Source organism: Falco peregrinus, chromosome 1, assembly GCF_023634155.1.
Source record: "Falco peregrinus isolate bFalPer1 chromosome 1, bFalPer1.pri, whole genome shotgun sequence".
NCBI lineage: Eukaryota > Metazoa > Chordata > Aves > Falconiformes > Falconidae > Falco > Falco peregrinus.
Window position 1 is genome coordinate 122685616 of NC_073721.1, and position 243793 is coordinate 122929408.

Sequence of the window (243793 nt, forward strand, 5' to 3'; positions counted from 1 at the left end):
ACACCGAGACCTGCAGACCTTGGGCTGTGGCTGCCTCTTCCTCTGGAAGCAGAAATCATCTGGAATTATTCCTGTTGGAGTAACCTGAGCTGACCAGAGGTGAGGCTTTCCTAAGCCCCAGAGTTTCTCCAGAGAGAAGATAAAAGACGTGCATTGCTTGAAAGTGGCTGTTGATTCTCAGAAGGCTTTGGCTGGACTTCACATCTGCCTGGTTGTGAACCTGCCTCACCCCACCTAGGCTGAATTTTTTTTATTAATGTTTTGGTTTTGTTTTTATCCTAAAGGCGAGGTAAATGTAAGACCTTCTCTTGTAGTGACCCTTTCAGTCTTGGCTGAAGGGCTAAATTTTGCCCACATCTTTGCACTTATTCAATCCTCAGGTGAGATGCACAGAGCCGTTCTGACTTGAGTTTGCAAGAGAAAGCAGAGAGCTGAGTGAGGACTGGAGTCCTTCCAGTTCCATCAGAGATTTGCGGGGCTAAGGACATAGGCATTTGGCTACAAATGAATTCAGTTTAGTATTCACCCTGAGAATGCTGCAAACTCCCCAGAAAGAGAGGATTTTTTTTCCCTCACTAACACAATCACAAAATAATACAAACTTCTCCCCACAAAGTGTTGATTGTTCTGTAATGAAATCGTAAGTAATTTTGTAGTCGCTTTGGGGAAAAAGCAAAAACTGTTCTTAGCACCTGCTGTATGATATCACAAAGCTACTGCTCATAATGATTCTAATATGTGAAGGCAGTTGCATAATATCATCATATTACAGTTTGTATAAGAAAAAAATCACGGACAAGAGATTGCCAGTAGAAACTCTTCATGAATGCTATTTTTTTCCTCATTGCTGTTCCTCTGTCTCAAAATATCTTTGCATTTTCCTTGTCAGAGTCTGTAGGTTTCATTGGTGGAAATAACAGCCAGCAAATAATGAAGAGGGAAGGAAAAAAAATCACCATGTTTAAAAAAAATGCATTTTTCTATAGAAGCTAATGTTCTATAAAGAGATGTAAAAGGAAGAGAAAAAAGATAGTAGATAGCACAGCTGCACTGAATTGCAAGACAGCTGGAATTTTTCAATGTAACCAGATTTTAGATGAGTTTTCTTTTCATTTCTCTATAATAAGATCTTTGTAAACCACAGTCCTAAACAAAATCTTCTTGGTGATGATGAAAATAGGGAAGAGCAGTGCTGCCTGTGCTGTGTGTGTAACAGTCAAAATATGAGGCCAGATCCGTAGCAGCTATAAACCTGTGTCAGCAGAGCTATGCAACTGGCAGTGGCTGCAAAGCTGCCTCCTTGTAGGCACTGAGATATAAGGATTGTGGTATATGAAGGGTAGTGGTCAGGATGCCCTGAGTGCCCTTAGCTGAAAGGATAAGAATGAAAGAAATTTCAGGCAGAGCCTCTAAAAAGAATTACAGCTGAACCAGAATTTGCTGTGGAAAATCCTGGGCAGCACATACCACAGCAGCTACTCCAGCCTTGGAAGAAATCCAAGATGCCTCTGCCTCACGTCCAGACTCTCAGTCTGACCTCTCAGAGTGATAAATAGTGAGTTCACATTTCACCCTGATCCTTCCTGAACCTGCCCCCTTGCAGAGGACTTGGTGTAGGAGGGGTCAGGGCCCTCGCGGGCATGCAAAGGTGTGATAAAAGGAGAGAAGTTCTTGTGCACTCTCTCCCTCGCTCCCTTCCTCATTACATTCACACGGGTCAGCGTAGTCTGACTCTTCAGCAGACAGAAGAGCAAGAGGCATTTCCAAGCCATAGTTCCTGTTCTGCCACCTGCCTGCCTCGTGGTCCTTAGCAAGGTACCGAATCTCTCTGTCAGTTTACTGATCTATAAAACGCAGTATAAATGCAACCTTACAGAAGAAGAGTACAAGTCCTCTTCCTGTTAGATATCTCATTGAGAAGCCAGTGTATTCAGATATTTTCAATACCTTAATACGCAGAACTTGGCAAAAATTAAACCCCATGAGTATCCATTTGAGGAGGCTTTTTAATGCACCTTAGCAGGATGGGAAGAACTGCTGGCTGTCTGCAGCTGGAAAAGTAGTCTCTTGACATTTTGTGCTATATCCTAACATCTTCCATTGAGCTGGAAATCAGTGCTGTATTCATTTTTCTGATACGGTTACTTTAACTTCTTAAACTCGATCAGAACCTATGCTTTCTCTTGTGGCAACGGGGGGATGAGTTAGTTAATGCTGGGATCGGGTGCCAAATCATGAGTTCCAACTTACTCCTATCAGTGGTCATCCATCACCAAACTTGGGGGAGTAAGGCAGAAATATAAGCACACTGACAATTTGCCAGAGTGATTTAAGACCTGGTAATTAAGGGTTCCTGTTGTAGTTCTTTTGACATGTCTTCTAATTTGCTCCCATCTTGAAGACACTCACTACTTTAAGACTTAAACAATCTTCATCTGGGAACGGAACTCAGCTGCAGGAAAGGGGGGCCTTGTCCAAGAGTAAGGTTGCACAGGGGCAGATGAGCCTACTTACTTTTGGGTCATCAGCAAACAAATGTGCTTGTAGTAATGCTACACGCACTGGGGAAGAGAAGCCAAAGAGCAATATGCATTATTGATCACAATGTGCAGGTGAATGAAGATGGACAAGGGTAGGTCAGAGCTTTAATAACTCCATGTAGCCAGCACTTGCACAGATCCAGGGCTGAATTATCCTGTCTGGATACCCTGGATCACAAAGAATAGTGATCCACAGATCCACCCACTTCTCCCAATCCTTCACCATGCTTTGTGGACGTGGCACCAGAAAGAGACTGTGCATACAAAGCTATCAAGACTTCCTTGCTGTCGTAGGCACTGATGCCAGCAGCAGTATCCAAGGCTGGCTGTGTTGTGGGAACTGGTCTCTCCTTCACCAGCCATAAAGCAAGAGCTGTGACTGAGCTGAAGTACTGGGACAAGAGACGTACAGTTGTCTCTCATGAACACAGCGATAGATCAGCTGCCAGCTCTCGCTTACCCTTCCCACACACACAGAAAAGCAGAACCTGCTGGTAACACACTGTCCCATTACCATTTCTGGCTGCTGTCTCTACTCATGTCCTAAACATCCTTTCTGTATGCTCCTGTGACAGTCATTCACCATAGCAGCAAGAAAGTCAAGAAAGAAAAAAGCTGCAGGAAGAGCTGAACACAACCAAGATGGAGCAAGTGCTATTTAAGCAGAGTGCACTGTACTACAGCAAAGTCACGTATCTTCTCTCAACATAGTGCTAGATTGGCTGAATAACTGAGCCTGTGAATCCTCTCGCTGTTATTTAATTGCCTCTGAATAGATTGCAGCTTTCTGAGATTCATTTGCTCTTCAAAATGAATCACTGAAATATTTTCATGGTCACAAATGTTCACAGCAAAACTGTTCAGAGAAGTATTTGATAGTCAGAAATCCATGCAGTATTTTTTTTTTTTCATTCTGACTAGATCCACTGATCATATTACAAAAGATTTTGTCTTCTGTTGCAAGGTATTTCCCTTTCTTACCACAGAAATTACATTAGTCTGTGCTGTTCTTAAGACTTTTATATTAAGACTGATATCATTAGCAACATCCTTGAAGGGCTTCAAAGAAAACCAAATGTGGATGCATGGTTAGAGTACAATAGTATTTTGAACAGGTACGTTTGCATCTTGAACTAAAATTTCAGCATACTTGCATGTAATGGATGTGTACACATCTGTCTGCATGACTGGCACCTTTTAGACATGAAGTACATGAAGAGTGGCTTTTCTGTTTTCCAGAGTTACTCACCTTTTCTCCCGCTGTATGTTTTTTCTTTCATGATTAGGTGAACAAGACAATGGGACTCAAGTTTGTGAGTGAGAATACATATGAGGTAGCAACTGCTTTACCATGAATACCCTCCTGCATTTGCTCAGAAATGTGGAGAGCTGTTTTTTCAAGTGTTCCCACTATTAGCTATGTTCAATACAGAAGATGCAGAAAGCAAATAAAAAAGGAATGGGAATGCTTTCATGGAAATTGTTATGCTATGCCTGCTCAGCTCTTATCAGCCCTCAGGGTTTGAAAATTGCTGCTAAATTTTGAGTAAGATTTGACACGGCATCATTGCTGCCAAATGAACTTGGAGCAGGGCATCCTACCATGCAACGGTATCAATCAAAGTACTAGATTCAGAGCCTGCATTTGCTCTTTCCAAATAACACGACATATGCAACTATGTAGAAAAAGAATGCACTATTTGCATGTAAGGTAAAGGGGAATATATAGAGAAAGACCACAGCACAGCCATGCCTAACGTGGCCCAGTACCCTGTCACTGAGTGTCGATGACTTATGAGTCATCTTATAAGACAAATAAGAGTGACCTGTGCGTTGGTGAAGGTTTTTCTTCCCGAGCCAGCCGGCACTAACCTAGAAAATGTGAGGACATGCATGCTACTGTTGGTAAGATCCAGTCTTTCTTTTTGATTCATTTTTAAGTGAGGGAAATGGGACTCAAATGCCCTTGAAAATCTTCAAGAATTGCTCTTAGAACATTGTCTTTCTTGGGTTTGATTTTTCTTTAGCTCATTCTTTCTTTCATTCTGAATCTATCCATATAATTCTGTCTGTTGGTCCAGAAGGCTCAATGTGACAGTAAAGACAGATGAAGTTTCTTTCAAAATTTCTGCTTTAATTTATGCCATTTTTTCCTAGGGAAGTATCACAAACAAGAAAGCTATATTCTGAGCTTATTTGAAAGGGTGATAAAACTAATAGGGAATTTGTGTTTATTTTTAAAGCAACCCCCTGAATATCACATTTTGTCAAATCTGAGTGAAGCATTGCAAGTGTCAAGTTTACGTCTGTACCCAGTCATGATGTCTGAGCAGGCTTCAAGGTCTCAGTCTGCCCAAGACTGACACATACACTTAACTTTATACACTCAAATCTTTCATTGACTTTAACGCAGGCTTCTTTGCAGGATCAAGGCCGGTATTTGTGCAGACACATTAGCTGTGTCTCATGCATCTCTGTTATGCACAGGCAATTCTGCTTCTGTTGTAGTATTTTTTTTTTTTAATTGGCTACTAGGGAAGCAAAGGAAGACTGTTCATAAAGATTATGGTGTATAATGGGAGAAGGAGGTGAGGGAACAGCAAAATAAGAGGAAGGATAGATACATTTCATGTTGAGGCAGAGACTGAATCCATTTGCCTTATAGTCAGTGACAGGACGATTCCACAGATGCTCTTTCCTCTGAACAAAGTTGACTTGCTTCTGACCATATGCTAACAAATTCCTTACAAATATCACTTCCCTTCCTTTACCTGTCTCCTGGCTTCTGATAGTCACATGTTCTGTCCCATAAAAATACAGAGAAACAAACAAATGAAAAACAAATCCCAGTGCTAAAGTTATTTCCGTACAATAGATTTTCCCAGGATCTACCAGTGACAGCTCCGGAGCAGAAGTTTACAGCCAGTTTGAGGGGCTATCAGCATGCCAGGCCTAAAGAGGGACCAAATGAGCCACGGTGTGAGGGAGAAGATGTCAGCCTAGACACAGCACACAATATGACTGGGATAAAGAAACAATGCAAAAACCAGCAGTGGCTAACAGATGAGGTATTAGGCCTAGCGGGGAGAAGACAAGGGCTTAAATCAAAAAGACATCCTGATGAGACTGGATGTAAGCTGAGCACACAAGCCTCCGACAAGGGATATGAGAGGTGGTTAGACGAAACACTGCAGGAATTCATCCATAGTGAGCAGCGCAGGAGTTGCAGCAACAGGACAGGAGAGGTGGATGCAAAGGGACATTTCAGCACTGTCAAGGAAATTGGCCAAACACTCCCTCCCGGAGACAGTGTCATCAGGGCAGCATATGGCAAAAGTGAAAAAAAGGAAGGAAACTATTGGAAAGAAGAGACAAGAATATTTTAAGAATTTAGAAGATAGTCCCAGAGCAAGGCAATCACAACACACACATACTCAAAAATCTAGGTATTAGAGGTGGGGGTATTTTGCTCCTTTTCTGCAAACTTTGTAACAAAGATATTCCTGTAGCAAAACAGAGATGAAGCAAGGAATAAGCTCAGTTGTTAATGTTTAATTCTGATTTGTGTAGAAGTACCCCTCTGAGCCCAGCGACATCCACAGCCCAGTGCACCACTTCATCCTTGGCCTGGGCTGCAGTTCGTCGGGTGGGTGCACAGAAGTCCTGCAGTCATGGGTCTGTGTGGGAGCTGAGCCCAGGGAAAAATCTGGCTTGTCTTTTGGCACATGGGGACAGCCTGCTCCTGCACCTTGAAGATTTCCTTCTTGAAGAACATCCAGTCTTTCAAGAGCAAGTAAATTGTTTATGAAATTACTTTCTAAATCCAAGGCTTAGGAACTATCCTCCTAACTCATTGGAAGCTTTTGCTAAGGTACAGAAGGTGCCTGTGGAAAATCTGGGATTTCAAGCCTAATCTTTAGAGCTGGTGTAGGCCATAAGCTCATCTCCCACATACATGTTTTTGTAATTTCTTCTGATGGGGTAATGTGAAAAGATTTTTATCTTTAAAATATTTAAAATGTTTAAAATATTTATCCTGTTAACATGATGCAAAATAGTCAATAATTTACATATATTTACATCTAATGTTCATTTGTAGGCAGACAAATATAAATTTATCAGTGTGTGTGCATATGGCTGTAACATATGATTAATACACTGTCAGCATAATCTAACGGCTCAGAACCATCCGTTGTGCAAATAGTCCTTTCTAGCCATGTTTCCTACTGCTATTTAACCTTTCTCCTTCCCTTCCTCCCTCTCTTTCACAGTCTGTCTAACCCACACTTCAGCACCATGCTTCAGTAGCCTGCCTTAAAATAGCGGGAAAGGTCTGTGCAGTGGCGACTCTTCTTATGCATATTTCACAATGCCTAAAAAATTAGGGGATGTGTTCTCTGAGGCTTTTGGATACGAGGGAATAGAAGTAACAAAAATGTTCCTTTCTCTGAGAAATCTTCATATGGAACTGATAAAAAGGAGTCCTCCAGAGGAACGCTCCTGATTCACTGTCCAGCTATTAAATATCTTAACATACCATTTCCTGGCGCATCAAGAGTCCTTTTTGGTCTAGGACTATGTCACATCTTCCTCATATCAACCAGCACGAGCACGGGCACTTGGCCTCCTCACACAGCACCTGCAATGGGCAAAGCATATCGCACCATCGGATGTCGATCAAGTGGTGAGACCACATGGGAGTTCCTCACAGAGGAGCAGCTGCTATCCCAAATAACTTTCCAGATCTCTCAGGTGGAAAGGAGCTGACCTGTCAAAGTCTAGCCCCAACTTTCAACCACAGGGGCTCTCTTTTCAATAATCTTTCCCAAGAACAGAAGATTAGGTTTGTTCATACAGCAGAGATGTCTAGCATATACATGAGTAATGTCTGTATCACTGCAATGCTGACTCACGTTTCATGATACATTTTGCATGCTTTATGGATGCATCCGAAAATTTTTATTTGATGCAAGTGATTCTTCGTCCTCAAAATAGTCCTGTTGACTTCATGGGACTCTCCAGACTTCCCATGAAAGTTAAGTTCATAGTCTCACTCATGTTTCTCCTTTATGGTCCAAAGCACCAAGCTGACCTTCAAGGAGGTTCTGTACTGTTTTGAGCAAAGCAGTTGCTTTTCTCTGGTTTTCTCTCATGATCCTTGCTTCTCTCCCAGCAGCTCTCTGAAGACGAGTCAACACTTACAGTATGCACTAAACCCTTCCAGGCTGCCTTGGTCAGGGACAGACACCTGTCTCATTTCACACATTCTGCTTCCTGAACCCCCTGCTTGGATTTACACCCTGGGAAATTGCTAAATTTATGGAGGCTCAATTTCCCTCCCTTTTTGGAGCCCTATTCCTGTGCATTGCCCAGGGCATGAGAACTGAAATACCACTGTGTTTCTGCCAGCCACTGTTTTGTTGACGACCTTGTAACAAACCCACACCACACGAATGCCCAGACCAGGCTTCACGCCATTCTTGTCAATAAGCTACTTGCATATCACCGTGCTGAAAGCCATGTACCTATATGGATTTGACCACTTTGTCTAAAGAATTAAAATATTAAACTGAGAATTTGTAATAAGCTTTCTGAGGGATGCGAGCTTTCCATCTTCTCATTTAACTTCCTATCTCCATTTCTTGTCACTCTAATTGTGGCTTTCTCTTTTCAGTCTGTAGGTAACTTTGTTCCAGTGACATGTCAAATGATTGGACTTCTCTGAAAAAATTCTGACCTGTCATTACAAAAAAAAAGAAAACTAATTGTTTCAAGTTTTCCAAAGAAAAGTATTTGATGAAATTATTTTTGTTTTCTGTGAAACACACTGTTCACAAAACTTTCCTTTATTTGAAAAATCAGGTTTTCCTTCAAAAAATTTTTCATCAGAGTTTTTCTCCCAGCCTTTTATTCAGGATGCCGTCCTGCTAGCAGTTACTGAGGTGCAACATCTGTTGACTTCAGTCAGAGCTGCACCCCAGTAATTGAAAGCAGAATTTGGTCTGTTCTTTGTAAGGTGTGTTGAATGGACAAAATCTTGCAGTGACTGAAGTGTTAGCCTTAGCAGTGAAGTGATCCTCTAATTTAATTCTTCACTCTATTCACTTCTCAGATACAAAATGTTTAATAAACTACAGCTTAATGGTAAGGGTGGGTTATCCATCAGCGTATTTCTCAGCCAAAATTGTTAAGTAAACTACTCTGAATAGTACGTTTACGTTACCATTTACATTACTGGGTAAAAACTAAATTGGAATTTTTATGTATTATGTTACTTACATAATAGACTATATAAGTAGGTTTATTTTCTTGGCTTCCTTAATTTTCATGTTGAGTATTTCTTGATTTTACATATTAGTGGTAAATTATGAATGCTGTTTTTTTCTTCTATATACTTCATGAATCCATGCAAATGGATTTTGCATCTGCTGTGTAGTCTCCTGTGTTACGAAATAGAATTTCCCCAAACCTATAATTCGGGGGGGGCTCTAGTATAGCTTCATCTCAGTCCCAGACATACTTGACATTTTATCATTCCTGGACCCAAACCTGCCTTTCATATGTCGGTACCGCACATAACAAACTACACTTTTACATTGCAGCATTGTTTCTTCCCCACCAGAGTGGGTTAAGTGTATAGATTTAACATATGATGCATTTTTAAAACATGATTATATGCATATACTGTTTAATTGTACGTTTAAATTTAAATTACCCTTTTATTTGTGTGCTAATGACTTTATCCTTTCTTGTGGCTCTTTCAGTCCTAAACACTTCGGTGCTTGTTTCAGTAATTTCTGATGAAAAGGGTTTCAACTCCTCCTCTGACTCTTGCTGATACGAAACTTCATGTGTAAAATGTTCATCTATACTTAAAAGGTAAGCTTTATGAAATGTATTTCCTCTAAGAAAAGTGTAACTCAGAAACAGAACTGAGAAGTTGCGTGCACTGTATTTGCAGCCAGCACCTGATACACCAAATGTCTGCCTGCAAGTGAAAACAAAGCCACTGAAATACTTTTTGCAGAATAATTCATTGAAGTTTGGATAGTGTGGAAGAATACATTTCTATACCCATTTTTGTGAAATTAAATACTTTTGGTTCCTGTTTTTGAAAATTTTGGCATGAATAGAGAAGTTCTTAAAGAATTGCAAAGCTACGGGATGTTTAAATAACTTCTGTTTAAGTGAAACTATTTTATTTTGAAGTGACAAGGATCTTATGCCTGTTAGAGACATTAAAATAAAAGCAAAGTTGTGGTCTCACTACGTGCCAAAAATATTTATGTACAATCTTTAAGCGCACAAGTAGACCCAAATTAGTAGTGTTATTCAGGGGAATTAAGTTTTATAGGCATCTGAAACATGAAGCCTTTGTGTTTTGTACTTAGATTTTTGCCAACAGCAGTTTTGTGCCAGTCCAATGAGAGACCTTACTATTAATGACATTTTAAAAGAAGCAAACAAAATATCTATTATCTAATTCATTACAGATTTTAATCACCAGCTGTAATAGCATGGATTTTCACAGGTGTTTTTAAGTCTTGAACTGTTTTAAATCAGTTTTAATGATTTAAAAATTGAATTTCATTCTCATGATCTTTGTTTAAAATTCTTCCTTCTAGACGGCAAGTTATTTCTATAAGCAGTTGATTTCCCAGATCTCTGTAATACAATTCCACTGGATGCCAATGTGTTACCCCAGCTATTATTTGGTCTTTTAAAATTTTGCATTCATAGGCAAATACACAAGTTTAATATGCAGAATTCATGTTGTGGTGTTAAATACTGGTAGAAAAAAATGTAGGTGGTACAATAGTGTGGAACAATTCACTGAACCGTTTCAAGTTGATTAAATTGTGTTGATCAATCATTCTAAATAACAGAGGAGGAACAAAACTGAATATTGCAAGGAATGAGGATGGGGCATGATTTTTCAACAAGAAAAGCCTTTCTGGCTTAACATGAAAATATAATGTGTTAACAGAGTCTTAAAATCAATATACCATGAATTAGCAGTCAGCAGAGAACCGCCAGATGACAAGGGGAATATGACTCATTTCTTAGAATGACTAAGATCTCAGGCACCTTGGTGAGCAGAATATTTGGAGACTGTGAACAGAGTTAAAAGAAATTCCTTTAATTTGATCTGGAAGTGTGTTTATGACAGACGTAAAGCACTTGAATTCTACTGAGGATTTCCTCTTGTGCTCTAGTCTTCCTGACTCTGCTCTTTACAGCTGTTCTTTAAGTACTAACTACTGAGCCAGACAAGCTAGTCCTCTTACACCTTAATGCATGAAAATGAAGTTTCCAGCTCCAGTCGAGTAATTAGATAACCAGCACTGACGACATAATGGTAATGAAGTGAAGAGGAAAGGATCCCTAAATAATCAGATCCTTTTTCAGGCATTTAAAAGAAAATGCATTTTGATGTTTTTCAAAAGACACTCAGCTGCCTTATTCTACCTCTTTCCTTCCTTTCATTTCAGCTTAAAAATTACAGTTTGTTCATCAGAAGAACAACATCCATAGGTGTTCTCTATGCAAACGAATATGGATTGCCTTAATATAGGAAGTGACAGCCCCTGGCATTTGTCTGAATATTAATGCTGAATTGCATGGAGAAATCATTATGGCTGATGTTTTTGGTTATTAAGTTTAAAATGTCAGAAGCCTGAGTTTAAGTTTTCATGACAGCAACAAATGTTTTTGTAATTTTTTTAATGCTTAAGTTTCAATTTAAATTCAAATTTCCGCTTTTTTTTTTTTTCTTTCTTTCTTATTTTTGGGGCTTTCATTCTGTCCAGGAACTTTTATTTTGGTGGGTTGGGAAAAATCTGAAACCCACTTTGAACTGGGTGCCTCTCTTGCTCACATGATCATATAGGACACCCTTTTCAGAGGAGCTCATGGCCTGGTTTTTGAGTCCTCCCAGCCTGGGACAGATTTTCAGAGCTGCATCCTGCAGTTCCCACTGTTGTGTTTACAGGCAGACGTTCAACAAAGCCCACAAGCTGTTGAGTTCTTTCGAAAACCTGGCCGCATATTTCTGTGTCAGCTTGAAAGATAAAAACTGGGCTCCAGTGCTGTGTGGTTCAGCTCTTCTGCTGTTTCTGACCTTAGAGGAGATGCCTGCAAATTCTGGCAGTGCATCCATCCGGGCTACAAGCTGCCAGAGGGGTCTGGAAGTCTGGACAGTCTCGTCTGGCGTGGAAGTGGGTCTTGGAGAGCACTAAAAGACTTTGGCATGTGACTGGCCCCCATCAATGAAAGGTGTGCTCTTGTGTCCCATGAAGTTATGGCCACACAGCCAGGCCAAATGTGGGCTCAAACACACTCTGTTAAACTCTAGATTTTAAGTGCCTCACTCTTAATTTTCTAAGGCTTGTGTTATTTCCCTTCTTTAGCGAAGTGCCACCTGTTAGTGACCTCCTGGTTCTGCAGGTGCAGAGGTGGCCCTTGCTGTAGTATACCTCACTGACACTGCAATGAAAAAGCAGGTCTGAAGGTCACGTTTGAAGAGAGGGAGGAACTTGAGTTCAGAAGGAAAAACTCCTGATGGAGCAGAGGAGAATGAATGGCTCCTTGTGCAAAGTCTGGAGAGATGCCCACGCTTGGTGGAAGAAGGCAGTACAAGGTGAAGCAGTGTGCTGGGAATGAGGAGGGAAATTCTGTGTGTCCATCAGAGATTAATAACTCAGTAGCTTCGGTAAGAAGCCTGATGGGTACAACCACAATGGCAGAAACCTCTCCAGCACACGCACTGTGCTCTTCAGCATATTAGTCTCATTCCTCAGCCTTCCCACGCAGAGCCTCCTGCCTTGTGAACTGGACCTGAGCTGCTGTGCTTTTGGTGGGAGGTCCAGCACTACTGCTGAGGAGCCGCAGACCCTCCCACATCAACACTTCTTTAACCCCATTGCTTTTGCTGCGAGTGGTAGCAGGTCTCCAAACCATAAATCCTCAAAGGCAGGGCCTATGGGTGGCTGCACACATGCAAAATGTCAGCCATGCTTTCAGGATAACATATTCAGAAGCACCTAAGTGACTTAGAAGCTTAAGTCCCCGGCAATTTCGACTTCTGTGCAGTCTCTTAATTGCTTTGACTTTCAGAAAGACTAGGGCTATTCAGATGTTTATTCACTTCTAAAAACATTCCCGGTGGTGTTTGAGAAGTAACAGTATATTCCCTCTTCAGGGGACTCCAGTGAGTTAACAGCCCAGTTGTCTTGAGTAATGGGGAGGAGAGCTGAAGGGCTGTCCCCTGCTCACAGCACTTATTTTGGTAGAAAATGTGCAGGGTTTTTTCAGGACTTCTGAAGTTCCTTGTTAGGTGCCTGTTGCCCATTTTAATTCTGTTTCTCTCCTCCCCTTTCTAACACTTCAGATTTCTAATTTGGTTGCAGGGGCGGGCAGGGGCAGGGGAATGGCTGTTTCTTTCCCGCTTATTGTGGCAGAGAATGGGGGATGGAGGACGGCTTTCTTGGACTCTTATATTCAAAATACCTATAAATAATTAGTTACAGGGGTCTAGCTTCCCTCTCCTTTTAAGGCCTAATTTAAGTTCTTTATCAAAATGATTTAAAATGCCTTTCTCAGTAGGAAACTATATTTCAGAGCTTTATTTATTAGACTTCTCAAAAAGTGTGTTTTTAATGCACATCCTGACTTTCTGCCAAAACTGTCCACTGTAACATTTGGATTGGCGCAACCCTTTGTATAGGGAGTTATATTTATTAGATTTTTACAGATTGATACAGAGCAATTAATCTAAATAAATCATACACAGAATTGGCACATAAATCTCCCAGTCTTCACTACTCACCATACTATATTACTATCCTGACAACCTTCCCTCAAATACAGAACTTTCCTCTTGGTGTACTTTTTTCCTCTTAAAGTGTCAATAATTTTCCTGGGCTGCGTAGCTTGGTTTTTGTTGTGAGCTGTAGGAGTTTGGGCTGTGGATTTTGTTTTATTATGTAGGGTAGGAAAACCTTATTGCATTTTGAAGTAAACAGCCTCGAACTCTGCAAAGTGTGCAAGGGTCATAAAGTAGTAAAGCAAAGGCAGATTTCATGGTAGATGGTTGAATACCTGGATATTTTAGCATTATGAGCCCATTACGGCACTGAGAGGAGATTACTTCCTTCTGGTTTAAAAAGTACAACATTTCTTGTGCTGGATGGCTAGTTTGAGGAGTACAGTTTGCTTCGGCAGTTTCAGGACTCCCAGCCTAGTGGAGGGGGGGGATGTGGGTGTGTGTAGACCAGACCCATCCATTCCGGGACACCCTCTATCCTCCTCTCAAAGAGTTTCCTGCTTTCTGAGCAGAAGTTGCATACGAGACAGTCTGGGCCCAATTACTTTAAGCAAATGCAAAACGATGAGCCAGGTCGCGCACAGGTATGATTCAGTGTAACCCTCCGGCAATTTACACCAGCGAGAGCTCTGCCTGGCTGTATTTTGAATACCTCTCATTACAAATCCCAGGGATGTGACAGCCTTCTCTAAAGTTCAGACTTTCCCAGTGACGGTTTAAGAGCTGTGGCTCTCCAAAGGGATTTTGTAGTAGTGGGGACCATCACTCCAGAAGGCTCTGGTGTTTCTGACGAGAGGGCTCTGACATCCAGGCAGTACTCTCGAAAGTTCAGAGTTTGGAAAGTGAGAGCTCTGTAAGAAATCATTACAATAAAAGGTAGAACAGATTCTAGCGAGTGTTCAATCACTCAGCATGGTGCCACTTAGAGGCAGAAGACCTTAAAACAACCAGCAAGATGTCTGCAGAAGAAACCTCTGCCGCCAGCTCCCAGCACTCTGTATGCTGTCATTTGACGCCTTTCATCTTGGGTAAGTTGGTGGATGGGTTGCAGTACAGGCTGGGTCAGCGAGCGGAGCCCGGGCACTGCCGCCGGGGCTCAGTGCAGGTGTCGCGTGGGGAAGGGCTTGCTTGTGCGCTGCGCCGAATGCGGGCAGGCCTCGGGGACGCTGCAGTAACGGCTGGCGTTGAGCTGTTCCGGTGGGTTTGGCTGTGAGGTGGGTGCGGGTGGCCGGGGCAGGCAGGCCTGTCCACCTCTTCCAGTCCCCTTTGGGGGATCAGGTGCTAGAAGCCAGGATCTGCGGGCATGGCTTCCACCTGTGTCGCTCGGGGAGGCACCGGTCGCAGCCATGGGGGTACCAGGGTCCCACCTCCTGCAGGACATCAGGGGAGGTGAGTGGGCAGGGAGGGAATGGCCAGCAGGACATCTCTTTGTATGTCCCCTGCTGTCTGGTGAAGCTCGGAACGCCTCCGAGGTAAACATGTTCTGCCGGTAGTTGAACGATTTGAATTAGCAATGCCTGCAGCCCTGTGTTTAGAGGATGGGTTCAGAGGTCTTACAGGGCGACATCTCCCACCCAAACACTTTCTCTGATATGTGAAATGGGGTTGACCCTTTCTTTTAACTATGGGAGGATCCTTTTATTCAGTAGAAGAAAATTAAAGATATCCAATTAAATGCCAAGATAATTTTCCTGATTGAAAAAACAATCTCTTATATTAGGATGCTTAATTTAGATTAGGGAAACTGAGGCACAAAGGCACAGTGACCTGCAGGAGGCCATCAGTGACACTGCTGTCAGTATTCACCTCTGGTGTCCAGCTGTCGCCATCTCTCAGATCTGTCACGGGGAGCACGTTTGGGGAAGAAAACAAACAAGGAAACCCTCCTCTTGCAAAGAACCCTTCTTAGAATGCTCTCCTAGCACAAACACTCCTATGGGACAAGGGGATACTCCAGCCCTGCTCACTGTCAGGGTGACTGATGTCGTATCGGCAGTTCGTGGTTTTATAGGGAACTGTCAGGCCTTCCTCTGGGCAGCTCTGTTTGTAAAAGGGTGATGGGATTAATTTGAAAGTTCAGCTCTAAGTGCACTTGAACAAGGAGAATTTAACTCTATTTATTGCTCTTTGTGTTAAGTAGTTTTATTCATAAAGGGAATAAATACATGCGGCTAAAGAGCAGTATGTACCACTGGTAATTTTAATGAATGATGACTCTGACATTTTTCCTATTAAACATTCAAATATATATATAAACATTCAAGTATATATTCTACCTTAAAAAATATTTCATAAAATGGCAGAGTTCTTTTACAATACATGTAAACTTGCCTCAGGAGCAAAAAATTGTTTGGATGGTAAACAAAAATTCTGGATTTGTTTTGATTTTTTTTTTTTTTTTACTTCAAATATATGTGAATGTCATAAAATATTTCCCTGTACTTTCAAGAATAATTGAAGCATATGTACCCAAAGTGTTATACTTTTCATAATGGTTTCAGACTAAATTATCCATTATATGGGACTAACACATAAAAGCCTTCTTCTACATCAAGTGATAGATCAAAGGGAGGAACGATGGCTTGTCCACATGCATAAACCACACCTCTCAAATTCTGAGAACAAGGATATGCAGTCTGCATTTTAACTACATCTCCATGACATGAAACGGTATTCCTGTGTCTCCTACTGTGGGAGAGTCAGGTCGTCCTGGCTACAAAGATTTCCTTTTACATTTCTCCCCTCTTTTTTTTTGTTCCATCATACAGATGACATTTCAGTGACTAGTCCCGGGTGAGTCTAATTTGAAAACTAAACTTCACTCAGTTCCTCCCAGAGCAGTGGGGGAATCTGTTGGGGGGAAGCAAGATCCTCAGTCATTCCATGGTAAATCCATGAACCCAAACCCTCGTCCTGCAGCCTGGGGGATGGATGCTGGTGTAAACATGTTCCTGCACAAAGCCCGAGCAGCTTCAGCGGGCGTACCACGAGGACTGCCATCTGCTGTCCCAGGGGTGCCCGTCTCTCTGTTAGTGACTGAAGCACAGGGCTGCGCATCAGACCATCTCTCTACTGGCCAGTTTGTTGAACTCAGATGAATTGAAAACTTTCTGTGTTTCATTTTTCTATCTGGAAAATTAATCTTGGTAATATTTGCACCCTTGTAGGGATTCTTTAAATTGCTTTGTCTACCTAAACCCCATTCCTTCGGGTGGATGCTGTGAGGAAGACGTGCTGAGCATTATTGCTGGTAAACACTAATGGATCCCTCTAAGATAGGGATCTAACAGGCTCAGGTTTCGGAGTGTTTTGTTGTGAGTTTTTCTGCTTCTTTATTAGTAATAAGAAATGCAAACTTACTGGTTTAGTGGTGTAATTAAAGATGTTTGTGTTTGAAATGTGACTGCAGTAGATTGAAGATGTGTAGTTTCCTTAAAGTGCATGCCTAGATCTAGTCTCCCAGCCAGTAGATTGGATGTTCGCCCAATTATTCCCATTAGCATCTGGTTTCTGAGCATAGATGTACTACCATGATCAGAGAATAAAGTTTCTTAAAATAACCTAGCCTCACTGAAATGTAAACATACCTTTTATTATTTTCATGGCTGCTAAAAATGTGAGGTGCGCTGGGGAAGTGCTGAGTTGAGGCACCAGAAGAGGAGGCTGTGATCATGGAAAGGCTGAAACTTCTCCTCTGATCATTTCTGACAGCTCAGAGTGGTTCTTCCACAATTGGAACCACTTGTGCTGCTTATTAATATAATGAAACTTATCCTCCAGCAAAAACAGAACCAAAGGTTGACACAAGAGTGGAGGGAGAGGCTGAAACCTGATCTGGTTAGGGATCTCTTAAAGATGATGGAAGACTAATAAAATCCAGTCTGCTTCCTACCTCCATTACAACTCCCACTCCCAGTCTGTCTTCATGAGCTAAAGTGAAATAATGGCTCTTTCCCGAGCCAAGCCAAACCCCGGTTCTGCCTGAGTACTAATGTAGCTGAGCAGCATCTAACGGTCTTTGGCACCAGAGTCTGTCTTGGTACCTTCTTTAATCTGTGAAATTCTTTATTTTGATTCCAGTGGGTGCTGGATGAGGCCTTTAAAATGGCTCTTATTTCTTCAGGAGTATGGGGGGTTTTGGTGTGGGTTTTTTTTTTTAACATTATGTTTGGGTGTTAAGAAATGTTTCCACGGTGCTTCAGAAAAGCTCAGTGTTTGGTACATCTTCAGCATGGAGACAGACATAAGTTAAGAACAGAAAAACATTCATTTTCCATTGGCAATGGAATAAATAGTCAAAACTCTGCATTTAATGGGATTGCTCAACACCAGGAGGGCGATCATGAGATGTGGAGTAGAAAAAAATACCCTAATGATTGAATAAAAAAGCAAAACACTAAGGTCTTCAGACTTTTCAAGAAGTAGGTAGGAAAACAGCTAAACAGAACTGTAAGGGTAAGCAGGGCAAAATGTCAGATTTGATTTAACTCATTATATTTAAGTGAAAAATAAGGGATGAAAGTTTAGTTTAAGAAAAATTAAGGAAATACCCAAGAATGAGTTTACAAAGTGCAATATTTTCTCTCAAAGCCATAGGGTTAGCAGGTTGGTATCCAGCATCTGTGACTGATTAGGGACATTCGAGATGGCAGGTGGCTTTAGGAAATGGAAACCTTACAGGGCTTTACAAATACTTTCTGTAGTTAGGCAAAGTTACTTGATTTATTCTCACTGGTTCTCATGCTATAGCCTGGTTTAAAATCTATTAACTTGTCTTAATCCATGTTAATATTTTCATATAGACACAGTGTTGTGAAAATTTTCCAATCGGATACTTTAGAGTTGCCCCGGAGAATAATGGAGTTACTGGGTTTACACTACCAAGGGCTGTGTTAAGGTGAAGAACATAAATCATGGCATTTAAAAATGCCAGACAAATCTTTTAGACAGTAATGAGATCAAGAACCAGATCTGATCATATTTGCTTCTGACAATTTGAGAGACCTGTAATTCTGCGTACTTCCACTATGTGTGGTCATGTAGAAATCGCATGTCTGTATTAAGAAGCCAAACCCCAAAAACCTACACGGCAGGCTTAAAGGTGGAGCTGGGCTGGTACTGCACCTTGCAGTGTCACACAGTGGGAGAGCGAGCCGGGAAAGGCAAACTGGCATCTGTCCTTTGCTCTAGTCAGCAGGCCACGAGCTGCTCTGAGGCTGTGCAAGATGCAGGACCACAGAAGAGCTTGGGTACTCCTCTTCTGGTTTGGATGGGACCCAGAGCTTACCCCTGGGAAGAAATATTTTGAAGGGAGACACAAGACAGGAAGGTAAACCCCATGGGAAATGGCTGGAGCTGCTCTGCAAATCAAGCCAATATACGACCGGCTCCTTAAAAAATGGTAACGATAAGTAAAATAGAACTTGCAGCTATAAGCAGTGATATTATAAGGAGATTCAGGGCAGGTGGAGTTAAAAATCTCAATTAGCCCTCCCAAATAGCATTCCTGGGGAATAGCTCAAGGAGCAAATACTGCAGAAGCCCCCAGCACAGATTTGTTATTACTAGAGAAGAAAAATCAGCATTTGGCCAAACCTTTCCATTATCTGGTATTGTAAAACCAGTCCTGCAGTGCTGTCTGAGATGTTCTAACCTCGGCACTTGTCCAGCTCCGTTTCCAGCTATGGATTGTGTGTGTGTTCTTCTGCAGATTTATTTTAAATCACCCTTCCTGAAGCTGTTCGGCATTCTGATTTATAGGATTTTACTAAGCTTCACATAGCCTTTTCTTTTCTTTACTAAGTATATTTTACTACTTTGTATTTTTTTCCCAAAGAAATAGATTTTATTGGACAGGGGTTCACACATAGCTGCGTAATGTTTGTCTTATGGATTTTGTATTAAACCACTTTAACACTTTTGTAGACCTGAGGAACTTGGCAAATACTGTGAGTAAAATGCCCTGAGCTTCATCTTGCATGCTTTGAACTGAGCACGGTGAACTTTGCCTAGTTACCCAGCTGACACGTGAACAATCCATTTGCAATTCAGAGAGACAGAGAGGGAGAGAGAGGGCCTGATCCTGCTCTTACCAAAGCCAAAGGAAATCCTGCTGCTGCTGACTGCAGCAAGACCAGCAGCAAAATTGTAATGACTATTTAAGATGATATTTCACAAGTACAGTAATGTGACAATCATGATGAAGTAGTGTTTTTTCCAGAGGCAGTGTCAAATTAATAGGGTCTTTCCAACTAGCTCTCCTTGAAATGGGTTGCAAGAGGTAAAATAAATAAATAAAAAGTCTCTAGGATACCTTCCCAATGTCAGAAATTTTATTCATTTAATAAATAGCTGTTATATTTTGAAGTCCTTTTTTTTTTTCATCATTGTCATCTTCTCCTTCTTTATTGTAGCATGAGTAATCTAATTTTTCTGCAAAGCATGTTGCAGTTTGATAGACAGGTCTCTGAGGGATGCCCTATGTGTCAGCATCAGTGAAAATGACTTCTGAGGTTGGCTCACACCCCCGCGCGAGCGTGGAATCCAAATCACCCCAGAGTTACGCATCCGCTTGCCCCACGCCTCACTGCTGGATAATGTATTCATTCGCCTCTGGCAAAAAAAAAAGTGAGATCCTCCATCGCATACTGATGTCATGTGGAAGAAGCCATAATTGGGACTGGTCACATGTTAAAGGAATTGTGAGCTGCTTTTTTCCATCTGTGTAGATAAAGTTCATATCTCTTGATCTGTACCTGTAGACATCAGGTACCCTGAGTACACGCAGGGTTTGGAGACCTAGCAATTCAGACACATCTTGCACAAAAAAGGGAAAAGCAAATAGGCTGGAGGCTCTCGGGTCTGTCTCTTTTCCAGAATCTGATCATAGTGGCAGGAGACTTTTATTTGGCTCCATCACTACTTTGGATTATCAGTAATAATTAATGACTTGTGCAGTTGCATTCCCCACTTTAATCAAGGACAGAGATTTCAAATCCACAGTGCTAGCAAGAAAGCATTCACAAATCAGCTGCACTTTCTTTTTCCTTTTCACAGGCAGATGCAGGCAGGGAAGGAAGGGGTTTTTTGCTTCAAGTGCATCTAAAGCTTTACAGCTTGGCTTCCAAGAGGAATCTCAGGAACTAAGCTCTCCAAGTTTCATGCCTCATTCCTTCCTCCCAGCAATACACCTTAAATAATTTGGGTCACAATATCTCAAATCCTCAGCTGAAGCCCACTGAATGGACAAGAAGATTTCCAGTGATTCATCTGTTTCCAATTATGCCCTATGAGCACTCCTGCCCTTTCTTCCTGCTTGTAATAGCTGGAGAAGTTATTAGGTCTGCTGGGTCTAGCTGGGGGCTCTGGATGGTCTGCCACTGATTTCTGAGGTCTTGGATCATTGCTCTTTGACTCAGTTTCCCTGTCTGTAAACAAGACCTTTAATAAGGGGATGGCATGGTCTCTCCTGGGTATGGAAGAGATGCTGAGCACCTGAGATACATACTGCTACCTGTTAATAATGTAATTGCCGGCTGTAACACTAGAGGTGAATTTGCAAATTTGAAATAAGGTTGTTGTCCCACTTCTAGGTAGGCAAATGGAGCTGGTTTTGGAACAAACCCACCACATTCAGTCTTCTTAACCTTCAGTCAGGATAGCTGCAAAGATGAACAGAAGAATTTTATGCCTAACATTTTAATTTGGCTTGATATGCTTCACAGTAGCATTTAAATAAAATACCTTACTTGGAGCACTCTGTTCCTGACATATAACCTATTTCTCATTTAGCAGATTTAATTTTGAAGGCTATGTGCAGTTTTTACATAATGAATATGCAAGGAGACATGTCTTTATCATACAAAGCCACCAAAAGCAGAGGCTGTTTTTTAAGTCCATCATTGTTGCTCTTTTAGGGTAGGAGCCCGAGACAATTCCAGTATGGGGTCAGCCATATATGACATTAGGCATAGTTTTACTAACAAGCTTTATAACTATTAATCACCACTGTATTATTTCCTGACAACTCTCAAGTAATAATGTTGGTGGATATCAAGTACATAAGACTCAATTATGATCTTGCAGAACAGAGAGGCTGCTCAAATCCAGTCCAGACAGTGAACTCACAATCTGCTGTTTACTTAAAGTATATAGAAAGCACTTGACCTCTTCTCAGTGGCATCCATGTGGAAACACTCGACAATAGAGGCCTTCCTTGGTTTTCTTAGGAATCATGTTTCGACATTTTTATCTCCTCTAATTAAGGTCAACGGTCATACACTCCCACTTCTCTCCTCACCCACTCTTCCAAAATTGCAGGCACTTATCCAGCTCCAGTTACCCTGTATGAAACATACTGGGCCCTCTTCGTGCATGTGCAGTTCCGGGGGGGGGAGGGGGGGGGGGATGAACAGAATCACGGAGATTTGGGTCTTTGCTGAACCAAATGCTGTGCCTGAGCTTTTGTGTTCACGTGCTCCTGTACCACGATGAGCAGTGGAGTCTAATAGCCAGAAGAAAACAGGAGGCGGGGGTAGGATTGCTGCAAATGTAATTCCACTATGAGAATATTTCCTAACCCACAGTGCATGTTCCCACCCAGTGGGGAAGGTGTGAGTGATTTCTGGAGGAGGATGGTGGAGAGCGAATCTCATCTCCCTTTGCAACACTGTAAGTGCTAATTGCAGGCGGGAAGGAAGGGTGTAACTGGTAGACGTCTAGAAGAAAGCCTGGGGAATACAGCACAAGGACTCATTTTGCCGTTGTCAAAGAAACCCACGAGCACTTCACATCCCAGCATCCCTGGAAAGATCCACTTCGACACTGCTGTGCTTTGACTCAAGCCCTGGCTGCATCTTCATGAAAACCCTCATCACACACAGTGGGGCACTTCCAAGGAATACTAAAGCCCCAGCCAAGGCCATTGTGCCGGGATGGCAGAGGACACCTCCCAGCCCACCGTCAAGGCTGAAAGAACACATCCCACTGAATAAGGGGCATGTGGGGACTAGATTTATCATTAGAAAGTCCCAGTAGCTTTTCAGAGCAGTATATAATCTTGCTTAGGAATTATCTCTTTTCTAATAAAGAGGTGACTTCCTTTTATTATTATTTTGTTATTGTTCAGTAGGTAGCAGCTATAAATGGTTAACAACAAAAGAGAGAGGTTTGTGAAATACAACTGCGTTGATAGAAGTTGTCTTACGTATGTAAAAACAAAATTCAGCCAGGCAGCTGCAGACCTTAGTATTTATTTAGGCTTGCAGCCGATGTGTTGCACTCTTTCCCTTTAGACTGATTTGTTCTCATTTCTCACACATTGCAGAATGTCATTCCCAGAAAAAAGCCAAGGCTGTCCTAAAAAAAGAGAACAAAACTAACAGAGTTGTGCCTTACGTGAGATTGTCTTGACCCTTCGCAAAGGCAGGTCTGCAAGCCAGATCCTCAGCACCTCCATCAGCGCACACCTCCCTCCTTTACTCATGCCGAGCTCAGCCATGCATCCAAGATCAGGGGACCTGTTTTCTGTAGAGAGTAACAGCCCCAACACATTATTTCCCAACCCCAGCCCCCCACCCACCCCCCTGCAGTTTTTTTAAGTAGCTGGAAATGTCTGTTTGTTTCTACGGGCGGTGCAGGGCAGTCGGTGCTGTTGTGCAGCCGGTGCGGCTCCGTGTGTTCCTCACCCCAGCAGCATGGGGACAGCATTGGTAGTTTCCTGATGCGGGAGAGCCGTGTCGGAGTGATCTGACAACCCAGAGAGATGGATTTGCCATGTAAAAGTAGAAAGTTATTAGCTCCCAGAATGTTCCTTGTCGGTGGCAGGGCAACTTGTGCCACCACGGTGAAGGCAGGTGATGGGCTAGCATGGCCCTGCAAAAGGGTTTGTGTTATTGGAGGACAGCACAATAAAAATCAAGGATGTTTAGCCTGAAAGAGCTCAGTAACTCATTCCACAAGGAAGATTATGTTTAATTAAATTTGTACCAGGCTCTGAATTGCACTCCCTTTTCTTACAACCAGAGGACATTCCCACTTCTTAAAGGATTTTACAAATAAAGCTAGTTTAGAGTTTTGTTTCCCCTGGAACTGAAATTAGCTACTTTGGAGCTGGAAACCAGCAACTCTTCAAAATCACTCTGCCAGTAGAGCAGGCCGAGAAGAGAAAAAACATACAGTATCCCAGAAGTGAACTACAGGGTGACTTTTTAGTAGCAGACAAACTATCATTACTTAGTACCTACTCTGTTGTTATGTAGGAGGGCTGGGTTACATGTCTTCCATTTAGTTCTGTAACTGACCCTTGCACTTCTGTTACTCCTTGTTTCACTTCTGCAGCACTTTCCTGACTCATTTTTGGAGAAACCTTCATATTCCTGCCAAAATGTAGTCACTGGGGATGGCTTAAACTTCCTCAGACCCCCACTGGATTTAAACTCCATCTTTTTTTCCGAGTATGCTGTAAATTTTCTTCATTGCTGGGATATATGTTATCTTGTTCAATTGCATTCAATTTTGCATAAATTTGCATATTCTCATCCTGGGCTGAATCCATCAAGATTTTCCCACAACACATTTTGCCTCTGCTGTTCCCATGACACATGTTCTTTCTGCTGTGGCAACATCTACTTTGTGGGTCCATCTTTTTTTTGAGAAAAGTGAGGCTGTTTTTCAGCAGTTCACGTCCTTGCCATTAGGATTTTCTGTGCCTTCTCAGGTTTGTGCTGATGTCAGTTTAGACACGGTCTTTTTCAGTTCAGAAGGGCTGAAACCTGAAATCCTTTCTCACTTGAGTCCCTTCATTGGCTTGAGTGAAAGGCTGCAGTTTGTGCCGTGTCATCTGGTTTGCTGTTGGGTGTTTTGTGCTTTCTTTAAGCTTATTTCTACATTCACAAGGCTGAATTTTAAATACCATCCAAAGACTGGTCATGTTCCTACAGCACTGGAACCCCTTTTTGAAGAACACCTTTGGCCTAGTCGTGTGACTTCTCTGTGCCTCAGTTCCCCACATGTAACAGAAGAAAATACCATTAATACCAACCTAACTTCCTTCAGATACTGTATCCGTGCACGAACAAAGGTGACGTTCTCGGGTATTACAGTAATAGAGGTCACAGGAGCTAGATAGAAAAAACAAAGCAGAAGCTAGTTAAGACTTTCTCAGCTGCTAAGGATTAGCGTTCATTTTTAAATCTCTGGTTCTTGACAAGTTGGGAGAGTTACTAACATGTAGTTTAAAAAAAAATCCAAAAACCAGTCTCCCAGGTGTAACGAGGGTATTAACAAGTCTAACAGCACAGCATAGCATACCTTATCTCTATCTTGGTGAAAAATCAAAGGCATATTTCCAGCTGTGCCTGTGAGCACTATTTGGTCATTGAACAAAGCAACTGGCACCTCGTATCCAACCTACTGAATGATCACAGCCTGATTCAGGTGCACAAACAAGTGCAGAAATGAGCTCCATGCACAGAACTCATTGTTATTCAATCAAGCTTTTAATTGTAAATGTTTTAAGCAAGGAATTGCCCTGTTTTATGAAAGTGTGCTCAGCATTACTCCACCACAGACATCTGTCATTCAGCAGGCGCCACCCAATAAAAGTGCTTAAAATGTTCTGTTCCTCAATTAAAATATAAACCAGAGCTGTTTAAGGGCTTTTACGAGGTGATTTCTATTTACCTGACAGATTTCTACATTGGAGGAGCATGAAGCAGGATTTCAGTTTCTGATCAGAAGCGACAGCTCCACAAAATAATAAAGCTTCAATTGTATTTTTTTTTTTTTTTTTGGGGGGGGGGGGAGGTTGTAAGTTCAGGAATAATAAAAGTCCATGAAGAAGAAAGAAATTCATATGCCAGAGAAAAGCTCAGAACCAGGAAGGGTTGTTGCTGATCGTGCACGCTGTACTCCCCAAAAGGAGCCAGATTGCTTCAGCCCTGGGCTTGTATGCTGAAGGAACGTGGGAACCAGCAAGAACCTCTGAAGCCTGCATCAGCACCTGCTAACCTCTTCTACCAAATCTCAGCTGGCAAAAGCCAGGGAAAAGGGTGCTCTGCTCTGGTCTGAAACAGCCTTTTATGAAGAGGAACGAGACTGTGGCTAGACAAAAATATCCCGTTTTCCCTTGATGAAACACTGCATGAATGTTCTCATGGTTATTCCATTGCACATGGATATCTCATCTCCTGTACTGCCTTAGTATGGCTATGAACAAAGACCTTCTTTTTTTCTCCTGCTGCTCAAGCAGGAGTGGACCTCACACTGAAAACAAGCATTTTCACAGAAAAAAAAAAAACCCAAACAAACCAAACCAAAACACAAACTAAACCAACAAACCCTCTACTTCTCCTTGTTCCTGAGCCTCAAAATCTCGCCTTCACTGGCATGAGAGATGCCACTTGTCAGTGGCAGTGTGGCTGCTCCAAGCACATCTACTCAGGGTCGTAGAAACAAAAGTGCCTGCAGCAGCGGTGCCACCTTTTGCAGCACCACTGCTGTGCAGTACCGGTAAAGGGCTCCCTGTGCTGTCAGGTCGGGTAGAGGCACCCGTGTGTAGCATCACCAGGATTTCCCTGTTACTCACCTGCAGCTTAACTGTATCCCATCTGTCTCTGGTACATCTCCTTGCTGAAATACATTTGGGAAGGTGCTGCCAGCTCACGTGGAAGACTAGCAAGAAGGGAAACACTGGTCTGATCCATCTGCAGCCTGAAAGCTGCAGAAAAGCTTTGTACGATGCTTTGCACAGTGGGCTGATCTCTGTCTGTAGATCTGCGCCATGGTCTGTGCTCCATCCTCTGGCAGGCCATCACCTCACCGTACCCAGTCAGCCTCAGGACAGAGGAGGATGGCAGTGTCAGGATGAGAGGGCTGTACCCTTGCAAGACAAAGCCTTCAACACTGAACCTTAAACCCAAGCCTTCTGCATTTACCAGGTAACGATAATTTTTGGACTGATTTCCCCCCATCTTTCATTACCATTAAAGCATTGTGACACTTTTTGTCACACCAGGGTCCCAGCTGGTCTCCAGCAGTGCAGGCGAGCAAAGAACGGAGCCCGTGGGGCTGCACTGGAGGCATCGAAGGTGGGTGGGTTTGCCTCACTCTTCTCCATAGCTGGGTGCCACCCTGCTCCTCCCTGCAGCTGCTTCCAGGTGCCTGCAGCTCCATCGCGTAACAACTCACAGCAAGCTGAACTCAGACCCCACATCACACCAACCTACCCAGGAAATGCAGCCTTCTCCCAGGAGCTCCAGGTATCCTGTGCTCAGCCTGTCGCGCCTCACTGAAGAAACAAAACTGACTGTGCCGGAGGTAAAAATTGCGGATACAAAGCCTCGAGCTGGTGAGTCTCTGCTGAGCTGCATCGTTATAATCTTCCAGGAGAAATGTTAAGTTCCTTTTAAAATTAAGAGGAGGAAAAGCAAACAGCAACTAAACCCAAGAACAGGTAAAAAACTAGCTTCTGTATTTTGCACTGCAGGTACTTGGAGGAAGCTTTCTCCCTTGAGCCACACTGCTCAGAAAATGCTAGGAAATCTTACGTTAGTCCTTAACTCAGTCTGTTGCAGGTTTGTTGGGTTTTTTTTCCCCTCTCCAGCAGCAGCATGAGTTAAGGATGAGGCATTAGCCCTAGCTGCGATAGCCCCACTGTCAGTTCAAGTCAGATTCTTCATGTTATTTATATGTACCCTTTTGTAAGCGTATCGATTACACAAGTGAGTTCTCAAGTGCTCGGGCACTCAACACAGCCACACAATGGAGGAGAGCGTCCAGGTTAACACAGAATTACACGTGTGCCAAACATACCAGGGGACAAGAATAAATAGTGACATGGACAATTCAAAGCCACATCTTAAGAGCTTTCTGTGTTGTTGCAAGGCAGCGCTTCACACTAGTAAAAATAAAACCTGCATTTCAATTTCCAAGGTGTAGCAACCAAAGTTTGTCAAAGTTATTCTTAGCCATGGCAGAATTGCCATCTTCAGGCCACTTTTGAACACACCAGATTATTCCACAATAATCCAAAATCCAGCGCAAGCTCCTCCCTCCCCTCTGTTCATTTTACCCTTTGCATTATGAATGCTGTGGGTAAGGACTGCCTGTTTCACAAGGGGCTTGGTATCACAGAAAGCTGGTTGTTGATCTCTGGATGCCTGCAGGCCAGCAATCTGTGCTACAAGTTACCCCTCTTAAAAAAAAATTTTAAAAAGACAAGTGGATAAAACTGATACAAGCATCTGTAACAAGCTAATTGGACCCTTGTGGGCAACATAGCAGATACAAAATTAAAACAAACAAAACATCTCGTTGTACAACTGTAATTTCAGGACTGTTATCACAAAGGGATCTGTCTGGATTTTTATTTTAGTTTTGTTTTGTTTAAAAGGACCTAATTATGGCCAGAGCTGGAGTATCACAAGTCTGTTTTCATCTATAAAGAAAGGATATTTTGCCTCTGAACCTGAGAAATTGTTAGAAGTTGGTAATTAGTATGACTTGTTAATAGAGTTTGGCTGTGATTAAGCTGTGATTGAGTGTGAGTTTGGTTCTTGTCAATGCGAATGCCTGTAAGGTTGAGAGATGTTTAATGAGACACCTGTTGTCAGCAGCACCCGGTGGGCTTTGTTGCACCTGATTGGAATTTGTACCGCAGAGCCGGAGCAGCAGCACACCGAAACAGGGCAGCAGGCGGGCACCCAGCACCCCGGCTGGCAGCTCAGCAGCAGCGTGAAAGGGCCCAGGTGTAAAGCAGGATTGGACCCACTGGGTACACGCACCCCCTTCAGCGCGGCCAGAGCCTGTGCTGGAATGTACCGGGGATGGGCCAAAGGGTCGTGGTTTTGGTGTGATACATCATCCACGTCTGCGGCCATGCAATTACATCTGACCTGGGGAGTGCAACAGGCAAGTAGATGTTGCCAGCTTAATTTAGTCACTACAGGGTGTTGGCCTGTGCCACCGTGTGATGGTGCGTCTTTGGGAGAAGGCGAGAGAGGGGATGCGGCTAGGCAGGTTTAAGGTCCCTCCCAAAATGTCCAGCCCTTGTGTAACCAGCAGCGCTGGGGGTCTTAAAACGAGACATTGATGGAGAAATGTTCTGCACAGCACAGCCCTTGCTTGTCCTTTCCTTTGGGCATAGTCCTCAAGGAAGAATGTCCCACCGAGTGACATCAATTATCTCCCAGCCTTTGGACAGGGAAAGTTTCATTCACAGACTGCATTTTTGTCTCAAAAGTCAGCGTAATTTTCCACGTGACTCCATTTAACCACTCCCCACACCAAAATCCAGGCCTGACGATGTGTATTTTGACTGCATACATAAAATATTATTTCCCCCCAAATGTCTATTAACCATTTTCAAGTGGCTGCTACTTAAAACATACCTGGGTTTTACTGGCAAAAAGCCAAACAAGCTGGAAGCAATCAAGCTGGCCATTGTCACAGTCTTTTAATAACTGAGAAATGCCTTATCTGGGAACCAGAGCAGAAACATTTCGGCTGGCTCGTGTAATGTCCCTCAGGAAGGAGCCATTGGCTTTGTGATGAATCTGAGCAACCACTGGATGGCATTGCTCTACACGAATGTACCTGCAAGCACAAGCTGCTGAGCAAGAGCAGGCTGCTGTGCCAAGGAGATTAGCTCAGACCCGAGAGGTTCAGGCCACCGTGACCTTCTCAATCCTTTAAATAATATTCAGACTTCTCTTAGCTGTCTGGCTGTGAGCTCTGAGCACAGAGTTTGGTCAGAGTGAACAAAGCCGACATCCTGAAGCAAACTTATAACTACACTGAGTGCATTATTCTTTCATTTTACGTCAGATCAAATATTCAGCCAGTTTTTGATGGTTTTCCTTCTCCTGAGATGGGAAAAAGAGTCGTTTGTAATATATGACTGTATCAAACTACGGCAGGGCAAGCACACCCAGGCAGCAAGCGGTGACTTAACTGAAGCCCTGAAGCCAGCCAGCTCAGCTCCCCAGGGCCCAGGGCACACGCGGTGGGAGGCAGCTAAGGCTGTTTAGCTGAGCAGGTTATTCATGTGTAGTGTGAAAATCAAAACTAAAGAAAAAAAAAAAGGAAAAAAAAATGGGTGTCTGGCATGTTATGCTTTGATGTGGGCTCCAGAATACTGAGACCAGGTTATTATCCCGAGTGCGGTGCCTCTCCATGTGACAGCCGCCTCTCAGCATGTGTTAATACAACTTCGCCTTCTGCTGCATCACTTATTGATAAGGAATCAGCTGGTGGCCAAATAACCTGATGTTCATATTTTCCGGGGGGGGGTCTGTGTTTCTTTCATTAACGATGCTCTGCGTTGGCCTAGTTCTTTTAACGACTACGTCTGGCCAAGCCTATCTGAAAATGTCGTTGTCCCAGCTCATGCCCAAAAGAAATCTGCTGATGGCTTTGGAGATGCAGCAGAATATTTGGAATTGCAGCCCCACAGAAAGTGTATCTGAAGGGGAATACAGTATTTGTGAGGGTCAAGCCTGAAGTCAATTGACAGTCATAGCCAGCACATGTACCTTCAAATTAGGATATAGCATATCATCTAGTGAGTACTTGTACATTGGCTGTTAGGTAAAGTCGTTCTGGGCACAGATTGCCTATTAGTATTGCCCCAGTTTTGACCGGTCTAATAAATTTAATAATCATAGTCAATTAGATAACTCCAATTACACTGGGAGTAAAATTAGATTGTCAGTTCAAGTCCTGCAAAAGCCGCTACACTCCCCGTTCTCAGCTCTGTACTCAAATTCCTGTGCCGCACTCAGCTGCCTTTTTAAGTACTGGAGAGGCTGGATGAGTAAATATATAAATAGCTTTATATATATAGCTTTTTAAATCTATATAAATAGCTTTATAAAATAAATGCTACATGTCTTTTATGACCCCATTTGTCTCCTTTTTCTGGACCTACCTCCTAATACAAACAACAAGAGAACTGTATCCATCTTGATCTGCTCAGCAGTCCACTGGTAAATGTTTTCTACTGTCAGAAATGTTCAGGCTCAGTGGGAAATTAAGGTTATATCAGCTGTGGGCTGTGTCAGGTCCCACTTCTGGTGGCCACCACTCTGCTACAGTGACTCCAGGAGGAGGCAGGAGGAGGCCAGGACAACTGGTGTTGATTAACTGCTTAATGTCTCCAGTTAGGAACTGCTGCTCAGGGTTTCTTGTACCACCCACGGGGGAGACCTCTACGAAGCAACACCAGCCATAAGTGGGCTCGGTGGTTTCAGTCTCTTTCTATTGACTTGGGAGGAAAAAGGCAAGTTGTTGCCAACTTCAGCACCTCAGGGCTGTGTTTGAACACAGGCAGGATAAATCGGAATATCTGCATTTATTTAACAGTCAAGGAGCATAAAGACTGGGAAAAAAAGGTGCTTCCTATTGCTCCTCCATTGCATAACTGGCTGTCTCTGGAAGATATCCCCTTGGACCCAGCATTCACGAGGAACAGCAGAAATCCCGACCAGAGTGCCCACTGCTGCACTGGCTGTTCTAAGGCAGAGCTGTACAGGCCATCGGCTCAGCACACAAATTTGCCCTGGAGCTTTCCAGAGTCACGGCAACTCTCCAGATCTGCCGAAAGTCAAGGTGACCTTGGAAACTGCAGGGCAATCCAGAACGCTGGCAGGCAAAGGGAATTCAGAAAAATGAAATTCTAGACTAATTCCAACCCATTACAAAACTCTCAGGAAAAATGAACTATATATCTGCTGAAGTGGCTCATTCTGTTCAGTGGCACAATGTAACGGGGGATCTGTCACTGTCAGCGCGGCTCTTGTCTCTCTGAAAGCCACAGTGCCTTTCACAACCGCTACATAAAAATTCAAGCCAGCTGTCCCACCTGCCGGAGCAGTTTCTATTCTGGGCTCTGGTGTGCCGTAGGTATTGTGCTTATTGATTAGCTGTGGCTTATTGTCCCTTGACATTGTTGGGGAATATTCTCCTGGTTATAATCACTACAACTGATCTAGGCAGAACATTTCGAACCTGGCTTCAGCAGCCCAGGAGGGGCTGTGCTAGGCCGTGGCTACCTCTCCAGGTCAGACTATGGCGGAATTGCTACAAAATGAAAAGGAAGCTAAAAAAGGAATGTTTTGAGAAGTCACCCAAGTCAGAAAAGACTGGGGGCCTTCCTGACTCTAGCTGTCAATAAGGTGCCAGATAGGGGAAGATTAACACCCTTTAGCAATGACACAGCTGTTCCATTGAAGGTGATAACATGCAATCAGGGGAGGGAAGAGTCTAGCACAGAATAATGAACAGAGCAAGTGAAAATTAGCAAAAGGGAAGTTTTTAGCCCAAGAAGCTGAAAAAACCTGTTTGAGCTGATTATTTTAGTGGATATAAATAAGTATAAAAAAAAAAAACCCGGAGCCTCACATTAAGTGTGCAAAATAAGCTCAAATATTTACCCCTCTCTTTAAAGTCAAACTGGCTCCTAAGAAGTAGAAAAATAGTGATAACGTAGAGAATAAAGTCTCCTATCTGCCTTGGCAGTGAGTGCGCAGATAAACATAAAAATCCTTACCCTCAAGACAACAGCATGTAGCACTGAGTCTCCTCTGAAAGCACAGTAAATTGTGATGAGTAGGTTTGGGAAGACAGATTTAATGGTGGAAAAACCTAGTATCTTGTCCATTCTTGTCTTTCATGGAAAGGAATCAGAACAATGAATTTTTCCCTCTGCTGCTAATGGCTAAAGGAAGAAATTAGTGTTTCGATATACCTTCAGCTCTTCTGCTGACCTGACTAAGCTTGTCTGCTGCATCAGGAACCCCCAGGTCAGTCAAACAAGAAGGATTTCTGCCGGGGGCTGTAAGATACCAGGATGCTTAACAGAGAATTAAACATGGGAATTAGATGACCCCAGCCAAGGGTGCAGTTTCACAGTCAGCTTAAGCAGATGTGAGGCCAGGTTGCCACCATTACCTGCCTGCTCACTCTTGCACAAAGTATGTGGCCCATTCCATGATAAGATAGATTTTGGCTGGACTTGAACAAGACGGGGGTGGGGGGGAAGTGTCTAGCTGAGAGATGGAAGAGAAAATGGGATCAGCCCCTTCAAAATGCAGCATGGGCTTAAGCTGATCATGAGCTGTACTGTGAAGAAAACACAGGCTTCATAGGCAATGCTTGGGGGTCTCTTCTAACACCCATGCTCTGCCTTTGTGCAGAGAGAATCCAAATCCCATGGCGCTCACTGAGAGAGGGAACACTGCAGTCGATCTCTACCAAACCCTTCAGAGCCCTGAATTCCTGCTGGGTAGAACTGAGCACTGCCTATCTATCCCCTGCTAGTGGACCCGCTAGTCCTTTGCCACCTCACTCCCTGCTCCCCACCTCCCTGATCACACACAACACCTTAGAAAAAGAGATTACTGTTAGACCCCACAGCCCCGAAGGCAACAGGTCCTGTTCCTCCCTGCCAGACACAGGCCAGTGACACCTCCACCTGGGCCTGCCCTGTGAGAGTATCCCTGGGCCCTCCATGTCCTTTTGTCACTCTGAACCATTCCATGGCCATCCCGCATGAGCCATTTCTAGAAATAAAGTGAGACGGGCCGTGCCACTGGCTCGCAGGGAAGCAACAATAGCTACATCTGTTCGCTCTCCTCAGCACTCAGGAGCTGTGACATTGCTGTCGGTACAGCCTGAAACAGAACAGGCAGGAGCTCCAGGGAAGAGGAGAGGGTCTGGATGGAAACAATAACAACCAGAGGGACACCACCGGCACCAGCGGGAGGAAAAATGTTGCTTTACCACTTTTGAGTGCAGCAGAGCATATGGACAGTCTGGGACTGTTGTCAGCAGCCCAGAATGGGGTAGCTCTGTTCTGGCAAACTCCATTTTTTGTCTTTATGACCAAAGAATAGTTGCATGTTGGAAGCTCTGTAGTTGCTAGGGGAAGAGCCATTAGCATGTTGGCGACTAAGAAGTCAGCCAAAGCAAGTGCTGAGATAAAATTACTTTTTCCCACTTCTGTTCCACCCCAAGTGTGTCATCCAGTGTGTTTTCTCTGCTCAGGGTACCTCATGCACACTGTGCTGTGCTAACTTCTTTGTCCTTTTTGATTTTATTTTTCACCTTTCCCAACCACGACTCCAAAGAATAATATTAATCTGTCAGTCTAGAAAAATGTCTTACATGATAAATCCCTGCTTACTGGCAGAGTAAGATGGTAGACTATTTTTCTCTTGTAAAAAACTTTTCTTTTAATAGCCTGAAAACTAAGAATAGCAAATAAAGCAATAGTGATGGTAATGGTGAGATTGTGCTGCTAAATCAAAGCATGAGAATGTGAATACACCCTCAGGAGGGAGATCCTACAGAATATAATAATTTGGTGATACACTTCTCCCTGCCCAGCTCTTTGGGGTAACTCTCTGCATAATCTCATTCTGGAATAGCAATTCCCCCCCCCCCTCCCCCCCCCCCCCCCCATTGTGGTCCTACTCTGCTGGGACAAGCAGTGGCTTCCCAGGTAAGGCTCTCCCCTTCTGTGCTTGCAGCCTGTTTCTCCATAGCAATCAGTGCAGCCCTCAAATCTTGCCCCCACAGGTGACAAGTCCAATTCTGGAGAGGTTTATTCCAAACCAGAACAAAATATTCTTATTTCAAAATAAATACATCTGTAAATCTCCTGATTTTAGAACAGAGTTTACAAAGCAATACAGAGAATACAAGGTCAGCACCTTCTAAGCACCCCTCCCTCCCTCCCCCTCAGTCCTATCCATAAATAACAGTGCAGCTATAGGAAGAAGATGAGAATATTATGGGGTTTTTTTTCCCAAAAAAAGCCATCAGTTTTACCAAATTCCCTCCAGTAATTCCCTGGACACATCCCTTTTACCCTGCTACCCAGGCGTATGACTCCAAACCATTCTCCAATTAAGTCAGTTCTGCTTTGCCTGGTTGTTTGCTCTAACCCACACCACTTAGCTATTTTCAAAACTGGGAAGCAATACAAAGGCGCATTTTGTATGATCATGCCATATCCTGCAAACACAAGTAATCATTAAAACAATAGTCTAGGCGCTACAACTGCCAGCTTCTGACTCCACTGTGACACAGGCAGATTTTTTTTCCACCAGAGGATATTTTTTTTTCATTATGCGACACTGAACAAAAGTCATGAGCAGTTCCTCTGATCAAAAGAAATCTCTGCTAGAGTCTGCGGCTTGTTCACCCTGTCCCTTCATGCTAGCCACTGTTCATTTCACTGATTGTTCGCTCTGCTCTAAAATTGGCTCTTGAGAAAGTCAGAGAAAATTCTGCACTGCAAAGTAATACATTGAGAACAAATGTGTTGTTTCTATCAGTGGAAAAGGAATTGAACTGTCCCTGGGACACAGAAACCTCATACACAGCAGTTAGCAATGCCAGGATCTGTTAATATTTTGCCTATACAATCAATATGGGTATACCTGGCCTTGTTCTGGTGCTAATCAGTGTTGTAAATAGAAACAGTACTAATTTAAAAAATGCTTTGCTTTTATTTAATAGATCAATTACAGTCGGGGGGCGCGGGAATAACCAATATGTCATAACCTGTTTGAAAGCCTTCTAAATCTTAAGCTAATTTTCTCTAAAGATCTTGTGACAATTCATTTAAACACAGGGTCAGGGTAGGATTTCAGTTTCAGCGCTGCATCACCTCTATCTGCTCCCCTCACTCTTAGCATCTCTGCACTCTTCTAGTGATTTCAGTCTGCTTCGTATGCAGCTGCTGTGCCATAAATAACTAGCCACTTAACACTTTATAGTTAAATTACTCAATCAGCCTAGTCTAAAAGGTAGAAGTGTAGGAGGTGAGTTTTGTGAGGACAGGAACAGTATTTGCTGAATGTACTTTAGATAACTTCATAGCCATGAATGAGAGTGCTTTGGTTTGAGAGAGCTACAGAAAAATGTATCTGTTTCGCATGAGACTTGGCTATTTTTTCCATGGCTTCCAATGCTAATTTGGAGCAAAATCACAAACATTTTGACTTTTTCTATTAAAGAAAACAAGAGTGTGTCTCTGAGGCAGTGGGAACCATGAAATGGGGAGCTAGAATCTAAAGTTGTGGCTTCTTTTTAGAAAACTGAAGAGCAGCTGGGAACCTCAAACCCCCAGCAAAGCCAGGAAACCTGAACCACTGTCCTTACAGCTTGCTGACTTCCAACATATGGATGTGTGAAGGAGAAAGCCCTGCTGTAGCAGCCCATGAGAACCCTGAAAGTCTTGTGTTATAAGCTCCCAGCTGACCATCTACAGCTCCTGAACAGAAGCCATGTCTTGTAAAACCAAATGTCCATTCAAGTCTTTCCACTACAGGGAAGAAAAAGAAAAAAAAAAAATAGGCACCTTGGGATCTGATGCTACCAAAGCTTCCCAGCTCCTCATTTCTCCCTGGCTTGCCAGATGCATTGCAATGGAAACAGAAGCCAACAAGGCTGGTGCCTCCCAGCACCTCCCCAAGCAGCTGTGACAAAGTTGGCTAATCGGAAGGGAAAAGCAGGCTTTCTTGTAACTTGGACAGCATCTGACCCATCAGTTTTCTTTAATGGAAAACTGTTCCTTGAGGGGGTTGCACAGGCTCCAGTCACTAGTGTCATGATAAACACAAGGGTAACCATAAGCTCTATATCATGTTTGGGCATAAAAGTCCATGTCCTTTACTAGAGAAAAATAAATCATTATCCAAATTTCACATGTGGTGAGACTGAGGCACCAAGAGGTGAAGTTTCCTAGCCAGCGTTGTTCACAAATTCATGGTCCAGCTGGGTCTGATTGTCAGCTCTCCTGACTTCTGCTCTTTTAGCAGAGGCTGTGTTTCCATGTCATCACTGCACACAGGTAGCCACAGTGGCAAAAGACCATGGACTCTACTTTCTCACCTCTTGAATATTCAGTATCAATGCTCAAATATGGCTTCAAATGCTCTAAATGCTCTGAACTTCTTATTTAAATGAAAGAGTGCTCTTCAAGGTGATGGAAGAATGAGACCCTTACACTTTCTTTGTCTGGAAAAAAAATTGTAATAATTTGAAGAAAATAGCCCTCCTCATTGATTAAAATGGAATAATTCAAACGCCGTTAATAGCTATCAGTTTGGTGATTGGAAGGCCCTATTTAGTGAGGCTGAAGGATTAAAGAGGAAACAATCTGAATGCCTTGAGACGAGCTCCCTCTCTCACAGCACACCCCCTCCAAAACCTCCTCCTCAACTCCATGGCTGCCTGGCTGACTTTAAACTGCCAACACCGACAAAAAGGGGATGTTGCATCTTTTATAAACAGCCTTTTGTTTGCCGCTCTGACACCTGCGAAAAGCAAAATTGTTATTTTCTTGCTGCTTGTTGCTAGTTTGATGCCCGCTCTGGGGCCCTACATCAGAGACACTGTTCAAAACAGGTTGCAGGGGTCCGTTTCCATGCTGTCTGCCGATGGTGCTGCCTGAAGGAAAACCATGGAAACGGAGTTTGACAGGCTCGTGGGGACCCACGGCTGCCAGAGCCGCTGCCTTTGAGTGCCTGATGAAGACATCACAGAGCAAACACAACATTAAAACACTGCCGGCTGCTTTGCATCACTTAGAATGCAAATCTCTTTGTTCTGCTCGGCCCTGGTGTTTGGTAGCCAAGGAATCTGTACCGTCATCTAACACGGATTTGATGACCTTTTTTTCCCTCTCTGTGCATCCCACCAAAAAAATAATAATCATTTGTTGCGGGAGGGAGGCTTGCGTGGGGATGTACATGTGAAATGCCCCTGGTTTTTTCAGTTCCTGGGATTTGTATGCACAAATTAAATGCCCATATTGCACAGCAGAGCAGGCTGGGTTGCTTTGTTGCTCCTTGTGCATTATTTGACTTGGATTCATTTACATGGCAACTCGCAGGGGTAAATTTTATATCATCTTTTTGTCACAGATTAAAAGGCAAAAGTAATCCCTTATTTGAGCAGCACATCCTTTCCAACCCTTCAAGCCGTACAGATGAAAACAGAGGGAAGAAAGCCCAGACCCTCCCACCCCCATAATTCCAGTTTTATAACTTTTTATGCTAAATTTGAGCTGTGTGGTTATTAATTACCCCCTCTTTTTGTAAGCAGCCTGTATTTTAGTTGCAGTTGCTGATGGCCTTGGTCAAGGTCAAAACTGAAACGACCCATGCCTTGGTGCTCAGATGCACCATTTTGGTAGCTCCTGACAAGCTGTGCTAAACGTGGGACAGCCAGGAAGGCTTTTGTGCTGATTGGGAAAACCCTGATGAATGTCTGCAGAAGGAAAGAGCTGATGGGGGACAGCAGACAAACTGACTATCCTCCCAGAAGTGGTAATTTATCATTTCGTTCTTCCTACGCAGCCTAACTCGTGCATTACTCACACTGGGAGAGGGCTATCGTCGCTAAACTGGCAGCGACGCCCAACCGAGGGCTACAGCTTGCAATCAGGAAACGATTTAAGCACATGTTTAAAACAGCCTCTACCAAGATTCAGTAAACCTAAATCTCCATGTAAGTCTAAGACCATTCTCAAAGGCTTTCCTAAAAATATAGCTAGAGGCCTGATATAAGCAGCTTCTCAGGAAGCTGTGGGACGCTTGTGTGCAAGGGCCCCAGAAAGCAGCCTGTCACTGGTCCCTGGCTGGACTGGAGGACTTGGCAGTGGATAAGCCATCTTCATGGACATACCTCGGGGTTACACCAAAAGGAAGCTACTGCCTCCTGCCCAGATCTTTTCCTAATAAAGCCAGTGGATGTTGGGAATAATCCACAGAACGGCCACAGTTTTGCCACCCTCATTTTTTAGTGGGATGAGCTCTAAAACTGGGAACATAGGATAGACCTGAGACTAAAGACATTTTCAAGTCGTGGCCAAGTCCTTTCCCTTTCCTTACCACTGCCACAGTGGGTGTTGGTCTGTCATCTGCAGGTCCATCAAAATTAGGCATCTTCATACAAACATGGAGAACACCGGTCTGCTTAGACAAGGTTTTCTAGCGAGCAGCTCTTTTCTGCTTCCAGTATGGGTCCCAAGCTGCTTTGAGTCTCTTTTCCAGCTACAGCCTGGGAAAAGAGGTGCTTTGCAGCGTGAGTTACCTGTGCCTGCAGAAACTATTATTTGTGGGTGAAATCAGTGTGCACTTACTGGAAAATACAGCTACAAATATCCATGCAAGTGTTGAGGCGATGTCAGACAGTATTTTGGCAGTTGCCAAGGAGATCCAGGTGCTCTTGTTTCTCTCTGCTTCCTAAGCCCCTTTGGATTATGCAAGTCTTTCCCCTTTCACACCTTTCCACCCTTTCTCTTTTCAGGCTGACTCCTGGAAAGACCTTTCATTTTATTACGGACTCACTGATTTGGCTTTCCTGGCTCAAATCCCCCTGCAAGACTTTGCAGAAATGACATTAAAAAAAATCACCATTATGAGGCCAAATTTTTTTTTCCTGCCCATTGATGTCCTCTGAGTTTGAATCGCAGTGTTTAGTTTTGACTGTTAGGCAAAGTTGGCAGTTTCCCGACTAGCATAAAGTCAGGTCAGAAAAGAAGAATGAAAACCAGAAAGGTGCCCCAGAATGTCTAAGCAGAAGACAATCAAATTTCTGTGTCAAAAAAGGGCAAAACTGAGGATGTGGGACTTGCATGAAAAATCTTGTAGACAGTTATTCTTTTCCTCTTCTCTCACAGTGGGACAAATTCCACTTTTATTTCAGTTCATCTGTAAAACATGAGGAGCCAGCTGAGTGTAGCGTTGGTTCGGAATGAGGGCAGCTGACAAGGGAAAGGTAAAAGGAACTTGTAACTGCTGCAGTTCTCTCCAAGAAATTATTTCAACTTGAAAAAAACCCTATGACTTCCAAAGGATAGAGGAAGGCACTAGGACATCACCTAACATTCCCTGACGTAGGAGACTCCAAGGTATAATTAATGCATTAGTCATCTAAATATAGGCCATCCCTTTCTGTTGTCTCAGGTTTTATAGAGGTACACGATCACATTGTCCTCTGGTGCTGGCTTATGAAGGACTGCAAACGAGGAGGCAGTTCTATGGTTAATGGTCAGAACTTGGGTGCAGGTGGAAAGGCAGCACATGAAAGAACAGCTTGGATAGAAGAAGAGTGGGACCTGCTTTAGCTCATACATAAGATATCTGGGGCATTTTGGGGGTGAATTCTAGCTGCCACTGTGTGTTACTTTGATCCAGGGATCATGATACTCAAAGAGTAAAGCTTGCATTTCATATACAAGGTACTTTCCAATTGTTCCTTACTTGTCAAAGACTTTGGAAATGAATCTTAAAGGCAAGCTGTAAAAGACTAGTTCATCAACAGTGTGTGACACTTCCCATGGAGTGCCCTGCTCCTCTCCAGCTGCACCTCCTTACACCTGGAACCCTAGCTCTGTTTCTCCATCTCCTTAACATGGAGAGGTATCATGGCACAAGGCATTTCCCAGGGAACTGTCCCCACTAATAGTGACACTGCATAAGTGGAGCCTGAGTCCCGTCAGTGGGGAAGACCCCTCCCATCCAGACAGCAGCACTGACCAGAGTTTGGGACTCCCAGTATGTTACAATTTGCAAGTGCACAGCTATTAGACAGAGAGGGATATTCAGAGACAAGCCTAATTAGTTGCATTTTCTTTTCTAACCTCAGTCAAAAACCAGTCAGACTATGCTTTAGATTTTGACATCCTATTAAATGCAGAACACAGGCCAATAGCTTTCATTTTCCCTTGTGATGCTACAGACTCTTGTTTTTATAGTTTGACAGAGAGACATAATTAGGCCTCAAAAAGGACAAGTCTAGACTATTAGTTCTCCACAGAGGCTCCCTGGAAAATCAGAACCCACAATTATCCCCCACTTTCCCACTGCGGCAAATTTGCGGGTATCTGTTCTCCTGCCTCAGATATCCTGTGCACAACCTTTAAGCCTGTGACTTTACAGTTTTTTCACTTGAAGGGCACAAGGGAACAGACAGGGAAGGACGATGCCAGTGTTGGACTTTCCAAAAGGACAAGAGCAAGTTAAGGACAATATATGGCAACACTAATAACGCTATAGGTGTGAGTACTTTTAGCAAAGAAACTTACTGCCATATTTCTGCCCCGTTCATTGCCACCCAACAGAATGGGGCTATGAAAAAAAAGAGTTAAAACTTTTTGTCTCCATCACATGTAAAATGAACCAGACAAATCAGCAGACTGAGCATGATTCCTTTCCTGGTAGCACAGCAGCCGTCAAGGCATTTAAGTGACACTTGTTCACTGGAGTCCCTGTCCATTCACCTCTGCTTCTGAGTTACCTGGAGCTTTGGGTTTTGTTTCTCAACAATCAGGAAGCAGATTCGGTCTCTGGCTACTACAGTCTCTCCCTCACATGCAATTCCTTAGTCTTTCTTTGCCAAGTAGTACATACCAGCTCCCTCTCGCTCTTAGTTTCCAAGTGCTTGGATGGTTTCTGTACCTCTCCTGTTGAGCTGCAACCTTGGGCGCACCCGATTCAAATGAGCTCTAAGACTCCATACGAGCATGGAGCACTGGTCCTTTGTTTGGTTTTGAAATAGCATCATATTTAAGATGCATCTTCAGTTTATAACCCCCAGTAATCCTCATATCCTGGTGTGCCTAGCCAGCAGTCCCTAATTCTGTGTAAACTTTCCACGGTTATCTTTATTATATCACACGTTACTGTTTTCAAGCCATCTCCGTAATCTATCGGCACTGTATTGAATTTTAATCCTATCTTCCGAAGTGTTACTCAGCACATTGGCCAGGAATTTAACTCACAAGTAGCATCAGCTTCTGTTCCCCTCTTGCCACCTGCTTCCCATCACTAACCTTGGTGCACAGCCTGTTCCCGTGCCAGGGACATGCAGTGCAGAATACGCTGATGGTGCCTGTGGTTTTGTTGCAGCATTGTGAGATGTCAAACCTACTCAAGACTATTTTGCCCCATGGAAAACCCCGGACACTTGGTACTACAGAAATGAGCAGAAATTCTGGGCAGAGCTTATTTGCCTCTCAAAAAGTGCAAGAAAATGTTTTCCATTTCTAATAAGCAAGGTTTATTCCTCACTTTGGTCATGGGTTATCACATCCCTACTAGGATACAACAGAAACCAAAGCACTCCATCACCCAGGGGTCTGCAGTTGCTAGACATCTCTGTCGCTGACACTGGCACCTTTTCTGGGCCGAAAGAGCATCAGTTCTGGAGAGCTGTGCAGACACCAACTACAGCACGGTGCCCTGAAAGGAGTCAATTAGCCCAGCTGGTTGTGCTCAGCCTCCCAGTGCTTGGTGGAAGTAAAATGCTTACACGATCCCTCTGCCTACAAGGCCTTGAAATCTTTAGGGGGCTCGGCTTTGCTGCCTGGTTTTCCATTGACAGGCTGATAGAGACATCGCAAATCTCTCCAAAGGCCAGTCACTAGGCTTCTTTCAACATCAAAGGGTGTCAATGTTCACTCTGCCTTGGAGCCTGGGGCAATATAAATCACACATGGATATGTGAACTGAGTGTTTGAGGTTAAATTCTCTCTGTATATACATACATTTCTCCTTGGGTAACTGATATTATTGTATTGTTTCCCCATCCACATTAAATATTTTCTATAAATCTTAATATTCAAATGGAAAACAAAGCTTTATAGGTAAACTTAAAAAAAACCAAAAAAAACTATGAACTTGGGTGTTGTGAGTTAAATACATTGTCATTTTCTTGGAAGAAAAATTAGTAAACTGATGGGGTTTTTGTTGGGCTCCTTCAATGTCCATAGTTACATTCATGTTCTCTTGGACTGAACTGAGCTTCTGGTCACAGGGATGTGGACCACCTTCCCTGGACCATCTCTGGCGTGTTTCTTCCCAAAAGCTTATGACCCCCAGCCGGGCTCATGACTGCCCATGGAGCACCTGCTCCCCGCACTGCTCCTACCTCTGCACAGCACACAGTGTGAGCCAGGCTGCACAGATGCCATCTCCTGGCTCAGGTCATCAGCTGGAGAAGGCAAAATGCCTGGGTGGTGGCTGTTTGGAGAGTCTGATTCACCCTGACTGGCACAGTTGTGGCACCTCTGCAGGGGGTCTGTACCACCTCCAAACAGGAGACAGGACAGCTGGGGCTGTCAGTAAATTACATTGCACAAAGATAGCTCTCATGCCTGCCTAGCCTTCTGCAGACAGGGCCCTGGCAGGAGCTCCTATGTCAGTGCTACATCAGCACATTTGCATGACACCTGCACCACTGCCAACTGGCCCTGCCTGCTCCGAGCAGCAGTTGCAAGCACCTGATGCTGCTGCGGAGAGAATTTGGTCCAGCATCTTGCAGAGTATTCAACAGATCATCCTGTGGGAGACAGTGCCAAGTCCCCAGGGGTTTTGCTGTTCCCGGGAAAGAAATGGCTATTAAATTCAGGCCATTGGCTACTCAACAGATTTGCTCAGCTCCAATCCTCCCTGCATCTCATCTGCACTCTCAGCAGCCGGTTACATCCCCATGGTTCAGCAGAGCAGGGAGCAAAGCAGACGGCAGCTCGGCAGCCTCTGCATCCTCCTGCAGAGCACACAGCTTGCTCTCCCCACCGCGACTGCTGTTCCACAAACCAGAGAGGGACTTTTCCCTTGGGCAGCCACCCAGCCAGCCTCCTCCAAGGCTTTGCACCAAGGAGAAGCGGGAACTGGGAAACTACCTGGTCTTAAACAGTGTGGGTTTAATGAGATTTTTTTTTTATGACCTCTGCAGTAAATTGCCTGTGCTCAGTATTGTGTTGGAATAAGTAACACCTAGCAGAAATTGTAGTGAGGCAGTAATTGCAGAGCAGCTAAGATCCCTGTGCTATCAGGCAGGAATTTTCATTTCATACATTAGTCACAATTTGCTGTCATAGTTGCATATAATCAGTACATCCCTTTGAATGCGAAGAAGGAAAAAGCACAGAAAGCTGCCAAGCACTGGGGAAATGCGTGGAGTTGCTGTGGGTTGTGTGGACCTGCCCATCACTCCTCCAGCCAGCCAGAGGCTGCATTGCTGCTTGAGTCACATACTCTTTAACACAATCTCACGCATTAAGACAGGAAAAATGTGTTTGCCTGACCATTTCTGGCAGGTTTTAGTGAGCATCAGTTGGATTATACACCAGATTTTCCATTACTGCCATTGCCCAAGCTGCAATGACAGCAGATTTCCAACTATGCTAACACAAGTATTTTCTTCTGGAAAGCTGATCCTTGGAAATATGGTCTCCTCAAAGGGATGGATGGGAGCATCTCTCTGCTTTGCTCAGTGATGGCTAAGCACAGGCACTTACAGCATTACAGGTACCTCAGTAACAGTCATTTTTGTTTCATGCTACACTGGATCCCTTCCTTCTCACACCAAAATCCTCCTGGCCCTCAGGACCATGTTTGTATTCTGATTGCTGTCAAATGCACCCAGCAGTTTTCCTACCTTCAGAGCTCTGAGATTTTGGATGCCATTTCCTGAGTTGGTTCTGAGTTTTCCTCCTGCTGCTTCTCATCATTGCAGCCGTCACAGCATGAGTGAGGATGTCACTGTGTGATCTTGGGAAGTCATCAGAGCACCCTGGCAGGAGAGACAGCCACGTCAGGGACAGACATGCAACCTGAAAAGGCCATCACTTCTGTTGTGTGTTGGTGAAACAGCCTGTGCTTTGGCAAGCAGGGGCAGGCTGGTGTCGTTAGACAGAACGCAAGCTAAAAAGTCAGAGCTGATGGTCAGAAAAAATCCTGCATCACCTTATTTAGTGCAGGAGATATTCATCACCTCAATCCTTTAAAGCCAGCAACTACAGCTAGAGAAGAACTATGCTCTGGCACACATGATCTTAATCCTTTTTTGGCACAATAGTGTTAAGAGTCAACGTTTCAGGCTGTAACTACTGGGGGAATTGTGCTTCACCAACAGCCAAAGTATTTACACCATTCTGGTCTGTACTCTTAGATGTTAGATGAGCCCATCACTCTGGTACCTCCACACCTCAGTCCTGTCTCTAGCTTTTCACACAGCAAAAGAGAATGGCTTTCCCTGAGATTTCAAATGTTCTTAAAATGACCATCATGGGATTTTTCATTCATTTGCATCCACTACTGTGAAATCATGAAGGGAAAATCTGTTTCAAATAGCGTTTGACTCTTTCTGGATATTTTTTACAGCACGCAGCCTGCTCGGCTGCGGTCAGGGAATGATTACCTCACAGAAGTTGTACCTTGTCCATTGACTCGCTGGGCCTATCTCACGTCTAGCTTAAAATCTGCATAATGAGAAGAAAGCCATTTTCCTTGCAATCCATTCTCCTGTTCAAAGCTTCTCATGTGCCAGGTTGTTGTTTTTTAATCACACAAAATGGTATATATTAATGAGCTCTGAAGTTACATAAAGATAGATCTAAAGCATAAAACCACTAATATGCCCTGTAGCATTCGGTGCTTTGAACACGGAATGGCATCTGTGTGAGAGTGTGATTGCACACAGCTATGGAAAGCAGTGCCAAAAAATGAGGAAATGCTGAACAAGTGGTGCGAGATTGGAAAAAAACTGGGAACAAAGATATTCAATTTGCATAAAAAGGCCTAGTTCGCTAGCAGCCCAAATTGTGCAACTTTATGTTTTTAAATATTATTTTCCGGTTCTGCTGGCAACATGTAGATTGTCTTTTTTCTGAGAGAAAATTTCCCTCTCCCTCTAGCCCCCTAACAGAAATAAAGGGCAAGCCAGTTCCCAGGTCAGATGTGGCTATTCCAAACAGGACAAGTTTCACAACCGTGGAAAAGTGCAAGGCCTTTTCTTGTCTTTGCGTTCATCCTGAGCAATTTCCTTCTCACTTCCAGATGGTGCCAATTAAGAGTAAGAACCCCTGCCCTAACAGTTGTTAACAAAACAAGCACAATCTGAGACTTCAATGAGTAAAACTAGAGTCACATAATATGCCCAAGAGAAGACAAAATTAAAAGAACGATTGCAGTTGGCAACACTTAGGTTACTGTGCCTTGAAATGGTAAAATGCTAGAGCTTTTTTAACAATTTTAAAAAATTGTAAAATGCTAGATTTTATTTTTAATACTAAGGGCTGCCTTCTACTGCTGAGCTCAGTGGGATTATTTTGAGGCTTAAAGATAAGCGCTTGGATAAAACATTCCAATCAGTGACTGAGGCAGTAAAGCTGAGGCATATGCAATTCATATTAGAAAGTATTTTTCTAATATATCATTGAGTTCATTTTATTAATCGGTAGTTGGTAATTAGTATAGCATCCATGCTTTCAAAAAAAAAAAAAAAAACCAAAAACTATCAGTCCTGGTTAGAAGAGCTCACCATCAAGATGTAACTAAAACCACCAGCTAGAAATAGAAGCTACGTGAACTCAGGCTATAAACCAGATTCACAGGGTTTATGTCATGGGTAGGCAATTAACTATTTTCACAGACTACTTGAGGATGTAATGGATGATCTGCCAGTTGAAAACCTCACATCGAGGATGAGCACCCAGCTAAAGAGCATCCTCTACCACAGCTGTGTGCAACTTTTCTCAATTCACCGATTTCTGAAAATATTCCTATGGATGTTTCTGCTCTTGGGTAGCAAACTTTAAGCTTGCCCTGTTCGTATTAGTTACCTTTTCCTGACTCTGCACAAATAAGTTGGGAACTCTGGGATTTGTGAACCACAGCCTGAAAAAGTGTCATTTTTCTCAACAAAGTTCTGAAGTTGATGGAAGACTTCCTGAAAAAATCCCTGTATCACAAAGGGAGTCCTTCTGACCATACAGTCTATAAATCCAAAGAGACTTGTTGGAAGTGCAGCTGAGAGGAGTTAAACCAAGCAAATGTTGGATAAACTTTTCCTTTAATAATTTATTTTTGTGTTGGGAAAAATACTGCAGTATTTTTATATTTGAAAATGCTTGATTTTTTTGGTACGACTGTATTCAAAGCCTGAACACACACCAGCTGGTAGGATTCTACATCAAAATCCATACCATGCCCATCATAGTATAAGCCTGTTAAAAATGAAGAAGAAATACAAATATTTCAGGCTATTTTTCCATGCTAGTTTACGATATTTGCTTCCTTTCTTCCATGAAACAGCAGTATGGAGCAAGCAGGTTTACCTTGTTTACATCACACAAGATGCATCCAGTCCAAGGATGAAACCTGCTGACCGAGAGGTGGCACTAACGAAACACACTGTACTGTAATAATTAAGCAAGGGGTGGGCATTTTCCTCCCCTGTCTTCAGATCTGATCTGCACAAATGTTGCTGCTCCGAGTACACAACAATAAACAAAACCCAGCTCAAGTTTCTCAGCACACTCTGTACTGTTTGGGCATATGCTGTATCGCACTTGCTCTTTATTAAAGAACCGGCAGTTCCGCTTGCAAAAGGAGCTGTAACCCTGGTGGGCAAACCTCTGAGGTTGCCTCTCCATAACCCAGGAGCACTGTCTTTCTCTTGAGACACCTGTATTCTTCTGTAATTGAGAAGCCTGTGAACGTCTAGGTTCAGACGTTCACTTGGGAATGGGACCACCAGGCACAAATGAGAAACAGTAGCAAGAATCACTTACAGCATGAGCTGATAAAATCCTTCATTTTAATTTTGCATCCAAATGTAAGATGACGCCAGCAGTTTGTAACTCAGCATACACTATAACAGTATCGCCTCCCCTCTGTTGAAGAGATGGACGCGCATGGTGAGGGGCGCAAAGGCTCTGTGGGCAGCCACCTCGTCTGCCAGCTTCATGCAGTACATGCATAGATCATGTACATCTACAGGTACAACTTCACCTCAGGGCAGGGAGAGAGCCATAAGTGGGGTTGCCCTCCATGGTACCATGCCCTGTCACAGCAGTAGAAACATTGCAGTGGATCAGAAGAGGTGAAAACTAGCGAATGACATGAGAGACTACAGAAGTGATGTGGGGCAGACCAAAGGTCCAGCTAGCTCAGTGATTTCAGAGGTCCAACAGCAAGTAGGGGAAAAGAGCAGGTATCATAGGTGAGTATTTTGTGGCACACTCTCACAGAGGCTTCCTGAACAGGGATGCAAGCAGATCATCAAGTGTAACACCCACCGATTTCCAGCTGGAGTCTCCTCCTTAAACCTCCTGTTCTCCCCACCCTGAAACCACCAAGCTTATCATGTGGCTTGGGCAGCAAAGCAGACGTGCTCCCAGACTGTCCTTCAGAGAACAAGCCTCTGCCATGGCATTAGAAGATCCAGGGTAAAACCTTAAAACGCAAAACTCCCTTTGAGGGACATGTAGCTCCTCATAAGTCCTCATTGCCAAGGAGTTTTCTGAGAAATTCATAAAGGCCATGCCAGTTCTGACAGTCAACTTCTGCTTCCCAAACTGAAAGAAGATAAAACCGGGTATTTCTCAGTATCCCTTACAGTTTGTGCAGCCTTCCAGGTCCTTCATTGCTAGTGTATTTGCTTTGTCATTTATCACCAAGGTGAGACAAGACACACGAGAGATTCAGCAGGTCACAAAGGAGCAAACAGAAAGGAGAAGCTGTTGCCATTCATGCTGAGAGCCTTAAGATGGGGGGGGTGGGTGCGGGGGGTGGGTGCTGTGGGAGTTTGTGTGCATCTGGACAGAGGGACCGAGAGACCCTTTGGTGATCTGTTGTCACAAAGGTCCGCATTACTGCTGAGATGTCAGGCGAGTGGTCATGCCACAGATGTGCTAAAGCCACTGTAAGTTTCTCCACAGTTGCTGCTAACCAGCACCAGTGCAGAGCCAGCTGCTGTGGATGGCTGAACACAGGGATGGGTTTCCTACAGAAAGTCCAGGAAGGCAGGTAGGAAAGATCCTTTGGTTTAGGAGGAAACCCTGGTGTTTTGTCCAGATGCAAGGAGTCAATTTAGAAAGCAGATTAATACTGTGCACAGGGGTTCTGAGCCAGCAAGCTGAGCTGTGCTTCGTACTGCAATCAAAAAAATTAGTAGCAGCAAAAGGTTACATCATCGAAGTCTTAATCCAGAGATACACATAGTAAAAAATGTGGCACATGGTTAAATGCTTTGCTAGGTCAGAGACCTAATTTGCTCCCTGTCAGTAGGGCTGCTCTCTATCATGGATGTTGTTGGGGCTAATTAGACTCTGCTCCTGGCCACTGCAAGAGCAAAACGCAAGGCATGAATCCTCTGGCACTTCTAAGTGCTGTCAGTGCTTTGCAGATAACAATAAATAATAACAACCTTTGTGTTTGAGGTCTGTGCTCGGGGTGGTTTCAGGGGTGATCAGATGTGGCAGGGAGCTTTCCAAGCCAACCAGGACAGCCCTAGCCCAGTGCAAAAGATGCCCCAGATACAAATATGGATGTAGAGTTATTTTGGGACACTTTTTTACCTCCCCTCCACCTCCGTTTTCTAAGTATTCGTGTGGATCGTGTCTCCCCAGTTTTGCACTTTAGATGCTAAACTGTCTCTTTGTTGGGTCTGATTTTAGGCTTGCAAAGTACGTTTGCTATTGCATCACTAATTTGCATGCACAATTAACTTGCACGCACCTGTATCATGGGTGATGGTCATTAAGGTGCTCTCCTGTTCCTGGATACACCTACTCATTGCAGCTGGCTTGCCAACTTGCAAAGAAGAGACCACCTTGCACCAGTCCACATGTGCAGTGCCTGTTTCCGCTTCCCTCGTGAGCATGCAGAAGCACCACTGCCACACAGACAACATTAATAACGTCAAAATGTTCGCTGCACACGCAAATTTGACACATCATTAAGCATATATTTCGTGCATGAAATTCTACAATTGCTTTCCCAACAACAAGCTCCTTCAGCACGGCGACCACTTTATTCTCAGAGATCCAGGTTAATTTCTGAACCCAGCTGAAACATCTTCTATTCGATCACATAATAAGGAAGCTTCATTTGCCTAAGTTACTACAATCACGTACTAAACACCAACAACATCTGGTTATTAACAAGTGAAGTTTGTTTGCTTGTCTGCCTTCCCTCCAGCCTTCTGAAGCTGTTTGCAGCCCGGCAGTGCTACGTCCCCCGGCCGAGGGGCCGGCAGGCATGGTGAGAACACTAGATGGCACTTTGCGGCAAGGAAGGTTAAGAGCTTATGCAACTAAACGAAGACCTCATTTATTGCCCTCATTTACAGGGCGAGACTTTTTGCTCACCGTGTCTTTGCTACCTCGTTGGTCCTAATTCAGTGTTTCGTCCACGGAGAAAAATCTGATCGGTTCCCAGACAAATTCTCGCCTTTACTAAAGGATAAATCTTTGGTGACGTGATTATTTCATGATGAGCTCTAGCCTATATTAATATATCAAACTACTTTGTGTTTTGCTTCAAGTTGGAGCATATGCAAGGAGCATCTGTATGATAATGGCTAGGCCAGATACTCCAAAAGCTGTAAATCTTCCAATTAAAAGATAAAAACGGACCCAGAAATGACCTTGTTGCCATTTACCAAACTGCAGCATCAGATAATGAGGGTGCTGCTTCAGGTTTATAGATTCCCCCTGCCTCTTATACCAGGCTGTGTCTGTTACTTCTCAGATTATTTCAAAGGGCCAGATGTTGTCCTCAGTTTGTGCCTGAAACTTGCTGGCCCAAGGGGAGCTGAGCAATGCCGCGTTACTCACAGCCACACAGCGACAGAGCAGAGAGAAAATGGTCCAGCCTGGCGCAACGGACTCCTTGAAACAGTGACAGGGAGACATGCAGGTGCTTCAGACTCTCCTCTGGGTTGACTGAGGACAAGGAGCTGCCTTTTTCCCTGCTGACACCTGGAGCTGGTACGAGGGCCAGCATTCATGTGAATGTGGCTCCTATTATTTATCCCTGAGGCTACACTGGAATAGTAACCCACAGCCAGCCTCAGCCTGCCTTGCAGAGCAGGTATGTGAACATGGGTCTGGAGCATCCTTCTCCTCTCCTGGAAGCTGAGGTTTCACCCCACCCCCTCCCCAGTCTGGCCTCCAGGCAGCACCCAGCCCAGCCAGTGCCCTGCACGCAGGGCAGGAAAGCAGGCTGAGGCCATGGTAAACAACTTGCTGCTTATCTATGTCGGTGCAAGGGTAAATGGCCACCGATTACATGGTAAACATGATGTGTAGAAGGCTTAAGGCTGCCCTCAAGACACATTGAGAAGCTGCTGGTGCCCACCCTCCCTGCATGCGGGCCCCTCTGCAGAGAGCTCAGGCCCCACAGCATCTGCCTGGGGATGCCTGTGTGGGCTGTGGTGCCACACCAACGGCAGGGCATTGCTTCCAGGGCAGTCAAGGCAGAGCTGGAGAGCACCAGCCCTGCGCCCAGAGGAGCAGAAAGGCTGTGTCCCACTGGGCTGCGTACAAACAGCCACGCTGCCAGCCTTCTTGAGCTGATGCCCTTCCTCACCTTTTCCTCCAGACATCTCCCAGTTAACATCCAGGGTAAATCTCCCACTAGTGCTACTTAACCTGTTCCAGAAACCTTTTTCATTCCTTTTATAGCCATTATTCCTTCATTCTTTTGATAAGGCATCCAACCTGGCTGGCTGTCAACTATTGCTACTGTCTTAGAGGAGCAGCGCTCCTGCCCAGCCTGATCTTTTCCAAGGTCTTTCTTAGCTACTTTCAAAACAGACAACACCCTTCCCACCTTTTGTAGTTTTATCTCTCTCTTTCAAATAAAAGATTTTGACATTTTTGAAGTAATCACCTGGCTTGTTTTTTTGCCCTCTCATCCTTTCCTAGCTCCTCACCAAGGGCAGAGTTTCATTGCTTGCAAGTTTTTCTTCTCCCTTTCTCCATCAGATCACTCTACCAGGTCCTCTTTTTTCCCCTAGACATCAGTCAAGAAAGCAACTTGCTTTCTCCCAGAATTTCAGCTGTGAAGTTTCTGAATTAGCCAAGCTGTTAGAAGAGCTGGTCACACATCTGCACACGCTCCCCTTATTCTAGAAAGAGCTGGACAATTCTCAAAAACAATTCCAGTTTCTGGTGCTACCACAAATATTGTCCTCCCCTAATTTAGTAGTTTGAATTCACATTATTCTCTCTGCTTTAATATAATTTCCCAGTTCCTCAGACAAATTCCAGGCAAATTCAAGAAGACTTGTGTCTAAGGACTGAATAGTCATCTTGAAATTGTACCCCAGCCCTACAGCTGTGGCTAAACAGCACCAGTAACTACCAGCATGCCGCTGCTGGCCTCCAGTGTTGGCACTGGCTTCATCAGCAGTGGCAGAGACAACGAAACAGAGACAGACGATAACAGAAAGGTGCTGGACTGGAGCCTGGATGGGGTCACACATCAGCGGCACCAGTCCAGCATGAGACCAGCCTGGCTAACCGGCTGGGGAGGATGAAGGAAACCTCCCGCTCTCAGCCCTCCCCGGGAAGCCAGACGCAGGGGCTGGAGGATGGCTGCTCCAGGGGCTCCTTGCTGCTGTTGCTGACGCCTAACGCTCACCACCCCCCACACAACACCCATGCAGGGCCTCATCCAGTACAGTCTCTGCTTAAAAAAACCCTCCAAACCAACCAACCAACCAACAGATCATAGCATATTCTTCCATTCTTTCTCATCACAGACTGTAGCCCTATTAACCTAATAAAGACACTTCAATCTCTTTTCAGTTCAGGAGAATTCTCCCCATTGTTTCCAAAGAAATCTCTCTGGATGTACTGCCAAGAGTGTGCGCTTGCTGTCGCGTTCCAAGTTGCTTTGAAATAACAAAGAATTATCCTTACAATTAAGATCAGGCTGTACAATTTAGATACGTGCCTTAAAAGAGTTATTATTCTCTGCCAGAGATGTATTGTTCTTCCCCATTTAATTTTATTTACTTTTTTAGTGGATGCAACAGTTACGCTGTCATTTATCAGAGAAGAAGGAAGCAGCAGCTGCAGAGCTGTGTATATAAAATAAACACAATGTGGATGAAGCTATCAGAAGCTCAGATTTCAAGGAGGAGAGGGGGAGGATTGCTTTTAATAAGATCTCATGTCAGTAAAGTGAGATGGAATGGCAGGGTCTTACCCTATTAAAAATAAGAGTGGGAACAACTTCTTTTATTTAATGGAACAGCAGTGTTAGCTGTGTGCGTACAGACAGAGGGCTTAATTTAAAAAGTAAAAGGCAATTTGGTCATTCATGTTCAGACTTTGGGCACTCTGCAAAGCATGCCAAACGGACTCATTTCTTTTTAACCCTTTGGCTGCAAGACCTGTACAGCATGGAAAAGGCAAAGCCAGGGTGTATTTATCCTGTTGAACAGGACTTTTCTTCTCCCTCAAGGTGCTGTGCAGGCAGCTGGCCGATCCCGGGAAAGGCAGGTGGGAGGCAGGCGTCGTGCTCCCAGCTCTGATGCTGCTTTGTTCTGTTAGCTTGGGTGAATCGTTTCGCTTGCCATCAGTACAAACACAGATGCTGATGCTATCAATGGCTGCGACTTGTTTGTTTATTCCTCTGTATTAAGACAGTGACTAGGAACCCCCCCAAGCATGAGAGCACCCGGACCAGAGGGCTGTAGGAGAGCCAGCTGCAGTTGTATTCTCCAACGCAACATCACATGCCGGGACATGACTCTGCCCCACCCCTCGCACACGCACACAGTGCTGGGGAGCAGGAGCTTGCCAGGATGCCTGAAGTGCTCTGAGGATGTACAGGCACAGTGACAGGTCTGTCCTAAGCCCAGCAGGGGCAAATGCAGACTGGGGCTTGGTGGCCCGGCCCCCCCAGCCCCGTGTTAAGGGGAACAGTGGCTCTGGGGCGTCTGCCTGGGCAGTTGCACCTCCTGCCTGAGTGCACCTCAGGCTGTGCATCAGAACCAAGGGGCACAGGGAGCCGGGCCAGCCAAGCACGAAATCAGGTTGGATGAAAATCCTTATCACAGGTGTTTTATAATAAAGCCGAAACCATTTTGTAATAGAGCTAGATTCACCCACAGGTGAGAACAGTAATAACACACATGCTTCTGCGGTATATCACTGTCTGCTCAAGCAGCACACCTCACTCAAGATGGACCTGTACAAGCCCCTGGATGACTCTGAAACAAGCAACCACAGCTATATTTTCTCAAACATGTGCATACACACACGCACAGTTCTATTGCAGGCATTATTTCAGTAATAGCATAATTGTGCAAAATATGTAAGTATTTTCTGTAATTGTATAATCAACATGTAATTATATAGAGTAGAAAATATAAACATATATTAAACAGGTGAATGCATTTATTATCCCAATACAAATTTCAGTGGTAGCTGAAATCGCACCAGTCTGTACATGCGTGTGTAATAGAGGATTGGAATTAAATATGTTGCATCGTATAAATACCTGGTACAGCTAAGGCCACCTTTGGACTAAAACTAAGAGATCACAGTGACAACACGTATAAAGGCACCAGGAGACCGCAGAAGCGCATCAGCATTAGAGGCTTGCTGCTGGTTTGAGGGATCTCTCTCTCGCTCACTCCACTCTGCTGAAACATGAATAGCCGTAACAAAAGGAAATATTTAGAGCTGCTGTTGTGCAGCTACACCTGCACGGTGAGCCCTCCTCGTGCACTGAGTTTGGTGACCACAAAATCTGACACTAGAGATTATGAAATCATGGTCTAGACCTCTTTGGCCCAACAAACTGACCTGATAAAAAGTATAGAAATTTTGAAGGAAAACATGCTTAGATCTTTGACCTCCTTTTACTCCTGCTTCTCCTGACATCAGCTGTAGTCGGCCCCTGGAGGCAAAATTAGGCCTCTAGGGTTTTATGTCTCATCTAGAAGAGCCATATTCCAGAAAAACAAACCCATTAGCCCAGGCATCTTCCAAAAGAAATATTTTATCATATGGAATGGCTCAGGGATTGAGCCTTCAACGAGGGCTGTGCTTCGATCACAGATGGGATCTTGGGAACTGCACTAAATCACAGATGGTATATTTCTTCCTATAATTCACAAAATGGGCTATTTCCACTGCTTGCTGGGTGTTTTTTTTTCCCTTCTCTGATTTTTATATTTCGCACATGGCAATTGTAAACATGGATACAATTTTTTAAAAGGGCCCTTGAAAACATTTTCTTTTAATGGTGCATGTAATCTTTTCCTGTTCAGTAAATCTAACACCAAAACGTCACTTCTTTTCAGAAATTAAAACATACTTAATTTTAATAGGATTGCATTTATGTTTTATATGCTTTGCTTATTTATCTTCTGTGTCATTTCTGTTTTCTTGGATAAGCTTGACATTCCCTTGTTATCTCTTGAAATAGTGCATCAGCCATGAGCTACTGCCTAGACTGAGACATGGCAGCTTCTGCTGCTGCCCACTCATGGGCACGGGCAACCGGTGGGATCATGCACTTGTACTCCTTACAGTTTGTGTTACCTCAATTCTAAACCATGGCCAGCTGAAGACAGCAGTGTAGCCCAAATTAACCCCATCTGACTGGCCCTTGAATGGGGCAATGTATTTAGGCACCCTGTAAAATCCCTATGCAGTCAGGGGAAGAGGATGGAAGGAGGGAAGGGGGAGAAGGAGAGAAAGGAGCACCCCCTGGCACATCACATTCTTTGGAGAAGCCTCTCTCTCTGTTGTCTATGTAAGGAGCCTAAGGCAGGCAGGTACTTCACTAAAGTTGGGGAAAGGAAAGGAATTTGGATGTCCTCCAAACAACTTAAGTCTTAAAACAACAGATGGAAACAGAGAGATACGAGGGTCCACGAACAGACAATGAGATTGTGGTATGAGTTTGCATAATACACGCCTGGCTCTGCACATCAGTGCATCTCCTCTTTCTAGCTGCTAAGTGACAGCAAAAAAAAGCCAAAATTACATCTAATACTTTCCTGAAATTGCTTCATTGCTTTTCCATGTAAAGTGCCGCTATAGCTGGCACAGAGTTTTTATTTGTTTGCTGGTAGGAGAGGAAGGACAGCCTATACAATATGAATAATAGAAAAGGCAGCTATGAGCAAATCTCTCCATTCAGCCACAATCCAAAAAGATTTAGAGCTCCACATGTTGATATCAGTATGGTAACAACTGGGCTCCTACCATCATCATGCTGCGATCCAACCTCTGGGGATCCTCTTCTATATCCATTTAACTTTTCCACCTCATTTGCTATCACAAGATGCTCAAACGCTGTTGTCATTTTGTTTCTGTTTTGTATTTACTGATGTTATCAAATATTACACTTAACTGGAGGGTAATCTAGACAGCATTCCATGCCCTCTTCAATACAGAGATGCTCAAAACACTTGTGTGTCAGCCCCAGAGCCAAACAGCAAATCAAACGAAGACTCCATGCAAAGCAACGGTAATCTTTCCACTGGGCTTTGCATGAGCCTTTTGACGGCTACTCCTAATTCACATGAAATCAGGATTTAATAATCCTTTGGCACTGATTAAGAGGTCGGTATTGTGATGACACTGAATCACACTCAGACTGAGTAGGTGTTTCCCATCTAGAAAGTTAGGCTTTCAGTGTCTTGTGCCAATCTTCTTGAGCCTCAGGAAATGCCCACGGTGATTCCCCCGGGGTCACAGACCATGATTTTGACCCACCTAAGAGCAGCTCCAAATCCCACCACCAATGCTTGCACCTCAGACGTGATCACACCTATTAGTGCATTCTAATTATACAAAATGCACAACCTCACTTCAAATCCTTGACAACATATGTCTCTCACATGTCCACCACTTTTTTGATGTGCATCTAACACAAGGTCGCAGAGGGAGAGCAAGCCACGTTTGCTACCCCAGATCACGCAGCACTCGCCCATACAAACTCACAGCATGACAAAAAGCCTGATAACATGGTCCCCCCATACTAGATCAGAGCAAAGGCCCAGTGTCCCATCTTTGATCAGGCCAGTGCTGCTGGTCAGGTAAGTCAACAGCCTGCTCATTAGATGGTCTACTTTCTGTCAATCAGAAGTTAGAGACTTCTTGGCTTAGTGGCAGCTTCTGGACCACTATGTTTCAGAGCCAGTAAAGTACCTTCCCTCCACTCATTCTGCTCCTCATTTAACATATTTCTGTGGCCTCTACATTTTTCCAAAGCCTCCCATGGCTTGCTCCCCTAGGTAAATATGCACAGTATTAAATAATATTTATTTGTGAGAGGGGTTTTTCTGGACTTTTGTTGTATCCTGCCAATGTGTCCTCTTCCAAGTCTCCCTCATGTAGAAGTGGTGACATAGGCAACTGGTTTGGAACTTTCTGGCTAGCAGTGTGAGAAAAGCCAGGGAAGTGGCCTGGCATCTATATTTTTCACACATCTAGGACACTAAGTAGCCAGTGAAAAGGGTAGTCTTCTGACTGCATCTCTACAATCTTCCCCCGAGGGAGCTCCGCAACTGGAATGGCTACTCCTCTCAGACTTTAACGCTTATACACTCTCTCCCATACTGCCCAACTATTCAGCCTTTACGAGGGTGAAGCGGATATGAGCCTAAATATTTAGATGCAGTGAGTTTGTAGTCATGCCACACACAATTTAGTGAGTAACTGATGCAAGGCAAAAAGATGGCAGAGCTCTGTGATCTAACAGCTGTGCAAACAGGCTAGAGAATTTAAAATTCAGGAAGCTGTATCTCCAGGAAAGCATTTAAGAAAAAAAAAATTCCCTAGTGCCACATCTGGTGGCATCAAATTGTCATTATGACATGGTATTTAAGATGATTTAATGGGTTTATTGCCGAGTAAGAACCTTGGAGTTTGCTTAAACTGCTGTGCATTAAAAGGATGTAACTCTTTAAATGATATTCTGACAAAGTACTGCCTAAACAGTTCATTATCTTTAAGGAACACACACATATGTACATCAGCATGTGTGTATATGGAAATAAATAGATCAATAGACAGAAAGATGAATAGAACTGCACATCTACATGCACATGTATTTAACAATACACTACAGCAGACTCACATGTATTGTGAGAGCTATCTTTTGGAAAAATTCATTCACTCCCCTTTCTGCCTCTCTCTTCTACACCTCACACGTCCATACAGCAGGCAAGATTTCTGTCCACCTTAATTACTTCTCACTCAGGGCACTGAATCAATGGGTGGTTTTGAAACAAAGGATTCAGCTACTAAAAACAGCCTGGGAAAGTGCCTGGGAAAGGTCACTGATTATAGATGACTTCTAAGAAAAGTGTCCAGCAAAAGAAAAGGTGTCTCTTTTCTTGCTGAATATTTTTAATGTGACTTAGTGTTTCTCTCACCTTTAGTTCCCAGAACAGTTCTCATTTCCTCTGAATGTTCTGACTTCTTATCTCAGGTCTTTTCAGCTTGTTGATTTTAAATTCAATCTGGTTAATTCAAATTCAAGGCACGCTGCTCCTGAAGTCTTTCACCGTCTTCTGATTCCACAGAATGGGACTGTTAATGGTATGGGGTTTTGTCAGTAAGGAACGGTGCAAACTTCCTTTTACACTTATGCCTTTCATACTAGATTGACAGGACACATGGCAAGCCAGTCAGACCATCTTGCTTTGGGTGTCTTAACTCAGGTGCTTCTCTCTCCCCTGACTGCATACAGAAGGGAGGTTTCCAACCGAAGGTGCTCTGATGTGCACCTTGGATAGATGCCTTAAGTGAACAATAAGGGCTGCCACCTGCAAAACCGTGTATCGTGTGACGGAGCAGATTTTATCCAATCAGACAAATTCCCGAACAATTCCATCAAGTCACCATGAGCCTTTCTATCATCTACAGCAATTTTCCACCATCAGTGCATTTGCCTTTTACCATGCAAATAAACTGTCAAAGCATAGTCTGCCTCTGCTAGTCAGCGCTGTGTGCATGTAACACAAAAGTAAAAAAGGCAGTTTTTTTCTGTTCCAGACTGAATTGGCTGTTCTGATACCAGAAGTGACCTAGACAGAGTAGCATGGAGCTTCACGCATCCCAAGTGAGCCATCAGACCTCTGCAGTGACGTGCCTACACTGGCTAGCTCTTACTGATAGTCTGCCCTGCAACACTTTGCTCCCTGTTTACATCCCTGACTTTAATTTCTATGTATCTACAACAAATTACATTTATTTTTCATTTATTTTTTCCCTAGGAAAATCCAGCTTTTACAAAGCAGGAAGGAAGATGGAGTTTGTTTCTTCTGAAAGCAGCTCAGCTTCATTTTAGAATTGGAAGGGGTCTTCAACAGCCAAAGGGTCAGTTTTTCTCTCTCTCTCTTTTTTTTTTTCCCTCCAGTAAGGGCTTGATAGTGAATAATTGGAAGAGGGGGGGAAAAATCACCCTAGGTTGTATATTGCCACTTCCTCTTGCATTGCAGTTAATGCAAACCTTTGATTAGCCTGCTGAAGAGACCACACATTCAATAATTTGAAGCAAAAGGTTAATGGTGTTATTACAACTATTATCCCTTTTAAAATCATTATCCTCTTGTTTTTTATGTCTATATTACCTTCACCTTTCCATGAACCCACTTTACCAGCTGTTTCCCTCTGTCATAAAGTTTGCTGAACATCATCCTAGGAATAGGATAAATGCCATGTTTTATCAATCAAGCCTAAGGGAATTCTCAGCTTCTCATAACCCAAACTGTAAAGGGAGATTATTACAAAGTTTCTATTTTGATTTTTAAATTGGCCATGAGTGAAATATACACTTAATGTCAAGGTGCAAAATGTTGCAATTATGACACCATTTTTCTTGGGAAGTTTTACAGACTAGCAAAGTATGAAAACTGAAGACTTACAAGAGACTGACCAATTATAATTAATTTAAAATTGGTTATTTATTAAAAGGACAAACAGTCCAAAGCAAAAATGCACAGAATGACCAAAACAAAGATTAAGAAAATGTGCTACATTGAGGTGATAACCAGCCCCATTTCTAAAGCATCTTCCCAACTTAGGAACCTAAATCCTACTGACTTTCAGGAAGCCTTATGCTCCTATCCTTCATGCTGGAGAATGCGAATGATCTTCCTAAAATTTCAGAATAATATTGACCTCAAAATCCATGGCAGTGCCTGAGACATATCTGAAAATGCTCCTTTCTTTCCAGAGACACTAAGAGGACTCAGACTGCCTAATTTCAGACACCTCAGGTAAGTTGCTCCATCAACATTTGAGCTAAATCTTTATTCTTTCTAAGTTAACTTTCCGGTGCAGTTGTTTTACAGTTGGCATCTTCTACAATCCATTTCTGTGTTTCTCAGCTCCTGCAGATGCCAATAGCCAGTGTCTTCATCAGTTAAACACCAAGACCAAGATCTAGCACTGGGCCCAGAAGACCTTGTCTACACGGAAGAAATTTCCAGTGAACTTGGTGAAGTAAAAAAAAATCAGGTGTGGAGGAAATTAAAGGCCTTAAAACAACCAAATTTATTAAGTGTTCAGATTTCATTATGCCAAATAAAAATACCATATTCTTCCCGGAATTTGAAAAGAATCTGTTAATGATAATGCCTTTACATGAAAATACATTATTTCCAGAACGGCAACAGTGCAGCACTTAGTGAGCTTTTAGTAAAATAAACGAAGTGCTCTGTGATTGCTTCCTTTGAACATGGAAAAATACAGGTAGTGCATACTAATGTTTTCCAACAATAGTGTCTATCAGGGAAAAGCTGTGATCTGTACAGATATTTAAGCAGAACAAAATGCAGGCGCTGCCTATACTGTTTTTATAATCATGGATGCACAGGAGAAGTCAGTGCCTGTATAACTTAGAGCATTGGTGGCAGCAGAAGCGAGATGCTTTCTTTTTCTCTATTTTAAATTCTGAACATTTTGCTACCAACTTCTGAGTGGTAATTCAAGAAGAAAAAAGGGGGAAATCTGCCACATGAAAGATGTAATAAGAAGCACATTCCCACCACAAAAGTCCTATGATTGACATGGTCTTGTCATTATCATTGAAAATAATCTTCTGGTGTGTTATAATGACAAGAGGATGTGTAATGTTATTCTGATACAAGGAAGGACTGTGTACATTCATTGATCCAAAGAATTCTAATTCACCCCATACAGGAAGATAAGAATCACAACAGCAGGCAGTTAAAAAGTCCATCTAGCCCTGTATCCTGGCTCTGACAATGCCTAATACTTCATATTTCAGAAGAAAGTGGCAAAATTGCTGCTTCATTGTGCACACTTCTAAAAATGAACAGTATGAATACTAAGTGTGTTCTTATCGCCCATGCTTTTCACAGCTAGATGACCGTTATTGGCTTTCACAACAACAGTTACGGGGGCAAGTGAGTTTTATGTGTGTTCTCTTTTTCTTTTATGCATATATATTTATGCATATACATATACATGCATGTCTGTAACACACAGATAATACACAGGCATGCAATAACTGAAACGACAGAAAGTCCTAACATTTTCTTACATTTAAGAATAATTTCTCTACTTTATTTTAAAAGGAAATACAGGCTTAACCAGCTATTACCAGCCCAGCTTTTTCATTTTTGGTTTAATCACAACTTGAACTGGTTACCAACAAATTTCTCCAATAAATGTCTAAATATCTTTAAATGTGGTTCATCCAGCAATGGTTTTAAAAAGCCGCCAGTTTAAACAGAGATTCCCAGTTTTGGAAAAATTGGTCTCATGATATAAGGCATAAAAGATTCAACATCTTCAGCTTCACAGCAAAGGAAAGGTTTGGGAGGGTGATGACTCTTGATAGATAACTAGAAAAAGTCAGTAATGGGAATGATTCAACCTCACGCAAAGCAGAAAAACCTACTGTTCAGAAACTTAACAATTTCTACCCTGAATTAAGACACAATTCCCTTGAAACAAGATGAATAAAAAACCAGAGGTGACCGGAAAGAATATCAGGGTTGCCATGTCCTTTATGACAAGATTCAGTACCTTTCTAGGACGCATGCTCTGATCCAGCATTTGTGAGAATCTTTGCTTGTACACACACGAAGAGCGAGGAGGATATGACTCAATATGTCCTGGTCTCCCCAGGGCCTATGAAATTATTCGAGAGAGACTCAGATTCACTTCCCATAATGGGACACACTCATAAAAGGTGCAGCTCTACCCTAAAACAGTAATTATAATCATATTTCATGCCTTGCAGCATCAGCTGGTTACCCATAAATGTAAGAGGACTTTTTCCCCCCTAGATATTTCAGTCAGCTTCCATCGCCAGCGGTGCTCTACCTCCCTCCAAAGCACTGGAGGCACGAGCTCTATGTCCTCTCTGGGACACCAAGAATATCTTTATTGACCTGATGACATGCCTTGCTTACAGGTCCGAGGTTATTCTGGTCACCAGAATTTATTTAAAGGTTGTTAAGGAGCTGAGTTGTTTTGAGGTATGCATGATTTTCTGCCACCTTCTGCCATCCAGGGCTGATTTCTTGATGGGAACATGTGGGGAGACCCTGCCTCCACACACCTTACCAGTGACAGTGCCCTGCTTTCACTTGTTCCCTTCCTGTGCCAGGCACCGCAATTGTACGATGACTGAAATACTGGCTTGGACTTTAAGTCTGAGTAAAGGCACGCAAGGAAAACCTAGTAGCTTGTGATATGGGGTTAGCTTGGCTAGATGGACTTAACTTTTGGCAGTCACTATGGAACTCCAGACCTCAGTGTTATGAAGAAAGAGGTTCCATGTCATGGAACAATTTTGGCTGCTCCAGGCATAGCAGGTGAATTCTGAATGCATTTGTACAACTTCCCTAAAGTCATCCTTTCTCTTGTAACATCCAACAACCTGACATAGAGCATAAGCACCTCATGCCACATATCTTTTTAAGGACAGAATCATACTGCGTCTATATTGCAAATCACGCTAAAAGAGCAGTAAAAGCCAAACACCACTGGTTTAAGGTAAAGCGCGCATTCCCATCAGCAGAGCTCGACTGCAATCCCAGGCTGCTTCCTGTCCTGATGATCACGCGTGCTGTCTCAGGCTGCTGACTCCACTTTACGTCCATTGTAGCTCTTACTCTACATTCCCTTTTGGCATAAAGCATTCCATTATCTCCATTTTCTGCTGAAGTAATATCTTTCCTAAGCCTGGGCAACAACAGCAGCCATCAGAAATGGTGTTGTGAAAATAAATGCTTCACATGGAACACCACTACATCTGCTAATTGCTGTGTTGCTGGACCATGCTGAGAGCTGTACACAGTCACCAAGGTGGCTGCTTCAACCAGATGCTGTCCAGCAAACAGCCCGCTTGGAACTATCTTTACAAAGATATCGGAGATGCCATCTGTGTTTTCTCAGAGATATGATCCCACGTCATTGCTTGGTGTGAACTGGTAAGGCTGCAGTCACCACAAGGCACACATTCCTGTTTACAGGAATGCTCTACCAAACGATGAGTTCAGATCCAGGCATGCACTTCCCTCCAGTGTGAGGTTTTCTGGTATGAGATTCGAGTTCATCTCAAGTTCAAACTTTTTCAGATTAAATTTTTTAAAAGGCACTTTATAAAACCCTCAAAACCCGCAAATTACAGCCCCTAGTAGCAACCAGCTAAAGCAGGACATAACTAAGAAGGCAAATGACTGTCAATTCCTCTTTGCCTTTCTGGCTATTCCTTCCCTTGAGCTGGAACACCAAACCACGACCCACACATGAATAATGCAGCTGCTGTTTCAGAGCTGATTCAACAAGAAAAAAATCTGTATTCTCCCTGTGTCAGGTATTTATAGGAATAATTCTGACCACCCTGCTTTGAAGTCAGAGTCACTGAAATGCAGACAGGTACCCGTTACAATTGAGGAAGCTCTTCCTCCAGAGGAGCACCTCCAGAAGGCCACTCTAATTGTGCAGGTGCCACTAACCCTGATAAATCTTTCTGTCCTCAGGGGACAACAGGATGAAGGGATGTTCTAACCACATCCATCCTCCTCTACTCATGCTTCTCGCAAAGCCTGTAGTAGTTGTAAACATCCAAAGCTACCCTGGAGCAGTCCTCTGCTGCCCAAGTGAGTGCTGGATTTAGGTCACTGTTAGGTAAGGGAACTAGCTGCAACAGATCCTGCGATCTGATTCACTATATTAATATTAAGCAAACAACAGATCACTCAAGTGTTTTCTTTACCAGTGCACGAAACAACATGATGTCCCATCCTGCATTGGGATACAATCCCAGTGCGTTGGGCTAGAAACTGGTATGGGGACCCTTGCCCTGTGGGCAGGCTTGCTGCTGCCACCTCATGAGACTGTTCATCTGGAGGCGAGGGGGAAGGTCCTGGCACTGTGCTGCCATGGAAAGTGGAAAGGATCCCTTGCAGTTTGCACCACGATCTTTGCTTCTACCCTAACCTCTTGACCCAGGGATGAGACACACCCTTCCCACACCTTGGAAGGTAAGGATAGAGTAGGAGGCAGCTGTATACATGAAGCACTCAGTGCTTGAGCCTTGAACAGCTCGGTTCTCAGCCATCAACCTAATGCAACCTAGTCTGCCCCTCCTCTGCCTCAGATTTCCTACGGTGGCTGTCCTACTGCCATTTGTGATTTTCCATTTCCAGACATAACCTTGTATTAGGATTGGTCTTTGACCTTCTAGACAATTGCGCTTTGTCTGACAGGCTGTGTGAACAAACACCTGCCGAGATAAAGCGTGCACCCTTAGATTCCTGGGCCAATATCTCAGTATTTGCTTTTTTCAACATACCACATACAACATGATTCTTAAAAATATGCTTACTGGTGCTTTACACATTGGCAGTAATGACATATCAGGCTAGCTGGGCACTGTGTTTGCAGCAGCACTTGGAAAAGCGTCTCTGGCTCCTTGCAATGTCCTATCTGTAAAGGTCATTTAATTGTCTAAGAAAAATTTGGCTGGCCTTTCAATTACTGGTAATAGAATAAAAGCAATAAAAGACTGTACGTGACAGCAAGCACCACCAATACCAATTCTTCGCCTCCTTATGCTGACTGGGAGCGCCAGGGAGAATTCACACGCTGCTCCAGGGCTGCATTTTTGGTGCTGATAAAGGAGCTCACTAGTAAAAGGCCAAGAACCAGGGAAAGAAAGGAATCGTCTCCCATCTCTCCCTGTCCTGACTCCATAAACAAACCCAGAAAGAAGAGTTCTGAGTATCTTGAAAAAAGGCCCTATATTCTGAGGGCTTTTGTGGAACTTAAAGAGCCCATAATACCTGCTTTCAGGGGTAAATATTGCTCTCAACCAACTGCATTCTAACATCTGTCAGGCTCGCTGAGACAGTTGAAACTATGTACAGATAAAGGACGAGGCATATGGGCAAATCCTCCCTACCGTGCAGAGAGAAGATCAGCATGGAGTTTACACACTGTCCAGTGCCTCTGTGAGGCCTTCATTCAAGCAGAGCCTACCTCATGGCTCTTCCACTGAGCTCAGCTGCAGCTCAGTCACTGTTGTTTTGCCCGTCGTGTTTGGTACTGGATAAGAGAGACACTTTGAACGGATGTTACAGTACAGCAATCTCAAATCCGCAGTTTGTAAATCAGCTGTTAGCAGCTCTCATAAACACTTCTCAAAGTCCTCCTCCAACAGGAGAAATAGCTGTTCATTCTCTAAACTGTCAGGGTATTGATTAAGATCAGAAAGGCTCAGTTGGCAAACTCCTGGTGTTGGTGCCTGGCTCATGATTAAGAGCTCTGTCTCAGTTCCCTTCAAGCAGGAAGAGGACAGCAAATACTGATCAAGTTTTTCACTTCCTCCCCAGTCACAGCTCAGATCCCTGAAAAATAAGAGATCTTCTTGGCAGAGGTCGCTGTTGCTAACACCACTTCCTATCTTGTATCTTTCATGAAAATGGTTATTTACGTATCAGGTGTCCTTCCTGTTGTGGAAACTTGGAATGTACACAATACTTTCAAAAACTCTTCTGGCAGGTTGAAGCCCTGATAGCCTATTTTCAATATGTGCACTGAAACGAGCAGCTCCATCTGAATTCAGTGATCTGACCACAGCAGTCATTTCCAAATTAACCAGCAAAGCTCGGATATTAGCAGCTGCTGTAGGAAAATGTTCACCAAGTTCTTTCATTTCAAGGTAAGTCTGTGATTACTGCTAGAGCTGTTCGCAGCTATTGTGGATACTCTCAAGTGAAACCCTTCTTTGTGTAGTCTTAACTCTTACAGGCTAACTTGTGCATTAACTAACTGTTCAGGCAGCTCTTTCTCTACGTAGTCCTGAATAAAGTGGCAAAATAAGTGAAATGAAAATATAATCAAACATGTTCATGTATCTCTTGCTCTTTCACACATACACCCCCACACAAACATCCAGTCACACACATAACACCCACAATGTCTGAGTGTTCAACTTCTGTTCCTTCCTTCCGGCTTATCTGAGACTAAAATAGTGCTGTGGTGATTTCCACACTACAACTTCACCATGTTGGTCAGTCAAAATGACTCATACACGAGGAAATATTCTCAAGCTGAGTGGATAAGAAACCTATCGCTCCATGATGATTTCAACAAATTCTGGCCTTTGAATCCTGCTGGGAAAAAAGTATATTAAAGGGTAAACAAACACCTGGAACAAGTATCATCTGACTGCAACAGAATGTTCCTATTAACTGTGTCCTCTATGGGCTAATTGTTTGAGTTATTCAAGCCTCCTAACTCTCACTAATTCTGTATAATGTTTTGTTTCATGAGAAATTGCTCATGTTTATTCATTTCCCTATCTAGCTCGCTTGCACTTGCAAAGAATAAACAGGAGGCAACGTTTGAACAGTCACATGATACCCGTAAGAGAATTAGTTACTTTTATATAGGATCTAATTCATGCAGGAAAAAAGGGAAGGTGTGGGATTTTGGTTTGTGGGGTTTTTTTATGCTTCCAAAATCAGTGGCAAGAAATTGCATACACACATTGTACCTAAGCAAATTTAGCAAATAAGTAAATATTCAGTACACACATCCAAGCACCTTCAGCTGACTACAAAACTAACCTGATGCTTGCTAATGTAAAAAACTGGATATAAGGGAAAGATTTGTGCAAAACTAGACATTCAAGCTGTATTAGTGTAGTTCAACTAAAAAATAAAAAAGGTAGCGTAATTTTATATACCACAATCCCCACTTATAATGCAACGCTTCCAGTTTCTATAAAAACTGTTTCAAAAAGCACAAAGGGATATGATTATCCAAAAATTCTTTAAATATTCAAAACAACCATCATAGGATTATTTTCTCGAGTTACATAATTCTCCATCACGAGCTGGTGAACCATGGGCAAGGGTACGAATAAAGCCTATGAATTCACCCCATCTGTTACCACATTACTCTTCCCTCATGTTATTATTAACACAAAGGTGTACATTAGTCAAGAAAAGGTATTTAAAAGGCCTACCTCATTCTCAGCAAGGACAAGCTCTTCATCACAGAAGTAACTCTAAATACAAGCCTCCGTTTCGTGGGACAAGCATATCACAAATGTATGCCAGGGATTCTGAGAAAGCTTGCGTTACCTTGTCAGTTATTTAAAAGCCAAGGCTCTGAGTCGGGAAGACATCTTTTGCTAATTTCAGTAATTAGCTGAGTCAGCTGGGAAACACCAGGCTGGTGTTTTTCAGTGCTCCAGAGGGATGGAGGAATGCAGGAAGATGCAGCTGTCAGAAGCTTCAAGCAGGCAGGTGACTTGGACCGGGAAATGACTCCTTCATTACCAATGGAAATGCTGGCAGATCATTCACCATATGCACCTTCAGGAAGATGCACTACTACCAACTCAGGCAATCATAAAGTATGAGACTTCATAGGACAAAATTAATTTTAGTATCTGTCCAGCATATGCAAAGCATTTTGTTTTGTAACATGTATTGTGTTGGCTGGGACTGGGGCACGTGCTGTAGCAGCCTCACCTCTGTTGGGCAGATGGACCTGGCTGTACTCCTCTACCAACACAGACATATTTGCCACTTGCTATAGATGCTGGGGGGTTTTCCCAAATTTGTACTTCTAAAATACTGAAAATAATAGCAAACTTTACATTTATTCTAGTGGATAAATCTTTCAAGCATTACCTATAGATCATTTATATGGAAAGGTTTATGCCATGCCGCTCGGGCATTAACAGCGCGCAGCTGTGTATCCATCCAGCTATCCAGTAACAAAACAGGGGTTTGCAGAAACAAGCTCTTGAACCAGGGCACTTCTACATTTACAAAGTGCAGAAGCAGCCAGTATCTGTGCGGAGAGGGAGGTGTCCAGGTGATCCAGGATGGCTCATTCACAGACCGAACCCTTCACCGCCTGCTTGCCAGTGGGGCGGGCAAGGGGCTCCCGCCGGTAGTACAGCGCTCCTGAGGTAACCCTGGGCAAAGCTGGGAGAAACAGCAGCACCGCAATGTTTCACATCCCCAGCCAGCCCGGCTGTCTGCAAGGAGCATCTGGGACTGAATGCAACGCGGCGACCAGGCCGGCGCTTGCTCCCTCGGCGCCATGATGGGAGACGATGCTCACCGAGGCGCCAAGGCCTTCCCACAGCGTAGGGCCCACCGCCCTGCAGAGACTGCAGCCTGGCGGTAGGGCTGAGCAGGCAAGACCCCCGGAGGGCCCCGCTGCCCAGGCTCGCCCCTGAGGGACCCCGCTGCCCGGGTTCTCAGCGGGAGGACAAGGAGCGACCCCGGCCTGGCTTCGCCTCACCACCCCTCGCCGCCCCGCCCCGCGCCGCCCCGCCCCGCGCGGCTCCCTGGCCCCGCCCCTCCGTCCTGCCCCGCCCCTTCGCTGCCTGTTTACCCACAGGCTGTGCACGTGGTAGCTGTGCCGTGCCATTGGCCCTCTCGTCAGGTACCTGCGGCCACTCTGCCAATCAGAGCGCTGTCCACGCGCGGCCACCCGTACCCGATTGGCTCCGCCGCGGTGATCACGCAGCGTGACGCGCTCAGAGCGTGCACACGCCGAGGAACCAATGAGGAGGGGGCCCCGGGGCAGCCCGCGGCGAATGGCTGGGTGAGGAGCTGAGGAGCGGCCAATGAGAAGCGGGCCGGGGCGGGACTATCCGCTGCGGGCGCTGGCGCAGACGGGCAGGTTTTAAAGCAACCGTGGACGGCGGCCGCAGGCTTCCCCCGCAGCCGGGGAGCGATGGCGGCGGCCGGGCCGGGCCTGGGCCCCGGGGCCGGCGGGACGGTGAAGACGCTGGCCCTGGTGCTGGAGGACGAGGCCCGGCGCGGCGGCGGCGGCGGCTACTGCAGCGGGGACACGGTGTCGGGCCAGGTGCTGCTGGAGCTGGCGGGCCCGCTGCCGCTTCGCGGGCTGCGCCTGGAGGCCGCCGGCCGGGCCCGCGTCGCTTGGAGCGAGAGCTCGGGCGCCGTCCCCGGGGCGGGAACCTGGGGGGCGGCGGTGCGGGCGCCGGGGCCGGGGCCGCGGCGGGAGGCGGAGGTGCGGTACCTGGACATCCGGCAGAGCCTGCTGCGGGACCCGCCCGAAGGTGAGGGGCGGCCGCGACGGGGGGAGCGGGGACCGCGGCGGGGGGGTGCCTGGCGGCCGCCCTGTGAGAGCCGGCGGGACCGCCTGCCGCCGCCGCGGGGTGAGACCGGGGGGGCGCGGGCGCCTCCTGCGCGGGGGAGGGCTCCGGGGCCGAGTGCCCCTGCTCCCCGGGGCGGCGGAGGGGCCGGGGGCACCCGCCGCGGGAAGGCGGCCGCCTCCTACTCCCGGGGGCGGGGGAGGGGGGGCGAGGGTTGAAGCGCCCTCCCGGGGGGGAGCCGGCACCGCAGCGTGAGGCCTGGGTAGGCGCCCTGTCGGCGGGGACGGGCACACCTCCGGCTGCTGCGGCTGCAGCCTCCACCGGTGCGCCCGGAGGGGCTTGCTGCAACTTCGCCGAGTCACTGGGTTCTTCCCATAAACGGCTGGAAAATGCGGAACAAGGCTGGCAGCAAGCGGGTGGCGCTCTGCCTGTCCGACGCTCCGTGTCGGCTGCCGGCGGGGGTTTGGCTGCCCTGGGAGCCACGGGCAGGGGTTTGGCTGCCCTGGGAGCCACGGGCGGGGGTTTGGCTGCCCTGGGAGCCACGGGCGGGGGTTACACCCCCGGCGCCTTCGTGGTCGCGGGGCTCTGTCCCCAGCGTCTGTGGAGCTGCCCGTGGAAGGCACGAGAAGCGGCGGCTCCTCCTGCAGCGGGTTCGGAAAGCGGGGGCAGCCCTTCGTTGCCTGGGTCTCTAGCTGGCGGTTTAGTCACTCGGACGCTGCAGCACTGTGGCTGCATTGGAAAATAAAAAGGAAATGGTGTTTTGTTCTGGAAGGGTGAAACGCATCTCAGGTTTATCTGCAGGAAAAGTAAATGTAGGCCTTTTTAAAATTGTGTAACAGGAGGCCCTCTATGAATATGTCGAGTACGTATATTAATAGCAATTAATAATGCTGACCTTTTTAGCACAAAAATTGGTTAAATTGCTAATTGAAAAAGTAGATTAATGGCTGCCCTGGGAAAAGGAAAAGAAACTTAGTTTATGCTTTCCAGAAGCCATTTTGGATTAGAAATTGGCCAGAGTCCTGAACTGAAACTCAAGGTCTCCGTGTTTCCTTGATTTTTTCATTGAAATTGCATCCCAGCATAAATAAAGCATGGGCTCCAATCCAGAACCCACTGGGATCAATAAAAACTTCTCCTAGTCCCCTGCATCTGGGTGTTTTTATACATAAATAATTTATAAAAGCATCTGCTTTGTTCTTCTATTTATGGAATAACTAAAACATACTACTCATTTTTATCCTACAGGTGAGGAAAGCTTAATTCTTCTAGATGGAAGACATGAATTTCCGTTCAGCTTTCAACTCCCTCAAGAGTAAGTTAAATAATCCAGTCTGAATGGATTGTGCTGGACACTGCTCTTTGTGGAACATTAACGTAATGTAACTGGACTTGTGGGTGTTGGTTTTTTTAATATCAAACAGATAGGTCAGCATTATATGTTTGTCTTAATCAGCCAGCACATAGACATGCCTTGTTCGCTCTGGTTTCCCTAAGGCCCTAAAAGTACCAGCTGTAAATTGGTAAACATTTATGTACACAGGAAGCATTGATGTTTGGAACTGAATTATAAACTTACGGTAATGCTTTCATGACGGCTTGTTTCAGACCTCTGGTGACCTCTTTTACTGGGAAGTACGGCAGTATCCAATACTACGTGAAAGCAGTTCTGGAGAGGCCTGCAGCACCTGATCAAAGTGTACAGACAGAGCTTCAGGTCATTAGCCATATCGACGTCAGCTCACCAGCTTTATTGGTAAGAGGGTCCTCCACTACTCCCCCCTTTAAAGCCAGCTGCAAAAAAATCATTTCCAAGAAGCATTCACATCCAGCCATAACCATTTCCATGTTATTCTGGAGTGTCATTTTCTGACTTCTGAAAGCATATAAGCTCCCTAAGCTTTTCTCTATAAATAGATGATCTTAGGTTGTGTGAATAGCAAACAGAGTGGCTTTTTTTAATACCATTGATTACATTCCTGCTGGCAGAGATGCTCTTGCCAAAAAGTTGTGCAGGCTTCAGATGCATAAATAAGGCTTAATAATAATAATGCACAAGCCTAAAGTAGTTACTCTTACCAGAGCAACTACATTCACAGGGCTGCAGTGTCCTAAACTCTACAATAATAGTAGGTTGAGGAACAGTAATTATAGAAGAGTATTAATCATGCCCAGCTTGTCATTTATGCTCTGGCCATTATGTTACGTATCCTTCCATTTTGCATGTCGTTTTCTAACATTTAAGTGTGTGCATGCAGCTGCTTCAGAGATCTTTTCAGTTATTTCCTTATGACAGATTTGGCCACATTAAAGCATTGAGTTTCTAATAATCACTAGAAATACTGTAGAGTAGTAAGAAAGATCAGGCATTAAGTAATGAGAAAATAGGCAAGATGGAAGCTAATGAGCTGGATTCTTTTATCTCAACCCATATTATGAAAATAATATAAAATTATACCTTGCACTTTCATGATAGCAACTGGATCTAAATGGTTATCATTTAAATATGAATGAGTAATTTCTATTTTATTTAAAATCCTAGGATAATTTTAACATTTCATCATGATGTGAACATAGCTAAGAGATGTTTTGAACAGGGCTTTTTTCCTCTTTATATGCTTACATTTTAATCTTTCTCTCTAGAAAGAACTTAGAGAAGTATTTTGGCAGTGGCATCTGTAAGCAGAATAGTCTTTAATATTCAGCAGCGTGTGTTAAAAGAGTATGGAGACAGCACATCCAGATACTGCAAGGATGAAGTAGACCATAGATAATTGCATGGGAGAGGGCTGTGGGGCACATACTGTAGGCAGCATCTATCTTAATTCATTCCAAGGCTAGCACCAAAAAAGTGCAAACCACAAATCTTAGACTTTATAATGGTACTGACTGGGCCTAGTAAATTGTTTTAAGTAGCTTGAATCCTGGCTTGGACCTTTGATGCGTACTTGTGTATGTTGTAAGTTTATTCTAATGAAAACTTAACAGTAGACAGTGTAAATGTCATCTAATGTGACAGCCTTCTGCGAATAATTAAGACAGTTTTTGTCATGAGCCTAAATTTTTTGGGGGTTGTGTGGCTTGCAAGTTATGAAGATGCATCACTTTAACGCAGCGTGTGTACATTTATCCTTTCTTATGAAGGATACAAAGGTAAAAACAGTTTACCTGCTTAACTATTAGTTGGTTGCAGATGAAACAAATTCTGCATTCTTCCGCACTGAGGGGTGTGGGCATAAATACTGCAGTACTCCGTCAGACCTTTAAAAAAATCACACGTATAAAATTTGCTATTCAGTCTTTTTGAAGACAGATTACATTCAAACGCAGATTGGTCTCTGTGTTACCTAGTTCATAGGTATGATGCAGACTGGGATTTTAAAACAGCTGTATGATCAGCTAGCCAAACCTTGGTTCCATTTTACGTCATGGCAAAACTCCAGTTGCATGGAGTAATACAGTGATTCAAATGAAGTGGATTTTAGAGCTAGATTGCAATGACTGATACGCATAACATTAAACTGCAACTGATTGATAGCTTTATGACATAAAATGAAAAATACTCTATATTTTATAGACACCTGTTCTAAGAAGTCAGGAGAAGATGGTTGGCTGTTGGTTTTTCACCTCTGGGCCAGTGTCTCTCAGTGCCAAAATTGAGAGGAAGGGATACTGTAATGGTAAGAGTAGTTACCTTGAAAATGTGACTGTTAAGCATCTAATAGGTTTTTTTTTTAATCTCTCTGAAGCCAACACTTTATAGTTGAAAGAATAGTTCCATTTAGTAGGTAGTAAATTGAGATCTATATGAACTTGCTTTAACAAAAATAATCTTGCCTTTCCCCTCACTCCCCCCTTGGGAATATAAATTGAAAGGAAGTCCTGTTAGTCAGTAATCTTAATGAAAAGCCATGTACATTTGAGTATAAAGAACAACAAAATGTTTTTATTTGGGATAAAATACTTAATTGGGGATGTAATCAGGTTTTTATGTCCTGTTTGTGTAGGCTTACACTTCTGTAAGAATGAGCTTTAGCAGCTTCTTTGTCATCTTGGTAACATTAGATACATTGAGGAAATAAAACATTCTGAAATTCAGTTAGTACTATATAAAAGGAAGATTGGCATGTAATTTGCAAATAAAGCTTTTATAGCTTGTTCATATTATGCTTAATGTTTCAAAATGAATCATTATTTATACGTAAAATATAGTAGGTGGCTATAATTCTGTCTGGATACCACTCTGGGGAAAAAACCCAACTACCTAGCTTGAGGAAACTAACAAGCACTGTTCTCATAACATTGCAGATGATGTACATGCTGCGTAACATGCTTTGATACTCCCAGAGGAAAGTTGGTAAATACAAATTATTCATTGAACTTTTTCTGTCTTTAAGGGGAAGCCATACCAATCTATGCAGAAATTGAGAACTGCTCTTCTCGTTTGATTGTTCCAAAAGCTGCCATTTTCCAAACACAAACTTACCTGGCCAGTGGGAAGACAAAAACTTTCCGACAGATGGTTGCCAATGTCCGAGGAAACCATATTGCCTCTGGGAGTACAGATACCTGGAATGGGAAAACTCTGAAAATCCCACCTGTATCCCCCTCTATACTTGACTGCTGTATTATTAGAGTAGAATATTCATTAGCTGTAAGTATGGATTTTTATTACAAATGTACATATTCTAGACTACTACGTTGAGTTGGGAACAGAAGAATTTTCTCTACTGAGCAGCTATTAGATTTTAAATTTGAGAACAAGAAATATAAATAAATGCCACATATCGTATGAGAGGCTGTAGATCATTAGGCGATTCTGAAATAGAGACATAGGAATAATGGAGACAATGGAAAAACGTTTCTGAGGAGGAAGCAGCTTAATTTTAGACCTGCAGAGGTTATTAGGGGAAAGTAGTTCAAGCTGAATGGGTTCCTTTAGTGACTCTTGTCAGAAATGGAAAGATGGGACTGAAAATCAAGTGCATAATTATTTTTGTCAAACTGTTTTGTATTTTTTCAATCTTATCTAGAGACAAGGTATGGAAAGGGGGAGGTTGCTGGAAAATACGGAAAGGTGCCAGGAGTATTAGCTAAACATACCTGGGATGAGAAACCTCCTAACTTTTAGACAAGCTGCAGTATAGGGAGTAGGGTGGCGTCTAGGAGCAGCAATTCAAATGGAGTCTTATGATGTTTTTTTTTCTTTCATTTGTGGGTTGTCACATAGGTGTATATCCATATTCCTGGTGCTAAGAAATTGATGATTGAAATGCCTCTGGTGATTGGCACTATTCCATGTATTGGATTTTCAAGCAGAAACTCCAGCATTACCAGCCAGTTTAGTATGGATATGAGTTGGCTGGCATTGACCATGCCAGAACACCCTGAAGGTAATACTTATTGAACTCGTCGTAATACATCATAGTACTGTCTACAACAGGAGGATAGCAGTGCCCAGTTTAAGGGCGCTTCTAGGGATATAGGCTCATGACTCATGAGAAGTGAGGCATATGAATCTAAGTCAAGAACCAAAAAAAGATTGGTGAGGATACCCCAGCTCCAGCCTTTAAGTCTTTCTTTATCCCTGTCTAATTTCAGCTGAATTTAAAGTAACTAACTTCTGATAGTGGGAATTCTACTTTGGAGGTAGGCACTTTAATCATTACTGAATATACCTTGATACAGCACAGGTTTGTTGCTGGAGTAGCCCTAAAAGCATCTGTAGTGTTCCTGCTGAATCACCCACCTAAGCTTACTAAAAACATAACTCTAGTTACAGTATTTGAGTACAGTGCACTTGATACAATTTGACAATCATACAATATTTAATTAATACAGTCTTCCTGGTCTTGGATACTGTAATACATACTTGTCTTGCTGTGAGTGAATAGTTTGAAATTTGACAGGAGCATCTCTTGTGTTTCAGCACCACCAAATTATGCTGATGTAGTGTCTGAGGAAGAGTTCTCCAGACATGTTCCTGCTTATCCACCACCAATTGACTGTGAGGAACAATTGTGTTGTCCTGTCTTTGCTTACATACAAGAGTTCCGGTTTCAGCCTCCACCTCTTTATTCAGAGGTAAAAAAATAAACAGCAGGTGGTGGTTTTATTGTCGGATGGAAAAAAAAATATCAAAACCCGCATACAGAAATGTAAGCATTATAGGCAGTAATTGTTGCTATTATTCTCTCTGTAGATTGATCCACATCCAACTGATGTAGAAGAAATTCAGCCTGTTTCATTCATGCTCTGAAGAGGATTTGTAAAGAGCATCATTGTGATGAATGTCTTAATCTTTCTGCTGCTTAAGCTGATAGTGCAGCTAAAAAGGAAATGGTTTTCTTTTTCAAAACTTATGTCTGTGTACAAGAAAGGCAAAGGAAAATGGAGAGGGAGGTATGAGCATGTTTGGTGATGGAAAAGAATCTGCTGGATTAGTCTGCACAGAGGATATTGTCGGAGCAGCTGTGCTCAGGATACTTGAGAAGTACCTGAAAACACTGAATGCTTTCTAAAAAGTGGATATACTACATAAAGTACGAGGAGGAGCTGTAAGGATCTTCTGAAGAGAAGAATTTATATTTTGTTCGGAACACTCTGGAAGAATTTACATCGTGATGTTGAGAACTTCTGTAGTAGAACTTGCATAGTAGAGCAGAACGTGGGGTAAGAAAACATTTCCAAAAGATTCCAGTGTTCAAGGGGCTTCAGTTTTGCACTGTCTGCATCCAAAAAAGGAACACTACTAAATGTGAAGTCTTCGCTCTAGGTTAACTTTGTATTTCATGAGAACCTGCTCTTCTAACAACTGCCAAGCGGTACTATTTCATCATTCATAATGATTCTAAAGACATCATGGCTGACAGAATAGCTATTACGCAATATTATGAAGGCAACCATTTACTGAATGAAAGATGCAAGTATGTAAAAGAGAATTGAACTTTAATAAGAGCTTATGCACTGTGCTTTCTTTCAAGGGATTTCTTAAGGGAATTGTTCTAGCCTCTTCTACTGTGAGTTCTTTTTCTGCATCTTAAGCCTATGGATAGCATGGTAAGGGGAAGCATGGCAAGGGAGAATCCTTTTGCCAGCAGCAGGTATACTCGGCAAAATGGACAATACTTATTTATTCAGAAGCCTTTATAAGCCTACCTCTGTTTTGGATATTTACTTCTGGTCAGATTTTAGGCCAAAATAAAGTCTCGTTAAAGCTCCCGTATACTTCAAGGTTCTAAAAAGGACCCTAAATGGTTTCTGTGGTTAGTGAATGCGATAGGAGTCATAGGGAGAGGTGTAAATATACCCAGAATAGACATAGCTTATAACCGAAGTGAAAGCAGACATCAGGGGAACAAAATCCTCTGGTAATGGCACAAAGCTTTTCATTACTCCTGCATTTTTGTGTAGAGATCTATTGTCAGGGGCTGCACTAGTCATTTGCTATCCATACTGTTTTTTGTTAGTGTGTTTCCTTGTTTGTTTTTGCTGTTTAATTTTGTTTTGGTGCAATATTTTAATGTTTTCTTCCTCAGGTCATTTAGAATAGTGAGAGTTTGTTGCTGCTAAGAGTGAAGGCACAGCATTTTACTTGGCCCTTCTGCTGCCTTCCTTTAAAGTAGAACGTTTGCTTCCTGCCAAGCATTAACTGGAATAAGTAAGCCACCATCAAGAGATCACTTAAAGAAGCAGAAACACAGCATTCTCAGTACACACGTTTACAGTCAAGTCTTTAAACTACAGGGGATTTCAAACTACTAGAACTACTCCATACGTCTTACAGAAGGGTTTGGGGCTAAAATCTGGTGCTTCATGCGGTAAAAACATTGTACTTTCTGATCACTACAAAAATAGTAATTGAGTTTCCTTCATTTCATCAATAACTGCAGTTAAAAAAAGTTTAAATGTTTTTTTACGAAATCTGTCTTCATTTAAGAAGCAGGGATTTTTCTAGAGGCATACTCAGATACATATTTTTAGTCTTTTAGTATGACTTCCTTACATTGTCTTAATTTGTAGCACATAAAGTCACTTTTCCATCAGTGTAAAAGACTTGCTGATTGAGATTCATGTTTCCAAACTGCAGTTATTTTTTTCATTTGCAAGTTTTAAGTATTGTCTTCTATAGCAAAAGCAGCTTTAACCAAAACTTGAGTGCATGTTTTAGAAAGGATATCCTAAAAAATTAGTATTTAACTTCAGTCTGGAGATGTAGCTCTCATGCCTTTCTATTTAAGTGGTGGCATGCCCATACAATCAGTGCAGGATTTTCATTCACATCACCTGGAAAGGGAACAAGCATATTTTCCTTAAACAGATACCATTATAGTTACTTGAAAAGTAATGTGGCTGTGTATTAACTTGCATGTTAAGAATTCAGAATACTAGCTTGAAGAACATTAGGTGCTTTTTTGGACTGTAATACCCAATAGGTGATGTGTGCTACCTGGTATAATAAGGGTCAAGCAAACGAGCATGAAGGGTAAAGATGTGCTTTCCCCACCCCCCCAAAAAAAAAAAATATCTTTGAGTTGTTTGTTATTGTTTGCAGATAAACTGTGGCCTTAGATTTTTTGCTGCAAAAAAGACAAATAGAATGTGTTTCTTAGGAAGCACACGTGGCCCTTCAAAGGAGGGGTGAAAACAAGATTAAATTCTGCTCTCTGACACTTGGCTTAGTGCAGAAATTGATCCTTAAAATAATTACTGTTTGCACAATAATAAGTTCAATATGCAGGGGCTTTGTTTTTTTAACTGTGAAACAGTTTAAAAAAGACAAAATTAAAAAAAAAAAACTTGCTGTTTAACATACAGGAACATGATTGTATTTTGTACTAATGAATGAGCCCCATGGGTTCTTTGTTAATAAAAGTGTCAAACCTACATAGTACCGGTTCATCTCTGTTTTGGTCTCTCTAAGACAAATAGCTGCGATGTCAAGAAATACCTGCATTCTACCAGCTCGGAACACATAGGTTGCTTAATTCTTATCTGGGAGCTTTGCCTTCATCTGTCACTGCTTTAGTTCCCTGAACTATACATAACCAAGAACTGGGAAAATTCATCAAACCTGGCCTGTTCCCACCTATAGTTAATATATAATATTCGGGACTTAATTGTGGATATCATTACCTATAATGATTGAAGTGGCAGGATGTGTGCTCCAACTGCATTTCTCATCTCGTGTATTAATCTTACAGTGTATTTTATTGTGTTTCCTTTAGACATTATGATCTTTACTACGTAGTTCATTGGTCTAAATATATCAGACATAGTACAGAATGACTGTAAAGCAGAGTATCTCGTACCATGGGAAAGCAAATGACAAAATGATGTCTACCACATAGCTTACCTGAGTCACAAATGAGATGATGAAATCTCTGTCAGGGTCCTGCTCCTTAAAGATCTGAGGAACAACAAATGGAACAGTTGATTTCTTGTTTCCACTTTTGAGGGAAGACTGCAAACCTCTCCTTGGAAAATACAGGTGGAGATGCTGTTCAGGATCACATGCTCAAGCACCGGAGCTTGCAGAAAGGGTCATGACTAGAAAGGAAAACGCAAAACCTCAAATTCTGGTCTTAATTTCTAAAATGCCTTCTACTACATAATCCTAAAATATCCTAAGTTCACAGCAGCAATTCCACTTCATCCACTGTTAAGTTTTATAGGGGACTATTTCTGTTGACGCACTTGTCTATTAACATATGTTCAGTGTTTAAACAGGGAGTAAATTATGTGCTCTGCCATACAGGGATAGAGCAGATACTGCAGGCTTGTGTTTGCAGCTCTGATACTTCTGATGTTCGCATGGGAACACACAATTCACATACAGAGTAAGAGAGATCATTTAACAACTCCTGGGACGTGTTCCAAACTATCAAAATAACATGTTCCATTACTCCACCACCCAATTTTAACGGTAACTCATTTTGTAAAATCTCTACTATATTTGTATACGTATCAATAAAGAAGTGTTTGGAGAGCACAGTTTGCAGACAAAGTTGATTTAAAGATAACCAATTGCTTTACTACCCCAAAACCACCAAAAAGCAGAAATGCCTGCTTTCTAGTAAAATTCTGATTTTCAGTACTCTCCTTAGGGTAGTAAATGAGCACAGGGACATAGAAACCAGGTACCGAACTGCTGTGTTGTCTAAAGCTGAGTTTATAGTATGTTAGTATCAATATGGATAGTACAGGTTACTGCACAAAGTAGATTAAAGAACTATGATGAACCCAGTCATTCAATTTTAATACTAAAATTTTATATGTGGCATAGACAGGATGACAGTCTCATTCCAAATTATGTAGTGGCCGTAATTTCTAAACAATTAATATGAAATGATAATACACCAAAGCTGTACTAGACCATCACGTTACTGGCATTTCTGGACAGCTGACTAATAATGATAAGTCAAAATCCCGCAAAGCACAGTTTTACATGGAATACAAAAAGGCAACTCGAGCAGGACTTTCCTAGGGTAGCTGCTCATGCCAGCAACATGCCGTGGGCTGCCTTAGTTACACAGGGCATACTCCATCTGATTAAGTACGACTGTATTGCTGATAAATCTCTGAGCACCCATCCCTTCAAAAGAAAAGAGAAAATCCTTCTTAGTTTGGGCTTACATTCAACCATCTGGCTGCCTGTAGGGTGAGGAGAACATGAAACGTAAGGTGAAAGTGGGAGCAAGTGCTGGTGCTTGACAGACACCTACAAATTGATTGCCTCAATCTGAAGAATGCAGAGCAGCCCAAAATACTTCTATACAAATGCACAAGATAGTTGCTGTGTCAATTGGTGGCCGAGTTTCTTCTTATTTGTGATCTCAAATAACAAGCAGCCTTGGTCAGATTTGGATACCCAGTTAGGTCAGTTATATTTTCACTTGGCGCTCAGCAGCTGTGGCAACCGAACATCAAGCATCACCCAAACATCAGACCAGCCGTTCCGCTTTGCCTCTCGCTTTACTCAGCGTCCCAGACCTTTGCGGGCAGCCTTGCCCTGCTCTCCACTCTCCAGCAAAACTGCTCATTGATGCTCTGCTTACAGCCTCAGACTGGGGCGGCAGTCTCTGCGGGTTCACGCAGATGGGGAGAGCAGCGTGGAGACGTTTCTAGTCTTACTAAATAGAATGAGAACAGAGGTAAAAACAATAGGCAGTCGTCAGTGTGGGGGCTGTGGGATGGAAGGTGGACGAGTGGGGAAATGGGGTAGGTATGGAAAGGAGAAGTGGTTGGTGTCAGGCAGAGGACACTGACCCAGCAGCGAGCACTCCTCTGGGAGGGTATTTAACCTGAACATCAAAAACAACCACTCACCCCCGGCTCCTTTCTTTTACTGGCAGGACTTGGTACCAGACGCGGTGACACACAATGTGCGCAGACAGGATGCAGATATTTCAGCTAAACCCAGCCAAACATTTGTGGCTATGAAAACCTCATTGTTTTACAGTGCCTTGGAAGAGCATCAGCCTCCCCATAAATAAGGCGCTGGGCACAGAGGGAGGTGGCTTGCCACCGACGGTTACAGACAACAACAGGAGGTGATTGTACCTGTATTTCAGTGCCCAGTTGTGTGGTATTTATATACACGCACAAAGACTTTTCCAAAAATGAGGAGCATATCTTGCATACATATAATAGCAACTTCTTACAAATTAACTTCAGCAGCTGAGACTGTAATTGTGACCCGACCTTCTGTCGTACACGTCTTCAGGTCAGACCTTGCAGCACCGTGTGCTGTGCACAGCGGTACCGCAGTTTTGGGGAACACGAACGCACACTTCCCTCAGCTCTGCTTCAGGGAGAATGGAAGAGCAGGTGTAAGAGCTGATGGTGGGAAATGAAGCACGGGCAACAGGGGAGTATTTTGACTGCAGTCTTAAACAGGATCGTTCACAGCCAGAAAGATCCCAGGTTTCCTAGGCCAGTCCTATCTGATGTCACATCTAGAACCAGGTTATGTCAGTCACAACATATCAGACCGCAGCACGAGGAGAAAGTGCCTATTATTGCTAAACTAATTAGATTAATCAATGCAAGAAAGAGAGGACAAGTGACAAAAAGTTACATTTTCATTTAAATAATTTAAGCCCTGAAGTGCTTTTCTCCTGTCTTAATGTGATGTGACCAATGCACTAGCCCTTAACAGATTATAAAGATCCTAAAATGGAAAATACTCTGCTATCCTGAGTGTGAAAGGGGAACAGAAATGGAAAAGCATTAACTGATCTGACAGATTCTCATACACAGTGTCTTGGAGGCAGAGAGAAACATCTGAGAGGGTTTAGTGTCCATACAGACCTACCAAGTTTAGCATGCTGTGTGCAAGGCTGGTACCACTTGCCCCAACAGCGGCATTTCGGTGTCAGCACATCTCTCCCTCACCCTGAGATCCTCGAGCAGGTTGGCCTGATCCACTACCTATCTGCAATGCAGCAATCAGATCTGCTTAGCACAAGGAAGCAAGATCCGAAAGAAAAGCCGTAACACGAAGGGGCCCTCCCAAGCTGCAGCCAGTCTCTCTCCCATCTCACGGCCCAGAGCAGCTGTGCTGTCATCTGCATGGACGTGAGCTTACACGTGAGGGGCACAACCTGCTCCTCCGACCCCACACAGGAGTCTCGCACATCAGGGGCAAAGAATCTGAGAGGTCTGTTTGCAGGAGGCGTTAAATAGGAAGGTCCCCAGGAAGGGCAGCTTCGCAGGCTTTTCTCATGTGATCCCACCTGCCATCGCTGGGAGAGGACTTTGCACTCATCCAAACAAATTAACAATTCATTTCCAACCCTGACATGAAGATTAACCCTGCCAATTAATTCCTTAATCTCTTGCTGCCGACAAGGCTCACAGTTGCCATGTGGATGCTAGTCCATTGGGGCCTGAAGCAGGGCCATTCTGTTTAATTAACGCTGCGTTCAGGATATGGTGTAGCTGATATTCAAACATATTCTAACTATACAAACCGGAGCTGTATCTTACACTTCACTGATGCGCCAGACAGCGTTTGATGGATAACTCAAAGAGGGCAGAGATTATCTCAACGCTTATGGCAGCTTTTGCTGCACAAAGGAGATACATTAACCCATACAGAGTCATTTAGCCATTGTAAAGTTGCAGGAAATTCTTCTTGGTCCTTTCCACGATAGATGTGATAGCATTACAAGTTCAACAGGATTTAAAGTGGTTTTTAAGATATTTTAGGAAATAGTCAAACTTGATCAGCTGGTGCTGTGACAACAGCAGCCTCCAGCTGAAACACAGGCACACGCTGCATCGAGAAAGGTGTCCACCCAGGTTTCTGGCAGAGAAGTTTCTCTCTTATTTTGCAGGTTTGCGTGCCTGTGACAGACAAAGAAAAGCAGAGAAGCTGGCAGTGAGAGCAAGCAGCGAGCCTGGAGACTTGAGAAGAGCACAGGGAAATCGTTTTCGGGCAAGGCACTGTGTGTATAAAGTGTTTGGATCCACGAGCACAGGCAAAGTCTCACAGTATGCAGCAGCATTCAGAAAAACAGTGTTTTGCACCTTTCCAGGAAGCAGCGAGAAAACAAAACTCCACGAGACTATGTCAGTCGTCTTCCTCCTGCCTAAAATAACTGCCAAGCTGTTGGGTTTTGGCTCGGTGCTGGAGGGAGAAGGAGCAGCCGCACTGCATGGGGAGGCTGCTTCAGGGAAGAGGTTAGACTCCTATCCTGAATTGCCAGGAGCTGGGAAACGTGTGAAATACAATAAAGAGAGAAAGTGATGCTCAGTCACCTCAAGGGCTCTTTGTAAACCAGCTATAACAAATTGGGTCAATTCTCCTTTGTTTCTATAGGTTTTGCCATATATAATTAAAAAGAGACTGCCCATTAAGGTGCTTTACGAAGTTAACTAATACTCAATCAAATCTATGAATAGTATTAAATTAAAGACTACAAAACCTCTCTGGACATATAAACCAGGAAATTGCAGGTACATAAAGTAAGCAAGCAACAAATTTAGTGACTGTTACAATTAGTCTGGCGGGTGGAACAAGTGGAGGTATCGCAGAACTGTAAGGAGCCTATGGATTGTATAAACACCCAACGTAAATGGTGTTTACAGGGAAGCACCAGGAAGGAGGCGGTATGATATACTGGACAGGACGCTCTGCTCCACGTAGAAGCTAGGCAATGTCTGGTTTGGGCGTTTGGTCGGGGTTTTGTTGTTGTTTTTACGTATTGGGGTTCAGTGCTCATTTATACACTGAACTGCTTTAGCCCAGGAAGGGTCAAGGTCACCCTGTTGCAACAGCCAGCCAGGCAGAGTGAAAAATAAAGCCTGGGTTTCCCTGCAGACCTCTGCCCACCAGCTCCTGACAAGGCGAGAGAGACACCTGCCGTCTGTGAGTTATGAAAGGGGAAACAGCATCTGATGCAAAAATTGCATCGACCTGATTGGAACAACCAGTCCACCAGCTGGTACAGGTACAGGTACCCATTTCCAAGGTCACACTAGAGAGTTTTTGTCTTCTTTAGTAGATCCTTTTTTTAAGATGTGCAGTAAAACCAAGAAAGGGTTGAGGACTGGAAGAGTCTGAAGAACAGATCACTATTTACAGAGTGGAGGCATCTTCCAAGACACTCTGCCGTGTTGCTGGAGAATCAAGTCTTCATGTCCCCAGGGTTTGTTTCCGCAGGACTTATCAGAAGGACAAAAAGCTCGCATGATCTGTCGCATGGGCTGTTGCTCATGACGTGGTATTTTGTGCAGGACTCAAGCTGTCCTTGTTGATTCTTGGCAGTGTTTCCATCATTAAGCCGCTTGGTACCGACTCTCACTAGGATTTGGGGCTAGTGGTGTGTATGGCAGAGGGGTAATTTGCTGCGCTCTACAGGATTATTTGGCAATTCCTTGTTTTCTAAAGTTGTCACACTCTTCTAGGCACTTCTACTATAAATAGCTCTTGGGTGGGTGCCAGGTATGTGGTTTCTTCCAGGCAGAAGCCCAAACCAAGCAGTGAAACACTGTACTATCAAACATGGCACACAGCGGTGTGCACTGGTGTGTGGACACAGGGAGAGGGAGGTAAGCTGTTGGTTGTGCACTGCGGGAGTCGGTAGGAAAGCCCAGGCAGTGCTAACAGCACCATCCTGCTCTCTGGTACTCAATTTATGCTTAAAATTATTTAGCAAATGCAACTTTTTCAAAGCCACACCGAACACTGGCGGAGCTCGGAGTCCTGCTCGAACCGCATACGCACAGTCTGCCCCTGCGCTCAGCTGAGCCGCTGTGTCACCTGCAGACACATCAGGACACATCGCAGGCTGAATCCCCCCAGCCCCTCTGCACCCCCCACCTTGCACCAACCTAACACAGAGCAGCTCCATGAGAACTCAGCCTCCCACTTATGCTCAGATCATCTTTAACCAGCAACCGAAGCAATCATTTGCATCTCCTGTCATTAAGCCTTCTGTTTGATCACAGCCAAGCAGCCCTTATGGGGATCTGGCACAGACTCACAATCCAAGCGTGTTGGGAAAATGACTTCAAGGCTATTTAGAGAGGATTCCCATGCCTACAACAGTTCACAGTTCAAGGGGATCCCCATCTCTGCCTGCAACACACACTGTTAAACACATGCTGCCAGAAAATTTTGCTTTGGGAGGGAGGAAGCAGAAGAGAATGGCCTGACAAGAAGTTCAACAACATCAGCCTTGGCCTGGGATGTTTTAATTTAATGAAGGATGGTAACGCAGGATGGAGCAGGCTCAGTTCTTCACTGTCCCCTCCTTCTCTCCCCCATGCACTCTCCATCCATCTCCAGCAGTGCCACTTTTCCCAAGCGTAAGCGTTACCCCCAGGCCTGAGCCGGCAGCGACCCCTGCCACCAAACTGCACCTCCACTGCTCCCTCCCTTACAGAGGGCTGCGCGCCAGCTGCTGTTATCTTGGCTACCTCGCAGCTCCGGTCCCCGAGCAAAGACTGGCTATTCTATTGCCAGCCCTCAATCGCTCACTCCTTCCCTTCCCCCTCACACCTGAACTGCATTGATCTTAAAATCCCTGCACAGAGCAGGGGGTGGCAAAGGAGCCGGAGGAAGGTCGGGAACAAGGCTCCCTGTCCTCGCAACACAGCTCTCCTCGCCAGCTCAACTCACTTGAGCCAACGGTTGAACAAAACCAACAAGGCTGTGTCCCAGTCTCTGCTACGCTAAGTGAGAAGCAATCTTGCCATCGCTGGCACGCGTTCCTGGCTCTCTAGCAGACAGAGCTGGCGGGAAGCGTTGCGGGATGCCAGGAGATGCCCCTTCTTGCTTTGCCCACCCCTGCACCAGCAGCAGGACAACCCTTCTGCCTGGGGTCTGGCACCAGGACGCACAGCTTGCACACTGCGGCGACTGCTCCTGTGCCAACACGTGTTTGAATAATGGTATTGCCAAGCTGAAGCCTGCAGAGACGTTTGCTTTTTGCTCCCATGCACCTCTGGAATGTCTTCTTTTAATTGATCTCACATTTGGGGATTTTCCTAAAATACTTAATGGTTTCATGGCCTTGCTTCCAAGGAGGACTTTTGTTCTCTTTTAAACAGACTTCAGTGCACAGTAATGTCACTTGCTTTCTTGAAGATCTTGGGCTTTCTGGGCTCTAGAAATCCAGATGCTGGCTTTCCTGCTGTCATCCCTTGGCATCCTTTCCTTACTTTCATCTCTTGGCAATGAAATGAAACCAATTTGCGAGAAAATCTACTGCAGACGTTGTCTTCAGCTGAGTGGAAACTCCCAGTTCCTTTTGCTGTCGCTGGCTCAGGAACATTTGTGGTTTCTGGCACATCCCTAACAGGTATGAAACTTGTACAACTGCTGAATCATGGGCTGTGCAGGGACTGACGCAACACACCACGCAGGCAACTTTCAGAGGTGGCCTTTGGCTGAGAATTCACTGGGAGGAGGGAGAGGTGAACACTGAACACCTCCATGGGTATGCAGGCGTGGAGGTACGGGCCACTGGCCAGCAGCAGCCGGGAAGAGGTGGCCCTAACCAGAAAGGGGTGTGTGGCTCATGCGGCTCAGCCCACGGAGGATCGGGCAGAGCTCCTGGGGAGGACGGCTCGTTTGTAATGCTGCTCTTTCCCCGTGTGATGGCTGCAAAGGGGGTAAATGGCATCACACCTGTCTGACAGCCAACAGCAAAGGCAACGCCACTCCTACATACCCAAATACAGACGTGTAACGTCCCATTCTGTCACCCTACGCATCCCCGGTCTCACTTCTAGCAAACTATTAAGGAATATAATTAGAAACGCTCTCTACGATTCTCTAATAGCTGAAAGGACCCACTCCGTGGAAAGCATCTGAAATCAACAGCTGGAAATCCAAGCTGCTTCTCTCTGTGTGTCTTTTAAAGCAGAAGGGAAAAAATTGCTCCAGACAGACCCTGCCATCGCTAGGCAGTGAGAGAACACACTGGGCAGCTCCTCTTCGGAGGCACATGCAAAGATACTTCTACTGAATGAGCAAGGCTGCTGTCTTTTGAAAGGATGGAGGTGTAACACAAAACGATCAGCACCATAACTTCCTGGCCACGGTGATCTGTTGGTAATGGACCGCAAGTATGTGGTGGAGTTTGCATTAGTATAAACAAGCAGCCTAGTAAATTTATGCTGCATTAGTCATGATAATAGCAGTCACGGCCTATTGTAACATAACCAGAATTCATTAGGTGCTTCCCTGTCATCCATATGAGTAATAGTAATAATAACAACAATTAATACTTCAAACACGAACAAGTTCGTCCTGCTCTTTTAAAAGCAAAAATATTGCTGCCCTTATTTTAAGGATGGGAACCTGAGATAAGCTAGGAGGGTGACCTAATCATTGTTATTCTTTGGAGTACAGGATCACTTACAGTGTTTTGGCGCCTGATTCATTTAGGTAATTATTTTTGCGATCCACCCATAAGCAGAACAACAGAGACAAAGATTTGGAAATGGAGAACAGACATAAGACCATGTTGCTTTGTAGGATATTGGATACTCTTCTCATTACCTCTGACTGGTGGCAACAAATGCAGGAGTTTTGGGAAAGAAAGGCAGAATATGATGAGTGACTGCATCCTGCTTAGGTCTTGGCTCCAGACCTAGGGAGCGCCACAAGATTCATGCACATTTTCACTCTACCCTAGAGCTCTTGGTGTCAGGGACAGACACAAAACAGGAGCAAAGATTTTAACACATCTCTGGAATCCAGTCTCTTGGGTCCAGAACCAGCCCTGGTGTCACTGGCTGGATACAATGTGATCTGGAAAGGCGAGAGGGTCACACACCTCGGTTCCCACAACCAGCATGAGGAAACATGTCCCACCAGGCAGAGTCAAGGCAGTCGTTACCAATCACTCCGTACTTCTAGTAAGCCTGTCCTGGAAAACTCTCCAGAAAACTGCTTACCGATCAGTCTTTACTACATCCTGCTTTTTGTGCTGAATCCACCTAATCCACAAGTCTCCTACCACTTTTACTTATGTCACAGTTATTTCAGATAGTAGAAACTTCCGCTTTTAGCTTCAGACACCCAAGCTCAACTTTCTAAGAATAAAGCCTTTATACCAAATACTCCAGACACTCCATAAGCACTACAGTAATCATCATAATACATATCCATCAGTCCTAGAGTCAGTCTACAATCTGTATATATAAGCGTGATTTTCCTGGGGGGTGCAGATGTCAGCGGACTCCTAAATCCCTCTCCTGCTCTGCAGCACCAGAGTGGGACAGGGGACAGGTCAGGAGCTGCACTAGTTCCTGGGTAGTGAAGGAACCATTTCACCCTGTGCCTACGTCAGTCACATTTCAGTAACGCTGGAGGCTGCCAAGCTTGAGAAAACCACAGTGAAGGAGGTACTCGGAAAGCTCTTGACTCAAACCAACTTATCCCTGACTCTGCTGGAAAGGCAATTGCCTCTCACCGCGCCCAGACCTAAGTCAAGATCCCGCCAGGGCGACAGAACGCCGTTCATAGGGATATTCCTCACATGGGCAGTTTCCTCCTCGTGCTAAGCTCAATCATCCTCAAAGGTCACAGCAGAGACCTTTGATGCTGGTGTGTGACAGTAGGAGACAGGCAACAGTTCATGGGAAGATCCACCCTCTCCCAGTCCGCAAATTTTCCCATTCATGCCTATGCCCTTACTTCAGCCTCAGGCTTGGCAGCAGGCAGAGCTGCTTGGCTATCTAAACAGGTGCCACAGGCAGCAGAATGACTGACTTTGGCACATGCTGCTCCAAGATTTGTGCAATCATATCCAGGAGTTTTCAAAGCTTTTGGATTTTGCAAAAGAGTTTGCAAAGCCGCAAAAGGTCTTTGAGACCACAGCCCCTGAAAAGTCAGCTCAGCCGTGTCTCTGTTTCTTGCTTGCGGACAAAAATCTAAAACATCACCACTGCCAGCCACATACGTGCTGAACTGTGGAAGAAGCGGGCTGTTTTCCTCACCTTCCTGCCCTGTTAACTGAACTGGCTGATGTTGAGGGGGATCATGTACTTCCTTTGCAGGTTGGGGCCGGTGGACAGAGTGAGGGAGGACGGTGGATTTGCAGATTTGGTTTGGACATGCAGTCCAGCAATGCCAAGTAAAGAAATCTCGTTGGGTCTGAGCAATGAACATGCCTGACAGAGAGCCATGAGAGGGGAAACCCCAAAGGGAATTAGAAGCACATCCAAACTCCACCAGACTCAAGTAGCTCTTTTCCAGAATCCAACAAGTCCAATCGCTGGTCCCAGAGGTATTCCTGCCCTGACCCTCACTCCATTACATTGTCAGTGTGGCGATTTGCCCCACCGTGCTTTACCTGAGCCAGCTGCTCTGGAGCAAAGGCAGGTGGTACAGACTACGTCTGACTGCAGCACCCTTCCAAGCTTGGGAGCCCACAAGTCTGGCATATCCCCAGTGCTCTACCCACCTCACCTAATTCCCAGGAAGAATCTTCTGATGAAATGGTGGATGCAGCTTCTTGCCACCACATTCAGGTCCCTTAATTCAGGAAAAGACCACTGTATCTCCCTTGTTTCTGTTTTCTCTCTTTCCAGACTACAATCCATCAGTAAGGGTTCGGACAGCAGGGAGAAGTCTGGCATTTCATACAAGAGAGTGTAAAAGAGAGTGTAACGATCTTCCATCCCCAAACCCAGGCCAATCCCCACCTTGACACCCTGTTCACCTTGTTCAGCTATGTCTGGTGACTGACTTGGCTGTAACTTCCATCAGCCATGTTAAAACCAATGCTTCTGGAGGGATTTCTATTTCAAGTTGCACTCAGAAACAGTCCATTATTTGCAGAACTGGTGATAAAGGGGTCGAGTGAACCCTGCCAGCATCCAGATGACAAAGTATTAATATAATACATAAACAGTTATCGTTGCATGGCACCACACACCCTGTCACAGCCTGCAGAGGCCCCTTTTCTCCTCAGCAGCTCTTGCCAACAGCAGACGGCTTTGCTTAGCTCCTGCACTGGGTCTGCCCCAGCGGGAGGCAGTTAATTGTCTCTGCTCCACACACCCATGGCCTGGGTGGCCTTGCTTTGGAGACCAGCTGAATCGAGCTGTGGTTTTGCCACGTAAGGAATATAAAAGAGCAGCCCTGTGCAGCAGGGGACTCTGATGGATCAGATTGAAATAGCAAACTAATGCTGGTCTATCCAGGCCACTAAGAATCAGAAATCAGATTAGGGAGAAGTCACTTACTGCACTGTCCTCCAAGCCAGCATTACTCAGGGGATATAATGGAAGTGGAAGGACTATTAGAAGTGAAATGACCAAACGATGCTAAAACACAGGGTGAAGTCTCCACAAAGGTATACTGTGCAAAGGGTACATGGTTGGGTAAGGACTGAGAGCAGCAACCTTTAATTACCTACAAACATGACACCTCCGTTGCTCACTTCAACTCCAGGAACAGGTAAGGGTGCGATACTGTGCTACATAAAGCTTCAGATATCTATTTTAAATAGTCCAGAACCCAAATCCGCAATCCTTGCAATTCTGCATGTCAAGATCACTCTCCTGCAGGTTCAGCTCACAGCTGATGTGACCCTGCTCCCAACCCTGCCAGCCAGGAGACTCCTCATGAGGGCCACCCATGGCTCCCCATTCAAAACAGAAATCAGCTCCCTGCAGAAGGGCTTTTGCTGTGCCCTTTTATCAAACAATAAGAAAATTCACATGTTCACTTTTTGTGTGTTGGTCTGCCCCAGGTGACAGCACTGGGGCACACAGGGAGCCGGGATATTAGAGGGTCTGGCTCAGCAGCCCACCGGCCTGGTGGGCACCAGTCTCAGATTGGAAAGCATCAGGATAAACAGACTGAGTCCCAGTCAAAGACAACAGGTGCTCACTGTATATAGATAGCTGAACTCCAGAAAAATCCAAAAAACAAGTGAACCGCCAAAGCTCTCCCCACTTTACTATCAGCTCTATTTTGTCTTAGAGTACAGGAGACCGCAAAGCTAATGACCGGAGGGAATAAAACAGAGTTCTTGATCAAAATCCAATCCTATTATTTCCCAGCTTGTAGAACAGAGACAAAACAACATTTAAGTGTCTGTCATTTACTACTGACCTTTGAACAGAAATTTTCTGACAGCCCTTGTTTGTGTTTCCGTTGGCAATGGGCTGTTTCACAGATTGCCGGCTGTGTGCTGCAAACGTGGTGAAGCATATGTGAGCCCACAGAGGTTTCAGTTTTTGCAGTCATCTGAATCCTAAATTTAAATATCATTTAACTCGCTGCCGTGTTAATGCTTTGAGAGTCACACAGGCCAACTGAGAAGACATAAATACTTCACAGGCTGAAGTGGTCATTGCTTTGTGCAAAGCAAAGCAGTCCAGTCCTTTTTGGTCCCGTGGAACTTCAGAGTATGAAACCAGCAAGATTAATCCCTCCAGTGAAAGATTAGAGAGTCAGTGATGCTTTCTACAAGTGCCAAACACACCTCTGAAAAACAAGAAAAGTGCCCCAAGTAATTAAAACTGACTATTATCATTATTAATTGCAGTCAGCTGAAATCACGAGGACCTGAGAGAGTGTAACGACCAGCAAGTCTTCCGGATTTGACAGGGTTCAACACTAAGCATTTTCTAACTGGTTGAAAATACTGAGATGAAATTTTCGAAAAGATTTGAAGCTTAGAAATAATACTGCTTGGTGAAAAAGTTGTTTGGAATTTAGATACAATTTTACAGAACAATCTTTTGTAGAACATTTTTTAACATAGTCTGTGATTTATCAAATATAATCCTAGAGAAGTCCTTAATTGTGTCTTAAACTCTACTTAGCAGTTTTAATTATTCTATTAAAAATAATAATTAAAAAAACCCACAGCACTTTCTAGGTTAAATAAGGTGTTAAAATAAAAATGAGGCCCTGATTTTGAGAAATTTTACAAAATTCTCCTGGAAGAAGAATTTCAACCGCTGGTCCTATGCCACTTCGTACCGGGCTCACGCTGCTTTTTTTAACGATCTCATTTGTGAGGCTGCAGTAACCTGAAACTGTGAAAACAGGGCTCCTATAAAAAGGAAGAAGAACCCCACCGAAAACCACAATAGGACTCAGAGAGGACGGAACCAACAAGTGCTTGCATCAGCCTCACGTGTCCAGGATGCCATGTTCATACTGCCGGGGTGCGTGGCTGCACCCAGCCGTGCTCTCAGCCACGTGGCCGGTGCTCACTGGTGGGTCGGCTCGGACACACCGGCTGACGGCCCCACGGTCACACAGCTCCCAAGAGCCCGGGAACTTCCCGAATTTCACACAAGCTCGTACAGCACCAACAGCAGTGGTGGGTGCTCAAAGTGAAAGGGGAAGCAGAGATGGGTTTTGGAGAAAAGTTATTTCCTTCTTGCAAAGCACATCTGTGAGGGTTAGGTTACTTCACAGAAAAAATTCTTGTGGGAAACAACTCAGCAGCCCCAGCAAGACAACTATCTCAGTGCACTGTAAATAAAAGCCTGACTTTTGGGAAGTACAGTTTTCACTCCTGGAAAGCGTTAGGACATGTAAGATGCATCTACAGCAGCATGGTGTGAATCCTCTCCTTTCCAAACCTGCTGGCCACTTTGAGATAGAGCCACGTGAGCTCCAACGGCATCCCAGAAACAACACCATGAGTAAGCACTGGCTTTTTCTTTCCTCAGATAAACCAGATGAAAAGACACGGAAGGGACCCTCCCTGGGAAACCCACGGGTCTAACCCCACCAACTGCCCCAGCCATGCTCAGCTCTGGCTGGGGCTCCTGCTCCCAACAGGAGTGGAACTGCAGAGCTCCTTCACTGACTGCACACCTCATCCTTCTGATACAGCTTTGAAACCACATCCCTCGTCCATTCTTTTCACCCCGTCTGTGCAAGAAACTCACAGAGACTTCAGGCTTCCCTTGGAAGCACAGTGGAAATGAGGTGCCTGCTTCAAATGCAGGGTTTTCTACTATGCTAAGATGCACGCCACAAAAGCGCAGCTGTGGAAAAACTGTCCCTGGACTACGTTTTTCAAGCTGGAAGCCTGTCAACAGTCCTGCAACTCTTACACAGGGTATTTTCTAGGTTTATTTATCTTCATTCCTTCTCCCCCCATCTCTGAAGTATTTTCTTCAAAATCCCAAGACACTTGCCGGTCAAAGAATGAGTCATGTTTCTGGCGGACTATGGGTCATTTTTCATCATATCCAGTGTGGCAACACGGGGCAGATGCTCACTGATTTGAGTTATGGTCCAGACACACTAATCAGTCTGATCTGTGAAGAAACTCTCGGTCTTTCAAAACATTCACATGGTTTCCTACCAGCAGATCATATTGCAACAGGAGTATGTGTTTTTGTATTTCTTCATACTGTGACACTGCTGGAAAAACACATTTCATGACCTCAGGATAAAGGGGGGAGGGAACTAAAAAAAATACAATAAACAGATGATGCCCCTCCCCCACCCTGTATACTTTAGGAATCTCCTTCCCCTGCTCCCTTTTTCACCTTCAGCTTGTGCGCTTGGATGTGTTTATGTCTCTGGTGAGCTCAGAAGTTGCAGCACCAGGCAAGCAGCTTGGTAAAGCCTGATTTGCAGCCTGAATACCCACCCAGCTCTCAGAGGACATGAGGACCACTTCCCAGGCTGACCACTGACCCTGGTAACAGGCTGCTTTACATATGCTGAAGAAAAAAAAAAAAAAAAGAGAGACCAGCTCTACTACTGCAAGGCATCTACAAAGCCAGAAGCAATCTTCATCTTCCTGCTTACTGGCACCAAACAAGACAGAGCTATTAAATGGGGCTTTTTTTCGGAAAGGAAATGCTGCCTAGTGGAAGTAGAAGCTTCTCAGCAAAGCAGCTCACAAGGGCTCTCATCCAGGCTGTGTTGCTTTGACCACATTTTGCCAACACCACTGAGAAGCCCTGAGCCAGTGGTGAAAGGTTACAGCACATTTTATGCCTTGCATGAATTTTGAACAGCAGTGCACAAGTCCAGATAGCTCCAGCTTTCATTCAAGAGAGCTGGCTCGCCAGCCACAGCCCCAGAAAGCCTGCAAAGTTATAAACCTCCGTACCTGTTCTTGGGAGTCTCACAGCTATGGGTCTATCACACGGAAGCAGAGGAGTGTTCTGGTTTGTTTATGGTTTCATAGTCAAAGACCAGAGCCAGAGACAGGACAGGAGGAGTGAAAAGGGATGGCAGGTTCTGAGAGAAGGACATGTCCTGACCTGGAGCAATCGACTCTCACTCATCCTTTAGCACAGCACGGTAGCAAGGCAGTTGTCACTTAGCAAATTCTAGGTGACAATTAAGACAATCTTTCCCTACAGGATTTTTCTCTTCCAAAAATATGTTAGTGAAACATTCCTGACAGTTCATCTCCTGTTGTTGGTGTAAGAAGATGTTGTAGGCTAATTACCTGACAACACAGGCTTAAACAGACCAGGAAACCAGCAGATTTCTCCTTTTGGTTATATCTGTAGGAAAGGGGTTTCTTTGTTGCTCTCACTGTGTTTTCCAGTGCCACTGTTTTAGAAACCTGGGCACCTAGCTCCTGTAGACACTGCCAGCAGGTGGGGACCAGAAGAGGACTTAAATGCTTCAGAACTCTTGTGCATTTGAACCCAGAGGGAGGTAAATTCATGAGTCACCTTTGGGGAGTCTACGCCCGATTAGTGAGCCCTTGATGGAATACTGGAAGCACATCTCAACCTGGACACTGGCACTAAATCAAACGGGAAGGAAGAGAAGGAAAGGGAACCAGTGCACAGAGCACACAGACTATCGGAGACAGGAATGCAACCCAGCAGGCAGATGTGATGGATGCAGGAAAAAGTAAAGAGATCAGGACAGAAAACATGGCCCTGCACACTCATACTCACAAACATAACCCTTACTTGCCTGGGAACAAAGGAATCAATCTTGCAAACTGTATAAGGATTAGAAATAGGCATCTGAGCTTTCCTTTACATAGAGTTATTAACCTGTAGCATTATTTTCCACATCGTACTGGGACCATTATGCGTTTTCCCAAAGTATCCAGGACTATCAGTAAAACTTTGGATTCAAAAGTATGGAAACAATCCACTTCGGTTTTCCTTTCCATAGACGTCCAGTGCTCTGGTCCTAGCAAATGACCTAGATTCCTTGGAGAAGAAATTTAATCACTTGCAGGGAGCCCATGCAGAACAGATCACAATATTTGTTCTCTGATCCAGTCACAAAGACGTCATCAAGCTTACTGCATTTTGACTTCTCATGACTAATCTGCACAGAAATATCATCCAAGAAGCTCTTTACAGAGAACAGGAAAGCACAGATACTATGCTCAGGTTTTCAGCTAAATGGGCATGTGACGCTGTGCTTTAATTTTATGTTAAATGTCCTAGCCAGAAATCTCACGTGACAGCTGGTCCTGAGAATTCTGTAATATGATAATGAAATGTCTGCCTATAAACAAAAGTGTTTGTATTACAAGTGCTTTCCCATGGCATTTAACTATGCAGCATGAATCAGAGGCAGGCACAGCAGCAGGTTTTCTTAGGTCTAAGCAAGTATCTTATTGTATCCCAAGAGAAATAGAACAGCAATATGTGATCTTTCCCCAGCAGTGTCGCACAGCACAGTCCTAGCAATAAAAATAATAAGATCTCTTACATTTATACAGTATATGTATCTATTATTTCAAAGAATTCTCAAAGCTATTTACTAACTACGTATCTATCTCAGCATTTGAGATTGCTGCTATATCATGGGTTGGCTGCAAACAGCAAGGTCTCATGTGGACTTTGCAGAGCGTCTGGCGCTTCTTTTGGAAAGGAATGTGAAGACTGGTACCAAAACCTCTGGCAGGAGAAGAAAATTCCCATGCCATTAAATCCAGCCACTTCTGAAAGACAGCTGTGTACAGAACAGAAACACAGGAGTCCAGGACAGCTCATGAGAAAAAGTGCCACAGCCAGCTGGAAGCACGTGTTGAATTCAGTTGGCTGGGGTATGACCTCCAAGGAGATGTCCACACTACAGACTTGATCCAACCAGTGCTCCCCACTCTCCTAATACTCACCGGCCAAAGGCTTGCTCAGGAATCTACCAGCAATTTGTCATTATCTAAGTTTCGAAAGGTTGGGATAAACCTGACAGCAAAAGGCAATAAGGCAGGGACCCCGGCCGCCAGCTCTGACAGCGTCTGTCCTCAGACCTTCTCGTGTGGGTGCAGCACACAGGCATGGGGGGGTGGACACTACCCCCAGGCTAACAAACCCTCTCCAAACAGCAAAGCAGGGCAGATGATCTGACCGGTTCCTTGCAATTCCCCCTCCTAGCTGGCTGATCGGGTGTAGAGCCTGAGTTGACCCAGACGAGCAATGTACTTGTGCTCACATAACCTCGCATGTGAGCTAACAAACTCTGACAGATAGTAGCGTACTGGCTGCGTATAACTCAGATAACCAGAGGCCTGACTCTGATCTATCGACACCGATCTTACCCCAGTGTAGTGCCACTGGTTTCTGTTGAAATACAGCCAAGGTTGGACCGATTCAGGAAAAGTCCAGATGTAATTTTGCCTACTGAAGGCAGGACTGCATTTTAAGTGAGAACAGATTTAATTAGTGCTGTTTTAACATGATGAGTCGAAGAATTAGGAAAGGGGGGAAATAAAGACAGACAGAGCTCCAACAACTATAAATTTTAATCTCCCCACTGTGAGTTTAAAAAATGCGGGAGAGTTGAGGAAGGGAAGAGGAATTACCAGAGGGAAATAATGTCTCTCCTAACAAGATAATGCGGGGTTTGGGAAATAAAACCAGATAGAAAAAGCCTGGAGTTAAGAACCCTGCTGCTTAAAAGCAGCACTGAATTCCCATCACTGCAGGTTATAATGGAATGGTTCTGCTTTGCTTTGTATTTAACATTCTACATTTCACTCCTGTTCACAGACCTCTGTGGAAAGCCAAGTTTTGATGTGGGATTACGGTGCAATGCCTGATGACCACATTAGCCATCTGCTCTCTTGCAGGTCCGAGCACAAGTCCAGGTCTTTCTCAGCCAAGAGTCGTTGGCTAAATGAAGTGACATTTCTGATTTGCGTGTCAAACTGTTTCCACTACTGCATGCACGTGAGCGTAGCTGTGGTTTGCTGTTCAGCACGGTTGAATCGCGTTCAAGACCTGCAGGAAGAAGACTTCCAGCCGAGACCAGCCGCTAACGGCTCACCTGGCAGAGCCACTGCCCATGGCCTAGGCAGCACTTGCCAAGTTCAGACATGGCTTGTGATGAATGAAGAACACACGCAACAAGTCTAGCCACAGCTAAACAGACTCAAACACCTGGCCGGGAGCCAGCAGATGCAACACCACGCGTTTTACAGCATGCTGGGAGAGGGAGCATGATCGTCTATCTCCAGCAACAGACTAGGCTCAGCATCTTTGCTCTCTTATTTATGAGAAACGTGGTCTGCTCAAGGTTCACGCTCCAAAGAACTAAAGATCCACTGACATAAACTCCAAATGATACCCAAAATTAGACTGAAACACGTTCTAATAATTGGCAGCAGGCAAGAACTTTTATCTGCTTTAAATCAGAGCAGAAAGGAATGAAACAGTTCCAGGTGGATCTGCTGTGTAGCGGAAATGCCTTAAATGCCCAGAGGAGCACAATATAAAAATCGAAACACTCCGATATAAAGCCTCTGACGTCAGAGGAGCTGTTTCCTCCAGCCTCAGCCAGCTTTAATAAAAATCCACTGAGAAGTTCCAGAAGCAGCATTTACTTTGGAGTCTAAAAGACTTATTCAGTGTCTGCTATAAAAACAATTTTGAGAACTTATTTATTGGAGCTGGTGGGTAGCCCTGGTGTGCTTCCTAGTGCCTCCTGTCACTGCGGACAGACCCACACCCGACAGATGCCCACCCAGCCAGTAACCAGCCATCAGCTGCATGCTTGCCCTTAGTACCCTGCTTGTGGGTAAAAAGCAGTAAAATAAACTAATAACATTTAGTAATAATAAAAAATAAAAATAAATTAATAAGGTGCATTTCCTGGAGGCTGAAGTAATCACTTCTGTCTCTCACAAGTGCAGTAGGTGCATCCCACCTTACAAGGACCACTTCTGTCATATCACATCGCTCTGCAGAGCTTCACAGTCCCCCGTGTTTCTCGGTGCGCTCCCAGGCAGGTTCGGTGGCACACGGCCTGTTATGTCTCACAGCTCTCCCTGCTAGTCACAATCCTGGACATTTTCCTCATCTTCACGTCTCCAGTCCTTCTCCAAAAGACTCAGCTTGCTTACATCTGACCCAGGTCTGGACATTGTCCTCCCCACCTGAGGGAAGGACACCCACGGGGGGTCAGATGAGCTATTTAATGGCCTCCTGACATTTTTGTAAGGTATTTGAAATGTGGAAAAGTACATAAAACCATCCCGCATGGGGGAACTGCCTGTATCGCTTTGCGGTGTCTCCCACCATCTCCACAGAACAGGAGCGTGGCTGCCTGCGTGCCCTGTACCAGACACGGAGCTCCCTGCAGAGCACACCAGTACACACACCCAGCCTGCACCGTGCCCACAGCCCGCAACGAGAAGTCGGGCCAACTTCCCGAGTATTTATAGATCTTGAAAAAGAGCCAGAACCCTCTCTCCAAGAGGATGCGCAATTTAACATTGTGCAAAGTCATTAAACCTCCCAACAGCAACTGTACAGCCCTGATCTGGCAACAGGGCGTGTGAGCAGCCCACCAGGCTGCGTGAGATTAGTTCACACATACCTGCAGGCACACCTACCCCCGCAGCCCTGCTGGGATCAGAAATACAAAGCAAAACAATTGCTAAAAACAGTGCAGACATAAATGTACTCTTAAAGTTTAGCATAGGTCTTTGCTGACGGCAAAGAAATCCGATGGTAGAGACATGAATTTGCATTTTGCATTGCACAACAGTTCTCTGCTCCTCCCTTTATTTATCAGAAGGGAATATTTTACAGTTTCTCATTTTTATTTTCTGTTTTTACTCTGTTCTGAAGGAACCCTAGGCTTCAGCCCTCGGACACATGCTATCCCACATGCAAAAGGCCTTTGCAAACAGCCCCGGCTGTTAACATGGGTGAGGTTGGGGGTCTAAATTAAAATAGTTCTCTTGTACCCTTGGATTTTCTTTAGCCTATCTGATGGAGGAGATTAAGGCAATCTAAGAGGAAGTAAAAGTTCACAAACGGATGATTTGTCAAGGGATTTCCACAGGTTAGCTTTTATTTAAAGCTTTCTCAATCATCTTATCTTACTGGGCTTTAAAACTGGAACAGTCACCTTGGCACCTACATCTAGTCCCTGAAGTGTAGTTATAAACATGGCTGGGGAGGCCACTTCAGTTACCAGGGCACTTGACAGCCATCTGCTGTGCTAACGAAGGCAGATAATCAGCAGGCAGGTGAGGCAGCCATCACAACCAGGCTGAAATAAGGTCTATGCACTACAGCCCTTCTTCCAAGAGTCACGGGCACTGGAATCCAGCAGATGCCCGATTTTCAGCTTCTCAAAAGCGGTTTTATCAATCTCTGGATTGTAAAATAACTTTGAAACATGGATTAAGCATAACAGGCAGTATCTACTTGGCTCTGCCAAGAGTCTGTTACAAGATCCCAACCCTGAATTCCCTTAAGCCCCTTCTCAGCAGAGCTGGCTCCTGTCACGTGGCACCGCGTGTGCAGCAAGACGGGTGATTTTTAAAATTTGACCAAGGATGTCAGTGCCCAGAGTTATTTGCACTGTTTCCCCGCTCCGTTCCCACACACATGCTTCTACAGGGTCTGAAATTTCTGGATTGAGAGTATTATTTCTGTTCCAAGGAATGTTACTGCTGGTTAGGTTAGTTAGGTCAATGCTCTCGGAGAGTTTCACTGAACTCACTGGATCTCTACCAGAGACGAACCTGACCTGAAACGTCCCATCTGGGCTTGTGAGTGAAGCCATTGACATGGCTTCATTCAGCTAGACCGTGGGCACCTGACTTCAGGCCCTCATTTGCACCCTAAAACCTTAGAGGACCTTTGTGAACAACTGACAAAAAGCAATGCCTAAACCTGCCAGCACAAGGTGCCTCACTGGGAGCAACTTCGATGCAGACCATGTTAGCACTATAAGAAATGCTATTTGTTCTTTTCCCTTAACATCTTTACTGCAGTCTTAGCAAACTGCATTTCATCACTGCCCGCTACTGCTTTAACAAAAACAAGTTCTTTTAATTAAAAAGTGGATACAAAGCCTGAAACCCCAAGTGATGGATAGACAGATAGACATCTTGACTGAAGGCTCCTCGGCTGTTTCGCTGCTATGCCATTTTCTGACTCTGTAGCAAAGATCTGTCTCCTGAGTGGCAAGTAGTGAAATGTATTTGATGTCTGTAGTTATCTGCTGCTCAGATTCAAGTAATTCCAAATCATTCCTGGTACCACGCTATGGAGATCTTTCTCTGCCACGAGGGGCTATATGCATCCAATCTCCATGCATTTACAGTTTGTAACTGTAGCTGTCTAGTAATGCTCTACATATGGGCTTGAAAGAACATTATTGACAGCATATTGCTTAAACTGGGTGAGAAACTACTTCTCAACCTGTTTTCAACCTCATAATTCAGCAGTGTCCAAATTAATTTTATGATAATCTCATGCATCAATAAATTCAACTCACAGGTGGCTGACAGAACCCAAGATTTTGAAAATTATGTGCATTCCCCTTCAGGGAACAGACACGGGCAGAAGCAAAGGCTTGATTGCAGCCTGTGTATTTTTAGACACGTTAATTAAATCTGCCACATCATTTTAGATAGATGGCTCTGCAACTTTAATCCCAAGGTGCTGCCTTTCAGAGGGATTCCTGCGGGAGTCAATTATATTTTGTTTGCATAGTGTTAACAGGTGGTACCTGCAACTCTAAACTCTGGGCATGGAAATGAAAATCTGAAGAGCAAATTCTGTTCACTTCGCTAAAACAAATGTAATTGCAAGCAAATATCCAAAAAGCCCCGCTGGGATAAATTACCTTTCTGGGACTCCTCAGACGTATAGTTTGCCAATCTATCCAAGGCCAACTGGTGGTCAAGCCTCGCTCCTTGCTCAAAGAGAACTAGAACTGGTTCCTTTTTTGTCCCCAGACCTCACTGCTTCCGGTTTCTTCGCCTGTATTGGTCTGCCAACACCCAAGTCTTCCCTCACAGGTATGGGAAACTGATGACTTATCTCTTTCAGCAACACCTCGGTGGGGCTGAGGGAAAATTAAAATAGAGGGGGACATCTCAGGCATGACATTGTACACACAGTTGAAGCTCTGAACTCACTGAGGCAGAACATAGGCATGACAACCAAGACAGCAATTGAAAGAAGTATTTGTGCATCAGTTGAGATTTTTGGAGCACCCAGTGGAGTTAGATGATACTCACTAATCACTCAGTTAAAAATCCCTTAATTTTGAAGGCCCTGTAACAGTGATGAAGTTACATTGCTACCCAGTACAACAGACAACTATTAGAAGGCAGGTACCCAATAGCCACAGGAGTCAGTATGATTTATCAGTATTGTCAGGATAATGGCACGCTGGGATCAAGTCCCTTCAAAATAACTTGACATGATTTCTTTGCTGGTCGGGCAGATTTTAGGCTGACTTGATCTGACAATGAACATCCCAAGTCCTCTCCTCTCATTTTGAGGGCATTTCCTTTCTTGTCTAATTTTTCCTCGGATTCCCTACGTTAAAGCTGGTCAAGCCCACAGCCCATTTAGCTGAAGGTCCTCTTTACTCTGTGGACACAAAGCAGCAGTTATCTAGCATAAGGATGAGCCTATATTTTGGCTGTTCCTAAACTGTGATGGGGGAAGATTCCTCCCTTGTTTTCCCGTAGTTTGCAGTTTCCATACTGTATGAACACATTGCTTACTTCTGACGCTCGGCTTTTTTTGGTTACTGGATACTGCACTTGCAGTTTCATCTCTGATCAGCCAGTGAGTGCTCTGTCCAAGCTTTTAAACACTACTGTTAGCCTTGATTTATGAGGTGTGCATCTTCCAAGGCCACAGGTCGTCTTCAGTACGCTAATCTCTGTTAAAAGCAATGAGTTTTCATCCTAAATTCACTGCCAAAGAAGTTTGCTTGGCTTTAGAAGTCTGACTTTAGCCAGAGAATTTTTTCCATATAAATGGTAGAAAGGTTTGATATAAAACGGGGCATGAATTAATAATATAGTCATATCTCTCCAAGTCTTGCTGATTTGGAAGACCTGACAGGCAGGACAGGGCTGTTCTCTGATAAGGGAATTGTCAAAACAGGCCAGACACTATCACAGAAACGAGCAGGAAAAAGACCAGTGAGGCTACCGAGTCCATTCCTTGGAGAAAGGGCAAAATTCCTGTTTGCTGCTGTACAGTTTCTAGTGAACAGAAGTTCAGTCTAGCATTATAAGTGACTCAGACGTGAGACATCCACCACATCCTTTGGGACAATATTCCAGTATCCAGTGAAAAGTTCAGCCTAAGTTCACCTTTCTCCTGATTACATCCTTTGGTCTTTGTTACATGCTCTTTAGGTCACCATAAGAAAAGTTGCTGTCCTCTTTTCCATTTTCTTCTCAATCCTAAAATAAATCTCCTCAAAATATTATTTTATGTTTATCTCTGCTAATTACATGTAAAAATTCATTTTTGCTCACATGACCAAGGTCAAGGAACACAGTGTAACATATTCCATAAAAGAATGTCCTTGTGGTATTTTCAACATAACTAAATATTGGAAGGACCTTTATAAAGCCCCAACTTTCAATCAACAAATCAAAGAGACTCACCCACATTGTCTGGTGGCTTTGGGAAAAAACCTCAGCCTGCATGAAATCAGTGGGAGTTTTATCACTGATTCCAGTGGAAGCAAGATTTTTCAAATGGGAACTTGATTAAATAGACTTCCTGTGATTCTCCAACTTCCAGAGGTGAGCTGGATTTGAAGCACAAGGACAGAGCCAAGTTGATCTCCATGAAAAACAAAAGCATGAATGCAATCTGCAATTTAAAGAGGAAAAAAAAAAAAACAAAACAAACCCAGATCCCTGAAAACTGTGGTAAGATAGATGTTGGTGCATGATTGCAGGGAATGCCCTGTCCTTACGGCAGGTAAGATGCACTTCCCTCTCACGTAGTACCTAAGCACATGGCATCTGCTCACGGTTTCTCATGTGGGAGTCAGATGCCTTCTGGTTCCTCAGACTAGTTCCTCCACACAGGTCCACCAAAGGCCACAGCATCCCTCATGACCATGGACCGCCTCAGGTACCATACAGTGCTTTGATGGATGTTGCATTGCCTTCCTTATCCAGGCATTACGGTTTCCACATTGCTTGCCCACTGCCACAAAAAGCAAGGTGACAGAATATATGCGACAGCATCACTGACCTGGAGATACCTCTTCCTCTCCAGAGCTCTCTTTTATCCATTCAAAGGTGTTTTAGCATATCAAGTCTATGGAAAGCTGCCCAGCAGCCCTGCAGCCAGATCAGCAAGTCATCTGGGCCCATTTGTAAATGGTGACAAGCAACAACTTTCAGACCCAGCACCCAAATACCCCAAGAGGCCGTTTCAGGAAGGGAAGGGGATTTGGCACAGGCACCATAATCTTATCAGCTCTATTGTAATTCTGCCAAATTCCCCTCCTTAGGGTTTCTTTTACTAGAAGTTCCTCCATACTCAGCCCTCAGTTCTGTGTCATTTTGCTTGCATATCAAAGGGTGAGTTGAAAGCTCCAAGCGGGAAGGCAGATGCGTATATGCAAACACAAATGGCAGGTCCCTGTACTTCATTGACTTTGGGATCTGAGGGACATGAAAAAGCAGAGCAAAACCAAGAGAGTAAAGTGTCCAGCCAAATTACATCTGTCTTCCCACTATGATTCCCAACCAAAGTACTTGGAAACCCCAGGAGAAATGTCATCCAACACATTAAATTCTTTAAAAGAAGAATGAGAATGGAACTGTAAGTCTATTTCACCCCATATAGTATGATTTCAGGCCAGTTCCTGGCTCAAATTTATCATCAACACTGAAGTGCAGGGCCCAAACCATTGAGATTCATTCCATTGAATCTGGATTTTTATTCCCATTCACACTGCCGCTGGAGCTTGGGTTTGGGTTTGATTCATTAGAGACCAGAGACTCGGGGTGATCTGGCTTGGACTTCAAGGACTGAGCCACTTCTCTATTCTGTACCTTAACTGAAACAAGAATATAATCTGAAAGATACTTCCTTTGACTTGCTTTATCTCCAGTGGAAGGGCACACACTATTAACAGATGGAGCTTATTTAATTTAATAAAGGCTGATTTTAATCAGACTTAGAGTCCATAGCAATTAACAATGAAGTCCTCAGTTTCTGCAGAGGTCATCAGTCATTTCCCTCCCAGAGACATGGTGGGGTGCAGGGAGATGACAGCCAGCCCACACTGGCCTGTGTGCCTGGATCAGGGAACAGCAACACGGTCCCTGCATGCTGTTCAAGGAGGGCAAGCCTCAGGAATAGTCAATCCAGCGATAAGGACTGCCCAAAACCACTCTGCATCGGGATCAGGCTTTTTTCTGAGCATGTCAAAAAGCTGCACGTGCCCCTGACAGCCCACACAGGGAACTAATGCAGAGAGGCTCTGCTGTGAAAATGCAACTTTCCAAGTATTTATGAGCTTTAGCTATTTTTATGTTTATACACAGCATCCTGCATGAAGGCTTATGCCTGAGGGTCAGCGGACGCCTGGGGCCACGCTTGCAAACCTGCTAGATGTGCCCGCTTCACTGATGTGCCCGCTTCACCGATGTGCCACCGACAGACAGCCCAGCTAGAAACAGAATCAAATATGGTCACCAAGCAAAGGAGGCATGACAGCCAGGGTTCAACACCCTCTTTGTGGAACTGCTGGGGAAAAAAAACCCAAAAAACCTCAACAGAAAACCAACCCAAGCTACAGCAGTTTTCAGAAGCTGAGCAACTCAAACCCTCAGGTCGTTTCTGAGATGACTTAGCAGGAGTACCTAAGCTTGCAAAGTGACCTGGTGCCTAAATCAGACCCGCAGTTATCCTGCCTGGTCCCCTGGCACTCACTCTTCTCTGCTTTGAATAACTTTCCTTCCCAATAATTTCACTGTTACAGTCAATGAAAATACCCACCAATATTCAAGACCAAGAAGGCGGCTTTTGAAATAATAAATGGGAGAAATTACTGTCCCAAAGAGAATATGAAAAAACCAACAGTGAGAACTGTAAATACTATAAATTTGCTCCCTGTTTTCCCACTACATTAATAATGTTAGGATTAATGTCCACAAATCTGTATATTTCAAATGCCTGAGAAGAAGAGGGATTGTAAAGCTGACCTGTTCCTTTGCCAAGTCTTTGATTTCTGCATTATGCTTCCAACAGCTTATGAAAAATGTAATATAAAGCTCTAGACGGTAAACTGAATTCTATTTTTTCCAGCATTCAACACAATTCAAAGCATAAAAACAAAGCACAAGGTGGCATGTCCCCCTTTTCTAAAGGTACACATCTTTTCCTCTAAAACAACAGCAAAAGAAAACCTTTTATTTCTGCTGCCTTGCTCCCCTTCTGGGAAGAAAAGGAGAGGTGCTGTTGTCCCGTTAAATAGCAAGTCCACCCGCTCAGATAAGGCAGGCTCGCCTCTTGAATTTGCATGTGAAAATTACCCTGCTTCAGCTCTGGAAATTATGCTTGTAGGTGTAAAGAGAGTAGCTTTTCTGCTTTGAAGTTTGCAAGGCAGCAACGATGAAGGCAGGAATTAACTCAATACCGATTACCAGCTCTTGGTCTCCTCCACATCAGACTTTTGAACACAGAACAGAAACACACTGAACAGCCAGGTTGCGCTTCTTTTTGCGATCCAAAGCCCTCAAAGAGAGAAGACGAAAGCTGTGTTTGTTCCTGGAGCCCAGCCTTTCCTCTGAGCTGTCTGTTACTGACTCAGGCTTGTGTTGGAAAAATACATCTTCAGAGAAGTGCCAACATCAAACACACAAGAGATTTTACAGGTACACGTATTGAGGCCTCTCTGTGAAGTGCTATTTCCCAATGAAAGCATGACCACGGGAATGCACTGGAATATATTAATAGTAAGAGGGGCACTCACATTTTTCTTTGGGCTGCTAGGCTGCTATTGAATATGGGCTCAACTTCCTCCCCCCCCTCCTTAATGGCCCCTTAATTATCATCACAAAGTTCTAATTTGGATCCTCCACCAGGAAATCACTTAAGCATGCACTTAACTCCATCTTCTTTAAACAAGCAAACAAACAAAAAAGCTCGTGCTTCACATACTGCAAGCATGACCCATACTGAAATAGCTGGTTATGCACTTCCCCAAAAAGGAGATGCAGTGCCAAAACCAATCCTGAAATCCACCATCCCTGGAGCAAAAGGCATCAGTTAACAAATGCACAACAGCAGTGCGGAGAGGGAGGCACATCCCAAGGCTGCTGATTAGATAAAGTCTCACAGTGGACAGCTGTAAGGTGGAGGGAGCTTCAAAGGTTTATGCAGACCTTCTTGGTCCCCTAGCCTAACCCACACTCTTCTGCAGGGGTAACACACAGCCCTGGCCAGGACGAGCCTTGCTCTTTGCAGTTGTTGTCGTAATTTCTTGAGGACTTCTGCATTGCTCTGTAATGGATATCAGCCTTCCTGGTGCTCTCTGTGCTTGATAATTGCCACTCAAACAAAGACCACCCAGAAAACAGCTGGGAAAGGTTCAGGTCCACTTTGACATTTTTCTCCCCCACTCCAGCTATGACTTGCATACACATGAAAGATTATGTCTCAAATGGTCACAAGAAAAAATAAAACTGTGTGGAGGGAAAATTAAATTATTCCTTGATATTTAATAATGATCCCTGAAAGACAAGTTGTTGGATCAGCACCTCAGTTTACGAAATTAAAACCTTTGGAAGATTGAACAGCTAGAGAAAGAAGAGTTCTGGGGGAAAATGAATGCCTTCAGCTTATAATTTTGCTCTTTTCCTTTTTATAATTTCCTCAAGCTGAAGAGGAAGAATACAATAAAGTAGATAATTCTGCAGCTTGAAGAGTATGCTTGGGAGTTCAGTCCCATCAATGAGTAGTGTATTTCCTGGCAGTATATATCACAATTTTTGAAAATGTAATAGAGTCGGATAAGCCAATCAAATGAGAAATGTGCTGAAACACTGCCCCAAATCTGGAATAAACTGCCATAAACTGACTGCTTGCTGCCTTCTACCTTGTTCAGTGTTTGTTCTCACTCATCACAATGTTGTCTCTGAAGGCCAGTACTAAATATCATTCCCTGAAGATCAGACAGCCTCTTAGCAGCAGCCCACCTTTCTTCTTGGCCATTATTTGCCTGTCTGTTCTGGTGTTTACCTTTGATGTACTCTTGACAGCAATCAGGGTTAGGCCCAAATGTTGATGGGCTCTTTTGATCTTCCCATGCAGGCTTAGCAATTCCTGCCAGATAAGGACGTTGGTGGCTGCACCAGGATGGATGTGAAGCATCTCACCCTGTGCCTCAGCCAGATGTTACAGTCTCTGTTACAGTCACCAGCTACACAGGCAGGATGTTCAGGTCATGGTTTTGGGGAGACTTACGACCACTCTAAGGAGCAAAAGACCCCTCTTAGTCCTGGCTCTGTTATCTAAGTTAGCAAGCATCTACCACCAGCAATCTTTGATCAGCCTGTGTAAAGAAGAGGTTAAATTGAACCAAGGGCTGATAACCGAGAACAGGACTGTGGTAAGTTCCCAGAGAAAACAACCTAAATACTCAGGCTGAGCATCCAGCTTAAAATCCACACTGACATCTACTGAAATTCTGACAGCAGACAGCCTTTTCCCTTTGCTTGCAGTATGGCATGTGTTCAGAGTGCTCTCAAGGCCAAAATTCACTTCCTCAGATTGGTTAATTTGAGTTGGCCCATTAAGTATTCCTGAAACAGTCTTAGATAGTCAATTGTCATCTAGAAATGTTCTGTAGATAGGGCTCCAGCAGGAATCCTTGAAATAAACTGCAGTAAAAAGAGAAAATGATAGTCTATAATAGAATCACACCATTCAACATAATAGAAAATAAAGCATAATCAGTGATTTGAAGAGCGACACACTGTACTAAGCACTACACATTACTCTTTCTCTTCAAATGATCAAAATTGCCAGGATTTTCTCATATCTAGAGACCAAACAACCCCATAAAGAAACTGCTGAATATCAAGAGGAAGATTTTTCTCTACCAAGAAAAACCCTTTGGCAGCATTAAAGTCTTGCAGTCTGCATCTGAAAGGCTGCTGACAATATTCAAAGGAACAATTGTAGATTTGACGATAGCCATGAGTAAGTCCCATTACACCTCTAAGCCAGCTTCTCAGCCTCCGGACCTCACCAAAGGATCATTTCTAGAACATAAGAGAATGAGTAACATTAAGCTCAAAGTGAGAGTAAATCTACCTGATGTATTGTTGAACTTGTCAAGCCTTTGTGATAAATTACCTAGAGCACGAGTCACCATTGTCAGGGAACAGCATTTGTTGCACAGTATGGTCTCGCTGCCTCTAGCACAGCGCACACATAAATCTTGTTAGTGAACTAAGCATAACTAATGCTGCTTTGTGTAAGCAGTTGTGTGTATGATTTGAGTATTTAGGAATTCAACCTTCCGAAACAAACTAGCTTTCACACGTACCGATGGTAGCTACTTAGTCAAGCCAGTAGCTGCTAAGCAGTCTTGTGATGTCAGTTTTTAAGCAGAATTCCCCTGATGTCATGACATGACCTCATGTAAAGAAATACAAAAAGAGGTCTCATTATTCCTAAATGCTTCATGCTCCAAGCTCTAGAGGTTTATTATTATTGTGCAGAACAGTCAGCCCCTAATGTGTTCACCCAGGAGAAAGCGTACAGAGATCTGGTGTTCCCAAGAAGCTATTTAAAGCTGAGTGTGAAAGAAGCAGCAATGCCATCTTCCCTCCGGACAAATCCCCCCTACCTTCTGAGAGCAAATCAAACATCTAATTGAGAGCATCCCAGGGCAACTGGCTCCCTTCAGTGCTGGGCAAGAGCCTGTTCTGGCATCAAAGTCACTGTGTATAAGCCAGCCATTGGCGCTCCTGTACCATAAGGAACAGTAAACAGTAAGCAACAGGGGATATAAGGAGGTCTGCAGGACCTCTGACACTAGCCGCGAGAATCTGCAAGACTTAACGTGAGAGCTAACGTAGTGCCTGATTTTTCCACTGCATGGATGCCTCCAGGAGCTTACGCCATCAACACAGCTCCACAGTTTCTTCCTAGTACAATAAATATTTCTGCAGCACATGTGAAAACTTGTACTGGAGACACTTTACTGTGTTATTAGAGAAAAGCTTGAAGGGTTTAAAGGTCCTGCCAAAACTGAGGAGAACAGACAGATTCGCAAGCCAAATACATATTTCTCTACCAGAGCTTTGATGTTTATGTTACCAACCACTGAACATCCATGTAACTGTCTTTTGATCAAAAATGCCTGGCTCATCTTGTCTAATGCACTGCAAAGCAGTCTGTCTAAGTCACCTGTATGAATTACCCCCAGATCTGAGCATCTCACGATCTCTTACTTATGAATTGTCACAACACTCCTGTAAGGTAGGGAAATTAAGGTTTGCAAACAAGAAGAGGAGGCTCAGAGATGATCTGTGCCAAACTTCCATCAAAATCAAAGTTTACCTATGCAGATCTGCCAAAGGGCAGGGAGAAGATATAGAGAACAAAATACTGTTAATTCCCTCAGCTAGTCCCCAAACAAGAGACTGTTCTTGCTCCCATCTGGAAAATAAGATGTATTATTTTGTTCTGTCTATGCAAAGCTGCATTTATTTGTTGCAAGGTCAGGAGCTGTCAACAAAACAAAGATGAAAAAACCTAAAGCTGTTCCTCTGCTGGTCTACCATCCACCTCGGCACTGCGGGGTCCCCCGCCCTGCCTGCGCTGTGACACCTGACAGACGCAGAACCCCCCCTTTGTGATTCAGCTCAAGAAGGGGATGTTCATGTTTTACATCAGATTGTTGAAATTAATCCACGCTTTCTCATCCTTCTAACGCGCTACACAGCTCTTCAATCGATATGCTCCTCCCTGGGAGGGAGCAGGTACATGTTCCAAGTTCCGCTTCGCTGTGTACCATTGTGTGGTGAAACCGGAGTCTGTCACCCTCTTGTCATGTTAACAGAATAATATAATTTAATCTTTCCAGGCAGTTTAAATGAAGCTGCTCTACCCTGAAATAGATACACGGGTGTACAACATGCAAAAGACAGATCCTTCGATAAACATTTTACCCGTGCGTGGATCACACCTGGGGATGTTAAAGATGGCCAGGGTCGTGTCCCCCCCAGCGCAGGAAGCTGTCACCGCATATGAACGGAACCAAACTACTATTTCTTTGTGCCACTTCTGGAGGCCAAACAGACTGACCTGCAGGTTTCCCTTTGAAATGCTTTTAGTTTAGCAGAGGGCTAGCTTCACTGCATGAGACCTCCCTCACATACAGGGGTGCCCGTGCCACCAAACGCTGCTCTTCTCTCACTTCATCACACAGGAGAGATTATTTACCTTCCCTCCATGCTCTCACACAAAACATATTCCACCCTCATGCTTCGTCCTGCACATGACACCAGGCATCCCAAACTTTTCCCATTAGAGTACTTCTACTCATTTAAACACAGGGTAACTTTTCTGATCTGCTCTCACCACACAGCAGCTCCTCATCCTAGTCATGTATGATCATATATTTATGTACGATCATACATTTATGTACGATCATACATTTCCCACTCCCCCCTCACTGCTTTGCTGGGAGCGCAGCTTCATCACAAGGGAAAAAATACCCACAGTGAGCAGCCATTTGTACTAGAGAAATAAAAGGCATAAAATATTAGTTAACAGGAATTTGGAGCACAACAGTAGATTCATACTCAGTATATGGCCCTTCACATACGTAAAACGAGCTGAGCAATCTGCCTTTTGCAACCCTGCACCGGTTATAAAAAATGAATTTCTGTTGTTATAAGCACCTACACCTATCACAGAAAAATGGTGTGTGGAGCCCCTGGCATGGCACGTCCCCCACACCGGACAGCAGGTCGGGGTTCCCAGTGGGGAAGCGGGATTTTGCAGAGCCAGTGAGCCCTGACCATCCCTTGCAGTGACATAATTGCTGCCTGCCTGAGGGCTTTCTAAAGATGTTTTTCAAATATGATCAAAAAAAACTTACTCCAATTTCCTTTCACTTCAGTTTACAGCCAGACAACACACTTGTCCTCTCCAGAGAAAGTTGCAATCAGTTTGAAAAACCTTACACATTTCTGAGTTGGAAAGTGCAATCCCTCTTTAAACAAATACTTATTTTCTACTGCTCTAACATACTCTTGGCAACACCACTTAGATTTGGAAAGAAACTGCCCCTGCCACCTGAGAGGCATAGTTTGTGTATTTGGTTACAAAAGGCCAACAAATGGTGGGTTTTCAATGCCAGGGAGACCCTTGGAGCAATCAGTGGCTTGTAAAAGAGTGTTTCTGCCTGGTGCTCAGTGGTTTGGGGGCTTTTATACATTTGTAAGTAGTTTTTTGCATTTGTGGTCTTGTGTGACAAATAACGTTGCTGGAACCAAGCAGCATGACTAAGTACAACACAAACTTCCTTGCAAGCCTCTTCTGGCACAGCTGAAAATTCACCTCCAACAAGGCAGCTGTTACAGCGAGCACTTGGGCAGCTCTGAAATGAAGGCCAGGCACAGGCTCAGCTGTAAGAGCTGAAGTATGAGACTAAATAATCTCTCCAGGGATTAAAACAGATTGCTAACTGCAGAAAGCCTCCCCAGGCAGTTTTAGGGACAAGCGACCAGGGCAATTGCCCAGAGCCGTGGTCTATGAGACGGCGCAGCTAAGCCACATTGAGTGCTAGTCACTCAGGAGTGGTACCTGCCTTTAACCGCTCAGCATCGTTTCAAGCCTACAGGCAGCTCCACCTAATCAAGACCCATTCCTTTTTTGTATTTTTTTTCTTTCTGTTGGAGGTTTCCTGATCACGAGCAGGACAAATCCCCCACCCGCGGTAAGCTGTGGTCCCTGCTAGAGGAATGACACTTGTACTACTTCTCTCCTTTCTGGAATTTCTGCAGTTCAACCCCACAGCAGACCATTACAGCATTTACTCTGACATCCTGTATATCACCACCTCCTAAAAACCACCCATAATCTTGTACAGAGGCCAAAACTTGTGTGTGGAAAAGCCCCCGTGCAAGAGCAGCCCCAAGTGTTATAACTCCTGTTCACATTGCTGACATTCGGCAAGCTTGGAAGCGATTCATGAAGTTGGTTGTTGAGAGAGAAGGGTCTGCTGAAGTGGTTTCTGATCTCACTTTGAAGAATGAAAAGTGACAGTAATGCTGAATAAACAGCTTAACAAGTGTCTTGGGTTCTGCTCTGCAAAATCTGAGACCTGCAGGTGTGGAGTACGTTGAGCCCTGGGACCCACATTTCCAAACGGATGGCTGCTGTTGGAGGGGTGCAGAAATCTGTACACATGCCTCCACCCCATGCAGCGAGTGACAGTCAAGGGAGGAAAGAAAAGCAAAGAACGAAAGAATAAGTGCTGCTCTGGAGCTGCCAGTCCTTTGGGGGTTGCAAGAGACTGGAGCAAATGTTTCAGGTGCAAACAGTGCATGGAGATACACAACCTTAACAGCTGGAGCATGGCCCTGTGGGGTAGTATTACATGATCTGTATAATACTCATGGCCATGTTCAAAAATGCTTTCTCTGCTCAACCATCAGAGTCTTTACAAGCAATAGAGCGGGTACATTGCAACAATACAGCTTACTGCACAGTGCAAGGGGGCTGTAACCCAGCCTAGCACTCAAGAGATGGTCAGGCAGTCAAGGGCAAATGAATTGCAGCAGCTCTGTGCTTCAGCATCCATCAGCAGAGCTGCCACAACTACTCAGCTGCAGACTCCTAGCCTGCCCTGGTCACACAGCAAACTCTGTTAGCTAAACCTCAATAAAAGAGATTGTCAGAAAATACAGCAAAGGCTGTTCCAGTTCCCGAGCACTACAAGGACAGTCAGCTCCCAACACAGAAGATGCTCCCTGACTTTCCGGTATTCATTGAATTGTTCCCCACATCCCAAAGCAATCAGTGGAGAACCGGTCAGAAATTTTCAGGCAACACACCATTTCAGTGGAAGATGCTCTTTTGCTGAATCCAAAACATTTTGTCAGAAATGCCCTGTAAACTTCCAACACATCACAGCGGGTCCGTGAGCATGGATTTCAAGAGGGCTACTGGGTGCTGGATGGGAATCCTGTCTTCTTCAGGCTTTGCTAGCAAAGCTGGGCTTTCATGCTCTATGTCAGGAAGCTAAGCGTCTGGAAAAGCCGGCAGCAGTGGTGCCGCAGTGGCACACAGGAGCTCACGGGAGCTGAGTGCTCCAGATGTGGCTGTAGGGAGGGAGCACAGCTGTGCAGCCACGCAGCACGCAGGCTGCTGCAGCAGGGGCATCCCCACTACCTTTTCCTTTAGAAACATCATGTGCCAGGAGTTCTGGAGATTTTTCCCTCAATCCCAAAACTTCTGGATTTGAGGCATTTGTAAACTTTTGGCTACATTTTGTGATAAAATCAACTTTCAGAAAAAGGGAGTGAATGCTTCATCACCAAAAACATTTCAGAGAATTTGACATTTTTAATGACAGGATATTTGCAAGATTTGCCTTGGACTTTGGAGTGAGTGCTGACGCTGGACTTCTCGAAAAAGTGGGAACTCTGTATTTCGCTCAGTCCTAGCCAGAGGACTTGACCCCAAAAAACTTTGTAGGTACTAAAGAAGTGAGAAAAGTTAATGATAGATAGCACTGAGATATTGATTTTCAGAAGGAAAAATACTTCCAATTCTCTAGCCTCATCCTGCTGACATACAAGAAGCTGTACTAATTCTCGATAAAATTAAGAAAAGAATGAGGTGCCTTTCATATGAAAAAGACTGTAACTACAATAGATACTGACCATGAATATAAATGGGAACATATACAAAATTAGGCCAGGCAAATTAGCCAGTGCTAAAAGCCTAGATATAGCCCGCACATGCCAAATGTTCCACTGGAGAAATCTTGTAATTGCTTTAAGGATAGGCTTAAGATACTGTAAGTAAAAGCCATTCAATAGGCAAGCAGAGTGCATAGCAGGCAGCTACCAGGAATATCATCACCCAGAAAATGCTTCTTTCCATCTCCATCTAGTGGGTCAAACGAGCTATTGCTTTATCCCGCGATGTTTTTACGGCGTTGCGTGCGGAGATTTACCCTCATTACATAACAAGCCTTTCAGTCCCCTAATTCTTTCCCCATGGCTTTCTGCTATTTCCCTAGCTGCATCTCTCTCCCTGTCTCTCTCTTCATAACAAAAGAGTGATTCTCTAAGCGTCTCCATTTTGCTTAATGGTATTCATTGCACATTAGGGCCATTTTACAATGAGATTTACAGCAATGTCACGAACAGAGAAAATCATTGTAAAATAACCACGGACAACATTATAAAATAGCAATAAAATCAGCAATAACGCACAGCTGCGTATTTATGTCTGCCACCTGTTCACTTCACTTAGTTGGTTTTTTTGTTTCTTTTTTTTTTTTAAGCCACCTCTAATCAGATCAACCAGTTCAGCAAAGGAATGGTCTGATAAAGTTTCACATGAAATGTCCAAATTTCACACAGCCCTCCCAGCCTTTATATACAGACAAAGGGAGAGCATTCACTGTACACACACATACATGTACGTCAGGCACAGAAACAGAGAAGATACATCACCCGTATTGCTCACGTGTGACAGTTATCAAATAAGCACCTCTACATGCAACACGCACAAAAACATACATCCACACAGAGAACACACTATAAATACACATCAGATTACATGCTGTAGGCACACCTATCCATCTGCTTTGGCATTCAGAGTCCTGATTCTGTTTCCAGACTACAATCTATAGGTCCCGTGTGGTACAAGTACTTCTGGGCTGCGGCCAGCAGAGAGCTGGCTGGTCACTGGGATAATTCCTCTATGTAAGAAGAAAAAAAGATGTCAGCTTGATATCCAAGCCATGAATCATCAGTCAGTGACAGTGGGTTCAGCGTATCCCCACCACTGGATGATAAGCAGAGGCCAAAGGGGGTTCAGACCAGCACCCCTCAGGTTGGGTGACAAGGGCTGAAGAATGTCTAAACAGTGAGGCTGAAGGGTATTAGTTTTGTCCTTTAGTCCAGCTTCCAAACTGGACCGGCCATGAAGGGCTGCACTTAATATTTCAGCTACAAATATATCTTCTACTTAGTGCTGGGATGGTCTGCCAAGACCATCCTCCTCCTTGAACAAGTGACGGTGGACTGAGACCAGCCACTCCTTGCAGAGAGAGGATTTCATACAATTTGCAACTTGCTTTCCACCTCTGGCAAACATCTCTACATCCAACACTCTGAAATAATTGCTGTGGGATCCGTGAACAACCTGGTGCATTTAGATATCCCAATTTGCTTTATGGATCATTTTGTGATGAACAAGGGCAGAACAGCCGCCTTGGGTAACATCCAACCAACAGTGATAAAAAGCAGCCCTGTGTGCTGCACCACCTAGGAGGAACGTGTGAAAGGGTCTGTCAAAAAACATTTGGATAAACTATCAATAACCCTTCTTGTGCAAACCACAAAACTCTCTGGAATGGAAAGCACACATGGGCTGAATTTTAAATGTCCTATCCTGACACAGTCAGTGCTGTGGCAAAACCGTTAATGGTTACACCTCAGGCAGTTTTGTTTGGATGCTGCGGCTCTGCCTGTAAACACTGCTGTCTGGTTAACACACAATTTTAATGGTCACCCCTGAATTAGGAGGCATTTTTTATTGCACTGACACAATGGGCAAAACATCAGAGGAAACTGCAAATGAAAGTAAGGGCAGAGCTGATGACAATTTTCAACTGAAACACAGTTTTAAGTGAACAACACTTCTCACAGGGGCCTGCTGTCTGTGAAAGAAGATGCCTCAGCGGGGGGCAGTGTCTGTGTGCGTGTGTGTGCGCCGTGAACAAGGCTCGTGCTCTCTCCCTTTTCCACCTGCCAGGTTTCCTGATCCCAGTTCCATCTTCCATGATCTATCAAAACCAGGTACCCACAGAGTCACTGCAGTGTGTCATGAGAAAGCAGGTCCCTGCAGGTAAGGCAGTGGGAGAATACAGCGCCTGAATTACAGCTCTTCTGAATTTCAGTCTTACTCATTTAAGCGCTCCAACATTTTGGTCTTCCTCCTAAATATTTGGTATATTTTCATTTTTACCAGAAAACTCCAAATTGTCCGAGTTTAGTAAAACTCAGCCTCTTCCAGCCAAGAGGCACAGAACAAGTCTGTCCTAGTTAAACAATAATGATATTATCACACAGCAAAACACCATACGGAAGAGCTGCTTAAAGCCATATTAGCCCTGATTTCATTCATCACTGAGTCACACAGAGCGAATGAGGCTCCAGGACCATTAGCAAATGCTTTCTTTCTCTGCTCCTCAATTCACCCACCCCTGCCCTGAGCATAATGAAGTTTTCTCTAACTCACAAGCTTCGAGGCTAAATACATTAATAATTGTAAAACACTTTTCTTTCAGTAGCTAGATGAAAAGGATATAGAAATTAAAACAATGTATACGAGATTATTATAATAGGGATGATATGAAAGCCCTTGTGGAAGTGCTTGAAGGCCATTGGATAAAATCGTTCAGTGATGACCCCAAAGCTATAATGAGCTTCTCATCTTGTACAGTTCTCCAACGAATATAATGTGATCGTGAAAAAAAGGAATATCAGCCTTTTGTGGACTGAAGCCTGACGGCAAATCTTTCCTTATCAGAAGTTCTGCAGGTCAAAACGGGATCAAGAATCTTCGTCACTCGCAAGCAAATAATTACCCCAAAGGTGAAAGACAAGTAACTGAGGACCCGTCCAAATTACACAGAGCTAGCACGGCACAAAGCGTAAGATTTCTAATGTGGTGATCTTTCTCATGGTTATTTGTCACAAGTATTCCTTTATCTGATGGTTTCTGAGGAAAAGAGAAGGATCAATTCTGGCAAAGAAATCTCTACCCTGCAGTTGAATTTTCAAAGCTATGATGGATCATATGGACATTGTATAGAAATGAAAGAAGGTCAGGAAACACATGCAGCCTAGCAGTTAGTGTTGCATTTGAGATGCATGAAGGATCAAGCAATGATAAGCTGGATACTGTCTTGAAGTTAATAGGAAAGTACAGAAAGCAATAATGAAGCATTACTTCAAAAGCATGACCCCACTCCTGTCCACAAAGCCACACAAATTAAAACTGAAGTTTCAAGTAAAGCTTGTGAGGAGTGCATGTGTGCAAGAAGGGTGGATGTAGAAATTAAAACCCACCATTCTCTACTATTTAAATGTCACCATTCAAAAAACTGTGGGAGAAAAGAATCAATCCACCTCACTGCTTCTAACAAGAACTTTTTTAATGCAGAAACCTTTGATTTCCTATTCTATCTTCAAATTTAAAATGCTCATGGCATCTTCGGTTTCAGACATCTTTTTTCTGCACCAAATTAGCTCACCAACACTGGGGGTGGTTCAAGGTACGTTAAAAAAAACAAAACCAAAAATCAACGGAATTCATTTTGCCATCAACCCTAGTCTTTAAATATCATTCCTTAGGCAGACAGCAAGCGACCTGATCACTTTCAGCCACCTAATGTACATGACTCCTGCTCTTTGATGCTACCTCTTGTGCACACTAGATCACAGATACGTAGCACTGGGATGGTATGGGAAGGGTGCTGGAAAATGGCTTAACTGTCCACAAAGCATATGATAATCAGGAAACTTAATGCTGAGTTACGTAGCCTGCTAGCACCAGTGATAAAGTACAGCTTGTGACAACATGCTGCTCTGAGTTAGCAAATCACAGTTTTATTGCTATTTTATTTGGCTGCTGCAGAGGGAGGCATTTAAAAGCTTAGGTCAATATCAGCCATTTTTAGAAGCGACAGACATCCGCAGTTAAGAGGAGCTTCAGCTGCCAAGTCAGCTCTTCAGAGTCAGGCCATAAATGCGCTTCTCCGGACAGACACCCAAAAGCGGAGGCACTCAAACCCAAGAGCTACAGCTGGAATAGTTGGCCCAGGTGTTTATTTCTCCCCGAGTCTCTCAATTTATTTACTGAGACTAGAAGATGGACTGGCCGAGCACAGATGAGTGAATATAGCAGATGAGTGAATATAGCACTCCAGGCGTTTTGTCATTCCAATCACGTTCTCAATGAGCATGACATCATTCCTTATCGTGGCAGGCGAGACCCTGAGGGAAGGAAAGAACTAACAACTTTGACATGCCAAGGACCTGATTCACCCTTGCTTTACACCAGCTTTCACTGTCCCTGCAATCCAGTCAAAAACTGTGTGAATCAGAGCTGTGATTTTTATCAGGGATCTAGCTGGCTGGTTATTTTAAAAACAAAATAAAAGATGTAGTTTATAGTTCTGCTTCTGCCACTAAGGAGGAAAACTCAGAGTTGTCTTCAGACCAGGTCTGAAAGGGACTGGCTTCTCCCTGGTACAAAGGCATCATGCTGCTGAAGGCAATGGAGTCTGGATCTACCTTAAGGACTGCAGAGATGGCTTAACTCAGTCCACCTTCGTCCCACTGCTTACTTCCTTCTCCACTACATTTTTTCCCACCTAATCAAAAGCTCCAGATTTTGTCTAGCAAGCACAAACCAAGGGTCACAGCTCCCCTTAGAGGTTCAGCTACTGCAAAAAAAGTGGCTTTTCTTCCACTTTTTCCCTCTGGTAACTTCTCATCACATATTGGGCTGTCTCCAAGGTCCTCCCCTGTCCTGCAGGGCTAACTACCATTTGCATCCATGTCAGAAACACAAGAAATACCTGCAACCATCCTGAGGCAACAAGGGGTGAGTGAACCTGACAGATTTTAACGAACCTGATGTGTTCTTATCACCAGGCTTGCAATAGGGACACAGAATCTCAAAGCTAGTAAAACTCAAGGAAAAAAAAATAAAATAAAGCAAGCAAAAACCAGAAGACAAAGGGAGAGGACCACCCAGCGCAGAGGGGGAAACATACTTCTCTGAGAACTGCTGTCAAAAGCCACCACACACCCTGCCGTCTACCACATGCACCAAGATGTCACTAGTAGCACGGGCTTGCGGTTATTTTCCTCCTAGATGTAACAGCAGCTCTGACTCTCCTCCTTTCCCCCTTAATCAGGAACCTTAAGCACATGGCGTAAACAATGATCTTGGCCTAATTTGCAATGCTTAGCTAAGATTTGTCTGTATGTAAGTGCTATGTCAGTGTATTTGCTGTAGGTATTAAGACAGTTAGTCATCTTTGCTGCTGAGCCTACAGCAATATTTCTACAACTTCAAAGGCCCTTACAGAGAATAATATCTTTTGGCTAATTAAATCAGGATATAATGTAACAAAGGGGTTTTTTTTCTTCTCTTCCTTGAGTTTCTGCTTTCATAACCTAATCAGGCATTTTACTGGGTGAAACATCTCTATTAAGTCTCTCATTTCTCAGCCACACGATACAAAAACAGGATGATAATTGAGGCTGCATAATTGATGTGCGCAATGACAGAATATAGAAAAGGGCTCCATTAGCCAGGTCACATCATTAGCATACATTACGTTCAACAAGATTGCTCTCTTCACCTCCTATTTATTAATGGGTTAATCCAGTCCCATCAGCCTGAATACATCATTGTTTAGGTCCTTTCCTGTAAGATACAGTAGTTCAGTTTTACATTAGGAAAGAATTGCTGCCAAGGGCAATAAAATCCCATAAGTGTCAGAATTGCAGTGGTGCTGTTTGCAGAAGCTCTCGGTTCCCCCAAAAGCCAAGGCTGCAATAAAGTCTGCAGCACCAGCACATCCCTGGCAGCACAGGCCTAAGCAGAGAGTGAACTCCTGCAAGGACACATGTGAGCTGTTGCCAGATCAGACCACACATGGACTCCTTGAATGATCATCTAGTCTGGCTTCCATTTCCTGTCTTGGCTACCACATTTCTCAGCAAGAGGGAGTTTATTTCCTTTCCCACTGTCACTGACAGAGAGATTAGCTTCTGTACAAAAAGAAATTCAAAGCTAAAATGATATTTCACTCTTATACATGCTCTGCCCCCCTACACTGGTGAGGATACCTGGTTACTGCATTAACTACCTCTTTGGGTGAACCTGCCCAGAGAGTTTGCTGTGGGGTCGCATGCAGCTGCCCATCACCCGAAAGCTCTGGACGAGTTCACACCTGCTGGCAGTGATGCAAAGGTAAGAGCCTGATCTCCCACAGTGTGCTGGTAGCTGCTGGAGGGAAAAGCTGTTCCTAGACACAAACCAGAAAAACCTTTAGGTGCTGTGAGGGTGCTTTCTACTTTGGTTCCATCATGAGAAACTGGTTTACATCTACAGTGCAACTTGGTTACTTCTAGAGAAACTGGCCTTATATATTTGGTATTTATTTAGGTGCCTTAAGCTAACCTGTATCAATACCCCTAATTAACTCACTGAGCATTGGTGTCCAAAGAATAAGACGGCATTAGTGGAATAATTCAGTCGTCGCAAGCGAAAAATGAAATGGGACCGACCCCTAATCCCGGACTGCCTGCCACTTTCCTCTTTGTCTGAAGCCCAGTGCTTGGTTAGAAAGTCCCTCAGGCTTCACACCTGACAATTCAGAGTCAAATCTTGGCTGAAATGTTCATTCCTGAGTTTACTTTTTGCAATAACTCGTCCATGATGTTCCAAACTGCTATAGTGACTGTACCTTTTCAGTTGATTGTTTAGCACATGGAGAAACCAACTGAGCTCAGAGCTCCCTTGTGCTAGAGACGGTACGGGTAGCCAGATAAAGGACAGAAGAAAGCAACCGCTATTATTGCCATTTTACATCTAGGTTCAAAAAAAGCTTACGTGACTTGTCTAGGCACATAGAAAATCTATAAAAGAAAGGAAGTAAAGACGGATATTTTTGATTGTAACCATGCTCCTTACCTGTGCTAATTAACCTGCCTCAAGGCAATAATTATCCACTTCCTTTCCTGGCCTATCATGCTCCCCTCCACCAGAAACAGAACAGAAACAGTGAGGCCAATCTCTTGGTTTAGGCATGATTCACCTATTGTTCCTTCAGAAAGAAAACAGTCCTTGTAAATTGACTTTTTCTTATTCTGGGAATCTGCAAATGAAGCTATTGCATTGCTTGTCTGAGTGACACCTCTACAATAGACACTCCCAAGACCACACAGTTAACCATTGCTGCTAGGTGCGCTTCTGCCTAACAGTGCAGCCTCCTCGACTTAGCTACTTGAGTAGAGTAGATGCACAAACCATTCTCATTTTCATATCTCATTCAGAAAATGTCACAGAAAGGCTCCTGCACTCGAAGCTGGTGATGCATTGATATATTTACTAGCATATCATCATCAGTACTGTGGCTGAGACATGAACATAATCAATCTGCTGTGTTGGATCTCTCAGACATGTTAGAGTTATGTTAATAAGACAGCAGGTTGTCAGCTTTTCTAGTGAAGTACCAGAGCATTTTTTTCAACACCTAATAGTAGCAACTCAGAGTTCAGAAGGCCTGGAATAAAATAAATGCTTGTATCTCTTAACTAGCCTTTGGCTCATACTCCTTTTCTCAGAGTTGGTATGGGACACAGCACAAAATAATTACTCCGAAGACCTCCACCAGAGCAAAGCTCTCATAACAACAAGCCAGTGAAGCTTTCCACCTATCCAAGATGCTGCATTAAATCATATACAGTCCTCAAAAGTCTTCAAGTGCCATCGTAAAGTAAAAAGAAATGTATATAGTCTTGTTTTAAATGAAGTGGGCATTGTCATTTTGGCTGGTATAAATAGGGATTTTGTTGCTGGACCCTCTCCCCTAGTCCTCTATCACAAAATTGCTGTAGCTGTTTTGCTACAAAAATATTCTCCTACATTCAGCTAAATTATTTGTCTATTTTATATTTATTTTTAATGTGTATCATTTAAATAATTTTCATTCTGGTTTTGATCAAAAATAGTTTGTTTCCAAAGCAAACAAATCCTCACTGAAAGTATTTTCCCTGTGAAAACCCATGGGTTATGAGACCTGAAATCACAATCAGCATGACACAGCACTGCCTGATTTCACTCTTCAGCCTTCCTGCCTTGATTCAGGTCTCTGCCTAGGCCAGCTGATGGCAAGGGAATTGCCCCAGGGCTGCTCAGCACCATCCAGGTCTGAATCTCTCAGCACTGCATTAACTGAGCACTCCATTGACACTCAAATTACGGACCCTGCTCTGCTTTAAGACAGGATTTACTCAGCAAATTCTGGCTGATTCGCATGGCAGGTGGCCGAGGGACTGACTGTGAAAAAATCCAGAATCTGGAGATTTGTCTTGTCCTAGAAAGAGTAGATTGGGATGCTAACTGCCAGTCCTGACTCAATAACCATATCACCAACAGAGCTGTATGCAGCAGAAAATACGGGAGGCTGGATGCACAGCTCCATCTGCCTTCTCCCTGCTTCTGAAAGGAGTAAGCAACCAAGCCTCTTCATTTTCCCATGTGCCCAGGATCCTGTGTACTCACACACTGGAGATGGCTATGTAGAGCTGGTATTTCTTACTCCCACACCGAGTCAGATTTTAGTCCTGAGGAGAGTGGTTTTAATCTCTGGTAAGGTCAGCATAGCTTACCCAGAAAGGAAAAAAAAAAAAAAGAGAGCGAGAGAAAAGAAAGGGAAAGGGCTCTTTTAATTGCATTAATTATGATACATTCTCTTTTGTTTCTGATCACTGTTGCATTTTAGGATCCAGGAATGGTATCACTGAATTTTAATCAGAGATCTGAACAAGCTACTGAAATATGATTAGTTTTCCTATCTGACACTGTGATTAGTGCTTAGGAGACATCTGCTGTTGCATAAAATCAAATCTTCCCTTTCTGTCTTCCATTGTGACAACGGCAGAGCTTTTCTCTCTCTTTTTTTTTTTTTTTTAAAGTAGGTGGAGACAATCCCAAAAAACACCCCAGCAAGGAAGCACAGCTCATCCCTCAGCCCTGCGTGCCCTCCAAGAACACCGACGCACCCCTCCGCCGGTTTTTGCCCTTTGCGAGACCTCTAGGCTGACAGATTGCCCGCTTTTACGGGGGGCGGCATTTGCATGCGCAGGATGTGGCCCTTCTCTGTACTGCACTGGGGCTGCCAACTCTTCCCATTCTCATGGCTCGACTCTTCTCATTGTCCTTGTGACACCTGGTCACAGGAATCGCTTGAACAGCCTACAGCTGGGTCTCTGCTCCTGCTAGCATGTGCTGCTGAAATGCTCCTTCAAAACAAAATGTGTCGCTCTCATCTAGGCAGGTGAAAAGGCCTTTTTCAAGATGACTTCATCAGAGGGCAGACAGTGGCTTTAGGCTACGCATTAAAAGACTGATCTTGTGAGGTGCTGATCTCAACCAGGATTGAGGGCAGCACTCAGCACCTTGCAAAGACAGGATCCAGAAACTAAGGGTAGCAGCAGAGAGGGAGGAGAGGGAGAGAAGAAGAAAAGAAAGACGAAAAAAAAAAAGCAAGCGAGAAAGAAAAAAAGGAAAAAAGGTAATATTTTTCACATCTGACCTCAAAGCTGCTGGGACTGCTGTGAGGTATTTTTCCCACTCAGGTTAGTCTGTTCTAAAAGGCTGTGGGCATCAAAGAGAAAACATTATAAAATATCTGTCTTCCACTCGCCTGCGTTTTGCCTGTAATAGGTCTCCCACTTACACTGTTATTTTTTCCCCCCTCATCTCACCATAGAACAGAGGACGGCTGCTCACAAGGCTCATTAATATGCATAAAGTGCAGTATAATTAGTTGCCACAGGTAACCCTTCTATAACTGTGTGAATTGAGCTAATGTGCAAATATATGAAGCACTGCAAGTAGGACGGTGTAAGTAAAAGTCCCCCATTTCATAAAAGGAAATATTTGAATAATATGCAAATGCACTGGATGTTATTAACAGGATGTCAAGGTTTGACAGTCCATGTTATTGTGGAAATAAATGAGTTTTGACACAAATAACTTAGATATGCATTGATTTTTTGAGCAAACGTTGTAATGAGATGTTATGTATTGTAGTGCAGGTTTATACAGATTTTGATGACTATTAGGGGAAAACATAACAGTGGATCAATTATTAATGTATTCATTAATATGCTGCAATGTGTAACAATAATTATTTTCTTTCTTTTCTCCCACCCCCCCCTTCAAAATGCAGTTCCTCTTGCATTTTTAATATACCTGCTTGAAAGTATACAGAGCAGAGTCAATATAGCATTCAAATAACAGACATTGGAAAAGATGAAATTGTTCCAAAAATAAGAGAGACTGTACCCAAGAACCACTGACAAACACTACATGAATGCTCCTTATACTCTGAATTTCTTCATTATAACTCCCTGGAGGAGGCATTAGCTTCTGTTCTTTCAAGGAAACCAGTTTACATTCTGAAGCCCATCATCAGGTCAATACTTCCTAATGTTGGTCAGTGAGCTTATGTGAATTTCCATTGTGCTGGCATTTGCTCCTGAGAGGCAGAGGAAAGACGCTTCCAGAAAGCATTCAATGCCTAAGGACAAACATCTGCTGAAATAGCTTGCTGGCCAAGTTCACCAACAGGGGAATCTGCAGTTGATCCATTCTGTTGAACCTGCCAGATGTCCCTGTTTTGTGCCATCCCGTCCTGATTTCTAAAAGGATTGTCATAGAGTCCCAATAGGTGTTTTGGAGTCCTGCACGGCAGGACTGTCAGAGCCCTGCTCGCTGTACCGGCTGCCACATTTCAAAGAGTGCTCCAAAGGGCGTTAGTGTGTGGAAGGGGACAGGCACGTCAGCATGGGCAAGCCCATCAGCAAGAAATCCTGAGCTGATGGGAAGTGGTACAGATTTAGCTTGACTTGTTTTGGCTTTCCTGCAACGCTATTTCCATAATGCTGGACTTGCGCAGTCATTTCCACTGCTGCAAAGATGATGCAGGAGCTGTGAAATACTCCTTCACTACAATGATCACAGACAGGTGTCCCAAAAGGCCAATTCATTTTTAAGGATGAAGATAAATGATTGAGCCTTCATTTCATTAAGATATTAATTCCTCTGTCACTTGAAAAAACTTACCTGTGCCGTAAATCCTCCTAATATGTAGGATGTCTTCTAATTATTCTCAGGTTAAGATGTTCTGGCCTTAAAAGGTTACACCATAACAGGATCGGACAGAGAAGTGAAACTATATTTCTGGACAAACTTTTTCCCAGTCATTTCATAAAAAGTAACAAAATAGCAGTTGTTCTGCAAGGTGGCCATCTGGAGAGAAGTAGTCAAGTTTGTGAGTCTTGTTTTTGGCAATTGTGTCTAAAAAAACTGGATTATTTGGGGGCTGGTCAAGAGAGGTCCTTCTCTCAGGTTAAGCTGGCAAGTACTATTGAGGATTTTGGGACTTCTTGTGAAAAATGGGCACAATCGACTTCTTTAGTCACCTGAAAATGTAGTTCGCAAAATTCCCCAACCTTGCCAGAATACAGGACACCCAAAGCTCAGTCCCTCCAGCAATCTTCCTGCCACATAGGAGAGAAGCTCCTCGCTTCTCAGTATTAAGTTTGTTAGAAGGTACTGGGAAATATATTCTGGCCTGTAGAGTGTGGAGGCAAGTGAAGATGTTCTCTTGACCTTTCTCCATAATGGATGGGATTCATCTCACTTAACTTTAGCTCAGTTTAATGGCCTCTTGTCTATGGTGATTCACCCTAAGTGACTAAACATGCCTCCAGATAGCCCTTTCCCTCTCTCAAAATTAGCAAGAGGTGAAGCCTGGATGAATAGCTCAAACTTGATACCAGCTTTCAGACAAGTTTCTCGTACAGCTGCTAAACTCAATGACCGAGCAGTTTCCAAGACTTGGGAAACTGTGGCAAGTAAACCTCTTCAAGCTGATCTACTATGATTAAAAAATACTGCACTAGGAAACAGTTACATAAACCGACTCGTTCATCAGGAGCTTTAAATTTATTACGCTTTCTCAGACTCTGATCTGAGACACAAGATACCCTTGGAATACCAAAAGTTTTGCTATGATGCTACAAAAGCAGTCATACTGTCTATTTAGTCCTGCAATATGGACCACCATGAGTAGGTTTAATTGCTTTTAAACTGTGACATGAACATATAAATGCTGGAGACAAGGAGGGAAAACAGCCACAGAGAACTAACCTACGCCCGGATAACCCAAATCCTGAAAGTGAAAAGGGAAGTCCAACACCAGACTTAAAATCGTGGCCAGAATCAGGGGTCTAGAAGAACTAAAAAGCACATCTGCTAATCGTGTGCGTGTCATAAACACTGGGATAGGTAGAGATTTACTGCTTAAAACACTCATTTTATACAGCCAATTAGCATGCTACCTAAACCATTATCTAGCATTACTGTGGGTATCGCAGTGCACAATGAAGAGGTTCATGTAATTATAACATGATCTAGATGACCTCTTGTACCTGCAATACCTGCACCTCTTACACTGACTAATACTGGCCAATGGACCTGAGACAACCCCGAACTGTTAAGCTACAGACAATATTTCAAAAGTGTTTCCAGCCTTCAAGCATCCAAAATAATAAGTCGTTTGAGGTCTCGTGTTTTTGAGAACAGGTACTGATTTTCAGGGGCAGATTAGATGCCTGAACATTTGAGGCTTTTGCTTTGGAGATAATAACTCTCTGATGGATTCTGCTCACAGACAATCATCATCGCTGGGTAAGTGAATCTGAAAGCAGCATGAGTGTATAATTGACTGCACACTAGGGTCCGTAGCTCAGCACGGCAACGTAACCAAAGAACAGTGAAAAACTTCAACTGCCAAAAAAATTGAAATACTTTCCTTAGCCCATAAAAAACAGTCCCCCAAAACTGAAGATTTTAAAACTCAAAGCCAAGTTTTCACACGACTTCCAAAGCTAACAAACTCCCTCCGAATCATTCCCCTTTTCTCTCAGATATTTTTAAAATTCTAATATCACTGTCATACACAGGTGAAAATAAAGCTGTCCGTTCCTACTAATGCCAATACTTTTATAGGCATAGCTTTCAGTGCTACAGAACCCATTCTGTTAATCATTTGCATTTATTTATAAAGCTGTTGTCTCCCATCACCAGGTAGCATCACATGTTGCATATTTGTGTAATGCAGCAGAAGAGAATAACTGGGATTCCTGCTAGAAAACCTAAAGAAATCATTTCATGTTGGTTATTTCCAAGCCAATAATAATACTGTACAAAAATGCAGCACTTTTCCCACAGCAATATTATGAAGTCTGCGAAAGATCATCTCCCAGGGAATGGACTGACAGCTCAAAATTAACCCAGGCAATGCCAATCAGAAAACACTTTTGAGTAGTAACTCCTACTTATTACTTTGCACTTTTTTGGAGAGAGATTTTTGAGTATTTTTTAAAAGAAGGAAGAAACCTTCCCTGCTCTTTACAGGTGTGGAAATCAAAGCAAGGAGATACGAAGTGAACTGCCAGTGATCATCTACGTGCAAAACAGGGACAGATAAAAGTCTTCTGGTCATCAACAAGCAAGCAGTGAGCAACACTGCAGCATGCTGCAGGGCTCTGGTCCCCACTCATCCAGTCAGGGCACCTGACCAGGATATATTACAGCTTTTAATATTCATGCACCCACATTTATTTTGTTCAGTAGAAGGCAAAGTGCAGGTAGAAACAGAAGACCTGGGGATGATGCACAGATCATTTTTGCTCCCATACGCAGCCTGGAAGCACACCTAAGTCTGGACAGCTCAGAGGCGCTCGCAGGTCTCCGCAGCCTGGGTGATGCCTCTCAGCTGCTCCTCCACGCAGCTCACCAGCCAACAATATATCCCTTAAGCTGCCTTGTCTGATTTGAAGAGACATCTGACTCACTGTTTGCTTTACCTGAGGCATCTCTCTTCCTACTTGTCATAGTGATACAAACATTTAGGCCGTTTCCAGTCAATGATATCATTATCATCATTACAGCTCCATCATGTAAAGAAATAATGTTCCTCTGTCCTAGGAAGGACTGGTCCATAAAGAGCTATATATTTTTTTTCCCCTGCTGAATCACTCTGGCTTGCTGTCTGAGGGTGAGTGAAGAGGAATAGGATCACTGTATTTTCAACATCCCAGTCCATCCAGTGGCTCCTAGACTGTTTCAGATCTCAGATTAAATAACTTGATTTCCACAAGCTGACCCTCAGTTATCTCTGTGGCTTGTGTCAAGGTACACCAAGGCAATTGCATGCACTCCATGAAGGGCGAAAAAGCTGGCAACACAATTCCTCTGAGGAGGAGTTTCCAGCAGGGAACAAATTAATTCAGAGCATCAAGAAACACTACAAGACTCTCCACTCTATCCTCCTTTCCCCTTGTAGCTGCAATACATAGCTACAATAGACAGAGCCTTGTTCTACAGAAATCAGCACAAGACTAAGAACCTCACCAGAGTCATTCTTCTGCCTGGGTAGTTTCCTACAGAAGGGTCATGGATAGGTAGTCAGACAGCTAAGGGCAAAACTTTGATCTATAAAGAAACTTTTTTGATAATTTCTAATTATTCAGTAGAATAAAACACAAAAAAAGAGATATATTTTAATCCAGATATGAAGTCTGTGAGACACTCTGGTTTTATTCTATTTGAGCTTTAATTTTTTTTCCTCCTTTTACTCTCTCCATCCTTAGTTCAGAATGAAAAACAAAACAAACGAACAAAAATAGGGCCACTGTACAGGGAAAAAAAAGCAGGAACTGAAAACCAGGCCAGAAAGATACATCATTTATATTCAAAATTTCTGGGTTTTAAAGTAAGCCATCAGTATGTTTTGAACAACTTTTTTCATAAAACAGATTTACCTTTTATACCAGGTACAACAGACAAGCAGGCAAGCAGACAGATAGCTGCAGTCCTCGATTTGAAAAGCTTTGCTCAGGTTCTTGCGCTCTCTAATGTGATTGTCAACAAGGAGTGACAGTTGGTACCATCTGCAGTGCTGTTTTTCTGATTTGAATAACTTCTGAGACTTCCAATGAGACAAACAGGTCATTTCAGATTAGACATCAAACTTCACTGGCTTTTGGTCACTTCTGCCCTGGTTCACGTTTGACTACAACCTGTCACTTGCAAGTCGTCTATCAACTGGTTGTTCCTACCTCCAAAACCACCAAGTTCAAAAATGCATATAAGTAAAGCACAGTCTGAACCTCTGTATATTTTAGAATACTTATTTAGATGAAGGAGGATATTTAAGGAAACATTTTAGAGCCCTTTTTATTAGTCTACTACTTCACAAGAAACCTGTTTGACTTATTTGTGTGGGGGTAGAATTAAAAAAAACCCACAAACTAATATAACCAAAACAAAACTATATTAAAAATGATACTAAAAGTTCGGTGTCAGGTATAACAACGCGTGGTAATGTAATGCTGGTGTGCAGTTCAGACAACCTTTTTCCCCTTGCTTCTCAGACGGATGATAGATGGCCCTCCATTAAAACTGCTTGCACACAGACAGGCCTCCAAGGTCTTGCCTTCAGCTCATTCAGTAAGTGCAAAATAAGGGAATCAAGAACACCAGAGCACCAAAGGTGAATATTTGCAAAGATGTAACGACTGCCCATGTAATGAAAAGCCTGCACTGGACACAACAAATGGTCACAAATCTGAGAACACAAAAGTAGCTTTATATAGTTAAATAATTTAAGAGTTATTCCTGTTTAGAAGCTGATAACCTCAGAAAACATTGACAATACAGAAGAAGTAGGATGCCTGCAATGTCCTGTATCCTGTACGTGCAACATTCACGCACGCATAACCCCAAAACATTAGCGTGATGCTGCTGGAACAGACCTGCCTTGCTTTGATGACTGGCTGGTCCAGGGCTCATTTCTAGGACTGGCTACAACCATCAGCTCTCTCTGCTTCTGCATCTTTAATATCACACATCACCTTTAACATCACACTTGGTCTTCGCTTAGTGTCTCACCTTGCTATTCTACCTAATTTCAGACCATTTTCTTTTTATTTCTAAAATAAAAAATAATTCAGTCATCTGAAGACATTTCATATGACACTATTTGCTTAATGATATTTAAAAAGAGAGTTTAATTGCTTAGGCCAAAGTCTTCAATTGTGTTTCAATACCTTCAACATCAAATTCCACATTCTTTTGTGGACTCAGGTCTAACTCGTTTGAAAGCCTGGACTATGAAAGAAGAGAAAGGAGAATGACTGCTTAGGCCTTTATAATGCACAGGGCCCCTCTCTTCTATACCCAACAAGAAAACACTAAGGAATAAGTACGTTTTTCAGAAAAGCTTCTTGTCTTGATATAGAAACACACACACACACACACAAATAATCATCATCACCCTTAACTTGCCACTGCTTATTTACCCGAGTTGAGATAAACATATGTCTAAGTCATTTCAGTTCAGCATCGAAACACTGGTTCTTGATAGAACTTCACCGACAGATTAAAGAACCTCTTACAAACTAGCATTTTCCTGCTGTGGAGGCACTTAACACTGAAGACAACTCATCTCTCAATCTTCTTTTTGATAAGCTAAAAAGATTGAGAGTATCACATAGCAAAGCATTTTCCCCAGCCCTTGTATTACTCCAGGCATCTCTTTTCTGTCTCCTCTGCATCTTCTCCAATTTACCAGTATAGTTTTCAGAATGTGAGCATTAGAAGAATCAGATTGAGCGCAGTACTTCTAAAGTACTTCCTAAAGACTTCCTAAAGGCTTCCTAAAGACATGGGTGAAGTTGCCTTCCCACTGCACTGTCACCCTGATTAAATATCCATGAATCATGTAGCCCGTGCAGAATTAGCACAGAAACCGGGGGACTCTGCAGACACATCCATAGAGGAGCACAAGTACATGAAAGCCAGATGGTGCCACGTATTCTCATGGATTCACTGAAGGTTATTAAAATCTGTACATTATTGTGGGTGGGATCTACTTTGCTCTGATAACCAAACTGCAGCTCCTAGAAGGAATTTGCGTCACGATCCCCTGTATTGTTCTGACCAGCCTTGCTGGAACTGCATGCCGACTTTTTGTACCGACATTGTTACATTCCCTTCTTTAGCAAAGGACTGACAAACATGTATCTTAATCATGTTTTCATGGCTGCTTTTACGGTTTAATGGCGTGTTATAGTTTAAATGGTCACCAATTGAATGGGCCTTGTTGGTTTATGAAATAGCTGTTAATATTAGATTGCACAGTTGGGAATATTACAGCGTGCACTTGTGCATTAAATATTAATTTGTCTGGTGAGAGCTGAGACTATTTGAAGTGTAAGAATTGAAATTTGGGCAGGGCTTCAGCATGTTGTTGCCAGTGGCTTAATGATGTATGCAGTGTGCGCTAGCCTGAGTCTTTGGGGTACCACAGCCCTCAGTTAAGGCCCTTGGCCTGTGTTTTCCATTCTGTCCTTGATCATGATGAATACTGAAATAAAGACGTACAGATTTCTATTGCCCAATCTTTCTTTTAGCCAGTCCAGGGCTTTTTCCAGATGATCAATCTATCCCTGCTCAAAGTGGGTCATGCAACACAGTGGCAAACATAATTTTTGCTGCCAGAAGACTCTTCATAGTAAACTATGGGTCCCTGAGGATAGTCTATTGCCAGTGTATGCTCTCCTTTTGTGTAATTCTTATTAGAACAGTGAGTGTAAGGTTGTACTGATCTCTCAAGTATCATCAAACGAAATACAGAAAAAAAACTCAAGCACAGGAAGTACTCACGTTGAAAGGGTCTGTTGTATATGCCAATGTTACGCAGAAATGGGATGGATGCACATGAATAACTCATGAACTAGCAGTTTTTAACTTTGGTGACTGCAGGTATTGCATATTAGCATGCAAATTGCTAATATGTAAACCTTGTGCAGCAGCATTAATACTGAAAGCCCTTCCACTGCCCAGATACCTTCAGATGGGCACACTGTAAACTGAATACAGGAGATTAACTCATGACACAGCTAAAAATTAACATATTCCATTCCACAAATCCAGAGTCTTATTTTTAATGAAACAAATACAAAATCAAGGGCTGAGTGAAGTTGTTCAGAGTTCACTCAACTTAGCTAACATGACTTAAAACTGAACTTGATGCCTTGGCTAATTCATGAGTTATTTTTTCAGCTGTATTCCTCCTCCTGGTGTTTACCCACTCATACATTCATAAATGATCTGAATTCTGTTCACATAAAAGCCATAACCTAAGTGTCTGTTAGACTGTGGAACACCTGAGACACTCCCCTTAACCACATCAAAGTTCTGTCTGACAGCCAAAGTTATTTCAGGGCAAGTTTTTTAATATTATTTCCTATTTACTTGCCTTGGTAGGGAGCTGGGACAACATAATCAATGTTTGGGACAGAAAAAGTTAGACAACGCCTCAAGTAGCAAATAGGTACCTTAGTAACTTTACATACAGTCCTACTGACTTCCTACGGACTATCTAAATGGTTTAGCTTACACACAAATACACGTCGGGAGAGTAAGACCATACTATCCTGGAGATTGCAGAGGACTGGGGTATTTCTCTGACTCAAACTACTATACATTTAAAAGCTTCATAGTATTTTACTCTGAAGAACATTCAATGCATCAGCATCTCTAGGTGTGGCTAGTAAACTTTTCAATGCACGTTAAGCTGCTGTGCTGAAAAGCAGTTTGTAAAACTGCGTGAAGCAACACTGCTAGCGAACTTCTGGAACCTGCTGCCACAGGAGGCTGTGGAGGCAGCCAGTATCTGCAGAGTTTAAAGGGATTAGAGAAATTCATGGACAACAGGTCCATCAAAGGGATAGGCAGCAATGTACCCTCTCACATCTTTAATCCAATGATTACAGATGCTGGAGACGTATGAAGGGAAAGGGCAGCAGAAGGTGGCTAGTCACATACTGCTCCTGGACAACAAATTCTGGGGCAGTCTAAGACATCCAGGCTAGACGAATGACTGGTCTGATCCAAACTGTATTTCCTAAAGTCAGTTATTTATCGCATAGCTTTTTTCTAAGTTTTTTTTTTTTCTTTTCTTTTTTTTTACCTTGCAGTTGAAGCCATTTTCAAGGTGCTCAGACTGTACTTAATAGGAATACTGTGCTCCTGCCAGTATTAGAGGGAGGCTTATGGTGAATGATCCCAGCATGGCTGCAGGTGGCTTTAATATCAAAAATGCAATAGCATTAGCAAGAGCAGCACTGCCCACTTCATCCAGTTTCATGTCACTTCTGGGGTTTCTGATAGAGTTCAGGACATGCACAGAATATGCAGAGACCTCATACAGCTGCTCTGATTTCTCTCTCCGTCTGGTGAGTCAAAGTCCCTCTCAGAGGAGATCTCTCAAGGACTATTTCTCTGATATTTCCTGATTAGCATTTCCAGGAGCAATTTTGCTTTATCAGGAAATTCAATGAATAGAGTTACTGATAAGCCCGAAAGAAACTTGTTTCCCATGTTTTCAAAAGTGACTGATGAATTTGAGTACCTCTGCAGCTGGACACTTTAGGATGCTTTAAAGGGCCCCGAGTTTTAGAGTTCAGAAGTACTACAGAGGGGGAAATTTTTGCCCTCTTTCTGGCACTGCAAATTGTGTACTCCTTTCTGCAAAGAAAGGAAACCAAAACCAACAGCCTTTGGAAAAATCTAAAACTCAGATTTTGAGATGAAGCACAAGAAGAATTAAAGGGGTAATTATAGCTGCCAAGAGAGGAAAGACTTCAATACATGCCTTCAGGTGAGCAGATACTTCAGTCCTGATGAAACACATGGCTTTATCTCAAACACACCTTTGACATTTCTAGTGTATGTGTTTGGGTGGGGATGGGTGTAAAACAGAGCACAGTTCCTGTAAAAAATAGAAGCAGACTTCAGAGCTCTATGGGAAACACATGGTGACACCAGATAAAAGAGACAGACAGAAAATAAAAAGAGCAAAAATTCTGCCGAAGGGGAAAATCACAACTCACATCCTCTCCTTTGGAGATGGCTCTGTATGATTATAAGTGCACTGTGAATATGGCTGTTCTGATAAAAAAGCCTGCACCATTCACACAGGAAAGTTCTTTGTTGGGGGGTGGGGAATGTTCTTAGCTGTTTGGGGTTTTTTTTTTCCCCCCAGCTAAGCAGCTTTTGGGTACAACCAGCCATGCAACATGCAAAGCCCTGCCTACAAGCTAATACCCAAATGCACACCCTGATTCCTAAGCGCATATTCATTTGAACCACAGTGACAGCCTCATTTAGAAACAAATTAGGGGTTAACTAAGAAGTCCATGACGGAGGCAGAATCGAGTTTCCCTTTTCCCCTACTGTCTGTTAGAATTAGAAAGTGTCTATGAGCAGTGTGTGTCAAGAATATGAACATGAGATGTCATTTCTCCTGCCTCTAATTGAAGCCAAGATAAATGAAGTGGAAAGGCGGCGTCCAATCCAATCAAAACATGAAAAAGGTATTTTGACATGTAAATTACAAACTTCCTGTGTATTTTGTCTCCCCAATTACACCCTCCCCTGTCATGTTTTTTTAAATTATATCTTAATCTCCCAGTCTCCTAATAATTATGTCATCATTCTTGGGCCTTGAACACTGTGTAATGGTATTTTATAGGATGTGCCATTCATTATTAACTAAACTTACTCTCTGTCCCCAGTGATGCTATTTCTCATGGTGTTCAAATATGCATTGTGTCAGTTCTCTCTTTGTAAATGTTAGGCCAGTTCCACTCACTGCTTCTTGATTAAATGGTATGGAGTAGGCAAGATACTTTCAGACAGTTGATTCTGCCCATCATTATTTTATAGGGATGCACGCTCCCTAGTATTTTTTTAATGGAATGGGTGAATGGTTCCAAATGTAACTTCCCAGTCAGTTTGGATCACTGAAAGAGCTTCATGGCTTTCATGGTGTAATTGACTGTGTTTTCTTTCCACCTCTTGAAAGAAGAGACAGTATTGGCTCAAATTAAAATGCACAGTAAGGGATCAGGAATAAGATCAATGCAGTATATAACTACACCTACATGAGAGTATTTCCATCGACTGTAACAGTCTTTACATCAGATCTAACAGAATGACACCACGGATCAAATTCATTACATCTATATTTAGACATTGTGAATGCCACATCTAAGGTAGTTGGCAAGACCAAAATAATCACTCCTAGAATGCCATTCATCTCAGTCCTTTAAATGTCTATTTTCAGATTAGATTAATCACACCTTAGAAGTGCCTTTTTCTCTCAGAAGACTAGAACAGGAGTCTTCAAGACTTGACTTGTTCAAGCTGCAGAAGTTCGTTAGAAGAGAAATCCCACCCCAAACAGAAAAGTTTGGAGTCCCTGAAGTTAAGGACTGCCACAGTAAAGGGGGACAGATGACCGCAGGGAGAAGGAGAATTAAGGTAAGTCTTGTTATACTTGATCTTGTTATTAATGCAATTGGTAACAGGTTATGGATGAACAGCACTCAAATAATAGTTGCTTAGGCTTCTGAGCAAAGTCTATCTAGAACACCACTCAAACCATCAAAGATCCAAGAATGGTAGCTAATTAGACCCAATATTAGACGTTGCATAAGCATGCCACATTTCTCTGTTCTAGTGATTATCAGATGAAAAATGTGTAGCTTTTATGATACAAAAACTAATATTTAGTTAAATATAGCTAGTTCAGCAATATAACAACTTCCGATTTTGAGAGCACAGAAAGTGCTCTCCAGAGGTGACTTGCACATAAGCAGCTGGAAAAATTACAAAGAAAATTACTAACTTCACTGTATTTAAAAGTGATATTAAACAACTGTCTACACATAGTTTTATGTTCTCAATCAAGCTTTCAGCAAGGCAGAGAAGCCTGTGAAACGCTTTCATCCCAGACTTTCTGTTATTGAACACAGCATACACCACACAAGTCAGTCCTGTTTTTCAGCATCCACCTGCATGACAGGAATTTTGCCCAGGATTTGAACTGCTCCTCAGTTTTGCCTAAGCTCTTTATAAGTGAGTAATGATCCCAGTATCAAAGATGCAGTTTGCAGGTGGGAGTTTGGCTTTGGATACACCTGGGCAATCTCTGTTTATTTATTACTGCAGCCTGTGAGTGCATCAGAGGAGCTGCACAAACTCCTTAGTGGCATGAGCTCAGAAGTGAAGGGAATGGAAACTTCTATTGAGTTTTCAGCATCCTTTCTCTTTGCAAGAAGAGCCGTATCGCTGGAAGAGCTCTGGTCTACAGCTGCACAATAAAAACCAGGAGCCCGCTCTCCCGCCCTTGGCAAACGTGCTGCTAGAGCTGGGTCCCACCTCATCAGGCCTGGGAACTGCCTCTTCCCGGGGCCTCCCAACACGGACATCTCCTCTTTACTTTAGCAAGGTCAAAAAGTATGCAGCTCAACAAAAACAGTCAGTCACCCCGGGCTTACTTCTTCCTGGTGTGTTTTCTTCTGTCGTTTTCCCCAGGCCTGTTGAGTAATATTTGACCTGAGGTGAGACTGCTGTGAACAGGGCAATCTCCTCTTCCTTCACACAGCCTACAGAGGGTCTGTACGTCTCTCCTCTACTCTCCCTCTTCTACAGTGCCATTTTTATTGTTTTTATTGTTCCTGACCTCTCTGCCTGCACTTCTGCTCACTTGTCTCCAAAGCACTCCAACAGTAACTTCTGTTAAATTAACCAGCAAGCTGGCTTTAAGACTTAAATACCTAAGCAGAGACTCCACCTGCTGAGGAGATGCCACTGTTCTCAACCTGCTCTACGCAGACAAGCCTACAGGCACTAAGCCTCAGAAGACTCTTTGCAACCATCCATGCCCTGCTGGGAACTGGCTTTTTATATATTCACAGGACAGCATTGCTGGCCTGTTCATGCTCTGGCACCTTGTGCAACAAAGCCTGGCTTCCCTGGGGACGAGCAAGCCCTCAGATGCCACTGTAAAACACATCCTCCAGCCTCAGCCACAAAGCCTGGGCCCTCTCCTGTCAGGCATATCCATCGGCACACACACAGCTTTCATCCAGTTCCTCAGGGAAGGGCTCACTTTTCACCAGACTGGACAGTTGGTTTTACTGAAATAGGATTGAGACAACAGAATTGCATTATTTTAGCCATCCTGTCATCTGAAGGTTCCCCTACCTGAATGGAAAGCAAGATTTATTGCCTTTCCTTCATCTGAGCTGCAAGTAGCCATCATGCTTTCTACCACGCTGCCGTTTCATAGCATAGGTTCACCAGGCTGTGTGAGTGTCAGTCCCAGATGTGCAAACACACACGCATGTTTGCTCTTTGGAAAGGAAAGGTGAGGTTCCTGCCAAGCTGGATTTAATCCATTAGCACAAGATGCTCCATGCTCATGTAGCTGGCCTTCTAGCACTAGATATAAACAACGGGCACTCGGGCATGGTAGCACCAGTCTCACCTTAATTAAAGGCACCTAAAGTTACTGAGAGTCCTTTTCTTCAGTTGCACCATTCTTTCTGCACAGGGTTCATCTCTCCATCTAGGAAGGTTCCCACACTGACATAAACCTCACCCATCTCTTGGGGTTCTCCTTTAAGTACAACACATGTTTCTGCCCAGATGAGGCTGTGGATAGGGTATCATCTCTCCTCTTGGTACACACAATAACACAAATTAAACTGGGTCAGTTTGTCTATGGCCAGCCAGTTTGTTATGATTTTAGTTTATCAGGATGATTTTAAACCGATTTTCTAATTATTTTTTTTTTAATTTAGGATGTAAAGGCAAGTCAATCAGGAAAATATTAACCTCATAGATGCCAGAGCACTCGTTCAGGTATGGCAGCAAAACCCTTGACCTGTGTGTTGTGGCTTTAGATGGAAATGCATAAAAAGAAAGTTTCCTGTAACAGCTTTTCTCCTGGCACAGCCTGAATGCATTTGCAGTGTGAGTTGTGTTGTTACTATATTACTGACACAGTCTGACCGTCCCCATAAAAGTACTGCATGTACCAGGCAAAGACTGTTTTTTATGCACCCTGGTATCCTGAAAAGCCTTCGTGTGTCCTTCTCCCTTTCCACAGGCTCTGAATATACCTGCACTTTAATAGTTTTGTCATGTACAGCCTAAAGTGCTAAGCTCCCTCAGCCACAGTTACCAGACCCCTTCCAGAGCAATACTTCTGTGTCGACGACAGGAGAGCAGGCAGGCCCACCGGCACCGAGCCAGTGCACTGCCAAACAGGATTTGTACCCAGTCACGCTATGTGAAACACAAAATAGGTCCTCTTGGGCATGGAGAAAGATGCTGCTGGTGAAAGACCTCCCCTGCCTCCCCCCCTGGCTCTCCATAGCTCCTACAATCACATCACGTGTCTGGCAGCAAACCCTAGGCACAGCCCCCAGGAAGGCAGAGTGAGCAAGAGCAGAGTACAACGGAGGATTTAGCAAAATAAATGCAGTAAGAGCTTGTACAGAGCTTTCCTCACAGGGTTTCTTTCACAGACACTAAACATGTAAATAGGGGATAGACACACACACATATATACACACTCGCTGACCTCAGCCCCTGAAGTAACAGGATGAAGAACCATTTCTCGCTGCATCCTTACCTATCACAGCCTCCAACAGCAGAATTAGGCACGTTGCCGATATGTTCACCACTATAAGAAAAAGCAAAATCCCACCATATACCGGCCTGTGACAGCACCCCCGGCTCTGCAGGGACACCCCTGCAGCTGGACAGCCAGGTTCACCGCAAAGAGCCCCACCCCCACCCCCGTCACTTGGAGAGCCACCGAGACTCCCCTGGTCTCCTTTTGGCCACAGCATCCTCGACCACAGGCAGTACGGAAAGGGGCTCCACCTGCTCTGAAATTGCAGCCCTTACTGCATAAACTTTAAAAACTGTGGATCTCATTAAACTGCAAAAGCACATAAGCATGCAATAAAACAATACGGGAACTCACACCTCAGGCTTCTGATGACGAACCATTCCTTCTTGTGGATATGCTATTTTAGTGCATTTTTTCTCTTATTCATTCATACATTTGCATTGTAGCATTGATTTTAATTCATGTGTATATTTGTTAGAGTGGACTTAAAAATAGATATAATTTCAAATATATTTTTACCAGTAAAGAATGTAAGAGAGGGGGAAGAAAAAAGAGAGAGGCAAAGAAAAATAGCATCATTCTTCAGTGAGCTACAGACCTGGTCAGAATGTGCTTGAAATCTGAAATTTTCATAGATTCTTTTCATCCTCAGAATTTCATAAGGAAAAGCTGTCATTTTTACAAAACACAAAGAGTAGGGTTTGGATTAAAATCCAGTTGTAAATAAAAAGCCTTTTATCTCCATCAACATCACCCATAAAATGGTGGTTTTGCCAATAAGAAGACATGGAGAGTGAAAACAGTGGATGCCAGTATCTCTGCAAATCCCTCCTTTTCTCTTTTTTTTTTTTTTTCCCTATCGAATCCTGGATTTTAATTCCAAAGCACAGAATTCAACACATACAAATTCAATACTACATCAAAAAGCAGAGTTTGTTCCTACTGGGCCAGATCCTCTATTGATATTAATCAATACAGATCTCTTTAGCCTAAGTGCATTTACATTGTGAATTCAGCCCCTGGGATCCTTAAGCTCACATACAGGAAAGGTCTGCTTTTAATTAAAAAAAAAAAATAAAAAGCTTTGCAAATGTGGGCTTACAGAGGGATGAGGCCCCTCTGTAGGTTTATTCCAATATATTTGTATTTTCATAGCTGGAAATTCACAGCCAAACCAAAAGCCTGGAAGGCCGTTCTTTGGTTGAAACATTCTTGTGATAATTTTGGTTTTGGCAGCACCCATCTTCTAGGAAGCTTGTCCCAGTTTCACCAAACTCTTCGCCTTTGAGACAGGAAAGGAATCAATGTTTAAAACCCATTATTTTGATATGTACAAGCCAGAACTGAACTACAACTGTTTTGTTTGGCAATTTCCTTTAATTTTATGTTAAATGATTCAAACCATCCTTAAAAGCAAAGCATTTATGGAACAAAACAGTTGTTTTGGAGAGAAATAAAAATTTATTTTGACACAAAAGAGTCTGCTCCTTCCTTTCCACTGTTTGATTTCCTAACTTTTTTTTATTTTGCTTCAAAAAAACATATTTATTTTAATTTTGTTGCACTGCCAGAGAACAAAAATAATCAATTATTCACACTGCTCTAGATAAACCATGCATAAATCATGAATAAAACCATACATTAATTCCTTCCGCTGTAAACTACTATTTGATGAAAAGTAAAACATAAACAGGAGTCTCAACTTATTCTCTGCCTCTCTTTGTCTTGTTTTTCACTTAAGATTCAAGTGTAACAGCTTGGATCTTGGGACAACCTTAGAGCAGCTATGCTCCTTCCACGTTGTTATACTACCATCTACTGATAAAAGGATGCTACTTCTCTGGGATCTTATCTCCTGCCTTAGTCACCTTGGTGCAACAAGCAGTATTTCAATTCAATCAGACTTTGAAAATGAGCATTAACTGCTACTTCAAGCGTTATCACCTGAACACTCTTTTCTGCAATACGAACATATTCAGAGTAATCAGCTGCACTCCAGACCCCTTGTAGAAAATAAGATATTGGGGGGATTTATATTTGCTACTCCCGTTGTTTCTTTCAAGGGAAAGAAGCTAAGGGATGGAAAATGATCATCAAAAGCCTTTAGCCAGCTTGAAGGAAGAAGGCTGGGTCAGTCTTTTATTAAAGTGGATCAACATTAAATTGCTAGTTTAAAGAAGCTTAAAAATACACTACATTTAAAAACAAAACAATGGCAAGTTTAGTCTTATCAAATATTAGTTGTTTCCCACTATTAACATCAGGAAAGGCAATAGCTTGGCTTTTTGCAGTGTTCCTGCACCCCTCTAGGGTGTTCTCAGTGCTTCCAGCGAGCTGTCCCCAGTCAACATCCAGGAAAAAAACCCTCATATGGGATTACCATTCTGTTTGACTAAGGAATGGAAAACAGAGACAAGAGCTGAGGACTCTTTGCGAGGTCTCTGGATGAAACAATTGGACGCGCCACTTAATTTCATATCACTTGCCCTTCTTGGCTATACCCAAAATAGAAAGAGTGGCAGGCACCTTTTATTTTAATCAGTGCGCTACACTGATTTGGGGGTAATTAGATGTTAGTAATTAAGAAAAGACTGCTGTGACGGATGTTTTTACAGGTTGCATTGTTGATTCAAGAAATAAGACTGTTCACCTTTAAGTATTGTCAGTCACATTACTTTAGCTGGGTAGAATTAAATGTCAATTTTATCTGGCTTCATCACTGCTCTTTAATCAATGTCGATGCATCACTTCCCCCTATCATTCCTCCATCAAACACTGACCTGGAAATCTGACACTGAGCTTTCCAACACCAGCTCAGCTAATTAAGAACTTTGTTATTCCACCTTCCATCTTTTAGAGAAAAGTAAGAAAAGTGCCAAAGAGCCTCTTGCTTTCATGTGGAAACGCATCAGCAGGGGGTTAATAATAATTATTAAAATGACTGACAGCTCAGGCTATGCTGTGATTTGGCCCAGCCCTGTAGTCATGGAAAGGTAAAAAGCTAAGAGAAACCAGGCCCTGAATTACTACAGTGAATAAATGGGATTTTAAGGGAAAAAAAAAAACAAAACCCAGAACGGCTTCTTACCCTCAGACTACAGGAGCAAACCAAGATTGTCTTGTAACCTAGAAAGGTGCTGATATTTATCTTTGCATCTAACCCTTTCAGCATGGTAGCCATATCCTCATTAAATCACTGGGTGTGCTAAAGATCAGTAGCAGGAGCACTCGGAGACTTTCCAAAGCAGTCAACCACGGACAGTGTGGGCCACCGGCAGGGAATTAAAAGCAGGGCTGAGCTATATCCAGATGAGTTTACTGGATTTTCCTGCTACACAAGCAGAGGAGACGGCTTAATGCTTGTACCCGCCACAGATTCCGGGAGTCCTAAGTACAGATTAAGATCCCAGTATTCTAGGGACTGCACAAAACCACAGCCCCAGTTCCACAGATCTCACAGCCTGACTGTGACAAAGAGCAACACCATGTCAAGGCAACCTGCATGTGGTGGTGCATGAAAAACAATGGGGGGGGGGGGGGGAGGTAAAAGCAGTGAAGAATTGTGGATTAGTCCCATGTCACTGCTCCTCTGTCTTCGACAGGCTTGTAGTGGGAAGCAAGAGAGGATGCATAGTTTAAATATTACAAAAACACATACTTTTGAAGATCTTCACTACCTTTCCCTGAGTCTGTGGGGAACTCATAAGGCCAAATACTGCAAAAGTGTTTGCTGGAAAACTTTGCTGGTAGAGAATCAATTAGTTGTGGCCTGTCAGAAGCGGACATAGATTTGTCAATACTGAGTAAGAGTGATAAGCAGGATGGATATGGGCTGTGAAGGCTCTTCAATAAAATAACGCTCAGAACTAGCAATGAGGACTCAAGAGGCAGAGCCAGGTCAAAGCTTCTTGAACATGGAATCCAGCAGCATGGCAAATCCGAGCAAGAAATCTGCTTGTTCCTGCCATGCTTCTGGAAGAGAGATGCTAGGTGCATTTACTGAACAAGAAGAACAAGCAAGGCATATATTTGGCTGATATAATTTGGCTTATTCAACTGCAAACAATATCAGGAGGTTCAAATTTGGTTGGTTGAACTCCTCAGAGGTGGAGGAACAAAAGCACAAGCACTTGGCACAAACCATTGCTTATATTATCTCACCCAAAAGACCTGTAGACCTACCAGTTCAAGCAGACTCTGAAGGCTTTCACAGGATTAGTCGTGTGAGAAAGAACATATTTTTTTGCATAAGAAATAAGAATCAAAACTCCAAATACATTTTAAGGGCCAGATTTCCAGTGAAAGATTGAAAAAAGATGCAAGTGGCACTCTATCTCCTTTTTCAAGGCCAGCATTTTCTTTCAGAACATTGCTTAGGGAAAAAAAAAATGCTGAGTAAACCATGCTGCTTAGAATGCTCATCATCCATCTCAAAGTCCTCTCCTAGCTCCAAAGCAGCTATGTGCAGCAGCTCCATCCTGACCCAATCCTCATCCTAAGCCTCTGATTTTAGCAGGACTCTGGGCAATTCTAGCTTTGGTGGCACTCAGTTCCCAGAACTAAATCCTAACCCACAGCAGGGCATGGTTAGCCTCCTCTCAGCTCTATTTAAAATCCACCGAATCACAATACACCTGCAGGGCAGTTTTAATTCCCCAAGTTTTGAACCTTTTAATTTTTTTCAGTCCATGAGTGGGACATCTCAGGGATAAAATGCTGAATGGAGGCACTGAGAGTGTACATTCTAGTCTGGGCACTCCCACGCACACCTTTTGAGACTGCTGGTTAATCGCTTAATCTCTCAGGACCTTAGCCACTCATCTGGCAAATGAAGGTTCCTCAACATATAGATTTTGTGAAGATCAATTCTTTAGTACCTGTGAAAAACAGAATTAGAGTATCTACAAAGGGACCTTGGTAATACTGCTGTGTCTTAAGTACCACCTTACAGATTGCACTTTTCCTGGAGGGCAGGGATGTTGATTCTGCAAACTGTAAGCGTATACTTAAAGTTTAGCTGATTTTTCAATGGCTTGTAGAATCAGTGCTGATACATCCATCACAGCTATATCCAAACATACACCTGATGAAATAAATATCTTCTCAGTGTTCATATTATCATCCGGTGTTTTGGGGCCATCTCATAAAGGCGCTTATGTGCAACAATGCCTAAGCAAAATGGGTTGATTTAAGAGGGCTGAGGGAACACTTAGCTGAGAATTTCCTGGCTTCAGTTAGTTCCAGTCAGAACATTAAGATTATATTTCAGTGTCAGTATATTGTTTTTATTTGCTTTATTAAATTTTCTTTAACATGCATTGACATTTTCTTTCCCTTGTTACTCAATCTCTCAGCTGTAAAGGTTCCATTTGCTGAATTGTTTTGCCATTTGTATCCAAAGAAAATGTAAATGTAATAGGAATTCTTAAGGATTTTTTTCACCAAGAAGTGAAATCAAGCCCCAGGTGCTGCTGCTTGAACTCCAGTCCCAGCCTGGGCAGACTAATCAGGAGCTTTTAATTCAAAGGCAGCTGTACCCACCAAGACACAGCATTTGCTCTTTCAGGCCATGCAGTTACTCCAGTTGGGCACCACCGGCTGCCACTGAAGTCCTGTTTAAATTTACCACCCCCTCTCTTCTAGCTGGAGCAATAGTAGGGTTAGCAACAGCACTGCTGTTACTGATAGCAGCTATGTACAAGATCACATAGTGCCAAGTATCCTAAAGGCAACTTGGATTTCAGCACATGCAGTATTGCACCTGTAAATGTGTGCGTGTGGGGGGGGGGGGGCTATGTGGCAGTGTGATGGGTACATCTCTGCTTTATGCATGAGACATAATTTGGTCCTGCACAAAACATTATTTTCAACTTTTCAAAGACAAAGGCAGTTAAGGTTTCAGGTTTGATTGCAAACAAGTGTCCAAAGAAGAGATTGTAAACAAATGTCCAGATCAAACAGAGCTTTTTACCAAGTATATAATTGTCCTAAAGTATCTACACTTTCTGTAAGTTAGACCAGCGCACTGACCTCTAACATACTTCTGAGATACTGCATGAGGCTTTGCAGAGTCCCAGGAACTGATGCTGTAACGAGGAGGGGGTGTAACACAGGGCTACAGCAAGGGTTATAGAAAGACCACTTTATCAGGGCTCTCTTGCACGCAGGATTCCTCTGGGGTCCAGCCCCCAGCTCCAGGGCTGCACACAGGTGGGACATGGCACGGAGCAGAGAAGTCACAGTACAAGGCCTGAAATGTTGTGCTGTCACTGGGAGCAAATAAAAGTAAGCCTTAGCATAACCTGTAAAATAGAGCACAGCGGGGCAAAGCCAGTCTCTGGGTGGAAATCAGACCCTCGCCCTTCCAAGTGATAGGGGACAAGGTTTAGGTTTTGGCCTCTCCAATAGTCAGGGAAGGGCATGACTCCCTGGCAAAATTCCCTGGCATGGGAGGTGAGCGTAGTAGCTTACACTGGCTAGCTGGAATCATCTTGTCTGTGCAAGAGCAGTGAAGAAATCTGTCTCATGCCCCCAGGTTTACTCAGGTCATCTGCTGGTCTCACCAGGATATTCCCACCTCACATAAATCCTCCTCAGTGACAAAGGAGTCCAACCACCTGGCAATACCACTGTTCACTCAGTGACCTTATTTTGAAACACCAGGCTCCAGAGACCTGTGGAGATATAACTTCTCTCCAAAGAGAGGATCCCAAATGATCTTTTACTTTATATCAGAGCCATGCTGAACATGTGAATAACAAACCACCAATGCAAGGAAAAATATTCAGAGCAAAACCATCAATATTTCTCTCCTTTCTTTGCGTGCAGGGGCTGCTGAACTCCAGGAGAGCTGGTGATCTCCTGCACTATCGATGCCAAAGTGTAACCCAGAGACAGAGGGGATGAGCAAGGAACAAGCCACAGCTTTCAGGTCTTTGCAGATAGTGAGTAAATTAGACCTGCAGGTTTGTTCCTAATGGGCAGAGATTACACGATTTACTTGGCCAGCTGTACAGTTCAGGTGTTCTTCTGTTCAACCCAATTCCCAAACCACTAGCAATAAATCCCATGGTAATCAGTATTCAAGACACTACAGTGGGAGAGGCCCAAGCTTTTGAAGACAGAAAGACTGATGGAGAAGTTAGCTTTTTCTTTCCTATGGATATTTTCTGTTTTGCAGGGTCGAGAGAGTGAAGGGGATATAGCTAAAGCATGGCCAGGATTTCTAACGGCTACTACAGAATCAGCCCTATGAATGGGCACCAGTGCTATCTGGTGCATCAAACTCCATGAGCATTGTGTTTCATCCATGCTGTGTCTTTAAACCATAGCGCAAACATTTGATGTGCTTCAGGCATAGCATTTCGCTGTCACATTTGCCTGGGATCATGGCCAGATGAGCAAACCACAGCGCCAGCCTCTGCTTTTTGCTCTGTGAGTTCTGGCACCAGTCCCAAGGATGCAAAAGTCCTGACACCAGTGTCAGGAAGCCACAGGAATAGGTCAAACATCAAGTGATCCTTCTAAAAGAAATCACTGCAGGTGCCTTTCATTCACCTTCTGCTTCCTGAACCTTGAGGGCACACTTGCTTTATGTTGCTCAGCTTTCTTTCTCAGCTCTAGAAACCTGTGCTTTTTAAAATGCAAACTGCAACTCTACTTCCTTCACTTCCTTCCAGCAGCTACAGCTTTAAAAGAAAGAACAAATATTGCAGGGAATTTTCCAGGGTTGGTAGTGGTTTGTCTCTGGCCCGAGGCTGTCCTGGCAAGTCCTGACCTGCAGGCCATGTCCTCAGGTTGGCTGTGAACTGCCTGCACAGGAGCTACATGTGTAAATACAGCAGTTCCTTTTGGCCTACAGCTGAAGGTGCTTGGGTCCACACCATCTAAAGGACAGAGTTTTCTTTTGCAACTCCTGTAGGAGGGGTTTTTTTATAAAATAAATATTTCTGCTAGTAAGGCCTGCCAGGAGGAACTGCTGGTCTTTTTATGTCATGGTCTAAAACACTGATCAGATTGTCACAGACCCAGGGCACCAGCCCCTTTGGAAAAGGACTCATGCCATGATGTATGGCAATAAATACCCACAAATGCTGCAGGAGAGCAGTGTCAAATTTATTAGGAGGGCAAAACTGTCAACATGCCTGCTAGGCTAGTCCTGCACGTCCCCTGCACTGAAGATCATTTCCAACCCATTAAAGGCTTTTTAAGACCCTGATTCAGACCCTGCATAACCCTGCACAGCACTAGGCCATTCCCAACCACCATTGCCCTGGCGCTCCCTCGGGCAGCGCTGGGAGGATGGCAGTCAAAGAGCAGGATTGATTTTACTGCTTGAAGTGAGTGTTGGTACCCCTACTCAGAGCCATCTCTTTATAAAAGCCAGAAAATCCCTCCTGGTCACTGCCAGACTAAGCCCAGTAACTTCTGCATGGGCTCTCCAGAGCCACACAGCCAGGTGTAGCCCAGCCCATGGCAGAGTTCAGCTTTGATTTCCCATTTAAACCATACCAATAGAGAGGGAAAAAAAATATTATAAATCAGTTCTCAAGCAGCCTGAGCAAAGAGGTCCATTTTCTCTCCCCACACTTTGCAGAGCACCCCAAAAGGTGACAACCTGGCTCAGGTTTGCAGCATGTCCTGCAGGGCTGTTGGTGAATTTGAGCATGGGGATAACCTCTAGCTACAAAATTAGATGCAACATACACCTACCCAGAGCACCCCAGACCTGTATTATGGACATTTGGTTCAGACCAAGCGTACAACCTCCTGCTTGGTCTACCACAGCAGTCTAGACATTGCAAGTACCACATGCCACTTTTTCTACACTAATAAACCCATAAGGGCAGGGAAGGCTGCAGGAAAAATGAGAACTACCAGAGCAGAACAGCCCCTGAGTTTTTGTTTATCACAGACTAATTAAAACAAAAAGTATACCATAACTCAACCCTTAATAATAGGTAACCAGATGTGTCATTACTTGACCATGCTGTATTGCAGCAGATATATATAAAGGTTATAAGACTATTTTTCAAAGCAGTGTGCCATAGCTAAGGGCTTCCTAGCACTTTTATAACAAACTTAGCACCTGAAGGAATTCTGCCTACCACGGCTAATGCAAGAGATTACCAAATCTAATGCACACAGTCCCTCAACCCAGGAATGCAAATGCTGGCATATGACATCATTGCCTGGTGCACTATAAGACACCATCACTATTAATAGGAGATACTTCCTGAAAAGACCATTTTCCTGTTGAATTATATAAAGTGTCCTGAATAAGGAAAACAGTGCCAAAACACCAGTAGTGGGCAGTTTTTTGGTTTGTTTGGGGGTTTTTTGGTGCAGTTTCCTAGCCCCACCCAAAGCACAAACAAAAAAAAATGTTTACAGAGGTAATAAAATATTACGGTGTGAACAATTTGCGTAATTGCCAAAAGGACCAGGAACAAAAGTAAAAGGACAACACTGATAAAAGCCCTAGGCTTAAATCCAATAAAGCCTGTAGGCTTCAACACCCCATGGAAATCACTGTTCATTATATACCTCTAGATGACGGTACGTTGCTTTTGTCTGAAACCACGCAGCCGAACAACCCAAGATCCACATGTTATTAATTTCATCCCCCTGTCAATCACTTTCCAATCCACCCGACTGATGTTTTCCACCCTGATCTTCAATATCTCTTCTGTGGATTGAATTTTCAAGTGTCCAGCATTGATTGAACTCTCCCCTTTAAAGCCATCATCGGTACCAAGAGAAGCCACAGCAAATGCTCTCACAACTGATGGGCAAGAATCACCAAAGGCCACAGCTGGGCAATGTGCCTTCTAGCACAACACAGCTGGGGACAAGGCGCGCTCTGCACTGGCCCCGTCTCTGCTCCACGGTGCCATTTCTGACTCAGACAGCAGCGCTGCCAGCCAGGCAGATACAAGCACAAGGCTGTGGGCAATTGAATGACTCCAGTACTCAAAATGTGAGGTTTTGCGGGTCTGTCCTGTGCAGCATGGATGCATGCAAATAAATCCCTGTGGATAACCTTGGTTTTGGCTTGGTGGTTTATTTTAATGAAGTAAATAAACCAAACATATACATAGGCTTGGCTTAGAAACAAATTAAAAGCCCACAATGGTGCACACAAAAACTGTTTGGACTGCTGTGCCCTGCCCAGAATCTCCTGTAGACTGAAATACAGGCTTTTCTTTCTGAACCATAATTAACGTTTTTGCAATATTGCCTCAGAGTTCACCCAGGCCATCTGATGAATCTGACTAATAGGAGAAGATGCTTTTAACCTGTGGGCTGCCAGACGGCTGGGTACCTCCTTAGCCACATATATTTGGCTGTCAGGTTGAAAGAAAGGCAGCAGATTCAGGGTTAAGCACTATTCCTGTCATGATTGCCCTGAACTTGCCCAGTTAAATTGCAACAGCATGGGTCTCCATAATTATCTAATTGTTAGTGTTGTGCCTTTACGTAATTTATGATGTAGCATTAAAGCCTGACCTCTGGTTTGAGATGAAGTGTAGTACTGCTGACATCCAAGCTCAAATTAGTAGGTAAGTAAGCACCCAATTAACGATTATGCCACTGAGCTTTCATTTCAATCTGACCACACTGCTACACTAATCAGTTTTCTAAGCCTTTCACCTTCCCCATAACTAATAAGCATTTCTCCTGCTTTTTATGTCTGCAAAAGCCTTGTTATCCTCATAAAAAGCACTCCAAGACTGCTGCTTCCAGTAATTCCTGCATTAAGCCACTGGCCCAGTGGCATATTACCAGCTCTCTAGCCACCTGATCAGTAAAACCCAAGGCATAAAACATAGGCAAGTTGGCACTTTACAGCAGGGACAAAATCCTCGCAATGCAGAGGACTTGCCTTAGACTCGAAGCAGTGCAATTTAGATGAGAATTTGGTCCTGCCCAGAATCACATAGTTTCACAGGAGTTTGAGGATGCAGGACAGAGGGATTGAACATCAAACCATATCTTGCAGATAACTAAATTCTGTCATATTAACAAAACAGTGACAAGACCTGGACCATCAAGGCTCTGCAGTTTTAATCTTGATCCATGAATTACTTTTCAGTTGCCATGAGCCAGGAGCTTGCAGGGAGGGGCTTTGCCTACACAGACAACTCAAGTCACATATTAGACACTGTATCACAGCTTGCATCACTGATAACAATGTATCGCTTTTTGAAAATCTGAGTTGCAGAGCTGAAGAAGGTGTGTTCGCCTTGGAATGAGATTTCTGATATTATACAGATATAACAAGGAGCCAAGACTTGAGGCCTCGGCGACATCATCTGCAGCTCTGCATGATGACTAGTTGGTGCTGGAACACAAGCCTGCAGTGGGGAAATAAATCCCCAATTCACTGCAATCCCATCCTCTTCATCACCGCTTAACCTGCAGTTTTCCAGAGTTCCTCTAATCTCTAAAACTTCAGTCTTCAAGGCACTTGCAATTTTTTCTTAGTAAGCAGCTATTTAAATGTGATCTCAACAATACAAGAGACAGCTTTGAAAAATCCAGCTTTTTTCAAAGGAGGAAAGCTTCATAGTCAAGCACTACCACTGGGCCAGACGAACACTGCAGAGCTGCAATTAAAATGTGCAGAAAAGCACGATTCCAAACCAAGTGCAAGGAGCCAGCATGTTTTGGGTGGAATCAATGCAGCTAAAAGCTCTAAGGCGTAAACAGGTGCAGTAAGCGGTGTCAGGAGAGAGTAAAAATAGTAATAATGATACATAATTAGTGTCATGCTTAAGGTTTGAACATCACATCAGGGAACACAATAAAAAAATAATCTCAGCCACACACACAAAAAAACCCCAAACAAACCAACCAACCAAAAAAACCCAAACCCACAAAAAAAAAAAAAAAAGAATGGTAGGAAAAGCTACACATATAGGAAACCAGTTGTGTGAAATTTGTAGAAAAGCTGACAGAGTCATATAGCTATAGACACTAATTTCCTGTTCCACTGTGGAGACAGCCCTGATCAGCTGGACTTAATATAGCCTCCTCCATGGCAGCTGGGTCAAATAGTGGCCTAAGCACTAGAAAATTGCCTGCCATGTGGATGAGTTTAGTGCACAATAAGCTGTGTGGTAAATAAACACGTTTAGCATGCTCAAAAATAGATAGCACGCTCAAGAGTTTTATGACACATCCAGATAGATGCAGCCAGAGAGTTGCTGCAAATTGGCTGATTCAGGATAACTCATTCATATGACCCAGTTTTAGGGGCCCACAAGTAATTTTCTGCATGACACCAGAATGTTCCAATAAGAGCCACACGTGTGAGGAACAAAATACCATCAGTTCCTCAAAACTCTACGCATATACAGCAATCCTAATGGCAATGCTTTCAAAAAAGCACCACCAATTCAGAAGGCACAACTGCAAACTCTGCGTGGCTGATCATGCCCCCAAGTCATGCCATAGCTTCCAGCAGCTTTTAAAAGCTGCCTCCTCTTTCTGGGTCTCGCTCACATACAATATGGTGCTGATTCTCCAACCCACTTTCTGTTAGCAACTGGATCTGCCAACTTTCACAACTGCCCATGTGTTTTTTTCAGTGGCACTAATGAGCACCCCAGTGGATTAGGGACTGGACTGCTCACTCCTCTCTTACAAGTTACCACAGATTTAAAGAAGAAAAACTATTAAGGAATCTATAAGGACTTAAGCCTGGGTTTTATAGCTACCCTTGCCCTGGCTGAGTCAACAAGAAAGCACTCTACCTGACTAATTGGGAGTCACTCTGCCTTCTGACATCCGTGCCTTCAGCTCTTATTCTGAGCTACTCAGAGGAGACTTGGGAATGTTTTAAATTATTGATGAAGATAGGAAACCTATCTCTGAAACGCCTTTGGCAAACTCTTAATATTCTGGGATTTGGCATCACAAAAGACAATTGCCTCTGTCTCACTCATGCTGTTGATGCCTCTCACCCATTTACTCGCACTATAAAATTACAGTTTCTGATTAAGTCCGTACCGTATGGAGAGGCAAATGGAAAGTGCATTGTTTATAGCTCTGAAAGCTTCTAGGTAATCTATCTCTGGCGCCGGAGCCTGCAAACCCCTCCATTTGCAGAATTTTCACTGATGACAGGAGTCCTCAGAGAAGCCGACCCAAAGCAGTCAGTTGTCATAAACATATTGGATAATTATCTTAATTATTTATAATAGCACCAGTAAGCAAGCCAGCACTGAACGCACAGGTCCTGCCCTGGACAGCTCACATTTTAATCAGACGTGAACGCAGTGTGCAAGACGCAAAGCAGCAGTGACATACAGGCTACCAGGTGAGTTTATTAATATTTTAGAAAAGGGTTCATCAGTAAAGGAGTATTAATATTTTCAGACCCTTTGACATGAGAATGTTAAACCTGACCAAGCATCACATGGCACAGAGATTTCCCACACACACACACATATTTAAAGGCAATATATTCCAACATGACAAAGCCCTACAGAAATCTTCCAATTATTTTCTTTCAACTCACATGGTTTCAGATTAACTGATTTGGCTCAGGCTGTGCTAACTGTGTCTTCAAAGTCAGCAAAGCTGAGCAAAATCTCCTTCAGCGTCTTGAGAGAGTTTGGGACCAAGTTACCAAATCTAGAAGGGTTAAGAGGCGGCTCACTTTCAGCTTTGGTGGCTCAAGACAGCATTCCTCACAAATGACACTAAGGTTGATACACAGGTATCAATTACACCATCCTCTCAGAAAAAAAACACCAGGTACCCTTGTTATTATCAAAAAAGTAGGAAAGCAGCTTATAACTACTAATGGATGATGTTTCACCATCACCTTCCAGGAAGGGAAGAACAAAACCCCAAGGGGAGAGCAAGAACCTGTCTGAAGTTGGATGGCAGCTTGGGGGTACGCCAGGAATGGGACCGACCTCTCTCGAGTCCCAGTCCTGCTCCCCTGTCGCCAGACACTGGTTTGCCATTCAATCAAGTTTCTTCAGGTATTACATGTAAACATAGTCTCTCAAAATCTGCCTAAAGATGTAGTCAGCAATGTGTACACATGAAAACACATACAGGTGTATATATACTACACATACACACATGCAGAGCCTAGTGTTTCTTCATAAAAACACTTCTACCTGGATAAGGACACCTGACCATATAGAAAGCAGTGACAGAGGTTGATTTTGCCTTTAACCTGTGGATTGTGCAAGGGCTGACTGCCAAAATGTGTTTTTTCAGCTGGTTGGTGTGCTGGTCATTCCTTAATCAACCATCTTTTATTATCCATTAGCGTACATTAAGCTAAAAAAAACGGATTTGGAGCAGGGATCCCATTCTTCTTGTCTTAGCTAATTTTCTGTTCTCAGAGAAAGTTTATATTTTTCTGTTTGAAAGGGATAGAATTACTGCAAAGGGATCTGTCTGCACTGACAGAACTAGCTTTCTTTTCCTCCTCAACAGCTGGGTTATTATTAGAACTGGCAGAATAATTCATAATGAATAATTTGACACCTCTTTTTCCATACATATATCACAAGTTGCCCACATTTATTTGTTACTCCAAATTATTAACCGCAGACTTTCTGCCAATAACTCCCAAAGGGGTATTACTGATACAATATATTCCTTGTCCCCCCCAATCAGGAAGTCCTTTCATTAAAGTCAGAGTGGGAAGCATTAATTACCTCTTATTTAAAGGTAATAACTCATCATCTGTAATCATTCCTCAGAGATAGATGCTAGTGTGATGACCCAAACTACTGCAGTTTGAATTTAGCGCTGGATGCAGATGAAAATTCACTGAGAACACAAGAACGAACAGCTCTATCCTTGCAGAAAAAAATTTCTGTTGGATTATGGTCTTTTCAGGACTGTTTGTGCCCATAAGAGATCACTTCTGCCTTCTCTAAAAGACTCAGGAGTCATCGGAGACTTTAAGCCACTGACTGTGACCATTGCACTGTGTAGGTTATATTTTGAAAGGTTAAGTGGGACTTAAGCAGGGAATAAACTTTGGTTTGGTGCCCAGAGAAAGGGTGAATATGATTCTTTGGTAGTATTTTATGCACATTCTCTTTCTGTGGCCAGTTTGTTTTCATTTATAACAGTACGAGTCCAATATAGCTCCAGGGACATATTTCTGCTAAGCCCCTAGCACACAATTAGAGAAAAAGAAAGCCCATGGACACATCCATTGAGCCCCCAACCTTGCACCTCCTCAGCAGAAGGACAAACAAACATTTCTGATTTCTCTAAAGGATAAAGCTTGCTCCAACACCATGTTGGTGGTGCATATGAAGAAGACCCAGCCAAGACAATCTCTATGGATATATTGCCCTTGACAGCTTAGGACAACCTCAGGTACCTACTGGCATTAATATACATCGAAACACTTGCAAAATTTCCAAGCAGGCTTGTAAACCAAAGACGAATACCAGCAAACATAAAGGAACTGCTAAGTGCAAACCCAAGTCACCCTGTAGCATATGGGTACAAATACAACAACCAAAGGCCCAGTCTAGAGACTTGGAGACTACAAGAGCTCACATAACCTACTAACTGTTACCTAGCCCCAACTATATGAAGGCTTTTAGTTATTTCAGGTTCAACAGGTGAGTTTAAACAACCTGTTTAACACAAAACATAAGGCTAAAAACCAGAAGCAAGCTAAACATATTGGCATTCTGGCACCTTATGCTGAATAATTCATACATAAGGTACTGCAGAAAAGAAACATATGGTTTTGGTCCACAGTGACTTTTTAAGCAGCAAATTTAAGAACTAACCTCAAATGTATATATTCACCAAAAACCTTCTTGTGCAGAGTGAAAAGAGATCATTACAACTACAGACTATCTCTGCCTTCACCATTTCCCACAGTGATTTAGATTTCCTTATTTGATTTTGCCCTGAAACAAAACAGCAACGCTTACAAAATCTCATCTAAAAGATTTAGGGTGCTATCCATGTTCCAGCACAGCTGGACTTAACTCATTTTGACAGACTAACAGTACATGCAAATTTGATGTATTAACAGATAAAAAAATCTCGGGACAAAGGCCTCCCTTCCAAAAGCGAGCACCAGTTGAGGTCCAAACTGTCTACAGAGGAGTTGTCGTACTACAGTCACCAGCGCATCAATTCTCTCCTTGGTTGTTCTGAATACGGTCTCCTGCTGAGCACCATATGCATGTCTGATAGCTGCCATTAAAAATCATCATCGCACACACCAGTCCCTCAAATACAGTCAGTGGAAAATAAACTCAGAATCCCAGCGTGGTAACTGCTGGCAAATAAAGACTTTTAGTGCTATACTCAGCCAAAGTACACAGCTACTTTACTCTTGGCTAATGCTGCATCCTTTCTGAAACACCTAAACCTATGTGCAAAGTGACAGCATTGCTGCAGTTACATCTTTAATCACAGCAGTGGTTAAAAGCCAAAAGTAAGCTAAACATATTGGCATTCTGTCACCTTATGCTGAATAATTCGTATGTAAAGCGTTGCAGAAAAGAAACATATGTTCTTGGTCCATAGTGTCTTTACTATAAAATATTTAAGAATTAGGCTTGGATGTGTGCAGTCAATAGTAGCCCACCGGTGTGGTGTCAGAAAGTCTATCTGTACCTGTATATACTGTATTGATACCGCACGTATGTATTTATAGCAAAGATTTAAATCCAAATCACAAACAAATTGTTCAGGTTATTCAAGCATTTTGAACACTTCTTTACAGTGGATGTGGGTAGTAACCCACACTTTCTTATGAGCACTACATGAACCAACATGCAACGCTGCTCTTCCTCTGCAAACACCGTAACGGGGATATCAAAACATGCAGCCCCTTTATAGCATCCAATCTAACTTATATCGCTTTACATTTACACATAAGGCCTTTAATCCCATCTCACTGCATCACTGAAATCAGAGTCAGGTCCAGCATATCTGGAAACACACCCAGACACATGCACACACAGAAGAAACCTTTTGGCATATCTATGAAGAATAGGCCTTCCAAAAAAACATCCAGTATACAGATGAGCCCTCAAATTAGTAGAGAAAGCATGACGACTTCAGCAGTGGTAGCTGATGAAGAGACACACACATATACACCTCTGCCACCAATCGTGCTGCTAGGGCATTCATCAAATTAAGTACCAAGAGGCACAACACCTCTGATATCTCTTCATTTGGGGCTCCAGTAAATGAAGCACTAGATTAGGCCTGACAGAGGCCTAATGCAGCTTGAGCTTTTCCTGGTGTAATTAATTGGAACTTCGCCAGCTTGACAAATTGGAATGATGAATCTATCTTGTATGAATAGAAAAAAAAATGCATAATCAGTCAAAGATTTAGTTAAGACAGCTTCTCTCTGACTCCCTGCCATAGCTAAATCCATTAAGGCGAGGAAACATCACTTTAAGAAAAGGCACTGCTCTCCGTATGTTCAATTTATAACTTTTTGTTCTTGAATTTAATGGAGCAGTCAACCTGGACAGATTTGACTTTGGAGGGGCGAGAAAGGAGGAGGTGGGAAAGGTTGTTTTATTTTTAGCATTCTAATCTTCCCTGCACCTGGGTATTCTGGGAAAGAAAATAGTCACTTTGGTTTGAATGTGCATTCCTGGGGCTGGATTTTAAACCATCGGGGTTGCACGAGGAAATCTAATAGATGCACCACAATTTTGCCACCGAGATGACTGATAAAACTTGCTTGTCAAGTTTTTCCCCCTACTAACTTGTTTAATTGCTGGTAACATTTAGGCTTTAGAGGATGTGATAGATTGACTGCTCTGCCAGCACTGCTTTTTCCTCTCTAATTACCACCTAGTTGTAAAGGCCCTTTCCTGACACATTTAATGGAAAGGCAGAGGGAAAACAGGTTTGCTTACTTTTGAAATATATTTTTATCATTCAGCAGTTATTTTCCATATATTTAATTTAAACCGTGTGCTTCCCTCCCCTCCCTCCATCTTGCTTGTTGAGCCATAAGACCTGAATTTCACAGAATCAATTAAGCAGCTAATATCCCCATTTGTACTGAATGTTTAAAGAAATTTTAGATTTCCTCTTCAAGGCTGCGGGTTGCAAAATAAGTTACACGTTAGGGAAGAAAAGCTTATTGGTTAAGTGAGAGTTGACACTGATGGTTTTTATTTCAAACAATCTAGAATTCCTCCTAGGCTCACACATGCGAAAGCACCAGCAAATGTTTAGCTGACATAATGCAAATGACTGGCCATAGATTTATTTGACAAACAGTTGAGCAGACAGCCCTATATTGCACTCAGTTGTACCCCACACAACCCCACCGGAGCCAGGAGAATTTTGCTGGCAGAAATGAGAGCAGAATTAAACCCAAACACTGCGGTTCCCGCATTGAGCCATTCACTTTTGGCCACTGGCCAACCTGACAGCCACATTTAAATAAGCCACCTGCTGAGTAGGGAGTTTAAAGAGCTAAGTGCTCACGAGAGCTTTAGCCGTAAAGTATATTGAACTTATGCAATAAGGCGTGAAGTGAAAGGATTTCAGTGACAAGGAGTACTAGAGGCCATACTATGGTTCTGACCTCTTGTTCTAGGTCAGATGCAGAACAGTTTTGGCGATACTCCCCTTCCTTGCCCATGCTACCTAAAATATATCAGACAGAAACTCTGTTCAGAGAACCCCATTAGATACGTGTCCCAAGAAGTGAACTATACACAGCAAACGCTCAAATTTATTTTTGTTACCTCTAGTAATGCTATAAAGCAGGAATCCTTCTGCAGAACACAGTATTTCCCTCTGTTTAAATGTTGTTGTGATTTCATTTTTCAGAAGAACTGGATTAGCTGTGTCAGGGGCAGAAGTCCTTTCCCAGGAAAGCCGTGAGATCCCTCTCTTCCCATGCACTACCTTACCACTAGGGCCTTGTCTCATCATCTCACAACCTCTTTTGATTTGGCTCTCACCCTCCTTGTCAATTTTAACAAAGATGTCTTTAAGCACCTAGATGTTGGAACGGGACCGCGCTCTTTCTGCTGCTGATTATGTGTGATAAAAGTAACAACTTTCTGCTATCACCAACCCAGCGACAAAACTCTCCCCAAAGAGGGAGGCTGAGCAAAGTGACAGGAAGGCAAGCAACTCTCATCTTCCAGCCTGTAACAACAGCAGATTGCAAAAGTGTTATTTGGCTCTTTCTTAGCCCCAATTTGCTCAAACCAAATCTCACTAAGTTCTAGCTGCAAACACTTCTGGGAGAGAGTCTTACTCTGCATCAGCCAGGACAGTCCCTCCAGCAGTCAGACTCTTAAACTTGTCTGCTTTTCCTTTGAAATTCAGAGGGGTACACCTGATGCATTTACATCCCCATAAGTAATTCAAATACATATCCACACCCTTTCTTCATTTGCGCTATTACTGCTTAACTTTTCCCCTTCTCAGCCTTTGTTCAGAAAGCCCTGATACGGCCTTCTACCAGTGGAAACTACCAGCTTATTTTTTATGTCTTTACCATCAAACTGTCACACAAATGCCTTCTGACTTGGTGGCGACATGGAGGTTGTCAAGTCAAGTTCAGCAGCTGACTCACAGGCCATTACCCACACAACTGCCATTTCACTTTTAACGTCCCCAGTCTGTGTTTAAGACTGAGTATCCCCTTAGCCACGCTGCTAGGAAACACTTCCAAGAACTTAATTCAAAGAAAAAGATGTTATTTTCAGTGTGGAAAAGCTTCTATTTAGATATAGTACATGACAAGCAAATAATTTTAATGTCAAAGGACTTGAACCTTAACATATTACAGTGTAATATGTCATGGCATTGCTTCTACACAACGGGAATTTAAGGGTTAATGGCTTGCCAATTAAAATATGGAGCCAAAAGATCTAAGAAATATTATAGAAACATGCTCGTCACAGAAGGTCCCGCCCTCCAAAGTGGTTCTGCAAGCACCGTCCAGGCGCGACCTGAACAACAGATCACTGTTTCTAATCGCCCCTCAGATCTTGCCCTGACGGTGGGAATGATGTGCCCCACGTTCACCATATCATGCTGTTTGCCCTTTGCTTAACAGGCAGAACAACTGAGACCAGCAGCCGGCTGCTTTACCCTAACACAGCCGTGGTTATGTTACCTCGCACAGGACCACAGGAGGCTCCGGAGACTATAGCAGTAACCTGTGAGCTAGTTGTGCGTACGCGCACGTGCCCTGCACAGCACCTCCCTGCCAATCTGCGCGCACACCCAGCACCTGCCTTTGCCCTTAGGTGCTTCTTGTCGCCATCAGAGAAATACACTAAAACATACAACCTGCAAAACAGAGGTCTGAGCCTAAAATGTCTCTGTGTTTGGGTGTTTGGCTCCAGAGAGTATTTCAGCCTGATAGAACCGTAAAAATTCCAACTCAAGTTTTGAGTTCAGTTCTTCCCTATCTCAACACTGAATACCCAATCCTTCGTGCACATGCACATACTTGGCCCCTGTACAGAAGGTTTCTGTTTTACTGTAGAGATTCCAATTCAAGCTTTGAGTTCAATTCTTCTCTACCTCCACATTGAACACCCGATCCCTTGTGCACATGTGCACACCTGCCCCTCGTACAGAAGGTTTCCTTTTTGTTTATTTTTTTAACTATCCTTTCTACGCAAGGATGATCAATCGCCTGTCTCTTCCAAGTCATGTCCCTATTACAGAAGATCCTGTTCCAATAAATGATTAGTACGTGCAGAATGCATTAAAATGAATTATAATAGCAATCTGATCCCCAGTGCCTCAGTAGAACCTTTCCATCACAGGTGACAGCTGGTTCCCTTGGGCTTAGCTCTGGAGAAGGAGCATCAGACCTCAAAACTCAATCCAATAACTTTGTATGAACCTAACCAAGTTCACAGAGTGTGCAGTTCTTCCTTTGTCCCTGAACTAGGAAAGATATACCTCAAAGGGTATTCAACAAGCTGGTATACACCCCATCATCTCAAATAAATGTAAATGCATTTTTCCATATATTATGTGATTACAGCCTCTATCTGCCTATGGTGCTATGTTTTATTACAGGCCACCAAAAATAATTAGTTGGTGACCCAGAAAACTGATATATAAAATCCTTTTAATCACCAATACGGCTTTCAATTATATAGTGTAAACTTATTAACCTTTTTACTGCTGAGATTTGATTTATGGAATTCCAGCTGCATTAACATTACAGGAGGAGATAGAAAGTGTCTTGTATGACACATTGGGATTAACAACTGATCACTGGCTCTGCCATCGCAGAGTCTCACAGAGCAAAGGCAGCATCCTGCTAGTCCCCAGGGGCTCATTTCAATCAGAGCTGCGTGGAAAGTTTGGTCTGTGGAGTAGGACTGCGTAATTCCTGTCACTTTATATACAAACCACAACACACAGGCCAGCTATGGCTTTCAGAAGGAGCAGAGGTTGTGTGGGCACTTGCTGCAGTAATAAACAACAAGGGCAAAGAGGGCTGCGTTTGTACCTCTCCTTACTTGCACGGTCAGAAATACTTATATATTGAATGGAGACACTTTGGGGAATTCTGCTGCATGGGAACCCTTAACAGCAGCTTTATTCAAACAAAAGTTTGAAACATGAAGAGAAGGGCTATTTGTGAGGGTGCATTTATAGAAAACAATTTTCAAGTATGTTCTTCTTTCATTTCAAAATTCATTCAAAACATTTTAACTGGACAAGTATTTCCCCTTTTTTGTTATAGTGGATTTCGCTCCTCCCCACCTGGAAATCAGAAAGTTCCCAGAAACTTATAGATTGGCGTAAGAGGCTTTGTTCACTTTTTCCTGATACAGAAACAACACTTACTGCTTTGTACAAGGTCTTAGGGCTTCCTGGTCATCTTCCCATGGGGCTGCGTTTCTATAGATAATGCAGAGATCAGCAGGAAAGACAAACAGGCCACAGTGAAGCCCTGCTAATTAAAAAGCCAAATTACTAACCTGAACTAGATGATACATCAAGTTCCAATAATAGATACAGGCATCTGAAAGGTAAATATTACCATAACAGGCTTGAATGAATCAGCCCAAGGATGGGAAGACCGGTATTTCTAGTGCACATACATCATTTTATTCAAACCTCAAGAATATACACAGAAATTATGAATCTTGCCATAACTTCAATTTTCAGTTCCCCTCCTGTTTCTTGGTGGCTCATTATTTGTTGTTTAATGACAATAAAATAGAATAGTAATGTTCCATAAGATAATTTCTGCTGCAAACACCTAATTACCTCTTTTACAGTCTCAGGAGGAATAAAATAATTAATAGATCTTGGTCAAATTTTGCAAGTAAATATCAGGTTTCAAATTTCAAATCTTAGCCTTTTCCAATCTTAAAAACCTATTTTTCAGTATTTTTTAATATGTAAGCATCCCCAAATGACATAAAATAGCAAGGCGAAATAACTAACGCTCCCCACAAACTGAACCAAACCCTCATCATTCACTTAGGTTTTTGTTCTTCAAACTTGAAAAGCTTTGAAAGTCGCCCTGAAGAGAGGCTGTGCGGGTAGATGCTTTGATAACCTGTGCAAAAGCCATAATCTTTATAGAAGGGAAATGCCAATATTTGCCATCATCTTTCTCAGGATTAACTGTTATTGAATGAGACCGAGTTTCCCACAGAAGCACTGCCTTGCCTGCAAAACGGGCAGCCCAGCTCCCTTTGGGCAGTCCTCAGGTCACTGGTTCTTTGCAGATATAGATTTGCAACGGTTCACTGCAACCCATACACTGGGCAAAGACCCCCAAATCCTGACTGCCTGGGTCATACCTGGCCATCCAGCAGATTTATCCCAAGGCCAGCTTTGATATCTCCTTCACAAGCTGAGATTTCTAGTGCAGCACAAAGCGTGCATTACCGCCGTCCTGATTCATGCCAGCTCCTCCCAGTGCTAAGGCCCATCACACAGACAGCAAGATTTTAAAATGTATTCTGTGAAACAAGGAGAATAAAAATCAATGGCACTACATAATCCAGTCAGTGCCTTTCTTTGCTCACAAATCTTCATTTGTTCAGCTGGGAAAATTATGGACCGTCCAGAAATAATACAGTAAAGGCGCTCAATGACAATTATAATGTAAAGACTAATAGAGATGGTGGTATCAATCTGGTATATTCTGTTCTGTGAAGCCCATTTATAATTTTTAATAAAAATAGTAACACTTTACGATAAGTGGACATCATTTAATGCTCAATTACTATGAAACCTTTAGAAATATATATTAAACGCAGAAGTTCTGTATTTATACCAGGAGGGTTCCTTGAGATTGATGTTATCGTGGTGAATACTAGGCGAATGTCAAGTCCAACACCAGTGCATTCAATATTCTTGCCCTCTGGGTCAGGTATCCTGTCCTCCCCCACCCTGACATTTGAGACGAGTCCTTATCTATGCGGAGAAGAACCACATGAATTATATACGTGCTGCATTTTTTAAAAAAGGAATTTGCAACACAGGCTGGCAAGGCCTTTAGCAATGACTGAGACACTTCTGAATAACAATTCAAAAAGGTATGGCTTCTAAACAGGCAGTTTTCTCTTGAAGGCCAAGAGGTTTCTAAATCCCTACATTTATAAAACAAGCATTATGTCAGATAAAGCACAAAACCATTACAGCAGAACTAACTTCAACTTACTGAAGACTTCTCTTAGCAAGAAAAATACCATAATCCTTTGTCCTCTATCTTCAGAAGCTCTTACACTGTAACATTCTTAGCCCTAACTTACCATCACCACGTAGATCCAAGCCCTCAAACTTACTCAGCACAGGTGGGATTAGTTACCCTGGAAAGCAAAGTAGAATCTCCCTGATGACCTACAGCTGCCTGCATCTATGCTCTCAGCCACAGATGTTAGTGCTGTGACTCACCACCACTCTTTCCTGGCAGGTTACAGAAGAACTTGTTTGTCTGAGAGGTATTTGTGAGAAAAAAGAAGGGGATGTGATCAGTGAAGCAGCAAATTGAACCCTAGCAGGGTACGGCTGAACCTTGCTGAAGAAGCCTTAAACCAGAGGTTTCCACATTTTGTTTAGCTACAACCTCTATTAGCCACTGTTAGCAGTAGAGGTAAAAAAAATGGCTGGACTTGGTTTGGGAAATGCAGTTTGGGAAGCTGAATTCAAGGCTATCCTTTTTCCCCGGATGTATCTGCAGCCAGCACCCTTATCTGAATGCAATAATCCCTAACATGACTTTGTACACAAAATCTGTTGCCTGAGGGTGGTAGTTAACTGGCTTCTGTGGGGTGAGGGTGCTGCCATTTGGGGTGCTGCCCTGCTCGCTTTGCAGCGAACACTAACAAGATTAGACAAGGTTTGAAAGATGGCAGGTACCAGACACAGGTCACCCAGGTCCTCAGTTTGCAACACCGCTAGGATCCAAAGACAAATTTACACGACTACATCTTTTCCCAGGCAATAAATACTATCGATAGCTACTTAGCAGCTTAGGAAAAGAAACACCAGCTGGAGGAAGGGGGACATCCTAAGTGCTCTGCTAGAACTAACATCGTTCCATTTAATCTTAAATCATATTTTGCATCCTCTGCTGGAACGCTATTTATCCCAGACCTCTGGGCAGCTTAGGCACCTGGCATAATAGCCCATTAATTACTTCAGCATGGGAAATAAATTTTAATATCTTCCTCTTTAATGCTCACTACTAAACACTTCACGCATTCCCAAACAGACATCAATGGTTCATTCTTCCTCCTTTTAGATATAATAGGCTTTATTTTACAGTTTGACTTTAATCAACACCCACAAGCCTGGGTGGCATGTGATAATGTTATACCGTCACCCAGGGTCACATGTTCATTTAGGGGCTCAGGACAAGGTACTTGTATTTTGCTGCACTCGTGTCCTTATCCTGCTAAAGGTGATTACAACATCAAGTTTTGTCCAGTGTTTCAGTATCTAAAGATGAAAGGTGGTATGAGGTATAATGGTAGCAGGTCAGCACTTTCAATAAGCATCCATCTGTAAACAAGTTCCTTAAAATATTGCAGCAGTGTGAAAGGAAGCTGCATCCTAATTGGGCAGAGTGAAAAGCCATAGGGCTTATAAATATAATGTATAGGTGATCCGTCTTGCCAAAAAAGAGGAGGTTCGTTATATGAAGGACACATTATCCTTTCCTCTTCCTATGATTCAGCATGGTAAGTAGTCATTCCTAATTGGCTTACAGCTTAGTATGAAATATTAGAATGCCACACAATGTGATGACACAGCTGGATTCCTAAGGGAAGCCAAAGAGTGATCTGAGAACAGAAGAGGGACAAGAGCAGATGCGGGTCTGAAAAAAAAAATAGTTGTAGCTTACAGAGTAGCATGTCATTCTTTATCCTCCTCCTCCTGTGTACAGCATGCTGTGTACAGCACACCACTCCCCTGGTAGAAAGGCAAGAGACCTGTCATTTCAGAGTTCCTAAATAAAATGTGGGGGGAAAATGTGATTGCTGGGAGTATTAAAACAGGAAGAGGCAAGCAAGCTGAATAAATCTGGGCAATAGCTGCCTTGTCATGAAAAATACACTGCGCAAATTTCACCTCTCTTTGTGTGTCAAATGATGATTTCCCCAAATTTGTCCTCGACTGGATAGTATTTGCCAAATTATCTAGTCAAACAATCTGTGGGTCACTCACAAAAGCTCAGCATTCAGGAGACAAGCCATTTGAGTGGGCACCCAGGTCGTATGCTGGGAGCTTGTTTCCTGGTCCTGGCCTTGATTCAGGAAGGTAATTAAACAGCTGCCCACCTGAAGTCAATAGGGCTATTCACACACACTTAAGTGCTGCTGACGCCAGGCTGAGGGGAATAGACTTCTCAGGGGGAGATTTTCACTGCAAATACTAGCGCTAATTCAAAATTCACTTTCTACAAAGTCCTTCTCCTGCAGTCAGCTGAAATTAGCTATATCCACTGTTGTGCTTGCCAGGAAACTTGATAGAATATTGCCCAAAGTGAACATAAAGGAGAGATAAACACAGCAGAAATTAATAACAGGAGTTCAGACCAGTAGGTTGCAGAAGATGTGTTATAAATTTCATCCAGCTGTAATGCAAATTCTGCCAAATGATTGGGAACATCTCCCTTTTTATATCACTGTTTTGCTACATATTAATAGCAACCAGTTACTGATGCGGTATTAAAATATTAATGATATGGTCATAAACCTGAATCAGTGCCTAACTTGGCAGAACAACATAGGGCAACTTTTCAATCATGTGTGAACAAAACCAGTTTTCACAAACCATTTTGTTACTGCGAGACCATGTGAGCAGAAGTAATTGCATGGCTATTTTAGGCACCAAAATTGTTAGTCTTCCTTGGAAAATCAACAGCCCTGTCAAGGTGTACGGTATGGGCACCCAGATATTTATGCAAGGCTGAGAGAATCTCAAACCAGGCAGAAACAAAGTTCATGCAATTAATTAGTAAGATTTCATCTGCAACTGGTATGACTGACTTTTATATGTACATTAGAGACGATAGCCTTAAACCCCTGGGGATGGATTGTTTCAGCAGGATTTAGCTCTTTGTTCTGGACTGAGCTGGAAGATGCTCTCCAAGTAAGGCAAGAAATCCAAAGCAAAACCCAGAGCTTTTGCACTGCCTGATGTAAGAGCAAGTGAATTTATCAACTCTGCACTGTAGCATCTGTGACCACAAGAAAAATTTGGGAATGTTTAAAGGATTTAAGAGTCAGAGACTTCTCTTGCATGTTTTATATTTTCCAGTCTGCTACCCAAGCCACCCTACCCAGGACAACCAGGGGCAGGTGCCAGCTAAATGAGGCAGCCTTTGGGATGCTTGACTGGATCTGTAAAAGAGAAGCAGGTCTCGAAGTCTCCTTGCTTCTCACTTCAGCTCCCCTCCAATAGAACTGGGCTGGTCCATTTGTCCATTTCATTATTCACATTTGTCCCCTTCTATAAGGGGGCATAGATCTGAGCTCCTTTCAAACAGCTTTAATTGAAGCTACAAATTAAGGTGAGAAAGGACAGACACGGAAGGATTCTGTGTACCCTGCACAATTCCCAACAGCAGCTAGCACCCCAGGAAGAGCTGGAATACTAAAAGAATATTTTATTTCTACATTTCCACAGGACATAACTAATGCCCTACACTCATGGCTAGCATCACTCTCCCCCTGCTTCTCATCAGGATCCAAAAGAGGCACTGGAGGAAACGTACATATAGCTGACATTTTATGTAGGTGTATCAATACCAGACCAAGTTCCTTGCTTTAAAGATCTTTCACTGCTTCTTCTCTGAGACATCGGTGCACAAATAAGGTGACTTTGGTCATAACTAACTGAGTTTTCAGTTTAGAAGTTCAGCAACTGGCATGAAATTAATTATGTCTGTCGTGGTTTAACCCTGGCTGGCAACCAAGTACCAAGCAGCCGCTTGCTCACTCCCCCTCACCCAGAGGGATGGGGAGGAGAATCGGAAAGGAATGCAAAACTCAAGGGTTGAGATAAGAACAATTTAATAGGTAAAGCAAAAGCCGCGCAAGCAAGCAAAGCAAAGCAAGGAATTCATTCACCACTTCCCATGGGCAGGCAGGTGTTCGGCCATCCCCAGGAAAGCCGGCTCCATCACGTGTAACGGGTACTCGGGAAGACAAATGCCATAATGCTGGGTGTCTCCCCCTTCCTTCTTATTCCCCCAGTTTATATACTCAGCATGACATCATATAGTATGGAATACCTCTTCGGCTAGTTTGGATCACCTGTCCTGGCTGTGTCCTCGCCCAATTTCCCGTGCCCCTCCAGCTCAAGAAACCAAAAAGTCCTTGATTTAGTATAAACATCACCCAGCAACAACTAAAATCATCAGTGTCCTATCAACACTGTTCTCACATCAGAGCCAAAACACAGCACTGCACCAGCTACTAAGAAGAAAACTAACTCTATCCCAGCTGAAACCAGGACAATGTCACAAAAGAGAAGGGTGCTTTTCTTCTGGTTTTCTATTGCAGTCGCATAAATGAGGACCCAAAATACCACTGAGATATTACTTAACACTGTTAGCACCTGGGAGGCAGGTCTGATCTCTGCAACAATATCTTTATTATTTGCTGACCAGAGTCACTGCAGTCACTTACAGCAATGATAATCTTTCTTCATTATATCTGCAAGCAGATGCCATCGAGGTGTGACTGACAATCATCCCTTTCAGAGTAAGTGATCACAGAGTTTTCCATTGCTTTCACATCCATTGGCTCCTTGTTTATTAATGACACAGTTGAAATTTTAGTGTTGCCTCTGCTCAGGCGGAAGATAACAAAGATTTACTTGATTGACACCTGTCATTAGGAAAGTTTCTCTTACAACTCAAGTGGCAAAATGATGCAGTCTTACTGCAAATCAAGTTGCCAAAATTAAAAAAAAAATAAAAATTAGTTTACAAGTTAGCCAAGCAGAAGAAAACTTGCCTGTGTTTTGAAAGTTCTTCTGGCAAGACACTGGAAATGCATCGAGCAGCATAAGAACCCCTGGCAGTCATTCATTTCTGGTCTCAGACAACCAGCTTTTCAGTTCCTAAAAGAATTAATGCAAAAATAGTGTTTCAGGGCTCCTTGACATACCAGAGCAATCAGCATTAGTGGAAACACCAGGAAGGCAGTTATACCTCCAAATATACCTAGTCTTCGGACAAAGTCTATGGTCAGCTCAGCTCCAGTTCATCTCTTAGATCTTTCTCTCTCTTTTTTCTCTGATGAAAACCAATGGAGGACAGTAAGGAGGAAGACAAGATCCTCTCAGACTCTCCTATATGTGGCACAAGGTGCACGTGACTACAGATGGGTCTGCAGAGGCTACGGAGCCTGCAGAGCTGCCACCACAAATCTGCATCTTAAAATTGTACAGAGCAGCTCCCACATCATCTCCCATATCTAAAATCTACTCTATATAAAAAAACAAAACAAAGCAAAACAAAAAAAATTGTCTCTTGGAAGAAGACAAGTCAAACATAACTCATTCCTTTATTCTTTTTCTCTCTTACCATGCTTTACAGATGATTGTTTCATCTTGTTCTTCTGTTTCCAAGAAAGACCCTTCTAGATCCTCAGGCAATATTCAGAGCAGGCAGATTTTCCTTTGAGTGTTCAAGGCTGATCTGATCAATTAAAAAAAAAAAAAAGGTTACAGTATATTTTAAACCAAATACCCCATAGTATAAAATCTCAGAGGTCATTCTATAAGAAAAATATTTTTTGTTACCAAATAAATGCAAAGAAATGATAACAAGGATTCAGCACAACCCCCTTTCTCATGTGTCCTGTGGGATTTTCTGCATTGTTCTCTCTGTCCAAAGGGTTTAAAATGCAAAAGTAAGGTTGCTGAAGTCCTGGGCATGTGAGTTCTGCTCTATGGCTGAAAACAAAGTGCCGCAGATCACACAAAATTCTTTCCAGCTGTTCGGCCTCCCCACATTTTTGTCCTTTTTCACTCATGAAAGCTACGAATTCTCTCCAGCCACAGAATTTCTCCCAGCATGTGATGCACCACAGGGCCCCACAATCTTATCTGAGGCTGTTTGGGACCAGCTGCAATGTAAACAGTCTTCACCACCAGGACTCCCCTACAGCGTTTAGAGTCTCTCTTGGAACAGCAAGTTTCCAGTGAAGTACAACCGCTTCCTCAAGATGAGTGTTCCCTAAGGCTTCAGGAATCAGAGCTGACATAACGTGAAATTTGCTTCCCCCTTTACCAACCCTAGCTAAATAAACTCATCGTCTGTATAGTAGGACACACTTCATTTTCCTGTCCTTCATTTACTTCTCCCTCTTGTTGATTCCAAAAGGAGACCACATAGACCAACCATCACAGCCAATTTGATTTCCAATTTTCTGGGTAGCTTTGCAATCACAGTCCATTTGTCACCTGAATGCAGTATCAAATTTGCAGCCTGGGTGTGAATGACTTCTGGAATTATCTCCCTTGGACAAGACACCAAAGCAATTCAAAAGCAAGTAAACAGAATGCAGAAATACCCCTGAACAGGATTATGTCAGGTTTCTAAATCCTAATCCTGTTACTTCAGCAGCTATCCATTTCTCTCTTCCTTCTTCCCTTCTGGCTAACATTTTCCTACCCAGAACTCAGTTCAGCATCACCACAACAATTAAATATACTCTGTAAACTTACTAGGACTGCACGAACATTTAGAGCCCGGCAAGCTGTATTGTAACACCAAAATATGTTTTTGACAGCCACTGACCCCAAAAGCTGATGTGATCAAATACATCTCCCCATGAAAGAAAGAATAAGACTGTAATCAGGTTTACCATTTTAAGGAAAATAAATCCTAATCCTTTGCCATTCCATAGTATTCCTCTAATTGCTGTTTCCTTACACATTCAAACATCTACAGTTTGGTTCCATTGTTTGAACGTCACTTGGAATCAAATCAGTGTTGCAGATACAACGTCTTTGAACCTTTTAGTCCAGCTGTGAACTTTGAGCTTAATCCTTTAGGGCGCCCTTGTCTAGCAAGCTTTAATGTATATTAAATTTTCTAAAAGGAGAGCTAAGTGGTCAAAGCAAGATAGTGCAAGAGTCTGTGTTTCATAAATTAATAAGCATCACCAACTGCATTGCTTGACCCTTTAAACTCTGTGAAATTAATATAAGTAGACAACCAAAGTGCACTTGGCCCCTGAAGAGCCTTGGAAGTTCACTTAAGCAATCCAAGTTTCCTTAAAGTTTTATAAGCCAGCTTTTAAAGCGAGTCCTTTGTACTTATTACTGGTGACAGTGAGCATTACAACAGCCAATGAACCTTTGCTGACTTCCGACCCCAATATGGTAGAGCACAGTTATCAAGGGAAATATCAGAATCAAAGCTTGTATATTACATTGAGGTCCTGACTCTTGAAAGAGCCCCCCATAGACTCTTCAGAGTACGTCAGTGAAATAAACAGCTAATATTCTCAGACATCTACTTATGATGTACAGATATTATTGTTTATTTAAGCACTTTTGGCATAGTACCCCACCCATAAAAACTGAAGCCTCTTACAAAGAAAGCTGTGGTACTCATAGTTCCCTTGCAAGAAGACAAAATTTTAAGATCTTTTATTTAGCCTGGGAAAACCCTCTGTTTGGCGGTGGTGAGTCAAGCAACACTAAGTCTTCATCTTAACCGATTAATGGATTTAAATTATTAAATGGCATTAGGTAGGCATGGCGAGGAATACACTGCCTTCTCAGCTCTCCGTGCAGGGTGAGACTGCCTTGAACAATGAAGAAAATGTGTATCCACACCTACTGTGTTTTGGCATTAATCTTGCAGTGACTTGTAATACTTGAGTTAGCATCCTGTAGAAATAAGATATCTCACCATTGCCAGCTGATTATATTTTTCATAATGTAAAAGGTTCTTGCTGAATTATTCAGGTGTTTTTCCCACTGCTTAAAGAAAAAAAAAAAAAGAAAAAAAAAGAAAAAGACAGACACAGAAAAGCTAGCTAAGGCAGCCAGGTATCTAGGAATAAACAAGCTGACAGGCAGTGTGTCCAGTATTAGTAATTATTATTGGATTGTAAAGCCCAGTTAATGATGACGTTTAGGCTAAACTTTTCAAAATGGCAAGCAGAATTTCAAAAAACATCAAGGTGATGAGAAAACACAAGATTATCTGCTGAAGGGCAGCAAACTCCTATTGCATGTATCCCCCTCCAGCAGTGAAGTCAGGGAGGGCATGTGTTATCTGTTCTCCCCACCTGTTTAGAACATTTGGGTGAAGCTTTTGGGGATATTCAATGGCACTGCTTTCCATTTGTCTGCCTAGACCTGGATGCTGACAGAGACAATAATATCACAGCACGGAGAAAATAAATACATAAACATACATACTCATTTTATACATATTCCATACACATTTGTACACAAGAAATAAAACCCAAATAGACAGCAGAACTCAACTATTGGGAAATAATTTATGAAATTTCTTGCCAGAAAGATAACAAGAAGCAGCTGGAAAAACAAGGTACTTTTGAGGAATGTGGCTTACAGCTTCCACCCAAAGTGAATGTTAGCAGGGACAGTGTGGTGACAGGGTTGCAATCCCTGCCAGGCAGACATCTAGTCTAAGAACAGATAAGTTTGTTTAGCAATTCCCCGATTATTAAATATAAATTGGACCACAAGTGAATCTTGAAATACTTTGGATCTATTCTGTCACATGTTGCTCCACTTCAGTTTTTTTGTGAGTGTAACCAAGCAATGATTATTGAAGATGGAATCACATGAATTGATCATCATCGATAACACAGCTAATTTAATATATCTGTATATAACTATGGCCACCTACAGTGGAAGTAGAGGTTTAATTGCATGGACTGATACTGAAAGAAATGAAAGTGTATTCAAATGAATCCCATGCATGGACTGGCCGTATAATCCAAGGGACCACCCTAGAGCATAAGCAAGTAAATAACAAAACTGATGACATAAGAGAAAACTATTCCTACATTCAGGACTCCTTCATTTGAAAACCAGTTACTTATGGGCCTGCTGGTTGCTGCCTTTCCTCAGAGCTATTAGTCTTCCGGCTTGCAAGCAGATCACCAGCTGGTGTTAGGAGGAAATGTCCACAAGGAATAGAACAGGGCATTTCTTAAGGGACGTGACAAAAAAGGTCTGCATATCCTTCCAAGGAAGGAAGGTCAACTTTGTAAATCCCAAATTTTCAACAGCAGCTTCAGAAGGCTCTGGTAAATGCTCATTTAGCTCTGGTAAAATAGGATCTGCTTAAGACAGACAGACTGTAACTGCTCACTAGTTCTCTTTTTGAGAAAACTATCTGTGTTACTCTGTCTGGGGTGGAAGCGAGACAAATGTCTCCCAAATACGAAAGGTGCTTTCTGTATTTGGAACAGCTCAGTACTAGAGAACCTACAGGAGCCTGGAGATGAGATATTAATTTGTTTTCCACCTTTCCCTAGGAGCTTTCCAGGCTTACAGAGCTGATGAATGAGCTCTGTCTACCCAGTTCCCATATTCAGTCAGCCCTGTGACACATCTTTGTTGTTTGGTTCCTTGGACCAGAAAAGTCTGGGGAAGTCTCAGAATGGCCATCCAAGTCACTAAGGTCTTCTGCAGACCACATTTCATTAGCCAGCTGGAAAATAAAAGCCTCTTTTATCAAATCCCCTGGGGCTAATTCATATTGAAAATAATTTGTTCTTAACACTTTTAGAGGCAGGGTTTAAAATGATGAATGAAGAAGAATATTCTCTGTCATAGGGTTTTGTTTGTTTTTCAAGTCCTTAGAGTGAGTTTGTGATCTTTGCAAGTCTAGTACTAAGAGCACCGTCATTTTCCACTGAACTTGCCACGGTTGCCTTATGCAGAAGGCTGACTACGTCTTGCAAGAGAAAAGTACACATTCATTTGTTATCCTGAGAGTATATGGTCAGAAAATTTCCATAACTAAGGTAATTAATTTGGGGTGAAGATCTAAATTTTCTTTTTCTTTCTTTGGACAGCATCCAGTACCAAATACTGCAAACCTGTTTATGCACACTCCTGCCATACAAAAGGCTTTTATAATAACAGGAAATAGCCAAGGTATGTCTACCTTCATGGACTGGTTTTCTGTTTTGTTTTAAACTGCTGATCAATTTTCTCTTTGCAATGTCTGTGAGGGGTTTACTTTCTAAAGTTTTGGGATGTTTTATCTTCCCTTTCAATTTTGCAAATTTTCAAGTGCTTTTAGTTATTTCTCAGGAAGAACAGAATCAGGCTCTGAAATGTAATTAAAGCTTGTATAGTTTCCACTTTCTAGGCAAATTTTCTTAAATACCAAAAAACTAAAACATGAAAATTGGTTTTGATCAAGTGCTTTTCAGTGGCTAAAAAATGCCAGTGTGTTATCAACAGCTTCAAAGTTCTCAGCAGAAGCGAGTACAACTTCTATGAATCAACAAATCCTTTTCTGACAATTTTATCTGTGAAGCTGAAAAATCTAACAGAAAATGCATAGAAAGAATGCTGTAGCAAGACTAACAATTAAAACCACAAATACTGTACCTGGATCAGAAATTCCATTTCCACAGTAAGTGAACATTATTTTAAAGGATACAACTTAGTAACTACGAAGAGCATTAAATGTATTGGCTGTTGTACATTACATTGTACAAACAAGTTTTAATGAGAACAAATACTGCCGGTCCAGCCCCACAAAGACAGCCAGACACATAACTCCTATCAATTTCCCTTGAATGATCTACTTGAGGGTGCAACCACCACTTTCTTGTTTAGACTTAGCTCAGATACCTCTGTGCAGCACTACCTTGCAATCCACAGATATGCTTTGGTCCTTCCAGCCCACCGGCTCTTGAGACCACAGGTGTTTTAGGGTGGATAATTCACTTGCGATGGCTCTGGCTCTGGGGTCCCACCTTTCTGCCTTGCAGCCAGAGGAAGCCATGCTCCGTTTCCCCTACCTACCCATGAAGATGACCTTCACTTCCAGCCTCCTGCCTCCAGAAGGGCCAAAAGGGGAAATCCTGCCTTATCAGCTGTGACCACAATGGAAAGCCATGGCCATCTTCCACTCTTAACCAGGAAAGTGTTTCATTTCATGTGACTGCTTTGGATTGGGTGTGCATCTGCCTGAGGGAATGCAGTGCAACTTCAGCCTCCCTGTGTATGCGGTGGAAATGACCTGGGGGTAACCCAGGTGATTCTTTTCCAGCAGGTAAAGGAGGGCTTGAAAGGGGAAAAATTGGGATTGGACCTTAACATGTCCCTTATTATTGATATTAAAGCAAAAAGAGACACACAGGCAACATTGAGGGGCTAAAACTCCAACCAGTAGAAAAAGGTCCGGTATCAGCTGTAAGCTCTGCCAAATAATAAAGCCTAATTAATACAATTCTGCCCAGGCAGGCATTCACACCAACACTCCATTTGGGCTACTGACACTGCAGCAAATTCAAATATTGAGGTAGCCCCCAAAAGAAACCCCTCCTACACAGACCAAACACACCCTACAGCCCCTACAAAGGAATAAGACTTTTCCACAGCTCCAGAAATATTCATTTGACAGTTTCTCCTTCCTTGGCTACAGCTCTAGTAATTGATCTTCTCTATTATTTTTCCTCATTCTTTCTCTCTTACATTTAAATATGTCCTTCATATTTCTGGAGCACTTTTTTTTCCCCCAGCCTGTATCTCCACTGTTACATTATTTTTTATCTCTCTCCTCTATTCTTCAAGTGTGAAAAGGGTTCTCTGTTCTCTAATATTCATTTTTCTTTTTTTATTCTCCAAGTACTTTCTTTCCCATCTGTAACAGCCCCTAATATGCACCTCCATTCGATTTTACTTACCCAGCTTGAAACCCTCTCATTCTAATTACCTTTTCAGTTTTCTTCTATTTCTCCCTTGAGATGTCTCAATTAGTGTACTTTTTCTTACTGGCTGTCACCTCTGAGCTACAAGGTGGGTCTAACTCCAACTTAAACCATGCAGAAAATAAATGAGGAGCCGTTCTTGGCAGCCCTGCTGAAGGTGGTGTTACTTTACAAACTAGTGCACCTTTAATAGATGATAAATGGGCAGAAAAGTGGCCTTGTTAATGCAGCAGCCCTTGATTTGGTTGCCATGCCGTGTCCTTTCATTACTCAAAGATACAGGAAAGGCAACCTATGCTAAGTCCTGGGTGATGTAATTCCATACAAAGAGAGTGAGTAGAGGCTAATTAACATAGTTCTGGTCAAAGCCTGAAATTAACTCTTGTCTTTAAAGACCAGAGCTAAAAATGTCATTTGTCTTGTCCATAATTATGTTTAGAGGTAATTATGGTAGCAGAATAACAGCAAGGAGTCTAGGAGTGGTTTTTTCTCCCCTTTCTATCTCTAGCAGAACTCTAAATTCTATTTCTGTCAAAGAGAACTGGATAAAAATGCAGGTGACATCCACAGTACATTTCTTTGATTAAAATTGGCACTGTCATATTGAAGTTCACACAGAGCTTTCAGAACCGGAGGAGTAAATTCTCTCCCTACATGCTCCCATATAATGGGAAAAAGAGCACCCTCCCCACTGCAGCCTGTACTGTGCGGCAAAGGGGAGATGTGTGCCCAGCTGATTAAAGTGCCAGGCTTGGGCCCAAGAACGATATCCACAGGAACGTGTCCAGGCCCATACACATGTCCCAGGTCACTTTAAATGACCCAAGATATCTACACAGCACTGACAGCAGCCCTTGTCCTGTATTAGCACAGCATTACCTCCAAATTAAAGCATTTGCTTCCTGGTCAGGTCTGACCATACTGCATCCAGCTTTCAACCCCATTTGTTCAGAGCCAGGATAGCTATCTCTGTATTCTGCAAAACAGACATACCCCAGATGTTTGAACCCACTTATTTAAATTAAAAGAAAAAAAAAAAAAAAGGTATTATTGTTGTTATTATTGCTGCTATTATTAAAATCCCAGCGGCATATGCTGCTGTCATCGTTCAGTTGTCCTGAGATCCATCTACCTACAGTGCCTGTTTCACCACCATCACTGAAATTTATGAGTACATCAACCATTAGTGGGTTGGAGGATTTATCTGTTCGGTATGGTAGCACTAATTTAAAGATTTCAAACTAAACTTTTCTAAACTTTGTATATTCTTGGATCAAAGCTTGACACTGAAGCTAAACTTCTCCCAAGGGTTTATTACTGAAAGAAACTTAAAATACCTGATATACCTAGACCTATTTATGTATACACTCATTTTTCCAGTTACTGCATTTATCTAAGGTGGCAAAAACATTTAGATTTCTACTGCACTGGGCCTGAAAGGTCTCCATGTGATACAAAATGCATATATACTGGGCACGCATTATTGGATTGGCTGCTGGCAAACACCAAGGTCTGTAACACAAATGTATGCAGAGCAGATTCATTTGGTCCAGATTTCTCTGAAATTACTACATTTTACAGTGTAAATTCAGTGAATTCACCCAAGGACCCATAATATCATTTTTGGCACAAGTACAAACTAAGGTATAGCTGTGATTTCACTGAGATGATGATACTGCATATAACATGTTATAGAAACTTTTTGGAAGTAATGGACGAGGAAAGATCACCTGCGCAGACTTTTCTAATGCTTCTAATGGAACCACGTCTGCCATTTTTACTAGTATCCTTTGTGGCAAGCAGGGAATCAGGGCAAAACTTCCTCTGAAGGGAACAGACCTAAGGGTCCCGAAGGCATTCTCCCACTGTGCCCCAGGCAGATCTTAGTCAGTCTTCAGAGATCAGCTCCACTGGAGTACCAATTTAAGCACCAATTTAAGCAAAGGGTATAGGAGTTCTGCCTCAAAAAAATGCCCAGAACTATGGCACCCTTTTGAAAGCCTCATTGTAAAGTCAAAGGTGAATTCCAAAAGACCTGTATAGCCCTTGAGCTGTAACTTTCCAGAACTCCAGAAAACTTCCAGAAAGTAGGGCTCCTGTCCTCAAAAGTATATCTGTTTTTTCCCAACTATATCAGTTATCTAATAAAATTTATCCCTTCTCCCTGTAGATATCACCTCACATACCTCTTTAGACCTTCACAGCTATTGCATTACTACTACGGCCTTTACAAGTGACAAAAATATCTTTACGATGACATCTGCCAGTATCACCTGTCAGACACAAGCACCAAAGCCCTCAAAGCCCATCTGGAAAAGCTGCCTCTTCCCGTGATATTTTTGCACCCTTCATGAGATTTTCTTGCAAAATTTGGTAATGATTTGTTTAAACACAAAAAAGCTTAGGAATTACACGTTACTCTGACATCTGTTACATTCAGGCTCTCTTCGGGGTCCTGTTAATCAAGTTTCATCCATAACTAGGTGGAACTCCAGAGCTTCAAACCTTGCAATGTTACCATTTACGGGACCTTCACCGATGTTACAAGGTACGTCTCTCAATTCATAAGAGCAAAGACGCTTTTCTGCAGCACAAGCAGCCTAGCTCATACTCCTGGGAGAAGTGCAAAGCACACCAAGTATGAAACAGAAAACCATATTGTGACTGAAGTGATCTACAGACAGCAAAAAACAACCCTGAAACAAAACCATATTCTGCCTCTCCCTGGCACAGCACAGAACTGGCAGAACCAAAGATGTGATCTGAAAATAAAAATCTTTTGGGTTCATAGCTAGCTGCCAGTCACCAGGGGCACATGTGACACTCTTCTGACCTGCAACCATTTCACACTGCACCAGGAGCTGAATACTGCAGGGCCACTGCTAGGAGATGGCTATATCTCAGTAAGCACACATGGCCCCAACCATGAGGTTTATCAGTGTTTAGCCATGTTAGCCCAGGACTGGCAAGCCGAATTGCTCTACATGGTGAACACTGCATCAGGCTCTGAGGTTGCTTGCATCCAGTTACTGAAGTATTTTTTCCCCATCTGCACCGCCCTGAGGTTCGGTGTGGCTGGACCAGTGTAGTGTCATAGGGAAACTTCTACAGCCTCACCATACTGGAGAGATCAAACTGGAAGAGATCTTAAAGGCCCCCATGTCTTTAGCCATGGAACAAATCTGTTTCACTTCAAATTGTTAGCTTGCACAGAAATTATTTATCCTTTCCTTTTGATACAGGAAGATCATAAGATGCTATGGCCTTTGAACAGGGCCCAGCTGAGCAGTCACTGGCAGAGCACTTTCTCCTTGGAGATCAATAGGTCTGTGTCAGTAAGGTCATTCCACCAGTAGCAGCATCTAGATCCACAGTTCCCAAACTGTACTACACATACCACTGCATAAAGCCATTCCAAGGTGACTTGCTACCACAAAGGGGCTCACTGTCTTTCCATTCGTATTGTTTGGGCATGACTGATACCAACTCTTGACTCTGAGCTTACAGGATCATGATATTCTTCTCCTTATCATCAATGAGACATCTAAAATAGTAAAATACTTTTACTGAAGCCCTGAATTCCTACTGAAAACAAAGATGCGTATTTGGAGGGTAAAAGAGAGGGTAGAAACAGAGGTCCTGGTTTCTGCTCAGCATCTAGCAGGCTGAAACCCATCAATGCCGCTTCACTTCCAGTTGTTAAGTGAAGGAACTCCTTTCCTCTATGGAAACCTTAAATCAGCAGGAACTCATTTGTTACAGCTGCTTCCCTGTTTCTACTGCTGTTAGAGAGCACCTCAGTCTTTCCAGTGCAGCACAAACCGACACAGACAACTCTAAAACGTCTTACATGGCAGCTCCAAATGCTTAGAGTTTATGTAAAGCCATGGAGCCAGCATGATAAGATCTAATTACCAAGCAAATTAGTAAAAAAACAGCTGCAAGGTTTGCAGAAATGTCTGGAAGTGCAGAGTAAATGGCCACAATTGATAGAGTTATTGCACAGGCATCCTGAGGGCACAGTCTGCAGCGCCTGAGTTTAACCAAAATCACTGTCAACAGTTGTTGTTTTCTCCATTCTGTTAAATGAAAAGAGCATGAAAATGATCCTGCAAACAGCCATTTAATATTCTCATGCACATGAACTGCAATTATCAGCAGCAGCAACAACAAACTGCTGTAATGTGTTCATGGTTAATCAATTCAATTGATCACTGTTTATTAAATAAAAACCTGCTCTCTAAACAGTTCTTCTCTAAGCATGTTCTGGGGATTGGGGCAGGGAGGCTAACTTTCCTTTTTTTTTTTTCTTTTTTTTTTTCTTTTTTAAGTATGCTGCTAGGAAAATCAGGAGACCAACTGATGTTTTTAATTTAAATCCAACCTAAGAGAAATGCTAGCAACATACAGTGCCTTTACACAAGCATTAGCTTAAAAGAGGTTTGAATCAGCCTAGCCACTCCCTGGAAAAGCTACACTGAACCTGATTCGTTCCTATTTTAAAGGCTTTCAAGACATGTTGGCAACAGTCAGTGTATTTATCCAAGAGACAGTCATGACCAGGTCAGCTCAAGATATCAGGAAGCGGGCCATTGATAATGCAGATTAGGGGGCACGCTTTATTCACATCAGCACTGTAGCATTGATCACCCCTATTCTGCACCTTTAGAACATAGATCGGAAATCAATGAATTCCAGGCTGGAGAGATGCTGTAGATAACAGAAATCCTCTATAGCCAGTTATCTCCCTACAAGGAATAACGATCTTGCACAGAATTGAATGCTTTAAATGTACGAAGAATATACACTACATTACAAGTTCAATGGAAGACTGATACCCAGATAAAAGTCTGGGCATATCCGCAGCCCTGAGCTACTTCCAGCACTTAAATGCTGCACTGAGAACTTCCACCTATGGTGCTGGAGTCCTCCTTGCCCTTCCATCCCTCCAAACAGTGCAGAAGGGAGGAGAAGGGGAGTGTTGACACACAAAAATAACCTCGTGGGATTTAATTAAGACTACTGAACCCGTGTCACTTGTAATTTATGGCAGATTTGAACCCATGCCTCCAGAGGGAGAAAATGAAGGCATTTCCAGTACATTAGCCGACTTCAATAGCAAAGCCAAATCTGACGTCCTGTGACCCCCGAGTGAACAAAGACTAAGGAGTCCCTGTTATCCCAATTATTTCTGGCTAGATTTGTGAGATGTTTGCACTACCCTAGAATCCAGCCACAACCAGGTACCCGCCCTAATGGGGGAAGTGCAAAGCCTCCTCATGCCACGAAACTCTTGTGAGAGCATTAGAAACCTCCAGCAAAATTGGGTCATTAATGGTATGTTCCATGGAGAAAAAAGGATGTGGGGCATATTCCCTCCCCTGCCAGCAGACACCTGGCCTCCACAGGAGCTAAGAGGAGGCTTACGAATAAAGCTGTGCAAATATCTGGCTTTGCCTTTTATGGCTGAAGGGGAGGGGGAACCCAAAAACTTAGGAAAAATGCTTTAGGTCAACTAAAATGTTTTGTTCAGTCTTATATCAGGTGTTTCACCTTTGATCCTTTGGGAGGCTGGGGGAAGGGTGAGAACATGCTTTCTTTATTGGTCAAAATGAGGTATATTTTGCAACGGAAAAGGTTAAAATTTTTTAAACTGTTTTTCTTATTCTTGTTTTTCGAACAGAATTAATTAATAACTATGCAGCCAACTTCCAGGTAGGTTCAGCTGAGCCAAAATTATCTGTCTCTTCAGGGGTAGGAGAAGAAATCATTGAAATCTTTCCCTCAGAATAACTTTCACAGAGGTGTTTCAGGGAACTGAAAAGCAGAGATGCCTTCTTTTTTTGAGTGGCCAAAGTGAACAAGTTCAATAAAATAATATTAAAAGGAAAACTTTTCACCAAGATGAGACAGATGTCTTGCATGACTGACCAGCCCTGAAACCAATAACATCGCCACCAGCGAAGCCGGGAGCTGCGGCAGTAGCAGCAGCCTCTCTCGTCTGACCTGTTTGAGAGAAAGGGGATTATTAGGGAATAAAATTAAATCCGTTTGATATAGGTTCCACAGCCAGTGAGTTTAGCACACAGATGTCTAGTGACTGTGTTAAATCCATCTTTACCCCTAGGCTTGCTAGGCAGTATCAGCTAAATGAATTCCTGAGCGTGCCGATAAGGCAGCTGCCAGCGGTGCGGAGGAGGGAGCAGGTAGATCCCGCTCGGAAGGGCCGCGGGGCGCACGGTCCCCACCGGCCCTTGTGACGGTCCCCGGCCTGTGCCCGACACCCCGGCCTTGCTCGGGGGGCTCTTCCCAGCCCGCCACTTCGGGGTGGGTTTTTCCCCCGGTCGGAAATCGGCACTCTGAAGTTAGGATAGAAGCAATGCCGCATCAAAGCGCTTCATAATTAGGTACAAATTTTGCTTGTAGTTCAGCAATTTATACGGATTAGCAGCCGCTGACCTCCCGGAGGCCCCGGACGCCAGGCTCCATCCCTGGTCACAGAGTGACCTCTAGTGTTACCGGCAGCCGCGCGCCCGCCGCCGCCCAGCGCTCGCTGCCGCCGCACCGGGCCCGCCCCGCCCCGCTGCTCCGCGTCGCACCGCAGCCACCAGCCCGCACCGCATTGTAGCAGGCCGGCACCGCACCGCGCCGCTGCTCCGCTCCGCATCGCACCACAGCCACCAGTCCACACCGCATCGCACCGGGTCCGAACGGCACCGCACCGCGCCGCTGCTCTGCATTGCACCACAGCCACCAGCATGCACCGCACTGCACCGCACCGCTGCTCTGCATTGCACCACAGCCACCAGCATGCACCGCACTGCACCGCACCGCTGCTCTGCATTGCACCACAGCCACCAGCATGCACCGCACTGCACCGCACCGCTGCTCTGCATTGCACCACAGCCACCAGCATGCACCGCACTGCACCGCACCGCTGCTCTGCATTGCACCACAGCCACCAGCATGCACCGCACTGCACCGCGCCGCTGCTCTGCATTGCACCACAGCCACCAGCATGCACCGCACTGCACCGCACCGCTGCTCTGCATTGCACCACAGCCACCAGCATGCACCGCACTGCACCGCGCCGCTGCTCTGCATTGCACCACAGCCACCAGCATGCACCGCACTGCACCGCACCACTGCTCTGCATTGCACCACAGCCACCAGCATGCACTGCACTGCACCGCACCACTGCTCTGCATTGCACCGCAGCCACCAGCATGCACCGCATCGCACCACAGCCACACCGCACCACACCGCTGCTCTGCATTGCACCACAGCCACCAGCATGCACCGCACTGCACCGCACCACTGCTCTGCATTGCACCACAGCCACCAGCATGCACCGCACTGCACCGCACCGCTGCTCTGCATTGCACCACAGCCACCAGCATGGACCGCACTGCACCGCACCGCTGCTCTGCATTGCACCACAGCCACCAGCATGCACCGCATCGCACCACAGCCACACCGCACCACACCGCTGCTCTGCATTGCACCACAGCCACCAGCCCGCACCGCACTGCACCGCACCACTGCTCTGCACTGCACCACAGCCACCAGCCCGCACTGCACCACACTGCTGCTCTGCATTGCACCACAGCCACCAGCCCGCACCGCACCGCTGCTCCTTATCGCACCGCAGCCACCAGTCCACACTGCACCGCATCGCACCGCAGCCACCAGCCCGCCCGCATCGCAGCCATCAGCCCGCATCGCACCACAGCCATCAGCCCGCACCACATTGTAGCAGTTCTACACCGCACCATGCCGCTGCTCCGCATCGCACCACAGCCACCAGTCCACACCGCATCGCACCGGGTCCGAACTGCACCGCACCACACCGCTGCTCTGCATTGCACCACAGCCACCAGCCCGCACTGCACCGCTGCTCCTCATCACACCACAGCCACCAGTCCACACTGCACCACATTGCACCGCAGCCACCAGCCCGCACCACATTGTAGCAGTCCTAAACCGCACCGCTGCTCCGCATCGCACCACAGCCACCAGTCCACACCGCATCGCACCGGGTCCGAACTGCACCGCACCACACCTCTGCTCTGCATTGCACCACAGCCACCAGCATGCACCGCATCACACCACAGCCACACCGCACCACACCACTGCTCTGCATTGCACCACAGCCACCAGCCCACACCGCATCGCACCAGGCCCACAGCGCACCACTGCCACCCACCCACCCGCACCTGCCTGCACCGCAGCCGGGGCTTTTGCCTTTTTATTTATTTCTTCATCCAGGGCGCAGGGCGCACGGTCACACCTGGGAGCAGTGAGCCAGCCTCACTCCTGCTCCAGCGCAACATGGCTCAGAACGTATCTGCATCTCATGTTCCCGCAGACAGTTTCAAAAGAAAATCTCTTGTGCTGTGCAGAGAGGCTCAGATTATGCACAGGGTCCAAAGGGCTACGACCAGCTTCCCAGCTGGCCTAAACTGGTGTCTTCCCAGTGATGTTACAGGAGCCCTGTTTGTTTAAGCCAGATTATGACATACCTCCTGGAGGCTTTTCCAGCTGTGCTGCACTTTGTACAACAGCAAGAGAGAAGCACCCAAAAGCCTGATGCTGTTGACCTTGGTCCTTCCTATGTCTTTTGCTTCCCCACTCACGAAAGCAGTCTGTTGCTCTTACTAATTGCACACAAAAGTTTTAATGAGTTGTTAGAACCCTGATGAATGTTAGTGTGGAAAGGTAGAAGAGGGAGAACTGAGCAAACATAGGTTTGAATCTATATTCTACAGAGCCCAGGTGTCTGTAAGCAACTAAATAGACCTGCTGTTCAACAAGGAACTAAACCAGCACCATCCTCCAAAGGTTACTCACTTCTACATCTTCCCAGCTCCAGTCTGGAAACCCAGGAGCTCTAGCACACTGCCAGGTTGGGACAGACACAAGGCACCTCTGAAGCCTGGTTTTCCATGAGCACTGTGCACGCTAAATCAAAGCAACCCTCCCCAAAATTGTTATTGAATCTACTGCACAGTAACAAATGCTGGAAGTGAACCTCGTTTGTCAGACACCTTCTGACAATCATTCCTGCAGCAAGAGATTTTCTTTTTCCCCACAGCTTCCTTTGGGCCATGATTAGAAAAGAAATAATAGTTTTGAATTTCCTGCTTATCCATCACTGACTGCCCCCAGTAACCATGCGTATTGGCCATCCATGGAGAGGGGTCAAAACTACACTGCAGACACACCCTCCAGATCTTTCCAGTAGGGTCGCAAGTACAACATAGCATAACGTTATATAAGCAAAGTTCAGTCAGGTCTCACTGAGTTGACCAGAAGATGTATTTTAAAGTCCACTTCAGACCACTGCCAGTTGAGGTGCCTGAAGAGCCAGAAGCCCTGTATACTCCAGGGGTGCAAGTCTTACCTTTAAGTGATGTGCAGTAAGACTTCACCTCTCCAGTCTCATGGTGTCCCTATGCCTTCCCTTAAAGCAACAGCCTAGACTAGCAAAAGCTGAACAAGTTATAAACAAGTTGCCATTGCATAGCTGCATTAGCTGAACTTCACATTTCAGCACTGGTGGATCCCTTTCCTTGGTGAGAATTAAAATTAAAGGACGTGGAAAGTTACTAGAGATGAGAGGGGCTATGAGGCCACATATGGTAGATGAAAGGCGAAAGGCAAATGGGAATGGGAAGAGTTAGTATAAGGGTGGGATTACAGAGGTACAAAAAGCTCGCAGGAGAAGAGGAAAGGGCTAGAGAGCAGTGGTCAGGATGTTGCCAAACTGGCTATTACTGTGATCGTGTAATTTTAAAGCTTCAGTTTTCCTTGTAACGAAAATTAATGCAAGTATTTTGACATGGATGGGGGCTGAGATAAGCAGATTTTCACTGCTGGAATGAAGTCAGGATTTACTGCTTCTTAGCATTTCTGATTCCTCTGTGCTTTTAGCTACTTGTTTTTCTCTCTTTCTTTCACCCTTACCTGTAAGCCCATCTCAAACCACTCTGAGTTCTGACAATCTAATTCACGGGCAGGCTTCCACGCTCCACAGACCAACAACAACCTGTGATACACATATCTTCTCCCAGATCATGGAATGAAGAGAATATCGCCTCATATTTAATACATAAAATTTTTAAAAATTCAATTTTAAAAACCTCGTACAATGTCTTTCACTTACACAAAAGAGTTGAAGAGACAAGTGCCTATTTTAAGCAGGGAAAGCTAGAAAGTCCACTAGTAGCTAGCTGACACTGTGGCTTTTCCAGACGAAATGAAGCCATGAACTGGAACGGCGTGAACGACAGGGTTGGCATTCCTTGCAGGCCATGATTATCACTTAGCAAATTACCCATGAGCAGAGCAAGCCAAGTGGAGCAGCACATCAGACTGATACACACCGAACCAAGGCCTGCAGGAAGCTTCAGAACTCACTGTCCTCAGCTGGGGGGTAAAAATGTTGTAAATTAGGCATGAGAGAGTGACTCTGTGTTCAAAATTACCTGTTCTCAACTCAGAAGCACAAAAGCCAAAAAAACAACCCACCACTCAGAAAAAAAAAATAAAAGAAAGATATTCTGGTAATATACAGGGATGAGGAATACAATAAAAGAAGGGTTAAGGAAGTGGTAGCCTGGTTATTGTTTGGTTCAGTGCTCTCAGGGACTGGCCCAATAGTCCTTGGAGTCATTGGAGTGGTTTCCATCAACTTCAGGAAGCACTTAACACACAACCAGTCTGACAGACCTGTCTCCAACACACCTCCATTGCACCAAGAAGAAATGTCAACTGAAAATGAAACCATGTTTGATGGTGGCTAAAATTAAAGCTTGTTTAACACAGGACACTGAGTTCAAATAGGAGGGGGGAAACTTAAAGGATGCCTCAGGACTCCCTGGCAAGAAAGATTCTGGAATAACAGTGCAAATAATCTGCATCCATTTCCAAAGAGCAATGAGCCCTAAATGTGAGCTTCCGTGGAGTGATAATCCAGAGTTATTCCTGACTAAAATCTCCTCCTGTAGACTAGCACTCACTTGTTAAATGCAAAATACAGTGTATTGACAAGAATAAACTGTAGAATTCAGATATGTTTGTTAGGGCTAAGAGAAGTGTAAACCTCGAAGATAAAATTAGGGAAAGTTTCTAGGTGTTACTTGTTGTGGAATCAAGAGAGAAAACTAAAATCAAACACCACCAGAGAGACAACTACCAGTAACCAAACAACAAAGAGAGGTACAAAAGGCCAGAGAAATAGCAGCTCAGATGGTGGTCATGTGAAAAAACACAGTCCACAGATTGCAAAGCACTTAACTTATTTATGATTACATGAGACAGAGAAGGATGGCAAAGTTAAAAAAGCAATGTGGTTGGGCCACAGTCATCACAGGGATATGCCAGTTGTGCACCTCTCCGATTTTGACCCATTGTTTCTTGAGTTATTTTTCCAGAAAAATACCTTTGATGTTTTAGATATGTCCAGAAGAAAAAAAAAAATCTCATTAGTTAATTTATGATATTGCATACCAAAGTACTGCAGGAAAGGGTGATTTTGCTGAGAGGCAGAAATTCTAGAAACTGTTAAGGTGGTCAACAGCTACTTGCCACAGATCTCCCCAAGAAAATGACTAATGTTATTGTGATGAGTGAAGTGATAATATTGCAGCTTCTCCCAGTATTGCCTGAGCATCAGTGCCCTAACAAGACAGAAGAATAACCATGTCAGGAATATCTCTCCTCTTTGTCTTAATTAATTTACATTTTTGGCTGCACACCCCAGAGGTGTGCAGCAGAAAGGAATTCGCAGGTTCAAAAGGGCTCAGCTGGAACTGCAGCCCAGTTCTTCCATAAAATGACTCAAACTTCATTAAATAAAATAAACATGTTGTAGCCCAAGGATTGACTGACTTGCAGTTTCCCTTGCTCCTGGGTTAATACAGCAAAGTTGGCACATTGATAGAACACTCAGCAGGACAATGGGGTGTGCTGAATTCAAATGAGTCTTCATAGCTGGTAGGATTCTACTAGGTACTTCGTACATAGTCTGGTGCTTGGAGGAAGGGAGCAGAGTACAGCTAAAGGAGGGAGAAAAAATGTAAAAATCTGCAGTTGCACACAACATAGATTTGTCACAGAAAATAAGAAGACCTTGCAGGCCTTGAAGTGACTGCAAACTACAGAACACCATAAATTCCACATTAGTCTTGATTAAAATGGTCTTCTGATTTAAATATGTCTGACTACAGATCAACTCATTATAAAAACAAACCATCCACACACGCCTATGGGATATTGTCAAAAAATCTAAACCAGGTAGAGCCCATGTACTACACTCAACCTACAGCACACGTGCTGGACAACTGAATCATGTGGCAAACCAATGACCACCAGAACGCATGAGCTGCCTTGGATACGTCCACATGCTCAGTTCAGAGCTCAGCTGCAAATCATGCTACACAGGAGACGCCAGGCATTAACCACGCAGAGCTGATGATGAGAAGTTGTGACACCTCCCAAGAGCATGCAAGGTGGAGGTTGTGCATGAGATCCTAGTGCCCATCTGCTGGAGGTTTCTCCTTGTAGAGCAACTTAGTAAGGGCTACTGCTCCAGGAGTGCTGTCAGACATCTAGAAGTCAGAACGTACAGTGGATGGCCTTCATTGCCAAAAGCAATACAGAAGTCTTTCCAAATCTTGATTCTGGTTCCAAATCAGTTGGGCCAGCGCTCAAGAAAGGGACTTAGCCATCGGCCTATCCAGGCTTGAGACTGAAATGCAGAGTATTAAGCAAGGGTCCATGTCTGCACACTATTAGCAAGGACTTGATGGCGAGACACAAGAGCCAGCACAACAGGGAATGCCAAGCAAAAACACACATCTGAAACCTGGCCTCTTTGCATACTAAGACATCAGTTTCCTGCCAGCAGTAAGGCACCTCTGTAAAACCATAATTCAGGCCTGAAGCTCATTCCTACCATCAACAAGTAGGCAGGTGGGGCTGCGACCCCAGAGAGGACTACATGGCGACTTGACTGCCAAGACTAAGGCAGCAGATCTCACACAAGTCTGAATTGGCTTTCAGGAGGTACTGGGGACAAGCCTAGTCCATCTTGGCACAAATTATACACAGAAGGGCAGGAAAGATTCTGGAAGCAAAATTTAGGCTCTGGGGAAGTAAAGTGCAAACAATGAATATTCTCTGAAAACACTCCCAGTAACCCCATGCAGGACTGGAAAGAGAGGCAGAAAAGCCAACTTTTAATACCTGGCTGAGAAGACGGTTGAAAGAGCAGATTTGTGAGGAACCAGGGATGCTTCTGGAAGAGAGGCGGCCCATGCCAGAGGGGCAGATGTCTCTGACTCATCACACTATAGTCTTGTGGGTATTTAAAATCAGGAAGGTTGTGAGCTGGCTTTTAAACTGGAGAGCACAGGAAAACAAACAGGTACAGAGGCACAAACAGCTTTGGCCGATGCTTCTTTAAGGACAAAGCCACGGAAATCATGTATCCTCACATAAAGGGCACAGCAGGGAATAGAACAAGTCAGACAGAAGGATGGCAAACAGAATAGATGCCATTTGTGTAAAATAGTATGAGAACAAAACAATGATAGAAAATACCAGAAATCTAATTGAAGTGAGAAAACCGGAATGTTTTCATTAGGCGAGGACATCAACTAAAGGCATATTTCAGAAACTTGGAGGACCTGTGAGATTCTCCCCACATACCACCCACTACATTTATGCACAAGTTAGATAAATATGGGGTGATTTCCACTATGTACAAGAGAAGACATTCTGGGAGAAATACCCAATGGCTAATATTTATTCCATGCTAGAGGCATCAGCAATGTTCTGGCAGCAGCATTAAGGTACAAAACCAGAGTTTGTGCCTGGGTGCACTCAGTACCTCGGGAGATGCTGCCACCTTTAACTACCATTTAGGTCATGTTCAGCATGTACAGTTTATCACTGCTGAATACAACACACTGTCTATGCTATCAGCAGAACAAAGGCTAAACGCAATAGTGTTTTGAGCTGGAGAAGAGACATTGACAGTTTTTGAAAGATTAATTCCATAATCCAGAAATAATATGCTAGGTGAGAAGTTAACATACCAAGGTGGGCAATATATTATTGTAAGGTTCAATCAGTCAGCAGGTGTCCTGCCCCAGGAGATGAGGAAGCAATACTTGAAATGGTGACTGACACAGAGAACTGAGAGTCCACAAGTTCAGCCCTCTGCACAGGCTTGTCTTTACATCTCTCCTTATGCTGACAAAAAAAATTGTTGCCTTTTGAGGAGCTTCTCCACTTTGTTTCCTTGGTTTCTGCATCCCTCCTGTCCAGCAGTCCCATCTTTTGGCCCTGTGCTGTCCCTGTTTGGTTCCCCTGGGATAAGATGTTGTAAACTCTGCATGAACGCCTATGATAACCAACTATGGCACCTGTGCCATGAGCGGAGACTGGCCTGTGTCTCAGAGGTGTGGAACTGGGGAGTGATAACCTGGCCTCTGTTGGGACACCTCCAGTTTTTCTGTGTTCAAAATTGCAGATTCACAGGCTTTATGGGACCTCATGTGGGGTCATCTAGTTCTTCCTCCTAGCCCAAGACAGGACCTACATCACTCCTGAGAAATGAATGATCAGGAGAAAATATTCTGACCGCAGAAAAGCAATTACTTAAACACCACTTCATTTTAATGCTTATCAACTTCCAATCTGTATCTGTATCAGTGTGGGGGTGTTTTACACAGGACTGTACAATTCCAAGAGTAATTTCAAGAACAAATTGTACCAGAGCCACAGAAAGAGAGAGAGATCCCTAGGAGGTATTTGGGTAACATAATCAATTCATACAGAGAGAGCGGGTGTGTGAGTATGCATGCGAGTACAAAAAAAGCACATGTACACACACACCCACACATCACGCCAGGATGCTGCAGAATCCCGTAGACATCAGGAGTATAAAAGCCAGGCTTTTGCATGCATTATTTCTGAAATTTCTCAAGCCCTCCTGCTTTGCCAAACTGAATTATTTAAAGCCAACATGGAGAAGCAGGATTGCACTTTAAAGAAGAGAAAAAAAGCCACCCAATGTTACCTGTATCTGAGCAAATCAGATTTTGTTTCATACTCAATTGCTCACAAGGAAAGTTTATAACCCTGATTTCACCTCACCCAGAGCTGCAATTTTCCAACTCACAGGGTGACAAAACTAAGTTGAAACATACATCTGAATACACTGACAGCAGTTTGACCCTGGCTTGAGTTAAACCGATTTTTATATCTAAAGACAACAATCATTTTTTGTGTCGTCAGAAGTAATGCAGGGGGACAACAGTGCAAGGAATGTCACAACATGGGGTGCTACGGACTGGAAAAAGCGCCTCCTTGATGGGGTCCCCTGGTCTCCGGTGTGCCCCTGGTAAAGTGATCTAAGTGATTCTGGCCCATTGCCACAAGCCCTCTCCTCCGCTGTATGTGCAGAGAAACGTGTTACAGCATTATGAACATGTCACTGGCACTGTTAGCAGTGCAGAGATAAAACCTCACTCATCTTTAGTGCAGCGAGTAGGAAAGCATATCATTCCTTTAATTATTAAGCATAAGTGAGCTATCCTCAGTTTCCCAAAGCCAGTTTAAACTGGATTGTGCCCTGTAGATTCATTTCTCATGGGCTGACGTTGCAGAGCTTTAAAAATATTTTGCTCTCTTTCTCTAACCCTTTCTCACTTCTTTGTGGTTTGGGTTTTTTTTCCTCCCTTGAACTCTCAAGCCCTCTGAATCCGAGGACAGCAAGCACCGCGAGTGAACTCTGAACAAAGCTGGCAGCTATCCTGCCTCACTGCTCACCCTGCCGCCAGCGCAGAGCCCCGGCTCCAGCCTGCCACGCCAGCCCTGCTGAGCTCGGGCAGTCACCAGGGAAGGGCTCGTTAAGGCTCCTGCACCTCTCACCTGACTTCGATGCTGACACAGCTCAGTGTCTCCAGCAAACACACCTACACTGGTACCTCAGCTTCTACAGCCCAGGGTGTAGTTTCGGAAGGAGCCGGGAGAGGATCTCTGAAATGAAAGGGACGAGATGTGAGTTTTGGCTGAAAGACCCTTTAAAGTTTTCAGTGCAGCATAATGTTGCTGCTCTGTGCCCTGGCCTGCCACCTGCAAAGATCTGTCCTCTTCACCACTTGGCTCCTCTGGGCTGTTTGTCTGCCATGAATGGACCTACTCATTTGGAGGTCAGAAGGAATAGCATTTTATGGAAGAAGGCCAGATTCAAAATAAAGAGGAAACCAAAATTAACCCTTGGAATAGAGGCTGGCCTAAATCCTGATATTTGGATAATGAATCAGACTGTGTCAACTACACCAAAATAATTGTGAGTGTTCAGGGCTCTGGTTTTGCATCTCTGACTGGGTGCAAAACCCTGTGTTCCTTCCATATCACGTGTTGCCATCTGTCTCTGCTTCTCACCAGCTCCATTTGGCCACATACCGCTCTTCAGGGCATATGGATAAATCAGCCAGTAAAGAGGAACATTACCCGAGGTTTTCTTTTCCTGGTACTTTTTGTGTTTCCTGAAGGTAACCAAGTCTGACCTCCCCCCTCATAAACATGGGTCTGAGTTTGAACTAACTCCAAGCTCAGGGCAGCCCAGATTGTAGCCCTGATTCAATTGCACTGGTGCCTCATTGTGGGTACCTTGAAAACCGGGCACGGGATAGAAAAAGAACAGGTAGAGGAGAAACAGCTACAGTGCAGGTAGTGTTAGACAAGAGAACTTTATTTTAAGAGAGAGAACTCTCAAAAAAGCGGAGGAACAAATTCATCAGCAGCTGTGGTCTGGCAGGTGAAGTGCATAGTGATTCAAGTAAAAGTGGTGCAACTGGGCTGCTAAGAACAATCACAAGTAGAAGACAAGCACCCAGTACCTAGGTAGACATGAGTGTCTACCAGATTCCAAAACTTAGCTCAAGGTCATCTGAGCACAAACATAGTGACAGCTATGCTAGGTTGTACAGCCTGGAATGACAGCTGAATCCCAGAAATTTCAGGAGCCCAGATCAGACCCTACATCTTGCATAACTTCCTCATGGTGGGGTTTTCCTCCTACTTGCCTCCAGGCCATTAACTGTCTCACACATGTAACGCTGAATCCAAGACATGGGAAGAACTCCCCCACCAACTCCATCCTCTCCATGCAGCCCTCCAACATCTCCTCCCACCTCCTTTCCCTCTCAGTTCCTGCTTGGCTCATCTGCTGCCTGATTTTGCTGTGTGCCCACCCCATGCCAGTGCCTCCCCTGCCAGGCAGGACACCACGCATCTGGTCTGTATTGCCCAAGGCTGCAGGGGAGTGCTGGCGCCACAGAAAAGCCGTCGGGTGGGTTTGAAGCTGATTCCTGTCGACTTGCATCATTTCAGTCACAGAGCTATCAGCTACTACAAACCATTCCCGGAGAGTCCTGCACATCATCTTCCCTGCCAGCTACAGCACAGTTTCTATTTGCGATCGCAACATACAGCCAGATCTGGAACCCAGCTTGTTAAATCACAGTGTTGGTCCAAGCTATTCCATGGCTTGGACTAAACCAACACATGCACATCCCTTCTGTTATTCTTTCTAAGCTCAGTCCCGTGTTTCTCTGCATACATTAAACTGTGGGGTGAAGAGAAAGATTAACACAGTGTCTGCACTGGATGTTTTTACTCTCTCAGTCTGTGCTGAGAGAAGGGGGAAGGCAGATGCTTAACCTCTATCAGGAGCACACCACTGAAGTAGTTAGCTTTGCAACCTTCTATTCCTTGCCAATGTTCCTGTGAAGATCCTCCAGGCTACCTGCACAGAGCAGGCTCTGGTTCACCTGTGCTCACTTGCTTCTGCGAGATCAGCTGCTTGGTGGCACCTCATGGCTGTGAAGGTCTTGAGCTGCTTCATCTCAGCTCCTGCTGAGTTCTGAGGTCAGCAGAATTTGTGAGTGTCTGCTACATGGGGAAACAAAATGCAGCTTTGTGAGTAGCAGGGTCTCACAGCCTCTGCTCGTCAGATGAGAATGCAGCTGGAGATGCAAGTCAGGAGCCCTTGCCTATTATTACCACAGACAAGATTTTGTTTGCATGAAAGGCAGATACTCCTCCTTCCCAATCCTGCTTAGCTAGAAAGCATATTTCCCTCCTTAAGTGTGCTTGTACCTACAACCTTTTGCTGACTTCTAATTATGTTCATCGCTGGATCCATATGGCTCAGCTTTCTGCTCCATACTGTGCTACCTCTGCTGAACCCCACTGAACACGAACAATGTTGTACAGTGTTGAGGAAAGGTTTGTGGAAAGCATCTTACATATCACGGATACTATCTGCAAGAGAAGAAACAAAGTGAGGCCCAAACTCGGCCTTCAGGATTTCAGTCAGTGCACAGAGAAGAAAGAATCTGAATCAACTTTTGGACTCTAGAAAGGTTTTCTTTGCTTTTTAGAGAATTATATGGGGACTTATTTCAGAAACAAGAGCTACAGGGCCCCATGATTTTTTTCAAGAGAACTGTGCTTCAAGATATTTCTTTGTATTTCTGAGCCAAGGCACACCTGCCCTTTATTGATCTACTGTACAACTGGAAGAGAGCCAACATACTCCTGCAGAGCAAGCCCCCACCAGAGCAGCACAATGCTCCATCAAACACTGGCCACCTATCCATTGTCGTGTATACTGTATTTGTCACTAGCCAGATCAATCCCATGCTGTTCAGCACATTTTAGGAACTCAGGCTAATAAATCATTTAAGTGCCTCTCACTTCACAGATGGTAAGTGCAGTTCAATGAAGGTAATTATAAAAAAAATTACTTCTGGAGGAAAAAAATCAAAACATGGGAATATCTGTCTAATAGAAAAGGCCTGCAAAGAGATTTGGGAGTTCTAATAATTCTGAGGAGCAGGTTAAAGGTCTGAGAATCTGACAGTAGGTTTTCCCTCTGATTGACTGAATCGATCCTGTCATCATGTAACAGCTCTGGGCCCCTGTATCTAAAAGATTTCAGGTCCTGAAAACAGCGCTGAGGAAAAAACTAGACTGAGCCTCCTTCTCTCACAATAATGTATTTTTTTTTTCTTTTTGCAAATACAATATCCATCACTAAGAAGACAAGATGATGGAAAGGTGCAGGTCCTGTAGAGAGCAGAGAAAATACTAAAGCAAGACCTGAACTCTGATAACAGCAGCAGATTCAAAGCCAACTCCCAAATTTCCATTTGATTTTTGTTCTTGGATTTTGCTATGACATGCTGTGGCTGTGTCTTTTCCAACTATCACTTCCATTGATCTTTCTAACATGCCAAAATAAAAATCCTTAGTTCTTAGATGACAGATACAAAGGGAAGAGGCCCTTCTGAGCTAACGTTACTGAAGATACATTTACCAAATGGTCAAGCCACTCTCAAGCCACAGCAAGTGAAGTCACCTTTGTCCAGCCATTGAGGCCACAGCTACTACCACCTCTGCAATACATAACCAAGGAAGAGAAGCAAGACAGACTGGAGAGAGCAGTCTTTCTGAAGCACCTTTCATTCCAGAAAAGACTAAGAGATTTGTGAATTTTCAGGTCCCTGACTTGACCCTTCATGTCAGTTCTGGTTTGTGTGTCTCTGACTTCTGACTGTCTCTCCATGTCTCCTAGCTCCAGCTTCAGATCTAAGCATGGAAACGGGCTGCCTCACCTTTTCCAGTCTTCTTTATGTAGCAGACCTAGTTCAGCCAAATCTGGGACTGTTACAAACCAGTGCTCCCAATACTGCTGAAATACAGAACCAAATACTACATTTTTGGATTTTTTTATATGTAGCATGGCAAAAACTAATTGAACAACTGACAAAATCCCTCCAGAGTTTAAACCAAATTCAAAACACAAATCACAAGGCATCTGTTTACCATTTTCTTTTTCTTTTTTCATCTCAGTGAAAAAATAAATTTATGTCCCTCAAGCAATTTATGAAGTTAGTCTCCTTACTCCACTTACCTTAGCATTAAGCTATACACCCAATTTTAACAAACACACAATTATTAAAAAAAAATTACTCACATAAATCCTTCAGATTTTAGGGTGTTTACCTCATCCTGTTACTACCTGGTAAGTTGTTACCGTCACTTTTATCTAAAGACATTATGTTGACTATCCCAAGAGTGAAGCTTTGCTTACAAAGCATTAGATAAATGTAAGTGACTGTGTCTTCTTAGAGCTTTCAGAACAAATAACACCTTTTTGATTGCAATTACAATTTCAGGAAGGTCACATTTAATGATGCATTCTAAGTGACCTTAAATTGTTATGTAAAGAAAGCCGTACAGGCCAAATGTGAAATATGATTCCAGGAACTGTTAGGAGATTATAGATACAAATACATAAATTTGTCAAATGATTACCTTCCTTGGACCTTAGAATTTCAGCTGGATCTCAGTAAAAGCCAATCATAAGACCTTTTTTGTTATAAAGAGTCTTAACACTACAAAACATGCAATGCAGCTACAAAAGAGAAGACTTAAGATGAGGACAGTTTTCGTGAAATTTCTCACTGTGCTGAAGGCAGGAAGAACTAGCTATATCCCCAAAACCTTAGAACTGCTGGGTATTTTTTACACACTGTCAGTGACTCAAGAGATCTTACCTAAGATCCATTCCTGGCATTTCAGTATACATCCAAACTGAATCAATACATTTTTGAGAGCTATCTAATATAAGTTAGCATAAGTTTTGTGATTCCATAAGTTTCTGAAGCTTTCCTGTTTAGTGTCGCTATAGTCATCAACTAAACTAGTGTATAAACCAGGTAGTGCTGAACTCTTACTCACTGTCTCACTTTAACAACAACTTCCATTTAATTAGCACCTTATCAGGATGAGACGTCTCAAGGCACTTTATGAAAGATGTACAGTCACACAATCTGCAGTGCCAAGGTAACAAATGAAATCAAGAAAGAAAAACCAAGAAAAGCCTCAATTTAGATTTATAGAGCAAAACAGTAGCAAAGGACAAAATGGATTGGATTCTCAGTAGGCATATATCTGGGACTGGGTTATGTTCTCCATCTGCTGGTATTCTAGAACACTAATTTTAAGAAAAGCTTCTCCTTTTACCTAAGTAATGTTTCATATTCACATTTCCACACATTAATATTTTTTTTTTTAAGTACCTAATAATGAAAATCTGGGAACAAAGTTTTGATATTGCTGACTGGTAACTCCTTACTCCCCTGTCAAACTGAGCTCCAGAAGACTGTGCAGCATTATGGAAAGTGAGGCTGAAACTGGAAATGACACCCTTCAAATGAGAAATTAAACACTCATCTGATCTGGATTTCTCTTGATGATCCAGATGGATACTAAAGATCACAGGACCCTCTTCACAAAGCATGGGGGACAAAGTCTTGACCAATACTGCATACTGAAAACAGCAGGGCTTTATATCCTAGATGGTGATTAGCCATAAAATAGATGCTGGTTTCCTCTAAAGCATTATTAACATTATTCATCTGGATCATGGGGCACACCCTGATGTTCCTACTCAGATTCTGTTCAGACAAAAACCACCCAGTAAATGTTGAGGATCTCCCTTTGCCCTTACCTGATTCATTACCTTACTAAAAGCCCCGTTTCTGCTTACTATCACAAGCAGAACCTGTTCAAGCAGTACCTTCATCAGGAAAGTAGCTGAAGTTGAAAGACCACCATAATATACTAGGACTAAGATTTAAATTGTGGAGTCCACTCAAGCTTGTCAGTTGGGCCAAACTTGTTTTAGAAACACTGATAAGGAAATAAATAGATACTTTTAAAAATCACATTTCAAATGCCTTCTCTCATAAAAGTCTTTGCTAGGCACTGACCTCACTGCATTTTATTATATGTTGCATCCAGCTTAATTAATAAAACTGATGTCTAATGTATTAAATTTATGTCAAAAGAAATGGTAACTTTAAGAAATTTTTTTTTAAGGAAAAAATGCAATTTTAATGACATCAAAGCACAGATTCATAAGACGACCATGTGCTCTGGTTTGATGAAAAAAAGAAAAAAAATCAAGGCATCTTTCCTGATGTACAACAATGAACCAAATAAATGATACGTTTGAAAAAGAAAACCAGAAAAACAAACCAAGTGGAGGACAGAGATTACAAAAATCAAAAAGTCAGTCTAATCTCACTATTTCTTAACAGTCAGGGTTAGTAAGCACACACTACTGGAAATTATTCCAAGGCAACAGGGAAATAACAGTAAAAAACAATGAATAAGAATCTCTCCGTTTTAAATATATAAAAAATGTATAAAATGAAAGTGTCATAAACCAAAAATATACAAAAAGGCCAGAACAAGTTACATTTTCAACAGAGTTTGACTAATATTATTGGAAGAACTGTTTTTAAACCCAGCTTTCCCCTCTCTTCAAAGATCATGTGCAAAAGTTCACGGTTTATTGCTGTAGAAGAAAACATCCTTGAATACAATTGCACGTTACTCCCTTTTCTACCTCTTGGCTTCTCTGATGCTGCTAAACCTAGAATGTATTTTAGTTCAGAAAGATCTACTGGCTTGTCAACTTCCAAAATATCCATCAAGCCATTTTTGTAACACACTGGGGCGCAGAAAGGGGAAACCAAATTTGAAGGACTTGTCAAAGCTCATAGTAATTTATGAAGTGAATGGAAAGTGCCTTTGACAGTAAGAAACTACTTGCCACGAAACTACTTCGCAGTGAAATAAATACTACAAATTAAACTGGGATGCCAAACTTCTTGCCAGCGTCCTACCATCGACTCTGCAATGCATTGGCCTCTTTTGCATCTAATTTACGCCACACTTGAAAGAAGATTGCAAGAATCCTAACTGTGAAAAGCCCGTCAACATTTATCGTTGGAAGTCTCAAGGAAAGGTAAGAGCCATCTTACCCTCTACTGAAGACACACCATGTCCTACCTTATGTAAGTATTGCTCAGGTTACGATAGCACATAGAAGTACCAACAACAGAGATCCTGTTAAATTTGGCACCACACACACATATAATGAGATACAGGAGTTGTAAAGCCTTGAGAAATTATGCTCTAATCTCACCAGATGACAAAGGAAGTGGTTTTGTCTCCCAGTTTCAAGGTCAAGAACTGAGCGTACTCAAAATTTCTGGCAAAGGTGGTAGTTGAAAGTTGGGTTGTCTCCCAAGTGCCTTAATTATAATTTGAACTAAGTAGGACTAAAACATCACACACAGCAACAAATATTAGCAGGCAAATAAGGTCTACAGGAATATATAAAGAAAAAAGTAGGACTGCCTAGAAATTTCCCATGGTGTCTGGAAGTGGAAGAGCTCTGTGGAGACTTGGGTTTTAATAAAAGAAACCTTTGATAGAATTGTCCTTTTCCTGGGGAAAAAGAAAAAGATGGTATGGATAACATTATAAATAAATAGTCTCTATCTCTGATAAATAGCCAGTCACAACATTACATCTGGCAAAGCCTCTGCAGAGTACACATTACTTTATTACTGTTATTATTTCTACAGAAATAGGATTGCACCAGTATTGTCATGGAGCAGCCTAATCTTCCCCAAGCTTTTGGGGTCAGAAATGAATACATGGTACAGATGTCCCAGCAAGGATTGCTGGTCAAGTTAGTGAAGTGATGCAGTGGGAAAACATAACTATGATGCAAGGTGAGGGTAGTGAAAAGATACAGGCAAATACAATCCAACAGGAGGGCAACAACGAAGCGGCTTAGACCTCGTCTGGTGAGATATTTGAGAGTGGTGGGCTCTGAAGCAGCAGACACTCCTGTGAGCAGGCACAGACTGAAAAGGACAGTTGAATACAGTCTTTTGGGGACTTACGCCTCACAAAGCTTCTAATAATAGGCAATCATTTTAGCACAATGTTTAGAGCATTTAGAGCAAATGAGACAGCCAATGCATTTTCCACTCTCAGGCTGAGATTGAAGAATGTTTGAGGGAACTGAAACACCTCCATGCCCAGTGAAGTGGAAAAGGGGTTACACGTGGCTGCTATAACTCAATGCAAGTATTATCCAGCTAGCACTGAAAAGAATTTAGAAGACGAGTCAAGATTAGGTGGCTCACAGAGCAGCCTAAATCACCGATTTGTGGATTGTTCCCAAACACAAGCGAGACTGGAAAAAAAGTCAGCTGTGAGAAAAGAGTCAGATTCCTTTTGTAAGCCCAGTGACTAGAATTGCAGGCAGCGGGTTTGGCCATTGTTTGTTCATGTTTTGTCTGTAAATGTGAAAACTGTAATAACATTTCATACTTCCAAAGAAGATTCAGAAGTAGAGAAAAGATAGTCTAAATGGCCTGTTTACAATGACCTCCATTTTTTAATCCCTTTATTCCTTATCTCTCTCATTTAATCAGTGAAGTTTATTAATGGAAACAACCCCAAGTTTTATTGGTCCTTAATGCCACAGTTGCTTCTTAAAATTATTCGGGAGATGCCAGTATACAATTCTTATTCAGCCAAGTAACAGTGAGAGTAACTTCCAGTGCTAGTAGTAAAGCTAAAAAACTGTCTTTGCCATGAAAACTTTGAGGGTTTCAAAGAATTTTTAAATCATGAACATAACCTTAGGCTGTGTCTTTATTTTTAAGCTTCAGCTATTTATTTTTTTAATTGTTCAATTTTTAAACTGAGTTTGATCAGGTTTGGATGATTTTTTTGTATGTGTCAGCCCAAGGCCAGAGTTTGTATGAGTGCCTTGTTAGCTTAAGGGTTTTAACAAGTAACATAGGAGCTGGGGATTCCATTAGTAGCAGACAAGCCAGAGTCTTTTAATATTTAGGATGTTGTTTGGGATCCAATTGTGTTTTGGTTGCTATGGAATGAAGTCTCCCATAGAAAAAAAAAACAACAAACAACAAACCACCCCAGGGCACTGAGTCCACATTCTGGGATGTACTGGCGGCAAAAAAATAACATTGTGCCAGTTGTAGGCTTTTGCATTTTTACAATGTTTTTCATGCAAACTGATGGAACCAAAATAAATGGCTGCAGATGGTTGAAACTCGACTTCAGAAAACAAACTGAGTTTACCTAGTGCATTGCATATCTACTGCAGGTGTTTGCTTGGTTAGCAGGTCCTGCTGAAACAGCTCAGAAGGGAATGCTCGTAAAACTGGCTCAGAGATGAAGCCTGCTAAGGTCATTAGTATATCCCACATTGAAAAACGTCATCAGCCCCCACTCATTTTCAAGGATTTGTGATCATGATGTAATTAGAGCTTTTGCCTCCATTTTCCTTTGGGTTTCCTGTTTCTTAAAACACTGATGAAGCATAACCTAATGAGGGAAAGGGGCAGTTCACCCTCACATCACCAACACAGTATACTCTTCAGAACAACCATGTTGAAATGCAGATATTAGATGGGACCAACATACATCCTTAGAACTAAAATCCACAAGGAAATTCAGATTCTAATCCTGCTTTTTACCCAATGAGGACAATTCATGTCAGAAAGGAGTCTATTAGAATTGGAAAAGATTCAGGGAGACAACATGGAAAAATTTCGTATGAGGAAGACTCATACAGACTCTTTAGGACTTCAACTTCATAAAGAGTTGATGTAGAAATTATTTTAGGGGCCTATAAAGCCATGAGTAATCTGGAGGGGCTGGGCAGAAATGGACTGTTCATCTTCTCCAATATAAGAATGAGAGGTCATTAGATAAAGCCTGTGAAAGCTATGTTCAAACAAGCAAAAGGAGGTTGTTCTTCATGTAACAGAAAACAGATGTAGAATCATTTAGGTTGGAAAAGACCTTTAAGATCATCAAGTCCAACCATTAACCCAGGACTGCCAAGTCCACCACTAAACCATGTCACTAAGCACTGCATCTACAGGCTTGTTAAACACTTCAAGGGAAGATGATTCCACCACTTCCTTAGGCAGCCTGTTCCAATGCTTGACCACACATTCGGTGAAGAAAATTTTCCAAATATCTAACCTAAACATCCCTTGAGGCCATTTCTCCTGTCCTGTCACTTGTTACCTGGGAGAAGAGACTGACCCCCACCCGCCTACAACCTCCTGTCAGGCAGCTGTAGGGAGCGATAAGGTCTCCCCTCAGCCTCCTTTTCTCCAGGCTAAACAACCCCAGTTCCCTCCTTATAACACTTGTGCTCCAGCCCCTTCACCAGCTCCATTGCCCATCTCTGGACGTGCTCCAGCACCTCAACGTCCCTCTTGTAGTGAGGGGCCCAAAACCTCACCAGTGCCAAGGACAGGGGGACGGTCACTGCCCTGGTCCTGCTGTCCACGCTGTTTCAGATACAAGCCAGATGCTGTTGGTCTTCTTGGCCACCTGGGCACACTGCTGGCTCGTGTTCAGCCAGTTGTCAGCCAGCACCCCCAGGCCCTTTCTCACAGGGCAGCTTTCCAGCAGCTCTTCCCCAAGCCTGCCGCGCTGTGTGGGGTTGTTGTGACCCAAGTGCAGGACCCGGCACTGAGCCTTGTTGAACCTCACACAACAGCCTCTGCCCATCGATCCAGCCTGCCCAGACCCCTCTGCAGAGCCTCCTGCCCCCCAGCAGATCAACACTCCCCACCATGTGGAACTCTGCCAAACCTGGAACTCTGCCAAAGGTGTTATGAATGCAAAGAATTCACATGACTTCAAAGGGAGGCTGGGCCAAGACTGGAAAAAAGATCCAAGTTCAGAGATTCTGAATTTATCCACCACTTTTTGTGACTCTTCAGATCTACTGCCTGCCAGTGCATTTTGCCCAGTATGTAGCGTATCGTCTGATTCATAATAGCTTTCCTTGTTCTCACTTTTAAATGGTATCCGTGTCTCCTGACTGCCCAAAATGTCAAAGCCTGTGGTTATCAAGGACAGGTATCAGTTACAGATCCCTCCTCTTCTCGCTTTTGAGTCTTATAGCAGCCTCAATACTCATATTAGTATGTGACCTCTTCATACATTACAATAATTAAGGACTTCAAAATGGATTTCAGCAACTTTGAGTAGATTACTGTTATTCAAGTATGAGAAGGAGGCTTAAGTAAAACACAAATGACCTGGGAGATAAGTTAATTCTTCTCTGAAATGAAAATCTCATTGAAGGGTAGTTAGAAACAAGTCCTACAGAAATGCCACAAGACTGGTGACGTGCACAGGGGTAGCGTGTTTATATAGCAACACACAAACATTAGGGAGAAGGAATTCTAAGATCTCATAAAATATTGCCTGTTTCTAATAAAAGCCCTTGTTTACTAGCTAGAAGATAATTCAGTTAATATAACAAATACATAGAATTCTCTGCTAAACTTAAGATTTATCCCTGTAGATCCAGAAGGCAGAAACTATGGGTCTTGTAATTCTGCACATACACACACTCAAAGCAGACACTCCCAGGGTATTTTCATGTACAAGAGTTCATGATCAAAATGGTGCATAACCCAGTACTGCTCATCACTGAGAGACTCGAGTCAGGTTATTCAAGGCTTTCTATGATAGGATTAATAACAAGGAGCATACTGAGCCTGGAGCAAAACAGCATTTAGGTCATGGCAGGATAACTTCCATTCTATCACAATAGCTTCATGAACTTTGGAAAAGCTAAACTAGATGCAGAGAGGTACTGAATAACTCGAAGTTGTCAACAGTTCCTCAACACAGCATACATTTTCAAGTATTTAGGAATTCACAAGGCCATTTCATTATGGGGCTCAGGGAAAATGGCTTATTGTTCACTTTAGTAGCTGCAATAGGAACATTGTGCACTGATTACTGAAAGTTACCTTTTGCTGCACAGAATTTCTTAGTAATGCAGGGGCAGAGAGGGGATATTTAGTACAGATGATGGAGGGGGAATATATTCTTTCACTAAAGAAGCACCAGTAGGTTTTGGACCAGCACATTACACTCCCTACACTTCGTGCTCTGGGGGGCATGAAGCCTGTTGACCTGCCTCTCGGGGTAACCCATGCCTCAAGTTTCAGAACAAAATTAATTACTCCTAACATATATTGTGCTACACAATACAGAAAATGTGTTAAGAAAGAAGGCAGGACCAAGAAGCAACAGCAGAAGAGACAGAGATACTCCCATATGTGTAACTTTTTCCAAAGATCAGCAATCTCATTAAACATTTCAGGTATTGATATTCATTCACACCATTTGCTTCTGTAACCTCCTGTGACAGCAAGTTGCTGTGCTGCATGAGAAAGCTTTTTTTTTTTTTTTCTGTCCCATATTCATTGCCATTGATTTCATTGATTGACCCCCTTCAAATCAGTCAGTGCAAAAAAAATAAAGGACATCTTATAGGGTTCTACAGTGACACAATTTGACATAATATAGCCTAATGTGACAAGTTGCTGAGGTCTGAAGGAGAAGATAGTCCCAATACCAGACGACCTCAGGTCCTCCGCTCACACCTCTGTGATATAGCACCACCCTGTCAACTCATCTCCCAGTTTTGTCCTTCAGTATCAGTAAACTTTCAGGTGTAAGATGAATGAAGGAATTGATCACTTTAATATTTACCTCGAATGAGGTCTTCAATAGTATGCAAAACCATCAAAATTTGTGAGGAAGCCGCAACACTCCAGAGTTTACACCCAGCTTTCACCTGTGGCGTTCACAGTGACCACATTGACCACATGGGGAATGCCAAGTAAACACTTACATTGCTGGGTACATGCATCAGAGCGGAGGTATAAGGACAGATGCTTTTAAGCACAAGTACATGATGCTCTACGGATTTCCACAACTCCTCAGCATATGGAGCATGTGCTGCTCTCTCCAAGTTGCAACTGCTGACAGGAGCTGATGTTTTCACAGGTTGCTTTCTTCCTGGAATGAGGTCAAGATTTGATGGGCTGCCAGGAAGTAAGAAGGATCCTGTCTTTCATGCATAACTCTTAATGCTTTTCTTAAATACCATGTCATACATTACAGCTCCACAGAGCTTGTGATTGCCTGTGCAAAGGTGGCCTCATTATTTGACACAATGTACTCAGCAATGCAGACGGTGAGAAGCACACCGCTGTGCCGTGCCACTGTGAGAGCCTAACAACTTCAAACAAAGCCCGATGCTCTTTCTTCATTGAAACCCCTAACTCTCTTCACAGGATCTTCTTCATAATTAGATGAAAGTTTCAGTCCTTTCAGACAGGTGCGGAGGGGGTAGGTACAACTGAAAACAACAGGGGCATGTACACTGCTTAAATTTAGCATGAATGTAAGGTGTCTCACTCGGGGGATCACGTTCATTATGTAACAGTGGAAAGAGAGAGGTTTCTGCAGAGTGATTCAAACCCCAATATTAAGAGGGAGTTCAGCTTTCTCCATTGATTATGCAGGAAGCAAAGAGGAACTGGCCTTCTAACCTAATCATTTACATGCAGTGTAAATAGTCTCAGTGTTTCACAGTATTATAGTAGCAATTTGTGCTTGTTTATAAGTGATTTCCTGCACAGAAAAGAAACAGGAAGATGTAGAACTGTTTGCATAACATAGGTTTAGAGATTGCAGTAGATTATTGTCAGTTACATGTACTCACACAGTACTGTACAACAAAGCAAGGACAGAGGAAAACAGAGGTTTCATCACCTTGCCAAAATTTTGTCAGAAAATTCTCTGTGTCAGGGAAAAGTTCACACTTACCACTTGCGTTTTAGCAACACTTAGGGCTGGAGATGCAAAAGAAATAAACAGAAAGCAAGTTCAAGAATGCGCCAAGTTAGCTAGTTTCTTTTACATCATCTGTATAGGTTGTCAAGGTTCCTAGAAAATCCTAATAGGAAAACTTCAGAAGAAAGAAAAGACACAGCTAGACAATCCTAATGATGCAGATGATAAAGTAGTTCAGTACTTCTGAAAGCAAAGGCTCCATGCAGGAGGATGGAATCCATTATGTGAAACCCTTTTCCACCTCCAGGTAAGCAGGAGAGTGGAGGGAGCATTCCATTTCACGTGTCTTTTCCCTCCTGCATTACCACATACAGAGTAAACCCTAACAGCCTGCCCTCCTTGTGGTTTCTGGTCCTGGAATTAAATCAGACAAAATGCCACAATTTTAGCATTGCAGCAACAAAAGGGATGCCAATCTCTGACCTACTCATTTGTAACACACATTACAAGAATGAAACCAGGTACCTAAATCCTAAACTTAGCCTTCATCCTTTTTCTTTTACATCCATACGAAAAACTTCCCCACCACCCAAGCATTCATACTGCTGCTTCCCAAAGGGTATAAAGAGGAAATGAACACAAGGTGTTACATTGGCCCTGCAGCTGCCCAGCTGAGCTGGAATCTGTTCCTGTTCATCCTCCCAGGTTTCTTGCTGTATGTGACACATAAGGTTATGAGGTTAAGGACTGTCTACTCTTTTTTTATGGTAGACAATTGCTGGTTGAGATCACCTGGAGTGAAAGGTATCAGGCCTTTAGGAACCTATGCAGACAAGCACAGTAAACTCTAAAAAAACCCTGGGATGCTAAACAGTTTTGCATCTGGAAACTCAGGAGTGGGATTCATTACATCCCAACAGCATTACTCTTCTGTCTTCCTAGAAGTTACTGAAGAAGCTTCAATTTGCTCACGCTTTTAAGGTTCTGGTGGGGTAGATTCCTCAAAGCACTCATGACTGGTTTTTTTTTGTTAAAAAATCTATTTGTGTCATAGTTGTTCTTTGCATTTAGTGAAAACTCCTGTTTTGGAGTAAAGTCAGGTGCTTCACTGTCTTTCTAGAAGGCACACAGATGCACGCAGCTGGGCCTTTTTGTGTTACCCAGGTCTTCTTCAACCTTGCTTCTATGGCCCTCTTCAAGCCTTGGACTTTTCTACCAGCTGCATCACTGATGCTCCACGTGCTATCAAAGCTGATTCAAAAGTCCCTTCAGAGCCTCTGTCAGATCTAGAAATCTTTGCTGTGCAAGATCACCATTCCAAACAAACCCTAGCAGACTTATCGCCAAAATCCGGTTGATAATACAGACTTCCCTTCCAAAATATACTGACCAAAATGTTGTCTATGTTATTTTTAGCTTTCCCATGCTATCTATAACCTCTAGACCCATACGCTGAAAGCCACAGACCCATATATAAGTAGCTCCAACATTTCAATTTTGCATATTTGAATCACTGAAAAACACATCTTAAACTTCAACAAAGGCTCTAGTAAAGAAAATGCTCAGAACTACTTGTTATGATTAGCCATATGTCCCTGCAGCAGTTCTCTCCCCGTTTCTGGTTAGCTTATGATCAACTAGACAATGGTACGACCACTGTCAAATCTGGCACAGAGTCACACCACCAGGCAGATAGTTCCACAAGCACCTCAGTACCCCAGGAGCTGCTTTCATGGTTTAAAGGAACTTTTGAAGACCAAGGATTTTTCCCAGCTGGCCAAAGTATATATTATTTACATTTAAATAGTAAAATTGTGATTCCTTTCCCATGTGCTTTGTAAGTATATAACTTCTGGGGTTTTCATTTGCAACTTGAAGAGAGAGCACATACTGAGTTTATGTTAAATGGTTTCCTATTCAACCCCGCAACTCACATTATCCAGCACCAAGGCTAAATTCTCTCCTTTGGAATAAACAAGCCTTGAAGCTTCCATTTCTCTCTGACTTCTCTCTGATCTGTTTGAAAAACCTGACCAGATCCTTCTTTTCGTCTCACAAAAATTCACGCCAAGAGAAGTAACATCATCACAACCTGTCAACACTTAGAGGCTAAACAAAGAAAGAAACAGATCAAGAAAACTGAGATGAAAGGCTTTTGTGCCCCTCTTCCCAAACTAATGCTCCCAAAAATGTGTTTGGAGAGAGGGGGAAGAAACCATTGTTTGAGCTAACGCATCAGCCGATGTGATTATCTAACTAACTATCTCCATCCCCAAACATATCAAATGGAGTGCAATGCCAGCTGAAAGTATGATGTAGCCTTCAGTGATGTGAAACATATAAGCTCTAAGGCATACAGTTTGGCTGAAGACTCCAGCTGGCACTGGTAGTTTTATTGTACTGTGAAAAACATTAAAGTCCTCAGATGCCCTGCTGATCATGCGAGCTGAGAAACTTCCCTGTATTGGCCTGACATGTACTCACACCGCAATTAACACACTCCTCCCTCTCTTTCTTTTTCCCTCGCTGCAGATGTATACACACGCACACGCTGCCAACGTTATTTGGTCCAAGAACATTTGGACCAATCATTTGGTTATGAGTCCACGTGCCCTTGCATTTAGGAGGGGGAGACATTCTTTGTCCAAGTGTTAAAAAATCTGGTACCTCAACTTTCACTTGAAGGTGGCTGCAGCACATGTAGAGCCCATTAAGGGCTGTGTTTTGCTTCCTAACTTTTCACATTTTTTCCTCCCTTTATGACATGGTTATTGGCCTTGAAGGGCGAGGAGGGATAACATAGGAAACCAAAGTCCTCCATTCAGCTCTGACTCAACTATTGTGCACCTCAGCCTCATTTAAGGGCGCTCGGCGTGGTGGCTAGGTAGTGTGAGCAACTGGAACTATTAATCCCTGCTCACATTTGATTTTCACCAAAATCTAAGCCACTGGGTCCAGGGTAGTTAAATGTACAGCTTGGGCAATTAAAAAAAAAAAAAAAAAAGGTTACAGATGAATATTATTTCATCTGAAAACAAATCTGCAAGGGGTTTTGGAGACTAGTGCCTTGAGGATTACAGCTTATTTGTGGAGCTTTAACAGGAAACTGCTAATTATGACACCTGCACAACTTTCCTTGAATTAGACCCTGGGGATGCATTGCCTTGCCTATAGATGTTAGCCAAAGCCTCGGGCTCTTAATCCATAGCCGTCACCTAAAGTGAGAACAGAACAGCCAGGCATAGGGCATTTGCAATCTTAGTTAAGAAAGGGTATCGCACAGTTTAAACTGGATTTTTCCTTCCAAGACAAACTGCTTGAGTTTTGAATATACTTCCAAGGAGTTTTACCCTTCAGGCTCTTGTGAAATCAGCAGTCTGATCCATTAAAATGGATTCCAATCAAAGTGAATGCATGTGCGACACTACAAAATTGTTGGGAAAACAGATTCAAATTATAAGAATCAAAGCAAATAATCTCATTGATATGACTGTAAAACAAGGGAATTTCACACAGAACGAATGTATCACTGACTCTCTATTTCAGGTTAAAAAGGACAAATGTTTCTCAAGCCTTGCATTGTCTTCCAGGTGAGAAGAGTATTAATTTTCAGATTTTAACAAATACAGTTTTAGAAGTATTTCCTAGAGCTGCTAAGTTTTCACAGTCCATGCCTTTCAGTGCACAGTGTTCACTGTGAATACAAAAGCCAGGATTTTGTTCAAGAAAGCTTCACTTCAGGGTTTAAGTCAGGCAGTGGTTTACCCAAGACAGATGCAAAATTAGATGAAATTGCATGTCTTGCAAAAATTAAGGTTCTAAACATTGCTTGAGCAGCCACCTTCTGGGTGAGACTTTGGGAACAATCTGCCACGACATGCTTTTCCATGCTCCCCACTGGTCATGTGGTAATGAAGCTGGTGCCAAACAGGCTGGTGTGTCTACATAGCATGACCAGCACTCCCTTAGCTACGTTAACTTGTTAACCTGCCTCCTCCTCAGCAATTATCACCCCTTTAGCCTGTGTGTGGGTCTTGGACACACCAACTGGCTGATATGGCTCTATGTTCCTGTTCCAGAGGAACAGGAACATTTTGCCATGGCACTTTATACCCTGAGAAGATATTCAGACCACCAGCACCAAACTTGTGATACAGGAGATAGCTGGGTAGGAATCTAGTCACAGCACATTCCCTATAGCATCAAGAAAGCCTCCTTCACAGTTTTCCTGCAAGTTTCCTCCTAAAGTGCAACTCACAGACAAAAGTTATCCTGATGGCAAATAATGACTGACTGCAATGCTTTTTCTTTTTTCTTTTTCTTTTCCTTTTTTTTTTTAAATCAAACTGGTCAGTGGCAAAGACCACTGACACTGCCCTCATCCTGGTGAATGTAACAGGCACTCCTCTGAAGCTTCTGAGGCAGGCTCTCATTTTATTGACAGAAATATGCCCAGGGTAAAGAAGTGATCCCTAGGTTTTACACACTGCTTCTGTTCAGCAGACTGTGAAGTTGTCTCCAAAAATAACCTGCCAGTGCCAAACTCGGACAGTGAAGTCCAAGCCAATGAAGTCCAAGCCAGAAACAAAACTCTTATCACCTGAGGTCTCGACACTTCTGTGGAACATCACGGTGTGCTTCACTCTTTGACTAGCGGGTTTGCTGCAAGTCTGCTCTGACCTTATTGAAAGAGCAATATTCAAACAATGACAAAGCAGTGCAATATTTTTTTCTTGTTGGGGCAGACAAGGCTGACAAACGGGTGGCAGGACAAGGTTAAGCAGTGCAGTCACAAAAGAAAGCACTCATGGGTTTATTTTCTTGTCTTTATCAATGACTTTTTGTAAATATCTTAGCTCTTTTTTGTCTCAGACTGCTTAAAACATGGGAGCGTTCCAAGTAATAATAAACTCTTCGTCTTTAATTTCTAACTCTTAAAACTGACAGAAGCCCAAAACACTTTTTTAAGCCTGAAAAGGTGGCAGAGACGCATATTGTGTTCTCAGCACAAGAACTGTGGTTGCAAGGAGAGAGAGCTGCCAATGCGCTTGCAGAAATAGCAGCAGTATTTTATTTATCCTTGTAAAGCTTGGATTTTGCACTGTAGGAGCAGATTTACCACGAGGAGGGGGAACTTCTGTCTCCATCCATTTTAACATTGCCCAGTGCGGAGCACATCCCAGCCCTGGGCTGTGAGTCCTGCCCTCCCAGCAACCATCCAACTCGGCCACATCTAGTGCAGAAGCACTGAGAAGGGCTAGTACATCAAATGATGCAAACCCTCCTGCTTGATTCTACAGTCCAGAGCCCGTGCCTCCTCTCCTATCGCAACACCTGGGAACCAAATGTCAGTCAATCCCACTGCACCCTCTTGTCCTTCCAAAGTGCGCAGTCAATGGGCTTCTGCACAGCTCTGTTGTAACGAGGCACAGAAAGCAGGGGGTTAGGAGCGGGGGAAATGCATACACCAAATCCTCCATCTGCAGCCCAAAGTAACAACATTGTGGGGAGCGGGAAAGGGAGTGTGGTGCATACAGCAATACAAAAAGTAGTTTTTGTGCCAGGCTCATCAGTGTGGCAGGGTAATAAGGTCAATGTGAAAACAACTGGAAGGCACATTCCCCAGTAAACATGTGCTGAGTGAAAACGGCCCGACCTTATGTTGTAGAATCCAAACCCATTGAGTCAATTGCCAGAAAACATGACATGACCTTTCAGATTCAGTGAGCATCAGTTCCAAGAGCAGGCTGCTGTGCTCTTTTCCATTTCACTGCTGCCCCCGGAGGGCCTCAAGTCACCTGAAATAATAGCTCGGGCTCAAAATCTGCACTCCTTTAATGAAAAAAAAATAAAAAATACACATGGCATCAAGTTTGACCCTGGTGGCAGATTTTTTATATTCTTAGCTCAATTTCTTTAAACTTAACAACAGTGCTTTTTTATTATTATTTTATTTTTTTAAATCTTCCCAGAGCTGAAGTTTTCCCACAGACAACCCACTTCTGGCAAAAGAAGAAACCTCTTGGTTTTGTGAATGAGGAAAATAATTAATAGCTAATGAGGTGCTCATTCCAACCCACAGCCTTCCCTCCCCAAACAAGTAAAGAAAAAACTGCTCCAGTTGGAACATAATCTGTTCACTTTCTAGACTGAGAAACACATAAAGATGTATTTTCACCCACAAACCTCCAAATCTTATTTTAATCCACAGAACTCAAGCTGCCCATGAGAGGAGTAAAGCTGTGCGATGTTCCAAGCACTAGCAAGATAAGAGCTTGTGATATTAAGTGCAATTCAAAATGTTCTTTCCCTCCCACTGAATTACTTTCCCTGCTAAATCCTGATTAAAATTTTTCTCCCCTTTTACTGTCTCCCTGACAGACTGATAGGGCTGAGATCTGAAATCAACTTCAGCTTTTAGGCAAAATACTTATATGGGGGGCCAAAAAACAAGATTTTTTGGATGCTATTCAGATTTTTCCCCCTCCTTTGACAAAAAACCAGAAAGGAAAGGCAAAGATCTGTGCCGTCTGGAAATTGTATTTATTTTGACTTGAGCTGTGCCAACCTGCAGTATACAAATACCCAGTCAAAACGGGCTACCATCTGTGTTTATTGTAGAGGAATAGCAACATCCAATGGCCAGTTCAATGCAGGTTAATTGCAGGCGTGTATTGAATTCCCTGGAAAGCCAAGTACACAGTTAGCTCCCCTGGTGTAATCTCTTTCTGTTACATGAAGGAAATAAAAAAGAGAAAGAACAACAATGCCAACCCCCAGAAGAGCTTGATGCCTCTCCACACAGAGTGGGGGTATCTGCAGGGAACAATAAGCATCTATTAAATTCTTTCATTGGCACCAGAGAAGTGAAATGAACATAAATTAATCAGCTACAAAAGATGGGAGAAGTGTTGGTGCAACACCGTTGAAGTCCGTGGAGTTGTGGAAGGGATAAATTTAACCCAGGATCTTTCAATGTCTGCATATTTGAAAGTGGCTTGTTGAAAAAAATGGGCATTGTTAGAAAAGAAAAAAGGAGTGTGAGAGAGTTCCTGTGAAATGCCATCCTTTTAATATCCCTCAACAGCCACATTTTCACCATAGCCATATTGACATTTATCATTTTATTTCCTTGCATTTATAAAGCCATCTGGCAAAGAATTTTGAAAGCACTGATGAATTGTGGGTATCAAATTTTTGATCTTTAAAAGACCTAGACTGACAACGGGTGTACTGAAAATTAGTGCTGAGGTGTACCAGGCTGCAGGTGCACCACCTGCAGAGGTGTATCAGGTTGGGCAGGACAGATGCAGATGCTGTGGTGCATTTTGGAAGAAGGTGAGGAGCAGCCCCTGGCCCATGTGAACCTGAGCAAACACACCAGATCTGGAGAGGGATCAGGAAAAAGGGATCTATAGCTTTGTTATAGTCACAGCCTGGTATATCCATACCAAAAAGGCACACAAAGTTTAAGGTCCTTAGGCCAACCTTAGTCTCCTCCTCAGATCTGCCATCCTATTCTATGCATTGCATGTGGTCTATTAAAGAGCCACAAAACCCTTTAAAAAAAAAAAAAAATAAAAAAAGATAGGGTTTGCAGTGACCCCAGAAGCCAGAAATTCCAGGTGGTGCCATGTGCCATAAGGGGAGAAGAGAGTTCCCAAGGCCTCTCCAGAGAACATCTTTCCCACATGCACACTCTTGGGGCCGCACCGCACAGCACAATGCAGCAATGCATGGGGATGAGGATGCCTCTCAAATATCAAATCACAGAGCAGATTTAGAGCTTTAAAACTAGGACCAGGTTTAACCAGAAGGGGTGAAAAGAAAAGAAAGGAGGGACCACAGTATCATACACAATAGAGGAAAGCCTGTGCCTCGGCACAGCTTCCCCACAAACACCGCAGCTGCATCCAGCCCTGAAAGGCTGCAGTCTGCTTCTACGCGACCAGGCGCTAGCTAGCCAGGCTAGAAAGAGCTCCAGGGCAGAGCCTTGGATGAGATAAGGGCAATAGATAAGACAACATCCTTCAGGTGTACCGCACGGTAAATTGGCAACGTGGAGAGCCACATTATTTCCCTGACATCCCCTTTTGCTCTGGGAGAAGTAATTCACTTTAGCCTTAAAATACCTACTTCCCACCTCTCTAGCAAGCTCTAGCTGGCACACTGAATTGGTAGAAGTGTGACCCCTTCCTCCCGCTGCAGGAAAAGCTATGCACCCCCCATGCGCTGCACCAGATCCAGAGGGGCTTAATGGGGCAGTCGGTGCTTGCTCCCCCCACCTGCTTGTGTGCGCTCAGAATTTCAGCCTCTGAACTGTTAGCCTTTAGGGGCAGTTAATGCATTTTCTCCTTCCTTTCCACATTGCCAGTGGCGAAGTCCTTCTCACAGACTTCTACTCTTAGAGGCATTTTTAGCTCTTCCTCCCTCTTCTCCCAGAGGTCAAAGCTGCCATTAAATCTTCCTGCCCAATTTATAATGCTGAAGCCTTTCAGCCAAGGCTTAGTCATCTCACGCCTCATCTCACTGAAGCTTTCTCCCCTCCAGGCTTGTGCCCTCATCCCCTCTAGTCCATTTATCCAGAGTCACCTACCTTCTCTGCCATCCTCAGATCCTTCTGCTTCCTAGCCAGTGCTCATCACATCAAAGTTTATTGTTTTCACATTCAGCACCTTGCACAACTACTTTTCTTTTTCTCTCCACTTCCCCCTCTTTCATTCTGGCCATCCTCAGCTCTCCCAGGAGGCAACTTGTTCAAGACTTTCTTCCAATCTCATACCAGAGTTTCTCGTATATGCCAGAAACCTGATCAGGCTACAGTATTCTGCCAGGTCAGATCCATATGTCGTGTGTCTATGAGTAGGTTCAGTTCTTCCTCACTTTGAAACTGAACTAGCCATTACCACCATGAAACATAAAATTAATGCTACACTTTTCTGCTTCCTTCTGTTACATCCCAGCCTCATGTATTCACACTGGCTTCAGATGACAAGCTGTTCTTCTGAGGCCTCACATCTTTTGAGCATAACATTAGGGTTATACAGCTGTGCACAGTCTCCCTGAAAACAATTTCTTCTCGTATTTCACCCCAAACCATTCTAGCTCCCTATTTTGAAACCAAATCTTAAAATATCTTTCCGTATTACGAGGCTTACAACGAAATATTTGTGAGGGATGTGGGAGTGGATTCTTAAAAAGCAGAAGCCAGTATGGCTTTGCTGACATCCATGAAATACAACTGGCTTTATTAAAGTGTGTTGAGTAGCATCAGCTGGAAAGTTGGACACACAACCTAATATGTGAATAGAATCAAGTCACTGATTATGAGTTTAATTCAAAAAGCACCATTACACCCTTGGGATTTTACACTACCAAATCTATTTCAGAAACTAAAAAGAGTATGTTTCTCTTCATACCAATTTCTCCGTTCAGAACAAGCAATAGGTGGAGGCTCCGCATATGCCATTGTTTAAACTGCTGAGCCAACGAGCTGAGCATTTCAGCCTGAAGCTGACACCTATCACCATGACCCATGGTGCCCTCATTTACCTCTTGAATTTAAATGGAGCATATCAACATATTTTCTGTCTTACTCCTTGGGTAGTCTCTCACACAAGGCTTCAGACTGCAAAGTTCATCATTAAACGCATATTTTCACCCTCAGGAAGTTCCAGAGGCCCAGAGAAAGATGCTACAAGCGTGAGTTCCTAGAGTGGATTCAATTACAGTATGCAAGGGACATTTAAACAAGCTTCCCTGGGATAAATGAGAGAAAAGAGCCAGCACACTCAGCATGGGTAAAATAAAAAGCAATCTTCAGCTGGTGCTAGCCATGCATATTTTGAAAACCATCCCCTTCAGCCATTACCAACAAAAAGTCAGCAAAAACTTATTTTAGAATCTGAAAAGACAGAAATTTAAATCATTTGGCGGCACAATCTGTTACTTAGGGACAAGCTCATTAAAAATGCAGCACTATTTACTGAAGGCAAAATGCAGACATGCACTTTTGCATGTAAAGCAAGCATTTATTGGATGATAGGAACACCTTTCCTTCTGATTGGAATGGGAAGAAGAGCTGGTTTAATTGTGCTGATGGATGGATGGCTCTCTGAAAGAAGATACTAATTGGAGAAGCCAGGCCAAAACCTTACACAATCCCATAAGGTCAATGACTAACAGATTGAATTCAACAAGAGGTATAGGAAAAGCTATGTAACACACCCTAGGCTTCACACAGTAATACATCAGTGGGGGAGAGCAAGGGTGAACACTGCCTAGGTAGCAGTCTAAGCAGCACAACTGCATCTTTGGGAAATGATAAACTTATGAAGGGAGAAGAAGGATGAGGCAAACTGAGTTGCAAAGGCAAATGTCAAGAAATGCAGAAATAGGAGCAGCAGAATTCAGAAATGAAGCAAAGTGACACAGTGGGAAGATGAGACTGAGGAAAAACACCGTGTGAACCCAAATCAGAGGGGAAAGAGCAGGGAAGGACCTAGAGTAGAGCAGGTTCAGTATTCTCCTTTATTTCCACTGAAACTACTTCTTTTGCCTGACCAGCTGCTGCAAACTGCAGTTAAAGGTTGTTGGGGAAACTCAGCTCTTTGAGCCAGCGCCTGATCTTGCCATGGATTTATACTGTCATAAATCTCTGACTATAATCGGGTAGTTACTCCTCATCTTGATAGATCAGGTGCAAGCCCTTGGAAGTGAAAGGTGCTATAAGAGCATGAAGCATTTTCTTAAAACACAAAGACCCTGAACACAAACACACACTTGAAGCTTGCTTCTATGAATTCCCTTGCTACGTAAAGCCATATATCAGCCATACCTATGGTAGATGGGAGCAAGACACTTGTCTGTTTCAAGACAACATATTATACATATTGTACATGCCCTGTAAAACATCTGAAAATAAATACAATAACCATTAAAAAATCATTACCAGACTAATATGCTCTGTACCTTTCTAGATCTTTTATATGGTGGTTTTAATCTCTGGTCTTCTGAGCCCTGAGCATCCACGGCTCCCTTTGAAGTACATCTATGAAATCTAACTTTAAAAAAAAAAAAGAAAAAGAAAAAAAAAAGGCAAGAAAGCTGTCAAAAGGGTTAAATTCAAGAGTTCCTGTCCAAGAAGAAAAAGGGGGAGGGGAAGATTGGCAAATTGAAAAGGGTTGAAAGTTTGAGAGGCTTGCAAAAATAAGTAGACCAGCCTGCTACAACTCCATGGCAACAGGGTATGACCACTGCACACATGGAAAGTAAGGAAGGGTAGAAGACAGCTTCCCAGTCAAATAACACCTTTCCCTGGTCAGAGAATTTATTGCAGCACATGTCCAACATCCCACATGATTCAAAAGGCTGAACATCATTCTGAACTGCTCTGGTTTCAAAAACATCTCCAGAAAAATGAGATTTGCAACCCCAAGACCTAGCCCGCTTGACCACATAACACTGCTTCCAAGCTTTCCATCTGGTAGCTAAAGAAGCATCCTCTCTGTTGCATAACTAGAGACACATACCAAGATTAATTCATTCAAAATAAGACTAATAACAAAGTAGAGGTTTATAAAGAAGTCATAGTCTCTTCCAGATTGTTTGTTTTGCTCCTTTAAATCTTCCCAGTCTGGCAAATATGAGGGAACATTAGGGAAAAAATTATAGAGGGAAGAAAAAATGTCTTATTGTAATGCAGGAAATAATCAGAATAAAATTTTAAAAAGATAATCCAAGAGGCACTTATTTCTATTTCTTTGTTTTGTGTCCTACCCTCCACTCCCTGTTCTGCTACCCTTATATAAAACATAAAAAAGTAGGTGTTTAACACAGGCTGTGTGGAAAGGGAATGGAAAGGAAATAAAAGAATCAGTATTCTTGGTGAATAATTTGGCTAGAGGAAAAAAAGACAGATACAGATCAGATTCTTTTGATATGTTAAAAGCATCCCAAAATGCCTACGCTCTGGATGCTTTTACACAAATTATCTTTCATCATAAAAGTACAAAATACATATAATGGACAGCTCATCTCTCTCCGATGAATATGTAGCCACTAGCTGATAAGATAATAGACTAAACACTGACCTGTCAGAGACTTGATGATCATGAAAGTAGAGTTTAAAAAGTTGGTTCTCACATCTCAGGCATTTAATGGGCATGCACTAAGATATGCTTCCAGTCTTCAAACACTTTCCATACCTTTCTGCCTTAATAAGCCCAGGGATAAGCCTCAAACTGGCTGTATTTGGAGAAAGACACTGTTGTACATACACTTCTACAACCTCAGTTCCCAGGAATCCTTCCCACTTAACCTTAGAATGACTTTGATGTCACATAGTTGCTCTGAAAGAAACAGATTTTAAAAAATCTTTTTATTGAGTGCAGCAGCCCAATTTGTTTTATATCCTAATTGCAATAGGCACCTGAGGCATCAGTTGATGGATAGGCTCCTAATAAACAATAATTATTATTGCAATGTGCAAACCAGCTGAATTGTTGAGAACAGAGCCTCAGAACTGGAAATTCTTTTACTGGTAGCCTTCTCTGAGTCACCCCTGTCTCACCATGAGATCCATGCCTCCTCTCTTCAGTGTGCCGCAGCACCCATGAGAACCAAGCTTTTTTCCTTTGCCTCCTTCCCCAAGCACTTTCTCCCAAGGCAGGAAAACAATACATTTTTGGCCTTAATTAATCTAATGGGCACCTTCATTCCTGTACACGCACCACACATATCTGCTACTTTTTCACCCTACACTGCAAAAGAGCCTGTGTCTGATAGCTCAATCCCTCTTCCCTGTTCTCAGTAGCTCCCTTTGGGATCTGACAGGGTTCATGTAAGGACAGAAAATACTCAGTTCTCTAAACAATACAGAAAGTGAATTCATTCGAACTGGGCAGAACGCATTACAGACTGCTTTTACGTAGCTCATTGTCCTGTAAGTTGCCACATTCAGACTGCCTAGTTACTAGTAAATATTGTATTTCAAATCAACAGCCAGCCTGAAAAGAAACAGCATGTGGTGCTCTGACCTCAGAACCGATGGGTCTGGGTTCTTTCTACAGTCCTACTACTAACCCACTGTGGGATCTCTGAAAAGTCACTGGCCCTCACTATCACTATTTGAAACGCTGAAAAACAGGGAGATTAGCTGGAAAAGGGTCAGTTATTAACGAGGTTCTAGCAGCAGCCTCATACAGATACTAGCATCTCTTCCTATTACATTAATACAAGCTCAGCTTTTTAAAGTAATTTAGGTGCTTATTTACACTATAAAAGCTAAAAGTATAGGAAAATAAGTACACTTGGATACCTCCTGGGGGAAGAGCCCTGCATCTCCCAAGCCTTCTCTTTTTCTTTCCAGTTCACAACACAACCGCTTGTGTGGCACCTAACACTCATTTAAACCAATATTTATTGATTGGCTTAGGCATTTATATAGTTACTGAAAAGCTTTTAATTCTTCCTTAGTGCTATAGCCACAGAACTCAAAAAGAACAACAGCTTTTAGATGACAAAAACGTGAATGTTGGCAGCATTCAGGGGTGAAGGCAGGCCAATGTATACAGGCACAGGTATAGAGTGGCAAGTACCGGCTCCCTGAGGAACAGATTCATGCATATGGCAGGTGTCTGGCTTTTATCTATCCTGGATTTAGTTTTTCTTATTCTCCCACACTTAGAGCAGGCCCCGGGCATCAACTGTTTTCATTTTGCAAAGTCAGTTGAGCACTTGTGGTTTTTCTCTTCAGGAGGCTGTGATGAGAAGGGGGTTTGCCCTTTTTTTTTTTTTTAATTAAATAATAATAAGCAAAAGAAATAAAGCTTTAGAGAGCTTTTTAAAAAAGAAGGTTTAAAAAAAAAGGCAAGCAACACTCTGAATTTGTATTTATTTATTCTATACATTCTCCAGGACAGCTTCATCCTTACTCTGCTGCTTTAGTTCTGTAATATTTGAAGACATTTCTTTTCTTGATCCAAATTAGTTTTGTTGATTGGGTTGAGACAAGGGGGGAAACCCACACTTTGATAGTTTGACAGACTCAGCATTTGACACATTAATGCTCATGAAGCCCCAGAAAGACAGGCTGAAGTACAAGCAGAGATTTGTCCAGGAGAAAAGTTCCAAGGGCAGTGTGTTAACCCCTCAACTGGCTGCAGTACCACCTGAGTCCTTGGAAAAGTAACTTGCATACAGACAATGGCAGACCACCTTGGTGAGCAATACACATGCTGCCGTGAACAGAAAGAGGGTCCCTTTCAGCAGCAGGAATCCAGGTGAGCATCAGGATGAGTCAGAGGCAGCACAAGCAGGCTGGCACTCATGTTGAGCAGCACTAGGAATGCTGAGACACAAGTTACTTGTTGTGGTCTTTACACAGACTGAGGTCTGTTTGCCCACAGCCTCTCACTTATGAGGTACTCGCTACAATGACACGTCTTTAACAATTCTTCATACTTATTGTAATCAGGAATTATCACAGTGTGACTCCTAATCTACCCCGTTTGGATTAAGGAGAAAAAAACCCAAAAGGTACGCCATCTGTTTAGGCAGTGTTAGGGACAAACACTCCAGAAGTGCAAAAATAATGTTTTAATTATTCTGTGCAAATAATCGGAAAGCACAGTGTGCCTGAAATCACCTTTTAAGCAGCCTTCTGGAATATATAAGTACTTGGCCAAGCTCGGGCTGACTGGAAGATAGGTGACAACTCACATGATCGTGCTGCTGGCTTGTTAAGACACTTTCACGAAGTCCTTTTGATTTCACTTGCACCAATAGCCTCACACTGAAAGGTTATACTTACAGTCAAAGAGAATCTGTGAGCTCAATACAACATGAGCCATTTCTTAGTCACGGAAGGAAAAAGACAAAGATTTCCCCCCTGAATCAGTGGGGTATCATTCAAGGCTGAATCAGAACATGAATACAGCATTAATAAGAGTACCAAGTAGATTGGTCTATAGTCGGTGGGTTTTGTGGAGCTCTGTGAAGCCCTATCCCAAAAGAAATAAAAAGGCAGAAAAAGGGATGAAGCTGCGGCCCTTCTGCAGCTGAACATACAGAGGTATATTCAACCTTGGGAACCAGTTTGTTAGAAGGACAGAGGATTTGCTTGATGTTGTGCAAGAAGTGTTGAGGCGGCAGTTGCCTCAGTATCTCCGTGACTGTACCTGGTGCTGCTTATTCTTATCTCACAGCTGTGGCAGGGGCCACACTTCCCTGCCATTCTCCATTGCTCAGAGACATTATTCCAGCAAACCAATCTCTCTGGCTTAATTCAGCCTCTACAGATGGAAATGAAGTAATCCACAGGTTTCTACAATTGGAAATTATGCAAGGCAAAGCAGTCTAGAAATGCAGAATCTTTCTTTATAATGGTGCTAGACACACTGGTCAGAGTCTCACCAGTGACTGTTAATCTGAAAGTGGTTTAAAAGGATGAAGGTCTACTGGCAGGTACTCTGGAATTCATTCCCTCCCTTTTTCTACCAGACCCTGGAATGTGTAACTTTCTGTAAGTGCTGAAATGCTAATCTTCCCCATTCATCCATTTGGGCAGGGATGGGGATGTGGAATCTGTGTGTTTTGCCACAGGGTTACTTATGGTGGCTTATGCATTACTGTACTGTCACAAAAGCAGGCTGATACTTCATGCTTCATACTGTACAATTCAACTACTGTCAAACATCAAATCCCAAAAATATAACACAGCCCTGTAAGGAAAGGGAATTAAATGACATAATACATAGAATATGAGCAATGTCCAAAAAAGGATAAATAAAAGCCCAAGAAACACAATCTTCCATCGAGGCCTAAAACCCACACTATGTAGCAACCCAAAGTGGTTACTCAAGAAAGAACAGAAAAGCATGTCAGGCCTAGAGTGATCCTCCTTCCACCTTCCAGCTTCTGGCAATCTGCCATTTAGGGATTTCCTGAGCCAGAGGTTGCATCTGCATCAGCATGTTTAATAGCCCCTGCTGGACCTATTTTCCGTGAATTTGTCTAATTGCTTCTTGAATCTATATCTGTCAGCAATAAGTTCCACAACTGAATTATGCACTGCGTGAAAAAGCACTTCTATTTGTTCTGGTCTAAAGTAGCTGCCTGAAAATTCCCTTCATTGCCCCTTTAGTCTTGTGTTATACCAAGGGATAGTCATTTCCAATTCACTTTTCCCATGTCATTTATGACTTTACACACACCTGTATTACTTGTCTCTCTTCCAAGATGAACTGCCCTACTTTATTTAATCTCTTCTAGGAAAATCATTTTCTAACTCTACTCACTCTACTAACTCTACTAACCTTGCTGCTTTCCTCTGTATCTTCTCTTTTACTACCATTCCTTTTTGGAGAGGATGATCAGGACTGTAAACTTGTTCAAGACACGGGTGGATCATAAGTTTGAAAGTTTCATAAGACCATTTTCTATTTTGCTGTCTACTTCTCACTTAATCATACCTAACATTGTATTTTCCCCTTTGTTCTCTGGCTGCAGGCAGGTCACTTCTCGCGTCTGTTTATGCTGTAAGCTCTTCAGGGTAAAGCTGTTTTCTGATCATGAGTTCGTACAGGGCCTACTGCGCAAGAGAGGGCTACAAAATGTGGACACTCATAACCAATTTTTATGCAGGTTGCCAGAACAACCTAGGTTAGCTATCCTTGCTGCTTGCTGATGGTGACTTATAGGAAATGGTCACACTGGCCACGTACCTGCGGGGTTAATCCCAAAACTGCATTCTACATGCAAATGATGGTACGTAATACAAATGATAGAAACCACAGAGGCAATAGTAAACACTTCTGTTTCAGTAAAGTGCTAAAGTGCCCAGCGATCGTGGGAAAACTCCATTATGAACAATTAATAATTGCACTAAAACTCCATTTCTGGCTCAGGAAATCCTGAGCCCCTGCTAACTTATGCCAGCAGAATGCACCAAGGAATTAGTGTCATAGTTTTACTCTCCTCAGAAGCTCTGTTGTTGGCCACTGTTGCGAACAGATAAAGCAACAGATACATTTTTGGTTTCATTTAGCATGTCTGTCTATACATATATAATTTGAACCATCTTAATCGCCGTGGCATCCTGTAGAGACGACTGCTTTGTGAACCCTGACATAAGGCAGCTCCTATGTGAATACATTTCATTCTAAGGAGGCACAAAAAGATCCAGACTTTTGTGCATTGTGGCCAAATAAATTTCTTGTTTGCTATAGAACTGCACTCATCAGAGCTATACTTAGCCTCCACCTCCTGACCAGCAGTCCCCAGCCAAGCACAGTGTCTTATGTTCATTCAAGCATCTTTTTTGGCTAAAACTCAACCCTTTACACCCAAATGTTCTCAACCATTGCTTTCATACTCAGCACCGTCTATCCCCTGCCTACTCATTGTCTCCAGCATCCTCAGACTATATCTGTACTTTAGAGAGCAATTGCAAAGAGAATCGGAATTAATTTTTTGAACAGATTAGCAAAAGATACATTGAATATCTGTGTGGACATACTTATTCAGAATTAAAGTAAGCCTAATTCAATTTAACTTACTTCACTTCCAAAGTGAATTAAGGTAAATGTAATTGAGGCTACTTAAATTCTGATTAAGAGTCTTGACATCTGCTGCAAGTGAAGCTATATTATCCACAGGGAGTTAATTCACCACCACAAGTGTGGAAACACAACGAACTGCACACCAGGAAAGCCAGAGAAAAAGGAAATCGGTAGTCCCTGAATTGCAATAATCACCACAGTGTATTTATGCTAAATGTCTATTTAATTTGGGAGGCAACATTCTTACATACCAGAAAGGGAAATAGACTTACCTTGCTTAGAAGTGCGATCCTATAAAATCTTCCAGTTAAATATTTTTGTAACAGAATTATAATTGTGTCAGAATTCCAGAAAATTGGTTAAGGAAAAAGAAGATAAAGTTTCATCTCAGTAAATGCAACAGCAATCAAGTTTTCCTTGCTAACTCAGTTGTGGGGGTATCCATCTTTATGTGGGCATAGTAGAGAATGTCTTAGAAAATGACAAAATGCAGTTTACAAAATACATCACAGAAAACCCATGTGTGCCCTGCTGTGCTTTTCTTCTCCCTGTCAATTTGATCGTCAATACACTTGTTTTCACCCGATGACAGAATCAGAAAAACCTCAAGCTCTTGCTGCCTTGATGCTGTACCTGTTTCAGGCCACATTGTGAATAACTCTACTGCCATTGACAGTAAGAAGCCTGTGGATGTCCTTGAACACCTCGTGCTTTCAGCTCTTGGTTCAAGGGTGCCATCCCTGCACATGATAGAATTACTTCCTATGTGGTTGGTGAAGACGCACATGCTAGATATAGTTGAAAAGGCTGTTTCTTCATGATCTGCTTTTACTATATATCAAGAATTCTGTTATTTGAAAAATCAAGGTTTATTACACTTTGCGCATTATTCCGTTCACCTCATGCCATTATGATGCTGATTTTTTTGTGGACAGCAGCAGTTATTTACAACTGAACTGTGAATCTAAAACTTAAAAGCAGTTTTCCAGCTTATATTTCACTTCCCTCTTGACAACCATAGCAGAAGTAGAATTGCTAGAGTTATGGGCCCAGCCTGGGCTTAGGAAGATCAGCAAGTGCCTGAATTAAGAGTACAGCTCCAAAGCAGCTGCCTGAGAGCAAAACAAGATAGGGGTGGCCAAGGAAATAGGTACCTTCTTTAGACCGTTACACAGCCTAGTAATCTTCCCCAGCTCTCCCCATTTCTGCAGGTCTGTGAAGTCCTTGTGGTCTTTGGCCAAGGCTTTTATTGTCCAAGTCCTAATTAGTGCTGTTCCATATTCAGACTGGAGGGGCATGCGTGATTCTAGAGATAAGTGAGAAGGAAAGCTGTGACCTTTTCCATCAAGAAATCTAAGACCTTTTCTGGACCAGCCCCAAACCCTGTATTGAATGACTAAAGTTCACGTTCTGTCATACATATGCATTTTTTCTAATTTTATCTTCTAAAACCTTACAAGGTTTGACACTTGTTCCTTCCTGTACATCTCATCCCAACAGCTACATCACCAGTGGAAATTTCTCCATAGTCTCTAATATTAACACTATACATGTTGAGAACATGGGTTTCGGCCAAGAAATTTGCTTCTCTCTCCCTTCTGCTAGATTTCAGTCAGTAAGCATTGCACTGCAGAACCAAGGGTAATTTCATAGGTCTTGTGAGAAATTTTCCATAGAAATCTAAAGGCTTCTTGCTTGCCTTTCCTGCACAATTTCTCCTCAGAAAGACAGCTTAGAGATACTGTAGATAGTAACTCAGAGTTACCATGTCAGCTTGATGGGATAAGATGTAGCAAGCTCTGCACCAGCTCTCCTTGCCTACCCCACAGAAAGAGCATCAAGGATATGGCTCCGCAAGTATACTGCTCTCCTCTACAAATTCCCCAACACAGTCCAGCTTATTTCCACATAGTCCTGGAACCTTCAAACTACTTAACTTCTCTTAGCTACCTTTCACTATCAGGATATTTCTTTTAATAAAAAAGATAAATAATATGCATTTTAAATATACTGTTTGAAATCGAAATACGAAAAAGTTGGCTAAAATAATAGGGAAAAAAATATTCTTGTCCAAAACCAAAACATTTCATTTTGAAAATTTCCTTAACAAAGTCCACACTGACATCAAGTGAGAAGAGAAAAAAAAAGCTGCTATGTGGTATTTCCAAGAGATACACTCCTCGGAGAAAATATTTGTTGAAAAAGACAGCGAGAAAAAAAAAAAAAAGCAGAAAAAAACTCACACAAAAAAACCCCAAAACCCAGAAAGACGTGGGGGAGAATACTTCAGGGACATAAATATATAAGGTATATGAGACCTTCCTACCTCATCCCCAGAACATTTCAGAGCAAGGCTAATAATACAATTTTAATGATACCCATGTAGGAATCAGTTTTCCTACCTGGAATTTCTTGCCTGACAAAGTGATCAAGGCCTCAGCCTCAGGTAACTCATAGAGAAATAATATGTGAGAAAAATATAATTTTAATGTCTTCTACCAAAAATGATGACCAGCTGTGCCCTCTAGACTGGCGTTATTACTTCATTACTTTCAGATAATGGGGAAGTAGCTTTGCTGTGTGGTCGTAAGTGAAGTAGACTGGAGTAGTGAGTTCAAAAGTGACAGGAAAAAAAAAATTCCAAGAACTCAACTGAGAAGCTTACTGGAAAAGTGGGGCTGAAGATCTAAATGTAGGAGGTGGATGATTCAGTAATGAATGGAAGGCTCATTTTGACAGCTTGGGCTGCCATCCAAGCTAATTTGTTTCCAAGCCTTCAGTTTGCCAACTGAAGTGGCTGAGAAATAATAGGCCCCAAAAAATATTTCTAAAGAAACACAATGGCCATTATCACTGAAGGAGAAAGAATCTGTACATTTCAAAGTGAAAAAAAGAAATTCGAGATCTGCCAACTTTGGCCAGTTCCAAATGACACAGGAAAGAGCAGTTACAATGTAGTGAAAAGAAAGAAGTATTGTTAAATAAATTCAAAGTAAAAGTCATCATAAAAAATAGACACAAATAGAAGGATGTTTCTTTCAGAGAGAGATGATTTTATGGCTGAGCCCATGCAAGCAGCCCATGATAAAGAAAACAGTTAGGGCATAGGGAAAAATGAAGAAGAAATTGGTAAAGAGAAGTAATACATAATAAAATGAAAAATAATGAGATATCTTTATGTTTGACGTGGTAACCATAGAATTTCATATAAAGCAGTTTGGATGTTTTATAAATATATTTTATAAATGTTAGAGACTTAAATTTCCCCACACAAACACTTTGTAGGACTCACTAAAGTCAACAACAGCAAGGAATGTTTTGTATTTGTCACCAAAGTTCAAGCCAGGGCTTCCTTGTCCTTCCAGCCACACAGCACCTGAATGATATCAGGTACATGTCTATATCAAGCACTGTGCAGAAATACCCAACTTAACAGGCCACGTAGCACAGGACAGAGTTGTGTTGGTTTAACACATTGAGTTGGGAAACAGAAAAGCCATGTTCTGTCCACAGGTGAGCTAAATGCAAAGACCAGACCTGCTGAACGGGTGCTGCCTATCCCTACATCAGAGTTGAAAATATATCCAGAGCCACTCTCTGCCTTCATATCCTGTTTCTTCATGTTTACTAAGATGACAGCTCATCTAGAAAACAGAAGAGAAGCAGGAGATTTGATAAACGTTTTCCAAAAAGTGAAAGGCTTTTTTATAGTAGAGCAACCAGATGTTCCACACTAGAAAAAAAAAGATATAGCTTTATGTGCAGTTAAGCAGAATAAGAGATGTGTTGAGAAACCACTTCACAGCTACCAGCAATACCTGTGGAGGTTGAATACTATTTTTCACCACAGACTTCTGTGAAGAGGCTAGACATGGCCAGCATATATATATATATATATGAAGCTTTTTTGGTTTAAATTTATGAGAACACATTAAAAATGGTTATTATATGTAAAAATATTTCCCTGTTATACTTCTTTTTTCTCTGTAAGGGTGCAAAAATCCAGTTTTCTGGAATAGCGGTATCTCATCTCCTTTAAGACCTACTCAGCAAAATACTGAAGTCAGCCTTCAGCTTAGGTTTTCCTAACATTCAGCAGCTGCAAAACTCACTTTTTCACATGCTACACACTTGACACTACAAATACCTTCTCTTTTTGACAGCATTGCACAAAAAAGCAAACTAACTTTACTAAAAGACTTGCCAGCCTTTTGAATGATACCATCTCTGTGATGCCCCAACAACACATGACTATAGATACAGCTTTCTTGGCCTCCTAACCATGTCCCTGATTTGAAACCTCCTCTTTTCTGTAAGGTATGTTCAGCCTGCATTTTTAAATGAAGGAAGGAAGAATGAAACTCCTGTAATTTTCTTGCACTAGACAGATTTCTAAGTCTCAAGTGGTTTTAGATGCACTTTTTGTGGCAGATGGCATTGAGGACCATTCCTAATAGATTTATACAGGTGCCCACTACCTCCATTTCCACTGGGAAGGGAATCTAGCACTGAGTTATTTTTTCTATTCTAATACAATAACACTACCAGGCTACTTAATTAAATGGGCATTCAAAGATAACATGTTCCCTCAGGGTAAATTTAAATTGCAATGGGAAGGTATGACTGCAATTTATGTAGGCATACCAAGCTGAGCTTCCACCTCACAAGTACCAGTAGCAACAAAGCTACACCTGAGCAGCCTTTGTTGCAGACTGTATCACTACACACAGTCATACAGCTGTGTCACCTCTGTGTTTTTTACAGCAGGTACATTAAAACTAGCCACAGCAGAATCAGGGCCTGCATTGGACTCATGAAATATTTGAGAAGGTAAGGTACAGAGTCCCTTCCCCTTCCAATCACCCACTGAATTTCTACCTAACAATTTCAGAGCCTTTGTAACTGTCTTCATAGCTTGCCCTTAAAGCCAATCGTGTTTCCATGTGCTCATTTGCAGCAAAGATGCACTTTTATTAAGTATGCACCGTCATACCTTGTGGTTTTTTCATGTCAGTTGTTTTCATGGGTGGTCACCTCTCCACAGCAGAGCCCAAGGGTTTATTCAGTACCTTGCAAACTGATTCTTCCTCATGAGAGGGTACTGGCTGGATGCCACTGAAATAGAAATAACCATGTTTCTAGAGGTGAGATTGTTTGCATTTATTCAGTAAGCTGCATCTTCACAATATTCTGTTATTGGAAATCCAAGTATTTTAAGAAATTAACCTTTCAACACAATTCCGACAAGGCAGGATGTTTTGCTGATAGATGAACAGTATCCTGACACACTTAAACAGATTAATATTTGTGAATTTTGACATAATTACTGATTTCCTCAACAGATTTAAAGTCTAAGTTTATCTTCATGTTAATCCAATTTCATGCCTAGAACAGAGCAAGCACAACAGAATGTCTTTCGTAACCTTCTGATATCATTAATTATTGCTACATTGGGAGTTACAGCATGGAACAAACAGGTTTTTAAATGGAAATCATTTGTCTCTCAGCAGGGAGACTCAACAGTTTTATTTCCTTCAACACCAAGCTGCATTCAAGTAATCTTGTTTCATGGTGATCCTCCCTCGACAACCTGCAAGTCAATGGTGAAATCCCATCTATTTTATCCCTGGATTGGTCAAATATGCTGCCCATAAGGGGAGGTGTCTATTTCCTCTCCTAATTGTGGAGGAAGGGTTTTCTATATGTTAAGGCCACACTTTCCCCAAGCTGTGGGCATTTGGTCAGGTTTCCTGGTGATTTTCCACAAAAGGAAATCCCCTAACTCATTAAAAAAAAAAATGGATTAATTGACCGGTTCAGTAACAAGCTGCCCCAGGACCCAATAAACTTTACAAAGGGTACATTCCAATTACGACTGGGCTCAGCATGAACCTGATAAGTAAGCCAGTGTAATCTTTCTCCAGCATTAAGATTTTTTTTTCCTTTTCCCCCATTAATTTAACTCTTTCTTGGCACTTGTGGATTGACTAACTTATCTTCCTTTTCCCTGTGAATGTTAACCCTACTGAACAACTCCCAGCAACACAATCTGACAGGTTCGATAAAACCCACCATTGGCCTACAGCCACTTTCTTGGCACTGCTGTGGCCTTGTGAGAAGGGTTAGCTACAGTGCTGCCTTCTTCCACACTGCCTGATGTCACAGATTGGATCCAGACCTCAGATCAGGACAGGGAAGAGGGAAAGTGATCTTCTCATAGCAGAAACATCTAGTGGAGCAATCGAAGCCACTTGCTAGCAGAGTACAGCTACAAGCCTGCCTTCACTGTGTGAGAGGGCTGGGAGGGATACGGGGTCTTGTGGTAACAAATGGCAACAGCAGGAGAAGGAAAGAGAAGGCAGACATTGAGTTAGGGAGACAAAAGCAAAAGCTACTGGCTACAAAACAACCGTTGTTTTATATTCTCATGTGTTAGTCCACCACAGCATTAGAAAATACAGACACATAAGAAAGAACATCTAAGGCTTGAGTACTCCTGACCCTTTTGCAGGCATCCCTGTTCTAAGGCACTGTCTAGAAAAGTCTGATGTTTGGTAACACATACGCATCAGATGTGAGCAAGCCTGGTTAGCCAAGAGAAGAGCTCCTAGTTTTAGGACTTTGCAGTGGTTCCCCACCTGAGGCACCAAGGTGCACTTGGATTCAGAAGACCATGTGCTTCAACTCCATCTCCTCTTTGCGTCTGAGGAATATTGTGGAAGCTCAGGCTGAGCACAGGGTTGCCCTCAGGTACGAAAGAAAGCATTTGACCACTCTGCCAGCATCTGGATGTGGCTTGAACAGTCACTGGGCATCTCCTCCACAGACAGGACAGAAAGGTCAGATGGAAATGTCCCATGAATAGCATCTGCTCTGCAGAATGCCCAGCCTGACCCTACTGCCACGCAAGCCTGGCTGGAGTACGGAACCCAAAGTGTTCCACCGGACTGAACACTACTGATGCATGACAGCCTTTACTCACAGAGGCTTATTCAGAAAACATCCAGTGATTAGCTGACTAGTCATGTAAAGCAAATTTACACACCTGCCTGCTAACTACGGCTACTTCTAACACATAAAAATGCACAGAAATTCCTACAGAAGACACTTAAACTGTTTGGACCTACATCTACTTCTGTTCAGGTTTAGAATATAATTTTCATACATTTATTATGCCTAGCCTGCACTGTATTTCTTATAGGAACAAGAATAGCTGTAATTATTGTTGTCAATCAAAGTTTCTCTGAAGTCCTCAGCTTTACTGTTTCAATAACTCATTTTTACCGGTGGCAAATGTCTTCGACAAACACTAGAGCCTAATTTGCAGTTTGGTTCCCTTGTCATTTTCTGAGTCATCTTGGTGGAATGCTGTGAGGCAAGAGATTAGTTTTAGGACTTTTTTTCATCTTTCCTTTCTTTACATCTGAGGGCTGTTAAGAAGTTTGGTTTCAATAGCTCAGACATATCCAAGGCGTACTACCGGTACCGAAGGTGCAATGAAATACAAAGTTTATTCTACTTCAGTACAAAGAGAATACCTGATAAACTGTTCCAAAGTCAGCCTTAGCACATGCAGGTGCAGCTGTTATTGGTTTCACTGGAATTACAGTTGCTTACAACTGGTGCTGGATTTAGCCCTTTACAAGTAAAGTCCTCAGCATCACATAGGGCTCAACTGTGACTGCACACCCATTGGTGTAAATCAGAAGTAATTCTACCAACAATGCACAAACCTCGAGGTAAACATCAGCCTCCCAAAATAGCTGAGAGGCCAAAAATAAACATGATACAAAGCTGATGGATTTATAGGTAACTGACAGTTTCCTCCCCAGATTCTTAATCAGTTGTCACTGAAAGGTGCTAATATAATTAGGGATGAGATATGGATTAATAGGAAGAAAATATCATAACCTCACTCTTACAATAAAAGAATCTGTACACTATACTTGCCCACAAACTGCACCATTCTTCTGGTAGCATGACATTTGCTAAAGCAAAAGCCTGTTGATAATTCTCTATAGTCCTATATAGCACTCTGCCATGGCTGCTCTTCAAAAGTTCATATTTATCCCCTGGGAAATATAGCTGTATTAATATGACATTTTGTCACAAATTAATCTTAAACAGGGGTAATATTTTTGACACTGAGTTGAAACTGGAACTAAAAGGCAGTTCAGGCGGTTAAAGTGGCAATATCCTGTAGCAGACATATTCCCTGAGATAATACTGTTATGGTGTAAGTACCAATGTACTGGGATGTACCAAGGGGGAGAACTGTGCAAGTCTTTCTTCATTTTAACAACATAAAGGATCATTTGCCTTCTACTCTTTATTACAGCTGGTAGTAATGCCCACTGATCACAAACATCAGAGCCTATGGTGCCTGGTACAGTACAGATTAACAAACCTTGTGCTCAGAGAAAGCAGCCAAGACAGATAATTAGCACCTCATCCACCATCACGATGGGCTGCACCATAGAAAAGTAGACAGTTTAAAAAATACTAGTTTTAAAAGACTATTTTCTTATTAGAATGATTAAAAGTGGCTTCGTCTGGATTTTAATTGAAGTCCCATGGCACAAGTCAGTTGTAACGAAAGGGATTGCCTGTGATGCGCTCTCTTTCCTGCTGTAGAAGCTCCAAGGCTTTGTGCAGTCCATCAGTGCTAGACTAAGTAACGCAATGTAATCTTGCCACTTACACCCATTTCCCAACTCATTTGCACACAGCTTCCACTATTACAGAAAATTCAGGGTAAATTCATAATCCAGATTTCCACAGGAGTTGACCCTATTATACAAAGGATGCTGTTAACTTTTTTATTCCATTCCTCCAAACTACATGATGCTGATGGTCACCAAAGATGGCAGGTGATTTGTTGCACCCAAATACTACCTTATGGGCACTTCAGTGTACATCTCAGTTGTTTTTCACCAATTGCGTATCATTTGCCTTTAATGGGATCATTTTCATTAAGACTCATGTCTCCTCCCTGGCTGTTTAACTCAATTCCCTCCTGGACCTGAAGGCTGCAGCCAGAGGCCATGCAGAAATATTTGTGCTATACAAAAGACTGAAATACCTACACTTCTGATCTGTTTAATATCTATCTTTGAGATGTGATGTGAAGCCCGCTGACCACTAGCAGTCATTAAAGATCCTATGGCACTTTTTGCAAGAGCAGAGCGTATTATTAACTCCAGGATCCTGGCCATATTCCAGTTTGGATAATTACATTCTACCGCACTAAATTTCCCCCTGCAGTCTCAGTTGGGGAACTTCTGTTCTTCACTTCCAGCTTTAACAACCAGAGCAAAGTGTTGCTCATGCTGAAATGCCAACATGTTCCAGCCCTGAGCTGGGGTACGGGACTCAGCCCATGGGTACACATTCTGCAAAATGCTCTGGGACTCGTTAGTAAGGAGGTGCACACCACGTGACCTAGAAAACCATAAAAACATAGGTCCAGCCTCAGTGATACTGCAAGTTGATCACAAAGCTCACACATTGCTGGATTTTATTTCTGGCAAATGCAATTAACATGAAAGGTCTGGGTATCTGTCAAAGCTGCCCTGAAAGTCCCCAGGCTGGGCCACGAGGTTTTGCTGGTATTTTATCAACTGCTCAAGCAAGTGTAAGAATCAATCCAGGTGAAATCTAAAATTCAGGCCTTTCTATGACTGCATAATAACAATTGGTTGTACTGAGTGTCCACAAGTTTTTAGGTAATAATTGGATCTTCTGGAAATAGTAAATACAAGCACCCCTCATTTCTGTATCGGGGAACACGAGAAAAAATGTTGATCAAAGGGCAGGATTTCTTACTTGAGCAGGGAGCCATGTTTGATTATCCAGCTGGGTTGCTTGTTCCTTCTAAGTACTATTAGCTAAGAATGAAATGCATCTGTAGTGAGGCAACGAGGGGTCACAGGGTTGCCATTTTCACAACCCAGAGAGATAAAGGGAACAGAAAGAGACAATGTAAGAGCTGGAAGCACTTCTGTAACTTTGTTGAGAGAGGCAACCCACCACCTGTTTAGTTTTAAAGGTTCGTTTCATTGCTTTCCATATGAAAAAACAGTCCAGGGAAATCTAAGTCTGGCACTCAGAAATTCTAATGGCTGAATGGACCAACTCACTGAACTATTAAAGAAACCTTAAAAATACTATTTCTGTGTTCATTTGAGAGCAGACAAAATTCTCTTCTCTGAATTCTTCCAGCTTAGCATAAGAGAGATGACACGCTGTAGATTCTGTTGCTCCAGGCAACTGATGAGAAACCTCTTTGATGTGCTTTGATTAATGCTGGCTTTCTTTGATTCAATGATATTTGGTTCCAGCTCCACTTCATTAAAATAAAGAAATATAATTCCTTGCTACCACAGGGAAAAACATGAAGGACACTTGCTTGGAAAACACTTGGGCTTACGTTAAGAGTTCTTATTCAAGATCAGAAAGTTTTATTGCCTGTGTTGTTCTCTCTTCTTTGAGCTCATCACCTTGACTGCAAACCTGGACACCAGGTATACTGTCCTGGGGTACCACTTTCCGTCTTTAAGGATGATAGAAAATAGAAAAACAAGAGGGAAGGGGACTTCCAGAGATCACGTAGCTCCCCCTCCCTCCCAAACTACCTGATTATTTCTAGCAGACATCTATCTGTCTCTGTGATGGAGGTTTCATACTCCCTCAGAGTGATCTATTTGGGGATTTGACTATCCTACCCACTTACCCCTTCAGATAAAGAGATACTTTCAGGAAACATTAGGTCTCCAGAGAAATACAGTTTCTGTAGTAAACTGTGGAAGTTGTATAAAAACAGAGAGCAAAATCACCAGTAATGTTAGATTAAAATATGAAAATGGATTATGTATCCAGCCCAGGTGGAAAGCGATTCAGTTAGCATGGGAACAGCTGGAACATACCAGGATTCTCTGGCTGTTCCACAACTTTGGGATTTTATTATTGTTAATTTTGAGTCCAGCAGTTTTGGATTAATCAGACCAGATCCCAATACCAAGCTATCTTAGCCTGATGTCCATTTAACAGTAGAAGAAACAGAGACAGCAACCAGAAGGAGGAAGAGGACCACCTATCGTGTTTCATTCACAGGGGCAGACATCCTCAAACTGTCAGTCCAATAAAACTCCCACTTGTTTCTGAACGAGCAGTTCAGAAGCAGTATTTTCCTGAATGGATCACCACAGCTCATAGACTAAATGCTATTCTAGAATGAGCCAATGGCATTCTGATACTGCTCTGAGTTAATATCAGTCTGCACTGCAGTGTGTATATTGATAGTGCTTTAAGTTAAGATTTTTTTATTATTATTTTTTTTTAAGAAATGTGAATTCCCGTATGCCCTACTTTGGTAGCTTAAAGATTGTAGGAGGTCAAAAAAAAATAGGTCAGTGAAAATAACATTGCAACAAGAAATTAATTGCAAAGAACGTTTAATATGACAGGGGACTACATAAAATCCTATTATATTTCTTCACTATCCTACTCAGTAGTCTGTACTATTGCTATACTCAAAGGCCAGGGCAGTCTCCCCGGGTAAATTGCTACATTAGTTTGACATTTCTGGCTCCAATTAACCTTATATTTGAGCTATTTTCCAAGGGTTTTTAAAAAAAAATCTGTGATAAGGTTATGTTTTTCTATTAGAGCTTCAATTGCTTAATGGCCTGTTCCTGATGCCCATCCCTCTTTAAACACACCCTAGGTAAGAAAATTAGGCCATAGTTTGACAATACATTGTTTTTGGCAGCAGCAGCAGCCTAAGGTATTCCAGCTTCTTCCTCCTTGCCCCTGTCCTCACAGGACAACGCACTGCCACCTCCTTTGCACCCTCTTGACTAAGTGCTGCAGTACAATCCTGGAACTAACCTGGCTTCAAAAGCTTGCCAACCCCCCTTTCTTAACAAGTCTGGATTGTGAAGGGATCAGAAGAACAGAGAGAATCTCCAATTTGACAAGGAAAGCAGAATAACATCCCGGTCTTGCAACTAAAGGCAATGCATCAAATCCCAGCTTAGACACTGCAGTTAGCCTGGATGTAAATATTCAGTATGTACACCACGAGAGCAGGTACAGACAGGACACGTGGCCAGGTGGAGGTCACTGGGCAGGATCCCACAGCACTGTTCCCCTGAAGACAGCAAAGCCAGCAAATTACAGCTGTTGTAGTTCTGGTCTCATTACCTTTTAGCAGTACAGATACTTATAGAAATAAAATATTGTAGCTTCTGCCGTGGGATGGGCTGTGCCAGCGCTGCTCTCTTTCCCCGAGATTTAACATGCAATTGCACTACAGTCCTGATGTGGTACCATGTTACCATGAGGGAGGATGACTGCCGTATTCCACTCATTTCTAGGCATGCCCTCACACATACATCATAGGGGATCATGCAGGAATGGCATAAACTGGATTAGAGAGGTCTTCCACGTGGCAAAGTAACCTTGATCAAGAATAAACAAGATTTATCTCCCAATCTACACATTAGAACAAAATAACATGGAAACAAGTAATGCAAACTATTGTCTCAACAAGGAAAGAGCAGGACTCAGGTCTTGCTTATACCTTAAGAATGGAGTAAAAGTACATTCACTCTGAAACTACTTGCAGCTATTACTAGCATTTTGAATAGATATCTCCAATTCAGAAAATGCTGCCAAGAACGTGCAAAAATTTGTTGGGAACCAATGAACCCTGCCCACAGCTGCAGATCCAGCTAGATCAATATCTTCTGGGTACAAATCAAAGAAAATAAGAAATTCAAGAAAGCTTTCTCAATGGCCATTTGCCCAAATAATGTTCAGTGAAAAACACTACCAGTGAAATTAGCTTTCTCCCTCTCCACTGACACAAACATATATTCACTATTTGAACTTCACCAGAAAGTAGTTCTTGGGAATAAGTCCTGGACTATAATTTGCTGGCAAGTAATTCACTCCAAGTATAAAATTTTCAAAACATGAAATTCAAGCTATATGACCTACAGTTTGGCAGATGAGTCAATTTTAATGCTTTAATCACAACTCTGATATAAATGCTTACATTTGTGAATACAAATTCATTAGCTATGAACATTTGCCAAAAAAAAAAAATACTTTTGAAACATTCCCAATGTCATGTCTGTTTATTTTAATGTTTCCAGAATAAAATTACTCAGGAAGTGAAGCATCTTAAATTTTATTTTTATTTTCATATTAATGTATTACAAATGGAAAGAATAATAGCTAGATTTTGCAGATCCATCCAGCTCCAGTATTAAGTGAGGGATAATAATAATACGGCACAAAGCATCATAGAGACAACTACAGAAGTGCGAGAGCTGAGATATGGTTGGCAAGGAAACCACAATTTACAATAGCCTGGATTTTTACATGCAGAACCTACAGCACTGTAATGTTAATTATGTACAGGAAGGCAACGCTCTGCTTCTGAAGTCAAGTCACTCCGTTGACTACCACATGAGCCAAACTAAGCAAATACTGTGTACCTCAGCACCACACAGAATTTCTCCGATAGATCCAATGGAAGTAAGTGACAAAGTTCTCCTTTATTTCAGTGGACAAAGATCAGGACCTTGGGCCTTCTTTTAGTTAATCTCTTCTCAATACCATTTACTATCCAAAACTGAACAGTATGGTAAAATTCACATGACTCAATACAGTCCTCTACTTAAAAAAACCAACAGATTTTTGGACATACACAGTGAGAAAATAATCACAGCTAAGATTTTCAAAAGACTGATACTTAAGTTCGGTAACATAATAAGTCATGGTACGGTCTTTTAAAGCACAGGAGCTCTTGAAATCACATAGCAAACATGAGGACACTTATTTAGGTGCTTGAAGAAAGTTCAAGTTAGAGGTGAAGTTTTAGTAGCCATCAAAAAAAGAACACTAAAATGATACGTCAGAACTACAAAAATCATTCACCTCAATCCTGAAATTCTGGTCAATATTTTATCAAAATAAAGCATATACAGAAGTTATTAAACCAGATTAAAGCTACTGTTGAAACACCAAGTGCAAGTGTGACTCACAGCCTATGTGGAGACGTACAGACTTACAACAAACTTCAGGCAAATTTCAGCTGCAGTTGCTCAGAGCAATTGGTCGTTGCTCTCTCCCTTCTTCTCAGGACCTCAGAATCAAAAAGCTCAACCCTAAAATAAATAAGCTCCCACTTAGAAAAGCTTTTCCAGAATTTAACTCTACACCACATACTGACAGTGCATTTCGAATGCAGCAGCCTGAGATACAGATCCTGCTAGCAAACCTAAAGCCACAAGAGATCCTGCCCTCCACGCAGACTTGCTGTGCTCTGTGGGCTGACCCCTGAGCGAGCGAGTCGTTCCTGCCTGGACACGAGGAGCCCAGCGCTAGACCCAGGACACCACTCTCCCCTCCCTCCTCACGGCTGCCCAAGACCAACAGAGCCGACCATTATGTAATCTTCTGCCCATTTGCATTGCAAATGCCATATGAGCACCACTTTATCCATCTGGAGGTTACCAGCATATGATTTATTTATTGTGTTGTCTAAAAATTACCTTTAGAAATATAAATGCTAATTTAACTGTAAAAAGATCGCATCGATGCAGAGATTTAGACTGGGGGATGTTTCCTACATTCATTAATGCAAAATAAACTGCTCTGTTTTTCAGGAGCTAAGGATCAAGGCCTGTCTTTTACATAATTAAAACTCTGAAATTTTAATATTATCTTCCCTGCACAAGATTCAGAATTCAGGAAACACCTCTCTGAGTATTAATTGTGCAGAATAATATGGCTGGCTGGCTGTATGATCTCTCTATCCTTTGATGTTTAAATTGATCCTAGTATTCTGGAGACAGCTTCTGCAAAACTGATTTCCTTGTCTTTATTTTAGCTAGGTTCACTCAAAGGGCAAAATATCTAAGCATTCAGCTTTTGACCCTACTAGCAAATATTTAATGTATGAATTAAACTGGACAGGGCTTTGCCAGAAGCTCTCTTCATGTTTTATTTCTGAAGCTATTTTTAGCAACATTTAATCGCTTAAATGTAAGGAGATAAAGACATCTCTGACAAACTGTGTTTATTGAGCTAAATGCCATCAAGGAAAACCCTTTTATTTCTTTATAATGGGTTCAGCACACTTTGCATCTCTGGCTTTATTCTGAAATACACTGTTACAATCCTAGAGGATGATACAGTAGCTAATATTACCACTAAATAAATGCACAAGTGGATGGACACAGGAGGCAACTTGACAAAGAGATGGATGGATAAACTGGAACTGCCTTTAATAGGCTCCCAGGAAATAAAAGAGTGGTGTACAATCTCCAGTTACTCTCCCGCCCTTTCTGTATATATTTACAAGGGATGGTTCTGTAAAAAACATCAGCAAGCAAACAACAGCCAGACACCTGATTAAAGGTCAAACCAGCAGCAACAAAGCACAAATTAAAAGGGAAAATCCTGAGTTTCACTCCCCCTCCCCTGCTCCCACCAACCAGTAGGTATTAGAGACCAGATTGCTGGGAGTCAGCAAAATCCAAAAAAATTTTGGACATCCAGATATTAATGATGAACTTTGGGATGGCCAGGAAGAAGAGGAAGGCAGCGAGGAGAAGAGGGTTTTAAAAATAAATAGCCAAAAGGTGGAGAGGGCAGCAGCAGAATGGAAGAATGACAAAACCAGGTTACCACCAGGTGAAAAGGGCATTGGAAGAGAACGTGATCAAGTAATTAGCAGGTGGAAGGGGAAGTTAGGGGTCAAAATCAATCTGTCAGGGGGCAGGTGGGAGGTATTACCACTGCGACTGGCTCTTGACAGAGCAACACAAGAGGAGGGCTGCAGGCTGCTGGGAGGAAATTGCTGCCTAGCATTTGCCTCAACTCTGCACTGGCTACAGCACACTCCAGAATGGCCCAAACTTTTACTGCACGCCCACCATCGCTGCTTCTGATAGACTTGCTCATTTTTGAGGGGAAACAGGACTTCACTTTCCCTCGGTAAGCAGACAATGAACAGGCAGTCTGGTATGACAACTAGCTTTTTGTTCATCTAAACAAGGGGACAGACATTCCCAAACTAATTCCAGTCTACAAACCATTTTAATGCAAGTAATTAAACATAATGATTCCTTCACTTCCCAGCCATCTTGGACTCCAACTTGTTTCTTTTAAATTGTTTTTAGCAGGACTTGTCACGGCAAAAGGAGCAACACAATACAAAAAGCAAGCATGAGCTAGACCCATGCGGGAGGTTTTTCCCCAAAAGAGATAAGGGGAATTTATACACTCTTCTGATTTCAAGAACACAACTGTGTCTCTGTCTTTCTGAACTACCCATCCTTTGATGTCCAAATCCATCCTCAAGTATGGGACAGAGCACTGTAGAACTGATTTCCTTGTCTTTTTTGCAAGGTTCATTCAAGGGTCAAAAATCCAAGTATTCAGCTTTTGACCCTAACTAATCTGACGGGCAGTACCACAGACAGGAAAACTACGTCTATAAAAAGACAGAATGATAAGTGCTGAGCCAGACTTCCCCACCACATGTCCTACAGGACAGATTGTTGACAAATTTCCATTTACTGTCAGGGAGAGAGCAGTGTTGTGGCAGGTGAAGCCTTCCACCACTGCCCACTCGCCCTTTGGTGCCCCTGTGGAGGCCAATAATAGTGGTGATTTTTGTTATGGGGTACTGATCTGTAACTTAAGTGGAGACATTCATCATTCAGAAGTCACAGTGGAACAAACTGCTCAATGATGACCCGAGGGCACTCCCAGTCATGAAACCAGACTCAAACAGCAAGCTGGGGATATAAACGCTTATGTTTACAGATGAGTGTTTACATCCTCTCTCTCTCTCACTACTTCTATTGTTTAATAAATGGGTTGAGACCTCATGTGATGTTCTTCAAGAGTCTGTAAAGAGCTACACGAGTTCAAGCAATCGAAAGAAAAAGGAGACTCTGTTAATAGTCCACACCAATGATCCACTCACATTCATCATAAACAGACAAAAAAATTAAGTGTCCAAAAATCCGAAGACCAACTACGCTGCCTTATTCTACACAGGTGCATTAATCAATTGTTCTCTTTCCTTAGGAGCCGGTTCCCAAATACTATTATTTCAATAGCACCTGCAGAGCCATGTGCTGTCTCCAGGAAAATAGAGGAGAAAAAAAAAAAAAGTTGGGGGGGAGGGGAAGTGAAATCTTTTCCCCAAGGGGCCTCTAAATCCATTTTCAGGCGAGACCCAGCAAGAATGCTGAGATTTTTCATGGAGAAGGGCTGGAAGTCAATAAAATGCTAAGAACATTTCATGGCCAGCACACCATACGAGGGATGTTTGCGAGTAGATGATCAGGCATCTTTATGACTGTATAGTTACTGTGCCCATCTAATTACCTCTTGGAAAAACTCTATCCATCATCTACCATCTACCTTCCGTGAGAACAATGCTACTGTCCTCTCCAGTTTCCCAGTCAGAGCAGATTGCCAGGAACAGTAGCAATAATGACATCCCCTTCTGTCCTCACAGGAACTGAACACAGAAATACAGCTGCTGCGATTCTTGTGCACATTTTTGCCAGCTCTCTTGCCAGGATCTAGCTGTAAGGCAGACTGGATCCAGAGATGGCTTCATAAAGGCAGGGGGGATGGGACAGGGATGGGACCAACACCAAAAGCACCCAACGACCAGATGTGCCAAATAACTGAGAAGAGAGACCCTTTCTCTCATGCAGCTAATAAGAAACTTACAGCTTTATGTGAGAAAAAGCTTTAGCTAAAATATAAAATAGGACATCAGAACTCTTGGGATTTTGCTCCCACCACTGATCTTTGTGCAATTCACTTGTCTAAATGGGGATAACAATATGCTCCCATGCCTTGGTTTTGTGAGGTTTAATCCTTATTAACACTTGCGAAGCAGATTGGGACCGCTAAATGGAATGCTGAAAAGAATTTTCAAAGATTTACCACTTGAGAGAAAAATATTGCAGGAAAAAAATATTCCAGTTAGGAGCAGAAGACTGTTTCCCTTCTTGATGTGGCATTATTCAACTCTCTGGGACCAGTTTAACCCTGTTCTGTGAGGCCGTCCTCTGGCTCAGCTGACTCTGAACAATCATGCTCTGCAACCACCTCTTCTCGTACTCATTACAAAAGGTGAGCAATATTTATTGGTTCAAGCAGGGCCAAGGGCTGACATTAAGCAAATTTCAAGGGTTATTTGAAGTTAATTGAGTTTAATCATGTAATGATTTTATAATTAGTCATAGTTCCCAGTCTTGTACTGAAAAAGTCACACTTAAGAATTATTTAAAAGAAAATTAAAGCCAATTTAGAATAAGCAGGAGGAAACTGCATCGGTGATTGGTGAGACTGAGTGAGGGGATCAGAAAGTGTGCTGGCTAAATGCACTAACTGCTCTAGTGCACTGAACCTCTGCCTTCAGCTGCACTGAGCTGAAGTCTCAGCTGGGGACTTGCGCTAAGGGTAAGGGCAGCAGTAAGTTTCCGAATGTTAGTCATGCTGACTTGGTGGTTATTTCTCACTGGCAATGAGTTGGATGGATCCTGCCCCAGGGGAAAAGAAACTTCAGACTTTTTCCACCTCATTGGAGCCAGGTCCACCTAGATGTTTCAAAGGCAAAGACCAGGAAACTGTGTTTATACATCCTTAAGCAGGACTTGCCAGTGGAAAACTATACTCCTCAGTTATATAGGACCTGCTCTTGTTCCTCAAGACTAAAAGGCACCCGAAGTCTTACCTATGCAACTGAGCAGCCTCACAGGGGTGCTGACTGGCTCTGTGTCTTGTCCTGCTGCACACAAGGCACTGCAAGGTTTCACTGCATTCACCTTTTGGTGTGGTGTGGAAGCGCACCATCTCGTCTTCCCACGCGTGGCAGCATGGCTGTGTTCCGGGCAGGCTCCGAGGACTATATGACTCGTCTGGATTTAAGAAGTCCTCCTGAAAAAGTTAAGCATACATAGGTGCCAGTTTGATAAAGATACTTATCACCCTGCATAGCAATATAATTATTGATAAAATTATACTACTTCTCATCACCCACGGATAACTCTTCTATAATGGCCTTGCTTATTTTTACCAAATTACAGAACTGGTGTGTGCCCAGGAACTTGGCAATGATAAGCCACAAGCAAGACCAGTTGGGACAAATTTTTTCTTTCGCATACTCAAATCAAGTGGAAAATTCAGTCAAGGAAAAAGAATCAAACGAAAATTCATAACACAAATAAAAATTAAGTAAACCACTCTATAATACATTAAAAATTAAATTATTTGATATTTTGCTTCAGAAATAAGATTTTGAATTGATCCATTCCTAACTTTGCTTACAAATAAGCATTATAAATATACATATATTCCAACTCGAAATTACTGGTTCTGCTTTTACTGAGGGAGAAAGGATTTCAGTGATAAAGCTGAGACCAGACTTTCAGAGCAGCCCAGGAAATATCAGGCCTTCATCCTTTTAAGCAAAGGATTAAATTGGAGGCAAAGCTCTATGTGTGCTGCTGTAGACCTGAGCAGTTGTAAAGCCTGACAACACTGTAGCATCTGCCCAGGACATCATTGCCATCAATGATTCAAAACATCATAATGCTGAGTGCTGCCTGATGCAAAACTTTGGTCCTTCTTGAGAGAAAAATCAAGAAGAGGAACAAGAGGTCTGCAAGACAGGGCTGCATTCAGCAGGGGCTGCAGCGTGGGACACGTGATGTGCCCGACAGCAGAATCAGAGACAGTCAGTTTGGTGGGCAACTCTTCCAGAGCCAATCCGCCTCCCAGGACAATTTCCAAAACCTAATGCCTTGAATCCAGAAGGCAGTGTTTAAAATGATGTGCATAACACCAGCTTCTTTTAATTTTAAACACAATCTTATCCACTGTATTCTTACTCTCTCCCTACACCCATAAATAATACCAGTGTATTACTTAATGATATGACTTACTATTTATTTAAATAATTTATGTAGAGCCTATAACCTGAACAATTATAACAATAATGATTCAAAAACCAGAAGTTACATGAAAAGGAGAGCCTTAAATAATTAAAAGCCTCTCTCCTTTCCCGAAAGAGAGCCAAGGAGCAGTGTGGGGCTTTCTCTTTAGGTTTTTAGTTCTCCTACAAGTGAAAGGGCAGAGTGCCATTGGCTAAATGCTGGCTTAGCAAAGGAAAAACAATAAATCAGAATAACCAGTGTTACTGTAGCTCTTGTCTAGCCTTTCCTATCCATGCATCGCAGAGGAGGGTAAGTACCACAGGACCTATTTTACAAAAGGTGAAACTGAGGACAAGGAGGTGATACAAATGGTCCATGGTCACCCAGAAGTTCACATGCAAAGCTGGGCATAAATCTTTTCTTCCATCTGCTAGACCAGACCTCATCCACCAAGCCACACTACTTTCATATTTTCTCTTTTTGATTTTTTTTTTTCTTTCACAATTCTCTGCTTTTCAGGATTTACTATGTTTCTTCTTTACGCCCACCTCTCGTCCAGTGCCTCTGTTCTCAGCTTCAAGCATTCCTCCTTCCTGGTGGCCTTTCCCTCCAAGTTTACCCCTCCCGGCATCCACTTTGTACCCAGTTTTTCCAAATAGTTTTTATCCTCTGCAACTAGGCAAATACTTCGCAACTCACAGCACAAGTGGGTAATTGAGCACAGTTGTAAGTGGATTATCATTGAAATGACTAATTTTACACAATGCAGAAAGCTCAAGGCAGCAACAGGGTGCTTTGCAATTTAAACATTGTAGAGAGGGAAAATATTTTCAGGTTTCATTTTAAAACTTTCTAAATGCAAAAATGGAAGCTGATTCCCCAGTGGCAAGGCATAAATACACGTTGTAAACTCAAATCGCCAAATGTTTGCCTAGTTGTATTAAGGGGAACAGATGAATTACCAGAATCAGACTTTACAGAGCAGCTGGAGCAGTAAAAAATAATGTAAAATTTTTAAAGATATTCTGGACTACTCATCAAACACGCGAAAATGACAGAAGTTCCTTGACATCAGTCTTGGGGTGCAATGAAAATATTACCGAAGTAGATGGATGACTATCTCCAAGAGAAAACACTAAATACTTAAACATTGAGATCTCAAAGTTTACATCCATGTTGTAGAGCACTCACAAAAATAGCACTGGGAATTCATGGTCTTGACTGGAAATTCCTAAAGCCAAACCCAACAGCTCCCTAATACAGGGAATCTCACTGTCAATTTAACACAAAACTAATTCCTTAGCAAAGGGATTTTTTTAATTCTTCACTGATTTAATTGGGAGTATGGAAAGATAAATGCTTATGGATGTTTTAAAGTCTTTTCTTAAAAAAAAACCATATTCAGAACACTGAACCAAGATTTGGTAAACCAATTCAATACCTAGCTCTGCCACAGACTTTCTGTGTGACCTTGGAAAAGTCATTTAGGTCTATGCATCTACATCAGGAAGCTAATCCACATAGATAATGGAGAGACACAGACAGGCACCAAAAGAGTGGGGATGCAGACCACCTAAATAATACATAAAGATACTATTTTCCTCTACTCTTCATCTCCTCTATTGAGTATTGCTCGTTCGATGCTACATTATCTTTATGGCATAAGACTTTTCTCCCACCCCCAACAGGATCCCAATTTCATATACCATCTTTAAGTATTGCATTAATACAAATAAAAATAAGAATGCAAATTCCAAACTGTTATATTTATCTCATCAGAGCTGCTTACATTTAAAAGATATAACTGTCACAGTGAACAGCTCACAAGCAATGTGCAAACTAAAAAGGCAAATAAATGTTTTGTTAAAAGTTATTTGAGGAATGATTCTAAAAACCACAATCAACACAAGAAAACCACAGTCTGCTCAGTGACCCATTGAGAACATGAAGAGATATGAAGTTTGAATGAAAAAATTCACAACTTAACCTGCCAAACTACCTTCTTTATTCTCAGAATATCAAATAAAGGAAAGCATTTGTGAATAAGGACTATTCATGACTGGAAGCAGGTACATTAGATATGGTGGACTAAGAAAGCAGACTCAGTCTGCTGGAGACAGACAGTCGCAACAATTTCCAGTGTCAAAGAAAAATCTGGCACCTTGTTAAATATTAATAAGCTGTCAGGGTCAAAATGTTTAGGTCCTTCCAACTCAATCACTTACATTTCTACTTCTCAGAAGCCATTCAATTGGAAATACCCTTTCCTGTCTTGCCCCTCCTCATCCTGCCTTCTCACCAAGAACCACACAACATCAGATGAAAACGGACAGTAAATGAGTTGGCAGCCAAATGATGTTCTTGCCTCCCCTGCCTTTGCTGGTATGCATTCTGTTATTTTTAGTGAGGCACAGAAAACTTAAATACAAGAAAAAGAACAATATGAAGAGTTGGTTTAGCAAATCTCTGCTGCATTTTCTGCAGGTTAGTGTTATTGATTACTGACACCTAAGGGTCTGACACATAATCGATAGACCTCATGACCCACATATGTGACATGGCCTGTGGGGGCTTTAGAAACAAGAATGAACATGGCAGCTCCATCCGAAGCTTTTCATATAATATTTATTTATTTATTTGGAGGCAAAGCTGTTTCTACTCAAATTACTGTCATGGCAAAAACTGGTGTCAGAGGGGTTTGCTCATTTCTTCTCCTGGTACCTGAAGATTAGAGCAAAAATACAGTAACAGTGAAACAAAAATCTAACTCTACATCAGCAATCTAGGAGCTAAAACTCCCCTTCCCTCCCAAATTTAGTTACTCGGAATGAGAACTAGTCATCTGAAGGAGAAAGAACTGCTCAAACAAGGGAAAGAGGCAGAAGCTGTCTCACCAGCTCACCTTTATCTTTTTGAAAGGCGCCAGAGAAGCACAGACTAGCATGGAAAACACCAGTCTGACTTCAGAAGACTGGAGGGGCTCTTTTCTGGTGCACAGTCCTCATAGGTAGATGGCGAGAAAAGCTTTTGTACTGCAGTTTGCAGGTCACAGTCTTCTCCAAACATAATCCTTTGTTTCATTGTTGTCTCCTCCCAATACAAAGTGGTCACTCAGGATTACTGCCGAGTCTCAAAATGCTATGAC

General features: G+C 43.0%; 1 protein-coding gene and 4 long non-coding RNA genes across 6 annotated transcripts; 2 read left to right on the plus strand and 3 right to left on the minus strand.

Moving 5' to 3' along the window:
- Positions 1 to 22933: 22933 nt before the first annotated feature.
- On the minus strand, positions 22934 to 72375 carry LOC114013567 (uncharacterized). Of its 2 annotated transcripts, none has more exons than XR_003556612.2 (4): positions 71946 to 72375; positions 70357 to 70465; positions 43822 to 43956; positions 22934 to 24485 (listed from the first exon to the last, which is right to left on the minus strand). It is a non-coding gene; the product is annotated as an uncharacterized LOC114013567 (long non-coding RNA). The 2 variants fall into 2 exon arrangements; XR_008748782.1 differs by lacking the exon at positions 22934 to 24485 and adding an exon at positions 38954 to 39142.
- Positions 68144 to 77663, plus strand: ARRDC4 (arrestin domain containing 4). Its single transcript, XM_055814142.1, has 8 exons — positions 68144 to 68741; positions 70026 to 70092; positions 70386 to 70533; positions 72355 to 72457; positions 73175 to 73431; positions 74008 to 74170; positions 74707 to 74861; positions 74980 to 77663. The coding sequence occupies exons 1-8, from the start codon at positions 68396 to 68398 to the stop codon at positions 75034 to 75036; spliced, it is 1296 nt and encodes a 431-aa protein (XP_055670117.1). The 5' UTR covers positions 68144 to 68395; the 3' UTR covers positions 75037 to 77663.
- An 84-nt stretch (positions 77664 to 77747) lies between these two features.
- LOC114013569 (uncharacterized) lies at positions 77748 to 161045 on the minus strand. The gene is made up of 4 exons (XR_003556616.2): positions 160890 to 161045; positions 159922 to 160027; positions 78133 to 78326; positions 77748 to 78036 (listed from the first exon to the last, which is right to left on the minus strand). It is a non-coding gene; the product is annotated as an uncharacterized LOC114013569 (long non-coding RNA).
- On the plus strand, positions 91346 to 97307 carry LOC129785151 (uncharacterized). Its single transcript, XR_008748784.1, has 2 exons — positions 91346 to 91582; positions 91938 to 97307. It is a non-coding gene; the product is annotated as an uncharacterized LOC129785151 (long non-coding RNA).
- Positions 161046 to 166571: 5526 nt separating the features above from the next.
- On the minus strand, positions 166572 to 239881 carry LOC114013568 (uncharacterized). The gene is made up of 5 exons (XR_003556614.2): positions 239448 to 239881; positions 225660 to 225781; positions 221821 to 221972; positions 167135 to 167248; positions 166572 to 166668 (listed from the first exon to the last, which is right to left on the minus strand). It is a non-coding gene; the product is annotated as an uncharacterized LOC114013568 (long non-coding RNA).
- Between the last annotated feature and the right edge of the window lie 3912 nt (positions 239882 to 243793).

Excerpts from the sequence above, each read along its gene's own strand:
- ARRDC4 (XM_055814142.1), top strand. The coding sequence starts at position 68,396 with ATGGCGGCGGCCGGGCCGGGCCTGGGCCCCGGGGCCGGCGGGACGGTG. Across the intron at positions 72,458-73,174 it reads GAGGAAGGGATACTGTAATG|GGGAAGCCATACCAATCTAT; the intron begins GTAAGAGTAGTT and ends TCTGTCTTTAAG. Across the intron at positions 74,171-74,706 it reads CATGCCAGAACACCCTGAAG|CACCACCAAATTATGCTGAT; the intron begins GTAATACTTATT and ends CTTGTGTTTCAG.